Source organism: Hippocampus guttulatus, chromosome 12 (genome assembly GCF_054856545.1).
Source record: "Hippocampus guttulatus isolate MCC_2025c chromosome 12, RoL_Hgut_1.0, whole genome shotgun sequence".
NCBI classification, from domain to species: Eukaryota; Metazoa; Chordata; class Actinopteri; order Syngnathiformes; family Syngnathidae; genus Hippocampus; species Hippocampus guttulatus.
In genome coordinates, this window is record NC_141272.1 from 5,651,127 (window position 1) to 5,857,669 (window position 206,543).

General features: G+C 42.6%; 19 protein-coding genes across 24 annotated transcripts; 10 read left to right on the forward strand and 9 right to left on the reverse strand.

Moving 5' to 3' along the window:
* The first annotated feature begins 1,069 nt into the window (after positions 1-1,069).
* On the forward strand, positions 1,070-7,821 carry aifm4 (apoptosis inducing factor mitochondria associated 4). Of its 2 annotated transcripts, XM_086126026.1 has the most exons (19): positions 1,070-1,223; positions 1,710-1,799; positions 2,473-2,582; positions 2,659-2,768; positions 2,869-2,913; positions 2,993-3,074; positions 3,155-3,267; positions 3,647-3,733; positions 3,806-3,897; positions 3,982-4,112; positions 4,558-4,673; positions 4,748-4,819; positions 4,912-4,975; positions 5,454-5,530; positions 5,619-5,736; positions 5,806-5,904; positions 5,971-6,046; positions 6,453-6,557; positions 6,840-7,821. In XM_086126026.1, exons 2-19 carry the CDS (start codon positions 1,711-1,713, stop codon positions 6,868-6,870), a joined length of 1,617 nt encoding a protein of 538 aa, XP_085982152.1. In that variant the 5' UTR covers positions 1,070-1,223; position 1,710; the 3' UTR covers positions 6,871-7,821. The 2 variants fall into 2 exon arrangements, with proteins under 2 accessions (XP_085982152.1, XP_085982153.1); XM_086126027.1 differs by lacking the exon at positions 1,070-1,223 and having other exon boundaries at positions 1,705-1,836.
* Positions 7,822-8,153: 332 nt separating this feature from the next.
* On the forward strand, positions 8,154-22,787 carry prpf8 (pre-mRNA processing factor 8). Its single transcript, XM_086125326.1, has 43 exons — positions 8,154-8,325; positions 8,877-9,000; positions 9,095-9,263; positions 9,463-9,627; positions 9,774-9,992; positions 10,080-10,292; positions 10,387-10,512; positions 10,643-10,748; positions 11,070-11,260; positions 11,375-11,494; positions 11,605-11,794; positions 11,934-12,053; positions 12,147-12,281; positions 12,440-12,569; positions 12,860-13,056; positions 13,169-13,375; positions 13,675-13,838; positions 13,915-14,041; positions 14,310-14,502; positions 15,010-15,197; positions 15,317-15,555; positions 15,732-15,878; positions 15,972-16,182; positions 16,350-16,466; positions 16,573-16,820; positions 16,909-17,088; positions 17,397-17,532; positions 17,682-17,851; positions 17,974-18,103; positions 18,201-18,347; positions 18,429-18,589; positions 18,706-18,897; positions 19,015-19,252; positions 19,370-19,498; positions 19,684-19,797; positions 19,890-20,063; positions 20,228-20,421; positions 20,514-20,753; positions 20,975-21,116; positions 21,224-21,364; positions 21,482-21,621; positions 21,951-22,153; positions 22,271-22,787. The coding sequence occupies exons 2-43, from the start codon at positions 8,889-8,891 to the stop codon at positions 22,423-22,425; spliced, it is 7,020 nt and encodes a 2,339-aa protein (XP_085981452.1). The 5' UTR covers positions 8,154-8,325; positions 8,877-8,888; the 3' UTR covers positions 22,426-22,787.
* An 888-nt stretch (positions 22,788-23,675) lies between these two features.
* On the forward strand, positions 23,676-31,785 carry rilp (Rab interacting lysosomal protein). The gene is made up of 8 exons (XM_086126357.1): positions 23,676-24,226; positions 25,459-25,591; positions 27,060-27,181; positions 27,993-28,178; positions 28,415-28,578; positions 29,067-29,189; positions 29,318-29,395; positions 29,687-31,785. Exons 1-8 carry the CDS (start codon positions 23,894-23,896, stop codon positions 29,799-29,801), a joined length of 1,254 nt encoding a protein of 417 aa, XP_085982483.1. The 5' UTR covers positions 23,676-23,893; the 3' UTR covers positions 29,802-31,785.
* A 920-nt stretch (positions 31,786-32,705) lies between these two features.
* On the forward strand, positions 32,706-38,236 carry scarf1 (scavenger receptor class F, member 1). The gene is made up of 11 exons (XM_086126353.1): positions 32,706-32,905; positions 33,085-33,146; positions 33,270-33,371; positions 33,801-34,341; positions 34,439-34,657; positions 35,014-35,142; positions 35,424-35,530; positions 35,708-35,819; positions 36,155-36,279; positions 36,402-36,539; positions 36,601-38,236. The coding sequence occupies exons 1-11, from the start codon at positions 32,805-32,807 to the stop codon at positions 37,623-37,625; spliced, it is 2,661 nt and encodes an 886-aa protein (XP_085982479.1). The 5' UTR covers positions 32,706-32,804; the 3' UTR covers positions 37,626-38,236.
* A 5,315-nt stretch (positions 38,237-43,551) lies between these two features.
* vtna (vitronectin a) lies at positions 43,552-48,791 on the reverse strand. The gene is made up of 8 exons (XM_086126355.1): positions 48,635-48,791; positions 47,260-47,379; positions 46,800-47,156; positions 46,449-46,588; positions 46,173-46,329; positions 45,932-46,084; positions 45,060-45,533; positions 43,552-44,133 (listed from the first exon to the last, which is right to left on the reverse strand). The coding sequence occupies exons 1-8, from the start codon at positions 48,690-48,692 to the stop codon at positions 44,015-44,017; spliced, it is 1,578 nt and encodes a 525-aa protein (XP_085982481.1). The 5' UTR covers positions 48,693-48,791; the 3' UTR covers positions 43,552-44,014.
* Positions 48,792-49,677: 886 nt separating this feature from the next.
* sarm1 (sterile alpha and TIR motif containing 1) lies at positions 49,678-57,718 on the forward strand. Its single transcript, XM_086126354.1, has 8 exons — positions 49,678-50,812; positions 53,932-54,550; positions 54,872-55,084; positions 55,183-55,274; positions 55,486-55,812; positions 56,627-56,816; positions 56,989-57,110; positions 57,198-57,718. Exons 1-8 carry the CDS (start codon positions 50,346-50,348, stop codon positions 57,298-57,300), a joined length of 2,133 nt encoding a protein of 710 aa, XP_085982480.1. The 5' UTR covers positions 49,678-50,345; the 3' UTR covers positions 57,301-57,718.
* slc46a1 (solute carrier family 46 member 1) lies at positions 57,472-63,477 on the reverse strand. The gene is made up of 6 exons (XM_086126356.1): positions 62,981-63,477; positions 61,635-62,026; positions 61,086-61,558; positions 60,493-60,576; positions 59,897-60,053; positions 57,472-59,823 (listed from the first exon to the last, which is right to left on the reverse strand). Exons 1-6 carry the CDS (start codon positions 63,293-63,295, stop codon positions 59,772-59,774), a joined length of 1,473 nt encoding a protein of 490 aa, XP_085982482.1. The 5' UTR covers positions 63,296-63,477; the 3' UTR covers positions 57,472-59,771.
* Positions 63,478-64,870: 1,393 nt separating this feature from the next.
* On the forward strand, positions 64,871-72,740 carry LOC147197079 (solute carrier family 13 member 2-like). Its single transcript, XM_086126246.1, has 13 exons — positions 64,871-64,972; positions 66,872-67,000; positions 67,085-67,221; positions 67,300-67,547; positions 67,632-67,670; positions 67,753-67,927; positions 68,057-68,179; positions 68,251-68,460; positions 70,007-70,101; positions 70,838-70,953; positions 71,035-71,196; positions 71,315-71,452; positions 71,756-72,740. Exons 1-13 carry the CDS (start codon positions 64,871-64,873, stop codon positions 71,882-71,884), a joined length of 1,803 nt encoding a protein of 600 aa, XP_085982372.1. The 3' UTR covers positions 71,885-72,740.
* Positions 72,741-77,930: 5,190 nt separating this feature from the next.
* On the forward strand, positions 77,931-85,554 carry foxn1 (forkhead box N1). Its single transcript, XM_086125082.1, is given in 9 exon segments — positions 77,931-78,065; positions 79,509-79,817; positions 80,988-81,002; positions 81,004-81,084; positions 81,193-81,323; positions 81,418-81,514; positions 83,781-83,988; positions 84,053-84,457; positions 84,908-85,554. Coding segments are annotated over 9 exon segments (1,671 nt in total). The 5' UTR covers positions 77,931-77,942; the 3' UTR covers positions 85,210-85,554.
* An 857-nt stretch (positions 85,555-86,411) lies between these two features.
* On the reverse strand, positions 86,412-98,841 carry unc119a1 (unc-119 lipid binding chaperone a1). 4 transcript variants are annotated; one of them, XM_086125079.1, is made up of 5 exons: positions 98,293-98,841; positions 90,353-90,466; positions 89,763-89,856; positions 88,616-88,788; positions 86,412-87,266 (listed from the first exon to the last, which is right to left on the reverse strand). In XM_086125079.1, exons 1-5 carry the CDS (start codon positions 98,414-98,416, stop codon positions 87,154-87,156), a joined length of 618 nt encoding a protein of 205 aa, XP_085981205.1. In that variant the 5' UTR covers positions 98,417-98,841; the 3' UTR covers positions 86,412-87,153. The 4 variants fall into 4 exon arrangements, with proteins under 4 accessions (XP_085981205.1, XP_085981206.1, XP_085981202.1 ...); XM_086125080.1 differs by having other exon boundaries at positions 89,763-89,853; positions 98,293-98,840; XM_086125076.1 differs by lacking the exon at positions 98,293-98,841 and adding an exon at positions 94,172-94,322.
* Positions 98,842-100,873: 2,032 nt separating this feature from the next.
* crybb1l3 (crystallin, beta B1, like 3) lies at positions 100,874-103,810 on the reverse strand. Its single transcript, XM_086125081.1, has 6 exons — positions 103,722-103,810; positions 103,165-103,238; positions 102,959-103,077; positions 102,653-102,785; positions 101,798-101,940; positions 100,874-101,632 (listed from the first exon to the last, which is right to left on the reverse strand). Exons 2-6 carry the CDS (start codon positions 103,228-103,230, stop codon positions 101,464-101,466), a joined length of 630 nt encoding a protein of 209 aa, XP_085981207.1. The 5' UTR covers positions 103,231-103,238; positions 103,722-103,810; the 3' UTR covers positions 100,874-101,463.
* A 2,039-nt stretch (positions 103,811-105,849) lies between these two features.
* Positions 105,850-108,802, forward strand: cryba1a (crystallin, beta A1a). Its single transcript, XM_086126225.1, has 6 exons — positions 105,850-106,009; positions 106,578-106,644; positions 106,748-106,866; positions 107,778-107,919; positions 108,057-108,199; positions 108,316-108,802. Exons 2-6 carry the CDS (start codon positions 106,606-106,608, stop codon positions 108,461-108,463), a joined length of 591 nt encoding a protein of 196 aa, XP_085982351.1. The 5' UTR covers positions 105,850-106,009; positions 106,578-106,605; the 3' UTR covers positions 108,464-108,802.
* Positions 108,803-110,084: 1,282 nt separating this feature from the next.
* On the forward strand, positions 110,085-125,631 carry cpda (carboxypeptidase D, a). 2 transcript variants are annotated; one of them, XR_015102391.1, is made up of 22 exons: positions 110,085-110,860; positions 111,560-111,807; positions 113,051-113,193; positions 113,854-114,023; positions 114,592-115,019; positions 115,134-115,325; positions 115,907-116,074; positions 116,202-116,311; positions 116,511-116,613; positions 117,059-117,201; positions 117,292-117,461; positions 117,550-117,852; positions 117,936-118,131; positions 118,228-118,363; positions 118,457-118,603; positions 119,423-119,521; positions 119,690-119,754; positions 120,237-120,368; positions 120,464-120,649; positions 122,375-122,477; positions 123,236-125,111; positions 125,198-125,631. XR_015102391.1 is itself a non-coding variant. In XM_086124634.1 (21 exons), the coding sequence occupies exons 1-21, from the start codon at positions 110,211-110,213 to the stop codon at positions 123,460-123,462; spliced, it is 4,119 nt and encodes a 1,372-aa protein (XP_085980760.1). In that variant the 5' UTR covers positions 110,085-110,210; the 3' UTR covers positions 123,463-125,631. The 2 variants fall into 2 exon arrangements, 1 of the variants encoding a protein (XP_085980760.1); XM_086124634.1 differs by having other exon boundaries at positions 123,236-125,631.
* On the reverse strand, positions 121,097-121,776 carry LOC147197085 (uncharacterized). The gene is made up of 2 exons (XM_086124936.1): positions 121,736-121,776; positions 121,097-121,658 (listed from the first exon to the last, which is right to left on the reverse strand). Exons 1-2 carry the CDS (start codon positions 121,774-121,776, stop codon positions 121,097-121,099), a joined length of 603 nt encoding a protein of 200 aa, XP_085981062.1.
* A 1,926-nt stretch (positions 125,632-127,557) lies between the features above and the next one.
* On the forward strand, positions 127,558-134,813 carry gosr1 (golgi SNAP receptor complex member 1). Its single transcript, XM_086124637.1, has 9 exons — positions 127,558-127,659; positions 128,005-128,116; positions 128,601-128,688; positions 129,202-129,309; positions 129,391-129,482; positions 131,518-131,592; positions 133,433-133,462; positions 134,120-134,202; positions 134,288-134,813. Exons 1-9 carry the CDS (start codon positions 127,626-127,628, stop codon positions 134,410-134,412), a joined length of 747 nt encoding a protein of 248 aa, XP_085980763.1. The 5' UTR covers positions 127,558-127,625; the 3' UTR covers positions 134,413-134,813.
* A 1,313-nt stretch (positions 134,814-136,126) lies between these two features.
* On the reverse strand, positions 136,127-144,710 carry trarg1a (trafficking regulator of GLUT4 (SLC2A4) 1a). Its single transcript, XM_086124638.1, has 3 exons — positions 142,245-144,710; positions 138,446-138,572; positions 136,127-137,835 (listed from the first exon to the last, which is right to left on the reverse strand). Exons 1-3 carry the CDS (start codon positions 142,671-142,673, stop codon positions 137,825-137,827), a joined length of 567 nt encoding a protein of 188 aa, XP_085980764.1. The 5' UTR covers positions 142,674-144,710; the 3' UTR covers positions 136,127-137,824.
* Positions 144,711-144,870: 160 nt separating this feature from the next.
* On the reverse strand, positions 144,871-149,594 carry aipl1 (aryl hydrocarbon receptor interacting protein-like 1). Its single transcript, XM_086124636.1, has 6 exons — positions 149,347-149,594; positions 148,417-148,596; positions 146,939-147,127; positions 146,681-146,857; positions 146,305-146,446; positions 144,871-145,258 (listed from the first exon to the last, which is right to left on the reverse strand). The coding sequence occupies exons 1-6, from the start codon at positions 149,449-149,451 to the stop codon at positions 145,059-145,061; spliced, it is 993 nt and encodes a 330-aa protein (XP_085980762.1). The 5' UTR covers positions 149,452-149,594; the 3' UTR covers positions 144,871-145,058.
* Positions 149,595-166,477: 16,883 nt separating this feature from the next.
* LOC147197089 (uncharacterized) lies at positions 166,478-172,711 on the reverse strand. The gene is made up of 4 exons (XM_086125742.1): positions 172,685-172,711; positions 171,681-171,818; positions 168,654-168,842; positions 166,478-168,340 (listed from the first exon to the last, which is right to left on the reverse strand). Exons 1-4 carry the CDS (start codon positions 172,709-172,711, stop codon positions 168,107-168,109), a joined length of 588 nt encoding a protein of 195 aa, XP_085981868.1. The 3' UTR covers positions 166,478-168,106.
* An 11,783-nt stretch (positions 172,712-184,494) lies between these two features.
* Positions 184,495-192,180, reverse strand: abhd15a (abhydrolase domain containing 15a). The gene is made up of 3 exons (XM_086126219.1): positions 191,469-192,180; positions 187,925-188,277; positions 184,495-185,959 (listed from the first exon to the last, which is right to left on the reverse strand). Exons 1-3 carry the CDS (start codon positions 191,937-191,939, stop codon positions 185,335-185,337), a joined length of 1,449 nt encoding a protein of 482 aa, XP_085982345.1. The 5' UTR covers positions 191,940-192,180; the 3' UTR covers positions 184,495-185,334.
* Between the last annotated feature and the right edge of the window lie 14,363 nt (positions 192,181-206,543).

Consider the following 206,543-nt stretch of genomic DNA (forward strand, 5'->3'; position numbering starts at 1 on the left):
ATATGCATTCTGTTACCGCTTACAAGAATTTTTGTTGTTGTGTATCAGCAACTGTGTTATCCTTGACCACAGCTTTATAGAGCAATTTAATGAGTCCATTTACGAATTATTGAACTCAATTCCTGCCAGCCATTTTAGAGCATTTGGACATTTTTGAAGAACCACAGGATATCGTGGTCATTGATTATATATTTACACAAAACTACCAAATGAAAGAAGAGACTCTCTCCTTTCATTAGGAGAAAAAGTTGGATTATGACTTTCTGTGTTCTTTTATAATCAGCAGCAGAATAAAGGCAGGTTGCACAAAAGCTGCGTTGATCTCATTTCTAAAAATGGGCATCTATGTGTGCATCACTTCATGTCAATCGCGGTGAATGTTAAAGGGATTGGAAAATTAATTGAAGACATTTTTTAAATAAAAGTGAATTTGGGAAATTCAGGAGGAATAGCTAAATTAAAGAAACTAATAGACAATCCAAGAAAATGTACTCTAAAAATGCTCAGCAGTATTGGTGAGGCTTTATTGAGCCTCACTTTTAGAAAATTTTCACTGCACACCATCAAACAAAAATGTCTCAAAAAGTACTTGTTGCGACACTTTGCCCACACCTGTTGTAACTAACCTGAAAAATAACATATATAAGTGATGCAATGTATTTTTAAATCATCCCATCAACTATAGAAATTACAACTAAATTGAAATACAAAATATACTACCAAAACCAAAGTTACAAATACAGACAATTGAAAAAAATAATTGAATCAGTTCTCATTTATTCACTTTTACCACACACAGTAGTTAGAAATGTGCTTTCAAAAACCTTTAGCAGTAATAGACATGTTCTTGCTTTTAAAAAAAATCTGTAATATGTAGATTGGGTTAAATTCAGCACCAACCCATTTTACAAATCTGCGGGGGGGGTTGCATTTCACTTTTACATTTTAGCGTTGCCTCGTTGAAATGGCAAATTACGAAGATGTGTGAACGCCTCAAACTTTACAAAACAACTCATACGTCACGATGTACCACGGAATTGTGGGAAGATATAAAATCAACAAAGACCAACTTCCGGGTTGTCTGAACGTCGGTCACGAGCAGAAGAGCAGAACAGTCGAGTCGAACGTCACATGCTCTTGAACGCATCACACAAGTGTTGTTTGCTGTAAACCCAGGTCAGGTTGTTCCAGTTGTATCTAGTATCTAATCATTAGGGGGAAAGGTGAGCGTCTATTCTTTTTAATACATTTGATCAGCGATGTCAACTATTTTTAACATCTATTTGAGATGGTTGTATGACAGTAAAGTCACTCAGGGAACTGAAACATCTGGTTGAAAAGTATTTTATTTTAACTAAAAATACATAGTCCTACATAGTTTAGTCATTATATTAAATGTGCAGTTTGGTTATTTTGCATGCATTTTTTGTGATACCATTGCATGCGTATACAGTACCTCACTTACAGTGTTTTTTTTTTGTTTGTTTTTTAGTTAATCGTGTTTCATGAATTATTAATTCACATAAATATTGATATTAATCTTACACGTCAGACATAATCTTAAACATCTTGTATTTTGGGGGAATGCAGTGTGAGAATTCATCCCTCACAAAAAGTACAGAGGTTCAGTGGAGTATTTGTAACAGCAAAGCCAGCAGTAACCCTCCCAACAATGGTGCATTTACAACATGTGATCCATGTTTCGACAGTATGAATCCTAACGAAGCACAAGATCAAGGTGAATATTTGGAGGCGGTGACTGCAATGGTTTGTCAGGAGGACGACCTCACAGATGGGCAGTATGTCACATGATCTCTTCTGATAGGAAACTGCAAGGTGTGTCAGAAAGGTTCCAGGACTGATGTCACAAAATTTCAAGTCCGAACTTTCCTCTTCACTGTGGGCTAAATGATAGCACATCTACAAAAGAGATCCTGAGATATTTGCCTCATTCAGTAGGCGAAAAGATGTGATAGTTGTATCACAACTCGTCATGCCAACCTTCCTGTAACACAATGCCTGAGCATCCTGCACTTCCTGGCTGAGAAGAACATTGCTGTGCTAGAGCAGCCTCCCTACTTATCCGACCTGGCCTTTGATTTTTTTTTTTTAACTTATATTTTCTCTTTCCAATGCTTAAGGATTCTTCTTTCTTCTTTCTGCCTACATTCTTGCTGCTGGATGCTGTAAATTTCCCCAGTGTGGGACAAATAAAGGATATCTTATCTTAAGGGGTTTTGAAGACACACATGGGCAGTTTCATAGACATGAATCATCAAGTTTGCCTTAAAAGGCTGGGAAAATGTGTTTGATTCGAGTGGGATTACTTCAGCAGTGAAACCTTGCGCTTTGGATTTGAAATGTATCTTTTGTGACTCCGGTCATAGAACTTTTCTAACACACTTCACACATTCATAGGATTAACATTGCAGGCTCTATAAATATGACTCCCCCTTTTTGTTTGTAATCAAGGATGAAAGTAGTCTCTGTGGCAGACCAGAAAGTGTTGCTCGTCCGCACCGAGGGTCAGTACAGTGCAGTCGGAAGTCAGTGCTCTCATTATAATGCTCCTCTGGTTAAAGGTAAAATTTCTACTTCTCCAAATTGCAACTGTTCAGCTCAGAAATTGTGTCAGTTGACACATGTTTGACATTCCAGGAGCACTGATTGGCAACAGAGTGAGATGCCCTTTCCATGGTGCATGTTTCAATATTAAAACTGGAGATATTGAGGAGTATCCAGGCCTGGACTCTCTACCTTGCCACAAAGTAAAATGAATCTCAACTTTTTACAATGCCTTTTTTCCCCCAACATCTTATTTAAAGTATCTTGTCCTTCTTCGTCATTGTATGTTAACCATTTTGACAGGTGAACGTCCGAGATGGAAAGGTGTACGTTTCCATCAGGAAACAGGCAAGTGAACGTATGTTAAGTCGATTGAAGTAATGCTGTATTGGCACATGTTGAACAATTTCTTTGTGTCTCCCCACAGGCTCTTAAGCAGACCAGACGTGTGAAGGAGATGTGCAGTGTTTTACCAAACATCACACATACCATCCTGCTCGTAGGAGGGGGTAAGAACAGGTTCATGCTTCCGTATGTGAATGGATCTGCTTCTGGGGATCAGTTTTATACTGATATTCTGTGAGTTCAGGGCCCGCGGCCTTGGTGTGTGCGGAGACTCTCCGTCAGAACTGCTACCAGGGCCGAATTGTCATGGTAACTAAAGACTCTTTGCCTCCTTATGACAAGCCCAAGCTGAGTAAGGTAAGACTTCGCCCCACCTTGCGCTTTTCTTTAAAGAAGTACATTTGGCTTATAAATTGGAACTTCGAAGGTTGAACACAATTTATTCCGGCTTGCTGGTTGACCTTGATTTTTTTCAGATTTAGAATACTTGTTCCCATAGGACATAATGGAAGTGACTTTGTCCTGAGGTCAAACTGCTATCATAAAACCATTATTATCTGTACGGAAAATTCTAAAAGTATCTGTAATGGGTTGAGGAAATAAAGGGGTATTTTTCAAATTCCAATTCTACCACCTTAAGGGCATTCAACTGCAGAGGTTCCACTGTATTTCCATTTGTGCCCTTAGATAGTAGATTTCCAAGAAGAAAAGCCAATGAAATGTTATCTTGTTTCAGGCGTTGAATGAGGACAGCGGCAAAATTGTCCTTCGGTCTAGTGAATTTTTTCAACAATATGGGATAGAAGTACAGATGGAGCAAGAGGTGACAGAGAAAGAATGTGTCATATGTTTAACAACGTGCAACAAAGACTTATGTTTTCGGATCTAAATTCAGGTGGTGAATGTAAACACAAGAGATAGAGCCGTGACGATGAAGGATGGCTCGTTCCTGCGTTACGACCAGCTTCTTATCTCCACAGGCTGCAGGCAAGACTTATCTTTTTTCTCAACAACAGCTTTTATTTCTTTTCAGACTGCAAAATCATGTGTGAAAAATGTTGATATCGACAGAGCGAGGCCACTCAGTTGCCCGGGTAGTGACCTGACAGGAGTGAAGTTACTGCAGAGGTATGAAGATGCCAAAGACATTCATGCTTCCTGCCTGGGCCACAAGGCTGTCATCGTTGGAACCTCCTTCATAGGTTGTCATGTTTTTTTCTTCTTACGTTTTAACGAAATATGCACACGTTTTTTTTTTTTTTTTTACACACCTTCTCTCTACGACTCTCATCCATCCATGCATTTTCAATAGCACTTGCTAGGGTTGTACGTCATTTGGAGCTTGTCCCAGATTACTTTGGGGTGGAAAACGCATTGGCAATAAACCACGTTGTCTTTGCATAGTTAATGAGTTCCATTTTGAATTCCCTAATTCTCATACATGTGCCCCTTTAAGTCAATAAAATCCTCAAGACATACAGTAACTTTTGTAAGTGAAATGGGATATGGTGAAGCTGAAGTGTTACAGTTTTTAATGCAAGTCCATTCATGAACTTATTTTTCCTTCTGTGTTGTTTTTGCCGATTCACAAGTTATTTGCGTGTGTGTGTGCGTGTGCATGTGCGTGTGCGTGTTTTTTCTACCTAGGTATGGAGGTGGCATCCTATCTAACCAACAAAGCTTCCAGTGTGGCCATTGTTGGGACCACCAAGTACCCATATGAACACTCTCTGGGTTCCCAGATTGGCCACATGACCATGCAAGTAAGAAACAATGATGAAAGAACTGTGACTGCAACGATGGTTATTATTGCAACAATTCTGCAACACTCTTGTAGATGTTGGAGGAGTGTAATGTGAAGTTCTACATGAATGACACCGTCACTGAAATCAGAGGAGAGAACGGCTCGGTAATTCTACTTTTTTACCACTGCTTTGGACCTGTGATTGGGCCACCTCAAACCTGGATAAGTTGCGGTTGGCAAAAATTGTGTTTTTGTAGGTGAAAGAGGTCCTGCTGAAGAGTGGTAGAGTTCTAGAGGCTGATGTGGTGATTGCAGGAATAGGTAATTAATTCTGTCGTATTCCATCTAATCTAATGTTTATACTACAACATTGGAAATTACTTGTTATTATTTCTGTGCATTTGTCAATGGAAAAAAAATAACTCAAGTGCTTTTTAAAAAACATTTATTAACACACCAGGCTAAATAAAACACTGAAGAGCAGAAATTTAAAAGAGCTGTAAGCTTCTGAATATGTCACATTTGATTTTATTATTTTTTTTAAATACCTGCGATGAGTGTAGCCCACTTCTCTCATCTGAAATCTGCTGGAAGAGAATCCAGCTCATCCATGACCCCTTATAAAGACAACAGCTGTGGAAACTGGATGGATGAAATTCCGAGTCAAAATGACATCATTTGGCATCAAAGCATCTGAACCTGCATACACTTTGGGAATTTAGATCAAAATGGACAATTTATTAAATAGATGTGTTCTATGATATGACTTTGTTGGCCTACGTCTGTGTGTGTGTTTCAGGCGTGATCCCCAATTCTGACTTCCTAGTAGGAAGTGAAGTTGAAATAGATTCCAGGAAAGCAGTAGTTGTAGACAAGGTGAAATGAACTGTCCATCACTGCTGTGTTTAACGACTGAGTGCATGTTGCTTATTGGGACGAGTGTGCGTGGGACGTCTTTTTTCAGTTCATGAGGACCAACGTAGCAGATGTTTTCAGTGCGGGAGATGTTACTTCCTTCCCTTTGACCATACGAGGTGATCAACGGGTCAATGTGGGTCACTGGCAAATGTCACAAGCTCAAGGTAAGACTTGGTTCGTTCTGATGAATTTGCAATCAACATCAAGCTTGTGTCACTTATTTTCCCCCTCAGGAAGAGTTGCTGCCCTCAATATGCTAAATAAACCTACCAAAATCGAGTCTGTTCCTTTCTTCTGGACTGTGTTGCTTGGAAAGAGTATCAGATACGCAGGTAGTGTTCTTCTTTTTGACTTTCAGATCAGTTAAAGCTCTTGATGCCATTTTATTTTTTATTTAGGGTATGGGGAGGGTTACACTGAAATCATAATCAAAGGCAAAATGGAGGAAAGAAAGTTCCTGGCATTTTATATCAAGTAAGTGGATGCGGAATATGTCCTCATATGAACTATCAACACACACTTCTTTGTCCAATTATTTTCTCTACCAGTTGTTCTTATTGTCCTGTCCCAGCTGACTTTGGGCTAGAAACGGGGTACAGTATACCCTGGAGTGGTTGCCAGCCAATTGCAGCGTATATACTGTATTTATAAACAACCATTCAGATTCCTATGGACAATTTAGTTTTCAATGAATCATATTCTGCTGGGTTTTATTACCCAGAAAAAATCTACACACAAGCACAGGGAGAACATGCAAACTTCACACAAGAAGGCCAGATCAGAGTTTCATACCCCAAACCTCAAAAATGTGAAGCAGACTTGTTTGCCACTATTACAGGGGATGGACCAGACCACTTATTTCACTCTTGTTTCTCCACAGAGATGATGTGGTGGTGGCGGCAGCCAGCCTCATGTTTGATCCGGCTGTGGCTCGGTTGGCAGAACTGATGGCAGCAGGTCAACACATTACAAAAGCTCAGACTCAGTGAGTGTCATTTTTGTCACTGTTATTCCAAATTCAAATCTAAAAGGACACGACACAAGAAGTAATTTGATCTCTTTTGTTCAATTAGCAGCAAAGCATAACTCTGCCTCTGCTTTTTCTTTGACTTTTTGTGACTCAATAAGCAGTATCATGTGATGACAAAGAAAAGAAGAATATTCACTGGGAATTGCACAATTATTTGTTTTCTTTGATAACATCTCTAGTTATTTTTGTAAGTACAGTAGTTGTATGTCGTATGACTTGACTCTTTTCTCTATTCAGAGCTGAAGACCTGAGCTGGCTCCAGATGTAACGTGTCAGAAGTGCATCTCAGCGGCAAAGGACATTGCTGCCTTCCGTCTTGATCCCATCCCTTCACTGCCTCTGGCATTCTGAAAGTTGGTCAATGTCTGGCTTGGTCTTACTTTATTTGTCCTGTTGTTACCATGACACGCACGACGTCAGAATGGATCAACACGTTACACCACTAGCTGCTTTCTGAAGATGCAAGTTACAGTGAATTGTATTTTAAAAAAGATCAGGTGCAAAAAGAAAAAAAAAAGCAAGAAACATTTAGGCCTCATGACCTTGTTTACATTTGTAGTGACTTGGAATAGCTTCACGTCTTTTGTCTTTCTGATTTACAGTGATAGGTCAAGTATTTTATTATGTAAAAGCGTAACATGTAGGTAGCATTTTGAGCAAATGTAAACATTGACAACTTGAAAATAAAATGTCACTAATAATCAGGTGGTAATTAATCAATCATTGCCATTCAGCCTATAAAATGGATGATGATTGTTTATGTAGGAGACTACTGTTCCAGAATTGTCTATGTTATTTATTCCTTTGTTGTGTGTTCACAAACACCCCCATAGAATTTATTTTGTGATTTCCTCGCTGGATTTTCTGTTTTGGTGCATTATTTTTCGATTTTCTTAGTGTCATTGAAGCTATCGTTAATTTACGTTTTTCTGAGGCGGTCTTTGAACGCCTCTCGAGCCCATCGGCATAAGAGAAGCCACGTGGTCGGACAGAGACGTGTCTGTAGTTGTTTGAGAGTGTTAAAAGAATTAATAAAGTGTACGTTGTAAAAAAAAACAACAACACTACAGCTCTCTTTGTTTCGGAGCTGCAACATTTAGTACTTCTTCCTTTGTGTCAGTTCTGGTGTACTCCAATGACCATGATTGTCTTCTCATCTTCTGTCTATGCATTGTTTACATCGTTGTATACCAATTCCTATAAAACATTTCACACACCACTGTCGTGTCATCTTTGATTGTTAATGTGCAATGTTATTGTATAGTTTAATTATGCTGGTGAGTTTTAAACAATCCTTGTTTTGATTTGATCTCTTTGAATTATGAGCTGTGTCCCCAGGACTGTTCACATCTGAGATCTGACAAAAACTAAATAAAATCGGACGTCAAGTGTAATTAATAACGAAAAGGTATGCTATGGGATATACTCCAACACTGTAGATGGCAGTAGATATCCGAATCACCACATACGGGTGTTCGCGAGTAGCGCTTGCGCATTTCTTTCAACGTTGGCTCATTTTATTTTTGTAGGAAACGTCATTCATCTGCCGTATTTGCGCCGAGAATTCAACTATTTGGCGTACGTCGTGTGACCATCGTCGCTCGTCGTGTGTGGTGCAGTTTTCGGAAGACGAACTGCATTGAAAGAGGCATGTTTTGATGAACGAGAACGTGCATTAAAAAAAGGGGTTTCAGCAAGTCATCGTGGGATCGAAGAGAGCACGGTGAGCGATACTTCGTGTATTGAGTTTGTAAATTCCTAGCCGCTAAGCCGCTGTGCTAATTTATTAGCTTTTAGCTTGCGCGCCGCCATTACCACGTTCAGCCTTCGATCGCCATTGTTGCGCGTTGTGGAAAAGATCGAAACCAGGAATGATTATATCCCGTAGCAATAGAATCGAACATGCTGCTAGCTTGTTATACTTTAAACATAAATATTCATCCAATCGGATATGATTTATGTTTACGCCTTTGCAGTTACACAATCTGTTAGCTAACGTTAGCCATGCAGCCCGATTTTAGCTTAACACCAGCTCCTCTGTCAATTATTATACAAGTATTTTTTAAAAACCATGTCTGAAACTATTTTCTTAATCATACACTTATTTACACTGGAGAATAAAACTAAAGTGATCAGAGACTTGATTTGCGCATTATGAGCCGTGTTGTCACTACTTGGCCATTCGAGGAAAGCTAATACCTGCAGCGTCCCTACGTATTTAGAGAAGCCAGTATGATCTATTGATTGTTCCGTGTTTTCTGGTCTTGTTTGCAGTTCTGAGGCACTATGGCAGTTGCCTTTCCCTTCCGTGGGGTTCCTGCGGGGATCCCACCTCCGGGTGTCCCTCTCCCGCCACAAGTCCCAGACTACATGACTGAGGAGAAACTGCAAGAAAAAGGTTGGGTGTCGATCCGCAGATTTATTTACGTGTGCTTGAGATGAGACACTGTGAGATTGTAACATCGTGTGTGAAATGTCTTCTAACCATACAGCGCGGAAATGGCAGCAGTTGCAGGCGAAGCGCTACTCTGAGAAGAGAAAGTTTGGATTTGTGGATGCTCAGAAGGAGGACATGCCTCCTGAACATGTCCGGAAGATCATCAGGGACCATGGTGACATGACTAATAGGAAGTTTCGACATGACAAAAGGGTCTACTTAGGGTAAGAATTGAAAAATACAACATTAATTGTGTAGTACGTTATTATTAATAACTCACTCTGCAGTATTCAGAAAATTGAGTCGAAGCAAACCCATGTGTATGCATGGTTCAAACATGAGCCAATTGGGCTAAGATCTTCAACCATCACTACTGCCTAAACTCACCTAGTTTCCTTTTTTTTTTCTTTTTTTTTTAAACAGTGCCCTGAAGTACATGCCACATGCAGTGCTGAAACTGCTGGAAAACATGCCAATGCCTTGGGAACAGATCAGAGATGTACCAGTACTTTATCACATCACTGGAGCCATTTCATTCGTAAATGAAATACCTTGGGTTATCGAACCAGTCTACATAGCCCAATGGGGGTAAGGAAGAGTACTACAGTCTATTTTAATTAAACTGCTGCTACCAGTTAAGACCTGTCCTATTTTAAATGGGTTTTTTTCTGCCTCGTTTACTGACCGTATGCTTCATTTGATGAGAATTTTCAGTAATCTTGGCTTTCTCTCAGCACAATGTGGATCATGATGCGCCGAGAAAAGCGTGACCGGCGACACTTCAAGAGGATGCGCTTTCCACCATTTGATGATGAGGAGCCGCCGCTGGATTACGCAGACAACATCCTCGATGTAGAACCACTGGAGGCCATTCAAATGGAGCTGGACACAGAGGAGGATGGCCCTGTCGTGGAATGGTTGTATGAGCACCAGCCCCTCAAAGACACAACAAAGTAAAAGGCCTCTTGAAATGTTATTAATGTTATTATTTTATTACTTCCAGAAAGTCACCCGAAAACTGCTTTTCGTTTCTTTTTCAGGTTTGTGAATGGTACCACTTACCGTCGATGGCAATTCTCACTGCCCATGATGTCGACACTGTACCGTTTGGCCAACCAGCTGCTTACAGACTTGGTTGATTACAACTACTTCTACCTGTTTGACCTCAAGGCCTTCTTCACGTCTAAGGCTTTAAACATGGCCATACCCGGAGGACCAAAATTTGAACCTCTTGTTCGGGACATTAACCTCCAGTAAGAACATATTATCAATTGTTCAACACAATTCTTGTGTTGTAGTATTTCATGCAAAACATGTTTAAGCTTCATATGTCTTTATCTCCTATAGGGATGAAGACTGGAATGAGTTCAATGACATTAACAAGATCATCATCAGACAACCCATCAGGACAGAGTACAAAATCGCCTTCCCCTACCTGTATAACAACTTGCCGCACCACGTCCACCTCACCTGGTAGGTTTTTCACCTATAGTGACATTTGGTTTGAAATTCTATTAATTTTTGTCAAAAAAGTTATTGAGTGTGAGGCTGAATTTGTCTTTCGCTGCTTGTAAAATGGTTCCGTTAATTGCCCTGTGTGCAGGTACCATACGCCAAATGTGGTGTTCATTAAGACGGAAGACCCGGATCTGCCTGCATTTTACTTTGATCCACTCATCAACCCCATTTCACACAGGCATTCAGTCAAGGTAAGTGTGGTTCTAAGCTAATCACAATGTTTAGGCATTTATGTCAATTCTATTGATTCAAAATTCTTGCAATTTTTTTAAGCAAAGTTGTCAGCATTACAGATCCTATTACCGAGCCGCACTTGCATTGACCTGTTTGCCTGTGCGTAGGAATTGGAGGAATATATAAATGAATGGTGGCTTTTATTTATTGCTGGCTGCAGTTGCAGTTAGCCTGTCATCATTCATATATTGCAAACGATTTCTAATTTCTAAATTTTTGTGACCATTCGTTATGTTTCTTCCGCGACATCATCATTGCTATATCCTGCTTCCTTTCAGAGTCAAGAGCCTCTTCCAGACGATGACGAGGAGTTTGAGCTTCCTGAGTTTGTGGAGCCCTTCCTCAAGGAAACTCCTCTCTACACTGATAACACAGCCAATGGCATTGCTCTGCTGTGGGCGCCAAGACCTTTCAACTTGCGTTCAGGTCGTACCAGGAGAGCAATCGATATCCCTCTCATTAAGAACTGGTGAGCGAACAAAACAGTCACATTTACAACCTTTGACGACGATAACCCCCCCCCCCTTAAAAAATCAGTTATATATATATTTTTTTTTAATTAGCAGTGTCATTTGTTTTACAGGTATCGTGAGCACTGCCCAGCAGGACAACCGGTAAAAGTGCGTGTGTCCTACCAGAAACTGCTGAAGTACTACGTGCTCAATGCTCTCAAACACAGACCGCCCAAGGCCCAGAAAAAGAGGTCTGCCTCACTGGATATTTCAATTCTATTTGGGATGGTCTCGCTCTCTCTGAAGCATATTTACTCGTCTGCTAGCATCGTGTGTTAACATTTGTCTTGCTGCCTTGTAGGTATCTCTTCCGTTCCTTCAAGGCCACCAAGTTCTTTCAGTCCACCAAGCTTGACTGGGTGGAGGTTGGCCTGCAGGTCTGCCGGCAGGGTTACAACATGCTCAATCTGCTTATCCACCGAAAGAACCTAAACTATCTGCATTTGGACTACAACTTCAACTTGAAGCCTGTCAAGACACTGACCACAAAGGTGAAAACTAAAAGCTAGAATCGTTTCTTTTTGCATGAATGCTTCAACATCAATCTGTGAATGGTGACATTTGAAGCATTTCTTTGTTTAGGAGCCCCTCTCTTTTTTTTAACCACTTGACACTGTTTTTGTCCCCCAGGAGCGTAAAAAGTCAAGATTTGGCAATGCTTTCCATCTCTGTCGAGAGGTGTTGCGACTGAGCAAGCTGGTGGTGGACAGCCATGTTCAGTACAGACTGGGAAATGTGGATGCCTTCCAGGTCATATTAGCTACTTAAATCCCAAAACGTTATCATTCTGAGTTTTATAAGACGTTTTGTAGAACTAAATGCAGAATTGTCTTTGCACTTTAGTTGTCTGATGGGCTGCAGTACATCTTTGCCCATGTGGGGCAGCTGACCGGCATGTACCGCTACAAGTACAAGTTGATGAGACAAATCCGGATGTGCAAAGATCTGAAACATCTCATTTACTACCGCTTCAATACAGTATGTATATATTTGTCAGCCACACCGCAACTTACATGACTATTCACATCTTCTCTTGTTTGTTCTCGTATCCAATCTATATGACTTTCATGGTGTCACAACAGAGAAGGTGAAAGTCTACGTTGTGTTTTGATTTTGTGTTTTGTTTGTTAACTCAGGGTCCTGTTGGCAAGGGACCAGGTTGTGGTTTCTGGGCACCTGGATGGAGGGTGTGGCTTTTCTTCATGAGGGGCATAACACCACTGTTAGAGAGGTGGCTTGGAAATCTTCTGGCCAGGCAATTTGAAGGTGGGTTCTTATGATGCTCATGATTATATTGAATTTAACATTACTTTTCAAATATATACCAAATTAAATATGCTGCAGGACGAAGCGATGCAACAGGTTTTCTGTAACCATTAAAATTGTTGGTAATTGGAGGTATAAACATTTCTCTCACCAAGCAGGTTATGTAGCATCACTTGATCCGATAATATTGTCATCATTCAATTATATTGTGCGGAAAGTCAAAACTGCGGTGTTCCGGGCACTTGAAATATCATTTTGCGTGAAGGCATTTTGTTTAAATCTCCCTGCAGGAAGACACTCCAAGGGTGTGGCCAAGACCGTGACCAAACAGCGTGTGGAGTCGCACTTCGACCTGGAATTGCGTGCTGCTGTGATGCACGACATCTTGGACATGATGCCCGAAGGCATCAAACAGAACAAAGCCAGGACCATCCTGCAGCACCTCAGTGAGTCTTGGAGGTGCTGGAAGGCAAACATCCCATGGAAGGTGGGCACTTTGTAAACTTGTGTAAAAGGACATAAATATAATCAAATATATCACATAATAATAGGAACTGCATATGTTAATTCTATATAACTAAAGGGTTCAAATTCTGCAGGTACCTGGTTTGCCAACACCCATTGAGAACATGATCCTGCGTTACGTCAAGGCCAAAGCCGACTGGTGGACCAACACGGCCCACTACAACCGTGAGCGAATCCGCCGTGGGGCCACTGTGGACAAGACGGTCTGCAAAAAGAACCTGGGAAGACTAACCCGCTTGTACTTGAAGGCTGAGCAGGAGAGACAGCACAACTACTTGAAGGTATTGCATAGAAGAAGAAAAAAATACAGTACTATTTGTCTTATCTGAAAACCTCTTACTGAGACGCACTTGCATTGGTCTGCTTGCATATGCGTAAGAGATGGAGGGATATTACATTTACTGGTGGCTTTTGTATACTGGCGGCTGCCCCTGCAGTTAACTTGCCACCATTAAGACATTGTTTGTAATATAATTCAACAGCCTCTTTATTTTTATTTTTTTAAAGGTCGTCAGAAACATTACCATTGTGTCTATAATTGTCTCACGTTTTTTTTTAAGTGGTTATGGTTTGGTTTCAGGATGGTCCCTATATCACAGCTGAGGAAGCTGTTGCCATTTACACCACAACTGTTCACTGGCTGGAAAGTCGCCGTTTCTCGCCCATCCCCTTCCCTCCACTGTCATACAAACATGACACCAAGCTGCTAATCTTGGCGCTAGAAAGGCTGAAAGAGGCTTACAGGTAAGCACCCATTCAACAGTTCATTTTAATTGCCACTTAGGAGATGCCTTCAGTGATGTCCCTTTATTTTCTCTAGTGTGAAATCCCGCTTGAATCAGTCTCAGAGGGAAGAGCTCGGGCTGATTGAGCAGGCTTATGACAACCCTCACGAGGCCTTGTCCAGGATCAAGCGACACTTGCTCACACAGCGAGCCTTTAAGGAGGTCAGCAAAGACCAGAACCGTTTTTACCCCCACCCCCAAGCAGTTTTCACACGGGATGGATGCATCCGTTCTTGACATTGATACAAATCAGATGGAGGGAGTCCCCTGTGAGGGTTTTAATATGCATATTTTTTCCCCAGAATCTATGCATATTACCTCATTTAAATACACGCTAATGTCACCGGTGCACTCAGATTTTTGCCGTGATCTTAACCATTGCATCCAAACCCGCCCTCATCACACTTGCACCTTGTTCTGTCTTGTATAGGTGGGTATTGAGTTCATGGATCTGTACAGCCACCTGGTGCCAGTGTATGATGTAGAGCCACTGGAGAAAATCACAGACGCCTACCTTGATCAATATCTATGGTACGAAGCAGACAAGAGGCGGCTCTTCCCACCCTGGATCAAACCAGCTGACACTGAACCACCTCCCCTGCTCGTCTACAAGTGGTGCCAAGGTCAGACTGGGCATATAAGCAATTTGTAGAGTCATCTTTACTGATCGTACCGAGGGCCCTGACCTGAGAAATTGCTCTGGCAGTGCCTCACCGTGCTAAAATTGAGTGGTGCCAATTTTACACCTGCTTTCTGTTGATGTTGTTTGTCCCCCCATGAAAATGTGTGTTGCTATTTGTGTGTGCTCGTGTTAGTGATTTAGACATTATCACTGAGGCTCATTTGCACAAAGGTGGGCAATTTTTGAGCCAAATGTATGCATATTATCTCATTTAAATATACGGAAATACCACTGATGCGCCAAGATGCACTCTGCTTGGTATCTGTGATGCACTTAACCATCTGCGTGTGCTTTGTGGATCAGACGCTATCTGGTTGCTTCATTTTTACTGGTTAGCGCACCGCAAAAGCTAGAAAATCCTTTCGTGAATTCAGCCCTGAATCTTTTCGAACATAGCCCCGCCTTTACAAGATTATTTGGACTAAATTGTAATACTTGTTCTTTGCAGGCATTAACAACTTGCAGGATGTTTGGGAAACTGCAGAAGGAGAGTGCAATGTGATGCTAGAATCACGCTATGAAAAGATGTATGAGAAGATCGACTTGACGTTGCTCAACAGGCTGCTACGTCTTATTGTTGACCACAACATCGCTGATTATATGACAGCCAAGAACAATGTTGTTATCAACTACAAGGTAAACAACGGTGGTTTAATCCAAACATTCTTCAATCTTTCCTTTCCTGCATTACTTCATGTAAACCAGATTTATTTTTGTTTTTTGCATTAATATGTGTGTTTATAACTCGTTTCTAGGACATGAACCACACAAACTCTTACGGCATCATCCGGGGACTCCAGTTTGCCTCGTTCATTGTGCAGTACTACGGCCTGGTAATGGATCTGCTGGTGCTGGGCTTGCACCGTGCCAGCGAGATGGCAGGTCCGCCCCAAATGCCCAACGATTTCCTCAGTTTCCAAGATACAGCAACAGAAAGCGCCCACCCAATCAGGCTGTACTGCCGCTACATTGACCGCATTCACATCTTCTTCAGGTTAGACTGATTCAGCCCTTTCTCTGTCCGTGTTTGGAAGTAGAACTCTGTGGCAGCGCATATCTGGATAAAATTACGTTCTCAAAATTGATGTCATTGTTTGTGATTCCTGCATATGTCGATCTTTGCTGGTGAAATGAAATAGGAAGTAAAAAATGTTATTTTGTCTTTGTCAGGTTTTCTGCCGATGAGGCAAGAGACCTCATTCAGAGGTACCTGACAGAACACCCCGACCCCAACAATGAGAACATTGTGGGTTACAACAACAAAAAGTGCTGGCCACGTGATGCTCGCATGAGATTGATGAAACATGATGTCAACCTGTAAGTCCTCAGCCCACTTTAACACAAGTTCATACAGGTTAAAGAGTCTCTGACAATTGGACATAATTGACTGTAATTTTTTTTTTTTTTCAGTGGGCGTGCAGTCTTTTGGGACATCAAGAACCGGCTGCCAAGGTCAGTGACCACGGTCCAGTGGGAGAACAGCTTTGTGTCAGTCTACAGCAAAGACAACCCCAACTTGCTTTTCAACATGTGTGGCTTTGAGTGCCGCATCTTGCCTAAATGTCGAACAAGCTATGAGGAGTTCACCCATAAGGACGGTGTCTGGAATTTGCAGAATGAGGTGAGAAAACACCAACTTTTCTCATTAATACCAGAGTTGAAAGATCTCACTGGCAAATATTTTTCGAATCTATTATCCGTTTCATTATTCTGTCAAATAATCGGATGATTTTTCATGCCCCATTACTGTATTGTAGGGCTAATTCTTACCTTTTTTTGCATTTGTAGGTAACCAAAGAGAGGACCGCTCAGTGTTTCCTGCGTGTGGATGATGAATCAATGCAGCGCTTCCACAACAGAGTGCGCCAGATTTTGATGGCCTCTGGCTCCACCACATTCACAAAGGTAAACAGACCACGGATAAAAATCTGCTGCTGAGGTTAACCATTGGAACTTGTAGTTGTCAAACCAGAAACGGGTATCATAATCTCCCATTTATTTCTGCCTCCAGATTGTGAACAAATGGAACACGGCTCTTATTGGCCTGATGACCTACTTCCGTGAAGCAGTAGTAAACACACAGGAGCTGCTGGATCTGCTGGTCAAGTGTGAGAACAAGATTCAGACCCGTATCAAGATCGGGCTGAACTCTAAAATGCCGAGCCGTTTTCCACCCGTTGTTTTCTACACTCCCAAAGAGTTGGGCGGCCTGGGCATGTTGTCCATGGGCCATGTACTCATACCACAGTCTGATCTGCGGTAAGTCACGACGCATACATTTTACTGGACTCTTAAATACATTTTTGGTCAAGTTCTAAAGTCTGAAAGCCTTCTCTCTCTCTGCCAGTTGGTCCAAGCAGACAGATGTGGGGATCACCCACTTCAGGTCTGGAATGAGTCATGAAGAGGACCAGCTCATTCCAAATTTGTACCGTTACATTCAGCCATGGGAAAGTGAGTTCATCGACTCCCAGAGGGTGTGGGCTGAGTATGCCCTCAAAAGGCAGGAGGCCATTGCACAGAACAGGTATGTTCCTCTGCCGATTATTGGTTTTAAATCTCTCTCCACCAATCAACATTGGATTTAGTCATTTGTCTGCTCTTGGGGACTTTTATGTGCAGTTTTTTTCCCCCCAGCAAACTGTCAGTATGATAATTCTAATCCGTGGAGGTGGCGATTGACTTCACACTGCTATGCTTCTTGGAATGCATGTGAACTCAACTGGGCTGCATTTTGGTCATCTTTACCTCAGCATTTCTAGTTTGCATTAACAATACAGAAAGAGAGCTTGAATTCCAACTGAAACAAATGACCCATTGTGTCTGTTTCCCTAGGCGACTGACCTTGGAGGATTTAGAGGACTCGTGGGACAGAGGAATCCCGCGTATCAACACTCTTTTCCAAAAGGACAGACACACACTGGCCTATGACAAAGGCTGGCGAGTCCGGACAGATTTTAAACAATACCAGGTACGATCGGGCGTGTGATTGAAATGCATATTATTTTTTCAAGTTGAACCCACTTCCTGTCAGCCTGAACATTTGATGAATAAAGTGATACTGACACGTAAAGGTTGATGGTAAACATTGGTGAATTTTAATTTCCCTGCGTATTTCAGGTGTTGAAGCAGAATCCGTTTTGGTGGACCCACCAGAGGCATGATGGTAAACTGTGGAACCTCAACAACTACCGCACAGACATGATCCAGGCCTTAGGTGGTGTGGAGGGCATCCTGGAACACACGCTCTTCAAAGGCACTTACTTCCCCACCTGGGAGGGTCTCTTCTGGTGAGAAAATATGGGGAAACGGTCGTCTTGGTTTTAAACATAACAACACATCTGTTGGGTGGATGTTTTGTCAATAGAAGATTAGATTATTCAATTGCACCCAATGTCTTTCTGGCATGTAGGGAGAAGGCCAGTGGGTTCGAAGAGTCCATGAAGTGGAAGAAACTGACAAATGCTCAGAGATCTGGTCTCAACCAAATCCCCAACCGTCGCTTCACTCTTTGGTGGTCGCCCACCATCAACAGAGCCAATGTAAGTCTGACTATAAAGTTACTCCTTGTTGTTATTATCATTTGTTAAAGGTGAAACTGGCACGGATTAATAGTTTCCTCCCGCTACTTGTTTGTAGGTATATGTGGGTTTCCAGGTGCAGCTTGACCTGACCGGAATCTTCATGCATGGAAAGATTCCCACCCTGAAGATTTCCCTCATTCAGATCTTCAGAGCTCACTTGTGGCAGAAGATCCATGAGAGCATTGTCATGGATCTATGTCAGGTTGGTTTGACTTCACTTCTGTGGTATTATTGCTGTGGTAGAACAGAAAATCAAAGATTACCATCTCATTTTGTCTTTCAGGTGTTTGACCAGGAGCTCGATGCTCTTGAGATCGAGACTGTGCAGAAGGAGACGATCCACCCCAGGAAGTCGTACAAGATGAACTCATCCTGTGCTGACATTCTACTTTTTGCATCCTACAAGTGGAATGTATCTCGACCGTCTCTGCTTGCGGACTCAAAGTATGACATGATAAGATCAGAAAATACATCTACACTGCTCCAATGTGAAAGGTCTTGTATGATCATGTGTAAAAACAAATGATCCTTGTGTAAATTTGCCGCTACTCGTTTTGCAGGGATGTTATGGACAGCACCACCACACAGAAGTACTGGATTGATATTCAACTGCGCTGGGGTGACTACGACTCGCATGACATTGAGCGCTACGCCAGGGCCAAGTTCTTGGACTACACCACAGACAACATGAGTATCTACCCTTCCCCCACTGGGGTACTCATTGCCATCGACTTGGCATACAACCTCCACAGGTTAGTGTTGGAAGCATGAGTAAATTGCAAGTAAGAGCGGTTGTAACTATTAACCTCAACATATGATTGTTTTTTAGTAAACCCACGTCAAATTCTGCATTTCCTCTCTTTGTGCAGTGGCTACGGAAATTGGTTCCCGGGCAGCAAGCCTTTGATCCAGCAGGCCATGGCCAAGATTATGAAGGCCAATCCTGCCCTGTATGTGCTCAGGGAGCGCATCCGCAAGGGTCTCCAGCTGTACTCCTCCGAACCCACTGAGCCCTACCTGTCCTCACAGAACTACGGGGAGCTCTTCTCGAACCAAATCATTTGGTTTGTGGATGACACCAACGTCTACAGAGTCACCATCCACAAGGTGTGTGCTGATTCATGCTCCTCATGTTTTTGATGATAATCTCTCTCCAGTCAGAGACTGTCCGTTATCTCGATCCAACTCGTCTAATGTTCAGAGGCCTCTTTCACCTTTCAACAGACCTTTGAGGGCAACTTGACCACCAAACCCATCAATGGAGCCATTTTCATCTTCAACCCCAGGACTGGACAGCTCTTCCTCAAGATCATTCACACATCCGTGTGGGCCGGACAGAAACGTCTGGGCCAGGTAAGAGCATTGAACATAAATTGCCCACCCTGAAGTTCAGTGATCACAACTAGACTGCTTGTTTTCAATTAACAACCATTATTATTGGAGAAGTGACAAGCAGTACCGTCCCACTTAGTTGATCATTTGACATGAAAATAAAAAATCCTGCTACCCTTGAATAATACGGTGTGATTTCCTTGTAGCTTGCTAAATGGAAGACAGCTGAAGAAGTTGCCGCCTTGATCCGCTCTCTCCCTGTGGAGGAGCAACCGAAGCAGATCATTGTGACCAGGAAAGGTATGCTGGACCCTCTTGAGGTAAGACAGTCACACCCACTGCTATTGGATTCATTAATTAACTCTGAATGTTGACGTAACTTTCTCGTGACATCCTCCTAATCTTTCCTCAGGTCCACTTGCTTGACTTCCCCAACATTGTGATCAAGGGCTCGGAGTTGCAACTGCCCTTCCAGGCATGTTTGAAGGTGGAGAAGTTTGGAGACCTGATCCTCAAAGCCACCGAGCCCCAGATGGTGTTGTTCAACCTCTACGATGACTGGCTTAAGACCATTTCGTCCTACACAGTGAGTCTTCCTTTGTGCCACAAAAAAAAAAAGCTGATAACTGAAGATTTGTTATCCCCTCATAGTTCTTCAGCTGTCATGAAATGAGCAGAAACACTGAACTGATTCCATACTTATTTCGTTGTGTGAGAAGAGTTTGTGTGATCTGCTTCGCCCATCTCTAGGCCTTTTCTCGACTCATCCTGATCCTAAGAGCACTCCACGTCAACAATGACCGTGCCAAAGTGATCCTCAAACCCGATAAGACCACCATCACTGAGCCTCATCACATTTGGCCCACTCTCACAGATGAGGAATGGATCAAGGTGGAAGTGCAACTAAAAGATCTCATTCTGGCTGACTACGGCAAAAAGAACAAGTCAGTCTCTCGTCTGGGCTGAACCAAGTTTAATTTTTGTGTCAACTAAAGAATTGAGCACCCAACACGTTTCTGCTGCTTCTCCCCTCCAGTGTGAACGTGGCATCATTGACCCAATCTGAGATCCGTGACATCATCCTGGGTATGGAGATCTCTGCTCCCTCGCAGCAACGCCAGCAGATTGCTGAGATTGAGAAGCAGACCAAAGAGCAATCGCAGCTCACTGCCACACAGACGCGCACTGTCAACAAACACGGCGATGAGATCATCACTTCCACCACTTCCAACTACGAGACGCAGACCTTCTCCTCCAAGACGGAATGGAGGGTCAGGTATGTGGCATTTTGGTTTGTCCTGAAACTCAAATCAAATATGGTAATATGAAACCTGGATATGAATTTATCGGTTCTATAGTGTGTAGCATATTAATGTCTTAGTTATAGATGCAAAAAAAATTCATTGTAAATTCACAACAGGGCTACTCCCTATCTATATGGTTAACAGTAGTTTCTTGACAGAGTAATAAACCCGCTCGTTGTACTTGCCCTGCCAGAGCTATCTCCGCTGCCAACCTCCATCTTCGCACCAACCACATTTACGTGTCCTCTGATGACATCAAGGAGACAGGATACACCTACATCCTGCCCAAGAATGTTCTCAAGAAGTTCATCTGTATTTCAGATTTGCGTGCACAGGTACCGCCCAGTAGTTGAGAGTTTTCCAAATTCATCACGATTAGAGTTGTCTTTGCATCTCTAATATCTGTGCAGAATAAACCTCACTGGTATGTTTTCTGTTCCAGATCGCAGGCTACCTGTACGGCACCAGCCCACCTGACAACCCTCAGGTAAAGGAGATCCGCTGTATCGTCATGGTGCCTCAGTGGGGGACCCACCAGACTGTCCACCTGCCCAACCAGCTGCCAGGACACGAATATCTTAAAGTAAGATTAGAGAAATCCCACTTCCCTCTAAGCAAGGGCTCTATTATTCTGATGACAATGTAACCAACGTCTAAAATATTTGAAGTATTCATACTGAAACATCTTCCTCTCCGAAAGGAAATGGAACCCCTCGGTTGGATCCACACACAGCCTAATGAGTCCCCTCAGCTGTCCCCCCAGGATGTCACTACGCACGCCAAAGTCATGGCCGACAATCCCTCTTGGGATGGAGAAAAGACCATCATCATCACGTGCAGGTGAACTTTTTATCCCTGTTTTTTTGTGATTGCACTGATAGTCTTGACTCAATTTGATGCCAAGAGAAGTTGGGATTTAAAGTTGCATAGTTTTGACTTGAAGTTGTAAAATGACAGTGAACTACAGCATTTGGTTGCATTAAAAAAAAAAAGTCAATGTGCAACCGTAACAGTGGTAACATTTTTAAACCTTGTCTGAAAGAACTAATTGTGTTTGTTTGGAGTAAGGCGATTTTTTTGAGTGGGATTCCAACTGCCCCCCCCCCGCAAATTCCTCCCAAGTGCTTCTTTTTTCCTATGGCACCAAATTAATATTGTTTAATTTCCAGCTTCACGCCTGGCTCATGCACGCTGACGGCCTACAAATTGACGCCCAGCGGCTACGAGTGGGGCCGGCAGAACACAGACAAGGGCAACAACCCAAAAGGTTACCTGCCATCCCACTATGAGAGGGTCCAGATGCTGCTCTCTGACCGCTTCCTGGGCTTCTTTATGGTACCAGGTCAAGTTTCCTGGAATTACAATTTCATGGGTTAGTACCTTTTCCCGTTGTTATCGTGCTTTACAGTAGCGGTGTCATTTGTCAGCATCACAATACGCCGATTCAGCTTTTAGAAATACGATTTTTTTTTTCGCACCCCCAATCCAGGTGTACGTCACGACCCAAACATGAAGTATGACCTGCAGCTGGCCAACCCCAAAGAGTTCTACCATGAAGTCCATCGACCATCGCACTTCCTGAACTTTGCCTCGTTACAGGAGGGTGAAATCTACAACGCCGATCGTGAGGATATGTATGGCTGAACGGAAAGACTCGTTCTATGGGTGGCCCTGTCAGAATCATTCTTGTAAAAATTTCTCCTCCACACATGTAACCGTTTGGACATTTTAATGTTAAAATTAGACAGACACTTTTGGTATTCCTCCCATATTTCCTTCAGTTTGTTTCCACAGTGCCCTCTAGTCAATATGCGTCTTTTTTTTTTTTTGGGTTATATGTACACAGGACTATAGTGTAGTGTAATATTCTCATAATTGTTTCAAAGGCAGAAGTAGTGCTTCCTGACATTTGAGAAGTAAAATGTTGATTTCCCATGACAGTTAATTCCCCAATGCTATTCTGTGACATTGTTGCTTGGATTTAAATAAAGATGGGTTTTTTTATACATTGCAAAGTGTATAGACTGGCTACCATTCACACTTCTCAATTATTTTTTCTTATGCATACTCCGGGAAGAAGAAAAACATTTCAAGACCGCCTAACTCTGCTACAATTATGAGTATTATTTGTATGTAAAAGTGTTACAAGTACACCGCTGCATGACATTACAAAATTTGAAAAATATATACATCAACCTACACTAAAGAATAACTTTGAAAGTATGACTTCAAAAACGAGTTTACTCACCCATCTAACCTTTTCAAATTTCTGTTTTAAGAAGACTGAATAAGGTTGCAAATAGGCCAAAAACTTCTTTTTCCTTAACTTGATTTTAAAAGTATAGTACATATTCGTCTAGAGTGGCACGGTGGACGAGTGATTAGTGTGTCGACCTCACAATGCAGAGGTGTAGTGTTCGATTCCGGCTCTGGCCTCCTTGTGTGGAGTTTGCATGTTCTCCCCGTTCCTTCGAGGGTTTTCCTCCCACATTCCAAAAACCATGCATGGCAGGTTAATGGAACACGCTAAATTGTGTGAGTGTGAGCGCGGATGGCTGTTCGTCTCTTTGTGCCCTGCGATTGGCTGGCAACCGGTTCAGGGTGTCCCCACCGCTTGCAGCCCGAAGACTGCTGGGATAGACCCCTGCACATCCGTGACCCTTGTGAGGATAAAGCGGATCGAAAAAATGGATGGATAGATATGTGTCCGACCAACATACAGAAATGATACTTGAAAAAGGTCGTTTTAAGTGATGAAACTCGACTTTCACGCTCCAGAGGGTTTACAGACACACGACCTATCACGCAAATGCTCTGCGTGTGCGTGTGTTCGCTCGCGCGCGCACAATGCGCGCTTGTGCTACATTGGTTAGAACAGTGGGCGGATCCAACGGCGGGTTGACTTCAGCTAGCCAGTTTTATCATCATACAGTTTGGTACACATATCAGATGTCCCATTTCTTTCCTCCTTAATATTTACTTGACCACATGAGCAGGTTGCATTGAAGTCCATCCCCTGATTTTGTTTCTTTGAAACAATTTATTGCTCCAATGAGCCACCTTTGGTTTAGTTGTCGCTGAGCATGACAAACAGGAGCGTTCGACTTCGGACATGGAGCTACCTGCGTCTCACAGCCAAGCAAAGGGCAGCGGCTGTTTCGACAAGAGCTGCTCGTCTCTCACGGTGGACGACGTCTACGAGATTGCCAAAGTGATCGGGGTCGAGCTGGAGAAGCTCATCGACGGCTACGGCAAGGAGAGCGTGCTGGGCCTGGTGCCCAGGGTGGTGAAAGTGCTGGAGCTTCTGGAGAGCTTCACGGCCAGGAATCACGCACACAAACACAGGGAAGAAGAGCTGCTGCGGACCTTCGAGAGCTTAAAGCTGCAGCAAAAGAAATGGGCGGCCAAGGATAACGACGAAGTCAACGAAAATCACGAAACCAGGGTGAGGAGATATAAATAACTTTCAACCCGTAAACGTAATGGATCGCTTTCACTTCTGGCTGGCGCCGTGTTGAAAATGGTCACACGATTCAGAAGCAGAAACGTAATGACCGTGTATTACATTCACGTGAACCAGCCACCACAGATAGCTTGTAACATTATGAGTCAGTACTGTACCAAAGTCAGTTCTGATTTCTCCTTTGTTGAAACGAAAGTGCTGTCTTTTAAATATGAAACGTTGAATTTCTGTAAATACTGTACTTCCCAAATGGTCAAAAGTCTAATTAAATTGAAACCACCGTGCAGTTCCTTTACTCTGAAAATGGACTTTTTTAAACTAAACTATACATTTTAGGAAGGACAGCATCATCAGGTTTACAGCATTGGTTTGAATAGAATCTGCATGGTTGCAATTAGCACTAATTAAAACAAGGGAGGCCGTTACCTGCGTTTCACTCAATTTAAGTGGTTATTTTAGGGCAAAATAACCACTGCCGTTTCTGCTCCGTGCAGCTTCTGTTTGAAAATTTCTTTTTTCGCTCATTTTTAAATATCAAATGTTACTTGTGCAGTATAGATAGTCTTAGCAATGCATATAGAGGCTGTCTTTCGACTGTACTGTCACGTTGTACTTTCATTGTTTATACAGTATTTTAGCTACGCTACACTTTTATTACACTTACAATGTAGCCTTTCAATAAAAAAATAGCAAGACAGGCTGAATGTTGGCTGTTCTGCTAATTTCTATTTTCCTTGGTTCCGATACAGTCCCAAGTTGCTGTTTGTATAAAAAATCTGAACGCAAGCAATCTTTTGGCATTACTGGCACTTTGTAATTTCTTTGCTCATATTTCAATTATCCTGCACTTCTAGTTACTATGAAAAACACTTAAACATAGGCTACATTTTCATAATGCAGTCACTCTGAACTTCCACTATCACAAGGGACAGTTACACTAGATAAAACATGTTCTCACGGGCTGAATTTAGACTGCACTTTGTACTTTTCTTGGTTCTGTTACAGTAACACAACTCTTTGGTTACAATGATACTCCATTTAACATTTAACGTTCGTTTGATTCCTTCTAAATAGTTTCCCAAGTCTGGCCGCACCTTAAAAATTCTCCATAGGACGTGTTAATACAAGTTTACAGTTGCTCAAGCTGTATGTATTAAAACCAGTGAAACGATATTTCTGTCCCGTCTGCGATTGTGTCCTGTTCTGTCAATCAGGAGCAGCAACATCAGCAGCAGAAGGAGCAACAATGGAGGAGCAAGTGTGAGGAACTGCAAGTTCAAATCCAGCAGCTCCAGGAGAACAACGGGGAGCTGCAGAGCAGGCTAAAAGGCAGCCATGCGCAGGATGGTATGTTGAAGTATGCCACAAAGTAGCATTTTGTGGCATCTGTAAGCAATTCTCAACCTTTTCTGCAGCGGTGTCATTTACTTTCCAGATTTTCTCTATTTGCGGCACACTTCAATTAATACTAATCATTTTCTTGTTTGAATGGAATAAGGTTGAGGTACAGGTAGAATAGCAGTGAGGGTGTGGATGAGGGTGTGAATGGTTGTTTGTCTCTATATGTGCCCTGCGACTGCCTGGTGACCAGTTCAGGGTGTAGGCTGCCTTCTGCCCAATGTCAGCTGAGATAAGCAGCTCCAAAGTTTTCAAAGTGACTTACTGTACATGAAGCATGGCAGAAATTGGGGCTGAAGCAATGACGAGCAACACGCAGTCACAAGAAGCACAACACCTCTGGCCCAAACTGATGAAGTGGTGTCGAAAATGGCTACATAGTTGAAGTGATATCGTAAAGGCAATATAAGATAAGAAAACCTTTATTAGTCTCGCAATGGAGAAATTCCAGATTCACAGCAGCAAAGTTATGAAAGGAAGAAGTAGAACAACAAAATATAGGAGCTGCTGGAAAGGCAGCCACTCACGCGGCGCCATTTTGAAGTCAAAATAACAAAAATAACACAACACAACACATAGGACACAGACAGTCGTGCAATCTTCACCAATTTTCTGCATACACTTTGTTCTCTGAAGCAGTTATAGATGAAAGAGGAGAGGATCAAAGTGTCCTTTCACCAGTGGATGAGAGACGTCATGCTGAAAATGTGCACACGTCTGCTACAAGCTAAGTTTTGAAAGCAAACACGAAGCTGTAGCGTCCATTGAGGAAAAAGAGATTGGCTCACATCTCCTGTCCCATGTAAATCCACTTCAATTCCAAGCCGCGACTCCCAGTTCCACATCCGCATCGGCGCTCCGCGCTAACGCTCCTTTCTTCTCATCGTCGGCTCCTCAAGCCTTACATCCATCCAGCCGGTGACCGTTCAACAGCACCGATCTCTCCGCTGAACAAAGTGGGGCTGTGAAAAATGCTGCCCATAACAGGCACAAGACACAAGCGCCCCGGGACTGTCCAGCAACGACAGTCAAATGGCCCCGACATTCCTCCCAGGCAAAAACAGTGCTGGCATACCCATGCTGCCGAGAAGGCGCAACCACCAAGCACAGAGTTTCCTCCTTGATGAATGTCGTGGCCAAAAAATGCTGAAAAAAGTCCACATCAGGTCCACACGACGTAACAACAACAAACACAAAGTGACAAAACAAACCAAAAAAAATAAATATCTGAAGTTGAACATTTCTGTTTTGCATTTTAGTCTATCACTGCCTATGTTCTTATTTAGAAAAAAAGGTATTTATCCTGTAGTAAGCACATGCTTAGTCTTGACAGAGTGAGTACAATTTTTATATAAATCAGGATGTATTGTATTGTATTGTATTGTATTTGGTTCGTGTCCACTTGTGATGTGTGTAGATCGCATCCAGCAGCAGGAGCGAGAAGTGATGCTGAAGCTGAAGCAGGTGGTGGACAAGCAGAGAGATGAGCTTAGGTCCAAAGTCCAAGAGATCACCACCATCTCCAAGGAGGTGGAGGCGGTAAGCAGACATAAACGCTGTGGCCTTTGTCGTCTGTTGATATGACATTTTACCCACCAAGTGGGCTACGGTTTGGTTTGACGTTCTTACAGATCCAGACTTGAATCTGGAAAATTTCACATCTTAATTTCTGCAGATTTCAAATGCTTGAACCTTTGCAGAAGTTCGAACCTTCTCAGCTGTCTTATTTGAACTGGTTTAAAAAAAAAAAAAAGACTATTCCTGGGTTTGCGCACACATTCAAATGATTTCGGCATCCAACTGGCTAAGTGATGGTCCAAAAGTAAAGCTCTGGGCAAAACGTGGCTTGAAATTAAATTTTGAAGTAAAGTGGCCCTCATTATTTCAGCGTTATGAGAGGTGCACACAACGCTCAGTGCATCAGTATGTAATGTTAGAAAGGAACCTCAATTCATGACAGGGAGCTGTGTTAAAGTCAAGATGACAGACTGCCCTTATATTTCCTGGTTGAGGAATAGTTGCACTTTAGACCAGTCTGAACAGGTTTTTCCCCTCCATTTGTGAGCGGGCGGCGTGCTATTTGCACCACATGATGTCAATAGCTGTCGTAACTGGGTGTGTGTTTGTTATTCATCTGCTGACTGGCGACCTTCACGACAGGATACTCAAAACAAATTTCTCGGTCTGCTCAAATAAATGCTCAGTGATGTAATTGTGATGACTGTGTTTTGATATTTATTTAGTCTTTTCTGCCATTGTTACGACCTGCCGGGCAAAAGATGGTTCCCATTTTGTCTTCATTGCTGCACGTGAAGTGTACTGAACTTGACGCACATGTGCTCCCGTGTAGCTCCAGGAGCAGTTGGAACGCTTCATGAAAATGAACGCGGAGCTGCGACACAAGCAGAACGTGCTGCAGGCCCAGCTCAAGAGCACGGTGGAGAGAAAGGCCGACATGGAGGCCGACCTGAAAGAGAAAGTCAAAGTGATCGAAAAGCTGCAAGCGCAGATGGACAGAAACCACAGCAACAGTCACGTACGACGTTTATTACGTTATTCCTCCTCTTTTGTTTTTACGACTGTGCACGCATTGAGAACATATAAAGAACAGTGCTTCCAGGTTCGCGTAAACGTACAACTTTTGACAATCGGTTATATTACTAGACTTAAAACGCAAAACTGAATCAGCGCACCTATTCTAAACAATTCTAACCAACATAAATGAAGTGTAGTTGTGTGAATTAATTCGGTGCCTTTTTGGATCCTTTTCAGTCCAGTCCAAGTCAGGTGAATAGGAAGACAGAGCCTTCAGATGCCCATAAGAATCCTGACCAGCCTTGCTTCACCAAGAAGGAGGTGCGGGACATCATTTTCGAGCGGAATGAGCTCAAAACCAACCTCTTCCTGGTGCAAGAAGAGTTGAATTACTATCAAAGGTATGTCAACTGTCTATTTGTGTCTTTTGCATTTACATTTACTTGCAATACCATTTTTTCAAAGTCAAGACCCTAAGATATCACAGTAGAGCATGTCAGACCAAAATAAAGTCACTGCGTCCCCTTTCTTTGATCTCCTGTTTCTCTTTTCTTATCACGTTGGAAGGGACCACAAACAACAAGCACAAGTAGCTGTTTTTTATCATACCACTAGAGGGCAGCAACACGGAGCAAAATCTGTAGTCCCTTGAAGGTCATCCTCAGCGTTAAGTAGGATGTTTAATAACTAAACTCTAAGATTTCAGTTGGATTTTTGCACATCAAATTCCCCAGTCACTTGGAAAGAATCATTAAACAAATGGGCATGAATCGCTGGATTCTTGTCAAGACTGCTCAGAACATACACTCCTTGTTTTCTGCTCAGGATATAATTCCAGCATATTATTGAACAATTTATGTTAAAGCAGCTTCCATTTGTTCCTCTCTAGGGAGATTCTGAGCGAGGAAAGGTGTCCCGGGTTTCTCTTGGAAGCCGTGCGAGCTGCCATTCATAAAAGAAGAAAAGTCATCAAAGCCAAGATGCTTGGAATTCCTCCCCCTGATAGCAGCAGGTCAAGCCTCTTGATCCACCATGATCCCAAAAGCAACTCATGGAAAATGCGTATTTGGGAAAAGTTTTCATCACACTGAAAGATGCAATCGACATGAATCGAATCAAAAAATGTGTATGTCTCTTTAGTGACGAGGAAGAAGACAAAGGCCCTGTGACAGAAGTGGATGGCACTGAAAAGCCAGCGGAGTCACGCATCCGAAACCTGTGAGTGGAGTCCACAGCTGTACAAAGGAGAACGTGTTTTCTCGCTATTTTGCGTGGCCCCGCTGTATCGCAGATTTTTGAGTGGGATGTACGTTATGTATTTGCCTGATTCAGGATGCTACTTTGATGGTCACAATCTGGGTGAAGCAACTCCTCACCGCGTTGGTCTTTTGTGCGTTATTCTACTCTCCCATTATGATCATGGGAGCTTAGCCAACCCTTCGCTATATTTAGCGTTAATCCCCGCCCCATTGAGCTGACCTACGGCCTGTCTGTCTCTGTGCGGTACAGCTTTGGCTTCCTGACGTGGTCGGGCAGTGGCCGGGGCCCCACCCACATGAGCAACTCCACGTCCGGCTGGGAGATCATCGCAGACTCCGAGGCCAGCGGGGAGCCGCAGCACTAAATGGCCTCCTGAGGCACTGACAGACATGAGAAGCCTGTTGCAAGTTCTTTTTTAAGCCCCCCCCCCACCGCCCACCGCCACCACCTGCAACTATTCGATCCCACTGCTTGTTCTAAAAGATGACTTGAATGTGCTGCTGCGAGCTTTCCTGCATTATCGCAAGAATACTATGCAACTGTCAAAAGACACAGACCCTCTCACATTTTCTTTAGCTCATCATATCACATTTTAAATGCATTCAATTTTAAGTCATGAAAAAAACTTCTCCATAGTGGCTAAAGTTCACTTATCTGGAAAACAGTGATCACTAACATACTGTATGTTTACATGCATGCATCTTTTATTTCTTTTAGAACCAAAGACTAACCGATACACATTTTTTTCAATGAGAGGTGCACTGTAAGGGTAAGATAAAAAATGTAAGTTTGAGCACTTATACATTCTGATAAATTATAAATTGTGGGCAGCGTGGCTTAGTGGTTGTTTCCCAACACAGAGGTTGGTAGTTTGATCCCGGCCAGTGTTGAAGTGTCCTTGAGCAAGATACTGAACCACCAGTTGCTCCTGATGCTGCATCATCAGTAGGTGAATGAGGTAAAAGTGTAAAGAGCTTTGAGTACCTGAGAGTACAATAATAATTTAGCCACACTACAGTTTTGCAACTTTTACTTAATTCGGGGAATTTTAACTCAATTCTTCCTTCATTTAGCAGCCACTGTATTTTAACCCCATGGGCCTTAAACTGCTGCTTGAATTGCTTAATGTGCTGTATGTTTGTATGTCTTCAGAAGCTATTCTCGCAAGGATTTATTTGGAATTTGTACAGAAAGTAAATCAGTGTCATGAGTCGAAAAAAAAAAGCATATTTTATGGGTTACTTAACTTTTTTTAAATGATGGAGAGAGAAAAAAACTATTTTTATGTGTAAAATATATATCTATATTTGCCATCACCCTAACTCCCAACGCCTAACTGCTTTGAGATGAGGATGAATATGGACTTTTGTGGCAAAATGGAGCATGTCCACTCTTACAGGTCTTATTTCTACAGTGCTGTGCAGCCTTTATTTGGATTCCAGACATGCACGCTCATGGTGTTGGCAAACAGTCCAGTTGGAACACAGTCTAATGCCCGGGTGTCAAACTCAAGGCCCAGGGGCCAGATCTGGCCCAGCACATCATTTTATCTGGCCCGCGACAGCAAATCAAAGATGTCAACTTTCATGACGCTTCCTAAAATCGCTACCAAAATGTCAAATTCACATTTGTAACAAATAAAAGTGATACTGTTGTAAACATTTTACCACATGTTACCAAACCCCTCATGACAGTAACTTCAACAATAGGTGAATAAACCATGATTCTTGACATCTTTATATGGTTTCAGTCATAATGGCCCTCCAAGGGAAACTAACAAAAATCTGGCCCGCAACAAAAATGAGTTTGACACCCCTGGTGTAATGCTTCCAAACACATTCAATTTCTTGGTTAATGCTCTTGAAAAAACATTGGTACTTGCACATTGTATTTAGAGCAGGGGCGGGCAACTCCGCTCCTCAAGTGTCCTCCCTCCTTCAGCACAGCTGATTCAAATGAGCAGGATCTTCTGCACAGCCTGCCGGTGAGCTGATGTATTTTATGCTGGTTGCATGTATGTCAATAGATATTTGAGATTACAACAACAACAAAAAGCTCAGGCCCAAGTCACCATCACTTTAAATTGTGAAGTGAATGATTTGCCAGTCACAAATTCAATCTGCCTCTGTTGCCCACAGCAGTGCTTGGCCAGTGAGCGCATGTCGGACCACTCAATCCTTACACAGTCATTCTCCTTCCAATTACATTTGTTGTTTGTTTTTTGTAAGGATGCGTTTTATTTCTGTCAAAAGAAATGGAATTACATTTGAATGCAAGTGTGACAAAAAAAAATGATGCGGATATTTCTCTGATAGTGACACATTGATAATTAAAGTCTATTTAACACATCTGGGGTTTGCATTGGAAAGATCTTCTGTAATTTTAACCACTGAGGTTTTCGGCGCCACCGCAAGGCAGTGCAGCTACTGTATATTCACTGTATATGTAGTCAAGTGCATTTCATACACAAGGTGCTGTAAATCAATGTGACTCATATAATTAAAAATACATTTAAAAGCATTTAGAAACAAAATAATTTAGGGGGGGTAAAAAGTAATTTACTAAAATGACTAAAGGAATGTACAACGCAAGAAAAAGATTTTGGAAAACATGATTTTAACCCTCTCACGGACAGCGGTTACTACAGTGGACAGCTTAGCATTTTATCAGGTTACAGGGTGAATGAAAGGGTCAAAAATGCTTTGAACGACTTTAATCATATACTGTACATAGGTTGGGGGGGGCAGGTTTCAACCTGGATTTCAAAGTACAATGGACTTCAAATAAAACAATCAAGGTACATTTTGATTTCAAATGAAGGTGACTGCATTGAATGTCTTTCAAAGCATTTCAAAGAGCAAGTCCTGCTTTCGAGCCTCTGGAAATTCAGGTCTAACTCTTTAATCACATCTTGACCATTCTATTTCAAATCCATTGTTGCTTTGGCCAAATATATCGGAACCTATCTCTCTGTATTTCATCAATTGCGATTACACTTGCCGGTGAATGAAAACACACTTGGCAGCACATGCTGGCCGGGTGGGTCATCTCCTGGATGATGGCACCCGTGTAGCTTCTGGGAACAGCACCAGCATTTGGGGTTGTGCGCTTGTGTAACGTCAGCGAGTCACCGCTGATGTGTGCGCCCCCCCCATCTTTAAAAAGCTTCATCTGGCTGAATAGAAGGAAGCGGCTTCAACTTCCCCAGGAAATGGGAAGAGGAAACCCGGTGGCTCTGACCCCTATGCAGAACGGCCACAGGACGACTCGGTGTGGAGAGAGAACGAGAACAGGGGAAGGGTGGAGGGTGGATCTCGTTAAACCGAGACACTTGAAGGGAGACATTCTAAAGAGATATTTTCAGAAGATGAAGCTTCTCCTCACAACTCTGACTACTTTATGCTGCTGTTGGCTGTCTTGCTCACTCACGCTGGACTCTGCTGGAAGGAATGTCTGCCACAACCCCAGGTACATCTTGACTTCATTCTGCGAGAGAGTGATGAGGGCAGGTGACAATGTGTTTATAAGCACGCAATGGAGTTGACTGGTGGTCATGCTGGTTCAGAGCTCTCTTGTTTGTCTCCTTTATGAGCCTTTGTTAAATGTCCACTCTATCAAGCTAATTTAGTTGAAAAACACTTTTACAGGGATCCATCCACCCTTGTGTGCTGCACAGGCTGGCGTCAGGATGGAAAAGAGTGCACGATACGTGAGTTCGAGCATACCTATGAACATTTTTGTATGTTTGCATTCTTTGTGTAGGCTTTGGTTGTGGTGGTCTCCTTCATTGTGTTGTGTGTGTGTGTGTGTGTGTGTGTTTGTGTGTATACAGCTGTTTGTGAGGGTGATCAGGCCTGTCTGAAGGATGAGCTCTGTGTCTATCCTGGAGTTTGTCGCTGCCCACCAGGCTACTATGGAGCTCACTGTAAAACACGTGAGTACAGGCGAACACCATTGAACATTTTTGACTGAGAAACTTTAGAATTGGAAGGTATTTTGAATCAATATTGCATTCATTTAAAATAATGAAATGGAAAATGAGAATCTGTTGTTGTGTTATTAATGAGTTAAACGATTTTGCAATTTTACACACACATTTTAACATAAAAAAAAAACCTATGGCCACCCCTTTTCATCATTTGCATGTTGGGTAATTGAAGGAATATTCCTGTTTAAGGAATCTTCTTAAATGATTAAACTTTCATTAATAGGCTCACGCATGACAATTATGTTTAATTGGCGTTCGATTTACAAGGTCTCCTGGATCCAAAAGGTTCGAGGCCCTATGCTTTAAGAGGTTATTCATCTCATAGTTTTTTTTCTGCCATTAAGGTCAAGAAGTCCTGTGTTCTTTTTTTTCCAGGGTGTCCTCCGGAGTTTTGGGCATCAGACTGCCGTCAAGTGTGCCCGTGTCACCCACACGGCCGCTGTCACCCGGTCACGGGCGAGTGCACCTGCAACCCGAACCGCTGGGGTCCTCTGTGTCAATACGCCTGCAAATGTGCCCGTCACGGAGTCTGCCACCCTGTGTATGGAAACTGCACCTGCGACGAGGGCTGGTGGATGTCCACTTGCATCAAACCTTGCCAGTGCGTCCCCGGGGGTTCGGTGGGTCCTGGCTGCGATCAGCTGACGGGCCGCTGTCAGTGCCACAAAGGACACTGGGGGCTGAAATGTCCCGTCACTTGCAACTGCTACGTGTCGCAGTGCAACCAGCGCACCGGCGTGTGTGAGTGCGAAGCCGGCTGGTGGGGGCCCAGCTGTGACCGGCGATGTAATTGTGACCTTACACACAGTAGCTGCAACCCTGCCACCGGGCAGTGTTTGTGCCACCCGGGGTATGAGGGCGACTACTGCAACCGGCCGTGTAAACCCGGGATGTTTGGCAGCGGGTGTAAAATGAGGTTTGTGTGCATAGAGTTCCCCAAAATGGTGCAGTTTGTCATTCCGGGCCGTCATATGAAATAACATCAGCCCTCTTCTTGTACCTTCACTCCTCAGTTGTGGACGTTGTCAAGGAGATGAAGCGTGTTCCCCCACAGATGGCGCATGCGCGGCCTGTGAGACCGGCTGGAATGGGACACGGTGCGACCGCCTGTGCCTGCCTGGTTACTATGGCAACAACTGCCAGGAGACGTGCCCGCCGTGCAGAAACGACGGACCTTGCGATCCCAAAAGTGGAGAATGTTGGAGCTGTAATCCGGGATGGACAGGACCCAGGTGTGTGCATTCAGGGATCAAGCATTTGTCATCGTTTAATACAGCAAAAACTTATGACATCCAGTACAAAGAGCTGTTTTGAATTGGCTCGGTAGCGCAAAATATGATCCAATGAAAACTTCAACAACAACGATTATAAACATATTATGAATAAAGTACCACACCCACAGCTCTTGTTTTGGACCTCATTAGAGTTTGCATTTGTAGGGAATGACGTGTCCGTAAGTAAGTAAATTATAAAAAAAAATGTGTATGTAGTTCTCAGTGTGTTGGATAATACGCACAAACATGCTTCCAAACATATAAGGTGATTGAGGGATGAATTCAAAAGTGGGTCATCATTGCTCCCTTACCAGGTGCAAGGAGGTCTGCTCGAACAGGACGTATGGAGAGGCTTGCCACTTCCTGTGCAGCCCATGTTACCATGGTGACTGCCATCACGTGACAGGAAAATGCGTCTGTCGGCCCGGCTTCCAGGGGGAGAGGTGAGCTGCATTTCACTACACGGATGCACACACAGTCACGGTGATGTTGCCTTCCGTCAAATTCATCCACAATTGTGTTTCAATTCAATCACAACACATCACAGCGATATATTGTTCTTATGAGGGGTAGGGGGGGATATTTATATATAAAATAAATAAGTACTGTATATAATTCTGGAAAGGTGAGATCATTCCTATTCTGGTGGTGACTCAGAGACTATATTTTACTGTGGTGACATGACATCACCCCCCCCCCCCCCCCTCACCCCCATCATTTTCAGTTGTAATGACAGTTGCTCCACTGCACAGTTTGGCCTCAACTGCTCCTCAGCTTGTGACTGTGGCGAAGGCGTGAGATGCCACCCGGTCACCGGTGCCTGCATGAACAGTATGTCCATCCAGCAATTCATACATTAAGTCATCCACCCATATGAATGAGTTTGAAAAATGACTGAGTGTGTTTTTTGTGTGTGTGTGTGTGTGTGTGTGTGTGTGTGTGTGTGTGTGTGTGTGTGTGTGTGTGTGTGTGTGTGTGTGTGTGTGTGTGTGTGTGTGTGTGTGTCAGGTGGCCGAGGTGCTCTCTTGGCCGGCCTGTTGCTTCCTTTACTCCTGTTGCTCCTCGCTGTTCTCTGCTGCTGTCTGTGTTGCGGAGGAGGTCCGGCAGACGGCAAAGACAGGTCAACACGCATCGCGTGCACATCCAAATAAAACATAACTGTGGATTAATATTTTAATTTTTTTCACTTGTTAGTTACAATATCAAATTGATGGATGGGTATTATCGAGTTTGTTATTAAAATAAAATGTATTAAAATGTAAAAAGTCCTTCAAAGTACTCCAGTAATTGTCCGCGGGTTGACATATTCAATCAGGCTCCAATATGTTGCGTCTTTAACTCATTCACTCCCAATGACGTTTTTAAACGTCTTTTCAGACTTGGTCTAGAATTGGCTGGTACTGAATGAGGTAAAAGCCATCACACAATCAGCTATGGTACCGTTCTTTTTTCCAGGATGACGGTGGCAGATGGAGGACTGTCAGCGCGGATGAAATATCACGTGTACAGTGTCTTGGCGAACATTGGTGCCGCCCTACCTTGCATCTCTGACTGGTCCTCTGGCCTCCCTCGGGTCACTGGTTCGTTTTCGTCATATTAAAAAAAAAAAAAAACGCTCCTGTTTCCTTTCTGTACTGCGTATGTGATGTTTAAATGCGAATGGTTGCATATTTGCACTGACTGTATGTCATGTTCCACACAGTGTCTCACCATGACCCAGAGCTGACCTTCAACCACAGCTTCATTGAGCCTCCCTCATCCGGCTGGGTGACTGAAGGGTCGTCCTTCGACAGTGACGAGGAGGAGGGGGAGGCTCTTTATTGTGTCCCACCGAGAGAAGGTACTTCACATGAACTTTCATCAGTGCGATGCTGCAAATCTCCTCTCACTCTTTTTCACAGACGTTCCAGGAATGGAGGGTAGCCACTTCCAGGAAATGAGCTCCAAGTGTAACATGCTCTTGGACCCGTCGGGCTTCAGCAGCGAGGACGTGACATCCCCCTTTGACATCCCCCGAACCTCCAGCATTGCCAAAGCCAAGCGGCCGTCCGTCTCTTTTGCGGAGGGCACCCGCTTCAGCCCCAAGGAAAGGCGCGGCTCCGCTCACGATGCCGCCTCTTTGTCCGGCCACCCTCGCAAACCCAAATCAAATTGGGGGGCGTCGACGTTCTCCGCCGGACCGGACGAAGAAGATGGAGGTGATGCTAAAGAGAGGGAAGATGGCGTCGTCGTTCAAGTAACAGATCACCAAGGTTTGAGCTGTGAGGTCGTGGACCAGGAGGATGATCGAAACTCGAGCAACACAACTGCATCAGGACAACGACGTACCATATCCAACACAGCTGCTCAACATCGAGCTTCGGATCATCAATCCGGCGTCTCAAACAAAGTCACCACAGTGTACGTGACAGTGGGGAAGACGGGAAAGCCCACGTCCAAGCTGGAGCCGAGTTCAGAAGGCCCCGTCCAGGCCATGTTAAGGCGACTCGGAAGTCTCCAGAGACAAAGAGAGCAGGGGCCTGGCAAAAGCAAGGCCAAGGTCACAGAAGCCTTCCCAAAGCCTCCCAGGAGGAAACTCGGAGCTCGGAGGAGTGTGTGGGAGCACGGCGGGCCTTCAGGAGTCGAGCCCGCCATCAGTAAACCCGTGAGGAGAAAACACGCCTCACAAAACGACCCCCAAATGCCTTCCGGCGACGCAGGGTCGTCAGAAAGCATTCCCCTCAAAAGACCGCTGTCGTCCATTTTAAAGAGCGTTCCGGAGGTGGCGTCAGGTGACTTTCATGGCTCATTCGGAAGGCAGGGACATGAGCCCAACCAGTCAGCAAAATTGGTCTGGCCCAGCTCTGGGGCAGACACGGCACATACACTCGGCCCACATACCTCAATGAATGACGGTCCTGAAGTGGCCCACGTCTGGCATCCATGATGTGGGCCGCATTCGGCCCAGATCTGAGCCGCATTGTAAAACCATATCTGGCCCTACGCTGGGCCAGTTTTTGAATTGAGGTTTTAAATTAACTAAATTAATGGTCAAGTATGAAGTATCCGGTTTGTATTGCAGCAAACGGAATCAAAATTAATTTCATTGTATTTCAGTGCAGAAAGGGTTCTTTTTTCAAATCTCTCAATAATCTCGCACCACCTTACCTCTCTGAGCTCATCCGCCCCTACACACCTGCCCGGCGCCTCAGGTCTGTGGACCAGACTTTATTAGAAGTACCAAGAACTAAACTGAGGCTCAGAGGGGATCGAGCCTTTTCTGTTGCTGGTCCCTCTCTCTGGAATGACCTCCCACTGAACATTCGGCAAGCCTCCTCGCTGCCCATCTTCAAAACCCTCCTCAAAACTCACTTGTATTCTTTGTCATTCGACTCAGCATGACTTAGATTTGTTCTTGGTTTCACTGTTTGGTGCTTTCTACCGCCTTTATGACCGATTTGTCTTACTGTTTATTGTGCATGTTAAATTGCTCCATGTACAGCACTTTGTATAAAGCGATGGCTGTTTGAAAGTGCTCTATAAATACTGTTGACTTGACTTGTTGACTTGACTTTTTGGCTGCACCTCTGACTGTTCAATCACCTACATTTTCACAAGTGATGTGTCGGTCGTGAACGAGCCGGTACAAAGAGGTATACAGAGAATGTATAGTAATGCATTTTTAGACGAAAAAAAAAAAGACCATGTATAATTCGGCGTTTTTCGATGAAAAAAACAACCATGTATAGAAAGGCGTTTTTAGCCGAAAAAAATGACCATGTGTAGTAAGGCGTTTTTAGCCGGAAAAAAAACGACCATGTATAGTAAGGCGTTATTGGCCGAAAAAAAACGACCACGTATAGTAAGGCGTTTTTAGCCGAAAAAAATGACCATGTATAGTAAGGCGTTTTTAGCCGAAAAAAATGACCATGTATAGTAATGCGTTTTTAGACGAAAAAAAGACCATGTATAATTAGGCGTTTTTCGATGAAAAAAACGACCATGTATAGAAAGGCGTTTTTAGCCGAAAAAAACCCGACCATGTATAGTCAGGCGTTATTGGCCGAAAAAAAACGACCACGTATAGTAAGGCGTTTTTAGCCGAAAAAAATGACCATGTATAGTAAGGTGTTTTTTGACAAAAAAAAAAAAGACCATGTGTAGTAAGGCGTTTTTCGACGAAAAAAAATGACCCTGAATAGTAAGGCATTATTGGCCGAAAAAAAAAGACCATGTATAGTAAGGCGTTTTTAGCCGAAAAAAAACGACCATGTGTAGTAAGGCGTTTTTAGCCAGAAAAAACGACCATGTGTAGTAAGGCGTTTTTCAACGAAAAAAACGACCATGTGTCGTAAGGTGTTTTTCGACGAAAAAAACTATCATGAATAGTAAGGTGTTTTGAGCCGAAAAAAACGACCATGTATAGTAAGGTGTTTTTAGCCGAAAAAGAAGACCATGTACAGTAAGGCGTTTTTTGACAAAAGAAAAACGACCATGTGTAGTAAGCCGTTTTTCAACGAAAAAAACGACCATGAATAGTAAGGTGTTTTGAGCCGAAAAAAAAAACGACCATGAATCGTAAGGCGTTTTAACAAAAAAACTAAACAAAACGGCCATGTACAGTAAGGCGTTATTGGCCGAAAAAAAACGACCACGTATAGTAAGGCGTTTTTAGCCGAAAAAAACGACCATGTGTAGTAAGGTGTTTTTAGCCGAAAAAAATGACCATGTATAGTAAGGTATTTTTTGACAAGAAAAAACGACCATGTGTAGTAAGGCGTTTTTCGACGAAAAAACAACCAATAATAGTAAGGTGTTTTGAGCCGAAAAAACCGACCATGAATAGTAAGGTGTTTTAACAAAACCCCCCCCAAAAAACGACCATGTATAGTAAGGCGTTTTTAGCCGAAAAAAAGACCATGTATAATAAGGCGTTATTGGCCGAAAAAAACGACTACGTATAGTAAGGCGTTTTTAGCCGAAAAAAAATGACCATGTATAGTAAGGCGATTTTTGACAAAAAAAACTACCATGTGTCGTAAGGCGTTTTTCGACGAAAAAAACTATCATGAATAGTAAGCCGTTTTTCAATGAAAAAAACGACCATGAATAGTAAGTGGTTTTGAGCCGAAAAAAACGACCATGAATAGTAAGGCATTTTAACAAAAATGACCCTGTATAGTAATGCATTTTTAGACGAAAAAAAAAGACCATGTATAATTCGGCGTTTTTCGATGAAAAAAACAACCATGTATAGAAAGGCGTTTTTAGCCCAAAAAAACGACCATGTATAGTAAGGCGTTTTTAGCTGAAAAAAAACGACTATGTATAGTAAGGCGTTTTGAGCCGAAAAAAAAGGACCATGTATAGTAAGCCGTTTTTAGACGAAAAAAACGACCATGTATAGGAAGGCGTTTTTAGCCCAAAAAAACGACCCTGTATAGTAATGCGTTTTTAGACGAAAAAAAGACCATGTATTATAAGGCGTTTTCGACGAAAAAAACGACCATGTATAGTGTCATGATTCGGTTTGGGACCAACAGGTGGCACTCTAGGGCTCTCCCTGCAGCTGCACACCTGTTGGTCATTAGGTAATTAGTGCTTTAAAAGGACTCCCAGCCCGACCACTCATTGTCGTGTCATTGTTGCTTTTTGCTGATGTCATGTTTGTTTGTTTGTCATGTTTCTGGTCATGTTTCTGTTATTGATAGTTCTGAGCTTCAGTCATGGTTTTTGTTTGCTACTTTGGACTTTGTTTGTTAAGGATTTAGTTTTCTGTGTTTTATCAATACACTTATTAAAATACACCCTGCTCCTCTCTCCTGCCTGTTTGTTTGTCATGTTTCACGTCATGTTTCTGTTATTGATAGTTTTGAGCTTCAGTCATGGTTTTTGTTTGCTACTTTGGACTTTGTTTGTTTAGGATTTAGTTTTCTGTGTTTTATCAATACACTTCTTCAAATACACCCTGATCCTCTCTCCTGCCTGCTTTTTGGGGTCCACCACCACCATGCTACGTGACATATAGAAAGGCGTTTTTAGCCGAAAAAAACCCGACCACGTATATAGTAAGGCGTTTTTAGCCGAAAAAAACGACCATGAACAGTAAGGCGTTTTAACTAAAAAAAAATGACCATGTATAGTAAGGTGTTTATAGCCAAGAATAACGACCATGAACAGTAAGGCGTTTTAACTAAAAAAAAAACGACCATGTTTAGTCAGGCGTTTTTAGCCGAAAAAAACGACTATGGATAGTAAGCCGTTTTTAGACATAAACAACGACCATGTACAATAACGCGTTTTTAGCCGAAAAAAAACAACCATGTGTAGTAAGGCGTTTTTAGCCGAAAAACCCCCCGACCATGTATAGTAAGGTGTTTTTAGCCGAAAAAAATGACCATGAATAGTAAGGCGTTTTTAGCCAGAAAAAAGGACCATGTATAGTAAGCCGTTTTTAGCCGATAAAAACGACCATGTGTAGTAAGCCGTTTTTAGCCGAAAAAAACGACCATGTGTAGTAAGGCGTTTTTAGCCCAAAAAAACGACCATGTATAGTAAGGCGTTTTTAGCCCAAAAAAACGACCATGTACATAAACAACGACCTAAACAACGACCATGTACAATAAGGTGTTTTTAGCCGAAAAAAAACAACCGTGTGTAGTAAGGCGTTTTTAGCCGAAAAACCGACCATGAATAGTAAAGCGTTTTTAGCCGAAAAAAACACCATGAATAAAGCGTTTTTAGCCGAAAAAAACGACCATGTATAGTAAGGCGTTTTTCAACGAAAAAAAACAACCCTGTATAGTAAGGCATTTTTAGCCGAAAAAAAACCAACCATGTCTGGTAAGGCGTTTTTAGCCGGAAAAAAACGACCATGTATAGTAAGACGTTTTTTGCGGAAAAAAACGACCATGTATAGTAAGGCGTTTTTCAACGAAAAAAACCCCAACCCTGTATAGTAAGGCGTTTTTAGCCGAAAAAACCCAACCATGTATAGTAAGGCGTTTTTAGCCGAAAAAAAAACGACCATGGATAGTAAGGCGTTTTTAGCCCAAAAAAACGACCATGTATGGTAAAGCGTTTTTAGACATAAACAACGACCATGTACAATAAGGCATTTTTAGCCGAAAAAAAACAACCGTGTGTAGTAAGGCGTTTTTAGTCGAAAAAACCCCCCTACCATGTATAGTAAGGCGTTTTTAGCCGAAAAACCGACCATGAATAGTAAAGCGTTTTTAGCCGGTAAAAAAGGACCATGTAGAGTAAGGCGTTTTTAGCCGAAAACCCCCCACCATGTATAGTAAGGTGTTTTTAGCCAAAAAAACCACCATGTATAGTAAGGCGTTTTTAGCCGAAAAAAAACAACCATGTATAGTAAGGCGTTTTAACCCAAAAAAAATGACCATGTATAGTCAGGCGTTTTTAGCCCCAAAAAACGACCATGTATATTAAGGCGTTTTTCAACGAAAAAAAACAACCCTGTAGAGTAAGGCGTTTTTAGCCGAAAAAAACCAAGCATGTATCGTGAGGCGTTTTTAGCCGGAAAAAAAAAAAAGCGCCTTACTGTACATGGTGGGGTTTTTTTGGGCTAAAAACACCTTACTATACATGGTCGTTTTTTTCGGCAAAAAACGCCTTACTATACATGGTAATTTTTTTTCGGCTAAAAACGCCTTACTATAAATGGTCGTTTTTTTTCATCTAAAAACGCATTATTATACATGGTCGTTTTTTTCGGCTAAAAACGCCTTACATGGTCGTTTTTTGGGGCTAAAAATGCCTTACTATTCAAGGTCGTTTTTTTCGGTTAAAAACGCCTTACTATACATGGTCGGGTTTTTTTCGGCTAAAAACGCCTTACTATACATGGTCGTATTTTTTTGGGCAAAAAACGCCTTACTATACATGGTCATTTTTTTCAGCTAAAAACGCCTTCCTATACATGGTCGTTTTTTTGGGCTAAAAACGCCTTACTATACATGGTTGTTATTTTTGGCTAAAAACGCCTTACTATACGTGGTAGTTTTTTTTTCGGCTAAAAACGCCTTACTATACATGGTCGTTTTTTTTCCGGCCAAAAACGCCTTACTATACATGGTCGTTTTTTTTCGGCTAAAAACGCCTTACTATACATGGTCGGTTTTTTTCCGGCCAAAAACGCCTTTTTACACATGGTCTTTTTTTTTCCGGCCAAAAACGCCTTTTCTATACATGGTCGTTATTTTTGGCGAAAAACGCCTTCCTATACATGGTCGTTTTTTTGGGCTAAAAACGCCTTACTATACAGTACATGGTCGTTTTCTTTCGACAAAAAACGCCTTACTATACATGGTCGTTTTCTTTCGACAAAAAACGCCTTACTATACATGGGCGTTTTTTTCCGGCAAAAAGCGCCTTACGATTCATGGTCCTTTGCCACTCCTGGGCCGTGTTCGGCCCACATGCATTATGCCAGTGCCGACTCAAGGCCAGCTGTGCAAGCTTCGTGCCGAATCCGGGCCAGATGCCTTTGCTGACTGGGCAGTGGGGTGCAAACTGAAAGCACTTACTTGACTGTGGGTCCAGCAGAGGACGCTGCTACTCTGAGTGAGGTCATGACCGTTGACGGTGAAGTGGGGAGTGTGAAAGATGAGCCGTGCTATGAAAACGTCATGATTACACACTCCTATACCTCAAACACAAACACATAAGAGTACTGTAATGTCATGCGATGGCGGCTTTTGGAGTATATTTACAAACTTAACACGCATGTATACATGGAGATTAGAAATACCCAACATACATTGTACAGTATGCACTTTATATGAATCTAGAAATAAACAGTCATTTTTCATATTGAGTGTCACCGAAACATTGACACAGCGGCAAAAGAATGGTGCAGCAACGTAATGTCTTTACTCACTACAGATAAACACAAACACGTTAATATTGTGAAAAAGGTGAGTCACCGGTGGATGATTTATGCACTGAAAACAACCCACAACTCATTTCTCCGACAGATATAGTTGGAAGATTACATCCACATCATTTCAGATGAATATTCTGGAGCCTTTTATTGTCCAATGAAATGTGTAAATGGACAGACTACTCATTGTAAGGCAGAAGCATATGATTTTAGTCTTTCACAAGTTACACTCAGAAACAGTACCTCTGAAGCTTATTCACTGCATTATGATGTAATGCCAGTAAACAGAGTCAGCTCGACTTTGGACTTTAGATCATCTTCAGTATTTGCTCAAGCTGAGAAGCAAGCCAGTTATGTGTTATACTGAACCCATCTCATGCAAATCGGATGTGAATGTCCAATCTAAAAAAAAAAAAAAAAGATTCCGGTTACTACTTCTCAGCTCCTGCCCTATCTGTGCAGCCGAGCCAGTACTTGGCGATGGATCTGGGATATGGAGGCATGGCCGGGTCCACTCTCTTGGTGCTGAGATCCACTCGGTAGTATTTATCTGCGCATCAGAGGGGAACAAACGTTTTTATTGACAGCCATAAAAAACACAGAACCATTTCGGAAATCAGCATGACATGAATTTTTTCATGAGGACTATTACACTGCACGTCGGCTGCCTCTGTGTACCCAAATTCCAAAACCTGCAGCACCATAGCTTCAGAATATTATTTTGCCCAGCGTCTTGCTGTCTCGTTTCTCATGAATGTAAAATCAAAGAAGTGAAATCTTGTAACTCAACAGGAAAAAAAAAAGCTTCCATCATAAAAAGCGTTAAACGAAAAGATAATTTCAACTGAATGACAATTCAAATTGTAAAAAGGAGTTACCCAGGATTAATATTAAAAGGGAAAAGCAATAAAGCACCAAGTGGCAACTTTGATGACAAGTTGTCTGTGTTGTACATGCACCTCACGTGTGTCACACGTGTCACATTGTTACTGGCAATTATCATACAAGTAAATCAAGGTGAAATGTAAAACTGATACACCAAGCTACTTTGACCTTAATTTGAAAAATAGTGAATTGTGTATGCTGAAGTGACTATTGAGTCGTCTTCTTGTTGAGATGGTTGTTTTTGCGAAGAAGCAAAACATGCCGAGGAAATCCTTTAATGCTCACTGATTTAAGCATTTGACCTTAGAGGTAATAACAAATGAACTATTTAGATGTCAATATCAGTCGACTCATGTTTTCAGAGTGAAAGTAACAATGTGAAAGGCTGACACACCAAGAGGAAACCCAATGCATTGCCTAAATAATTGGACATTCTTATTTCAAATCAGCTTTCCCCATTGGAGTGAATACAAATGTCATTAAGCACCTCCAAAATGTGGAACATGTATAAAATAAAATAAAAATAGCACTCTACATTTGTGTGCGTTATAAAAACAGTTGTAACTTAATCAAATATGATGTAAAGCATACCTCCTTTGAAGAAGTAGACGCTCTGTACGGGCAGACTCCGCCCGTAGGACCTGTCATTCCTGTCGTCGAAGTTGCCTCTGTTGTTCTGCCGGTAGCCGTCTCTGCGTCTGTCCTGGTCCCAGTCCTGATCCCACTGTCTGCTCCAGTCTCGTCCCAGCCTCTCCTCCATCTCCATCCTCCTCTTAGCCAGCCTCAGGCCCATGTCCATCCCCCTCTCGGCAAACTGCTGGCCCATGCTCATGCCCCTCTCGGCTATGGATTCCCAAAAGGGCGAGCGGTTCCACCTCCTTCGCCCCCACTGCTGACCATACCCCCTATTGTACTGCTGTCCATACTGCTGACCATACTGCTGGTCCCGGTCCCAATGTCGGCGCGGAGGGACGTAGAGTCGTCCAGCCATGGCAGCATCCACCGGTGACTTGAGACCCTTCCAGTCTTTGTCAATGAAGTGGTAATGGCTGTGATGCTGGGGCACTTAAAAACACATCAGACACCGTAATCCAATTAGACATACCACCCACGCCTCATTAAAAAAAAAACCCATTAGTACTGATACAAAGCACATACGTATTTGACATGAAACCAATTTACTCCCGGCGTAATGTGCCCTTGAGCAAGGCACTGACCCGATTTCCAAATTATTATGGAAATGATGTTTTGCTTCGATTTTTATATTGTAAATAGTCTATGTAAATGTTTGCTTTAAAACACTCGAAATTATTCTCTAACAATTGATGACTCACAAATTAGGCTGAGTGTCATTTTCATAGAATACTACATACACATACAGAGAAGAAAATGAATGCCTAATCATTTGAAATTTACTATGCAGCGAGAGTGGTGAGGAATCACGACATGAGAGTACACCTTACTGTCTGAGAAGAGATCACTGAAAAATCTCTCGTTGTTCCTGGAGTACATGTTCGTGTAGCGTCTGAAGAGCGTGGATGGAGACCTCTCAGACAAGGTGACACACTCCTCGTGGGACGGCTGGTGCAAAAACTCATAGACGTAATATTGATCCGCTGATGACGGCGGCAAGAAGAGGCAAAATATTTCAACGGCTGCGTATGACGTGATTACAAGAAGCCCTTAAAAAAAATCCTGCTACACCTTTGAAAAAATACACCCTCTCTCTGCCACTGTGGCTGTGAGCGGGGAGGGCGAAGGCGCCGTCCACGTGATCCGGAATATTGTCAAAGCCCACGCTGATTTCCCGGGGATAGTCTTCATCCAGTACGCCATTGTCAAATCTCCAGTACTTGTTCCCCTGTTGGAATTTATTTCAGGGTGAGCGCTCTTTGTACGCAGATTTTACTTCCTGTTTGGAAACAAATGCTGCAAATTCTACTGAGAGCCCCAGTAAGGCTTGGGCTCCGCTCTGCGTACCTTAAATATGTATGTCTTCCCGTGGCAGTTGACCCTGGTGAAAGCAGCATTGATGGGCCCGCTGATGCCCCACACGTCCTTTATGAGCTTAGGATAGCCAGGAAGTACAGTCTGCTGGTCCAGCTCAAAAAAGTACTCGCCTGCAAACAAGGACAAGGACGACTACTGTCAAAATTCGCATTGAAAAATCATATTGATAGTCTCACGAAAAGAATCTGGCTCACACACCTTATTTTAATGAACAAGCTCTTGAAAGACAAGATGCTATCGTGACCATACATCCGCACAAGCTGCTCTCTCAATAACCACTCAACAAGGTCAAGGGACTATTTATGTTTAAGTGCGACTCACCTCTGAAGGCAAAGATGGAGCCATTCTTCAACCGCATGAAAGCGTCAAAGGGCCTGCCACTACATGTTTCAGCATCACGGTCAGGAACCGCAGCGGTGCCAGGTGTCATTGCGGGTGTGGTAGGAGATGCGCTTGTTGGAGCTGCTGCATTTCTGATTTCGGTGCTACTGGGGCGATTGAATGATGGCTGCACAGTTGTTGTTGGAGGCCCCGGCAGAGGCTTATTCATTCCTAATGTGACTTCTGGTCGCTGTTGAGGTTTGTGGGCAAAGTCAGCGATGGGCAGCAGAGTGGACGCTGTGGTGCTTTCAAGATCATCTTCATCGTCTTCCGCCATCTCGAATGTGTCCCCACGAGCTGAGAGGAGAGAGAGTAAAAGCATGCTTTTTAAAGATTTTTTTTAATGATGTAAAATTTTGGCTTTGCTCAGTGACACCACAAGGGGCGGGAGGATTCATACCTATCATGCCACAAATGGCTTCAAAGTCGATGCAGCAGCTCTTGTAGTACTTGCACATGGTGTCGCACTGGCACTTCTTCTCGGAGTCAAAGCCGTTCTCACAGCGGCCCATGCATGACTCTTTGGGTACGAAGAAGTCAAGTGAGGACATGAAAAATCATTTCAAAGTCCCCCCCAAGAAAAGAATGTTTCAGGTCATGGCATTCAGGCCAAAGAACCTGCTTGTTTGTTTGTTTTTACAATCTTTTCTCTGAAATCTCCAGACAGTACCTTGGACTTCCGTTTCTTGGTTTTCTTGGTTTTAGCTCTGACACGGCATTTGCAGCTATTGGACAAAGTCTGCCCCAGGTGTTCTCTTGTTAAGTTGTCGAAACATGTCAAGAATGTTCAGTGGAAACAGGATGTACAGTACGTTAACTCAATCCAGCCTGACACAGTGTCAAAATTGGCCATCTGTTTGGCTTAATCAAATTTGCTTTGCTCCATCCTGAATTGGGCACCAATATTTAGAGACCAAATCATTCACCAGCACAATCACGCGGTTACTGATGAGGAACTGAACCTGAAACTTCAGTCAGGCAAGTGAACCACTTCGCCTTTCTGTCGATGAAACACATGCAGGCTTGGCTGAGATCTTGGAACAACGGAGTATTAATTTTAGGGTGTCCACACACACACCGCAACCAGTTTATTGTATATGTTCTTCTCCCCAACAGATATAACATATTATTTGACTTTGAGGTTAGAGGTCACTATGTTTTTGAAAGGTTATCATGGTTTTATTTATTTAGATCAGGGTGTCAAACTCAAGGCCCGGGGGCCAGATTCGGCCAACCATGTCATTTTATGTGTCCCGCTAAAGCAAATCTGGGGTGTCAAATTCCATGATGCCTACTAAAATCGGTACCGAAATGCCAAATTGTTATGTGTAATAAATAATGTTGAGATGTTGTCATACTTTTGCTATCCTATTGACACTCACTTGAACAATAATTGAACAAACAACAAAGAAATAGTTGACTGATTTCAAAACATCAGTTTTTTTTATTTTTATGTACAAGTAATAATATGGTGTGACGATGAAACGTGAATTCCGTTTCTGTCATCACGGCCCTCCGAGGGAAGAAGTAACTCCAAAGTGGCCCGCAACAAAAATGAGTTTGACACCCCTGATTTAGATAAACAAATGCATAATATAGCCCTGTTCACTTTGACTACCCACTACAAACCAGATCAACACAGATAATCTATCCCATCTGATGTCGGGGGAGAGACGGATTACACCAAACAATTTCAGTGCAACGGATATAATGTCCTCTGTAGTTTATGTTCACCTTTTCTTTGAATTGTAAATGTAAATCACGGTTGTACTCACCGTCTGCAGCGATGGTCTGAGCGACGAGAGCAAACAACAGAACGGCCCACAGACTCATGTTTCCTCTGCAGTGGGAGAGGGCAGAATGAGACCGAAACGATGGACCGTGTGCTCCCAATCATTGAAAACATGTGTCAGTCACCTCACTTCCAGGGTTTGCTTAGGCCAAGCTCAGCTAAATAAACACACAGAGACGCAGATCAATACAAAAGTAACATGTTGATGTTTATGACAATGCTGTTTGAAATCTTACTTTTGTTCTACTGTACATGTTTGGAGTCTCTTAACCATCCACTTTATTATCAGCATGTTATTTACTGCTTGAATGAGGCCGAAATTCGATCGGTTTGTAGTATGGGTAAAAATAGGTTCGGAAACTACTTGCATCCCACAAACCAATTTGTCACCAACACGGTCATCTTGTTTTGACAGATCAATTATTGAAAATTGATGGCTTATACAGTGTTAGTGACAATGCAGTAAGTGTACAGTTTGCCTGGCATCAGAACCATGCTACGCGTATTATTTATGCGTTTCTTACGGCGCTTGTCCTCATTTGTGTTGTGGGTGACCCCATCCTGGGTGACTCTGGGTCAAGAGGCAGCGTACACTCTGGACTGGTCTTCAATCAATTATAAGCCATGGCATTAATATCAATCAATGTTGATCTCCTTTGAATTTGGATCACACGTGCATTTAGTTCTGACGGCGTTAACTCTGTCTATATATGAAATAATGTCTTTTTTATAATACAAGATTTTTTTTTCAAGATAAATGTAATAATTCATTATTTTGTACGTTTATTGTAAAGTTGAAATAATACAATCAATTACTGCAACCGAATATGTGATAATAATTGTTTGTATATACATTATTTATCATTTCTCCATTGGAAAAAATTAAATGTGGTCCTTGAGCACAGGTTTTCTCACTCATAAGGCGGCTGGATAGATAGTTATTCAGACAGACAGATAGACAGACAGATAGACAGATAGATAGATAGATAGATAGATAGATAGATAGATAGATAGATAGATAGATAGATAGATAGATAGATAGACAGACATTGATGATTACGTGAATATTACATTTGCTGGTGCGTCCAGTAGAGGGCCAGCCTGCTTTTTTTTTTCCAAGCTCTGCTTAGTTGCAGGAGAGAGGAGAGGGGGGGCTGCTTCTTTTAACAGAAGCTACGTCCCGGTTGTTTCCACGAGCGGCGGGCGGTGCAAAGTGCGACCTGAGCAATTCTCCGGAGGACGCAGCAGGCAGGCAAGCAGCTCGCGGATGCTGCGGAGTGCTGCTGAGAGCTGCCAATGCCGTGACAGGTCATTTTCTGTAACTGTTGGAGCGGTGTTTATTTGTTTTCTTTGGATTCGAGTCTCCTTTGACGGAAGAAACAAAGCGCGCGTCGATGGTGAGAAAGTGTGAGAACAACACACTTGACAACAGGAGGAAAAAGGACAAAAGGATCCGCTGTGTGTTTGATACTTCATTTGCATACGAGCTTCTTATCATGTTATGATTATTTTACATCTTGGAGGATTTAGGACGAATCGATGCAAAGTTGCCCATTGAACAATTTGGAGAGAAATTGTCACTTGGGATTAATATCAGAGGCCTTGTTTGTTTGCTATTAACGAACTGGACCGAACACGTCACCCAATCTGATGCTCTTGTAAACAAAGCCAGTCACCCTCGCTTCTGCCGGTAGATGCTCTTTTCTCTCACCTTCTTCCTGTGGAGGCTCTACAGACATTTGTCCGTCATGTTCAGCTCAGACCGGCTCACGGTGCCCGAATGCGTCAACCGGCTCCAGCGAGGGAGGAGCGGCTCCGGGGCCGAACAGCAGAGACCGGTGTCTCCGGGGATCCACGCCGACGTGCAAGCGGCTCTGGACGGCTCCCTCCCCGCGCTGCGCTCCGCCATCCAGCGGCTCAAACGCGCCAAGGAAATGTCCGATTCGGACGAGACGCGCAGGGCCATCGCGGAGATCTACCAGCTGGTGGAGGAGGCCTGGGTTCTACCGACCGTCGGGCGTCAGGTGGCCGAAACGATCTGCAACAGGATCCGGCTGGACGGAGGCCTAGAGCTCCTGCTGCAGCTTCAGCAGACACCTGCAGTGGAGATCACATATGAGTCTGCTAAACTACTGGAGCAGATACTGGTCTCAGACAACAGGTAAGATTGGACCACTCTGCGGATAATATATTATTTACACTCTCATCCAACGGAGGAGCGGGAACAAGCTTACTAATATGATCATGCAAAAGTATATAGAAAAGAAAGTTTGTAGTTATTAGATGGTGCAAAATTGGGCTGCAACTCCACTTTGTCTGTCAGGAATAGAAAAAGAATGTTATTCAAAGCACGCCACTCATTTTATATGCAATCAGGAACGTTTTTAAATGTAAAAAAGAAGCAGCACTCTGGAATAATGGTATTGTGAGTTCAGTGCGGTGCTTGGGGGGAAGAAGCTGTCTGTGTCTGACTAGAAGTGCACGACTGAACTGAGAAATCACATGGAGCAAAACACATATTAACACCTGTCAGCTTCTGCCCAACTGCAAACAATAATGCTTTAAATCAACATAATGCTTATGAAACTGCGTATAATAATGATAATCATATCATTCATTGGCTCTTTAGTTCGAGTGCAGGAAGAACAACAAACGCCTATTGAGAAATGTGCTTACCCCATACCGCTTGTTGAGAAATGTGCTTACCCTATACTGCATCACGTGTCGATTTGAGAATCGAAATTGTAATAAAAATCTGTCCTGGTAAATATTAATGGCATGTCAGAAAACAATTTTTCCAATAATATTCAATTATTCCAATGAATTATTCATTCAGAAATTCACATATAAGGATCCAAACCTGGGCAATGTTATCAGGCAAAATTCAACATTTACAGACATTTATATATTCTTATCTGCAGCTGGTTTCATTTGAGCCCCGCCCTGGTACATCATAGCCACAAATACATGAGAGGCACTCTTCTCTTCTATTACTATCAGGGGTGACTCACGTTGTGATTCAATCAGAATCTACAACAAGTTAAAACTTCTCCTCGCTGAGATTGTTCATTCCTCCATGATAAAGATGATCTGCTTTCGCTGATGTGATTATGAAAGTAGCTCCAAGTCAGAAAAAAGAAGAAAACACACAGACGTGTAACTCCTGAAGCACTTCCTGTCCCTGTGCCTCCCGGAAATAAGAAACAGTCGCTCAGTCAATCCGTTTTACACGGCCATCCATTTTCTGTACTGCATCTCTGGGTCAGACTGTGGCTTGCAGCAAGACTTGTTACCAAGAAACCACAATAATATGATATATTGTGATATACAGTAAACACCTTTTACAGTGCAAAACTGAGCACTATTATATTTGCAGAGGTAGAATGTTATCTAGAGTTTGTGCATTGACTCTTATTAGATCAAGGGTTCGCAGTTAGTTTTCCCCCCATGAGAAAGAGAAACGCCTGAAGACATGTTCACCAGAATTTTTTTTCTGTATTATTTTTCATGTATTTCGAAGAAGCATAGTCGTGTAAGAACTTAGTATGTCAAATATGTAATTGCAAAGTAAAATATTGATGTCATGATCCGTATTCGGCAGCAGGTGGCACGCGTTCACTTCTGTCGCCTGCACACCTGCTGCCTATTTGCCAGAGATTGCACCTGCTATATCTAGGCGCTCCGACAGTCAAATCACTGCCGGAGTATTACATGCCGTGCCACTGCTGTTGCCCATGTTTCACAAATTATTCGATACCATTCGCGGTTAGTTACATTTTCGTCGTCCCAAGGGAATTCTTATAGTATCGTGCTTGATCTAGTATTTGTATGAACATACGTTCCTTGCCGGTTTTTTGCAAGCGTTTTCTGTTGTCGTGTTTTCTTATTTTCCTGGTTCTCGTTTTTTACCAGCGTTTTCTGTTGTCGCGTTTTTCCTTTCCTGGCTATCGTCCTTTGACCAGCGTTTTCTGTTGTTTATTAGGCGGGATTTTTGTTTGTAATAAATATTATTGTTTTTACAAAGTCCTTGTCGGAGCCTGCTATTTCGGGGATCCGCTTGTTTTCGTTTTCTCCATTACGTACGAAGCAGTTCCCTTTTCCTGCTTCGTACGGAACGTGACAATTGACAGTGATGTATTATGTGCAGTAATGACTTATAATACACCCAATAAATACAGGATATGGAATTGTAGATTTATGTATGCTATTATCAGGGCAAACCTTCTTGGCCCTCTTCCTTCCAGGAAATAAAAATGTTGCTAACATTAGGACCAATGTTGTCGTTTTTACTAGCGGTAGTCTCTTTTTTTTGAAAAAAAAAATTCTCCACTAGTCTCCACACATGTGCACAAAAATAAAAGCATAATCTTCTAAATGAAAGCACAGCAAACTTTACATTTTACTTTATGGTCTTTGTCAGGGCCGGTCAGCAACTATGGGTGGGCCGAATCTGGCCCCGTGGCCATTTTTCGTCCAGATGTTAATTAGAAAGTGGTTGGTGCTTTTCTTTTTCCACTCTTCTTTAGTGTGCTTTTTAAAATGCAATTTGTAATTGAACGGTGCTTATTAGTGAACATGGAAAGTGTTACCGTAACTCTACCAGATTTGGGTAAATGCTCATTTCTGTCACTTTAAGACATAACATCATACATCAGACAGATGCAATATACCGGTACATAAAAAATGGTTTGGCATTGGCCAAATGATTTAAAAAAACACACATATAATTTTAAAAATTGTAATAAATGGGTCAGTTAAAATACAGGAAGTCCCAGCCATGCAGTGAAATGCTTCCAGGGAAGTAAGTGCTTTCCACAGAGAGCAGTCACTCACTCCTGCTTCACATTTCAGCAGTCACAGTACAGTCATACGTAAAACACAGAATCACAACCTTTTACAGAAAATAGGCAAATCAAATCCAAATTACATTTGACAAAAATCGAATCAGTCTAGTTTTGCTGACTGCACAAATGTGCTTTTTAAAAAGAGGCATTTTTTTAATCTTGAAAAATGTATGATACAATTTGGGGTCGACGGCCTGCAAGTTAATAACCTTCAGTTTTTAAATTTGTGTGAAGGACAGTCGGTAAAAGGAAATCAGCAGACCATAGTGACGGGAATTAAATCACACCAAGTGAAGCTTGTCCACCAACTGGCTGTCTAAGCGGTTCCTTTTTACATAGACAAGGTTCTGTTTTTTTATTGTGTGATCAGTCTTTCTGTTGAGCTAAAATTCAGATAAAGTACAAAATCCTAACATTTCTGACCCCGCCCTAACAGAGATTATGTAGCCCGCCTGGGGCTGGGGGTCATCCTCAACCTGACTCGGCATCAAGAAGACGCCCAGCTGGCTCGCAGCGTGTCGGGAATCTTGGAGCACATGTTCAAACACACCGAAGAGACGTCTGTGCACCTCATCACCAACGGCGCCCTGGATGCTGTGTTGTACTGGTGCCGAGGCACGGACCCCACCGTGCTGCGTCACTGCGCCGTGGCCTTGGCCAATTGCGCTATGTACGGAGGCCACCGCTGCCAGAGATGGATGATTGAGAAGCAGGCCGCCGAATGGCTCTTCCCCCTGGCCTTCTCCAAAGAGGATGAACTCATCCGCTTTCACGCGTGCCTGGCCGTCACCGTCCTGGCGGCCAACAGAGAAATCGAGAAGGAGGTGGTGAAATCCGGCACGTTGGAGCTGGTGGAGCCCTTCATCGCATCCCTGGATCCGGACGATTTTGCTCGCAGTTTGTCGGACAGCGCCGACTGCATGCAGGGGAAGACGGCGTCCGACCTCCAGCACCTTCTGTCGCTGCTGGATGGAACGAGACAGGAGGGAAAGTGCATCGCTGCTTTCTACCTCTGCGTTGAGACCAGCATCAAGTCCCGTCAACGCAACACCAAGGTACGCTCGCTGTCTGCTTTTCTGTGGCGGCACGACGGATGGGTGGCTCGTAGCTCTGCCTCACGGTTCTGAGGTCAGTAGTTGAAATTTGGCCTTGGCCTACCAATGTGGAGTTTGCATATTCTCCCTTGCATGGCTTTCCTCTGGGTCAATTGATGACTCTATAAAGGATCGCTTGTTATAAATCAAGTGGCGGCCCTCAATTTACACTTCATGGGTAGGCAGGATACATAGCGACCGAGTCATATGTATATACAGGCCATTAAAAAGGAATTTTGCCAGATTGTGTCCAATATAAAACAGCAGCCTGCATGCTTCCAGATTTTCCAAGAGATTGGAGCGGTGCAGAGCCTTAAAAGAATCGTCATGTACTCCAGCAATGGCACGGCCTGCTCCCTGGCTAAGCGTGCGCTGAGAATGATGGAAGAGGAAGTGCCCAAGCGCATCTTGTCCAACGTGCCCAACTGGAAGACCTGCGAGGTGCAGACCTGGCTGCAGCAGGTCGGCTTCAGCGCATTCTGCGACTGCTTCCAGGTCAGTTTTGACTTCCTGCTCCTCAAAAAGTCAACCCTCATTGAGTAGCAATATAACTCGCATGTGTTTGATAACTTTGTGTCTGCCTGATGAGCCAGGAGCTCCAGGTGGATGGAGACCTCCTTCTGAACATCACAGAGCAAGAGCTGAGCACAGACCTGGGCATGACTGCTGGCCTCTGCCGCAAGAGGCAAGTTATTCAACTGAGCTCATACAAAAGCCAGCTCGCTTTACACCGCAACGTTAAAGTCAAACCAAATACGTTGATAGATGCCAAACGATTCAAAAGGAGTGTGAAAGAACTAGTTGGATACTCTAAATCAGGGGTCACCAACATGGTTGCCACATGCCACCCCTTTAGGGTGAAATCTGAAGGTACCACTGTATTTTGTTTCTTCCAGGTTTCTAAGAGACCTGCGCGTGCTTAAGACCTACGCTAACTACGCCACATGCGACCCACACAATATGGCTGACTGGTTGACGGAGGTGGACCCTCGTTTTCGCCAGTACACGTATGCCTTCGTCCAGTCTGGGGTGGACCGCAACAACATCCAAAGCCTGACGGATCAACAGCTCCTGCAGGACTGCCGCATACTCAACGGAGTCCACCGGGCCAAGATCCTGGCGGCCAGTCGTAAGCCGATCAGAACCTGCAACACAGACGCTCAACCTGCGGGACCTGATGTGTTCATCAGCTACCGCCGGACCACTGGTTCACAACTTGCAAGGTGGGGTTACAATGCTTTATTGTCCTCGATTGACCATAGACAAAATATCGACGTTTTTCCAACGTGCTCGTCATGTTGTTCTTCTTTAGGCCAAAAAAAATACTACAGCATCAACAGCGCCTCTACTGGTTACAGCCAGTAGTGCACCCAAATTTGCCTCCCAGGAGATATTTCAATTCCCTACAATAGACGGTATCTAAAGGAACCAGTAGTAGATTGACTTTTTTTTTTAATTGCTCATGTTTTAGATTTACATTGAGCAGAATAATTGAGCAGTTGCCATTGCATGCATGTTACTCAACTTTCCATGGCTGACGTTTCTAGCTTCTAGCCACAAGTCAAGCTAAGACTGATCAACAATACCTCTGCTGGTCACAGCCAAGTAGTGCAGACCACTGTGATGATTTCTTTCAAGACGCAATTAATCTATCACCACGATCACCAAAATTATCAAGTCATTATGTTCATGAACACAATAATTTCCTCCGTTAGTGGACATTTACATGATAGGAATCCCACCCAACAGCTGTTGTGAAAGCGCGACATAAATAAAATACATTTGGAAAAATGCCCCATTGAAGACTTAAGTTGTGAGAAGGTGTGAAGAATGAGTACGAATGGTTGTTTGGTTGCAACTAGTCCAGGGTGTACCGTGCCTCTCACTCAAAGCCAGCCGGGATAGGCTTCAGCTCACCATCGACACGGATGAGAAAAAGCCACCATAGAAAATGGTTTGATGGAAAAGGAAACTGTCTCTTGTCCAATCTGCTTTGTGCTAACTAGTACATTGTCAATCCTTTGTTGTCGCCAAAAGCCTTCTAAAGGTGCACCTGCAGGTTCGAGGATTCAGCGTCTTCATAGATGTGGAAAAGCTGGAAGCTGGAAAATTCGAGGACAAATTGATTCAGAGTGTCCAGCGGGCTCGAAACTTCATCCTGGTGCTGTCTGCCAATGCTCTGGACAAGTGCATGGGGGACACGGCTATGAAAGACTGGGTGCATAAGGTCAGCTCAGTGTTGGGTTCGAATAGTTCTTGGCCCCGTTTTGGTCGGCGGGATCCATCTAAAAACACTCATGTTGAGGACTGAACTGATAATACCAACTAAAATATCTTTAGCGACGTGACGTCAGCACAAAAATCTTTTGTTTTTATCATTACGTATTCTGATGTTACAGGAAATAGTCACCGCCTTGGCTGGTAAGAAGAACATTGTTCCAGTCACGGATAACTTCGCATGGCCCGATCCCACATCCCTCCCGGAGGACATGAGATCTATTCTCAACTTCAATGGCATCAAGTGAGTAGCCATTCCATTCGTAGTTTACAAAGACATCACGCATCTTTGATGATTAACTTAACGCATATTGTCTTTTTTTGGACACAGGTGGTCGCACGAATATCAGGAGGCCTCGATAGAGAAGATCCTGCGCTTTCTAAAGGGAAACCAGGACCTTCTGGATAGCTCCAAAGAGCAGAAGAAGAAATGAACACATCTGGGCCAGAATAACTCTTAATTGATGCCAAAAGCGAGTGGCCAGAAGCCTTCTCCTGCTCAGCCCATGCGCATGTGAAGCTCTTTGACAATGGGAAAAAGCTTATAGGAAGAATATATTGCAAATAATAACATAACGTCTTAATGAAGTGCGCATAAAAAAACGTGACTCCCATGTTTTTAATCATGTGTCATCAGGTACAGTGTATGCCTTTTTTGTCTCAGGAACAGGAAAAGGGTGAACGCTCATGTTGGTCGGTATATTTAGTCAGAATACCCATAGCATCAGAATGTCATTTTTGTTGCGATTCCATTCAAATAGAATTATTTACACTGTATCACACAATTTGCTTCTGATATTGGAACATGAAATAGAATATCGTGTCAACCATTAAACTACCGGTACCCGTTTATATTTGTGGTTCCAATGTGCACTCCATTAACTGTATCTGTGAAGTAGGCAAAACTCAGTGCTGTTCCTTATTTTGTGTATTTCATGGAACGCCAACGATTCTGTACATGCGTCAACAGACAGAACACAAACAGAAAGCACAGGCATCTCATGAATACATTTATAATGTACTGTCAATGCAGACCGCATGCTTTTATTGTGATTCTGCAAAACTCAGTCTTAAGAAAAACACAATTTGGACAATGCATGCTTTTGAATGCACAGCCAGGACAGTGTTGCAAATCAAAAATTACGACAGTATTTTGGATTCTTTACAATAAGATAGACATTTCTAACAGAAAAATTCAAATTGTAAACTTGAGGGGTAGGATCTCATCCCTGACCTGGAGAGTACACTCCACCCTTTTTCGACTGAGGACCATGACCTCAGATTTGGAGGTCCTGATTTCCATCCCAACCGCTTCACACTCGGCTGCGGCCCGCTCCGGTGAGAGTTGAAGATCACGGCTTGAAGAAGCCAACCGTACCGTTAAACGGAGACCACCAAACCACCTCAACTGCGCCTAGAAATTCTGTCCATCGAGGTGATGAACAGGACCCAATCCAAACAAGCCGATATGCTGCTTAACCTTTGATCTTCCCTTTGTGCATTTTAAAGCTGATTTGTCAGTTTACAGTGAATCTCAGATGTGACCCCCCCCCCCCCCCCGCCTCCATCCATGAGCTCGGGGACTATCCAGTTGTAAGACAAGCTGCTCTGCTTCAAGTTCTTCACTCAGTAATCCCCAACTGCTTTAGACCGTTCCCTTTTTTTCTGCTGTCAATAGTTTGTCACATACACACTCAGGCTAAATTGTTGGTTTCCTTCTGTTGAAGAAAGAAAAACAAAACACAGAGCTCACTGTGTTTCAATCATTGAATCTGACAAAAGTAATAAATGAGCACTGAAAAAAAAGACAAAAATGCATTACCTTATTTTCGAAATAATGTTGCTGAAACACCGGCCCAAAGCAAAGCCTGATTTCCAGGTTGTCAGTTTTAGCAAATTTGGTACTGTATACAATTTGTCAGTTAAATTATTTAACTGACCATTACGGATTATTCTTTCTTGAATGGAAGAAAAACCACAATTTAGCCTACATGTGTATGTGGCAGGAAATGACAAGGATGTAGTCAAGTACATTGCAATAAAATGAAATTGGACATTGGTTGAAGATGCTGCTGTATCAAAACTAAACTTCTCATCATGTGATGTCATGATGTCAAAGACAGCAGGACATCATATGATACTCAGGTGTGTGAAGTTGAACTAAGGACTGATCATGATCCAGATTTATCAACATAACAAAGCCTTTTTGAGGCATTTGGGACATACCACAATATACATGATCACATTCAAAACAACCGACAAATCTGACACATTGCTGGCATTGAACCAAAAACCTCACGTGCCAAAAATTGCCTTTTTTTTTCGGGTTCTATAATTTTCATGAGAAAAAACGTAAAGTTTTAAGAAAAAACACATCTTAATTAAGGGTTACAATTATGACAGAGGGCAGTGTAGGTTTTTGTTTGCTTTGGACAATTATATAGATTAAAAAAATTGGACGGAATTTAAATCAACATTTGTTTTAGCTATTGCACTAGTTCGTTTTGGACAATGTTTTTTTTTATTTTTTTTATTCATGAATGGACGGATTGAAATCAATTTTAAATATTTGTTTGCATTGGACATCCATTTCAAAATATGAAATTTACATTGAATTAAGAAACACTTGCGGGCACTTTGATGATTCATAATGCCCCAAAATAAAAGCATAAAAAGCATATCAAGTTTTCCCTTCATTGGCTTTTTGCATTGGCAGGATAAATTTTAGTGAACTTAATCACTTATCTGCTGTCCCTGGCTCTTTCAAGTAAAATGTGTTGGTAGGACGAATGCTTTGTGTTCCTCCCTTTGCCACACAGTGATCCCGTGTCTCTATTTCAGATGCTCACCCCAAAATCACCCACGGGGTTAACTTCCCATCTTTAATTCATGGTCCGACTGCGGGTCACGACGTTGTGGAGTCGCCGCGTTCGTTCATCTCTAAACAACGCAAGCTCCTGGAGACACATTGGCATCCATTTTCAATATCCAAATGTTTTGTCTCGTGATTGAGGCAAAGAGGAGACTCACCCAATTATTCCGGCTGGGATGAGGAGGACGATAGCAGCAAAGAGGAAGGTGCAGCCCTTCATTAAGTGCAATGTGGCGGGATAGATGGAGTTGAAAACGCCACTGCCCACGAGGTAACACAAACTCTCCACACAGGCCACAGAGGAAAAGAGGGCACCTGGAAGAGAACATTGAGATTAGCATGAAGCGCTACTTTCCAAAACGCCGTCAAGGAAGCGGCACGAGAACATTCAGTTCCATTACAGGGAAACCTGATCATAATGCCAATAAACAAAAGCAAACAGAGTCTTTGCAACATCCAAGAAAGCAAATGGGAGCAGAACAACATTCTAAACTTGACACAAGTTGGGCATGGTAGTTTAGCAATTTGGCCTTCTTATACCGTAGTTCCAAAGTGTTTCTAGCTATTGCTAATCTCGGACCCGTAGCTAAAACTGAAGAGACACATTTCATGAAATACAATGATTTAGTCAAGTTCTCAAAATGAAGCAAATTGTAAAATGTTACTATGACGCCAATGGACAGCTTTTAAGATTCCCGACACTTAAAATACTTTGAGCATGCAAAGCTGTTCAGAAATGTGACGAGTGGCTGACCTTGTTCGGACTGGCTCACCAGCATGGACAGCTTGGACCTGAGCACAGGTGTAACAGCCACAAAGAAGAACAACAAACCATAACCTGGTGACACACAAAGTCGACATCTCACAGTTGGAAATAAACATTTGATCACAAATTGTAAACTAGATGAACTCATTATGCTGCATGTAATAGGACTTGTATTCTTTTCTACATTCTTATGTGAATGTTTGATTGATTGCACAGTTTTGTCTGAATGCTTTCATTTTAGTGTTGTTCAAGGTTGGCAAAGTCACAGAGGGATACATGCACTCTTTTGCAGCCTCTGGACGCACAAGGCCACATGTTCACGGGTCTGCTTGTTTGCCCACACGTACAGTAGCTTTGAGGGGGATTCTTTTGACTACAAGGACCGACAATAAGAATGCTTCACAACACCTTCATTGTACATGTACAAAGAGGTTTAATATACCATGCTTGCCTTAGCCTTGACAAAATGGAAGCAGAACTGTATAAATTGTTCACCTATGACATAGAACTGACTCTCATGTTCGCAAAGAGTTTCTCTCGGGCACCCGGTGATGTGCTTTCATATGTTAACGATATATCACCTGTGAACATGAGCAGAGTGCTGTCCGCCACAGAGAAAACCAGCAGCCCAGTGATGTTTGAGACCAGACTAATGACGGCCACCCATGAGTCCTCCAACCAGCGCAGCATGACTTTCAATCCCAGCAGGCTGGACAGGTAGCACAAGTGCAAAGCTGCCGAGCCGTAGCCGATGAACGTCGGTCCCCAGCACAGCGGCGGGCTCAGCTCGTACAGAACGTACAGCTCACGGCTGCCGATGTGGACGCTCACCACCAGGAAGAAGCAAAGCATGTAGAGCCACAGCTTGCATCTCGGGAACCTTCCGCCACCCTCGCTAGCACCGGTGGAGAAAATGTGCCACACGGCTTTGTGGTGGCGAATGGTGATAAGCTTGGCGTTGGGGTCTTTCTCGACAGACTCGGGGACGAACAGAAAAGCATACAGAGCCGACGCCAGGCTTGTCGCCAGGACCAACCAGAAGGGGTTGATGTAGCTACAAATAGCCAGAAAACAAAATGGTGTTTAACTGTTGAAGGGAAATAAATCATTTCAAGGTAAGAATTCTTTACCCTTGCATCCGCCTCCAGTGACCTCCAATAATGCTTGCAAACATCCCTGAGAGGCCGATACAAGCCTCTAAGACGGCCACTCTGAAAGTGCGGGCTTTTCTGTCAGTCGTGTCGGCCACATATGCAAAGCAGGCAGCCAGTATAGCATTGAAATCCCCCGAAAGTCCACTGAGCAGCCGGCCCACAAGGAAGTAGGCCACGGGCAGCTTGAGGTACATCACCACCAGGTAGACCACAATCTGCATGGCCAGGCCTAGGTTAGGGATGATGAGGACTGGCCTGCGGCCTGCAGAGTCGCTCCACGAGCCCAGGAGGGGCACCACCAGCAAGCCGACAGAAAAGCCCGCAAGGCTGATGTAGAGGTTCCAGTGTGCTGTCAGGGTTTCCACCTCCTAGAGAATAAAAATTAGACAGTGGGCAAAACAAACCAGTGAACAAGTAAAGATGAAGAAAAATAGTGCATCTCAACTTGAGTTCACGGCTTTGTTTAAAAAAAAAAGGACAATGTGGACATGTTTGGGGAATGTGCCTGCTGGAGAAAACCCATGCAAGCACCGGGAAAATATGAAACCTTCATTTGAACTCCGAACCTCGTAACTATGAGACAGACGTGCTAACCATAATAACTCCATTGTTGGTGAAAGGCAGTGTTTTCTAACCTTGATGGATTCAAGGTGAATATTTGATATCAGAAAAAACAGATGGCACACCACCAGACAAAAATGTCATCAAAAAAGTGCTTTATACAGTATGTGTATGTACAGTATATTAAAGTAATGATGATCATGTCTCAATATATTCAAATTACTTACTCCGTGTGAGATCTGATTTTAATGTAATTAGTTAATTCTTAAAATGACTACGAATGTATTATTCTGTTGTATGACTGGCAACTGCTGGATACACAGGTTTAGTTTCCCTTTTGCCATCAGGTGGAAAAGCATGCAATTGTTTCTCCTGTCACGACACATCAATGGCAAAAATTAATGAACAAAGATATATTTGTAAATAAATAATAATTTTGGACAAATTAAAGATACACTGCACACTTGAGAGAGTACAGCTCTTTACTTTTTTATTATTACGTACAGGAGCTAAATGCTATTTCTTTGAGCATTATATGTTTACACAAGTTTGTTGCTTCTACTTAAGTTACAGAGTGTGAAACCCGTTGCTACGTCTGTAGCTAAAAGCCATCCGTTAAAAAATGCACTTCCGCCTTGCGTGACGTCATTTTTTGTTGACAAACTTTTTCAAATGTGCCGAGTGGCGTTTGCTGTTTTCAACCCAAAACTAAAAGAAGGAAGATATGCAACATCCCCGGTTCGCAGACTGTACACGTTTACCTTATGAAGAGCATTTGGCCCCGCGGAGCTGTTGCCGCACTCCGAACTCTTGGAAGCATTGTAGCCGAGGTCCTCACTAATTCGGTCCCACAGATACTGCGTGATTAGCGGTGCTTGGAGAACCACCGCAAACACGGACAGGAACATGACGGGCTCCACGGACAGCGCAAGCGGGCACGCAAACGGCGGTCCCGTGGGCCGAGACGTTGGCGGCGGTGGCTCGGTGTCCTCCTCATGTCCGAGCGAGAAGTTTGAGCCGTAGGCTTTCACTTCCTCGTCGCCGGGAAGGATCGCAGTCGTGTCCGGCTCGTACATGTCGAAGTCTATCAAATAAAAATGAACTACGAACTTCACTTACTTGTTATAACCCCCCCTCTACGCACGCGCCACCGACAAGTCATCATGGAAAGCGTTTTTGCTGTCGCGTTGTGTTTTTACCAGATAATTTTAAAAAACAAATAGCCGGGGTTTTTCCCAACTCAACAGAGATGACGAAAGGAAACGTGATTGAAAACTGATTTGAGCTTCAAGTGTGGAATTTGCGACATCACCTGGATGATGTGGGCAATTACAACTTATTCAACATCAGGTCCACTTGGAGCACTCGAATCGGTGTTTACCAACTTTTGAGAAATATTGTAGCATATTTTTTTTTGTTACATTTTCTTTATTACATTTTCGGAGAACAATGAAAAAACTAATTCAACAAACATGAATAATGTCGTCCGGGTAAAAGACATAACAGTTTAGCAAGCATATTGTATTATGTTTATGTTCTTTGACTGTTAGTTGAAATTACTTTTACACATTTGACATCGGAAATTCTCACAGCACACCACCAAACAAATGTGCACAGTAATGTTAGATATGTGCATTCAAAAAAATTGAGAACATCAAATTAGGTTAATCTGTGAGAGTGTCTTGAAAGGCGCTTATAAATAAAATGTATTATTATTATTATTATTTATAGTGCAATTTAGATTCATTTTGACATTCCAATGAAAGATCAATACCTGTACCTCCAACTTTTTGTAAATAGTGTTGATTCAAATGATCTCGTTTTAATTTACTTCCAAATTTTGTGTGCGTGCGTGTGTGAACATTTGTGTGTGTGCGTATGTGTGTGTGTGTGTAGCTCTTTTGGAATGTAATGTACCGTATATTTTTCTTTTAATTATTATCGGTACCAATTGTTTTGCTGTGCGCTTACGAGGTGTGCAACTTTCACACCTCCACACATGCATATGCACACAATTGGTCAAGCAGGAGGTTGGTCTGGTTTGTCTACATTTCTTGCTTGTGCAGAATTGAATGGAAAACATTGCATTGTTCTGTCAAAGTCGCACCCACATGAGTCATTTACAAGGCAATTAACTTTGTTATCAAATGGGACTTTGTCCTTTTATGTTCCCTCTGACTTCAATGACTTGGAGTCGTTTTCATACATGACCACTTTTTCGATTTATTTTCAAATTTTACATTGTCTAATAGCAATTTTGATATGATACTTTGTCATTGAGCTGCTGCCTGTCAGGAGGCAATAGCCAAATGAGGCATGTGAATGTTTTTTTTTTATCTCCCCTCTCACTGATCCATACTTGGCAGAGAGTCAGATTACGATTAGTTTTCTCTGCGTTTATTGTCAACATTGCTCATCTTATCTGAAAACACATGGAGGTACACGTGGGCCCCTTTCTCCCTTTTAATGGTTAATTTGGAAAGGTTAATTTTTAATGCATTTCAGAGTGACATAGGAAGTGAACTGCTATTTAAACTGTGATCTTATTTTGATATTGTCTCCTTGATAGAATAGTGGTGTTTTCTTTTTTTTCCGTTGTTTTAGCCACCGACTCTTTCAATACTTTGAATGTTCAGCACAGCTTCTCGATTATGGCTGGATTTTTCACAAGGCTGTGGCGGTGCAGGAATTATATTATAATAGTTGTGACACCTCTTCTACTGCTGCCTCTACCTCTCGTCATCCCCACCTCGGTAAGAAAGGCTCACATTTGGGATTGACGCTCTTGATTTATGGACCTGGGGAAGTACTCCACTGCTGCTGAATGTACACTCACGACGCAATTCATTCGGTGCTCATGCAAGCGAATGAGATGCAATTTAAGAGCTGTATCATGACAAAAACAAACATTAGTTTATAACAGTTGGTTCCATCAAAAATGCTCTTCATATATATATATACACAGTATACTGTATATATATGTATTTATTTTAATTCCTACCGTTAGATATCGCAAATAATCCAGTGGGTGTCAAGTTGTGTGTAACCAATTCTGCCTCAAGATTGCATAGGAGCAAAATGCATTTTTTTTTTGTCTGTGGCACAGCCGTAGCTGCACGTCCTTCCCCTCTAAGCTCACATGAGATGATTCATTCCTGTTATTTCTATCGATTTTCTCTTCATGCTTCACATTCACCAATAGAGAACATGGTGATGCTTTCATCCGACGTTTGAGGTGATATTGTCAGATAAAACCATTGTCCCACAATGGCGGTTGCCAACTACATGATGGAAACGTGTGATACGTCGGTGTATGGAATGATGCTTTTTTTGTGATTACTGCGGCCGTTTTACATGCAATTCAAAATACACCAAGTGACTTCATCACACTTCACCAACAGATGGCAAGAGAAATGCGATTAGCTGGGGTTCGTAGTGCAATGAGACTCAATGTAGTAAATCAGTCGGTTATCATAGACAACGCATAGACAAGTTGTGTACGGTAAATGAAATTTTAGCGCAGCAAACTTGTTCTAGATGGTTCCAAATTCCTGAACCGTCACACCGTGACACTGGCTTATTATTTCTCTGCCAACATGCTTTCCACACACCAAATCCTCAAGCAGCATGTCCGTTTATCTCCCCCCGGGGGTAAAGAACAAGGGAATTATAACAGGCCAGATTTAAAAATGACAAACTGAATGCCGATGGATTTGTGGGAATTTATTGCTTTACCCGACATATGTAATTATATCGGTCCTGACTGTGCCCTTGTAAGAATAATCAACATTTATCACGTTTTTATGATCACGTTTTATTGCATCTTCTTTGCATTTATGGGCTCCAATGTGTGTGTGTGTGTGTATGTGTGTGTTTATCTGTACAGTATAGATGCTAATCTTGTCCGGGAAGCAGCTCCCATCAGTGACCTTGCATTGTATAATTGTGTACAATTATCGGAATAGTTAGATCGGTTAGATCGGAATAAATCATAATAAAACAATCATTCGGTTCATCTGATCAATTCTACCTTCATTCAAACACGATTTAAGATTTATTTGAGATGAGATATTTCATGTCCAGCCTTTGGGGTGTTATGTGATATACCAAAAGTTACAGAAGATATATCATATTCTATATTGTATTTAAGAGTACAGTATTTTTTTTTTTAATACAGAGCTGTGATTGTCTTTATTGTGATTTTTGTCATGTCTGGCCCCTGAACTCAGGTCAATTACTCGATAGTGAAGCCCAAGTTTCAAAGCAAACATGGTGAAGTGGCATTTAAGCTATTATCTACAGAAGCATGGTGCTACCAATGTGGAGTAAAACGAAGGTTTGACTGGCAAATATGTTTGTATTTGTGAGTATGTTCAAACGTACTTGCGAGTACGTTTGAACGTATTTGCCAGTGAAAATTGTTTTTTCCTCCACGTTGGCAACTCCATGCTTCCATAGCTATGCTAAACGCAGATGAAATAAGTTGCCAACAGAAGCGAATTCAGCTCCAAGTATAAATGCTTTTAAATCCTCAGAGCACTTTCAAACAGCCATCTGAATGTATTCGGCTGTTCTCTTGTAAGCAGTGTGAAGCACATGTACTCAGCCTTTCAGGGTGTTTCTGTCTTTTAATTGTACAATATATGTTACAGGAGGCAAAATGTGGCTTTGTGATCATCCTGATGGCACTGTACTGGTGTACAGAGTGCATCCCTCTGGCTGTGACGGCCTTGCTCCCTGTTATACTTTTCCCCATGATGAATATCATGCAGTCAGATGAGGTATCTGCAACAGTATAGTGTGACCGAATAGTTGTTAAAGTCAAAGATTCCCTAACATGTGGAACACATATCACCGTGGCCCAGGTGTGTATCCAGTACCTGAAAGACTCCAACATGCTGTTCATCGGTGGGTTGTTGGTGGCCATCGCTGTGGAACATTGGAACCTGCACAAGAGAATTGCCCTCCAGGTCCTGCTGTTTGTCGGTGTAAAACCTTCACTGTAAGACTGCAAATGTTTCCTTTGTAGAAGTTGTTTTTCAAAATAACAGCCTGGTGAATTTGTTTCTCGTCTTTCCAGCCTGATGATTGGCTTCATGGGCACCACTGCCTTCCTGTCCATGTGGATTAGTAACACAGCATCCACGGCCATGATGCTGCCCATTGCTAACGCCGTGCTCCAGCAGCTCAATGACTCGGAGGCCAATGCCGAAGAACGAGCAAATGAACTCCAGGCTGGCAGGGATGGCCTGGAAAACCAGAGCTTTGAGATGACGGACACCAACGAATGCAAGGAGGTCAAACAAAATCACAGCAGCGTGAACATGGGTGGGTGTGTCGACCTAAGAGTTTGCGAACGAGATTGATCGGTTGCTCATCGTCTTCTCATCGGCTCGATTGGTGCCTTTACAGATCGAGAGAATATGGACGTGACAGACACTGAGGTTTCAAGTAGGTTTTGACCGTTTGCATTGTTTTGGGAATAGCAAGCATTGATAACTATACAACAGAAAACTCAAATGTCTCCTTTCAGAGCCTCACGCTTGGAGTCCAGAGAAGGCGGAGCAACAGAGAAACAAGCGGGAGCAGAAGTACATGAAACTGACCAAAGGCATGAGCCTTTGTGTGTGTTATGCTGCCAGCATTGGAGGGACAGCAACCCTCACGGGAACCACACCCAATGTCATCTTGAGAGGCCAGATTGATAAGTACGTTCTTGCATTATACAATACGCACATTTGTCCAACTCGTGCAATCCGCTCTGTGTGTGTGTGTGTGAAGCTTCACCGATGGCTGGTTTTTCACTCTAAAATGTGACTTCCTACCTTCACCCACAGACAATTTCCAGATAATGGGGGTGTTATCAATTTTGCAAGCTGGTTTGGATTCGCATTCCCCAACATGATTCTCATGCTGGCTTTGTCTTGGCTGTGGCTGCAGTTTATGTTTCTGGGCTTGGAGTAAGTCAAGGTCACTTATAACAGCTCACCCCCATGACAAAGAGTCACCGTTTTTTATTGTGCTTTTCCAGTCTGAAACAGTCATTTGGATGTGGTAAAAAGAGTGCAGGTGACAAGGAGGCCTACCAGGTAATCAAAGATGAGTACAACAAGTTGGGCAAGATGAGCTTCGCTGAGGCCAGTGTGCTGATTATCTTCATCCTGCTGGTTCTTCTGTGGTTTACCAGGGAGCCTGGCTTCATACCAGGCTGGGCCACTGTTCTCTTCAACCAAAAAAAACAGTGAGTAGAACAACGTCTATTGAAATAGCTGAGAGTAACCCTAATATGCACCCGCAGCGGCTCCTCTCTCTCCCCGGAGGAATATAATTTCATCTGTGCTGTATGTTGCACACGTAGCACATTTGACAATAAAGTTAACTATGACTTTGACTTTGATATGCTCCTATAGTCCATATTGTTGGACTCCGAGGTTAACGGTTAGCATTTTTTGCAGGAACGAATCGGATATGACGATGTTTGCGTGCTCTAAATCACAGGTGTCAAACTCAAGGCTCGGGTGCCGGATCCGACCAGCCACGTCATTTTATGTGGCCGGCGAAAGCAAATCATGTGTGTCAACTTCCATGATCCTTGCTCAAATCTGGACCGAAATGTCAACTTGTCATGACGCAACTCCAAATTGCCCCGCGACAAAAATGAGTTTGACACCGCTGCTCTCAGTGTACACATTTTTTCCAAGATGGCGCCCGAGTAGGCAGCCTTCGGCAAGTGCTCTTCAAGAGCCTTGCTTTTTTGTTCTTTTTTGCAGTTTTTGTCTTTTGTTTTGTCACATGTTTGTTGTTTCATCGTGTGGACCTGATATGGACTGTTTTCAGCGCTTTTTGGCCACGACATTCGTCAAAGGAGAAGTATCTGTGCTTGGTGGTTGCGCCTTCTCGGCAGCACGCCTGTACCAGCACAGATTTTGATTGGGAGGAATGTCGGCGCCATTGACTGTCGGTGCTGGACAGACCTGGGGCGCTTGTGTTTTTTGCGCCTGTAATGGGCAGCATTTTTCACAACCCCGTTTTGTTCAGTGGCTATGTCGGCGCTGTTGGACAGTCGGCGTTGGTGCGGCTGGATGGATGGCTGCTGAAGTTGAGGATGTGGAGAGAGGAGCGTTGGCGCAGAGCGCCGATGCGTATTTGGAACCGTGAGTCGCCGCTTGGAATTGAAATGGATTTCCATGGGACAGGAGAAGTGAACCAATCTCTTTTTTCGTCAATGGACGCTACAGCTTCTTGTTGACTTTGAAACTTAGCTTGTAGCCGACGTGTGCACATTTTGAGCATGACGTCTCTGATCCACTGGTTAAAGGACACTTTGATTCTCTCCTCTTTCATCCCAAACTGCTTCAAACAACAAAGCGTGTGATGGAAAAGTGGTTAGAACTGCATGACTGTCCGTGTTTTATGTTATGTGTTGTGTTTATTATTTTACTTTATATTAACTGTTTTGTTAAGCGCTTTGTTACAGCTGCCGCTGTTGTGAAAGCGCTATATAAATCAGCATGTATTGTATTGTATTGTATGTACAAAAAGGGTATTTAAGGATATCTCGACAGGGACAAGCCATCGCACTCTACCCGTAGAAGTACAATGCTGTACTTCATTTTCGCAGGGATGTGAAGTTGAGGAACAGGAAACATGGGAGCTGTTTTAATCCAAAATTGCAGTCTGATGCAGTGCTATAGACGACGACCTGGCGATTCAAACCGCACGTGTTTATCTGTTTAATCGACATTATTTGATTCATGAAAAATGTTCTCCATGTGTTTACTCCTCAGATACGTCACAGATGGCACTGTGGCCATTTTACTGTCGGCGCTGTTCTTCTGCATTCCCTCCAAATTTCCCAGATGTGGCAGGTCGTCTGAGAACGGTAGGCAAGCTGATCACCCGTTATCTACTGTGTACAAGCGGAGGGTGCGTTTACAATCTCTCAGTAGTTTTTAGTTGGGCTTATCTTTTAAAAAAAAACTAATCGAGAGTGATAGTTGGCTCTTCGCAGTTGGCTCCGCGTCGAGTGAGGGAAATTTCCAGCTGGCTTGTCCAGCGAGGTTTTACAAGCACGACTGTCCTCTTTTCCTTTGAACACTCACACATAAAGATACTGCGTGTAACTTTTAGGGCTTGTTAAATGCAATTTAGCTGATTCTGTCTTTTCGAATAACTGTTATCAGATCTCCTTCCTGATTTGTAGCCTGATATCTTCAAGGTCAAGTTTGGACAAACGACAATAGTGCACCGTCACACAAAATTGCTCATGTGATCATTTCCTTTTCATCGCCAACTCAAATGGAGCGTACTCTGTTCCTTGCAATGAGTTTGTGTTTTATCGACACAGGATGAATGTAATGGCACTTTTATGAGGCAGCTTTGAGGTGCCGCTGTCCATATTGCGGAAAATGTCCACAAAGCCATGAATTTTGAACAGCTGCCATTATGTCTTTAATGAATTATGAGTTGAATTGAGTTGATAATTTTGACATTTTATGTTCTCTTGAAGGTGTGTTTTTATGATCTTTTCATGTTGCGTGTGAGAACTTTTTCAATGGTTTGCGTTTGACCACGCCGTTGTTCAACGGATTTTTTTTTTTTTGTCTTTGCTCAAATAGAGGGCCCTTCTGAAGCCGTGCCTCCTCTGCTTACTTGGGATACTGTCCATGAAAAGATGCCTTGGAGCATCATTTTGCTCCTGGGCGGAGGCTTTGCCTTAGCCCACGGCAGTGAGGTAAGTCTCACGCCGCATTTCCCCAACGGAACTCTTTCAGACAGCCATTTGGACACTGTGTGTTCTTCCCGCTTGGTAAAGGTGTCTGGGCTGTCCAAGTGGTTAGGGGAAAGTCTCATACCCCTGCAGAGCATCCCTCCTTTTGCTATCTCCATCCTGCTGTGTCTGCTGGTGGCCATGTTCACGGAATGTTCCAGCAACACTGCTACCACCACTCTGTTTCTACCAATCCTCGGCGCAATGGTGGGAACCAACGCTTGATACTGTCAATCCTTTACTCTGCCAGAAAAGTGTATACCTGTACTGCATTATTTCTAGTTGAAGGTCACCCATCAAATTGTTTTCCCATGATGCCCCTTAGGCCACCGCCATCAAGATGCACCCACTCTACGTCATGTTTCCCTGCACCATCGCCGCTTCCTTGGCTTTCATGCTGCCTGTGGCCACGCCCCCCAACGCCATCGCCTTCTCTTACGGCAACCTGAAAGTCATAGACATGGTGAGGCCTTCTGCAATGTCAAGTCTCAGTGTGTGTGGTGCTGGTGTGCTTTGGATCTAGAGATCTGGAATCCAATTTTGAATTTAAGCAGTTTATATTAATCCTCTGTCAGATCATATCATATTATTTATTTGTGAAAACAAAACATCCCACTTTAATATTCCAATGGAAACTGAGCTCGCAGATATGCACTCTAAAAAGTAAAATCAAGACAATGTGTGCATTATACTGCTGTGACGCAACTTTAGGTGCATCTGCACAATCTGAGATGCAATTCATAAATGGCATTGTTTGTATTTGCAGGCTAAGTCTGGATTCATCCTGAACATCCTTGGAGTCATCACCATCAACATTGGCATTAACACGTGGGGGGTAGCCATGTTCAATCTGAACGAGTTCCCCAGTTGGGCAAATGTTACTGAAAACCCTTGAATTGAATCTCAGGGAACACTGCAGCAGCAAATTTTGCTCAACATTTAGGCCTAATCCGGCCGAATTGACCTGCAGTCGTGAACACTGTGACTTTTTTTTTGTGTGTGATATTTTCAAAGAATCGAGCGTAATACCGTGGAAGAAATGTGTAGTTTGCCACGTTTATTAGAACTCAATGCTACTACAGTGAATTGAATTTCAGTATTTTATGTTGAAGCCCACACAACTTTCCCGTGATGTATCAGCAGGCCATTACGATAAGCCCTCCTGCACAGTCTTATAGGATCCAATGCATAAGCTGTATCAACAAATCTGCCTTCGCAAAGAAAAAAGATGAGCTTGGACGACACTCTCTGAAAGACATGCAATTAACATTAGCAACTGGAATGATTTAGGTTCTACTAGTTGGCCTTATTATATTACAAAGTACATTACACGAGGGTCAAACAATTCTAAATATGATGCACTGTACCATGACAGTGAACTATCATTCAAAATTGAGCATTATTAGCTATGTAAAGGTGGAATATTTGATACAGCTCAGTGGATTGTGCAGGAGTCCCTAATCAAATGTCCGGAGAGCGTACATTATTTTTGATTCTGTTGTTCCAATGAACACACTTTAATTGGAAACAATCACATTTAATTCAGCAGTATATTTATTATTATGCTGGGAAGTAAGTGAAGTGTTATTGTTTGGCAAACTGAGGTTACAAACGAGCTGAGATGTTTCATATGCATGGACCCCCGACCTTGACCGTGAGCAATTATAGCAACGGAATGGAAGTTTTGAAAATGTGGTCGTTACTTTAAAATTGATTGTACACTTTTTATTATTATTGTTTTGTTTTTTTCATATGAGTTACGTTCAGCTTCCAAGACAATAAATTCTGGATGCGTATGGGAAATGCGCACAGGTTGAATCAACTGAGCTCCAATCACCTTTGACCCCCCCCCCCCTACACAGGAGAGCACACAGTCTCAGACTGGGACAGAAGGCAAATCCCTTCAACGAGGTCAATGTGGGAGTCAAGTCAACTGATTGAAAGGGAATTTTGGGTATGGAAAACTGATTGGAATCATATCATCGAGTGCTTTGGCAATGGGCCACGTGTCTGCCAAATACAGGAGGGATGTTGAAAATGGTGATTTTTGTCCGACGACGCTCATTGTTCTTGTGGATGATACTGACGGACATCGGTCGACATCATTGCAGTGGCGATGGATGTGCGTCGCGAGAGGTAAGGCAACTTGTCACTTGAGTTTTAATGCCGTTGGTTCTTGCTCCAACACGCTGGAAATGCTTTTATCAGCTTCTGAGGTTTGGTCTTTGAGCATGTGTAAATTCTCATTTGTCTCTCTATGACTTATTTTTATTACTTTTTTAAAAGCAATTTTTAACGCTTTTGCCCCCAATATTGAGCTGGCAGCTGTGAGAATACCGTTTGAGGAGACAACGGAGTGTTTCATCATTATCTGTATATTTACCCTTGGGGACAGGAAAGTAATTTCTACATTCACAGAAGTGCTCCCTGAGCCAAAAACTCAAGTATTCATACAGCCGTGGGGTCTTTGAATAGTTTCAATACTCCCATAAATGTGTCTGATAACATAAAATAGGAATTCAACTGTTAGATCGACTGTCGTAAACCCTGGGTTACAACATCGCAAGTCATTGACCAACATGCCCATTCATGCCTTTCATTCGATGGGACACCCACCGGCCACAACACCTGCACGACTGAATCGGATCCAGTGCGAGAATTCGTCAGCCTCTGGCAGAAAGCAATTCATTTAACAATATGTTGCATTTTAGCACTGTAGTTTGCAGTGTGATAGAACTGCACGACGGCAAATCACACTGAAAGATGTTCCATATGATTAGGCTTTATTGTTTTGTTAGACAATTGTGGAAGGTAGATAATTTATTCATTCGGAATTATCAGATGTATTAATAGATAACTGCGATTGGTTGGCAACCAGTTCAAGGTGTACCCCACCTACTGCCCGAAGACAGCTTGGACAGGCTCCAGCACGCCCCGCGACCCTTGTGAGGAGAAGCGGATTAGAAAATGGCTGGATGGATTTACAGATAAATATCTAAAATATATCACATTTCCTGGATTATTATACATCCATCCATCCATTTTTCTGATCCGCTTTATCCTCACAGGGGTGGCTGGGGGTGCTGGAGCCTATCCCAGCTTTTTTCGGGCAGTAGGCGGGGGACACCCTGAACCAGTCGCTAGCCAATCGTAGGGCACACAGAGACGAACAACCATCCGCGCTCACATTGACACATACGGACAATTTCGAGTGCGCAATCAGCCTTCCGTGCATGTTTTTGGAATGTGGGAGGAAACCGTAGTACCCGGAGAAAACCCATGCAGGCACAGGGAGAACATGCTAACGCCACACAGGAAGGGCGGAGCCAGGATCGAACCCACGACCTAAGCACTGTGAGGTCGACGTGCTAACCACTGGACCAGCGGGCCACCTATTATACATGTAGTCCACCAATATTATAACAGAAAAGTGTGATGTGGAAATGACTTCAGTCCTCGTAACCACCATTCACTGCAATTTAGCTTATGAGACTTTTTTTTTTAATTTATTTTTTTTACCAAAATCATTTGGCTCGATTACTATTTAAAATCAAAAAACAAAAACATAAAGGGTGGAAATAAAAGAATGTTTTCGAAATAGAGCAGACGAATGTCGTATGGTATTAGTGAAAACAATAAGACATTCAGTCACACTTGCACATTACGCCCTCCTCAAGAACTTTGAAAAGAGCCCCTGGCAGAAGGCTTTCCTCATTAACGCAAGTTATTCGCCATGTAATAAATCATTCGTTACTGCCTCACCCGCTCACTAAGAACATGGCAGGTTCAAGGTAGAATATGTGGCGTATTTAGAATACAGTGGAACATCCCTATTCTTAAAAAAAAAACAATATACTTGCCGACATAAAAACGATGCACGGGTTCCGAATTATAAGTCTTAATATACTCAGAATTTGGAAAGCTCCAATCATTTTGATGCCAACATATATCACATGGGACTCCAGCTCAGTGAGCATTCGAAGAATGAACTCAAATAGCGTGTCTCATGTTTCCTTCGTTTATGATACCATCACAGAAGGATACTGGAGATGGTGAAGATGATGAGTACCGCGCTGGAAATGGAGATTGTGACGTTAGTGCAGCGTAACGATAAAAGTGGTACATGCAGAGGTGAGCAAGGGCTTTCACAAACAGTCCCCACTCAGCCACGGTGTAAATGCAGGATTATGGTTATCCGCCTCGACATACGGTATAAACACCGGGATTGATTGGCAATGTGGTCCGACTTTTGAACAAGATAATTGTGCTTGCAGACGAGAAAAACACACAAACCTCCTTCTGCATATTTGGCAGCGGGTCACATTCTTACCTTTCATTCTAAAGCAGTCATGTTTTTTTTCATATTTGTATGACGGTTGTTAAAAGTACGTCGTTTGTTCACCTGTAGTGAGCATCTGTCATCACTTCCTTACATTGACAACTCCGACACCTGTCATAGAAGGGTGAGTAGGTTTCATGATGCACCGGTTAATTTATTTTGTATTTGTATGAGCATTTCAAGACTGCGTTACATTTATGCTGCACAAAGGGGTTCATGATGCTGGTCGTTTGACTCTAGAATTCGTAATTCATTCGTCGTAGATTTGAAATAGCTCGTGTTTGAGGTTAAAGAGTGCGTTTTTTTAAAAGTATGAAGTGTCAAGCACAAGGAAGCATCTTGGAAGGCAGAGGCGTGAAACTCCTTTTTGTCACGGGCCACGCTGTTGTTATATTTCCCGTTATGACTGTCAACCCAAACAAACGTATGATGACCTTACATTCTCGCATCTACACAAACGAAATTGATATATAACTAGTTTTGACATCAGAACCAGTAAAAAAATATATTTTTCAAATAATTCTAAAAGAGGGATTGGCCACACACACAAAAGAAATGCTGGCAATATGTCATATCTCCACACGATTAAAACAATTTGAGAGAAACATGAATTCAACGCATACGATTTATTTAATGACATTAAATGAAGTCACGGGCCAGATCTCGCCTGCGGGCCTTGGGTTTGGCGCATGTGTTGTAAGGCGCGCAGCACAAAAGCTGGCTAGTGAATAAAAGGTTTATTAATTAACTAGCTGCTTTCGTTGCATTTCTTTTGTTATAAAGTGTGGGAATTGTGAAAGCAAGGCACAGGGCAAGGTGCCGTTGGCTGTGTGTGATCGAGTCTTCGGTGTATCTTATGTCTTCGTCACACAAGGAGGAAGAGAAGGCTGCCTGTGTGCACACTAGTACATCCATCAAAACCTGTTGCAGCAGGTTCACTTCTGGCTTATTCTCTCATCTCTCATTTCATTCCTGTCTTTGGTTGGACAAGTGCCTGACACACACATGCACGCACATGGTATGACGATGATATTACATACAGTCAAATGCAAAACTGGCCCGTCAACAGCTTGAATGAACATTTTGACAATTTGCACACTGAAGAGCACGTCTGCAAGAATTGGATTAAGGATGTGCTGAGGCCTAAAAGGGATTCCGAAGGCATAACGCCACAAGGAAGACGTTATTGCTGATTTTAAATTGAGGGTGAGTCTTAACTGTCCTCCTGCACTCTATTTAGCACATTCAGCATTACATTACAGGCGTGTCTATGATCTTTGTCAACATAACTGCTGCAGTTCACTCAGAGAAACCCAAGAACCTAAAAAAAAAAAAACAACCCCCCCAAATAATTACATTGTCTATTTTTTTAAGAAGTGCTGTTTACCTTAAATTGATCTAAATCACGATCATTCATTTTAATCAGTGATAACATTTGCACTATTGTCAATGGGATGAATGGCATGAATCTGCTGCCTGAAAGGGAGACCTGTCGCATCCATTACAACTCAAGTTAGTTACTAAATATGATCCTTTCGCCATATGTGAGGCAGCAGCCTTCCTCTATTAAAGTGACTAAATAAGAGAAAGAGAAAGAGAAGAGAATATGAACTTTAAAGCCCATATTTCGCTGAGCGGGGTTGGTTACCGAGCGTCTGTGAACGATACGAATATTAATTAATGAACCCGTCATTCACGAACCATAATCAACCTTTTATCTAATTTTTGGAAAAGTACTTTTCACTTTGCAACTTTGTGTAACCGACCACATCATACAATGCAATTTTTTTTTTTTTTTTTTTTTTTTTTTGCAAGTGATGTCAAAAGTTGACACAAGCAGAGTCCAGTAGTTAGGGCGGTAACAAACAAATCTATTTGAATTGATTATTTTCTCAATTATTGCATCGATGACTCAAGTAAGGAATGATAATATAGACATTACAATTAGAACTAATGCATTAGATAATATCATTCAAACTCAAATTGTGTGCTTTCAATTTTCTTGCTGGGCTGTTAAGGTGTTACTTGAACTTTGATGCCTCAGTGCCTGCGTTCAGGCTGACGAAAGCGTGTCAGTCACTCACTGGAGTGTTTGTTGCTCGGCAGCATGAAATGCAATCTCTCCGTTTCCACCTTCACCCTTTTACCTGCTTTTATGTGGACAGAAAGTACTTGGACTGCTGTTCCTCTCTGTTTTCACTTCTCCGCCTCAGTGATACTTGGCGTCGCATGACCAAAAAGCCACGGCTTGTGGGCATTTTAATGTGCTTCCTTTTTATAAAATAGATGAGGTTTCCTTGACTGGCCACGTGTCTCCCGTCTCTGCTGAGATCAGATAACATATCTGTACAGAGTGTGCAACTTTTAGCCCTTATGAACCTGCACAAGTCAAACTAGATTTATTGTCTGTTAAAGTCTTGGACGGCATACTGCAGCTGAGTTGAACAGGCACTTACTTGAGAAGACGAAGGAAAAATGCATTAACTTGAGCGTTTCGCAAATTCAACATCAACGGCAGCACACCGAAACCATGTCTTAGTAATTACAGTGGACTTGGAAATTGAATGAAAAATTCCCGTTTGAATGTGTTTCCAGAATCACGTCTTGGTACAGAATGTCAGGCTCTCCAATGTTTTCACCCAACAAGGACGAGTCTCAAACCTCGTCCCCTCAGCGCAAACTTCACACATCACAGGAGCACCTAGGGACCTCCTGCCAGCAGTTTGCAGAATCACAGGTAATGAGCACAATGAGGGTGAGATGAGTATGTGTTGTTTTGTTGACTTCCCCCCACCCCCAATATCATTTTCATGACAGAAAAGTGTGATGTCGAAATGACTTTGGCGACCCAACAGCAATCAGAATGAGATTTTTTTTTTCATTGATTTCCGGTGAACATTTTAGTGACTTAAATGTCTCTCATTTTGCAAAATGACAGATATGATGACAATTGGACTGATAGTAAGTAGTGGACTACCATTGCCAACTACAGCAATCAGAATGAGAAAGTAATGTTTGGGGGCGTGGGGAGGGGGGGGGGTGGAGGACTATTTAAATGTCTGTTAAATGTCTGCTATTGCTCCAAAATGATAAATATTTTGAGGTGTAGTAATTAGCGGCCAACCCATTTCTGTGTACTACAGTAATCGGAATGAGAAAAACTGTTAAATTAGATTTCTGGTGAGTATTTATGTCAATTTATTTAATCCAGTTTCTTCATATTGATATTGGCCTACAAAGGTCTATTAGAGCATTCAGAAAAAAAAAAGATGGATGGATGATTTGTGCAATGTCAACCTGTATTTTGGAATTTGTTGTGGTCCCTAATAGATGGGGGGAGAAATACAGCGACTCTTATGCCCTTCGAAAATAACTAAACCGAACCTACGCGTTTTACAATACTTGAAAATTGTGTATATTGCATTATTCCAGCATGTGTTTTTTTATTTTCAATCACTCAAAATGTTCAGCGGCATCTGTGCTATCCATACATATATAGTTTATATTAATTCCTTGGGATTTTTTGTCCTTTATGGACAATAAAAGCAGTTCTGTGCTATGACACTTCAAAGAAATATTGCATTCTTTGTAAACGGTCGACTATGAGGGTTTTAATGGTGTTTTGCGTCAGACATTTGTAGTCACAACAAATGTAGCTGCAATATTTTGGCCGACACATGGTATGAATGTGAAGTGAATATCAACAAATCCGGCCAACTTTTACCCGCTCCAATAATTATAATGCCCCTCTAATACACAGGTGTCAAACTCAAGGCCCGGGGGCCAGATCTGGCCCACCACATAATTTGATGTGGCCCGCGAAAGCAAATTAAACATGTCGGCTTCTATGATGCTTGCTAAAATCTGGACCAAAATTTCAAATTCTCATATGTAATATATAAGAGCGTTTTCTTGTGACCAAAACCCTCATTACAGCAACTTAAACTATAGTTGAATAAACCATTATTCTTGCCTTCTTCGTATGGTTTCACAGTCATAACAGCCCTCCAAGGGAACCGGTAACTATAATGTGGCCCGCGCCAAAAATGAGTTTGACACCCCTGCTCTAATGGTTGGAAATGACAATATTGAAGATCCTAGGACTTCAACGTGAAGACAGCATTTCCAAGGAATTCCGTGGGCACACATGGACTAATAATTGTACCATTTGAATCCGCAGACAACTCATTGCACAGATGTCCGCTTTACCCAACAAGCCAGACCCCCACTCACCTCGAGGCACGCACCTGTGAGCAGCAAGCACAGCGTAGAAGGGATGGGACGACAGAGCATGGTGGACGCATGTCGTTTCCACCCGTACCAGCGCCAGCTCAGCGAGGGTGCGGTGACAAATGCAGTTTGTCTTGAGGCCGGTTCCTCTCCCTTTCGCAGCCTGCAGGAGATTTGCAGCCCTCAGATGTGCTGCATCACACTTGGACCAAACAGCGAGGCGCAAACGCTATGGGAACAATCCACCTATAATGGCCAGGTGACGGGAACTCACAAAAAGTACTGTCTATGCACTGCAATAGCGTCAAACTCTATTTACTCACAAATTCACTTACCAAAGCTATTGTGTTCTTTGAGGGCCAAATTCTAAACGAACATATAAATCCTGACAAAGATTCATTTTGCTTTACAGTGACAGCTATTGACCTGGGATGCATTTTACAATGAATTTTGCCGGTCAATGTGAACAGAGATCGCTTCAGCAAATGTATTGTCTCTTTATCTTGAAACAAAGTTTTTCAAAATGCAAAGGGGATGTCCCCATTTTTACGACAGCTTTGTGATATAATTTTCTCTTATTGCTTCGACATGGAGTAGATTGGTGGTTGCCTTCTGTTCGGAAAGAAAAAAAATAACTAGAAAAGCTGTGATTGGCTGGCAACCAGTCTAGGGTACACCCTGTGTTTTGCTCACGGTCCACTGGGATCGGCTTCGGGTCACCTCAGACGCTAAATTTAGAAAACGGAGGGACAAGCTGTAATAGTCATTGAAATAACATGAAGCTGAACAGACTGGAATTTGCCAAAATGTACAGTGATGAACCACAAAGCTTCTGGGAGAATGCCCCTTGGATAGATGGGACATAAGAAGGATCTCAGTTAACACACTATTTTCAATTTGTGCACAGTCTGGAAATGGACACGAAGAAGAATCAGTTGTGCTTTTTCTATCGGATAAAAGAAGTCATCGCAAAACATGAGGATGCTCTTCGCATTTTCTATAGCCCTTTTCTCAACATACAGATGGTTATTCACAAACATAATGACAACTAAAAAACAAACAAACAAACTTGATCGTCGGTGCATGCAGGTGAGAAGTCCTCCAAGTTCATAGCTATCCCTCTGCTAGCTAGCTAGCATGCTCAAGAAGGAAACACGAGTGCCATCTAGCAAGTGTTCGAGGTGAAAGTCTGCCCTTAAATCCCCTTTGCTTTAATGTGTCGGCTTTCACTGTGTGAGCATACATTTGTTAATTTCCAGGAATTTTTCAAATGTTTACTGACATTTGTGCATTTGAAGTTACTTTCGTGACACCAGTGCTCCCTCTCCCTATCGTAAAGGTATCGACCTTTTTGACCGTGTGTGTATTCTGGCAGGAAGGTTGGAGTTCGTATTATGTTGCAGCATTGTGGTTTTATTGATATCTCCAGTGTTCCTACCCTGACCGTACCAACCATGCCAGTTGAGACACCTTGTTCGCATTCTCAGTGCTATCTATCCTACACTTACGCCAGCTCCGCAAGAAGTGCAATGATCAAGAGCAATAGCAATCACTGCAGTAGTGGTACAAGATAATCTGACTAAAGAAGATAGACTATATGAGGTGTTCATATCGTCCCTGTGTGTTCTGTACAGGTTGCGACATGGCCGTATGCTACTGAGGCGCATTCCAACAAGCCAAATTATTCTCTTCAAAGTCTCTCATCTCAAATTCATCAGAGGAACAACTCACAGCCGCTCTTCCCCAAGCCCATTTACTCATACAGGTGACAATACATTTCATTGCTTCCACATTTTAATACACTACACAATCCGGGTCACTGTCAACGAATGCTAATTGGTTTCTCTGTGTCATTGCAGCATTCTCATCTTCATGGCTCTGAAAAACAGTGAAACAGGGAGCCTGCCCGTCAGTGAGATCTACAGCTTCATGACTGAAAACTTCCCCTATTTTAAGGTACGACACTGCAGGTTATAAACATACGCTACACTTGCTATTAATGTCAATAAAAATACCTTTTACTGGTGCAAGCATCAATAGGTTTGGGTGGAGTTCCCTGTGCAAGTCACGCAGAGATGCCATAGTTGTACTTGAAATGCCAAAAGGGAATTTCCAGTCAGGATCCATTTGCAGACAACAAAACTGTATCAACCTGATGAAGTTTTCATTGTGTAAGAATGGAACCTCGGCCTTTACAAAGATAATAATGCTGAGCTTTGATTGAGATTTTGAAAAAAGTAATGACACGTTTTTCAAAGTGGTTGAACTGTATCATAAAAATGTTCTGTATACTTTATTTAGCAACACTGTGGGAACAAATAAAAAAGGTGTCGTTTGGGATCTTACTGGGTTATGGGAACACTGAAAAAAGGTCTGTTGGGTTTAGATTTAAAAACGATGGGCATCGCTAGCATGCATTAAAATCATGTTTCACCAACATGAATATTCCCACCCAAAAAATCATATGCATGCAACCAACGTCTGTACTTTTTTTTTCATCTTCAGTAAATCCAACAGACTGTTTCTTCAGTGTACCTAATGTTGAGGCCTGTGTGATAATCGCACTGCATTTCATAGTACTGTTCCTAATTATGACTAAGGCAGTTCGTAGCAGAGAAGCAAATAGTGGTTATCATTTTCTGAGTTTCTGACTTTGAGTCTCTGCTTTGGCTTATCTGTGTGGAGTTTGCATGTTCTCCCTGCCTGTTTTCGATCGCTCCCTACTCGATCACACCTGATTCAAATGATCAGGTCATCAGCAAGCTCTGTCGAGGCCTGAAACGATCATGAACAATTGAATCAGGTGTGTTAGGAGTAGGGAGGAATCCGACTCTCGAGGAACCGGAGTTCCATCCCCTCTTGGTCTCGAAAATGGATGGATGGATGGATGATTCATAGAAATGGACATGATAATTGATTGTGTGTTTGTCACATTTATAACTCATTGCAAAACAGTGATGTACATTGTTTTCCCACTGCTCGGTCAATATTTCATTAGTGTTTTTTTTTTTGTTTTTTTTTTGCAGGATCCTGTTTTACCACTCGTTATTAGTTGTCTTCAGCTTTTGTTATACTTGATGACACTACTGTAATTACTTCTTCTGTAATAATGATGAATGACACACTGTCGAGATTTTGGTCGTGACTGTGTGTAAGGGTATGAGGAAGCAATTACAGATTCAGTCAGGTTGTCTTGGGATACTGTAATAAGAGGGTTGTTTGTGTGTTGTGCGGTTTGTACATCACTCCTACGATTACATTTGATCATACAGTGCGTTCCTGGTGACACAATCAGGTTACTGAATTTAAACAGTAACCCCCCCCCAACACACTGCTGCAGGTATGGATCTCAGCGTTAAATGTACAGTATGCTCAGGTTCATCATTGGAAATATTTGCAACTTGGATAGCGACATTCCAAGAAGCTGTCTGTCACTTTCAAAAGCATTCTGCAGGGCCAGAAAACGGGACAGATAAATGGGAATTTTATTGCAAAGTAATCATCTGTGTCACTCATGTTAGTTATTTCCATTTCACTGCAAATCTGTTGACACCTGCAACTCCAAGTGTGTATACTGTACTACACACACACACACACACACACGAATATGTAAACAGAGGTGCACAAAAAAATGTGATGGTTCTGAAAGGAGCACCAGAGGTTGATGTTTGGTGGTCATTTTTTACCTGACTCACCAACCTCATGGATGAACTTATAGAATTACGACACATCTGGGAAAAAGTTTATTGTTCATATGTGTGTAAGTGTACATAACATCATTGGACAAACTTTTATTTTCTTTTTTTGGTTTTTATTTTCTAATTCCAACAACAGTTAGACCAGGGCTCCACAATACAACAATACAATTGACTGTATTATAAAAAGACATTCAATTAATATCGAACACAACCGAGTTGAAAAGCCCGTTCAAAAAATTAATTGCTCACCTCTGACTTGCATTATGGGAGATCAGCCAGCTAACTTAGCACAGTCTTCTAGGAAAGCCGTCTGCAAATGCTCAGCGACTGGCCAGCGACCAGTCCAGGGTGTCTTGCCCAAAGTCAGCTGGAATGAGCTCAAGCTTACTATCGACCTTATTAAGCAAAACATGGAAAATGGATGACTGGGTAAATGTTTAAACATACCAAGTGTCCAATTATTTTTGTCTGTCTTGCACGATGAATCTCATTCCCTTTCTCCCCTTGCCCTGCTTTTTTTCTAGACAGCCCCTGATGGGTGGAAGAACTCTGTGCGCCACAACCTCTCCCTGAACAAATGCTTTGAGAAGTTAGAGGGCAAAAATGGGAACTCCTCTCGCAAAGGTTGTCTGTGGGGTCTCAATCCTGCCAAGGTGGAGAAAATGCAGGAGGAGTTGCACAAGTGGCGCCGCAAAGATCCCGTCAGCGTACGCAGGAGCATGGCGAGACCAGGTAGGACTCTGAAAATTCTCGAACGTTATGAAGCGAAACCCACGATCGTGTTTATTTTCCGCAGAGGACCTAGACCATCTCATCGGACAGATGCCCGAGAAGCTCCAATCGACGGCGCCATACGCAAAACACGCCAGTGTCTCTCGCCAACCACCAAGCAGAGCTAGTCGACATCCACAGTATTCACGTGCTCCTCCAGCCTCACAGCAGTCCTCTTTCCTCTCATTCACCGACATCCATTTTAGCAACTCAATGACCCTGCACTCCCCATGTGATGAGCAGCACACAGCAGACGTCCATCCTGGGAGTGTGAACTTAATTGCGACTGGGAGGCTGCCACCGGCCTACAGTGCCACCTACCAGGACGACTTTAATGTCGGTCTAAGAAGCCTGCAGGACTTGCAATTAGAGGGAGATACTTATGATGTAGATGTACTCAACCCCAGCCTGACCGATCTTCAGTTGAAAGGTAGGCAGTACAGGAGGAGGTATAGATCAGTTACATTAACTAGCATATTTCTCATCGGTGAGTCATTTTTATTAATTATTTTTATTGCCGATTGAAATAAACTATTTTATTTACTTTACATACCCACTTTTTTTTAAACCTCATCTTCACATTCTAACTGGATGATGTAAATTAGCCGAGAAATTCAAAACAGCTTGCTTGCTGCCACATTTTCAGAAATGAGCAGATAACAGAAGATTTGTTTTGGCTTAATTTCACACTTGATGGGAGGCAAGCACTCTCGAGACCCAACTATTTGTCTCTAAAGAATTCCAAAGTTACGAGAAGGGTTTCTTGTTCTTCCAGTATTCCGTTCCTGTCGTTGTATGCAGGTGACAGTTCTCTTTTATCAGCGTGAGTAAAGACTTGAACTCAGCATTTTCCCAATTGTCACTTTAAACTGTTTTTAAGGTAACCTGTGGGAGGAGTTGCAAAAAGACAACCTGGTGTCGCATCTGCAAACAACCTCCACGACCGTGTCCATCACCTCTGGCTTGCAGACATCCTGTGTCCATCCTGGCTGTGTAGACGGCATTCTGCCCGTCAGTGAGACCTCAGCGGTAGCGCCGTTTGATGGCTGTAAAATAGAGTTTGACGACACATCAAGTGAACCGAGCTTGAAACGTGACTGTTCAAGCCGTTGGCATCCTGATGTTTACTCAGCAGACAATTTGCCGGGGTATTTGACCTGCTGCACCACATCCTTGGTGTAAGTAGGGCATGTAACTGTCCACACCTTGATAACCGACAGATCCTTGACACACGACTGTGATTTGAATGAGCATTATGGTAGCAAGTGGCTTCATTATTGGATTTGTGATACATGAAGCCCTCAAATCTTTGTTTTTCCTGTTTTTTTTTTAAATTTTAAATTCTCCACCCATTGACAACAAACCAGAGAATAGCTCCCATGTCTTGTGTGGCCTTACGTCTCATATAATCTCACAAGTTATTCGGAGAAAATGGACAATTTGAGCAAAGTGAGAAAAGACAACGTAACCCGTACAATTTTTGAACCACAGATGATATAAGATGATGGTGAGGTGGTTTTGAGTCATGGTACAGGCTGTGAATGTAATTCCTTTTTACATGACCAATTAAATTGATGGCAAATACCCATTACTTTTATTTTAAATAAACTATTTTTCGTGCACTTGTAGAAATGCATCAATTATGCGAACCCTAGAAAATGAATGTAGTACAATACACAGCTATAAAAATGTATTGATACCAATAGGATATAATTTTACTTCAATTATCATCCAATATTGCACTGTATTTGACTGGGTTTTTGGGGGGGGGGGTGTTAATATTGTCATTATCTTTCATCAATGATTGGCTGAGAATCACTTATTTTCCCGTGAACCTTACTTCTGGACTCCCACGTGGTTTTTAAAAGGGATCATTTAATACACTCAATTGGTACAGTATTTTAAACACTGTAAATTTGCATTTTTGCATTCAGTATTTCAGGGCAAATTTTCTTGGCCGTGTTCCCTTCACCCAGGGGGGTCGTAGCCATCAGGCATTTAGGTGTGAATTTTCCCGAACGATCGGTGTATTTTCCGGACCGGGCCATCTTGATAATGGAAGGAATGATGGACATTATGGACACTTCCTAGAAGAGTTATTTATTTGTTTGTTTCGGACAAATGCAGCTCTATGAATGGCTCGTTTTGCTTTCATTGTACTATAAACAAGAAAAAACTCCTCGTGGCGTTTTACGGTACCGGTAATGATGCAGTTTGCACAGAGGATGGCAGCAAAGATTCTTTGGTACAAATTCTTCCACTTGAGCTATGTACGAGTGGAAATATATTTGTTATTATAGAACACATATACCCGATGATTTCAAAAGCTATGTACCTTTTTTTTTTTAAAAACATGAAAGACAACATGTTAAAAAATACTCAGGTTTTCGGAAAGAAAAAGTCCCATATTTATTGCAATGATGTGATTTCACTTTTCAAAATTGGACATAAAATTTTTACAACACTTAATATCATGATTAAAATGTACACGCAGTGTTCTGTACTACAACGTATGTACTGGATATCAAAATTTCTCTGAATACAGTCTGACAATTCAAAATGGCTACTCCTTTGAAAAATACTCTGGACACAATTAAGTGCTATGAACCTGAAAACAAACAAAAAATGATCCACACATCAACTGAGAACTTTTCCGCCTCTCATACTGAGCTGAGTGGCATAGTCATGTGCAAACAGAAATATAATCCATCTGTCGGACAAACTAAATAAATATCAGGGCCCATAAAGACAAAGAATTAAGTAATCTCTAGCTGTTACTGCCTATCAAAACACACACAACGGAAATGAAACAGTGTCCATCTAACGAGCTGATATGGACTGTATTCACAACGCATTTGCCGGCCACACACACACACACACACACACACACACACACACACACACACACACACACACACACACACACACACACACACACACACACACACACACACACACACACACAGCATTGCTACACACATTGTGTAGCAATGCTCACAGGTGTGCATTGCTACACAAGGACTTAACAGAAATGAAACGGACATCTGTGGCTTCTTCTATTTCCGGCTCCTGACGTGGAAACAGCGGATTGGACAATGTCTAAAGAAGGGGGGGGGGGTGGTGTTTCTACGGACCCCCGCTATAGGAGTAGTCTGCCTTGTTGTGCATCACTAATTTGTTGTCCACAAAGTAGAAGCTGTCAGATTGTGTCTCATAAGGATGCAGGATCATCTCACGCACTGAGAGAGAACACAAAATGATCGGGATTTACAAAGTAGCTGTTGGAGCTTTGTGAAGTTGTGAATAAAATTCACGTGATTATGGAAAGAAGTTTGGGACTTTTTTGGACTGCAACTTTAGGTCCATGTACGAGTGTGCAATTTGTCCTCACTGATAAGACATTTCAGCGCACTTGTACTTTGTACAAGAAGTATTTTCTAATTTGTAACGTCTTTTCCCCAACTGTCTTCCGTTGATTCGTTTCTGTGCACTCGTAGAATGACGAGGGCACACATAGAACAACTAAAACGTTGATGGTCAGCCAGAATTGCGACAACTGCAAACTATTTGTAACTACGAGTGACATTATAAAAGTCCACCAGTTGACATCCTGCGCGTCACAAGTGGCACAATGAACCCCAGTGGGGAGAGCGAAACCCCTCCAGGAATTCAAGGCCACCCTAGTCAATTTACGAGTGCGGTGATCATCAGATTTTTGAGTGAGGCGTGTGCAAATGATTATTTACGAAGCAACCTGTTGCCTAAGTACATCAGAACGAGTCTTGGCTTTGTGTGAGTATATTACCTTTGAGTCGAATCAAACAGCTATTGATGTCACACCGAGCAATTACATTAAAGCATAGGTGTCAAACTCAGGTCCTGGAGGGCCGCTGTGCTGCATGTTTTCCAGGTCTCCCTGTTGCAACACACCTGATTCAAATCAACAGCTCATCAGCAAGCTCTGCGCAAGCCTGACATTGGACTTGTTCATTTGAATCAGGTGTGTTGCAACAGGGAGACTTGGAAAACATGCTGGACAGCGGCCCTCCAGGACCTGAGTTTGACACCTATGCTCTAATGCATAGGTGATTCAAATGATTGAATTCAACACAGCAGATTCAAATGATCAGATCATCAGCAACCTCTGCGCAAGCCTGACGTTGGACTTGTTCATTCGAATCAGGTGTGTTGCATGTTTTCCAAGTCTCCCTGTTGCAACACACCTGATTCAAATGATCAGATCATCAGCAAGCGCTGCGCAAGCCTGACATTGAACCTGTTCATTTGAATCAGGTGTGTTGCAACAGGGAGACTTGGAAAACATGCAGGACAGCGGCCCTCCAGGACCCGAGTTTGACACCTATGCATTAGAGAGTAAACCAGATCATCATTAGGTGAGTATTCATCCTTTTTGTGACATCTTTGTTTGATGGTAAACCGTGACATTTTTCGAAAATAAAAACAGTGCCATGATTCAAGTTGAGAACCAAAGCTACAATGCTTTACGAGTGAGAACAAAGAGCGTGCTAGTACGTGACCTAAAGCTGGATATGAATTTTCCACATGCGATGTGTGTGATTGCGCTTACTGATGTCCTCTGACAGTGCGGGGAACTCGTAGATGTGCTCGCATGTGTTCTTGCTGCTGGGCATGCAGAAGCCAAACTCAAAGTCAAAGCTCTTGAGCAGCTGGTCGCGGAAGTAGTGTCTCTCGATCATACGGAAGTTGTTGATGGGCGTGTCGCCCACTGTGAACTCCACCCTGCACACACACACATTGCTCTCTGCCCTCTGGTGACATTCCTTTGTTTGTTTGTTTCTGGTTTTGTTTGCTTGTCTCATTCAGACGTTTATATACAGTCATGCATTTTGCACACACTTCATACACTGTACCAACACGCTCACATACTTGTTCTAATAATGTCCCTGTGGGACCTTGGGAAGAGGTGGACTGAACGCAAACGCTTGTACTGCTCTACCGGAGTAATAACGTTTCTGATGCATGGCTGTCCAAATAATGCTATTTCCCACATCAAAGGAAAATTTCACTGTATAGGGGTCCCTTAGTTGACAAAAACATTGCACTCCTTCTGCAGTAACAATTTTTAGACTGGGTCTTTAAACACGTTGTAGTCTCTTATGAACCTACACAGTAGTTAAGTCATGATTACAGTAATTATTTCAATTAAAAAAACACCACACATCTAGGAAATGTAGATAAAACCGTCCAGGAGAACATGGGTCTGTGATCTGCTTTTGGTCTGGGTGAGAATCACTCAAGCTGTCTACGATGTCGTGAATAAAAAGAGCAATTAAAATAACACGTCAGTGAAAGTCAACAGCGCAATGATCTCGTCGTTTCATGCTGCTCTTTCAATGTGATCAATTAAATTCAACTTTGTCATTTGCAGTGTCAAAAGGACGTCTTCCCAAACTCGCATGTTTAGATGGGTTGACCTAATGAAGTACTTAAAGGTCGAGTTATTTCACATTAAAACATTGCCCAGTGCTGCTCAGATGCGCTGACAGCTTGTCTGTTCTGCACGTTCTCACTTGTCAGCCCACACAACCTCCTACTACATCCTGTTCGACTGTTCGGGTAGAGCAGACGGACTGAGCGCACAAGTGCATCCTTCATTTTTTTTGGACATTCTCTCTCTCTCTCCTCCTCTCCATCCAGTCCTTTTGTTTTAATTCCCTCTTGCCTCTCTAACACAAGCACGAAAGCAGACTTACGTGGCTCCGACCTGCCGCAACTGTAGGAAGGCGGGGGTGAACTGGTAGCGAACAAAGCGCCCGGCGTTGGGGTCACATTGCTTTCTGCCTCCTGCTATGAATAAATGATATGATTGTGAGTTTGGATGACATCAAGTTTAAACAATCCATTTCAACACAGTGGAAACTCCAAATTCAAACAACAAATGCCTTCTCCCAGTAATACAAACGGCATGATAAAATTCAACTAGAACAACTGCACAAGGTGTTGTTCTTCAAAAGAAGAACATGAAAAGAGAAGAAAGGGAATATGCAGTACACTGCCAATGTTACACGTATGGCAGTGAAGCTTTTTAAAATGATACTTGAAACATTGCCTCTCGAGTTAATAAAGTTGACTCTGGAACTTTTGAGTTCATATTTCCCATAAGGAGAAAACCTGTACTTGACCTCAGAGGTTCCACGACGGCAGGGGTCGGCAACATGTGACGCACCCCCCCCCCCCCCTCACATGAGTAGCCCGTGGGGCTTTTTGTAAGACAGCTCACGAATGATGGGAAATTGCGATTTGATAGGGAATGCCCCATTTTTTGTGAAGGTTATGAGCTGACCTGGTGCTGGAGGTTTAGTGATCTCAAACAGCACTGTTCCCGTTTCCATATCACGGATCTTAAATCTGGTGAAGTCGATCATGTGGACGTTTTCCTCCGGTGAACAAAGGTAATCTGAAACAGAGAAGAGAAAGGCTGCACTCACATAAACTACTTACTTATCACGTGTTGTACATCAGTGATGTGATTTTAGTACAATTTTGGGGCAGGTGGCCAGAAATGTGCTGGAATGTGCTGTTGTCTTTCTATGAATGGCCCAACTTCTGACAATACATCCATCAATTTTCTACTCCTAAGTGAGCTCATGATCACGTGATCTGGATTCTACTGTAGCTGTACTGTACTCCAGGCGGATCGTTCCTGGACTGATCGCGAGTCAATCATCCATCCATCCATTTTCTGATCTGGTTATCCTCTCAAAGGTCGTGCTGGAGCCAATCCCAGCTGTCTTTGTGCAGTAGGCGGGGGGGGGGGGGGGGGGGGGGGGGGGGGACCCTGAACTGGTTGCCAGCCAATCGCAAGGCACACATAGACAAACAACCATCCGCGCTCACACTCACCTAGGGACAATTTCAGGGGTGTCAAACTCATTTTTTGTCGCGGGCCACTTTGGAGTTACGGCTCCCCTCAGAGGGCCGGTGCAAAATCTCAACGTTATTTATTACCCATGACAATTTGACATTTCGTTACAGAATCATGAAAGTTGACATACATGATTTGCTCCCGCGGGCCACATAAAATGATGTGGGGGGGGGGGGGGGAATCCGGCCCCCAGGCCTCGACTTTGACACCTGTGATTTAGAGGGTTCAATAAGCTTGCCATGCATGTTTTTGTAATGTGGGAGGAAACCAGAGTACCCGGAGAAAACCCACGCAGGCACGGGGAGAACATGGAAACTTCACACAGGAAGGCAGGTGTCTCTGCACTGTGAGGCTGACACGCGAACCAGTAGACCACCCGCTAGTCAATCACAAATGAACTTTTTTTTCATTTTTTTTGAAAGACAAACAACCATTCGCACTCACAACAAAGGGCAGTCTTCAATAAACGTGACAAACATGTTTGGAGAATGTGGGAGACGACCACAGCCTGTAGAAAACCCACACAAGCACGAGGAGAATAGAATCTCTGCACGAGTAGGTTGAAGATCAGTTTCAAACCTAGAACCTTTTGACTGCGAAGCAGTTGTGCTCACCATTCTTCTGTCCTAAAACCCTTAACAATCCCATGCTTAATTTTGTGGACATTTTCAACGCTCCGCATGAGAAAACCGCTAGGATGAGCCCCTTTTACCACATTAGGCTACTGTGCGTGTGTGTGCGGGTGTGCGTGAAACCTGAAACGCTTCTTTGCCAACATGGGAGGAGGATTAGAATTAAGAAGCTTATTGTGTTTTCCCATCACATGGCCGAACCAGTGGAAATGGACACACCTTGGGAAGTCTAGTTTGTCCATCCCCTGTTGGTAATACCTTTAAAATGGACATCCTCATATACAATTATATTTACTGCAGAAAGAAAAAATGAATAAACGCAAGGTAAGCACCCGAGGATGCCACAATGTGTGTGCACCTGCACCTGCACAAGTACACAAATCCACGTACAGCATCATCTTAGTATTTGCGGGGGTTAGAGAGCAGATGGCCCACACGGGCTTTAGCCACCTGCTTGAAGATATTTATAGACCTTTCAATAAAATAAAGCACACTATCATTGACACCTGGGCTTAAAGTACCCTGCAGTGTGAACAAGGTTCTATAGCGAGAGCTATTTGGAGTGATTTGATGGACTGTGTACATTTGCATGCCACTGCAGCACATTACGTTTTGGCTCGAGAAAGTCATTGCAAATGCAGTGCTAAACAGCTCATGTAAAAACATACAGTCATTAAGCTCATGCTTCGCTTTACATTTCAAAAGGCACATTTTACTCTTTGGTGCTGTTTATTAGCCTGATGTGCTTTGTTTGGCATTTGCAGCGAGAATGAGGTCATCGCTAATGACAGTGACCGAGGCATGAATTGACTGATTGCTTGTGTGGAGAAAACAAAACAAGGAGACATGCACATAAAATGCTTCTGAATGTATACATGGCTGCATACCGTGATAATGATTTTTGAGTAACACGTCCATGTCGAAATAGCCTTTCAAGAAGTTCTGTGCACTGATGCTAAACATCACATGGTGCAGACATTTCTCTCAAAAGCGACTCCCCTCTTTTATGTTGCCCTCCCAAGACTCTCTAGGAGGGTTTAGAGCAGTTGCTTTGATGCAGCGCCCTCTCTTGCCAGTTTGATGAGGGGGAGAATATTCCTGTAAGCATTCGCTTAGTCTGAAACACACGTGATACAAGGAGCTCATTGCGTGGCGATAAGATGCAGGAATGTATTCATCTCGACGTCGGTTAGCCTCTGTTAGCCATCATTCGCTTAGAATGGTACAAGGCTATGTGTGTCTTGTAACATGTTTATGTCTCGTATAGGTTTGCACGCACGTGCTGTGATAACAAAATGAGATGTGTGCTGTGGGATGTGATAAATAGGGGACTATACAGTTGAAAGTGAAGGATAAGAGTCCGTTTGTGTTGATTGTCGAGATGATGTAAGAACACGGTACAAATGACGCAGAGCACACGGATTGTCTTTTTGAAACAAAGTTATTGCAAAGTAATTTTCACTTTTATTCTCTATCCATTAATTCAGTGGAACATAAAATCATGATTTGTTCGTGTCCCGATTGTGTTAGATTTGATAAAAAGTGAGACTTATCATTCCAGTAAAGATTTTTTTTATGTCGCTCATTACCACTAACTCCTTGATATTATGTAAAATAATTGCTACACACCCACACCCACACACATACACATATCTCCACACAGATACACGTAAGCATGCGCTCACACAAAAAAAAAGCCCCACTTGATTTCCTTCATCATGGTCCCCTAGCAACCCTTTTGATTGTCGTGCCTGCTCACTTAGCTTCTTCCTTGCCCTCATCCACCCGACTGCTCTGCTCAATTGGTGGGCCGCAACAAATAAAAGGCAATTCCGGGCTAGGCGAAGGCGCCATGCAAATGAAGTGTTTATTTCAGGGAGTTGATAAAGGTGCATCGGTGAAGCCTTCTCCTTTTGTTGTTGTCACATCTCAGGAGAATAAGAGGTATGAGCAAAACAGAAATATTGTAAGAATATTAAGAGGATTAATGGCAAGGGGAAAGGAAAACAACAGATCCAATGGAATAAGATGACGTACATCATTATATTTTTAGGGGTGTATTGAACCCCTAATGGTCCTCTCTTGACAAATATGTAAACCTATAGTGATGTTTTTTTTTCTTTTTTTCTGAAGGGTCAATCCTCAGCTGCTCCATGTGAAACTCACCAGTTCATGGTGCATTTTTTTTGTAATGCCCTACGATTCCACCAGAGGGTGCGAATAGGAAAGTAGTAATTGGTGTCAAAAATGTACAGTACGTAGTTGAGGCGACACATTTTAACTGTGAGACAAGCTTTGTATGTCAGGGAGGTGCTAAATTGAGTGGAAAGTGGAAGTTTTGTTTAAAATTCGTCAACTTTTTGAAACACGCTATAGTCAGTCAACAAAGCAATTACGTATTGTCTCGTTAATTCAATCAACTTTCTGTTCACGGTGTTAAGGAAAATAGTTGAAGTTTTTGGGGTGGCCAACGGCCTTCTATCTCACAGAATATATCCGGCTATTCACTTAACAGCAGCCGAATCCCATCTCCACATTCAGAAGCAAAAAAAGAAAAAAAAACATCTGTCGAAAGTGACCATTTTTCATTTACTTGACTGCCTACCTTGGTGGGTGTGGTGACAGGGCAGAAGCCTTTTCCTGAAGAACATACATGTAGTATCCCAAAAGCATGTGGACTTTAAATTTTCTTTTTGCCTTTTGTCAACATTATAATTTTGATTTTGAGTCATACCTGACTTGTTCACGCAAACGGGACTTGGATGTGACATTGCGAAAGAGCAAAGCGAGATGCCACGTATAGCTCTTTAATCCCGGAGATTAGCGTGGAATTACAGACTTTCAGACAAGGATTGAATTCCCACACCACATGTTCCCATCCAAACCTCTACCCAAGACAGGTGTGTGTACTCATAACACACACTCACACACGTGCACAATAATCTATAGCCAGGGGCAGGCCGCAGCGACATTAGCATTACAACTCTATGTTCACATGGCACAGTGCACCCGTGTCTGGCAAGCTGCGTCATGTCTCACTTCAACAGCCCCCGTAGGCACCTTGGCACACTGCTGGGTTCAGGGAGAGGTTACAGAGGATATTCTTTCTTTTTTATTGCTGGATTGCCAAATTACACAATAGCAGTTTTACATAAGGGCACCTGAACATACTGGGTAAGAAATTTGTCAAGTAAAATCATCTTCTCTCAACATTTTTGAGACTTATTGTTTGTTATCAATCGGTTTTTAACTATCTCTCTTGTCACCTCATTGACACCCCCAATGGGAAATAAAGCATGACTCTACAATTGTCTACACGTGTGGATGTTAGCATGAATGGTTGTTTAGCTCTATGTGCCATGCAATTGGCTGGTCACCACTGAGCTTGTACCTCACCCAGTGGTCTCAGTAGGCTGCGATCGATACGCTCCAGCTCACCTCTGAGCCCAATGAGTAAAAGTGGCACAGAAAATAAATGGATGAAAGGCAATGCTAGCTGAGACAGCTTTCGCAAATGTTTTCAGATCGACCAACTTTGAAATTTAGTCCCTCCAAGGTTCACAGACTACAATATGTATATTGACGTAAGATCACCATATACTAATGCCCTCGTACGATCTAAAAACACTCTGCAGTTTCTGTACGTACACAGTTATCAAGTGCAGAAAAACAGCATTCCATGTTATGGCGATATCATGTCATGTATTCACCAATCGAACGTGTTCATATCTGTTGGAAAAAAGAAGAAGAAGAAAAAGAAGAAGAGCACTACTAATGTTTCTTATTTTGCCCCAAATCTTGTCTTAGATATGCATTTGAAATTCTACCCCTAAAACACCCCATTAAACCATAAATGAAAGAGATGAAAGGGTGGAGTGGTAATGTCAAGCAACCGAAGTACGGCACTACCATTGTCCCAAGATGCTCTGCTTGAACATGTTTCTAATCATGTGACTTCCCCATAAACTGACAGTCCACATTCCAAATCAGGACTATGATAGGATTCTTTTTTATTTTTTTCAAAGTTTAGGAATCAAGTTAAATGCCACATTCTCTATAGAAGGACAGAAATTGAGTGCAAATGAAAGGTCCAGGAAGATAACAAGACCAATACACAGTAATAAACCGTACTCGTGTTTCAACTGGATGAAATCCCTTTCAACCGAATATCACACATGTTCAATTCACCAGAGAAGTCATGGTTGAGAGATGCTAATCGTTCCGACATTGATTATCTCTCACCGCACGCCAATAGTCTGCCAATCCCTTCAAATAAATGAAGTCCATTCTCATGACAGTTTATGGCAACTAAAAAGACAAATGGGAATAAAAACACAAATCGAGGCGTCAGAAGAACGACCAACAAATGTAGCAGCAATCAAATGTGTCTTCAACACCAATAACTGCAAGGTTGGGAGCAACCAGACAGAGAACCATGAGGATGTTCCATTTTCTCCTCCTCAGTGGTGCTTTTCGGCCCGAGGTGTACTTGGCTGCCTGTGTTGTGTCACAGTAATCGCACTGAGACACCGTGACTGGCTGCCTCCGGGCTGCCCCGAAAACATGACCTTGCGCTTACCGACTGACATCAGGCAGGACTTTGTCTTATCAAGTAGAAAAAAAAAAAAAGAACCAAATTGTGCTGCTAACTGTTCTCAACATCTCAAGAACAAAAAATTAATAAAGAAATAAATCAAAAGCTTCAGTATATTGAAAAGAAAATGATTATTGATGCCTTACAAACAAAGCGCAATCAAACAGATGCTTGGGAAAATAAAACAGGTGTCTCACGCAACACGTAATACCTGTGAAACAGAGCACGGCATCTGTAAAGCTGATGGTTATGACGGCGTTTGAAAAAAAATATGTTTGCAGCAGAACGTTCCGAAACAAAAGATGCGCAACATTGCAACACTGACCCATAAAATAATTAGGAATCGGGGGGGAAAATAAGCAAAAGAATAATTCCATGTCAGTGCGCCTCACTGGAAGAAAATGAGAAGATACTTAGAGAGTAAATACTGCACATATTTATGCCTACATTTTGATTGTTGTGGGATCATTAATTACCTCTTGTGTGCCACGTTGCTGCATAATATTGTTGTCCAAACCTAATCCAGATTACATGCCGTCAGTGGTGAGGCGGGATTAGTGCACCATCATGGCTGATTTAAGTATTATTTCACTGATGCAGCACTGATTTATAGTGTCTCCACTCAGGCAGTATCGGTGGAACCGTGTTTGCATGGCTTGTTTGCATGGCAACTGTATTTGATTGTTTTAATTTTGAATGTTGCAGCCAGATAGGACGTTTCCTCGTCCATTTGTGTTTATTATGTTTTAACAAATGAACCGTCTGCGTGGCTATATTACTATCACCACATACTGCAAGTCAACTTTCTGCGTCATTTTTTCTTTACACTGTCTTTGGGTGTGAGTGTGAATACTTGTTTTGTCTATGTGCCCTGTGATTGGCTGACGACCAGTCCGGGCTGCAGCACACCTCTCACCCAAAGCCAGCTGGGATAGGCTCGGGTTCACCTGCTACCAAAAGGAGGATATACAGTACAAGAACTAGATAGATGGAAAATAAAATTGGGTTTTGATTATGTATATTATTTTAGTAAAAAGATAAGCAGCTCCAAGAATGGATAAAAGTTTTTAATAACACGCTCAAAACATTTATGAACTTTTATCATGACCACTTGATAACAGTGGTCAACAGTGTTATCAATCATGATTTTATGTGTCCCTTAATGTATTTTTGACACGGATTCCAAATATGTCTTGATTTTTTTCTGAACATCAGGTCTTTAAGATATTTTCTTTTTGTTTTGTGTTTAAATTTGATCTACAAAAGCTTGCACAGTATGGATGTTTGCATGGTTGTAAATAAATTATAGCTTTGGCTTTTCAGAAAAAAAATCCACCTGTTTCTGAACCCTTAATTCATACTTACATGCTAATGAAAATTTATAATGATGATGATAATAATAAGACAAATCATAATAATAAGAAGAATTATGATGATGAAAACCGGATGTACTACAGAAAAAAACGAGGACATATTCGGAAGCAGTGGGGGGAAAAATGTCTGGAAAGGTTTCCTTGCATTTCTGATTTAAAATTTGTTGACCAGTGTGATATTCACACTCATAACTATTATGTAAATATTGTGCAACAGTGAATTTTGCTTCATGAATCTTGTCTGTCTGCAGATTATTTTGACTACAGTGTATGTTGTGTTTCACAAATGTCATCAATTGTGTGAGCAAGAAAATGTTTTAGCCTGTGCTCTCATGACGGCACTAAAAATCCAATTTGAGTTTCATCCACCTGACATCTGATCTTTAACCAGGAGATTACATTTGTCTCTTTCTATTTTGTTACATTCCATCTACAGGTTGGTCTCCAACTTGCAAACTAAAGTCACAGTTGTTTCCTTCCAATGGGTTTGTTTCGTTCTAACAGGGATTGGGTTCATGCACACCGTGTTTACCCATTTGGAGTTTTTTTTTTTTTTTTGTGTGTGTGTGTCGCTGTCCATGGTGCATAAACGGTTCCTTCAGACCTCGTTGAATGCAAATGTCTTGTTGCAGGACAAATAAGTAACACACAGGGTACACGAGCAGATGGGCAATCCTAATCGGAAGCAGCGAGGATTTAACCGCACGCCTCCATGTTCCCAATTAAGCGTATAGGTTCCAAAGAGACACGGCTACTTACTCTTGGTGATTTTCTGTAAGCCAAGCACATCCTCGGGCGTGATGACGCTGTTTCGGCGCAGTTCTTCTTCGGTGGTGACGGGTATGCCCATGTCTGATGAGTTGCAGCCTTGCTGCACTTTCATGTCCAGCGAAGACCACTTGAGCGTGAAGCAGGCTGGCGAGAACTGGCGCTATCCTGACGGGAAGTCGACGGAGATCGTCGGCGTCGTCGACTTGGCGGTTGCCGCGGGAGGCGATTTGCTTGCGTCGAAGGCTGCCTAATACTCCGCGCAAAGAACGCTCTCAGTGCCCGGGTCTAAAATAGCCCATTCTCCGTGCCTCGCACCTCCCTTCTTCTCCTCTCGATCCCGAAAAAGATCAAAATCAGCCCTTAGCTCCCTCCCTTCTCCCCTTGCTTCCTCCCTTCCTCCTTCACTACCTCAAGACTCATCGGCTCTCATACAGGCTAATCCAAATCCTGCGGCTTTAAACGAGCGCTGCGCGCGCCGTCATGACAGTCTCCACTCGTCTGCTCGTCGATATGTTCTCCATCTCTCTCTATATCGTGCGCGCGCACACACACACGCACACACCCATACAGACACGCGCGCTCACCCCCCCCCCTTTCTTGCCACCACATTAGGTACACTTGTACCACCTGATTTAATGTAAATGAAATTTATTATAGGCCTACTCATGATCAACCCTAAATGTACGCAGCCTATATATTTTTTGCTGTTGCACATCACAGAGGACCAAATCACAAGCACGCAGCCGTGCAAAAAGAGAAAGCAGTGCAAACAGCACAGGCCCCTTTGAGTTTACCTAATGGCAGGCAGTGATTTGCTCAAGGGCACTTCAAAAGTAGCCAGGAAGTAGACAAGTATCTCTCCTATAAACTCTGTTTAAATGTATCCACGGTGGGATTCGCAACATGGCCCACCATGTTTTCCCCATGCAAAAAACGTCAAGTGAATACTGTAAATTGTCGAAAGCTGCAAATGACTACGATTGTTGATTCATATGTATTACATACGTACATCCATTTATTACATAAGTATGGCTTTGTGTTGTGATTTGGCTTTTTCTTGCGTATAGTTGATTCATTGTTTCTTCGTTTGTATTCTTGGTTCTTGTTTTCCTCTCTTGCCTTTTGTGCAAGCGCTTTTTGTTATTCGTTTTTGTGCTCCCTGGTCCTTGTTTTGACCAGCGCTTTATGTTACTACTTTGTCGGTGCGACTTTTGTACATTAAATATTTTTTGCTTCGGAGACCTTGTCTGGCATCTACACTTTTGGGTTCCAAAACTTGATTCGGTTAGTCCGAATCGTGACAGAATACTCCGACCTCACCAGACAGATTGTTGGTCCTTAAATACACAGTTCCTTAATTGAAAGATTGGTAGCAGGTGTGCAGCCTGAAAGTCCGCTCAGTCTGCCACCTGCTGGCCAGGCCATGGACAGGAACATAACAGTACCCCCCCCCCCCCCTCCTCAACGGACGCCTCCTGGCGGACCACCCGGTTTTGAAGGGTGAGCAACGTAGAAAGCACGGAGAAGGGCCGGGTCAAAGATCCAGGAGCGGGGGACCCACTGCCGATCCTCCGGTCCGTAGCCCTCCCAAATCACAACACAAAACCATACTTACGTAATAAATGGGACCGAGAGTTCAAAAGCGAAAAACGACGAGAGCAATAGCAAAGAGTCTGTGGGCAAGGACGCATCAAGGCATAAACAATACTCCGACAACCACCAGACAGATTGTTGGTCCTTAAATACACAGTTCCTTAATTGAAAGATTGGCAGCAGGTGTGCAGCCAGAAAGTCCGCTCAGTCTGCCACCTGCTGGCCAGGCCAAGGACAGGAACATGACATACAATTTGCTGGTGACCAATCCGCCTCTCACCTCAAGTTAACTGGGAGAGGCTTCAGCTCATGCGAATATTATCCTATTACAAACAATTCAACCTTTACTACTGTGCTAACCTTGTTTAGCAGTAAAGTTATAATTACAATAAATATTTGTATGAAATTCACTTATTGGCCATAAATATATTCATCCAGCCATTACCGTATCTGAACCGCTTATCCTCACGAGAGTCGCAGGCGTGCCGGATCCCTTCCCAGCCATCTACAGTCAATAGGCGGGGTACACCCCAAACTGTTTGCCAGCCAATCGCAAGGTACACAAAGACAGACAACCATTCGCACTAACATTCACACACATCTTTAGCCTTCAAATAAGTTGACATGCATGTTTGTGGACTGTTGGAGGAAAAGAGACTACAAATAGTCTATCGATACGAAATCCACATAAAACCCATCTTTGCAAGATCATCACATGATTTGCCTTAGTTTTTTTTTCATGCATGTATTCAAATGAGTTGGAGATGACATGCCTTGCTGCGGGCAATGTTTGTCAAAACAGAGGAAGATGCCTTCAATCATAGATATAAGTTAAGCTATTTCAACGAATAATTATGCAGAGCATATATAGGTATAGAAAGGCATCATATATTCTTACAATATTATTACTGTAAATGAAATGCAAAACAATGAAAGCACACTGCAAAAAACAAAGACAAAAGTTTGACAATTTGGCAAAGTTTGCATTTTTTTTGTTTTCACTGGAAAGTTCCAGATGCCAGCATCCCTGAGACTTTGTCAATCTAAGTCTTCTAAGCGGGCCCATTGAAATGCTCAACTGGACTAGCCCAAAAAAAAAAAAAAGATGTCTGCAAAAAGCAGAGCCCTCCTGAGGTCCTGTGAGTTATTCTGAGAAGATATCGACTACAGGGCGGCATATGCAGATCTGTCCATGGTTATACAGTTTTGCGGAATGACTATAACTCAACATTGTGCTATGCGAGTTGATTGACATTATTGTTCAGGACACACATAAGTGCATCGATATTAATGAAAAAAAAAAAGCACTGAAACAAACTGTCAAGGAAACTTGATACAGAAAATCCTATTATCGTTCATATGAGGTCTGGAGACAGAGAGCATTGCTACCTGCTGCATTTTACCAATAGTGGAGCTACCGGGGAAGCCGTACTTACTCCCAAACTGTGCTGACAAAATCAGTAACAATATTCAGAAAAGATGTACTTTGCACAGGAACGTGGTCAGTGAAGACTTTGCAAGTGACTTGCAGTAAAGCGCGAGCGACCCTTTTGCCCAAAACCGTCTCTACGCAGTCAACTCAAAGCAGCCTCTGCGGTGTGTTTGCATATCTTTCACCCGACGGATGGATTGAATCTGGGGATGGTGGGCTCCCCACTCATTCCAGTGCTTGAAAGAGCCTATTTCCATGACATACTGGAAACCACGGTAGCCAGGGTACTGGTAGGCCACCCACCTATGAAGAAAATGGCATAAACCATAACTCTACGTTCAGTATACACTTCGCCAACCAACTTATTGTTGTGTTTGTAGTTTGCATGTCTCTCATTTTACATTTCCATTTTATCATGGTTGGACACATCGTTCCAAATCATATGGAGCGCTAAAGGGAAATACTTACGTTCCACCAGTGACCTGAACGCTAGCGACGCGGTCCTGGAAGCCGTAAGACCACAGGCTTGGTATATCCTCATCACACACCTCCATCTTGCGACCTTCGAAATTCGTGCACTCATACAGGCAAATCTTGTGGTCCTGGGGGTCCTACAAATGCAAACAAAACTTTTTAAATTAGTTGCTGTTTATTAATCTGCATATTGTCATTAACTCATTCAATACCAGCCAATTCTGGACCAAGTCCGAAAAGACGTTTAAAAAGTGAGGGAGTGAATGAGTTAAGGGGGAGAAATTAGCAGCAATAAAAGTCAAATTTGCAATTCTCGTTCCTGTGTATAATACAGATACAGTATTTCTAAATTTTAAAACTTTCTATGCAGTGCAAATAAAGTACAAAGTACATAATCATTACCTGTGTCACAGTATCCAGAGGCTCTTTGACAACAGAGATCCCTGTTATGACTTGAGAGGGGCTCGCGTTCCCAAAAATCACAAGACAAGGACTAACATAAAGCAAAGATTTGTCTTTGTCTCTGTAAATCTGTGGCACAGTTTTTTAAATGAAGTCAAAATGTGCGGTTCAATGCATTCTTTTAAAAGAATGTTCAATCTCAAAGCACTGACCAAGTATAAAAATGGACACATTTTGATGGCTTGACAAGGGGTGGTTAACGATTGAGAAGCAAGTTTTTTTTTTGCTGAACAAATACCGTATACATTTTTTTTGGTTCATTTCTTTTTTGCATCTTAAATGTATTGTACAGTCGGCAGTGTGTGAAAGATGGGTTTTAGATCGTCCACAGGGTGAGAGATGTCTGTTTCCTGACCTGAAATTGAATATCGCTAAAACTGAACTTACCATTTTTACTGGTCTGATTGACATAAGACGGTCACATCGATAGCTGTTGGACCAAGTGTCCCATCTAGGGTACTCTCCTTTCTCCAGCATGAACATCTCACCAGTCATGTTTTGTTGCTCAAAGCCCACCCAGCTGCAATGACACACACACACACACACACACACACACACACACACACACACACACACACACACACACACACACACACACACACACACAAAAGCAGACAAAGACAGACACATCACATCTTTATTTTACCACCGGAGATACTCCACAATGATGGCACTGTGACAATCAAGACTTACGGCCCATTCTCTACCCGGAGGGAGCCGATTCTTTCGAAACCCTGCTCGCAGAGGTTACGGCACTCCGCGATTAGGTCCATTCTACGGCCTTGGAAGTTTTCAAATTCATAGAGGTAAATCTAGGGAGAAGCACAATAGATTGGGAATTTCATCAACTCCAAAGAATTTATCTGGCTTGTTCATCTCATGGATGTACTTTTTATTACCTTATGATTAGGTAGCCCCATGGCAGAGTGGCTGCCGATGCTGCCTTGAGCGCCTGAGTGAGACATCGTCAGATCTACAGAGAAACAGGAGGAAACATACCTTTCACACACCGACATGTTTACACTGTTGATTTCACACTTCCACTCTTGAACAGCTAAATAAATTGCTCTATCATTCCATCATTTGACATGGCGAGTTATTGTCAACTTAATATCCAGTTCAACCAACATTCAGATCGAAAAGACTTCGCCATTCTCCAGTTATATCCCCAGAATGTTTCTTGTGACAAAAAACGATTTGCCCAAAAGGCCACAAATGTAAAATAGACGCATTTAATTAAAAAGACAAATTAAAATGAGATGCAGCCTTCCATTTTTGTTGTTGTTGTCAGTTTTACATCTCCAGAGAGCTGCTGAATAGTAAGAGAAGAAATAAATCACACCCTGCTGCATTTGATGTCAATGTTCCATCTGCTCACTCAGTGCTCATAAGGAGAATCCACATACAGGAAAAAACAACAGTCTCATCGCTCATCCAGTTTATACAGAAAACTTACTTTTGCACAAGCAGCTTGAAATAGGTCGATCTTAAGAGACAGTAATAGGTACGGAGCCGGCGAGTGAGGATGTATATATACATTTACGTCCGGTAGTAAGATAGTACAGAGAGAGGCTTCTGACTTCTCATTGGCTGACGGCTGTTTTGGACCACAGAGTGGGGGTCCAAAGGTCATGATGCTTAGACAAATCATGCTGACTTGGCTGACTGTTTTGTTGTACAGTCTCATTGTTGGAAGTGGGGCAACTCACTGTCATCAGCATAATGTTTAACCCCCCCATACACACACACACACACACACACACACACACACACACACACACACACACACACACACACACACACACACACACACACACACTTTCGCCAGTGTTCAGCATCTTTTCGAAGCCCTTCTAACATTTTAAATTCTCTACAGTTTCTGACTTTTGGCTTTAACATTCTCTTTAAGAATTTGGCTATTTCTCCATGCTTCTCAGGCCGATGTTTGTTACACCTGGTGTAAACTGCAGTCACATCAAGTTGTTTCAATGACGGGTTGTAGCTCTTTCATTCTTTGACAGAGGGGATCCAACAATTGACACTGTAGCAACTATGAAACATGGAGGAGGTTGGGTTATTTCCTGCACGGAGGATGTTTTGCGCTATCTAGCACAGACCGTTTGAATCTGTGCTGGGTACAATGAAATCTCCGAATTATTAAGGGGTTCGGGGAAATGCGCTTCACAGTGCCAGAAAGTTTGGCTTCAGTCATAAGTTAGAGAAAACAAACACCTCAGGCACTTTTCAGGTGCTTTGGATTTTACATTCATGCATTAAAACTGTGATTTCATTTACATTTCTAATTTTGAGCCACGACAGATAGAGGTAGTCAGGTTGGTGAGACAGAGAGACAGAGATGGTAAGGACGTGCAGCAGGTTAGAGTGACGAGTTATCTTTGGGAGTGACCAGGTTGGATAGGATCAGGAATGAGTACATCAGAGGGACGACTCATGTTACAGGCTTTGGAGAGAAAGTCAGAGAGGCCAGTCTGAGATGGTTTGGACATGTCCAAAGGAGAGAGGGTGAATACATTGGGAGAAGGATGCAGAGTCTTGAACTGCCAGGCAGGAGGCCGAGAGGAAGACCAAAGAGGAGGTTTATGGATGTAGTGAAAGAGGACATGAAGGTAGCTTGTGTGAGAGAAGAGGATGCACAAAACAGAGTTTGTTTGTGTAGCTATATGTCAATTCAAAACTGTTTTACTGTGCAACTATGCTGTATGACATATTATTGTATTATAATGCTACATGATAGCCTATACAGTATTCAGAGAATTTTACAACACATGTCACAGTAATAGTTTAGATGACAGCCCCTCGCACAAAAGACAAGACTTTTACTCATGCAACTATAAAACTATTAATGCTTTCTTCTTGCAATCATCAAGTTATGCAACATGAACATTAAACGGGATGTCAACCCAAAAATGTGATGGACAGCAATATATCAGGCCATGTTGCTACTTGCTGTTGACTGAAAATGACATCACAATTGCTCGGGGATCAGGTCCTGTACTTAGAAACACGCATTTTATTCTGAATGAAAGTGATGATATGCTGCGTCAGGAAAGCAAAAACATATTTACTCGAGTAAGTTAGAACACCAAGGCAGATGACAAGGTCAGTTTGAATGAGTGTAAACAGTCGTGTAAGTGTATTTCATTGCGCGCCTTGCATGGGTGATTGAATGCACTTCTGTCAATGACAGTTGTGTGCATGTGCATTACTGAGCATGTGTGCACAAAGAAGTTAGAGAAGGGGCGAAAGCAATGACATGCGCTTGTTGGGGATGCACGTGGAGGAGAGATGGACGAAAACCTGTAAGTGCTTTCTATCAATGCAAATTAAACTTGTTTATGAGAATATAAAAGCCCTAAATCTCACTGAATACATGATCACATTTCTCTTAAATTCACATCATTTTCCCTTTTCACTCAGAAGACCCGCGTGAGTGAATGTTCCGCTCGACGCCGTGTTTGTTCTGCTTTTCTTTTGCAACTTGTGCTTATCTGCACCGGGCATGTTGCCCGTCATCTTGTACTACTGTGGCACATTTAAAACCCAGCAGCTCAGTGTCGAACAATGGCGTGAGCAGCAATGTGCTGACTGTGGTCCGGAGCCGCAAGCCCTGTTACTTTTCAGCACCACCGTGTATAAATAGTCCCATATGCTCTGGGGTCGGAACGCGTTATTGTGGAGCCCCCCTTGTGAACACTGCGAGGCTATTCTTTGCGGCCTGGTCAGGTAAGCCATCATTGTATTCAGCCTATAGCGGAGCATTGTCACTTTACATTGGCGTGTCCCTTGCCTTGTCTGTTTCTGCTGAGACACATGAATGTATATGTGAAGTCCAACCACACACTGGGCGGCCACAGAAAGGACATACAACAATTGAGCATGTGCAAACCCAATATCGAGGAAAGACATGACATGCAAGCTCAACGGCCACAACATTAGCTGCACTTTCACTACTGGACGAGATCCGGTCCAGTACCCTAAACAGTCCATCTGTAATTTCTAATATTTTGTATGATATACAGTAAAGTAGCGTTAAAAGAGCACTGCGATTCCAGTGTCAATTGAGAATGTTCATTATTAACTTTGTAATGGCAGAAATATTTTATACAGATCTTCAATTGGACCCCGTTAGATTGTGACAATTCCATCTAGAGCGCAAAACAAATGTTTGTTGAATATAAATGTTAATATGAGTTTTGTCCGTTTTAGTCCAATGTGAATAGGATTCCCAAAATGTGCCTTTCAATTTAAAAATACAACATCAACATGATTTCTCTATCTCTCTGCTCTGAAGGTAAATCTCTCCTACGAGACACGACAGCATGGCTCAGAACAACCCCAATCCACAGGGACCATGGAAGGTAATCAGTCGTTTGTAAGGCTTGGGCTGATTTTGTCAATGATGTCTACACAAATCAGTCAGTGTGTGTCATGTGCACGTGTATGCATTTATGTCCACTACAGATCACAGTTTACGACCAGGAGAACTTCCAGGGAAAGCGTATGGAGTTTACCTCCTCCTGCCAGAACATCATGGAATCTGGCACGGACAACATCCGCTCCCTCAAGGTGGAGTGTGGAGCGTAAGTCATGAGTAGTACACGTCAGTGATTCTCACAGTTTGGTACGAGTACCACGAGTGGTATGCGGGCTCTCTCTCGTGGGATGTGAAAGAATCACTGACATAAATGCAAGTCAAATGTACAACATTTAAGATATGATGTTCATATTAGAATGAAGCTTGTTGCTATGCTACAGCCAATTTAAACTTTTAACATCCAGTATAGTGCCGTACCTCTTTAAAAAAAAAAAAAAAAACTTCTGAAATACAATACGTTACAGTTCAGCTGTATTTAACTTTTATGCTTTTTAGGACTTAAACCTCAGCCCTTGTATATTTTGGATTGTATTTTAATATTGGCCATTGTAGTGGTACTTGGAGAGCAAAATGCCTTTTGAGATGGTACTTGTCAAAAGTTTGAGAACCAATGGTGTGAAACATACACATGCAACTGAATATTGAAATAACTCAGATGACCGACCAGACTGTATTAATTCCATATAGTGGTCAGAGGCTTTTATTTTCTCGGATAGATTAAGATACATGATTTGTCGTGAATAAATGACATTTTTCGGCGCAATTAAATAAAAGTGGAAACATTTTGCATAACATACCGGATGATTTCTCAATGCACACAACTGTGCCACTCACTGGTTAGTCTGCGCTCAATTGACAGTCCGAGCCTCGTTGTCAGTTATCCTCCGATTGACAGAGGATCATTCAGTCAATCTTTCGTCTCAATTCAGTTGTGATTGGCCGCGGCTACTGGTGCTTTACAAAATGCACAAATGGATGAAGGGATAGCGGCTGACTAAGAAGCCGGCTTTCTGGAAATAAGCATCAGTGGCTTTCCGCAAGCATCTTTCTCCCACGTGATCAGGTTCTGCCAGTCCCCAAAAGTCTTGTACTGTTTGACATTGCATGTTGGGATAGTTGGACAGGATATGAGCACTCCAGCTTCTGTGGACAGCAGTTCGTTTTGGAGAGAGGAGAGTACCCTCATCGGGAGTCGTGGAGTGGCAGCAACGCCTATCACACTGAGAGGATGATGTCCTTCCGCCCCATCTGCTCTGCTGTGAGTCTTTGCGTGAAACCGGATTCAGAAAGCACACAGCCTGACTCACTGATCATTAGAGCTGAACGACTAACTGCTGGATAAAGCTATAAATAGCGGGCACCGGTGTTGACTAATACAGAATGGATGTCCTACAGAACCACAAGGAGTCTAAGATGGTGGTGTTTGAGAAAGAGAACTTTACGGGACACCAGTGGGAGATAAACGATGACTACCCATCACTGCAGGCTATGGGCTGGGGAACCAATGAGATTGGATCCATGCAAGTTCAGAGTGGCGCGTAAGTTGTGTCCATTTGTACGGATAATGACTTTCAGGATTGAGAGGGCAATTCAAAATCAAACGTTCACTGTATTATACCATAATCAACATATTTCACCTCTACTTTTGCTACAGCTGGGTGTGCTACCAGTTCCCTGGTTACCGTGGTTATCAGTACATTCTGGAGTGTGATCGCCATGGTGGCGAGTACAAACATTACAGAGAATGGGGCTCCCATGCTCAATCGTTCCAGGTGCAGTCACTGCGTCGCATCCAGCAATGAGAGCTCACGTCTCCTTTGCCAAAGAGCTCCGCAGCTTCCTCCTCCTCCTCCTCCTCCTCATTCCTCCATAATCATTCCAGCATTCCCTGGTGCTACGTCACCAAAATGTCTGCCGCACTTCTGCTTTGTTCTGTTGCTAGATGGAAGCTTAGAAAAACAGATGACTGAATGGAATAAAGAGATAAAGAGAGGGAGAAAGAGAGCAGCAGCAGAGATATGCTGCTGAACCCCTGAGAAGAGGGGAAAATTGAAGGTGTCTTAAGATGTCTGTGAGGTTATGATGTCATTCACTGCAAGTGCAAGAGATAATGGACAAGTCGAAATAAAGCGTAAAACAAGTGTCTGCTGCTATGAGTCGTACTTGTTTGAACTGTATCTTTCAATTCGGTGTTCAATCTCACTCATGGCCCCTGTGAGGATAAGCGGATCGGAAAATGGATGGATGGATGGATGAATAGATAAATGTGTTAAAGAAATTTACAAATTTAGTCCATCTTTTTCGTCAGTCTGGATCTTTTTCTGTCGGGAAATTGTGACAAATGAACAGACTTTTACAATGCGTTGCAATCATGTTTTAAATTTTTTTTTTTTTTTTTGGTATGCCAAAGTTCAGGCCTCTAAATTTCATTAGAGCAGTTAAGCAGGGCACAAAGTGCACCTGCTATTTTGTCACATGAGGCTTGAAGCCTTTTAAGCAGTCTTTCTCAAATAGTGGTGTGCGATGCCGTGGGGGTGGGAGGGTAGGGTGACTCTGGGGAGTATGCGTTTTTTTTTTTTGGACCGAAGAAAAATAAATAAAGTGGAATTGCACATCCACTACAGCAGTTGGTAGTGGCGCCCTCATTGTCAGAGTGCGCAGGGAGTATTAGCTCTATTAGTGTGTGTGTGTGTTTGGTACCGAGCGGTAAACAAAGCTCCAAGAGACAACATAATTTTTTTAACAGGCATGAAAAGAAAAGCGGAGAGAGAGATTATGAGACAAAAGAAAGCCAAAATATTTTCTGTTACAGACTAAAAAAACGATATTAATAAAGTTATTCTTTGCTGTAAGTTGAACTATATTTCTTTATTTTTTTTCTTTTCTTTACTGTTAATAAGGGTACAATGTAATGATGCAGAGGCGTACTTATAACAATTTTATTGATTGATTTATTGGGGGGGGCGCAACAGAAAGTAATTGAGAAGCACTGCTTTTAAGTTATGCCTGCAAACTTTAAGGTACAGTATACACTTATGTTCTGTACTGTGATACAAAACCGCTTGTTTGGTAGCCTCTCTAACTCTTTATTTACACCTCGATCCTCACGCGTGCGCAGAGGAGATCTGCAAGTAGCTTTTTTCCTACCCCTGAATTAGAATTCAATGCGCATGGATAATATATGAGTGTTTTAATGGCGTTGTTTTTTTAATTGACAAGATTGTCAATTTTACAATTCTAAATCATTTTCTTTCTCAACTAAAACAATAAATGATAACAAAACGAGTTAATAGCAGTCTGTCTGGTATATGAACTCCCAATACGTCAAAAATGCTTTAAAAAAAACGGATGAATATTTCAGTCGACCTTGAAAAAAACAGCTTCCTCACATGAAGCCCCGCCCCTTTTGGGTGAAAAGGAAGTTGTCGCTAGCAGGCTGAGGCCGGAGGATACCAACAAGAAAACGCGATATTTGTAGCAGTTCTAACGTAACGGTGATTTTTCTTTCTAGAGTGATTTTCCGGCTGGTGTGGGGGTCGAAAAAAAAACATGGCGCACAGAAGGAAGTCAAAGTCTGCGATCGAAAAACTGCGGGTGCCACTTTTCGTCTCTTTTGTCTGTATTGCTTTTCACCTCGGCGGCACGGATGCCAGGCTACCTCCGACACCAAGCGCCTCGACTGGTGAAACGGTAGAAAACTACGACAAATACTACAATTATATCGAACTCACCGGGCGTTTGCGCTCCTACGCCCAGAAATACGCTCACATTGCGAACCTGTCGAGCATCGGTCAGTCCGTGCAGGGCAGAGAGCTTTGGGTGATGCGGATCACCAAAGACCCCCACATCGAGTCCCCGGGGAAACCTAAGTTCAAATATATTGGCAATATGCACGGCGACGAGACCGTGTCCAGGCAGGTTCTCGTCTATCTTGTGGATTACTTGCTCACTAAATACGCAGAGGAACGGCGGATAGCTGAACTGGTAAATACTACGGATATCTATATCATGCCCAGTATGAACCCCGACGGCTTCGAGGTGTCCCAAGAGGGAGTCTGTGCCGGCCACGGAGGGGGACGAAACAATGCCAATAACAAAGACCTTAACAGGAGCTTCCCTGACCAGTATGGTAAAGGAATTAAAGACCCAGAGAGCATTCCTGAGGTCATGGCTGTCATCAGATGGATACAGGACAAACAGTAAGTATAAACACACGAACAAGCACAGAAAAACCGCTACTTGTATGAGGTATGGTTGCCGCAAGTTGAGAATCAACTTATGCATTGGTGTCAAACGGAGCAATGTGTGTAGCTCATAATCCCAATTAGATAGATAGAGCATCATCAGCAAGCGCTGAGAGGCCTGATAACAATCCTGATTTTTTTTTAATCGGGTGTATTAGAAGAGGGAGAGACCTTAAAATATGTTAAATGTTTTGGTGCAATTTGAGATGGGCATTCAACTTGGGAGTTTTGCATGTATGGCAGTGGTGTCAAACTCTTTTTGGTCGCGGGCCACTTCGTTATGTCTTCCCTCGGAGGGCCGTTAAGACAGTGACACCAAATAAATATTTTATCATCACATCGCATTGTACACAAAAAAATGATGGCTCACTAGTTTTGAAATCAGTCAAATATTTGTTCAATTCTTGTTCAAGTGAGTGTAAACAGGGGAACAGAATTAGTGCAAAATGTCACCATTATTTATTACGTAGGACAATTTGAGTTTTCAGTACAGATTTAAGCAAGGATCATGGAAGTTGACACAGATGATTTGTTTTCGCAGGCCACATAAAATGATGTGGCGGGCCGGATCTGGCGCCCGGGCCTTGACTTTGACACCTGTGGTGTATGCCAATCCTTGCAGGCGACCATAATAACGTCCCCTTTCCTCTTTAGGTTTGTTCTTTCTGGTAACCTGCACGGTGGCACTGTGGTCGCGAGCTACCCCTTTGATGACTCAGCCACCCATGAGCAGCAAGGCTATTATAGCCAGTCAGCGGACGACAGCCTTTTTCGCTACTTAGCTTTGGTGTATTCCAAGAACCACCCGGTGATGAAGACCGGGCTACCCAACTGTCCCGATACACCAGGCGAGACTTTTAAAGATGGTATCACCAATGGGGCGCAGTGGTACGACGTACCAGGTAAGAGGCCCAGAAAATAATCATTGTAAAGATGACTTAGTGTCATGATGTGACCTGTTGTGTCCTATGTGTTGTGTTGTGTTATTTGTTATTTTGACTTCAAAATGGCGCCGCGTGAGTGGCTACCTTTCCAGCAGCTCCTATATTTTGTTGTTCTACTTCTTCCTTTCATAACTTTGCTGCTGTAAATCGGGAATTTCTCCATTGCGAGACTAATAAAGGTTTTCTTATCTTATCTTATCTTACAGAGAAGGAGCATGCGTTGGTTACATTGTAACTTTGGTCTACTTTGCCTCTTCTCCCTCATAGGATCAAAGTCTGTTTCAATGTACAACCAGACATTGGTGTGTGTGATCACATTCGATACCAATTTTAAAATATTGTTTCTTATTCTTGCTTTCTGCTTATTGTGTTACTTTTAATTATATTTATCAAACAGTCAGGTTTGACACGCAGTTTCTCAAATTATCGAAGAGTTCAGCTAGATAAACTTTGGCACCTTTGTCACCTGACGTTTATGCTGCATTGTCCAGGGCGTGACTCTGGATCCGGGACATTAACACTGAGCTATAGGAGCTATTTCATTTTAGGGCAGTCTTAGTCAGCATACAAGACCGTGTTTACATCGGTCGTTCAGTTTAAACCATTGAGTCTAACGGATGATGGTTCAGGTAATGTCTTTTGACAGTCTGGTGACAGCCAAGGTTGAATTATTGCCTCACGTTGTTGGTGTAACGTCATTTGCATGTCATTAGCAGGTCGGTTTGGTTGGTTTACAGAGCACCCTGCTGTCTTTGCTGCGACCACAGAAGTTAACCCTCTGGCATCTCGCTCTGACACAGCCGCTTACGTGATCCACTGTCAAAATGAGCACAGAGGGCATAAAGCTCAAAAATTGGACAGCTGGTTTTCAACATGACTATTGTTAAAGGTGGAATTCATTCTGAAGAGCTGTACCTTTCATATTTGTGGTCTATATTCTACACTTGCTCTTAAAACAATGTGAAAATAAGACATCTTTCCATCCACAATTACATCCATTAAAACAGTTTTGAAACTAATTTTTCCACTTTTGGAAAACAAGAAATGCTTGGCTTGTGGCCATGCATCTTTGAATGGTGCCTTTTGGAGAATTTCACATTTCTCACCTGTGGACCTTGCATTAAAGCAAGATTATCGGTAGAAATAACTCTTAGGAAATTTATTTTTAATGTTTGAATGTTCATCATTTTTGGTAATGCAGGGGGGATGCAGGACTACAATTATCTCCATGCAAACTGTTTTGAAATCACCCTTGAGCTGAGCTGCTGCAAATATCCCCGATCGTCTGAACTCTATAAGGAATGGGAGCTGAACAAAGAGCCTCTCCTGGCCTACATTGAGCAGGTAGGCAACATATTTGATCATTCGAAGCTACAATTGATCAGGTCTGTACAGACTAGATTTATACTCGACGCTAGATTTGAAGTCTACTTGAAGGAGAGGTTTGGAAGATCATATTCTCCTCCAGAGACGACTTCAAATCTTTTTTTTGTCCATTTTTGTCATATGGGGTGTCCACGTGTCTGATATCCAATTGTAAACATTTTGAATATGACAAAAAGTCACATGCATGTTTTTCACAGGACAACGCCGATATGACACCTTAAAATGTGTTTACCGTATTTTCCGCACTATAAGGCTTACCTAAACGCATTCAAATTTCTCAAAAGCCGACAGCGCGCCTTATAATCCGAAGCACATGAAATATAGCTTAATATTTCTTGGACCAAGTATTTTGAAATGTTCTTTGTTGTAGCTGCGGTGGTTGTGAAAAATCTATATACATCAAGCTGTATTGTATTGTATTCCCTTTATGCGTAGCTCCATCTCATGGATGTATAACGCACCCTCAGCAACGATTGTAGCTTTTATTCTATGCGCGTTATAATGCGATGCATCTGAAAACAGTTTTAAAATAGGCCATTCATTGAAGGTGGGCCTTATACTCCGAAGCGTCTTACAGTATGGAAAATACAACTTTTTCATGAGATTGTCTGTGCCTAGGTCCATATTGGCGTCCGTGGCTACGTAAAAGATCACGTGAGTGGTTCAGGCCTCACCAATGCCAGCATTGTGGTAGCAGGCATCCGCCACAACCTGACCACTGGAAGATTTGGCGACTACTACAGAATTCTGCTCCCAGGAGTCTACAACATTACTGCTGTGGCCATAGGGTGAGTCACACTAAAGATTGTTATTATTGTTCTTAAATGCATACTTTCTGAAATACTGTGAAATATACAGAAAAACAATAATGGCCAACACAATAAAATTTTGTGGAACCAGAGGTTGAACATGCTGACTGACCGCAATTTAGATTTTTTTTTTCTTTCCCTGAAGAATATTGGAAATTTTTGGTTCCAGCCTGTTGCCATCATGTTGAAGTATCATTTAACATTCTTAACCGTCATAAAAGTAAGACTACAACTGAGCTTAACAAAACTACCTTTTACAAAGGATGTGTACAAGGAAGTGAAGAGGGAGTCTTGCGCAAGGAGATTCAATGACATTATAGAGCATTGGCATGGGTGAAGACTTTTTTTTAACTAATAAAAAAAACTAAAAAGAAATTTTGCACTCTGCCATAATTTTGATATGATTTGGACCATGGTTAAGTTTTCACCTCTTAAACTCTTAACAAAACAACACAATGTGTTTCACAGTATCGTATTTTCACATATATATGTCTTGGTGCAGAAACGTGTTTTAAGGTGGAACTAAAAATATTTCCTCATTACACAGGTACACACCAGTGACGGTCAATAATGTACAGGTCTTGGATGGAAATGCCACAGAACTTAATTTTGTTTTGGAACCGGTTGCCTTCGAGCCAAATCTCTCAGGCAACGTCACGCTGGCCACACCCTCCATGCCGTCAACTACTGATATCTACACTTCCACCTCAAATACACACTCCCCTCCCTCCACTCAGTTCCACTTGGTGACATCAGTGGGAATTAAAAGCACACCCACTGCGTCGCCACCTGCTCCACAACCTGTTCAACCCCAGGAATTTCGCCACCACAACTATGCTGACATGGAGCTCTTCTTACGCAAGTACAGCAGCGAGTTCCCGTCTATTGCTCACCTTTACTCTATTGGCCGCTCTGTGGAAAATAAAGAGCTCTATGTGATGGTCATCTCAAACAACCCCACAGTTCATGAACATGGTAAAAAAAAAAACATGTTTTTTTGGGGGGGTGGGGGTGGGTATGTCTCATAACAAACAAAGCCATTGTCTAAGAGGAATTTTAATTTTGCTGCTCTCTCTCGTTACCTACTAGGTGAGCCAGAGTTTAAATATGTGGGCAATATGCATGGCAACGAAGTGGTTGGCCGGGAGCTATTGCTCAACCTCATTGAGTACCTATGCCTTAACTATGGCACCGACCAGGAAGTCACACAGTTGGTCAACAACACTCGCATTCACATCATGCCTTCGATGAACCCTGATGGTTATGAGGTGGCCAATGAAGGTAAGAGAAAGATGGTTGGCTGGTTGTTGCAAACAAAGTTGTTGTTCCAGTAAAATATAAAAGCAAATAAATATTCAGTCACTATCAAGTTTTACATCATACGAAACGACGGTATGCCAAATGAGACAACTATACATCAGCAAATATGGTCATGCTGGACCCCCCCCCCAAAAAAAAGTGTGACCCAATCTGTGCTGAGAAAGTTGGTCGCTCTAGTGCTACCAGTGTCAAATTTAGTGTTGAGCCCTGCATTGTTTATAATTGTTTTTGGAATTTTTATTGGTGTCGAACTATGTGTTTCTAATATTTTGGTCATCTAATTTAGCTCCAGGGGGAGAAATTAGAGAGCTAGAAACAATGAACAATATAATGATCTGTGAATGCACCGTATTTGCATATCAGCTGTTGCTTCTTGTTGCTGTGCATTACTGTAACTAGTGTGCACACTTTGATTGTCTGCTATTTTCTTCAGTATCTAATTAGTAGTTAGTTATAAATACAATTCCAGAACAGATCATTTCGTCATCCTGTTACCTCTTGCGGTTCAGTAGAGATGATCAACTGCAACTGTCTCCTCACAGGTGACGTGAGAGGCTACAGAGGACGCAACAACAGCAACAATTTTGACTTGAATCGCAACTTCCCAGACCAGTTTGCAATCATCAAAGATCCCAGGCAGCCAGAGACTATCGCCGTGATGAACTGGCTGAAAAGCAACCCCTTCGTTCTCTCAGCCAATCTTCATGGAGGCACGTCTACTTGTAACAATATACTACAAAATACTGCGTTGTACAACTTGGGTGTTTTGTATTTTTTTTTTTTATCTACACACCGTTTTAATCGATGCTCCTCTTTCCGTACTCTTGGTAAGTTCAGGTTCTATGGTGGTCAACTACCCCTTTGATGATGATCAAGAGGGCAAAACCCAGTACAGCAAGTCACCTGACGACAAGGTTTTTCAGCAGTTGGCTCGAACCTACTCACAGGTAACTGAATTGCTGCTTCCAGCTGGTGTTGTTTCTTCTTTTGGTTTCATGTTGTAACTGAAAGCAAAATGCAATGGAAGAGCCCCCCTGACTCAGTAAATCATTTATGAGGCAACGTCTCGCAACATTACTCTGTGTTTTTCTTTTTTTTTTTCTTTTTTTTTTTTTAATTCTTGCGTGTGTTGTTATGCACTTGCAGGAAAATCCTCTGATGCACAGTGGGCACCCTTGTGTCAACCTGTACCCCGGGGAATACTTTGCGGATGGCATCACCAATGGCGCCAGCTGGTACAATGTTGCCGGTGGGTTGATGGACACGCATAAAGTACAAAACAACAAATATGTGTGGACAAATATGGATAGGATCACAGGCTCGGACATCAGATACTCTTTGTGCCTTGTATATAGTACACTTGCAATAGTTTTGTATAATTTTACAGCATAATATACTGTTAAAAGAATCTCGATAAAGACCATTATTGGTAAAGACAATGTTTTTATTATCTTATGTCAGATGCCTTGTATCGTTAGGCAGTTAGATGATATCTTTAGATCCGTAGATATGCTATATTGTTGTCAGTGAATGTACATTAATTAAGGGCTGTGGTGGAATTGATTTAAAAAAAATAATAATAATAATTTAAGTATCGGTAAACACCTTAGGATCTCCCAAAATGAAAACAGTAGTAGTACCTATTGACTATGTGAATGTCAATACTTTAACTGAAAAAAAGAACATTTCCCCAGGTGGCATGCAGGACTGGAATTACTTAAACACTAACTGTTTTGAGGTGACTATTGAGTTGGGTTGCGTGAAGTACCCCTGGGCCAAGGATTTGCCAAACTATTGGGAACAAAATCGTCGATCTTTGCTACAGTTCATCCATCAGGTAACCGACACCATTAAATGATCTGTAATATTTTTCCTTTTCATCACTGTTTTGCGTTGACCCTGCGTGCGTGTCTGCGTGAACCCCCAGGTTCACCATGGGATCAAAGGTACAGTCTCTGACATAAGGGATGGCATGGGGATCCCCAATGCCACCATTCAGGTCGAGGGCATTGACCACAACATCACCACAGCTCACACTGGTGACTACTGGAGACTGCTGGTCCCTGGGACTTATTCCATCACTGCCTCCGCCCATGGGTAAGATTTCAATGATGAGACAAGTAGCACAATTCCTGTACAGGTACAGCAGATACACTCTACCTTTTTTTTTATTTTTTTTTATAAGATATCAACCTATGAGGACTTACGCCACCGTGTCCAAGAAAGGAGCGGAAGTGGTTGATTTCCGATTGACACGGCTTCACACAGAATCTAACGGCCTGTCACCTTCTGGACCCCAGCCAACCCCTAACCCATCCGATGAGGAGTTTGAGAGCTTAATTAAGGCCCTCTCTCTGGGCCAAGGTTTAGACCAGCTGGTCAAGAGCACAGACACAGAGAGCAGTTTCAGATTCCGAGGTTACAAGGAGCTGTCCGCATTCCTCCGAGGTCTTACCCTCAACTTTCCGAAAATTACATCCTTGCAGAGGTAGGGAGCCTTGCTGTGTTACAACCACCTTGGACCTCATATGGTTGCAATGTGTTCTTAAAATATGCTTCATTTCCATTTAGTTTGGGCCACAGTGTTGAATTTAGAACTATTTGGGCTCTGGAAATTTCCAACAACCCAGGAGAGGCTGAGCCTTCTGAGCCCAAGGTCCGCTTTGTCGCGGGGATCCATGGTAACGCCCCTGTGGGAACCGAGCTGCTTCTTGAGTTTGCTGCCATGTTATGCATCAATTATGGAAAAAACTCAGTCATTACAAGGGTGAGGGTTTTTTTTTTGTTAGTTTTGAGTGATAGTATTCTTCTCTTGACATGCATGTCTTTAAATCAAAACTCTTTAACAATCTGCACTACGTAGCTCATCAACGAGACAACTATTGTAATTGTGCCATCGATCAACCCGGATGGAAGAGAGCAAGCGGTGGAGAAGCAGTGCACCTCCACCCAGGGCTTCACCAATACTCATGGCAAAGACCTGGACGCAGACTTCTTTGGTCAGTTGCATAGTTTTGTTTGAATGAACACATCCGACATGGACAAAGACAACATTCATGCAATGCCTTTTGCATGTAATGCCCCTTTTTTAGGCAACGCATCTCAACGTTTGGTGGAGCCCCAGCCAGAAACCAGAGCAATGATGGACATGATTTTAGATAAAGGCTACACACTGTCTGTGGCCCTTGATGGAGGATCACTTGTGGCTACTTACCCTTATGACAAGCCTGTCCAATCTGGTAACTCAACAGCCCGCTTTCACCAGTGTGTGGTTTCAATTCTTGCCCGTTTTATATATCAAACTTTATTTATATAGCACTTTTAACACATACAAATGCAACTCGGTGTTTTATCGCAAATACACTACACTAATTGGCTACAGCCCTTGGTATACAGCCAGCCAGTCAAAGAACTGCATCCAAAATGTCTTGAAAAGATTCAAAGGTTTCAAATGAGGTCTTCAAATCGCCTCTCTGTATGATGCAGAGAGCAGCTACAATATAACCTCTTGTAAAATTGATAGCGAACATATCTTGTCATTCCAAACTAAATGTGATCTTTTCTAAAGCTAGGCTCTGTGATTTAGCTCTTCCACGGGATCTCATTACACACATGTACCTATTGTTGTGTCCAATAAGGTTAACTTGAAATGCAGCGTGATTGAACGTGCGATTAACATGACATTCAATGTCTAGACATATGCTGTGTTTTAATACATTTCCAAATATTGCTTTCAAAATGATTACACCCATGCCCGTTTTCTTTCAGCTACATAATTAATACAATACATATTTGCATATTTTATAGACCCACATGAGATTTATAGTGACTTCTATTGTGACTTGATGCGACGAGCAGGCCGGCAAACTTATTAGTTACATAATACAATGAGGTCACTGTGTCCTCACAACCCAGATTGACTTGACAAGCTAAAAAGAGAATGTTACATAACTGCAAGTCTCAAAAGAGTTGGATGAACTATATCACCTGAAAGCTGTTTGCTGCTCAGCGTCACTGGATAGCACTAATCTCCACGTTTTTTGTCATTTATTTTACAGTGGAGAATGAAGGCACACTGAAGTACTTGGCCAGCGTTTATGCCAACAACCATCCCACGATGCACCTTGGCAACACTGGATGTTCGAATAACGGGCAAGGTATTATTTTTCTATTGTGCGTTCTAATGAACTGTATGTCACTACTTATTGTGTATTTTTTTTTTTTTGACAAAGAACTGTACTTGCTTCTGTAATCGTTTATGAAATGGAGGGTAAGAAAGCTCTGATAACATTGTTTTTTTACCCACCCCCCTCCCCCCTTTTCAGCAAGCAACATTCAAGATGGAGTTATGAGGGCAGCCGAGAGACAAAGTCATATGGGCAGTATGAAGGTAGGCTTTGTTGTTGATTCAAATAACTTCTGGTAATGTGGTGAGGGGGCGGGGGGAGCAAATGCAATGAAGGTTTTGAAATTACATTAGAAATTGCCTCAATTTTTATTGAAATAGCAATTTTTATTGACAGCTTAATACCAGTCGAATGAAATAAATCACTCTGTAAAAGCCAACTCGTCTCATTGTGGACATTTGAAGCCTCATCGCGTGCCCCTGGCTCTTGCCAAGTAGCCGAATCCAGCAGGCGATGTAGCTATGGAGATCCACAAGAATATACATGTTTTCCAACTGTTATGGTTTCTGATGAGAACATTGTTTCTCAAAGACATTAAAAAAAACAAACAAAACACATTGACAGGATCTGGTATTCCACTTTCGAGTATTCTTTATTGATACACAGATGGAACCCCCCAATGTTTACGTCAAGAACGTAGAACTTTGCATTCTTTGGAACTTGATGTGCATTCATGTGTTTGCAGGACTTCAGCATGGACTTTGGCTACTGTCCAGAAATCACAGTGTACACTGGCTGTTGTGTTTTTCCTCCAAGTGAACAGCTTGCCACACTCTGGGCAGAAAACAAGAAGCCCCTTCTGAGCATGTTGGTGGAGGTACGCTGCCTGAATCCTTTTCCCAACCGGGTCCTTTCTGTACACCTTAACTGAATCATTTCGCCATCTTCTTCATGCATCTTTAACCCATCCAGGTCCACAAAGGAGTGAGAGGAGTGGTGAGAGATAAAAGCGGGAAGCCCATTGTCGGCGCCATCATTGTCATGAATGGGGGTGTGAGAGTCTTCACTGCAGAAGGTGGTTACTTTCATGCGTTGTTGGCGCCCGGCAACCACAACATCGAAGCGGTTGCTGATGGCTACCAGCAGCAACGCCAAGAGGTATATACACACACACACACACACATACATACATAAAACGAGCGTGTGTGTGTGTGTCTTTGGCATATTCTTAAAATCTAGTTTATACTGTTCCCGCTGTATAGTCCTGAAGGCATAAAGTAATTTGATGTAGTCAAATTACTTCACCTCAGTATAACCGCTGTCTAGTAAATTAAAATTTTTTAAAGCAGCTTTGTTGCATTAAATGAGTGATGCCCCCCCTTTCCATAATTTTTTTTCCTCAAGTAAAATGGAAAAAATGTCATTTTAGTGACAAATACATTAACTCTGCGAATGGAGGTCTTTACGCGATTATGAGCCCCACTCCTATTTGAACTGTAGCATGTACTGTACTTATTTTCAGCAAAATATTGTCAACATTCATAACTATGCAAGCAAAAAAAAAAACTCAAATATTTTGAAGGGATTATTAAAATACTGCATGCTTTATTTGGAAAAGTCTCCATTACTGTCAATGTCTATGCTGGGTGTTGTGCGAAGCAAACAAAATCGCTCCATCACGTTCACCGTTCCTTGTGCCTCAAACATTTGAAGCATGGGGTAGGCCAGCTCTGTAAACAGATGTTCCTTTATAGTGCGTCCCAGCTCCAAATTGTACGCTCTCGGCTTCCCACAAGGACTTAGCAGCAGGGGATCCACCACTAAATGATACATGTGTTGGTACTCTGTTACCGTGAAGCCATGGATCATTAAAGGTCCCGATTTTGGGTCAGACTCGTAGGTCACAACACCGTTGGAGCAAATGTCACTTTGTGCTTTGTCATTGAGGGTTACATGGAGGTCTGGAAGAATTGCAGCATTCCTTTTGTACCGCTTGTCCAACTCTCTTGGTACACAATTTGCATCTTTCTGCTCATTCCACACATCCAAGTCAAAGTCAGTTTTGGGTGCCAACATGTAACTCCTTTCCTTTGTCATTTCTCCATATTTCTTCGGACATCGAATACGCCGCCTTAAGTCATAGGAACTCATCTCGTATGCGGCATCTCTAGAAGTTGAAACGATACCTCTTTCAATGGATAGACTTCAATAAAACGATAATGTAAGATCAAGAGTTGCACTTACCGTTTTATATTCAACACTTGGAGAGTAGCGTCCGGCAGCATCACTGACTCTTGTCCTGGGAGGTGGTCACCCTGCTCAGTGTAATTTTGACTTTTATATTTTGTATGAACCGCTGCATGAATAAAGGACAAAAATAAAGGCTAACTGGTGATCTTTGTATTTCACACAAAGGATGAAGTAAAAGGCAGCGTAATATACTGATTTTATGTATTTTTTTGGGACGAGCAGGCGCTCAACTCCTGTTTGAGACCCACGACAACCTGTTGCAGATTCTACTGAGTAGTCACACCTGCACAGGTGGCTCTCTAATGAGGCAGTGTCGCCTCTCAAAGCTCAACCACCTTATCACTTTGCTTTTCAATCACGAGCAGTGAGAATTGAGGAAACGTTTTGCTACTTGATTTGTTGTGACCTACCTCCTTTTCTTTTAATGGTGCTAAAAGGAAGCGTGCAACACTTAGAACTTTAAAGCACAAAAAACTTGGACGGATGGAATGAACATTTAGACAATAATTACTGCCTGTGTTTGGAGTGATGTGTTACTTTGACAATGTCAAAGATGACCAAACACTGAATCAGCACGTGGGCAACTAAAGTTGTAAGTCATTGTTACCAAATATCTGTTTTATCCCGACTCAGGTGGTGGTGTCCTCCTATGAAGCAGCGAGCTCCATCATCATTGAGTTTGACATGGATCACAGCATCTTTGGTCTGCCGAGAGAATTTGTGGTGGCCAGTGCAGGTAATAGAATAAATCAACTTCTGGTTTACCGATATGGACCAAGTGGACTTAAGCATGCAATGCAAGTGTCTAGCACTATTCATATCGAAGGTAAAGCCATAGTGCTTTACAGGGGCAAAGGAATAATAGATATAAATAGTTAAAAGACATAAAAAAATCAAGGTAAAATTTTAACACAAAACCAAGATAAATGAAATGATAAAACGCGGTTAAAATGACAAATTATCATGTTAAAATCACAAAAAATAAAAGCAAAGTTTTCTTGATGGAAAAAGTGGCAGTAAGCAGTTTTAATAGTAATATTATTTCATAACAGTTAATTGTTCCATAGTTGAGCATACAAATGGGATGCTGATTCCCTTTGATTTGCTTGTCAGAAATACTCAGTAAGCCTGCACTCGATGACCTGTGAGGTCATGTGAACCAGCTTTTGTGTGATCTGTTTGGATGGAAAATCTTTGATTGTCAAGACAGCATAATTTACTGATTGGGTTCAGCTGAGAAATTGGCGTTAGAGTCTGATTGTCTTAATTTTGTCAAGAAATTGTAGCGAGACTGAATGCATTTCTCTTCTGACTCATACCTTGACCTAGAATTAGAAATGACTTCCATTTTTTTAGGAATTTACTGGGGGTCAACTTAGTAAGTAAAGCCTGTACACAACTTTGGGCATTTTTTTTTTCCCCGCCTCCAGAAATGTTTCCTCATTTACAGAACTGACATTTGTGCCCACTTGATTCCATCTCTTCTTTCTGCAGCTGCCTGCATGACAGCATTGGTGGTGACTGCATGCATCATCTGGTGTGTTTGCGCTGCCAAGTCTAATCGGCAGAAGGACGGCTTCCACCGTTTGCGGCAGCACCGGGATGAGTACGATGACGAGATCCGCCTAACATCCATGGGATCCAAGAAGTCTCTCCTTGGCCACGAGTTCCAGGATGAAAGTGAAAGTGACGAGGAGACATTATACGCCAACAAAATCTGAAAGAGCCTTTTGCTGTGTTTGTTTCCTGCTGCAAGATGAAGGCCTGGGACAGAGTGTGGACTTGTTGAACTAGAGGCATTTTATCGGCCTTTTCGTGAATCCACCAAGACTGAGAGACTTTTCTGTTACACTGATGAATTTTGAACACCTGCTCAATTATTAGTCCAATTGTTGCGTCATCAGTCGTAAAATGTTGCGTTCATCTTTTTGTGCTCAAGGTGAAGCTTTAATCTTGTTTGCCGCTCATCCGTCCTGCCTTAGTAGAGTGAGTACCCCAACTTTTGGTGAACAACTTCACCTATCTGACTAAAGACTTGCAAAAACATGCATGGCAGGCTGATTGAACACTCCAAATTGTCCCTAGGTGTGAGCGTGGATGGCTGTTTGTCTCTGTATGCCCTGCAATTGGCTGGCAACTGTCCCCCGCCTACTGCCCAAAGACAGCTGGGATAGGCTCCAGCAACCCCCGCGACCCTTGTGAGGATAAGTGGAACGGAGAATGAATGAATGAATGAGTCTCTGGGGGGTGCATCCAATTCTGTGCCTTGGCATCTCTGGAGCTGCAATGTAGTCCGTAGAAAGCATTTGTGCTTGAGATTTTTGATCCATCCAGTTCTCAAGTGGTGGAAGGAGGGATACACATCGGGCAACTCTTTGCTCATTTTGCACTGTTGCTACACAAATGATTTTGTTTTCCTTAAAGAGAATCTCAAGAAGGGGACTTTCTCAGACGTGTCAGGAATTGTTCTTGTCAGTGCAAAACGTGTCAGCTCACTCGGACTAGCGAGAAAACAAATTATCCTCACATCAAGCAAGTCTTTTAACAAATCACATATGAATGTATTTTATTTTTAATGTACTGTTCTTTTTAATGTGTATCTGCAAAGCACATGGATAACATGATTCATGTCATGGCTGTCCTCCTATTAATCAATGCTGTCAAAATTTCTTTTCAACAGAAAATAACAAATTAGCCCCATTTGCGGTCACTTCTGGTCTGGCTGTCCATATGCCTATGACTGATCGGAATGAATATCCGGAATTCTGGCCAGCCTAAAGGGAAGTCAAGTTTAAAAAAAAAATCTTTACAATATGTTCTATGCAGGTCCACTAGTTGAAACATGGTATTGTGATTAATATTGTGTTTGTGGAATATTAATTAAGCAGAAAATTCACTCATTTTGGGGGGGGGGGGTGGCGTCTGTGATATTGCCACTTGCCAATTGTCACAGCTCAGTTATTTTCTGGGTTTGGTCAAGTGCCGTTTATAAACTGAGACTATAGGCATAGTGATGTCACTTTCACTCGACAGCAAGTGGAGGTGAATCAAAAACAGGTGCGTTTTTCTGCTTAAATCCTATTCCACTAACGCAATATTAATCAGGATGCCGTGTTCCGACGAGTGGCTGTACACAAAAGGTGACTTCCACTTTAAAACACCATTGCTGGGACACGCATCTTTTCCTAACTGTGATAAAATGATGAAAATGGCATTTCAGAGTTGTTGCACAGAGGAAATAGAAAGTCGGTTTCATAACTTTTGGCATAATTGAAAGTTCACCCCCAACCAAACCATTTTCTCAGTCTGGCTGCTGCTGAAGTGGAAAACGCCATACTTAATTCCACACCTCTAATTTAGGTTTCTTTAGGCCTTGCCTTAATTTCCAGTCTTTCTACATTTGGGTTGTAATCAGATGTTTTCATGAATTGTAATACTATTTTGGTGTTTCTTTAGGCCTTGCCTTAATTTCCAGTCTTTCTACATTTGGGTTGTAATCAGATGTTTTCATGAATTGTAATACTATTTTGGTGTTTTTGTGTATTTTGTTCTTACCATGTCTCAATGAGTGTGCGTGTGGTTTTGGAAGTCGAGAGAGTCATGCAATGCTTTGAAGATTTTATATAAAGTGGAATGAACCTATATGTCACGTGTACATGAGAGAATTGGTGCAATTCATGCGATTTTGAACACTAGGTTCTACTGATTTAATGATGCTATTGTGCCCAAAACCTCTTTGAACAAACTGTTAACATTGCTCAGTGTTTTGGTTAAAGATTGGATCATTTCTGGGGAATGGTGAAGTGATGCACAAAGATCTTGTGATGTTATTGCAGTTTGCCTAATGTCAAGACATGTTTTTATTATACTAAAGAACTAAAGAAATGTCATCATTGTTGCCTGAGGTCTGAATATATAGTGATTCGTATCATGATGAAGTTGGAACAATATTTTTCTTTTAGTATTGCAGAGGAAACACGTTGACATTAACGGGGCCTAGCAGACACACAAGAGCTTATTTACACTTGCACTATAAGCATCGATTCCCAACCACTATGCTCACTGTTTAGTGTACCATGAAAGATCATAAAGAAATTAAAAGAAAAAGAAAGTTATTTAGAAAACAGATATCAGTACGTGCAACTCAACAATAAAAAAACTAATCAACTAAAAATCACTCACGGAGTTCCTCAGGGGTCAGTGCTTGGTCCAAAACTATTCATCTTATATATAAATGATATCTGCAAGGTCTCAAAACAATTTAAATGTGTCCTATTTGCTGATGATACAACTTTCTACTGTTCTGGAATAAATCTGAAACAGCTCCTGACAACCGTAGAAAACGAATTAAACAAATTAAAAAACTGGTTCGACAGAAATAAATTGTCACTTAACCTGAAAAAATCGAAGTTAATTGTTTTTGGCACAAGACCAATCAAACACCAAGCTAAAATTATGGTAAACTCAATTGAGATAGAAAGAGCGTATGAAACCAAGTTTCTCGGATTAGTAATAGACTCAAAACTATGTTGGAAGCCACATATCGATAACGTAAAAAGAAAAATAGCCAAAACCGTAGGGATCCTCTACAAAACCAAGGAAGTGCTAAATAAGAGATCTTTGTACACATTATACACTTCATTATTATTACCATATATGACCTACTGTGTGGAAATATGGGGAAATGCCTGCAAAACAAACACACTCCCTATTCTCAACCTACAAAAAAAAGCAATTCGAATTATTAATAGATCAAAATATACGGAACCCACAAATCCACTATTTATCAAATTAAATACGATGAAATTTTATGACCTGGTTGACTTTAAAATCGCCCAATTAATGTACAAAGCACACAATAACCTGCTCTGCCAAAACATTCAGAAGTTTTTCGAAATTCGAGAAAGCAGCTATGATTTAAGAGGTACCAACTTATTCAAAAAACTCAAAACAAGAACAAACATCAAGCAAAGAAGTGTATCTATCAAAGGTGTTAATCTGTGGAATAATCTCGAAACGGACCTGAAAATGAGTAAATCGCTTGCTGAGTTAAAAAACAAATTCAAAAAAATAGTACAAACAACCTACATCAATCAGAGTTAAAATGATAAATTCAAAACATTAAATATAATGATAAATCAGAACTAAGTTGATAAATAGAGAAAGGTATATAAATATCCATTATGAATTTAAGAGAAAATTGACACAAGAGTGTCAGGGTGTGGAAGTATATAATCCCGATACAAACCAAAAGTTGTAAAAATATCACGGTTAAGGGTAAAGTATGAGCCTTAATGGAGACTTCTTTCTTCTTACTTTTCTGATTGATATAAAAATGATTTATTAGATACAATCACATAACGGGGTAGGACTAGATAAGTTTTTTACTTCTTCCTACTCCCTTGAACATAATAACTGTGTTGAATGAAGATTGATTTCTTTCTTTTTACTTTTTTATCTACCTTATTTTCTGTCAAATTATTACTGTATATATGTTTTATGTTCAATAAACAAACAAACAAACAAACAAACAAACAAATTATCCAAATCATCCATTTCAATAGTTTTATGTAAATGAAGTGAACTATTGGCCCGAAAATTATTCGGATACAAATGTATCGTTGTTCATCTATCTACGCAAGCGACGTATAGTGGCAGACAAATCAATTAAATGACCTTTCCCAAAATGACATAAGGTATACTGTCATGTAAATGTGTGCCTTAGGTTTGAGAAAGAGATCCATCCGCGCACGGCGGCATACTTTCAACGGGCGTTGTGCTACTAGAAAAGGTCGACAGAGGGCGATATAGAATATTTGAATGGGGGTCGTTGTCCCTCTGTTCGCCAATCCCGGAAGTTGGTGACGTCTCAGACAAAACAAAGATGTCAGGAATGGGGAGCAGTAACTACTGGGAAGGTAAATGAGATTAATTGAACTCGACTGTCAAGAGTTTACACTGTCGTTCTGTATTATTAACATCTTTTTGTCTGTCGGTCTGAGTTCACGCTCCACGTATCGTGCTTACGTGTCTCGTATCCTGGCTGCCCACAAGCTAGCTAACTTCACGCCATTGCAGCAACAGTTTTGTTACTCCGGTTGTCACGTCGTTCATGGAAGCTAATATTTCGGATGCGTTTTTTAATACAACCGACGTTCGTTGGTGTGATCAGCTTGTCATGGCTGTCCATGTTTTACCGCCCAAAGCTAAGTGGCGCCGAATTTGCAACGATCTGCTGTGCGTGTAATCATCATGTGTTTTAGATCTACGGAAACAGGCCAGGCAGTTGGAGAATGAACTGGACCTGAAGTTGGTGTCATTCAGTAAATTGTGTACCAGCTACAACAGCTCAAGGGATGGACGGCAAGGAGACACGTAAGATGACGATGATGCTTCACAGTGAGACACTTGGGGGAAATTATTTGATCTGCACTCTATCACACCAACAAACTATCAGTGTTTATTTGATTTTCATCAAATACTGTACTGCTGCAACATCTGCATGTATCCTGAAGATTGTACGCAAATAGATTGACTATTCTATGTATTTTAAAAAAACGATAAGAAAAGTTTTTGTTTAATTTTAAAACATTCATGTGTTTCTAAACTATATTACATTTTTAACTTGAGCCTCAATCCTCCCCAGGATAAAAGATGCAAGGACACTTTGACATAATTTCCTCTTTTGTTCAAAGCTTAGTCCTGGCAGGACATACACTCTTCTTCAACCTCACTTTATAAAAGTCCATTCCAGAACAATTTCTGCCACCATTATAGGCAGCAGTACCAAATAATATCGGCTATTCAAATTGTATTTATTTATTTGATTTTTTTGTGTACATGTGAATTCATTCTGCAGGTCAGACACCACACCATTGCTAAATAACTCAACGCAGGACAGGATGTTTGACACCATGTCGGTGGAGATTGAACAGCTGCTGGCCAAAGTAAGTGCATTACCAGTGTCCTTCAAAATTATAGTGTTACGAGAAAATGAAAGTGTGCAATACAGTTGGAGAGAAAAAACCCCATCTTGCAGCAGAACCATTGTGTACTAATTACTATATTCCAGAATCATTATAATTTTCACCCTTTTTATTTATTTTGTAGTTCATATTTTTTGAGTTAAAGGTATTCAACTGTTTATAATTTGAAACTTCAGTACAATTACGGTTGGAGAATAGCCGCATTTTTAATTATTTTTGTTAAAAAGAAACTTCAAATTAAACATTTTAAATTATTCTATACGCATGTCTCCCTGTGACAAATCAAATGTTCATCATCGTCATCGTGATTATGCTTCTATCCCAGCCGTTAAGGTGCATAGCTTTTAATATATATTGTAAGCAACTGCACATCTACTGCCACACGCCTTTTGATTTTCTGGAAGGTTCTTTTCCTCATCCTCAGCCTTTGTCTTTACAAATACCGTACATATATTTTTGATCGCACTCTGTCAGCTGACGGCGGTAAATGACAAGATGGCAGAGTACACCAATGGTCCGGGCACAGCTTCTTTGAATGCTGCACTAATGCACACCCTCCAGAGGCACAGAGACATCCTACAGGTTTGCCCACTCATTCATCATCTTCCATACTTGTATGGCATTATTTCTTATATATACTGTCTCTTCATTTTTCCATTCCAGGATTACACACACGAATTCCACAAAACTAAAGGAAACTTCTTAGCCATTCGGGAACGGGAAGACCTATTAGGATCTGTCAGAAAGGACATTGAGTAAGTAAACTACCGTAATTCAGAATATGCTGGTCATGTGTTACCATTGTGGAGACATATAATGTACAAACTCAATTCCAATGCAGTTGGTTAAAATGGGGTTGAGGGGTGTGCTCCAGTGAAAATGGCTGCCATCGAATGAGTTAACTCCATAAGTGTTCGTGTATTTTGCAATGCGGCCTACAGAAGTTGACCAGTGATAGAAAAGGGGAATTGTGTGATGATAGAGTCAAAGAACGGGAACTTTGTGCCATGTGTCCAGCGTCCATGTCTCTGATCTGGCTGCGCATTACAAAATGGATAAAGTGACAATTACCAATCTACTGGATGGCATAGACTCGAGCCCACTCCGAACCTTTGGAGGATAAGCAGAAGAGAAAAATAGTTGGATGCTTTTGTTGCATCTGTCATTTGGCCAGACAGGGGGCAGAAGAGATCCTCTGATACAGTTTCCCCAAGATTTATGTGTAACAGTGCTCTTATGGATTATAAAACAGCCACTGGCTTGTTTCTGTGAACAACAATTGCAACAGTTTAGCAAACACTGCACAGTATTCCCATCTTGGAGAATCTGTTATGGGTTCTTATTGCAAAAGCAATTTTTGCACATGCGAGCACACAAACGTTACTGTGGTTGTCGCTATTCCATTTCGTAAGAGCAACATGAAGCAGAGGTGAACGCGGACTACTGCTCCCGCTTTTACTGTCAGCCACAAAAAAAAAAAGACGACAGCATTGTGCCCTTTTAAAAAGCCTCGCCTCATCCCTGCCGCTTGGCTTGGCCCTACCACGGTGAGTGCATGATAACATTGTAGTTCCATTTGACACCTGTACTGGGAATTAAATGGATGCATTTGTTCTACAGTGTCCACTTAATCATTTTATTTATTTTATATATATTTTCCCGCCCCCTCACTTTGCCTTTTGTGCTTTATCTCATTCTTTTCTCCATGTGAGGGTGGGGCTGAATTAAATGACCAGCAAGAAGCTTAGTCACCAGATGCTGATAAATGGGTTGCATCAAAGAAATGGGTGTGGGATGTTCACTTTGCCACTTGTGTGTTAGCTATCACATTCACGAAAGGGGAAACGTAGCCTTCTTTATCATTGTATGATGGTGCTGTTAAGTATTTACATGGAAGTACGTTTTTCTTTGTGACTTAGTAAAATGTCGTCTTCCGTTAACTGCTACACGCAAATGTAAAATCCTCGTTTTGTGGTGTCCCTTGATGGAATCTTCTTGTTGTACCTGGTAGTTGCCCCAGTGATAATGCCCATCGCCAAGGGGTTTTTGGGCATTTGCTAAACAGGTTTTCCAGGGTTCCCCTTCCTCGACCGAGGATCAACTGTGTGAACAGTCGTGGCCATTTGCCATGCCTGTGACTCTTTAGAATTTTTGCAGTGCTGCTCTCTTTAGAACCACTCATGCGATGTTCGAAGTCACGGCTAATGCAAGTGGATGTTTCCTCTCACGACTGCTTCACATTAAAGCCTTTCTACTGGTGAACCGCGGGAAAGCTTTTAATGTAACAGCGATGAAAGGAAATCCTGTGGTTTTGATGCCCGCTATTACAAAGATACCGGTTGACTCAAAAGTTAGGCCGAAACTCCCAATGATGATGCAAGATTAAGTTCTGGCTGTCTGGTGCTGGAAATGTTACCAAGCACCGTTTTACCACCATTCCACTATTTGAAGACTAGAGAAATGAAGGAAATGTTTTGAGGATTCACCCTGAAATATTCACAAAGTCAGAGCTTCAAGAAGCTTCTCTACTCGACCCCGAAGCGATTCGCATGCCGCTTTCCTTAATTATTCAAAGCGTCACCCTGTGGCAACAGGAAATGGCTCTCCGGAGTGTGACAGTCAGCCTAATATGTCCTTGATAGTCTCAGAGAGATGTTTGGGGACTATCAACATCTGCTCCGTGCCTTTGACTTGGAGGGTAATGCATCTATTTTGTCAGCACCTAAAAGAAGAAAACCAGTCTTCTAAGCCGGTATGTGTTTTTTAATTTTTTTAAATTTTGTCTTTTAGAACGTATAAGAGTGGATCAGGAGTTAACAACAGAAGAACAGAGCTGTTTCTGAAGGAGCATGAACACCTGAGAAAGTAAGTTCCCATCACGTGTGACCTGTCAATTCTCTGATGTTGGACTACAGCTAGCTGACTTGATTGTAGGCCAGCTAGCTGAGGCAAGTTTGAAATCTGAAACTGTTGCATCGTTTAATAGAGGTTACGTTGCATCGGCCCACGCCGCTGATTCTAAAGCCCCTGGAAGCAGCGCAGTCAAGAGAAACGACACTACCAAATATAGGATAGACCTCATATAATTTCATGGAGCACATATTAGAATTTCGGCCGTAAATGTGGATTAATGCATTTGGTCGTTCAAAAGGTGAGATATGGTAAGAAAACCTTTATTTGTCACACAATGGAGGCGTTTCTTCCTCTGCGTGCGAGTCCAGTATATTCCATCAGGATTGTGTCAAGTGACATTTTCCCACTTGACCACAGCCCATATTACAAGGTTTCTTTCCCCTGACCATAGGAGGGAGAGGTGTACAGTGGAGCTGTACAATAAGTTGCACTTCATTGATTGACACTCGATAATATTCGAGACATTGCATAGGCAATAATGCCCGAAGAATTCTTTTTTAAAAACGTCTGACTTTCTCTTGTATTGCACCGGTGTGCACGATGAATCAGAAGTGGAATGCTTCACCGAGTATTTGTTTGAAGTGTTCTTGTAGCTCCTCACCTCGTTTTCACGTTGTCATAAGTTGCGCATGGCGTTCAACAGATGAGATAGATCCACACTAATTTAAGAGACGTTGCACACTGATTCGATTTGCACTAAGTGCTGTCAATCTTTGCGCCATGACCGGTGCTTCTTATCTGTGACTCACATTCGTTGTATCCGTTTTTCCATCTCTTTGCCATAAAGGTGGGTGTTGATAAATAACCTAGAGGGTCGGAGGTGCAAGAACAGCTAAAGGTCATGCTCACACCGACGAGGACTTGCTGTCAAAAATATGCCATACTTTTGCGATCGATTTCATTTCATTTCACTGTGATCGAGGGAGTTGACAAGATCGTAAGTTTTCAGCGAAATTACAAACCGAAAGCCCACTGAACACTCGGGCTATCAATTTCTCCGTGGCCCCAACATGTAAATGAGACAATATTCTTCAGGGGGCTTGTGTGATGCATCGTTCTGCTGAGGGTGATTCGTATCGTTATTTCTTGATTTCTAGCCAAACAGCCGACTCTTGAAGGTAAAAGTTGAAGATGTTTCATGTCTTCGGTGATTTCTTGTGGCTCAAGTTCGATTGAAACGGGAGAGGCCTTTAGCATTTAATTGCTCTCAAAATGACATTAGTCTGGTAACAGAAACCACACATTAAGCGTGATGACTTCGATGAGTTCTTGAAAGTGGGCTCATCAACCACGACGTACCGTCTTTTTGGTTTTGTCTTGTTTGCTTTACGAAAGCCACCAAATTGACTCCCATTATGTCATTCATTCTAGAGAGCTGGATGTGTGTTTTTTTTAAATTTTAGAAACCTAATTTACAGTACTAGTGGAAATGTGTCTTGTTTTACTGAGCATCCTTTCATGTTTGTTTCTATCATCGCCAGCGTATGTACGCAAACGGGTCAGTACAGCGCGCCGTTGTGTGGACAAACTTGCAAAGAACAGCGGGAACAGTCGACTTGATCGAAAAATCAGATATGCCTGCACGCTGAGCAGGATCGTAGCAAAACAGTTTTCTAACTTGGAGGTGAAAGCTAAAGTTTTGAAGCGCTCATTAACTGTGTCTCGACATGTATCGGAGGGTTTTCCTCTCTGGCTCCCGTTTTAACACAATTAAATGTTCATTACTCCTGGTTGTCCGTACTAGAAATACTGTCGATAACCAATTTATCCATTTCTTTCATTCCATGTGTAGTTCCGATCGACTGATGGATGACACAATAAGGTAAGACTTTCCTCTGTTGCGATACTTAATTGCTGCTGTCACATCCAGGAATCAACACTGGCTAAATGTCACGTACGGATAAAATGGTTGCTCGTCGTCCTGTTTAAGAAGGAAAAACAAAATGGTCACTTGAATTGACAGGAGTTTTTTTTCTCCTCGCTCTTTGGCATCAAACGGCAAATCGTGACTGATTACAGAGAAAGTGCGAAAAGAAGCTTCAGCTCTAATTTCAATGCGGTCGTTCATATCGAAAGGAAGTCGATGGGAAGTTGCTGCCGTCGGCAAGTTGTTGGTACCTGACTGAGGAGAACATGATCCCCCTTCTTGGCATTGCTCGGGGGACTTGACTGTCCCCTCAGCAGTGCCCACCCCGAGGAAGGCACACGGCCTCACGCGACATGGCCTTGAAACGCTGCTCTTGAGCGTTGCCCGCTCCCTCAATGGGATGGAAGGAAGGTGGTCTGCCGCAGCCCCTCCTTCTACTCTTCATTCCTCCTAGCATCCAAAAGCCTGAACAACAACTTGGGTTGCCTCGTAGGGAAGAGTAAACCAATAAATACAACACGCGGCCTTTTGAGAAAATGTTGGCAGGATGCTCCGTAGTTTTGTGTTGATTCATTTTCCACCTATCCATATCATTTGCCCTTGTCTTTGTAGCATTGCCATGGCAACCAAGGAGAATATGACGTCCCAAAGGGGCATGCTGAAATCCATCCAGAGCCGAGTCAACACGCTGGCCAGTATCCTTTTTGCCGTTGAAGCGCATTCCTTGCTTTGTTTTTAATCGGATCATTTGGTATTGTCCTTAATGCTTTGCTCTCCAAGACCGTTTCCCAGCCATCAACAGTCTCATCCAACGAATCAATCTTCGGAAGCGACGAGACTCCCTCATCCTTGGCGCCGTGATTGGCGTCTGCACCATTCTTCTCATGCTCTACGCTTTTCACTGAGTTTCAAAAAGCGGCGAGTAGGTCGGCTATTTGATGTGTAAGACCGTCAGGAAAACGGTTCGTGATTGAGCACTCCGGGAGACTCCTTTGCACGCGGATGTGACGTCTGTCCAACAACAAGATCTTGTGAACTTAAATCTAGCCGTAGGACAGATGGACAACGTTACTGGTGGGTAGATACTTTGCCAGCTCCAGGACACAGAAAACAAAAGTACTCATAACTAGAAAATTGTATCATAACTCCCCGGATGAGACAATGTGCTGTTGATGAACTGTTGGAATATGTGACCATGTTTTTTTTTTTCCTCCACATTGCAAAGATTTTTTTGGAATGATTCTTTTTAATTGATGTGCCAGTTTGAAATGGATGTTAATACAAGTTAATAAATTATTGATATACATTTGTTGTAAAAATTAAGTCAGACTCAGGACCCCACCCCCCACCCCCGTTGAATCACAAAGTAACTGTGACAAACTGTTTTGGGAAAGCTGAATTCAATTTCACAGGTAACCCCCGAGTACCAAATTTGTTGAATCAATAAATCACATCAATAGAATTCTGTCATACAAAGTAAAGTAGGCCACAAAATCTCAACAAGCATAAGCATCATGCCACGATCGAAAGAATTCTTTTTAAAAATATTGAAATCTATCAGTCTACAAAAGGTTACAAAGCCATTTCCAAGACTCTGGGGCTCTAGCGAATCACTGTGAGAGCCATGATCCACCAATGGAGAAAAAATGTTGCAACAGGGGCAAACATTCCCAAGAGGGCTCGACCAGCTAAAATCACTCCGACGACTCATCCAGGAGGTTGAAAAAGAACCTAGGACATCCAAAGACCTCCATACCTTGCTGTTTTCATGACTCTAGCATAAGAAAGACACTGGCCAAAAATGAGTTCCCAGGCAAAAACCACTGCTGTCCAAAAAGAACACACAGGCTCGGCTAACATTTGCCAAAAGACATCTTGTTGAGACTTTCGGAAAAACATTCTGTGGTCTGATCAGTCAAAAATTGAACTTTTTGGAAGATATGCGGCCTGCTATGTCTGGGGTACAAGTGGCACAGCATTTGATTTAAAAAAACCCAAAACATACCAAGTGTGAAGTGTGGTGGTGGCAGCGTGATGGTCTGGGGCCGCTTTACTACCTCAGGACCAGGACAGCTCGCTGTGATTGATGGGACAATGAATTCTGTCTACCAGAAAATCCTGAAGGAGAAAGTCCGACCATCAGTTTGCGTCCTCGAACTCAAGCACTTGAGTGTAAGCGTCAGATGAGCCACATTAAATACATTATATAGAATATATACAGTTTAGAGATCATTGTATCGATGTGTTTATTTAGCCTTTCCTATGCAGGTCAATAAAATAATTCTCTCTGTATGATGCTGTACATCAATGCAAACTCCAATCACAATCAGAAAAACATTAAATGGCTCTTATTGTTTTTAAATGATTGTAAATGTAGATCTTGTATATTGGATCTCATTAGATTGCGCGGGTGTTCTTCATGAAGTGGCCCATACGCAGTCAGTGTAGCATTGCATGTTTTAAATTGTACGTTGGTGAGGATGTAAATCATTGTTTTTGTGCCCTGTGATTGGCCATTTTTGATTAGCGATGATATCTAAGGCAACGTTATACCGGTACTTTTTTGTTGTTTTTTTATTATTTTACACTTTTCATCGCTGCCTCTCATTAATGGACACATTCCAATCAGCCACTGCAAATTTAATGTTACCATAAACATCTCATCACTTCCATTCCACGAGAGCAGAAAAGTGTGTTTAAAGCATTTAAACGGTTTCAACCTTACAAAACAACGCCAAGACAAAAACATCAGCCATGCATGCTAACATTTATTCCAAACATGCAAAATGTCCACCACAAATCGGAGATGCTTGTTACACCAGCCTACGGATAACAAGGCTTCAAAAAAAAAGAAATAAACCAGCTGACCAAATTCAGTGTAATCTTGATAAATGCTTTCACTTCCAATGTGAATGTTTTTTTTTTAGGTTTGTACTAAATAAAGGCAATCATTGGATAAGGCTGCCTCTGGATGTTGGATGAAAAATATGCTTGAAAGTGGTAACGTAGCCAGGATGTGTTGAACTTGGCAAGGTCAGCATTGTCAATCTCGTGGTAGTTGCATAGTTGTGTATGATTTGTAAGCAACTGACTTCATTTTTCCTGCAGAGAGTGTGAGTGAACAATCTTTGTGTACCAAAGTTTCAACCTATGCTGATACGTACGTACTTGTGCGTGTGTGTGTGTGTGTTTGCAGTGCATACATTGTTCAATTTGGATGTTGAGCTTCAAATAAACTGAGTAACATCTCTTACAAAAAAATTCATACAACATGCATAAATATTGCATATATTGCCTTCCATATACATTTCATCCCTATACAAGGAGCAGAAAAAACAGATGAAAAACAATTCTAACTGTAGCCCAACGTAGCAGTGATGATGTTGGACAAATAGAGAGGTCGTTCTCGTAAACAGGTTAAGGGCACAAGGTGAAGAACTTGGAGCAAAACGTTCGCAATGAGTGCACCCAACATGTGCGTTGGTGTATTTGTCACGTTGATAATATTTTGCAAAGGTTAAGATGGATGCGTCAGAGTTACAATTCAGTCTTCACACCTCACCTTCTGTTTACACCTAATTTCATTCTTTTGGACTGGTAAAGAGTCAGTAATGCACAGGCAGAATTTCAACGTCCACATTCAGTCATGCAAATATGCTCACTGTTGAAAAAAAAAATGGTGAAAGACAACAAAACATTCCAAATGTGTCCCGTCCCTATTTCATTCGATTCTTCCGGTGTCCCAGCTTGACATTACCATCATGTTCGCAAATGTTCATCTCAAAGGTATTCATGTTTCAGCTGTATAGGCCTTCGGCACAGCAGGAATAATATGAGGGTTACATGGGCGCTGTCCAAACGTGGACGTCCAAACAGAAAAAGTGATCAAGCATCCCGCAGATGTAGAAAAAGTCGTCTGTGCTCAACTCATCCACTCTGTTTCGCAGTTGTATTCCAAAAGCAATTTGCAAATCCAGACATCTCGGAAAATCTTCATCCTCGGCGTTGCATCAGGTTCGTATCGTTCTTATATGTCAAGCAAATGTGAGTGGAGTCCAATGCATGCATTTTGGATGTCGGGCTGCTTGCTGCAGCAATACCCGTCGGGTGAGGGTTGGCTTTCTGAAGGTCATGATGGCATAATTATAATGTGGTAGAAGTAGATAGGCGTTGTATTGTCTTTTATGTATATGTACAGGAGCTCAATATTTCTCTTTTCTCTCTTTTTTGGGGGGGGGGGGGGGGAGTGGGGTGGGGTGGGCTTTTTGGGTGTTGCATCCTTCACGGCTGATTTGTTTCCATGTCATGCCGTTCATGTCAGTTGATTGCTGCCAAAGACACAAAGGGGAGAAAAGCTTTAAGTTGGTTAATTGTAGGCAGCTGCATATTCAGCCTATTGTGACATCAAATACCAATGCGCGCGCGCACACACACACACACACACACACACACACATACACGAGCACAAGCAAGCAAATGTGCTGAGCTTGGACAAAAGAAACACGTTCACGCTTGTCAGCTGTTCATATATCACCATGTTGTCATAAAGCAGCAACTACAGTTTGTTGTTCGGCACCTGCTATGTGTGTGTGCCGTGCAGTCGCAAACATCATATGTCACATTGATGTAACTCCTCATGCATGTGAATCATGTGTCCAGTGAATTGTTCTTTCGAGTGAAAACATAAAAGGACTGCATTGATTCATTGAAATGAATTGAGATGTGTTCTTATGCTTTTTTTAAGAACTTGACAAGTATTGTGTGTATCCATAATAAAAGCTTTATGATGACAGTCGGAACAGAATTCAGTCCCCATTGTTTCCGATTGGAAAAATAGTTTCCAAAGCCAAGGTCAATCGGCGTCCCAAAAGCGATTGTTTCCCCTTAGAGGTGACTGCGCATTGAACATTTTTCATAACAGTTGTTGTTTTGTTGTACCTGAAAGTGAGACAAATACAATGATGGCGACCACACCCAGCACGATGGAGACGATGCTGAGCAGACGAGCCAGTCGACCCAGCCGTCGGGCCCCGTCCACGTCCCCTGCCTGGAGACTGTTTCTGGACTGGCGGCGCATAAAAACATATGCTCATCAACACCCGCGAACGATCCGGTGTAAAGAGTGCAAGAAACATACAGTTAAGTGTAGGAATACAGTAAAGGGGAAATGGCTTGTTAACAGCTCATGCAATATGTTCACAAAAATAAAACAAATTTCAAAAATGATAGAGCAAGTGCACGAGAACCAAACATTTTCTGGCTGTGTTTTTGCTTGTCGGCCTGAAATGACAGGAAGGAACAGTTCTTGTCGCTTAGTATGAATCTCTCCATTGCGAGACTAATAAAGGTTCCTCATATCTTATTTAAAGGTAAAAAGCTGTCTTATGCAAAGTTAAAAAAAAAATAAAAACATTCTCTTTGTGTCACAGGCCGGTGGTCCAGTGGAGACCAAAGACCATCCCGGGGTAGTATGTATTGATCCATAATCAGCACGCACACACACACACACGCACACACACACACACCTGCATTTGCTGCACACGTTCTTGTGGCTCCAGCAGAGGAAGCCTGCTAAGTGAGTAAATGTTCCTCTTCTCTATTGTCATTAATAATGGACGAGCGGCAGCAGCAGCAGCCTGGCTCGAGGTGAGAGACACAGCAAAGAGCTGGTATGCATCTGAAACGGTCCCGTTTGCGTTTCAATTCAAAGGCGACGTTTTAAACGCGCGTTTTGGATCATTTTGCTTGAGGAGCTTCGTGTTCTTTCACAATTTAGGCTGACATTTTATTTTCAATGAAAACATTTCTTGAAGTCAAATTGCACACATAATATTGCGTATGGAGTTTTGGAGGAGCACCCAAAGTTGGTTAAAACTGCCGGCACTTTGCGCTGCCGGGGTGTCGAGCAGCCCTGAGGGGCCTCCGGAAGAGCTTTTAGACTCACTGTTGCGACATTAAAATCGGCATTAAAAATGCAACACATTCAATGCAGCTGGATGATCCAATCTGCTCGGAGCACGACGTCACTGCTCTCATTCCTGGGCCAATAAAATGCATCGCGACTCATAAATTATATTTGGACAGACTTTTCTGCGTTACATGGATCGGGACTGAGTCCGCTGCATTCACACCATTTGCTCCCCGGGGCGCCGTCCATGCTCCATCTCACCTCCCGCCTCGCTCCATCCGTGCATACAATCGGATATCTGGACTTTTATCAACTCAACAAATCTCTCCAAGCAATCTTCCGGAGCATCGCATCGAGTTCGTGGAAATCACTAGAAAGTGTCAGCACACTGCTAAATGATAAGCATCCTCCATTAGGCGGAAGCTAAACACATGAAGCGGCAGACTTGTTCAGACGATCACGTTTCCCGGCAGCCAAATGTAACATCGTCGTAATCGTCACAAAAACTTGATTTCACGCTGTTCTGGTGCAAGGAAATCCAATTAGGAAAAACTTTGGTTGGTATCATTTGAGATGTTCAAGCAAAGTGATCATGGCAACGAAGCACAATGAGTTGCAATTAGAAAAGCCAATTTAACATGAAGAATATCTCAGCCGAGTGGTTGAAGTCATCACGAAGAGAGCGACCGAGTGGGAAAAACACTTTGCAGCATGTGATGAGCATGAAAGCACATATTTTGATCCATAGGCCATCGGCAAATCTGCCGAGCGGGCACCGCTGCTGCATTTCAACCCTCGCCGTTATCTGGATATGGTGGCTGTAAAAAGCCATTAGGCCCGCATTGCTGATCCTGTAATTGGCCGCACGTCGTCCGTGTTAGCCGGCCACGGTGCGCATCTGTCCCAGATCTGCAGCCCGATGGCGGGTTGCCAATTGTCCGGCTGATAAAAACGATCACTACCATTTGTGGTGTCACATTTACATCAACACCTTTACCTACTATGCTACGTCATTATGGTGATACAGTAATCCCTCATTTATCGCGGGTGCTTTTGGTCCCCATTAACCCCGATAAACGAGGGATTACTGTATCACGACAAAGTGGAACATTGTTCAGGCTTGGTGGACTTCTGTGTGCTAGTTAGTGCCATTCTGCTTTGCTTTTGTCCATCAACTGGTATTTGAGAGCACGTTCCTGCACTCAATTACACCGTCTGGTGATACATGCTGGTTATGTCGCCCCTTTCATGTTTCCAAGCCATTTGAGCCCTTTTCGAAGCATATTCGGTCACTTTTAAATCAGTTACTCATAAGCACTATCGTAAACCTGTTTTCTCTGCCAGGCTCACTTGATCTGACGTTATCTGATTGAATTCCCATGATGCACCGGATCCATTTGGCATTCCTCTCGCACGCATCGTCCCTGCGAGGAAGGCGGCTTTCGCCGCGGCACGGGGAGCGGATGTTTATTGCTGCCACACCGCAACGCTGCAAACTGGCACAATCTGCTCTCTGCAGCAGAGTAACTAAATTGACTTCTCTCACCGTCTATTGAATTAGTGTCCCAGATCCAGTTTCCTTCTCCTACACTTTGCGTCTCATGGCTCGCTGGCAATGCCTCGCTCACTTCCTCTCACACATATGCACGCACACACATATTCCAAGCCATTAGCAAGTGCCCGACGAGTGTATATCAGTAAGTTCATGATAAAGACTCATGGTACGTCTGGTGGACCTTTCTTGATATTCCCTCAGGTGTGCGCGCAGCCCAAAGGAGTGATGTCACAGAACTAATGGGCTCAGTGAGTTGCCTTCACTTTTGTTTCAGCCAGCCAACTTTTGCAATCGGGCAAAATGTCGGCAGTCAAGAAAATGGGTGGATGCGCGCGACCGCCTTGAGGTTTTCGGTGGTGCATTCAAGAACGTCACGCCCATGTGGTCTTCAAGACTCGATCCTTTTTGATTATGCAAACGAACAAATTCTGGGTCAAAAACATTTTGAGATGAGCTAAGATTACTGTACTTGATGATACCCCTTTCTTTGCTTTTGTATACTATCTCATGCATTGATTTGCTATCTTAAAGCCAATCAGAGACATCAATTAGTGATGAAAGTAGACGTAATTTTGCATACTGCCCATTGACGGCTCCTTCATTCGCACGCTATCTAAAAAGCACAATGACAACAATTTCTTGATTCTTCACAATTGTAAACGTTACTTTTTATTTAGATTGGAACAAGAACTTGGCCTCTTTTCAGAATAATTTTTCACTATCTGACAAATTAATGCTTGTGAAATTCACTGCCGCCATATAACACTTGTAACTTACATTTTTGTTCGCAATTTGAGACAAAAAAAACTGTTACTTGTGAGTAGGGTTACTCATAAATTAAGGTACCACTGTATTACACATACTGTATAATGAGTTAAACGCTCTATATTTCATAGTTCTTTGTTTCCAGAAAATAGTGCTGTGCTCCAGTTTTTGTTGTTGTGACAAATAAACACTACACCCGAAAACAACTCCCTTTTTCGGCTCTCGGAGGTAAACTCAAAAAGGATTCATTAGGCTCAGTGACTTTCATTACCTTTGCTCTGACATCTCATACCACAATAAAGCCTCTTTTTGTTGCACAATGTAGGCAGTTAAAAGAAGAGTCTTAAAATAATAATTTTCAATGAACGATTCCAAAATGAATTCCTAGGTCTGACAACAAATCCTCCAGTGTGATTATTGCCGAAAGGCGTTCTATGTTGCCGCACTGGTAAAGTTGCTTTGGTGACTTTCTTTTTTTGGGGGGGGGGGGGGGGGGGGGGTTCACTCACCATAATGGAGTAGACGAGAGCCACGATGCTGACGGGCCACACGGGGAAGAAGCAGGAGATGATGACGAGGATCAGGTAGTCTCGGGGCTGGGGGCTTTCCTGCACCGCGGCGTTGCCGGTGGACGAGCGGCTCAGGCTGACTTTGGACGGTGAGAGGGGCGCGGCGGCGGTCAGCTGCCCCGCGGAGCCCGATCGGACGTTCATCCCGTGGCCGTTGCGGTCCGCCTCCGGCCCCTTGGCCTGGTTGTGGTCCATGTTGATGGAGAAGGATGAGGACATTTTGAGCCCTTGGCTCGCGGGCTCGCTGGTGATGGCCAGTAGCTTCTCGGTCTCCTGGAAGTCAGCCAGCTGGGCGCCGGCTTCGCCTCCTCTACCACCGCCCTCGCCAAGGTTGGACTTGAGGAAGTCGCAGTCCGTGTTGATAGCCATGCTCGCCTCGATCACGTAATTGTCCAAATTGCTTCTTCTCGTTTGTTTGTTCCCAAATTTAATCTTGACGATGGGCCATTATCGTGCAAAAGTTTTACAAGTGACTTTTGATTGTGAGTGAAATCCTCATCGATTAAAAAAAGAGTCCGCTCTCTCGTTAAGTACTTTTTAAATTTTCCACTTAATCACTTTGCTTCATTTACATACACTGGAGTTATTTCCAGGATCACACACGTGTGCCAGATCCGATGAGCAAACAAAGTGGAACTCCATCCAGTCTCGCTCTTTTATCCGCTTTCTTCTTTTTTTCAATGAAAAAGACGAGAAAGATGCACCTTCTATCCTCCACTAAAAGGCTGGTCTGAGCTTCTCGTCCTTCCACCCTATTCACTCTGCGGCTTGCCAGACAGAACGAAACCTTTGTCAAGCTACATAAACCCATAGTTTCCTTTTCCGGTGAGCCAGCGTTTGATTAATGGCAGCTATTCGTAAAATAAATAGTTCTTCTCGACACAAATATAGAGCATACGTGCACAGTTTCAGACAATTGTATTTTTAGACGTTTATATAGAGGTACCTATGATTTTAAATGTTTGTACAATTGTAATGTATACATGTAATGTATACATTGTTTTATTCATTCCTTTTAAATACAGAGTACATTTCATAAATATTTCTCGACGTAATTTAAAACGTGTCCTTTCTTAATTTACTTTCTACAACATACATCTGTTAAAGTAGTGTTAACAGGAACAGAGGATAAGTACCGGAAGCGGAAAAATTAATTATAATTCTATTTTAGAATGTCAAATAAAATGCTGGAGGGCCTTAAATGAGGCTAGAGATTTCTGACAGGGTTATAGAGCACACCCCTCCGATCCTCCGCTGCCTCATTTGCCATCCCCATTTGTGACCAATGCAACCAAATATTTTAAAACAATATAGAGGAATTACTTATATGCTTGAGCTTTATTGATGATCGTCTCCATGTTTTCACTTTCCCTTGACATGTAATTATTTATACAAATGATCATGGATAAAATTTTCTAATTTTAAGTGAAAAGTACCATCTTTTCCAGTGTCCTTTGGTGAAGCATCTGTTGAACTGCCGCCGAACAGCTATTGTACCCTATCAGCCCTGCCGTGTTTTATTTTGAAGGCGGTACTTCCTTACTTTTGCCATGACTTCTTAGCTCTCCGTCTAACTTGATGCTGCTGATGTTGATTGAGCAGAGCAGTCTATCAGGGAGTCCCCCCCTTACACACACACACGTACACACACTCGCGCGCGCGCGCGCACACACGCACACACACGCACACACACACACACACACACACCTCCCCTCCCTTTCTCAACATCAGCACCAGTGTTTTATGGAAGGCTTTGTGCTGCTATGCAGAATTTACTTTCCGTCCATGTTCCTGTGGCACAGTCTTCCCAAGTCATAAATCACCCACCCACATAAAATCTGCTTTCGAGTGCTATAGCCTATATATACAGATACAATGCTTGAATCGGAACACCTAACACATTCTTAGACACTTTGCGTAAACAGCTAATTCGCACGTGTCAGACAGAATACAATCATGGTGATTCTGTGCTGGGTGGGACTTTCATGTGAAACGTCCATCCACTGTGCATTTCCCTCCCGGTCCACGCCCATTGATTTTCATTATCGTTCGATCTCTGCATAGCGTGAGCCTCATTTCCCTGAGTGATGCTACCCCATTGTGGCCAACTCAGTGGGGATTCCCTTAAATGTAAACGAAAACCCAAATAAAGGTACTAATAACTGTTGCTTAACACCCTAAGTAAAATGATTCGAGTCTAGTATTGTTTGTTGCAGTGGCGTCGAGCTTCACGACATTATACACGACCAACAGTGTGATGTACTGTAGTTCAGTGCTAAGCCACTGCAAACTACCAGAATAAATACAGGTAAGGTTGATTCTTTAACTACAATCGACAACCCGGTTCTTGTAGAAAGCGCTGACTAGACGGAGACAAACAGTAGCTAGAACCCACATGATTTCATTTTATGAGCCTCTGGGCTGCTCATGAAGTTGTGCTGCGGGCTGGATTCATGACTCCTGCAGGATCCTCTGCTACACCCGCAATCAAACACGAGCAGACGGTACATGTGGATTGAGTGACACCTCGTGGAAAAACGCAGGACTACTTTCTTTTTCTATACACCAGTGACGAGGGTTACTTTATAGGTCGTTCATAAGAGGTGCATGGATAGTGAGAGTGATTTCCAAACAAATTAAACATGACCTTAGCAAACATAGAGAGAGCAGTTCAACAAATGAGTCAAATCCAAAATGATAATAATTGTTTTCAAATAAAGTTTGCGAAGTGCCTCCTTGCATGTCGAAGTCACTTCAAAACATGCCCTTGTATTTGTTCCTGTCCTCCTCGTTCTTCTCCTCTATGCGCATGTTCAGCACTGCCAGTTCCTTTTTCACAGCCTTTTTCATGCCCGGGTCTAGATCCAAAACCTTGCTGAAGTCCTGCCTGGCCTCAGCCTCATTCCACACCTCCAAATGGGCCTTCCCGCGCAGGTAGTAGGCCTTCATGACACCTAGGGACCATCATGAACTGCTTTTATAAGTATCGTTGTTGCTTATTAAGTGAAACACATTAATGACTACAAACAGACCCCTTGAGTCGTTGACAACAAAGCTCTGCGCATTTACTGAAATCCTGCTGCTTTATGACGGGTCAGTCATAATGTAACCAAAAATGATCTTTAATGGCCAATTACACAATGATGTTACTGCAAATTGGATTGTTGCCTAAAGAATATTGGTGTTCCTTGGATTACCTTCAGATGCGCTGTTGTTGTTTGATTACATCTTATGCGGTAGTAGTTCCTTGTTGTGGCATTTTTATGTGAACAATATTGGTTGGGCACTGGTGACTTACAGGAAGTAGCTGACATACCAGGAAAACTACAGTGGTCTCTTGATGTTTTTTTTAAATTACAATTTAAGTGGGAAAAAAAAGAACAGAAATGAATTCGAATTTCTCTCCCAATTGACAGAAATAATTGATGATTTGTGATAAAACTCCACGACTTAAATCCAATTCAAGCACATGTAGCAAAGTAATTGCTCGAATTTTTTCTGGTCATGTCACACTAGTGGCCACTTGCTGCGAGGTGAAATTTCTAGAGCTGAAAAAAAGAGCATCCAGGTTGTCACAACCTAAGTGCTGAGACCCAGGAAATTCTCCAAAGCACCACTTTAGCGATTCTGAGACAAGTGTGGGTTTTCTCCGGGTACTCCGGTTTCCTCCCACATTCCAAAAACATGCATGGCAGGCTGATTGAATGTGCTAAATTGTCCCTAGGTCTCTGCGTGCCCTGCGATTGGCTGGCGACTGGTTCAGGGTGTCCCCCGCCTACTGGCCGAAGACAGCTGGGATAGGCTGCAGCACCCCCCCCCCCCCCCCCCGCGACCCTTGTGAGGATAAGCGGATAATAAACTCTCCTATAACCTCAGCAGTCTCTCTCATATCATATGCATGCAATGTGACTCATGGAACTTAATGTTCCATTCTCTTTGGTGAGATTTGTGGGTGGATGTGTATGTGTGTGTATGAGTGTGTGTGTGGTTTGCATCCAACCTGGGTGTTGGTTAATGATGTCACTGGTGTGTTCGATGACCTCATAGTACTCCTCTATGCGTAGGAGACACTGGCAGTAGTTGAGTGTTAAGGTGTGGGCCATCTTCTCCAGCTTCAGCCATGGAGCTTCCCACGCTTTCTCCTGGGACAAAAACGTCACGTGCTAATTGTCTTCTCAATGTGCATCGCCAAGTGTGCTAGCATGTATGTAAGGGTTGATTCTCGCACGCTTCTGAAACAAGCTCACACTCTCTTACAGGCTAATGAAACACACTCAGACCTTCTTGAAACATAAGCATAATGTGTCAGATAACACCTGTGCTGAGTGTGTGAGAACATTTCAGTTCAGCGTGTTTAAGCTGCTCTCTTTGCTCACCTTGGTCTGCACGTTTTTGATGCAGATGATGGCTTCCTTGTATTTGAGCGTGGCGTCTTGGTAGCGTCCCTGCTTGAAGAGCTTGTTTCCCTGACCGTGCAGCACGGGCACCACCTTCAGCCTCTCCTCATCATTCAACGCCCAAGACTCCCTGTTGTACTCACTGGGCTGCAGCACCTGTCACACACTCACATCTCTCACTAGGCTGAACATGTTTTGACACGCGGGTTCTCCCACCATTTTGGCTTCCGGTCCAACCTTGAGCAGTTCCAGAATGAAGAAGAGCGGCTTGGGCTCCTTCATCAACTCATCCAGGTCGTCGTAGCCCAGACTGTGGTAGGCAAACATGTTGGCCATGCCACACGTGCGAATGTGCCAGTCCACGGGGTCTTTGCCGTCTGCAATGCGTCTCATGCTCTTGGACACAAGCGGGTACACGCCGGTGTGCTTGGGAGGACAATGCGTCAAAGTGAAAACATTTATGGCCCGTAAACATGACAACTGAATAAGCCGCTACTCTGCGAGTGGCAACGGAATTTTATTGATGGTATTTGTATGATCATTCATGGTGGTGGTACTTCACGTCCTCCCTTATTCTGACCTCATATTACAGTGACAGTGATATTGTTCAATGTATTCATGGCCTTTGGCGAATGTTTTCACATTTTAACCCTTCAATGGCCAACGGACCCTATAAGTGTTCATTTTCATTTCATGTTCATTTTATGAAGTACCGATTCAGGGTATATACAAGTGTAAATACGATGATGAAGCGATAATAAAACACAACAATAAAAAAAAATCATAATAAATAAAGCGGTGTAATGTCTTGGTTCGTATGTGGTGGGCTGTTGTGGGGAATTTTCTGAACGTCGAGATTTTGATGTTCCTCATATTTTGCTGAGTGCCTTCTATAAAGTGGAGTGTGTGTTGTGGGTCAATGTGTATGCGTATGTGTGTTGAGTCAGTCAGTAGAGGGACTAAACACTCTGAGCCCCTTCACATCTAATCAGAGCGAAGGAATGGCAGTATTGCTGAGTCGGCAGGAATCCGAGCCGATTAGGCAAAAGTGAGACGGCTGCAGATGAATGACAGTTTCCCTCCACCCATATGTCTTGCTCTTCCGCACGCACAGACACTCACACACACACGCTGGTTTACTGGTCGAAGGGGGAAAAAAATGATATATATGAAAAGATACAGTAAGTGTTACACAAGCTACTCCATAGTGGTTTGAGTGTTGGTTTTTTTCCATTCTTTTTTTATTTTTGGCTTGTCCACCATATCTTCCAAACTGTTCGCTGGGTTCTCTTGGTTTCATCGGAGCAAAACACTGACATAATACATACACACCTATGTGCATTTTGGACATTTAAAGTGAGTTTTAATTCTATGTGAGGTAAGGCTTCCGTTTTGCCACCTTAGCGCAAATTCTAAATTCTACTGTATTCAGAAGACACAAGACTGCCAAATGTAACAGTATACTTGCTGTCGATCACTTGGCAACCGCCTTGATCAATATTACATATTGCAATAGATACTGAATGTACAGTGTTATATGAATCCACTTATCATAAAAGCCTCTCCTCGATACCACTCACAGAAATACTGGATGAGGAAATTGTTCTTTTAGCACTTCATCCACGTCCTTGTTTTAGATGAGATGGAGCCTATCGCAGTTGAGTTTGGGTGAGAGGTGGGATGTTGAAATTCAGAATTGTACGTGTTCTACTCACAATGGTGTCACACCAGAACTCGGCCACCTCTCCGATCCTCATGGAAGCCAGCAGCATCTCCCAGATGTCCAGTTTGAACATGTTGCCAATCACTATCTCCATGGGGGTGCCCACAGCCTTGCTGTCATCTATCACCGTGCGCTCATCATCACACAGTGTGGTGCGGAAGTCAAAGGTCACCTGGAACAAAACGAGCATCGACCCCTGACATGAAGCTCAATTTGAGCCTCTACAATGATATGAAGAAATGGAAACATCTGATTTGTGGGTTGCAACTAAAGGTGGTGCTACTCGAACATGTTACGAATAGACAATTCCAATTTCAATTCTGTGGGATAAATATGTTACATCACATATGAACATAGTTATTCAACAGGCCAGCAAATGGTTGTATAACTGCCATGGAAAATGAAAGCATGTTGGCAAGTTTTTTTTCTGTTGTGCAAGAACGTGGCTTCATGGAAGCCTCGCTCACACGTCTCTTGTGTATGCGTGTGTATTTTTTGATGAGCAGCCCCTGCAGAGACTCAGGAGAAAAGAGGATGCAGTACAATGCAATCTTCTCTTTTGTTCTATAGCAGGTCAAAAAGGAAACAAAACTTGAGGTTTTTTTGTTGTTGTAGTACATTATTCATGCTAAAATGTACTTTTGCAGGACTTTTTTTTTGACTGGTGCTGATTTTCTATCAAAAAAAGAATATCTACGGAATATCATCTACTCCTGCAATGAATCTAAAATACTGTATTGTGATTTTTCTGATACTGTGTCACCCTCTACTGGCCTGCATGTAAAACGCAGCTACACCAGTCGCCCATTTGGGGTGAAACAGTTTTCCCGAAGTTGATTGCATTAAACGTTTTAAAATCAATCGTCAACTCCCCAAATACAGATACCACAGAAAATGAAGTACCATTGACCAAACGAATTACCTTTGCCCCAGTGATGAATTTGGGGATTTCTCCGGTCCCACCGTGCAAGATTTTCTTCTTGACGCCCTCTAAACCCAGCAGAAGGGCGTCCTGCATAGCTGACATATTTCCTGGCGCTATTCGTTGAAATATGTCTCACCTTCTCTTGTCATCTATACGTGTGCAGTGAGTGAGTCCATAAGTGTGTAAAGTACATCTCTGAAGGAGGATTAATTCGGGCAAGGATAATAGGATCGTGTATTCGTCAGCAGCACTGACTGTTAGTTTGGGGAAACATCTCGAAAGAAGAGGCGGTACAGGCTAATACGATGACTTTGATACCAAGCATGATTACCTCCACCAAGATGGATTGTTTGTGTTTGTAGGATTATTTTAAAGCAATTGAATTAATCTTGATGATGTTGTTGAGCTGCGAGAAACAATCCATGGTAATTATCGTATTTCCTCAAATAGGGGCCCTTCTGTCTAATTGACAATAAAAGTTCAATTTCCCTAAATAAACACTGCATTCCAAATGGAATGGATAAATGTACGATTTGATGCCACTTAACTGTAAAATGACTTCCGCTACTGGGGTGTGTCATTATAGCACACTTCTTGACCGCAACAATCAGGGCACCTGTTAAAAGGGGAGATCTACCTTTCCAGGAGGGACGTAAAGCAACAGAGAACATGTTTTGTTCTGTTTTATTTATCGCAATATATTCAATCGACCAATGATTTCAAAGGTAAGACAAATGTCCTCGGTTTATGATAGAGTTTTGTTCCTCTTGCTGCCACGTAATCCAGATTTGTGGGTAGTCTATCTCAAAACAACGCTAACAGAGTAGTGTTAGTAAAGTCCTCCTTTTGCTCTAGCTAACCTGGGACTCTGAACAGCAGAAGCAGTATAGAAACTGGATGGTTTATTTAATATACTTATTAAAATACACGACAGCAAATAAAGGGAGCCCCTTTAAACAAATTCCTGAAAGGGGGAAGTTAAGTAAAAAAAAAAATCCTTTCAATATATTCGAGGTTCAATGCGAGTGTCACGTGACCAACCCCGGAAACCAAGCGAGCCGTGACGTTTGCAATTTCTGTCGACAGCAGGCGGCAGTAGAAATGTCAAAACGGCTGCACGTACAACCCATTGGAAGAACATTTTTGACTTGAGTTTCACTTCAATAGGGAACCCGTTACTCTTTACGAACGAAGCACATACGGCGATTGCACGAAGAAATAGTTGGTGACTCGCATCTGCATTTTTCCCTCTAACGTGGTCATTTCATTAGCGTCACCTAGAGGACTGAAGTTCAATGACATGATGTCATTAAACAGAGGTATAATTAAACGTGCTTAGAGTTGCATGGCATGGTGCACAACTGAGTGCCATTCTATATTTTTTTATGTGAAGGAAGACTTTATAATACAGAGTTGGTGCAATGGCGTGCATATTTGTGTGTGTGTGTGTTTCATGAAAGAGAATGAAATGGAAAAAGAAAATTATGGAGGAGTGGACATTGTTATCATACCAGAGGAAATTTCACTGATTTACATGGTGATGTGAACAATGCAGTGAATGCTGAAAGCAGACAACTACATGATGCACTCAGTGACCTTACTTACTTGGCATCTGCCACCTATCTGTGTCTGGGTGTGTGAGCATGTGCGTAGAATTTTCCCTCACAACGTCTGCAAGTAGTTTAGAGCCTTGCTCATGTTTTATTTCTACCCAGCGCACGAATACCATGGCTCATGCTTGCATAACTGTACAGCTGTGCGTTTTCCTTTGTGAAGGAACATGGCAGGTAAGTCCTTCACTAAGTCTGACTATCACGCAAGGTTGCTGTCTTATCTGTGTTCAAATAGCACCTCCATACCATGGATTTTCTTTTTTTGGAAGTCTTTTCTCCACTTACATGATACGGCATTAAGCAACACAGTATGCACCCGCATGCCATCCAGAGGAACAGGTTTCATGGTCCCGTTTTTGCTTTGATACTTTTTGTCTTGGTTTTCGGGTTTGTATTCATTTGATTCCGCTTCCCTTGTTTGCCTTTTTGTTTTGTTTTGGAGAAATAACTAAATTTTTTTTAGTACAATCCCCGCTCTGGCTTTTTCTCCTTATTAACACCAAATGTGCACATTGCTTGCATTTCGCACATGGATTACTTACAACGTGCGAATCTTCTCTGTATTGATGTTACACAAGAATCATGGAAGCATACTTAAAATGAAAAAACAATTCTCGTTCCTGATGGCGTTTACACTTGTGCTGGAAATTGTGACAACCTAACATGGACATATGATGTGCTGTTTTTCGTGGCTGACACGCTTGGAGTTGCTATGGTTACATCCTCGTCTGTCATCGACACCATTAAGTCGACATGACGGTTCGATTCGAAAGCTAGATCGACATGACGTTGCTTTCAACATACATTGAAGCAGAATTAGAATTTTTGCAGGAAGCAGTATGTGCGCAGTTCTGAATGGGTTCATTAAAAGGTCATAGCATTGTTTCTTATCCAACAAATAGCATTGTTTCTTATCCAACCAACCTGTTGGATAAGAAACAATGCTATGACTCAGCGTACACGTTTGTCTGACTCATTGTTGCTTGCGTCACACTGCCTGTACCTCTCCACGGCCCTGCCTTTGAATGTCTCACTCACTGACTAAATGCGCACACATTTGAATTTGTTACAGCGTGGCACAAGTCATCAAATAAGACAGTTTGCTGAACACACACACACACACACGCACGCACTTTTTGAGAACAGGTTTCCCCACAAGCAATCGGAAGGACAGACAAGTCCACCCGTCACATGTGGCCCTGTTGGAAACCTGCTGCTGATGCATTAGTTATAGTTAAAGCAAGTCATGCTCTATTTGCGGAAATTGTGGTCATGGATTTCCCGGGGAGGAGTAGCTGGCTGTGTAAAGGCCATTCATTCATATACATAGGTATCACACAGGGGAGGCCACTTCCATGACGTACATCATCCACACACACACGTACGCACGCATGTTTTAATGGTAATGAATGTGTGAGGTTTTGTGTTGCACTTATGGATTCGAGATAGAGCGAGGGGTGGGGGTTGTTTCCTGACATTTCTTACTGCCTTTGCGGTCACACGAGAGCAGAGCAAGCGCGTGCCCAACACGCACAGAATTCCCGACGTGGTCAGGGAGAGACACTGCCGGCAGTTTCATGTTCATGTTCTGACGAAAAAGGCGAGACCTCCAACATGCATATGACATACACAAGAGTGAGTCTGTCTTAAGCCGCATTTCTCTCAGTGGGAATCATTTGCTTCATTTGGTTGTCGGCCAGTGAGGGGAAAATGACACAACTTGCAGATTCCCCACCAGCTCAAGGTAACCTCCAAAGTGTTCCACTAGCGCATCTTTCAACAATGTGAATTCTTCAGGGAACAAGGTCACAGATGCAAAGATAGATTGCATAACAAAATGGCAGCCACCCATCCACAAAATTCTGCACAGAGTCAACAACAGCAATGGTGTAAGGAAAGAGCGTTCGACCGCATTTATGTTGTGTGATGTAACTCATTTTTCCACCAACTGGTACAGCTCAGTCCAGCTCGCAATGAAAACCTGATTTGGTTTGGTTCCACTGGGTGTGCGGGCGGAGCGGTAGTAGTTGCGTCAGCAACAAAAATAGTGGGACATGCTATGGATTCAACAAAGAATCCAGCAAATTGGATAACTTCAACTTCAGAGCTGGCTTTCTTTTGCTGCACAGTACTGGCATTGCCTTAGCTGCTTTGCTCAGTGTTTTTTTTCCCCCTTCAAAAAAGCATCGCCTGAGTAGTTGAGAAAACTGTTAAAACAAAGTCAAATTGAATGCATCCATCAGACTGGGATGCACCGACAAACAAAGGAGGATGCGGTGTACTCGTCGCGCACTCTCAACATGGCGGCAGCACATATGCGCCGTGATTATGATCGATCATTCAAGTGCCCCTTTTCATAACTGTGCCGCCCTATGGGATGGTTTAAAAAAAATGGAACACAATGTTTCAAACGGTTGATTAGACCAGCGGCCTACCCTTCACCGGCCACTAAGATGTAAGGTTTAGATCGACTTTGTCACCAAATTGTCATTCCGCCACGCCTTCCTATAATCGGCCTGCCCAACTTGGCGGAGACCATTCTGCAAAATTGGCAAACATACATAGCGAGTGTTGGGCTGAACCGAAAATCATTGAATCGCGGCGCAGATGCACCGTCAATGAAAGGAGAGCCCAAATTGTCTAGACACCGCTGTTCAAATGCCAGTTTTTTTCTGATATAAAATCATGAGACTAAGATCAATCAAATGAAAACAAATGGAACAACTAATATGCAGACATAGACGACTATCTATCTGCAGTACTGTTGTAATCTTGTGTCATACTAGAAGCTGGCATTTTCCACAAGGACTTTTTTTTTTTTTTTTAATCATGCATAATTTTTTCAGGCCAAGAGGATGACTGCTATGCTATTTGTGTGTGCGTTAGCTGTTCTGACTTGTAACATTCTCAGGAACAGACCGCAAAAGTGTTTGTGAAGTCATGCTGTGGGTATCAACAAGTGAGACGTTTCTGGAATAACAAAAAGCTCAAGAGTTGCACGGCGTGCACCTTACTTGCTGCTCTTGACACCCGTGTCGCCGTGAACAGCCTGTGAAATCAAACTACAAAACCCGTCACGTGATTATCGCCTCTTGTAGCAAGCATTCTTTCAATTCACAGTTGCTTGCGATGCTCCACCGTAACGTTGGTCTTGGCTGTTGCAGTTTTTCTCAAGCCCCGGCACCCCCCCTGATCGGGCCCCTGCCAGACCACTCTCCACCGGGGCTCGACCTTTAGCTGCATACCAGAACACATAGCAGGCGGGACAAAGGGTAAGTAAATGCATGCAACACATACAGTAAACGGAGTGATGTGGTTCAAGCTGAAAGTCAAGCATGGAAAAGATCATGTCATTTCGGGAAAGGGGAGTACAGTACCATCAATGACAAAAAGATTCTGGATGTGCTGGCCATCAGTAGTTTGATTTAAGAAGAGCCACCTTTGGCGGGATGTCCATTGACAGCATTGTTTTGATGAGGAACTGTAAAGACAAGGCAAATACGCTGCGTCTCCCGCTGTGTGCTCATTGACCTAATGCAACGTACAGCCGTTGTAAACCTAATCCCATTTACGTTCATCATATAAGACGTATACGTTCATGTCCAGCCCCTACCCAAAGACGGCAAACAAAAGAACAATTGATAGTCTGAACACTGCACATCACTTCAGCCATGTAGGTCTTTCGTAATGTTTGGATTTCAAGTTGGGAAACAGAAACAGAAAGTCTCTTACCTGATCTTGTGACTCCTTTCATGCTTGTGTTATACTTTGCTCCTATATTGTTGGAATGAGCTTGTGCAGTAAGGCTATGCAATAAACTACTAAACAACAACGATAATAATAATAATCAATTGGATCTGGTGGGCCACTGCACCTACTGCAGAGTCTCTCATGATTTTGATTTCGAGCAAGCTGGATCAAGTCATGGCTTGGTTTGAGCAAGTCGTGAGCCAAGTCACGACTCGATCAAATCGAAGGACAGTCATCTTGGGAGCTTCCTCCGTCAATGTGGCAGCTTCAGACATCGTCTCATAGCGTTTTCTGATGGTGGCCTAGTGTACGGCCAACTTGACACAAAAGATCATTTTTCTTTCGAAAGCTATACCGTATTTTCCACACTAAAAGGCGCACTGGATTATGAGGCGCACCTTCAATGAATGGCCTATTTTATCATTTTTTTCATATATTGGACGCACCGCTTTGTAAGACGCAATCTACAATGCATCCCCTAGATAAAGCTACGCTCAAGGAAATGCCAACAGAACACTACACTACACTACACCCTGATTTATATAGCGACGATCAGATGTCAGCAAATATAAATTTTAATTTTTTAAAAATTAATAAAGCAGCGACACGGTTCACTTAACCAACAGCAAGTTATAACAGTGACTCGTTAACGTTGAAGTCTCTTGCCGTCGCTCTAGTTCCATGTTCAACTGCGTAACCGATCACTTTAACTTTGAACTCTGCGTTGTAAAAATGTCTCTAGCACGGAGCCATTTTGGAGTCGAAATATTACCGTAATGACCATACACAAGGCACAGCGGATTTTAAGGCACGCTGTGAGCTTTTAAGACAATGGAAGGTTTTTAGGTGTGCCTTTTAGTGCGGAAAATACGGTATTTTAAAAAGAGACTTTCAAATGTACAGTATGTAGAATGACTTGTCAAGTGAAGTTGGGTCTATCATAAGTTTTAGCCAAGCAAGTCTCAAGTCAAAACATCAGCAACTCGAGTCGAAGTTTTACGACTCAAACTCCCCCCACTGCTGCCGATTGTTACACTGTTGACCACTTTATGTTATTTATTGCGTATGGCCTCTCAGCCAACATTTCTTGCACTTCAAGACTGGATATCATGCAACGACTCATTGGCCCAAACAGTCCTGGTGCTCCCAGATGAGATATGTGACGGTGCTCCGTTGGCCTTTTCTTCAGGGCCAATGGGGGAGGGGGGACGAAGGGAATGGAATGTGAGTGAAATGCGGCCAGCGCAAGGTGAGTATCTCCCCGCCCAATAAACCTGGTCTAATCTTGTTTGTCTGGACTAGGTCAAGAGATTAAATGGGTGTTGTCCAGTGGCCATCCTGTCTGACCCCAATAGACTTAAACCCGGTGGCGACTTAAAGACAAATCATCTGGCTGTTAGGAAACACAACGGATAACACCTGAATAAGATGCGATAGGTCTGACGACAATCGTGGGCAGTCTCTTGAAAGACTGATCACAGATTAACATAAGTGAGATGGAGAGTTCGCTGTACAGAGAGATGAATGGATGGATGCATCGACAGACAGAGACAGACTTGAGAGCGAAAGTCGCTGTTACAGTTTGGAAACAAGGCAAGCAGTGAGCGATGACTCTTAGCCTCCCAGTGTCTACGTCTGCTGGTATCCGCTGCGCCATTGACCATAAACCAAGTCAACATGGTCGTCTGCACGAACATTCCCCGAATAGCTAATCGGTGAAGGCCCCCTTTTTACAATCCACTCTCATTTCCTAACTCAAGGAAATTCTGGAATAGACGGAGCATATGCCAGAAGAGCCTTAATATGAAACATGTGCTCGAAGTAGGCAGGGCTGAGTCGAACAGCATCTATTTCCGCAAGTATCTACGCATCTTGCTACAATGTACAATATACGATATAGGCTGACTTCTGCTGACGAATGTAGTGGTTCGCTGGCTTGACTTCTGTGCTGGCACTGTGTGTTCGGTTTCCGCTCAGTAATGGTGGGAAGAGTTGGCTGCTTCTATATGCGCCCTGTGATTGTCGTTTGGCCTTGGCCCAAGTTCATCGGTCCATCCGTTGGTCCATCTCTATATCATCCCTGCAAAATGGCTTGATGGGGAGAACCACACAATACCCTACAATTATCCTGCATTATACCCCAGACTGACGGCTCATGTCACACCCACAAGACGAGGCCATTTTTAACTTCTTAGCTGTGAAAATGACTGTCATCGACGATGCAACGACATAATTCCCAGCGCTTCGTTCTTTTATGACAAACACATGGCAAGATATATATATATATATATATATATGTGTGTATGGGCAGACCGGTGGGTCAGTTAGCACATCGACTCCACAGTGCAGAGGTTGTGGGTTCGATCCCAGCTCCGGCCTCCCTGTGTGGAGTTTGCATGTTCTCCCCGGGCCTGCGTGGGTTTTCTCCGTGGGTTTTCTCCGGGTACTCCGGTTTCTCCCCCACATTCCAAAAACACTCTAGATTGTCCTTGGTTGTGAGTGTGAGCATGGATGGTTGTTCGTCTCTGTGTGCCCTGTGATTGGCTGGCAAGCGGATCGGAAAATGGATGGATGGATATATGTAAACCGCCAGTAGGCTGGGGTCCACTGTACATGCATATTTAATATTATCTTTCGGTGGATCTAAGTGTGAACGGTAATAAATCTGACCTTTCCAAATGTGCTTTTATCATAACGTTCCATCATCTACATTTTTACCCTTCAGCAATGACAAATGTTAAAGTTCAAAAGGATGTGCGTACAAATCGATTACCTCGTAAATCGCAAGCACACGCTCTTCTTCGTTAGAAGAGATACATGCCCCATTCTCCACAGAAGAACATGTGATCGGACAGCTAATGAGATCAAATGTGATTTTTCATAATGGGAATGCAATGGCTTGAGGTTACATTTGCTAGCCTTTCGATTAAAAAAAAAGTGCTGTATTGGTTAATATGTTACTCAACACAAATGAAATGAGCTTTTATATTTTGGACCAACGTGGTGTTCAATCATTCTGATGCTGCCCCAATCTCTTCCAAGGGATTAAGTTGTCAGGTTTCATTGAACTCTGAGCAGCCTCACTCCAGACCAAACCATCTTAGAAGGTGCAGGCCCATTTATTTTTAACTTTGCTGGGTTGACGTCTGCTTTACTCCTTCCCCTTTCAGCCCGCATGTATATTTGCCTTTCAAATTGGAACACAAGATGAATTGAACTGTGTGGTGCCCAGTGGCGTGTATGTGCATGTCCACCCTGTGACCTCGAGCTGTCACATGTTAGCTGTGGGTGTCTGCCTGTCACAGCCATGCCTCCTCTCACACGCCTCACACTTTCCAATCAATTACATCAGTGTTTCCCAAACCCCTGTCGAGCTAGGGCACCCATTTTACAAAAAAATAACACCCTTGTCTTAATTTACTCATAAACTCAATTAAATCTGGGTCTGTTGAACTCAACACAAAGCAGGAAGACATGATATCTTGTAGAACATTATATTGTTTTGCCCGTCACTTTGCATCACTGGCATTGATGGATGAACAAAGATGGACTTGTGTTTAGCACACAGATACACACCAAAAAATGAATTGAAACGACACACTAGTGTTCCACGGCATGCTGGTTGGAGAGCGCTGAATTACATAACGGGCCTTCTGTGAGGGGCACACCAGTAGGGTGGACCAGGAGGACCTTGGATCCACACTTGAGTGATTTAAATGCGCAGCCGCCACAGTTTGTAAGAAGTTTTTCTCTCTCTTTGCTACATATCATTCGAGCTCTTTCCTTCTCCTTCACCTCGCAGCCCACCCATCTGGAACGAGAGTCTATTTTGGGAGCTCAGTACGGGCCAAGTACCAGCTGCAATGTGTAAAACACATCACGAATAGGACAGCACCTTGACAACAGCATGCAGTCTTCCCTGAGCCAAATCCATAGTTAATATGTAAATAGGTTGGACAGATATATGAGGCAACATCCATCCATCCATTTCCGATCATTTCAGCACTTTAAAATACTTGAAATGTTGGTTTAAATGCTCAACGCTTACACACACATACACGCGCAAGAGCTACATATATAAATCTATCCTTATAATACATCTACTGTACAGTAGACACATAGGGCACATCCCTGTATCAACAACCAGCCCCACTCACATTCACAACATTGGAGAATTTTGAGTCTGTCCTAGCTAAGGCAACAGTGATTCTAATCTGTTTTTATCCAATTGGTGAGCAAATCAGCCGGTGTCGTGTTTGTTTTTCGACACGGTTCGAGGCAAACGATGCATTTTTCACTCCTGGGCCAAAGGTCACAGAGGATTGTGGCGGCACGCTGGACCACGGGCTTCAGTTGCGTCACAGTCGGTATTGAGTCAGGTGCACTCCCAAGGATCTCATTGCCAGCTGCCGTCGAGGCAGGGATAATCTGGCTAAGCAGCTTTCACATGATTTCACCTTCAGGGAAGAATTTAGGAGAGGTTTGTAAAGGGAGTGGCCTTGGAGCTCCCGACTGCTTTGACTAAAAGGACTGTACAGTAGACACCACACCAAAGAACTTCTCAATAGACGGTACACTTCATTTGCTATTTAATAATCAAAAAAGTACCATTATGCCCGCTGCCGCTTTGCAGAAGTCCTAAGAAGAGTTGTACCATTACTCCCCCCACCAAAGTCTCCAAGCACTCCAATGAGATTGGACGCAAAAATCAAATGTTGTGAGGGCCAATCTCTCATCAACTATAGAGGCTAGCTAATATTAATTATCTATTCACCACATATGGGGATGTTGCCCTGACCTTCTCTGTGAGAGGAAGCTCACATTCATTTCCACACACAGCTATAGGGCCTGATGACTTGACATGCTGTGCCTCTAGAGTTTCCAAAGAGCAGCAGCAACCTTATCCTGCCTGCATGACTCCGCCACAAACATCGGCGCACACGTCCAACCTCTGACTGTCACCTGACTGTGGCTCAGTGGTCTTTTTTTTCCCCCCCTCACTTGTAAAAACAGTTTCATGTTAGAGAAATTCACTTACACCAAAGCTAGCCACTGCACCCATGGAAAAACAAAAAAAAAGTGCATCATGAACAGTCGAGAATGCCAGTATGTCAGAATTGGTGTGATGTATTGAAGCCCAATTAGATAGCTGTTCATACATCACGTTTACATTTGAAGCATTACTAGGTACAGTATTCTGCATTCACGGAAGACATGTAATTCAAGTTCTGTCAGTTAACACACACAAAAATGTATTTCTAAAAAGTACTTTAACTAATTTCTCTAACATTGACTATTGTATACATAACACATTATTACAGTATTCCCCCCCCCCCCTCCCACCCCAAATTATGGGTTTCCCCAAATTATTTGCTGGCGATGGTAAGTCTGCATTTGCAATAGTGGGGAAAATAAAAAAAAATGCTGAATCCTTTGGAAAAAAAAAAGATCTTTAGGTGTCTTCTTTGCAAGCCTCAAGCATATGGAATGGTGCAATCTCTCATGACTTTGGCTGGATAATGTCTTGGGAGCAGCTCAGGCAGGTTGACCTGAAACCTGCAAAACACACAAAGTCAAGGTCCGAACTTTCCGTGTACCGTTGCGGTGCGCTAATGCAAGATATTGGCATTGCTACCAGAAGAGGATGTACAGCAGAGAGACTGCAATAATCCCATTTTGGTGTTTGCAGTGTGTGTGTATGTGTGTGTGTGTGTGTGTGAGACAGTAAGGATGAAGAGTGAGAAACCGCTTTCCCAGCACAAGGGCAAAGGTAAAGAGCAGACAAGATAAGGACATTAGGCCAAAGGAGTCAGAAGACACTGAAAGGAATCCACATGCCACCCAAAAAAACACTTCACTGAGTTCTTGATTCAATTTCTGATTCAAAGTAAGAATTCTGTTCCGAGTAGACAACACAGACCATGTGTGCGAGGGAGAGAAAGCTGGGGCATCTGGTTTTGTTAAGGCCCCGGAACATTCCTTCCCCGTGTTGGACTCTGGCAGGGAGCTTTAAAGAGACATGCTCACTCTTCATATCCTGGTCTGGACTTTGCCCCCTCTCTTGAAGTTCCATTTATGAGAGCTAAGGGTCAGAGACACGATTCCTGTCTGTGTGTTTCGAGTTGGGCTAGTCTGAAGGACGCACGGAAGAATGGCAATGCATTCTCGTGACTCAGCTGGGGAAAAGCATCTGCGCACCCATGACGGCTCTCTAGCAGCAGTTTGTTGGCTGCGCAAGATAAAGATTGGGAACACCGTATTTCCTTTTTAGTTGATCAACATTTTCACTTCCTCTACTGTGAATCACTGTCCCAAATTATATCTTTGGTTTTTGTGCGCTGCATGATCAACCGGCTCTTCTATAAAGGGTGCCCGTTAATTCATCAGGGCATATCAAGGGACGAGACTTGTGACAGGACAAATCGTAGCAGATTCTCAATGGTGACGCACCTGCTCACAATGCCTCGAGCATCAGACAGGTCCTGGCCAAGAACACCATCACCGTGCTGGAGCAACCTCCCTACTCACCCGACCCGGCCCTGTGTGAAAACGGTTACATAGGTTTTTGGTTAATAATGCAAAAAGTATAGAAAGTAAGAATTTGAAGCACAAAACCTTTCGGTTTTTGCTTCAAAAAAGTAAATAAATAAAAGCAGACTAGCAGATCTGAAATGTATTCAGGAGTCATCAGAGGCACTTTAAATTGGAGCAGCTGCGTGCCGACTCCCTTTTAACACGAGGTTGAATGTGATTCGTAAAAATTCTGAACACAGGCCAGTGAGGAGGGTGTGCACACTTGTGCAACCACATGACCTCTGTTATAATTACTACGACGATTTTATTTTTTTGAAGTTTTAATTGAGTTGTACAGGTTGTGTGTCACAATAATGGCGGGAAAGCTTTGAAAGCGCAACAACCTGACATTTGAAAAGGGGTGGCTTGAAATGGATTTGCTCAAATCTTCCTCGAAGCAACGTTTTGTTCCATGCAACAGCAAGTGTCATGGTATGCATCTCAGCACATGAACATGCCGCAGAAGAAACACGGTTTCTGTGACAGCTAATGGTTTACCAAAAGAGATCTCATTTTTGCCTTCAGCGATCATTCGGGGTGTTCCCCGCCTCATCAAGGGAATACGCCAACGCAATCATAACCCTGAGCAGGATCCGTGGTTGGAAATGGGAGGGGTGGACTCCATTCAGTCCATATTCTCACTCGGGTCCCGACGCTAGAAGGGGTCTTCATTGCAGGGAAGAGCCGACCACAACAGTTCTTCAGCTGGCAGCTTTAGTTGGTACAGAAGCACATAAAGCTTGCCAGTGAAGAACTGCTGTAGGTCAGCCAATGAGCAACTCTTTGAAATGTTCACCTGAGGAAAAACATGGACGACAATCCGGAAAATTGCTCGTTTGGCCACTGGTTACAGCCTCTTGCTTACGGGTAGGACACTGAAAGGCTTCTGTTTCATGAAGAGTCGTAAACATATCAAGCATTATGAACGCTTAAGAGTGCCGGGCTTCAAATTGGAAGCAAATGAATCGCTTTTATGTGATGCACAACTTTCAGCTGGCCACTGTACAATAGTCGTGAGGAGCCCCGGATTTGTCTTGCCTGGCCACCAGTCAGCTGGCCGAGGTTCAACAATCGTAGTCAGTCAATCTGAAAAGACTTCCACCAGCAGCAAATTCTCTCTCACTTCAAGGACGGGCCTTCGGGCAAACTAGCACACAGCCCTTGAACCCGCTAACCCTTGAAAAAGCAACAAACCCCATGCAGCTCTGCACGACAGTGGAAAGCTCTAAGGAAACTTACACCTTTTCACTGTTCCAGTACTCTGACTTTGGTTAAAAAAAAAAAAAAGAAAAAGAAAAAAAAAGTATCATTTGGAAAAGACCCCCAGGTTAGTTGTTCAAGATTCTTCAAAACTGAGCCATGTGACACATTGGTAGCCAAAGGCATCTGCTTGGTTCTGTTTGTGTCCACTAGCCATTGTTAACCCTGAGGAGACAACTTTCCTCTGGTGTGACGTTATTAAAATGGGATCTTGCGTGATTGAGGAAAAACAGATCTTACAAAGGACAAAGGAAAGCGATGACAAGGATTCACAGATCAGAAGTGCTGAAATGTCCATGTGCAATAAAAGAAGCCGTTTGTAAGAAAATGTGCTGCTGCACACACGGTTTCCAGGAGAGGAGATTTTTTTACATCATCAGCTAATATGGCACAGGTAGGAAAGACAAATGACTGATGTCCCCATAGGAACCAACTTGATGATGTGATCATTTATAATTGCCCAATTATTTTTAGGATTCATCACTTATAGCCTGCCACAATATGCAATTAAGTCACCGAGAACGCAGCAGCTGCATCCCCACGTGAGCGTTTTACATCAAACAAAACGGCGCTAACGTTTGAAATAAATAAATAAATACATACATAAAAATGTGCAAACGGATCCAAAAGGCTCCGTTTTCCCATTGAGCACAGAAATGAAGAAGTAACGCCTCAGGCATCTTTAACAGCTTGTTGTGACAGAGCTGCTGCTTGTTAAGAGTCATTTCCACCCCTATTATTTCTTTGCACTCATGATATGTGAAGCACGCAGACAACACACACTTACTCTGAGGCCGTCCCACGGTGGGGAACACAGTGTACCAAGAGTCATTGATTACACAGTCCCGATGACTCGGAGCACAACTACGGGCAGCTATCTTTTGTTTACTTACTATCAATATAACCACATGCAAAACCATTTGAGGGTTTGGAAGGGAAACACCCCAATTTGGAACTAATATAATCTAACTTGGCGAGACAAAGTATTTTGCAGTAATCAACTCGCTTCGTATAATCTCATTACTGAGGTATGACTAAAAAGTGCTCGGCCATTCAGTGGAGGATTAGATCTAAACGCTGCCAGTATATTTTGTTGTTCTACTTCTTCCTTTCATAACTTTGCTGCTGTGAATTGGGAATTTCTCCATTGCGAGACTAATAAACGTTATCTTATCTTATCTTAATTGCGTGGCTAAGACGGCTGCGCACAGAATGACGCGAGCAAAAAGAATGGGAAGCGCTGTGAATCATTCCAAAAATATGCCATCCCAGAGCTCCACCTATGAAAATGCTTCCTGTGGTCTTTGACTTCTTATGAAATGTGTTTTCACTCATGAAAGCCATTGCACACAAAGTGCAGTCAGAACGGCGATATTCAACCTTTTCAACTTGTTCACTGAACTTTGTCATTGGAATCCAGATGCAATTGTATGAATCTAGCGTCGCACGTCCCCCATTGGTATAATTCTACCTCAATAGTCACAAGACGAAAGCATGGCACAATTTGGAATTTGCCCCCCCCCCTCCACTCCCCCCAAATGTGGTAAAGTGACAAAAAAAATGGATTTCAAACGACCTCAGACCATTGACTTTCAAGGGACGAACTCGGCATGGCTTTCTTTGTGACTCAAGTGATGACCCAAACTCAACACGAGTTGTCAAGCTACGAAGATTTTGAGGATACCGTACGTGAAGCAGGCAGAATTTTTCTTCCAAAGCAGACCCCAACATCAACAAAAACACACATTTTAGTTATGTTTGTTTTATTTTGTTTGTTCCAATATTACGTGAAGTTCACTAAATTGAATCACCAAATTGTATGATGGGCGAGAGCTGGACCAAGAACCTGATTGCTGGAGTTTCATTTTGGTTATTTCTGATGCCAATCATTTTGAAATTCCAAGAATGATTAAAAAAATGCGGACTGTGTATTGAATGCAACCAATTTGGAGTCTCAAGTCCCGTGAGGCCTGCCTCTAACAAATTGCATTCACATTCAAATCAGATCAAATACAGGTTACCGATTAATCGGCAGCTCAATTTAAATCTATAATGGCTAAAATATTTGTTTTTCTTAAGTGCATTTCAATAATACGCAATTCTTAATGATTCACAGGCTGGCCTGAAGGATATATTCATACTATTAAAATCCGGAGAAAAGCAGACTTCACAACTATCGAGGTTAAAGCACACACAAATTTACTATTAAACTTCAGCTCTGAGTATCAGCAAGCGCATTATCGTATGTTCATTCTACTACTTCGCTCCTGACAAACACAAACTAAATACAGTGATTTTGACACAGTTGTACATCTATTACAGCGGCACTTGTGCAATTTGTTTTTATTCCATGTGGAACGAGCAGCATCTAAAGAGATTACAGGTGTAAAAAGTCAAGTAATGTAATGCAGCTACTATATGACACGTATCATATTGAACATAGCCGATACTTTTTTACTTAGGGTGTTAATTTGAAGCAAATAATGTCGTGTTCGGTTTACCGTTCTTTGGGTGGCTTGCGACAGCCTCCGAGTTGCGCCCTATTCTGCCTCTGCACTTGAACAGCAAGTTGCGATACTCCGACGTAGTCTGTCCATCTCCAAAATGCTATGTGAAAGATGAAAACAAAATAACTTCAAAGTGCTTGTGACATTGCTTTGTTCCCTTTGTGTGAATCACTGAAACAACATAAGAGAGATCCCGGTATGAGAGCCAGCGTAAGCTAGCGAAAGGTTACCCAGCTAACATGAAATAACAACGATCAGATAAACTTAGAGGGTAGTGCTCCGGTAATGATATTCTGATAATATACAATAAATATAACATAGATGTACGCTTTTGTGGATGAGCGTCATCCACAGCTAAAGTTAATTTGACAAGAGAGCTAAAAGCTAGTTGGGTAGCTTGTGGGCCGAGCCCGTACCTATTCAGTATTTAGGGGTGCAAGATTATGGAATAGATTGATGCTGTTTATGAGACCAGTGTCACTTGTGTACAACTGCTGTAAATGGTTCGAGTACATTAAGGTCAAAATAATCTGCAGTTTGGCTGACGGTCCAAAGAAGCACCTCTCAAAAAACTGGACCACAATACCTAACTGAAAATACGTATTTCATGCTTAACCGGCAAGATGTTGGAGACACTTTTTTGGGGTGAATTTTTCTTTCCGTCAAGTGCAGGATGGAATTTGCTTTAGGAAGTGATGACGCAAGCTGGCAGGAAGTCAGCAGGTGGGAAAGTGGAAATGACCCTTTCAGTCTTAATGCCGCGCATCTGGAGCCAGGAATGCCTTGGAAGAGTGAGACGGGCATGTGCGTATGTGCGCGCATCACAAGGCAGGCTGCTTTGTGGCTCGGTGAGGACACCGAATGAGAAATGAGACAACATGGCGGTCATGCTGCTCTGAGGCTCGGATGCCTCATGACAAGGCGTCTGGGTGTGAATGTGTCTGCATCTGCTGCAATCTCGTGTGAAGGATACATTTTATCTACACGTAGCGTGAAGTGAGAGAGGAAGCTTTAAAAAGGCATCGAGCTGAGACTTCGAAGACAGGATGTGACCAGAGAGAATTCAGATTTGTGAGTTTCCTGCATCTACTGGCTGCGTTCCGGCCATTAAGTAGAAGTGTGTCAAAGACTACATTGTTTCATTTTATGTATGTTTGTGTCACCGTGAGTCCATCCTCTTGTGTCTGTATACATAATTTCCTGGGTCACCATCCCCCCTCCTCCTCCGAGAGCAGCAGTCCAGTTATTAGCCGAAAGACAGGAAATGTCGGCCCGGCCCGGGCGAGGGAATAAGAGCTGCCCATGCTGGGTAAATCTGCTCAGTTTCACCCTTCCCCCTCAGTCATATTGTCACGAGAGTTATATTTCAAACATTTGCATGAGGCTCGCCAAAAGCCAAGTGTCACGTTTGCTGTTTGCCGCAAACGTTTCACCCTTCTCTTCAAGAGGAAACGTCCTATTGCTGAAGACCGGGCTGTGATTAACTATAACAGGCAAGTCAAACATAAATACACGAAAACAAACACCAAAAAAAAAAAAAAAAAAAAGACAGTCCTGAAACTATGACTCACATGAATGACCATAGATGCCCATATGAATGCCCAAATTTAACACTCAACGTACTCCCTCCCAAATGAACAGCATCTTACAGATAGAACCCAACATCTGAATGTAGTGACCACATTTTTTCCTGCCACCTATAAAAAAAAAACCTAAAAAAAAAAACCCAAAGAGTGCGAAAACCAGTCAACCCACCACAGGGCGCAGGTGCTCATTTTGCTGATTGAGTTTATGAACTGAATTTCTCATTGAACTAAAAAGGATTACAGACTGCACGCCGCGATAAAATGATAAGCTGATGACAGTTGACCTCCAACAGATAAATGTCAAGAAAAAAAAGGAAATTAATGCTGAATAGAGGTCAGATGCCATTTTATGCCAGTCTCACCACACTCCAGAATACTGAAGGTATGCATGCATGTGGAAGGACTATCATCGGGTATGCTGGATGAAAAAAAAAAATGGCATCGCTTCTACTAGTATGTGTGTGTGTGTGTTTCATGTCGTGCTGGATGCAGCTGTACCCAGATGGCCTGCGAGCATGATGCGCTAAGCTAACGGAGATGAGAACAACATTCACCCTGAGGTTGTGGGCTGGCTGAAAAAAAAATAAAAATAAATTGGGACCTGCCCTACAGTTCCCAAACAGCCACTGCATTGACATTGACGAACCTATAGTAGCCTACAAACATTACACAGCCAGCCGTCAGCTAAAGCCTGTTGAATAAATCCTCTTGAGTATTGTTCTTCAGGAAGCCTATTTCACAGGTCAGTTGTTTTTGAAAGAACGTGGGAAACATTTGTGCTCATGTATTCTTTTAAAACTAAATTAGCGCAAACAACGGAAGTTTAATGTCGCACAACATGGAGCTCAACTGAAATGTGTGGGTGTGGCCCAAGAGCGGACTCATCCGTGACATCACATGAGAACGCCGAACTCGACAAAAGTGTGTTTTTGCGTTTTCTCGGTGATCATGGCAAAAAGGACAAGTGTACTGATGACCGAAGAGTGGTGCTCGACGCTTGAACAAAGTATCAGACGAACACGATGCGCACAGTTGTCGAGATGGAAATTGCAATTACATTTTAGTCATGAACGGGCCAACTTCAGTAATACACAACACTCACTGGTTAATAACCTCGTGACCAAGATGAATCTTTGCAAACAACTCATGAATTTCCTGTCCCAAAGTGATTAAGACATCTCTGGGAACACAAGAGCAATAAAGGGGCGAGACAAGCAGTTTGAATTAACCACTAATCACTTCGTCAAGGCGTGTAATGACGCATGCATGCCCACGCTCTTTGCATATCATCTAATTTGATTGTACATTTGTACACAAGGCACTATCCGGGCTGAGTAGGATTTTGATTGTGAGCATTTGTCCCGATCGCAATGCGCTATTTTTCCTTTTGTCAACATTTTTGTTCCGCTAGGCCTTGCCGTCCTGACACTCCCAATAAGAACGCAATCCCCTTTCTTGACATTATCTTCTAACTTTCTCTTCTCCTCGCCGCGCCTTGGCTCTGTGCATCTTTAGGTTGGTCAGTTGAGCAAGGCCAAGTTACATTCTTGGGATGCCTGCTACATATGGTCCGCATTCCAGCCCGTCTGCCGAGAGGCCCACTGCTCCTCTCCTCTGGCTCTGCGCACACACCAATCCAAAGCGGTGTGTGCTGCAGCCTAAAATAATCTTTATAGATATCGCATACGATGCCAGCAGGAGACTAAATCTTACTAAAGCCTCATAAATTAAGAGCCATACGTTACATCCCGAACTGAGCCAACCATGTTGGTTTATTTAGATCTCTAAGTGTATAGGCGGAAAGTGGCGCTTACTCTGGCTGAAGAAGTATCCCTGTCCGTGTCTAAAAAGGTGTGTGTGCGCGCCTGGATGCGTGCGTGTGCCTCCATTTGTGATTTAGGTCAAACAAAACCTGGATGCCATTAATTCAGTAAATCCTGACACTCAAAATACACACAAATCAAAGGCAGCCATGTTTGATTAATCATTGGAACCCTGCAAGAGTGGAAACTCACTATTGGCTTGACGTGGCTTTGACTGGTGATGCATGGACGTTTGATTGCTGTATGATAGATGTGGTCCTGCTCACTCGAGTAACGCGGTCCCAGGACGATTCCCACCGACTTCCAAAAGGCCAGGCTGGAATTTCTCTGCAGTGTGGGCATTCTGCTGAAGGCGTTAGGCAGCGGAAAGCAGGCTCCTCTCTGAAAGCACAAAAGAGCAGAATGGTAAAGTTTATGTTAGGGGCTATAAAAGAACAAATGCAGGGCTGGCTACACCCCAAGATTACCCGTAGGCGCTAACGGGAATATGAACGGTGGATCCAACATAACCCAGTCCTTCAAGCTGGAGAGGATGAAACTACCATTTGAGCATAATTCTGACCTGCTAAAAATTCTAACACTGTCACTCATTTGAATATAATTAACACTGTCCAAAAACTGTAAACCATTTGAAAAAAATAAAGATGTCTTTTACTTGCAATAAAGCGTCCGTTTAAGCCAGCGCATGACAAATGCATGCAAAGCACCAACAATTCATTTGCTTGTAGACAAATCATAACTGATCAAAACATTTTCATTGGGCCAGCAAACAGGAGCACCTTTGATATTGCGAATGCGTCATTATCACACACTTCCCTTTCTGTTTAAAACACAGAGACGGAATGGGAGAGTGGAATGTTTCACCGATAAGAACGCAGCTGTAGCAGGCTCAGCCTAAAGTCAAATTTGTGGGACAGCTGGAATGGTAGGAGAGGTACCCAACATGCAGTTATACATTTGCCAGGTCACGAATAATGAAGCACCAGAATGTAAAAAAAATGGCAGGGCTACAGGGCACGAAGGGCTTTTCTCCCACATTTGCTTGGTTAAGTCTCAACAAGTGGTCCGATGCCTTCCATTTTGCAGTGCAATATGCAACAGTTAAACCACAAATTGCCATGGGCACAAGCTCTCTTCCGCGATTTGAAATCCAGTCCAAAGCATTTAAAGCAAATCCAAGCTAGCAGCTCTGATCATCTGATAGCGCTGTTGGGGCGTGGCTATCCCAAATATGCAACCTCACTGCAGCTACCGCATTTTCCACCACAGGTCTGGTGCTATGTCGATAACAGTCAACCTTAAATCGTGCTTACGTACACCAAATCGCTCCATGGGGCTTGTCACTCACGGGCTCCATTTGGAAAAGAACGAATGACTCAGCAAACGACACACTTTTATGTTTATTGGTTGTGTTAAATGTCAGCAATGCTGACGGTGGAAAATTCGGTTCCAAATCTCACTGTGGCCAATTTGGATGGGTTAAGGCCAATGGTCTGACTCAATCCTTTCCAATTTGCAGACCAATACACATGGATACAGTACATAGAATGATGAATCATCAGACTTACACAAATAATTCCTACTAAGGCGGGAGGATTTACCATTTAAATTAATATGCATAGAACATAATTCCAATGTAGTATGCCCTTTGAGTGAGAATGCGTGCGTGTCTAGGGAGTGGCTCACTGGACGTCACTACTGGACGACGGTATTAATCACATCCGGCCATGCAGATAACACATCAATGAACAACCACAAATGCATGAATCGGTATCAGCAATGTACTGCGGCTAAATAACAATTATGGACACGAAACAGCTAGCATGTAAACTAGTTGGTAAGATAGGAAGGCGGGGTGGGAGCGTTACAGTAAGATTACGGAATACACTGCAACCATGCAAATGGATGGTTAAGAATTACACACTTAATTCTCCACAAACTATGACTGAGATTCCAATTTTGCAGCACTCTCCCACTGAAAATGTGTCACCGTAACCCGAGTCCAACCTTTTGTGCGACGCTAGTTGCAACACTGAACCTCCCACACAGAACGCAACTGCTGAGATTGGAACAGTATTAACGCTAATAGTCCTCAAAAATGTCTGCCACAATACTCTGCATTGATCCAAATTGCGCAACGGCACCATTTAAAATTGTATTTTCACAGTCAACAAGTGGTGACAGAGAAAGGCCATTCGCGGTTTAGTTAGTGATGGGCGATGGCAAGAGCGTCATGTACCCTGCAGGCATTTACTTTTAGATGGCATTAACAGTTGAATGGAAGAGATCAATTTATCAGTGAAGGTTATTTGATGACAAGGTCAGCACCATTTAAGGGCCGGCATGCTGAGTGCAGGTGGGAAAAGACACCCATGGCTTAAACAGAAAGTTAACCCATTATTATGTCTGCCTTGAAAATCAGAGCCAATAGGATCACATAATTGCAGCCACTAATGGAGGGCAGAGGTCATTGCATAACTCACCCTGCAACAGGTTGATCAGCACTGGCATGCACAATAGCATTTGATGACGCACAAAAAAAATAAAAGGAAATATGGAAATGACGTAATTGTTCGGCACTTGGAAAAATCATTACCGGTACAACGGCAAAATAATCCACAGATTCATCAATCACAGCCTCACCTTTCATCCATCACCTTGTAGACTCCTGAAGTAGGTCCTGATCTTGTGGCTCAAATTCAAAACGGTCTTTGACAAGTGTGTATAAAATGGGTACCTGGACATATGAGGTTGGGGGGGGGGGGCAAAAGGCAAGCTTGAAAGGGGAAATAAATGACTCTGAGGAGGTGGAGGAGGGGCAACTCTCCACATCCATGTTGAGCTGCAAAGGGTGGGGCCTTGAAGAATTCACTCAATCTTCCTTACTTGACTAAAATCTTATCTTAATTAGACTATACCGTGCCAATCTGCCTGTGCACTGAATTGCGATCAAGCTGTACCGTGTCACCTTTCACTTCGATGACAACTGCTTCAGAGGCAACTCTTGAGGCTTCAGCTTCATCCTCCACCCAGACGATTCTTCAGGGACATCCAGCACTTATTTAGACCCAATAACACACATGAAATGTAGACGACGACCCCGACACATTGACTACCGGGTATGTTTACTCGAGTCATACATGGCGACAAAAGACGTCAGACAGCCATGAAATCGCTATATCTCACTTAAAAGTTTTCAAAAGGGATTTTCACACTTACTTTGAGGTTAATCCACCGATTCCACTGCGCCACTTGGGAGCACGATTCTGACAGCGAATATGCGCAGCTCAAATGGGAGGACGATTCGGACTGTTCGGGCCGGTTCCACCCCACGCCCAGTTGGCCTGTGGCGGCCGTCTACTGTAAAGTTGCCACGTCCGTTACATTCGAGAGGCCTTGTTGAAGCCCAGAAGAGCATTCAAAAGCATCAAGCCACCTCTCTGTGTGCTATTTATTAAGGCTACCACGCGCGTTTCAGGTCGACAAGAAGCGCAACGTTCAAGGTGGGCAAGACGTTTGGTTATGTAAGATGTTGAATAAAATGATCGAACGCGTCTAAACGCCTCGGCTTGAAGACCAGAAGGGGAGTGCCCAACCCTGGCCGGCCAGGCTCCCACGATCAACATTTGGTTTCCTAAGCTTATCCAACGCAGACGCCTGAAAGCCACACCTTAAACTCTCTCAGTGAATTTCTCCGGAGCGTTCGACGAGGCTGAGACCTCACAAGTTCTCCGCGGCTCACACTGCGTGTCGACCACTGAGCAGTGACGTTTGTACACGATAGACGCATATAGAATATTTATACATGTATTTATTTTTTTTAAAGAGAGAGCGAGGCTAAAGCAGAGTATCCTGTTGACCGGTCACACCCCGTGCTCCCTCGCTGCTCCTCGGGACTTCCCTCCCCGGTCTCTCCCTCCGTCCAACTCATCTCTTCAAACCGGCTTCTCTGCCCGATCAGCTGGTAGGCTCGTGACGTAGTGACAGCCCGTAGACCAATCGCGAAGAGAGTGGGAGAACAAGTGCACACGCCCTCCCGAAGTGTGTCATGACGGGCAAGCTTATTGACCAATGGAGAGGTACACCACTGTGAGAAAATAGGCGGGCACTATGCCACATGACCAATCGGATTGCTTCCGCCCAAAGGAGGTGCTTCCATATCCGACCTATTGAATTGCAGGAATTGGTATGAGAAATGTTCGGAACTTTTCCACATGACCAGCCTGCAGACACATCTTACTGCTGGTCATGTGTGGGAGATCACTACGTACTGTAGCAAAATTTTTCCTATGATAAATGCGGAGTCGGGCGGTGCTCTTATTTGGTGTGGGCTCCTATTGGGCGGTCTGCTGGGTTGGGGGTCCATGACATGCCTTTATGCATATACACACAAAAGTCGGATATTATATACTGTAAGTCAAATAAGAGCGAAGAACAAAATGTACCATCAGTTTTTGTCATCATCTTAGGCCTAATTTGAATGTGGTAAAATTTTCTTTTTTTTTTTAATTTCTAATTTGAATTGTGGTAAAGTGTTCTCTCATATCTCTAGTTTTACTGCTCTTTCTGGTCGAGTCCAGATGAAATGGCATGACTTGAGGTGAACCTGGAGCACGTTCTGTTCACAGTGCACAGGTTACGCAAATGGCACAGGTTAAGTAAACTGCTGAGAGGACTCAACCTAAGACCGCGCTGTAGATTATCTTTTTTTCCCCCCAACATGGTCTGGTTTAGGTTGGAGGATTTACATTTACACAAAAATGCAGAAAAGTCACATTTGGACACCTGAAAGGGATCTAGCGTGAAAACACCCTGAAATAGACTTTGTTTTTCATGGTCTCCCCAGGGAATACCCATTTCGCACACAATATGTTTATCATTGATAACAATATAATCCTTTAGCATTTTAGTCTAATTCAAGCATTTTGCTTCTCAACAAACAAAGCATTGGTGTGGGGTGGGAATTGGCATTAACACCCAAATAACAGATTGCTCTTCTCATGGGACTGGCAACTAGTTCTGGGTGTTGTCCGCTTTCCGCCCAAAGTCAGCTGGGATAGGCTCTGATGTGTTCAAGATAAGCAGTGTTGAAAATAGATGGATGGATGATTTTACTATCTATTTATTTATTTATTTGTAATTATTTACATTGGAGGTATTGAATACTTTACATCAGGGGTCCCCAAACACCGGGCCGCGGACCGCTAGCGGTCCTCGGGGCATTTGGTACCAGGCCGCACAATAAGAACTTACATTAATTCCGTCGTATTTATTTTGGAATACGAAAGATATTTTATTTTGAAAAATTACCGGATTCTTTGTTACATCTGGCTGTGTCACTTGACACACATCAAACCACGCTTCTCAGTCACGTGATTGATTACGCTAAAAACAAAACACCTGAGCTTGCTATATGAGTAAAATAAACTGCTGGAGATCGCAAATGATGGCGGCCTCAAAAGTACGTTCGAGACAACAACTCTGCCGGTGTTCTGGATTCAAGTTATGGCTGAACACTCTGAGATCGCCACAATAGCACTGTTGCCATTTCCGACATGCTACCTGTGTGAGGCGGGGGTTTTGTGCAGCAACGGCGACTAAAACAAAATGACGAAGTAGACTCGACATGAAACACACACTCCAGGTGTCAATGTCCCCTATTACCCCGAGATGGGACCGCTCGCTTGCAGAAAATCAAGCTCGGCGCTCGCACTGATTCAGCATTGTGGTGAGTTGAGATTTTCATGCACTTTGAATTCCACACATTTCATGCACTATCGTATTTTGAAGGCATTAAGACCGTAGCGATCAGAGTGTTGCGGCCAAATTGGACGCTCCTCGTGTTTATCTCGAAACCCCCCCAGTGTTCATGCAGCTCTTAGCATATTATTTTGTAGTATTTATCCGGCACACCTTAAATGCCGGTTCGTGAAAATATTGTCTGACATAAACCGGTCCGTGGGGCAAAAAAGGTTGGGGACCCCTGCGTTACATGACTTTAATTACAAACCTGCTGTACAGTGCACTTTATCTTTACATCATAGTGCGGGTTCTGAGAGAAGGGGCCATCAAACTCTTGCAGTACAAATACACAGTAAGTAATGCACTTTAAACCGTACCGTAGCAGCCCTTCCACTGGCAGGGGCACAGAGCAGAGAAGTTATGCGGACCAAAGGTAACAGCCTGTCAACATTCTTGCTGTAATATGAAGTTACACAATGCAGGCTCAGCACAGTGACACAGCTTTTATCCCTTGCCTCCATTTATGTTGACGCATTCACAAAGCTGGTCAGGAATGCGACCACAAGCACACGTCATTCAGGAAAACAATACTTCCTTCTGCATTCTAATCCATATGAAATAGTTCCTTTATCCAGGATCAGACAGCTGTGATGTGTGCTTCGTATCCAGTGATTTCAATCTATTGGGGCGAGATGTCCCGGTAATTCTGAGCAAAATACTTGCTGCACAATTAATAGGAAGCATGTCTACATATTAGCCCGCTAGAACTGTGTGGCATTACGTGTTGCCACAGTTAAGTTCTTTTTTCAAAAATACCTCTTAGAAATATACAAGTGATTGATACCAGTGTGGTCGATTTTTCAGGTTCCGTGTTACAGTGGGTGGCAATGTGACTATGAAAAGTATTGAGAAACGGCATGCACTGCAATCATTTCTTTTGATTTGAAATGAGGCGAGTTGCAGAATCCCACATCATATAATACGACACTCTTTGAGCACAAATTAGAGTGCAGCTTTGCTTACGCAAAGCTGGCAACAAATAACTTGTGTTGCTTGATTGTGGTTCACTCAGTCTGTTCACCATCAGTGAGAGATTAGCCAAAGGGAAGTCAAGGGAGCTGCCCGTGTCCCTTTAAAGAACTCCCATGGTCAAAAGAAAGTGATTTGTCGTGCTGGCAGCCAACCAGGTTGTGCGTACATGTCGAGACTGAAGCCAATGAGTAGCCATGCTCGGTGGAGGTTACAAAAGAAGCCTTGAACCCAATGACTCAGCAAAGTTGGATGCGTGTGAGATGACACTTTGCAGCAATTTAAAGGGCCAGCATGCATGTAGCCGGCCTTTAAAAAGGCAGCTGAGGAAAACGGTCTAAAAATCAAGCATGCACTCTCTCCATCTTGGACAAATCATGTAAAGTATGCGATCCTGGCTGGTTCGCAGCCTGATTATGCCATAAGTGCAGTTGTGCAGAGCTACGCCAATTATTTCTTTTTTAAACTTGTTTTACTTAGAACACGTCAGACTAGTTGTATTTTTACTGTTAAAGTGCAGTGCTCCATCTTGGGTAAGATCTATCTACAATAGAAGCCTTAATGTTTCCATCCATGAGTTACAGTCACATTTTATTGATTTACCCCAGTCATCATGGAGGAATTTGCTTTTGTCTTCTTTCATCCTGCGATATTGTACTGCAGTGCGACGAGTGGCAAGTAAAATAAAAACCCAAGCTCACAAAAATGACTTACAATATGTTTCATCTCAGTGTGTTAACAGTGAAGAAAATGTACAAGAAACAAAGTCAATGCACAATTTGCCTTTACGGTGCCACATAAAATTTAGTTGTGTCCCGGATCTGGCTCCCATGCCTTGAATTTGACACTTGTGCTACGGGGGGTTCTGGGGCACAAAAATATGCGTTGAGCCCCAGGTGCCAGTCCAGGTACTTGACATTTGGGTATTTTCGTATCGATCTGGGATTTTCTTTTTTTTCCAATTCTCCCCATGTTCTACATAGGGGAACATGCAATGAATGTTTATCAGTGTTTTCTTTGGGGTTTTTAATCAGAAATGATATATTTTTGTGGGGGTGGGATTAATCAAAGGGCCACTGAAAGTGCAGCCTGCGGGCCGCCGCCAGATGCCCATCTCTATAGTCCCACAGTATGCCAACTATCTGAAAAGTTGGAATATTAAATGAACCATCTACATTGGACTGATTTCCCTGAAATGTATGTGTGTGTGTGCGCGCGTGTGTGTAATATCTAAAAATGAATGTTGATTGTCGATAACGCGTTTCGAAGTTTTTGTTTTGCGGTCCCCCTGAGATCGCCTTGGCCACCCCATGACCACCCCGAGGATAAAAGTCAAGCTCCACCACTGCCTGAAAGTTAATTCCATTTTTACATATTTAATTACCTAATTGCAATGAGATTGCACAATGTACAGCGTTTATGGTCATGCTACTCTGTGAATGAGTGTGCATGATGGCCGTCTGGATACGTCGTGACAATTGCAGATAAAGGTATCATTTTGTTCACAGCAGATTGGATGTCGGTCCAAAGTTCCATGATGTTCCTCAGTGATTCAGTAACCGCTACCTGTGGTTCAAGTCACCTCTCCGCTTTGTGATAGTTTTTTTTTTTTTTCCAGGAAATGCTCTCACTTGAACCTTAACATTTCTTTTCCTCGGCTAAAAAGCACAGCAGCTATTTCCTCATTGATTCATGTGATTCACACATAGCTGTTTCATAATCTTGTCAAGTGTGTAAAGACAGCTGCGCTCATTCCTTCAAAATCAGGGCCGTGGGTCAACAACCTTTTTGAAACTGACAGGTACTTCCTGGGTCTTGAATAAAGAGAGTTACCATTCATTCATTCATTCAATCAATCAATCATTGGTTTGAATTCTATGCTGTCAGTCAACTATTGACGGAAAAGTGGTTAGGACTGCACGACTGTCCGTGTTTTATGTTATGTGTTGTGTTTATTATTTTACTTTATGTTTACTGGTTTGTTAAGCGCTTTGTTACAGCTGCCGCTGTTGTGAAAGCGCTATATAAATCAACATGTATTGTATTGTATTTAGCACATCCGCCTCACAGTCATGGGTTTTATTCCGGCCTTCCAGTGTGGAGTTTGCATTTTTTCGCCATGCTTGCTTGGGCTTTCTACGGGTACTCCAGGTTTCGTCCCACATTCCCAAAACATGCATGGCAGGTTAACGGAACACTCTAAATTGTCCCGAAGTGTGATTGTGAGGGCGAATGGTTGTTTGTCTATGTGCGACCTCAGATTGGCTACCAACCAGTTCAGGGTGCGTACCCTGTCTACTGCCCGAAATTATTCTTTGTCCAGAGATTCACACAGCGCTGCAGCATTTCCACGAGGTTTATCTTAATTGTCACATGCAGGGCCAAGGCCTACTAACTGATATGATCAGCCTTGCTGTTGGTAGAAAAGGAGCAAATTATCCCAAGACAGCCCAGTCAAACTTCCAGTTTCTCCAAACACCCTTGTTTGCCTGATACCAAAAATAAAGCCGTAATGATGACAGTAATAGAAAAGGACCTTTCACTTAATATAACGTGACAACAATATAACAAGAATAGGGATATTATATTGAAGCTAATTGATGCAGACGGGCTGGCATAACCGTGGTGGCTGAAAGTGATGACATCACTCTGATAGCGACTCTTACCAAAGACGTGTTTGTGACAAGTGCTGGCAATAACCGCTCACGGTGTCTCTCAGGCATCACATCTTTCGCTGTGTGTTATGGTCCAGCGGTTTGTCAAGTCGTTCCATTTGCATGTTTGCAATTTCCAATTTTGGGGGGAAATTCTAAAATACTTATGCATACGTAATCGATCGAGCACTGTTGCATCCTTTTCTCTGTAGGTTCCAGCTGCATCCAAGTAGGATCGAAACATAATTGATTTCAGTCAATTTTAATGAAAGTGTTGGCCATTCTCGTAGATGTTTATCATTATATAGTATATACAGTAAACATGCACAAACGGGTCCGAATATCTATAGTTTGCACATGTTAAAACTGCCATTCTAAACCTGACAGTTGTTCATCAGTGAAATGATCCGTGATCTCTTTTTCTTTGTACCTCTAATTTGATTTTTAAGAAACGACCACGACCAATGAGAGACAGTTGTGATGGAGTGACTCTCAATCATTGGCCCTCCACTTGTGGGCACACTCGTAGTGTAGCTTTGTCATAACGACAACATTTTGGACTTCAGGAGTTTTGTTCAACGATGGCGCACCCCCCAAATGGAATGGGATGGGGCGGAATTTGTGAAGTCGGGCTACATTCAAAATTCAGTTATGGTTTTAAAGCTGCAAACTCTCCCTCGTGTTTTTTTTTTGTGTGAGCTCATTTGGAGCTTGGACATGTGTTGAAGGGCCATCCTTTCTCCGTCTGCTACAAGGCAGTGTTGCCCCCTCCATTGAAGGGGGATAAGCCATCTCCCATATCTCATTTAAAAACTGAAAACAGAACAAGCTTTTATCTGATCTTCTATTATGGGTTTATTGAATAAACGTCAGGAAACAAAATAGGACCCCGTATTTGTGTTCCCTTAAGCTTGTTGTGCCTTGATCTGGAAAACATTGTTCTTATGCTACTCCCTCTTTGCAAGGATGTTTTTCTTCAACTCTATCTGCCTGCACCTCAATCAAATCCACGGAAAACACGCTACATCACCTGCACCGCAACTTATACCTGCTTTTAGCTCATCTAAAGAGTCGTCCACTGCTGCATCTCCCATCGAATTGTCAAGTGCACAGAAGGCGTGTATCAGAAAACGTCCTCGGTCCGCTGGAACACTCAACGTGGCACAGCGCAGAACGCCAAATTCCCCGACGGTGCCATAAAGTAGGCGTGCACCAGCACGAAAATCAAGTGAGGCAGTTTTTATGACCAAGCACATGTGCGCTATCCTCAGTGTGTTTTTCATGCTGTGACACCATACGGCATGCATGAGGCGGGCAGGCCAGCAGGATACCTCAACCCTGACTGCCACTCAGTTTTCCAATGCTCACTCTCAAAATCAATACATTAACTTACATAATGTTCTGGTTTGGACTGGAGGGAAGAGTCCAGCTGACTGCAACATGTGACTCGGTTTGGATAGCGTACTTCAATTACGAAGTGCCAATGTGCCGGTCCATGTCATGTGACACGGAAACTCGTGACGTGACATCCAACGTACTAGTCTAACAGAGCTGGCACAAATGGAGGAGGAAAGCAATGCAAAGTGTGGTGTCATGTTCTTTTACACCATTCAAGTGAGGTACGACTAGGTGCCAAGTATGTGACAAAAATACGTTTTCCACGGCAGTAACATAAGCAATTTGTTCAAACACTTGAAGACCACACATCTCGAGAGCCTACAGGGAGATTAAAAAAAAAACAGCGAAGCCCAAAGCCAAGCCTCCTATAGCACTATTACCTTTGCCAGAGTTGTGCTGAAGACATTGAAATAGCGACGTTGATTCAGATAGTTCTGAGAATTATTTTTTCTTGTGACATCACAGATTTGTCGGACCATTTATTGCCGGACAGATGTCATAGGGGCGCAATAATAATTGCATGGACTGGATAAAAAATAAAAAATAAAAAAAAGGTCAGATGCCTACTACGTGTTTGAATAGTTGGCAGCACAAAAAGGATTATTCCATCCATCTATTTCGTATAGTACTTGTCCTCCCAGATGACTTTGGGCAAAGGGCGGGGTACACCTGACAACCAGTCACACTCACACTGACATCAATGGACGATTAAGCTAACACACATGGTTTTGGAATGTGGGAGGAAGCACAGTGAAAACCCACAGAATTGCGGAGAGAATTTGCAAATGCCTCACAAGAAGGAGTCCGCATTCAAACGCTAAATGTCAGAACTGCGAAGCAGACATAACCACTTGTCCACTGTGCTGCCCATAAGGATTATTATGAGACAAATGAATTGCAAAAACATTTGCACTTAATATAAAATACTAATTTTAAAGAAATACATATCAGAGTCATCCGGTATTCGTCCTGCATTCTATCTATCGAACCGTGCATCTCTGCACGGTGAGGCTGATGTGCTCAACAGTCGACCACCGTGCCAGAGTCATTTCAAGTTTGCGGAATTATAGTTTAGCCTACGGTTTGGTTCTTCAGGAAGTTACAATGAGTCATTTTTTTTTTGGTTTCTCTAGATGGCACATGTTCACTTCTTGATCATAAGATACCAGTCGCATATGGAGGAAGTATAAATATCTTTATGTGGAGGAAAATTCCCCCAATCCCATTGACGAAAGTTACTCATCAGTGTAAAAGTTGAAGTGAAATCATGCGTACTCAGTGAACATCCGACATTTAAAATGAATCCAAAACAATTGAGTTTGAAAGTTGGAAAAGTTACTTTGTCTTTTTCTCGTGCCTTAAGTAAGCTCTAAATTCATACCAAATTCAAAACGTGCCATTTATCCGTTGCAGCCATACTGGAAAAAAAAACCCCAACAACGAATGTTCTTTAAGTGTAGACATTCATTTTATAAATTCAATTTTTTTTCATTTCATTTTGATGGAAATGTGCATTTAATTTTTAGAGATAATGTACTTTTTGTCGTAAGATCAGCGAATAAAAAAAATATTATGCCTTGAACATGTGTTGTGACTGAGCAGGCTTTTTTTTTTTTTTTTTACTTGATTTTCGGCTTGCTTGAACCAGGTAATGATTTGACGAGCTTGAATTTTTTTTCCACGGCGATTTGGGACTTTCTGGAGACTTACTTGTGACTTGCAATTACTCCTTGCTGTGCTGCAAAGTGGCACGAAGTTAACAGTAAACGAAAGAAAATCTACCTGCAAAAGCTGTCCCCCCTGAATAAATGGTGCTTGACCTCATAGTTCCGACATCATTTGAAACTGTTAAACTAGCGTTTGAGCAGGGGAAAGAAAAAAAAGAAGACAGAAATCATGGTCTACGCAGTTCTCATCAACTCACGCATTTCCACTGGACCATTTTCCAGTGACGTATGGAGTATAAAGTCAGGCTGGGAGCATTTGCGGCTTGCCTGCAGCAAATTCCTCAACTGTCACATTACATCCAAGGTGTGGCCGTTCTCCAAGCTTGGTGTGTCCACAAGTTGCTGAGCGTTTTTTTGCCCCATTGGTTATGTGAGGAATATGAGATCGGACAACGGGGTCGGGGGGGGGGGGGGGGGGACATGCCCTCCTTATGTAGTTGTTCTATTCTTGTTAAGGCATTGGCTGTGTGTGCGTGAGCATTTGCGAGGGTAAATAGGTATTTGTCTGGGTTTTCACATGTAGCATGTGCATGCATGTCCTCTTGTCTCGATGACTCAAGGTTCCTTGCAGGGAACCACCCTCTCCTTCGGGCGAAACTTGAGTTAGCTAAAGCTAAATAATCCAGTGGAACATGACAGCCCAAATGAGCATACACAAATGCTTTCGGAATTAAAATCAAAGAATATTTGCAGTGGGCGCACAGCTTTGTGAACATGAATATCCAGCCTGTGTGTGTGTGTACGCACGCATATACATAAATTGACTGTTGGGAATACAGTACTGTAACTGGAAGAAGGAAGTTGTAAAACAATGAGAAAGGAGCATCTTTTCCTCGCCGAATTCAAGGACTGTGACGTCTTTCTCTCATTCTTTCTTTTCATCTCAAGTCTCCGTTAGTGATGTTTTATGGCTTATTTCCACGTGTCATTCTCTTCTTGTGCAGTGTTCAGAGTATTCTGTCCAAGACACTGGGTTGTCTGACCAAGCAGCCCGAAATGGAGGCCAGCGAGCAGCAGGCGGGCCATCAGAGTGTAGCGGGGATAATTCTTCCCTCTTCTGCAGCACACCAGTCCTTTCCAGGCAGACCTTTACTCTCTCATTATCTCCTGGGGACTTTGTCATCTTCTATTTCTCTCTCTGCTTATCCTACATCTCGCTATTCATTGTTCCTCATAAATGAAATTGAAAACACGTCTCTTCAGCAAAGCCTCATCTTGAACAAAAGGCATGCCCTTTTTTTTATACTGAGTTGGTAATATTTTTATTAGCGTGTATTTCTGTGTGTGTGTGTGTGTGTGTGTGTGTGGTGGCAAACAATGAACAATCCTTCAAAATTGAGGCTTCAAGCTGTTGAAATTATTTTTCCATACTTTCAATATTCGATTTGTCAGATGCTCAAGAAGACATTTTTAAAAGAATAATCTATCTTTGTTCATTCAAGCAGAATTATTTATCACCAAGGAAATGTTTTCAAGTTAAATGTGCAAAACAAACACACACACACACCAATAATTTTAGGAGTCATGATTGACTTCAGGCTTTTAAAGTTGAACTCGCTTCTTTGTCGGCCCAATATTGGTGACCATGTGAACTGAGTCCGGTTTGACTCAGCAGAGTTCTAAATTTATTCTTCCATGTGCTGCGCTCTAATTTTAAACGAGGTGCTAAATATACGGACGCTTTCCAAGCCAAAAGCAGAGATTGCTGCGTCACTGTGACTGTCAGTGTGACGTCTGAGAATGTTAACACATGGAACGTTCCAGGAAGAAACCTCGTCACTGCTGCCATCTTCTGGACACTGCTGGAGCGGACGTGGTTGCCATGGAAACATTCAATAACATGCTTGAATGCCTTGGAGGTGCAAGTAGGTCACGTTACCTTCAGTTTGAATATAGTGAAGGTAACGTATAGTATAAAGTTGGATGTGTCTTGCACTCCACATTAGCCAGCCCTGATATCCGTCCATATCACGGCATAAACTGAAGCTCTGGGTGCCTTCCTCTTTTGCTGTCCCTAGCATTATCTTTGGTGTTTTATTTAAGGTATAAACACCCCAAATAGCCAAGAATTCCTCTATTGTAAACATCTCCCACGTATTGCATATATACTTCGGGGGTTAGGCCGAGACAACCACTCGGATGTATTCTTAGTTATTACAGTAATTCAAAGGAGGTATCGTAAGAGCATTTAGAATGATAAAATCTTCACATTTTTGTGAAATCAATGCGACTGCACTGCAACAAAAACAATTTGGGAGGGGAGAGTGGGATATAGTAGAACTCGTGAAATTCATGTCAGATTTACCTAATTATTTTAGGCGGTGCGGCCCGGTAGTCCAGTGGTTAGCACGTCGGCTTCACAGTGCAGAGGTACCGGGTTCAATTCCAGCTCCGGCCTCCCTCCTGTGGAGTTTGCATGTTCTCCCCGGGCCTGCGTGGGTTTTCTCCGGGTGCTCCGGTTTCCTCCCACATTCCAAAAAAAACATGCATGGCAGGCTGATTGGACGCTCTAAATTGTCCCTAGGTGTGAGTGTGGGCGTGAATGGTTGTTCGTCTCTGTGTGCCCTGCGATTGGCTGGCAACCGATTCAGGGTGTCCCCCGCCTACTGCCCAAAGACGGCTGGGATAGGCTCCAGCACCCCCCGCGACCCTAGTGAGGATCAAGCGGTTCGGAAAATGGATGGATGGATTTTAGGCGGTAAAGGAATTTAAAAAATTGGCTCTGGAAGAAATTTCTTCACTAGAAAATTTTATAAGTACAGACACGTTTTCCATGTAAATGCCCTAATCACTACTTTTAAGTATGTGGGTGGGTGGGGCGGGGTAATCCATAATGAATAATATCAAAAGAATTGCTTCAATTTTTCGTGAAGGACATTCTCATCTTTGCCAAAAAGTACTGTTGATTACTGTACTGACGTCAAATTCTGTGATATTGTTGGTTGCGTTTTGTAGTTCGTGTACCCTGCATGACATCTCTTGTGAGTGTGATTGAAGCTGGTCATTATACAAGCGGACATCGTGTCTGCTGGCACTGCTGTGTGTGTACTGCTGTGTTCCAGCTGTCTGAGTGGATAATGCTCAGTGGGCGCACGCAATCTCAAGATGAAATGGCCATGGGGCCATGGTGCTAGAATTCAAGATCTTTGAGAGCCTTGAGAAGAGGGCAAGTGCATTAGAGAATAGCAGAATTGTAACCGAGCAAATGTGTCATTGGCCTATTTTAAAAATGCGGTCACAGAGAGACTTGCGAATACACATCACGTGGCCAACGTGTATCACATAGAACCATTCTGAAACATGTGTCGAGTCAACAATGCGGCCATATTCTAAAACGTCTTGGCCTTTCATTCTACTGCATTCAACATACATTTAAAAACAACATCACAATGGTGTTAAAATGGTTGCGTTTTAAATTCGTTGAATGGGCAATGTTTGGCTTCTGAGTATTTGAAAAATAAAATGATAATGATGTCACCAAAGGAGATTTATCATGAATTTATGACAAACATCGATGACATACTAAACTACCAACATTTCCGACCAGCTATGTAACAATTTCCAACCGCTTATCCTGTTCGGGGTTAAAGCTGAGTTTGATTTCGCTATACTTTTGGCAAAAGGTGGAGTTTACACTGGATTGTTCACCGGTCAATCATCGGGCCTAAATGGACAAACAATGATTCATACTCACATTCAAAATGAATCTTCATGTAAATCACTATGCATGTTGGTGGAAAGTGACAGGAAACCAGAGTAAGCAGAGAACTTGCTAACCGCACCGAGATAGGGTGAGGCAAGAGGCACAGTCACATGCTGCCCATCAATGTTCCCCACCTTTTTCAATGTCAAAAAGGAAATTTAAATGTCAAACAAAGGGTCATAGCTGGAGCACAATTTTAAGTCCACAGGCATGAGTGCATTTGAGCTTGCAGCGACGACGACAAAAGGTAGCCAACATTACACATCGTTACTCAATCCCGACTCTGAAGCTGAAATGCTGATTTTATTGCGGAAAATCACTTACTAGAACCAAGTCCAACTTTTACAAGGTCTTTGAAGTGGGAAGTCAGTCAATGGGGCCTTTTTGGAAAGTCAAATGTCATCTTTCTCCCACCTTCCCTGAACCTTTGTAGAAAACGTCATCGGGTCAACATTTTCCTACACATTGCAGGAAATGACCACTGAAATCCAAATTAAAGCAGGGGTGCCCAACCTGGTGCTTGCCTCTTGAAAAATAGCTCACCAGTGACGAGACCTTGTGATTTTCTCAGAAAATTGCAAAAGTGATCATTTGAAAGCATATCAGTGTCATTTTTCCATTCACCGCGTATACGACCTCTGCCAGTTGTAAATGGCATGGATATTATGGGAGCACGCAGGTACTCGTTTACATGTACTGACACTGCGGTGTCGGAAGACTCTCCCTCCGGCCAGACCCTTCCTCCTCGCAGCGAGCTGTTTTGTCCTCTCCTCCGCAGCAAAGAAGTCTGTGGTCACCCTGAAAAATTCCAACAGAGCTCGGTGGCTCCAGTTGGTTTCACGGTTAGCCGTCCCACTGTTTGGTGCCGCCGCTGGGTTAGCTGGCGCAGAGGAACTTCCTTCGCACTGCGTGGAGAAACCACAGTGGCCGCCTCGGTCTGTTAGGAGGAGGAAAAAATGCGGGTTGTTCTCAAAAAGTTCCCAGGGTACTGTGGCCTGGGTATTTCCCCGGACAGGGTCATCCCGAGCGCAAAGACTCAGCACGGGGATGGCCACTTCATCCACATCTCTTAAGGGTTCATTGCGTTCCCAGTAAGCTTCCCAAGATGTGCAAGTCCCCGTTGGCGCTGCCGATGCACAGTCAACCTGATCACTTTGACAGAATAGAACTTCCTCCAGGCCACGAAGGGAACTGGTCGAAAAGAGGGTGTCCGTACGTATGGCAGCATTTAACACCGTCCTGTATCTAAGCACAGCACATCCACAGACGCACAAAAAGAGAAACAACATCAGAAAATGCAGCGGCTCAATCGAACGTCTCTCCAATTGCTAATAGCCGATGATTGCAGAAGCCGTTCTCTTGTCACGATGTCTCTCCGAATCAATCGGTTGCCTTGCCAACTAAACCTTTCTAAATTGTTTGCGCTTTGCTTTTGAATGGTTCGTCAATATGATGAATTTGCAAAGCGGATTTTCATGATTTTTGTCTTCAGTACATTGGAAATAAGGCAATGTTCGATGTGATTAAAGTGTGAAGAGTTTTTATTTTTCTAAATAAATTGCCTCCAACCACATGAGGAGTACGTATATATTTTTGGTCGTTTTTTTCCCCTCAGAATAATCAATGCTTTTTTTTTTTTTTTTTTGTCGTTTTCTGACCGAAGCATGAATGTTACAAGTGTTTTTCCACCTCATTGTAAACATTGCATTTGCATATGATTGTAGATCTCTTCTTAATTTCTGTTGATGTGTTTGTTGTTCACTGAGCCTCAAGTAAATATCAATATAAATTTTTCTAAAATCTAAATTCTACTTGACACTCTGTGACCACACTGTAGAATACAACGGGAAGCTTTTTTGATTCCTTCAATTGCCAAGTCAGGGGCCTATTTACAGTCTTACAAATTAGTACTTTGTACTTGTTGGAAACAAAAGTGAGGGCCCGGAAAAAAAAAGTAAAAGCAAAGTTAGTATTTAGTCACTCATTGACTACAAATTATGCAAAATTGGGGGGTTTAATCATGATAATTTCAATAATCCAAATGCGATTGAGCCCGACCGTTGCTCTCCACACTATGGCGATAATCCATTCATTTTAAACGCCATATGTTTGTGAAAGCTCTTGAATCAAAAGATAAGTTTAAACACTTGGGTCACATCCTCATTTTATTGTTATCCAATGTTGTACTGTACATCTGCTTATCTTAATATTTATTGTGACTTCTGCTGACTTCTTTGTCTATTTCACTACCGCCCTCAATAAAATAAGACCAGTACCAATGTGAACACAACATAAACATGATTTATGCTGTATATCTATCACAATAATTTAGTTATTGTTCTGGTTAAAGAAATAAACTACAAACTTCAATGCTATATTTTAATTTCCTGCCTCATTAAATACTTACCGCTGCCAACACAAGACCATCTTATATCATGCATGCCCTCTGCATTATTGATTTTTTTTTGTCTGACAGATCATTACATTAGCTTCGCACAAGTAGATTTGTATTGGGTTTTGTGTTCTAATGAAAAAAGAAATAAGGTTTTGGTACAACACACGGAAATAATCAATAGCACTGCTCACTGTAAAGAAAACATTTTCATCTAAAAACTCAGGTGGGAATGTTATGACCTCTGCAAAGTAGGATACTGCTTTTGAAAGGTTGTGCGGGTGGCTGGACAAAATAAATAAATAAAAACAACAACAACAACAAATGATCTATTACATTTTGAGATGACTGGCCACGGTTCTAGCCCCGCACCCCACCCCTATTGGGGGTGGGGGGAAAGACCAAATTCGATCCATTTGGCCATCTTGTTCATGGTACTGATAAGAATGCAATTATAGGAAGCCCAGTAAGTACATGTTGGGGAGATAAATGACACCTTTGCTTTATTTACTTATATCCCTTTGGACAAATTTGAGAACACAAGCAATTCTAAAGGAGCCTAGGGATGTTTTGCCTTAATCCAAAACGTTTTAATAAAAATAAATAAATAAATAAATATATATATATATATATATATTATATATATATATGGCGAAATAAAATATATACATTACACTGTGTTATGTACTTTTGTGATTTTCACCTTTAAAGCTACCAACTTGGGCCTGAATCATTTTGAACTAGATATAAATGTTACAAATAATCGATATGGAAAATTTGTGGAAACGGTGCCTTATCACCACACCCCCTCTTCATACCTGCTCAGGCACATTTTCTGGTAGAGCGCCAGGCCCCATTGCATGGGCCAGCAGAGGCCATTCTCAAACCAGCTCTGGCAGCGAAAGACAGGCGACAGGCAGACGGCCGCCGTCAAATAGCTGGACGAGCCACACTCCCCCAGGTAGGACAGGAGGAGGCCGGAGCCCGTACTCTCACTCACTGCATACAGTTTGCCGGCAGGATGCCGGTAGCGGATGTACCGCACGGCCTCTCGGAGGTCTGCGGGGTCTCCAAACTGCTGGAGTTTGACAGTGGTGAGCGGGGTGCCGTTGTGGCTGCGGCGGTTGAAGACGGCAGGGAGGTATCCATGGGAAAGGGCTGCTTGACACAACTGTGGGAGGTAAAACACACGGACAGAAATGTTACCGTTATCTCAATAGGTTGCAGAATGTTTAATGGAAACTTTGCAAGAACATAAACAGCAGACGCTGAAACGCCAAATGAATGCACCCCAGTAAGTACAGAAAAAGCTGCTGCATCAAAAAAAAAAAAAGTTGCATTGAGAGGAGTGAAAGAATTTCATGACTATTTAATATGTACCACAATGAGTACAATTTTCAGTTTTGAATGGTTGCCCCACCATGTACGAAAAGCAAATGGTCAAACTCTTGAATTCTATTTGCTACGTTATGTTCAATACGATTTTACTGACTACATTTAAACATTTCATGTAAAACTAGAAGTGAGAGCTAGAACTCCGAATAGAGGAGGCTCAAACTGAAGGAGGCGAACTCCCTGTGAAATGGCACGCTCGGCTTCATTTTCAGTGTCCAAATAGAAAAAGCAAGATTGCGCCGCTTCCTCAAAGGAATAAATGTTGACACAAATGAGAGATCACAGACATGTCTGCGGGAGTACACACCCTTGGATGGCAAAGCTTAACGGCAAACTGCGACATCTTCATGCAACTTAACGGAAGAGAAAATAGTCAATCTGACGGGTACCAGTAAAAAAAAACACTCCTCTGCACATGACATCATAATGTTTGACGTGGCGTGATTAATTTGCTCTGTTACTCATTTAATTTCAATAGCATGTCATTGAATCGGAAGAGTTTGAAGAATAGCTCACAAATAAAACCGTTATCATATTTCAACAAGGATACTCTACCTCCATTTCAGTGTCACGTTTAAAAGTGACCTACCCTTATTGGTTGATGATATCGTGATGGTCCTGGCTGTAATATATTTAGGTTCGAAAGAAAAAGTAGCGGAGGAGGAGTTTCCTTTTTTTAATTGAAGACCATTTAACTCTCAAGCTTTATAAAATGAATACATCCATGGCAACGATAGGGCCGCATCAAAAACCATCGGGATAGCTTTGAGCTCTTGGGCCAAGCAATGGAAAACACCCACACGCACACCCACACAAAATGAGTAACGAAGCAGTCAAGCATCTAGTCGCCAGCAGGACGCAAATCGCAACCGCCCAGTTCCAAAGTAAAAGTTGCGATGGGTGAGTTACTGGTTGAATGTTGAGACAGCTAACTGCCAAAATGCGTCATGTTGCAATTTCAACCTGGGCCATTCTGTGTCGATTTACTTGCGTGGGTTTTCTGCGGGTACTCTGGCTCGGGCCTTTCCGTGTTGATTTGCCTGTGTGGGTTTTCTCCGGGTACTCCCACATTCTTCACATTCATGTGTACACGTATGTGCACACTCCAAATTGTCCCATTGGTGTGAATGTGAACGGTTGCTGATTTTGGTGCACTCTACCAGGGCGAAACACCGCCTCCCAGTTACTGTATGTAGGATACAATCATATACTGACAATCTGAGAGTGAATCTGGATCTGTTGGAAAATTGATGATCTAATTTTAAGACATACATTTTGGAGGACACGAATGGTGAAGCCTTGATTGAGGTCAGTCCAAACGAGTCTTTGTTTATGGTTTCCCAATATGTTTTGCTGTTTGAAATATACTGGTGGCAATAATTAACTGTCAATAATTTAGATATTGATATTGTTCGGAATATTTGCATGATCCTTGCCGATGGCTCTGCATCAGTGCTCTGACTGTTCGAGTCCGAGCTCGTGTAGACAAACTAAAATGAGGACAGGCAGCTTTTCCAACGGTTTGCAGTCAGAACGGCTTGACTCTCAGCTCAGTGATAAATTCCTTAAGTGAGAACATCGAGACTACTGTAGATGGGCTTCTCCAAGATAACATGAGCAGATGAATATTAAATATACTGTAGCACCCCCCCCCCAAAAAATATCAAGATTTCCTTGTTCTAGTGAATAATCAGTATTTTGAACATATCCTAAAACATACTTATAGTCATGCTTACTCAAGATGACATATGCACAAAATGTACCAAGTGCCCCTGCATCGTTGGTTGAGGACCACACTGTTCTAACACGTATGATTTGTTTGAATGTGAAATGTGGGTTGACCGCTGCCAATGAATATAGATTATTGCAAAGCATTTCCTCCTCATGCAGCTTTTTTTTTTTTAAGTACCGTACAAAAAAAGTCATTTTTTAACACACACACACACACACACACACACTTTGTACATTGTGTCCAGCATTTTTCACTCCTCGGTCGTTGTTTCAACCCAGTGGCTGCCGTGCCTTTATTTGACATTTCCATGATATTTGCATAAAGAGTACATGTTATAAAAAGGCAATGAGTTCGCACAGTGCCATGTGTTCAAAGTGTGAACTGGCAGCCCTTTACTCAACGCAACCCTTCCCTTGGTCCCCACAAGTCAATTGATGCTTTATATTTACTCATTCAATTACCTCAGTGAGTGTATTGGGAGAACAGAATAATGACCGACACTGCCTCTGCATCTGCTCATTTCTATTCCTCTGAGCTCTGAAACATTGGCATTAAAATGACACGGAATGTCTTCCGACATCAAACACTTTCGATGACAAAATGAAAACAATTCTGTCATACGGTAGGCTGCACTGTATTTTTCTAGAATGCACTTGGCTGGTCATTCATTAGCTGTACTACTTTCTATATATTTATTTCTAAAGCCGTCCAATTAAATTTAACTCTCCGCAATCAGTCGTCATTTCATCGTGTGGTTGTGTTCTGATGATGTCCTGTACACATTCTTAACAGCCACTTTATTGTGTACGTTACACTGTAATTAGTATGAAAGCCATATCCCAACATTTCCAATGATAATAAATCTCAGTACTAATGCCGTTAACTCAATAGCTCTCCGTGGGCATCAATTAAAACTCCGCATGAATACATGGAATATCATTAAGATGCGTTTTGATTGACATCGTGTATTTACTTCATCAATAAAGTTTATTATTGTGGCTGTTGTTCTAACTGGACTGGCGTCACATATTGGTCTTTCCCCTTTTATTTAGCACCGTGAGAGAATCAAAATATTAGAAAGTGTCCTCAACATAATGCAGTGTAGCTCTACAACACTGCAGACGGAAATCATATTAATGCACTGCACCTACATTACAGCTATTGCATTGGCTCTCGTGCAATTGTATTCATGTTAAGACGGTAAGACCACTCAAGTAGAAGCAATTTCACTTTACCTGCAGCACATTTCTGGTGATCTTGCCGAACGAATTGGGGATGATGAGAAGGACCGGGCTGGTGGAGTGGCTGGAGGTCCTTCGCCTCTTCTGGTAGGAAGGAAAAGCCCAGTCCAACGCCACCAGTCCATCATCGCTCAGTTGCAGGTTGTCCCGCACAAAGTGGACCGGGCTGCCGTAGGACCAGCACGTCTCGTACAAGCTCTGCAGGACGGCGTTGGTCCGCCACGTCCAGCCGACCCACGGCGAGTAGCTTTTGAAAGAGGTGCAGTTCTTCAGGAGGTAGTTGGCCAGGGCGGAAGGTTTGCAGATGAGCTTCACGCTGCGACCGCGGTCGTCGTCGTCTTTCATTGGACTGTCCGATTCTTTCGGCGCAGTTTTCCTACGCTTCTCGGTACCAGAAACTTTGGAACTGGACCAGATTATGAAGATCAGAACCGCTGCGCACAGGACCACGAACCATTCCAGCATGGTCACAATGAAGTGTGCAGCCCGGACGCTTTTTCAACGTGAGACTTGAACACAATTGATCCTAATTTGTCCTGACTCCGCTTCTCACTACACTACAAATACGCATGGCTGCTGTCCTGCGACCTGATGCCGCCACGCGCAAATAAACACAATCTCGTTTTGTTTTGTTCATAGGGTCGGCTGCGTTCATCACATCTCAAAAGAGACGTCCGTGCCCAATCAGAGAGAGACTAAAACAAACAGCTGCCTGGACGTGCAAAAAAAAAAAGTGTCTGCAAAAGCTGAATGGAAACGCCTCCCATCAAGTCCAACCCCTCCCATCGTGCTGAGCAGGTACATGAAGCAGACACAGAAAAGTGACCCTTCCAGAACAGATTACTGGTAATGTATTCGTAGTTTTGAATACTGTATACAGTTACGTAACATTCTTGATGATTTCTTTTTATTTGATTTCTTTTTATTTCATCAAGACAAAACGCGATGATCAAAAACAAAACAAATGACCTCAAATATCCCTCCATCCATTCTTTTTCTGATCCATTTATCCTCGCATGCGTCGCGGGGCATGCTGGAGCCTATAAGATAAGATAAGATAAGAAAACCTTTATTAGTCTCGCAACGGAGAAATTCCCAATTCACAGCAGCAAAGTTATGAAAGGAAGAAGTAGAACAACAAAATATAGGAGCTGCTGGAAAGGCAGCCACTCTCGCGGCGCCATTTTGAAGTCAAAATAACAAAAATAACACAACACAACACATAGGACACAGACAGTCGTGCAATCTTCACCAATTTTCTGCATACACTTTGTTGTCTGAAGCAGTTCTAGATGAAAGAGGAGAGGATCAAAGTGTCCTTTCTCCAGTGGATCAGAGACGTCATGCTGAAAATGTGCTCACGTCTGCTACAAGCTAAGTTTTGAAAGCAAACACGAAGCTGTAGCGTCCATTAGCTGTAGCTCTATCCCAGCTACCCTCGGCCAGTAGGCCGAACTTGCAACTATGCACTGTGAGGCCGATGCGCGAACCTAGTAGGTGTCAAACTCAGGTCCCGGAGGGCCGCTGTGCTGCATGTTTTCCAAGTCTCCCTGTTGCAACATACCTGATCCAAATGATCAGATCATCAGCAAGCTCTGCGGAAGCCTGACATTGAACCTGTTCATTTGAATCAGGTGTCTTGCGACAGGGAGACTTGGAAAACATGCAGGACAGCGGCCCTCCAGGACCTGAGTTTGACACCCATGTCATCATAATCCATCGGAGGTGCTGTGATTTTAATTTGAGTCCATTTAGTTTTTGTCTTGTTTCTGAGTTCCTGTCATCTCTGAAGAGGCCGAGACTCGTTAAGTCGTTAGTTTGTCTTACAAACAGCCAAGTGGGATCAATGCCATTCTTATTGAGGTTTGAGACAGCGATAAAATTCAACCTAAAAGCGCTAAAAATGGCTGCTGCGACCGGAAAGTCACATTACTTCCTGTTTCTGTCTATTAGACATGTAAATGAATTATTGCTTGATAAGGAATGAGTGTGAGTTCCTCTGGGACTTGTGTGGACTTATGCCACAAACAGATTAGTCAATGATTTATCTGATGCATGAAAAATGAAGTGGTGACTTCTCAGTCAATGACCCCAGATGACCAACAACCCGTGTGTTGCCATACTTTTATTAAAATAGCATCAAATGAAGACTTTTCCAGGAAAATGCTGTTAACGTTTCTGATGGAATTTACACAACTTCTGCTGTGACATTGCAAGTGAAAAAGAGTGGAAAAATAGAACGGATGCATTTTTTTTTTAGCAGTATCCAAGCAAAACGAAATCTCATGGTCTTTTTTTTTCTTTTTTTTTTTTTTGCAGGTTTTAATCTCACTTTGATATGTTCGGATGCACACATTCGATTCTCTGGAGTGTCTTGCCACCAAATCAAATGTGAAGCTACACAACCAATTACAGGTAAGATTTTTGTGACCAGCTTGTTTGTGTAAATGGGTGTTACTGTTTTGTCAGAGTTGGGATGATTGAAGTAATAATACAGATACAGAGTGCAGACCTGGTCTCCTGTATCTTGACTTGACTTTACCTGGTCAGAGACCCTCCATTTGTTTTTTTCTCACAATGATGACTAAACTAGACGGAAACCTTATCGGGTTGTAACCTCGTTGTGCGTGTTTGTTATGATGAACCGGCGGCCAAGAGTGACATCACATCAAGGCCGTAACCTCGTAACCTGGGTAACATTTGAACTGAGGTCCAGGCCCATAAATGCGGTATGCGGTGAGACTTTAACACATAACATCTGTTGTTTTATTATTATTTTAAAAATAATAGTATTCTGTGTTCCCGCAGTGACACCTATTCACATGCGTACAGAAGTTAATGTCAACGCCAGTCTCTCTTCGGGAAAAAAATGGCACACTTGATAACCAGCGATGGCCTTAGATCACATCTTGACTTGTAAAAGGCTCGTGTTTAAAGTTGAATTTAGATGCCAGATTTTGATCTGTCTTGTTGATTGCCCCCCTCCCACCCACACACACTGTTACCATGGCACTGCCTTACAAGCTTTGAGCAAACAGGAAGTGTGCCAAGGCTTTTTACACATCGCTGCAACTCATGTGAAAAATATGTTTGCACATTTGTGGCTTTGAGTGGCTTTAGACCTTAATGCAGCCTGAAAATCACAACATTGTTGTCATTCATGTGTTCCTCCATGTGTTGTGTTCAGAGTGAACAGGGCGGCTGATGACCAACTGCCATAGATGGGTCCACTTAGCTGACCATGGTATCGCAAAATTGGTCTGGGCAGACCAATTTTGCTATCCTGTAGGATAGTCACTCCAGCTTGTGAGGAAGTTTAGCCTGTAGGATAATTTCACACACATTTGTTTCACTAAATGACTCTGGAACATTAATGTCCTTTTACCTCTGCTAATGTCACCGGGATCAGTGTTTGACAACTTTTACTGAGCCAAGGCATATACCGTATCTTGGAAAAATTCCCAGTACACCACCAAACAACAATGTCACAAAATGTTTACACAGTAAACTGAAGTAATGACCATCTCATCTCCGTTTAGACGCCAATTTACTTAGTGGATGTGAACTCTCGGCCTGATTAGTTGAATACAAAGCTGACATTCGGCATGAAGCCAGGAATTTAATTCTTCTTTTATTTGAATGACAACAGCTGGCCATACGGGTTTCTGAAACATTCTGCCATGGAATTGAATAGCATACAATTGTTGTGCCTATACATTATACATCGTAGTCTGGTCTAGATAGCGAGCAGAATGAAGGACAGCGATTAGATAACTATCTGTCAAGTTGACTGGTCTTTTTTTTTTTCAAGGTCAAAAGCAACCAACAATGTTATGCTTGTACCTCTTGCACATTTCACTGCAAAACCACTTCCTCAATAGCCTCTCTCTTCCTGTGGGGTGGTTAAAACAAATCTTAGCATTTGAAAAGTAAAACCCACAAGTGGAACGCTTATGTTCTGTAAGTTAACAGTTTGGAGCTCTCCGAACAATCAGTTTCATGTTCACTTTGTTCAGAATCTTGGACTCACTGACTCCCGTGCAGCATTTTTCGTCTGGAACTTTGAATTTTGATTGGCCAACTATAAAATGTCGAGACTGTGATGAAAGATGTTCAGAACAAAGCGGAAGTCAAAATAACACTGAAGAATCCCCAAAGGCTTATTTTTAATGAATGCCACCAGGAAAGCTAGCCTCAGATGTGGCATGCTGAGCATGAAAATCAAGATGTGCTTCTGCAGGTGCAAAAACACCTGAAAATAATGGCAACTACAACAGGAACAGTACAAGAAATGGAAAGGAGAAGCTGACCCAGATGTGGGGGACAGAGCAGTTGAATTATGAAGTTCAACAAATCCTTTGTGCGCGATTGTCACAGAAGGTTACATTTGTAGAAACAAAAGGAGGAGCAAATATGCATGATAATTCAGGCGAGCGAGTGCGATAGCTTCCCCTGATATTGCTGAAGGCTCCTCAAAGAAACATCCGGATGTCACACCTCATGTCGTCATCGTTCTTATCAAGCATGATGTGTAAATATATGCAATCGTTTTTGGATGGGAAACGAACTGGGTCACCGAAAAGCACGGGAAGATCATCGTAACGGCACAGACATCACTGACAGCAAATGTGCCCTCAAATATGAACAAAGCAGTTGCACGCATCCTTTTCTAACAGCACCGAGGCGTTGTAGTAAGAGTGAAAGGCAACTATCAGTTGAAACACCCGAAGGCATTCAAAGGACATTTTGCAGCACGGAGTGCAATGTTTATCAAATCTCTCTTTGCTTTTATAAATACAGAAGATGCCGTTAACGTTATGCTGAGCTGGATCCAATTCCGAGTGAGTGTGTGTGTGTGTGTGTGTGTGTGTGTGTGTGTGTGTGTGTGTGTGTGTGTGTGTGTGTGTGTGTGTGATTGTGCACCGTTTTTGCAAGCACTGAATGTACAGTAAACAGCACATGACTTGCCCCGGAGGCGACGCGCATGCACGGGATCTAAATGTGAAGATGTTTACATGTATACAACAACTCGGTCTGCATTTCAGTAGCGGAGAGGCATCACAAGTTAGGTTCCCTTTGAAATCCGAATAACATCAACGTGACGGCTCTTGATTGACTCGTATCCCTTCTTGCAGAAGGGATAAACAATGCCTCAAGCAACACAGTCCTAACTGACCTTTGTTTTAACTTAACACTGCAAATATATCCTGGTTTTCAAATCTGTCCATCAGCATTTCCATATCTGCCCGTGGCAACTCAACAGAAGGGGGTTTGCAAGGGGAGCAGTGCCCACCCAGATCTATCATCCATACACTGCTTTTCTTTCTCTCTAGTATGTACACCGTGTAATTGAGTACTTTTTTTTTTTTACAGGGTCACAATGTTTTTGTCCCCTTTAATTGAGTGGTATTCAACCATTTTGGATGTTCTCCCCGTGCCTGCGTGGGTTTTCTTCGGGTACTCTGGTACCATCCTTGACAGGCTTTCCTAGTATCTGGTTGTTCATAAATGCACTTTTAGTCAATGTAACGTAGACAAGGAATATTTCTTATGTTACTTGCACGCAGTCACACACAGATACGATCAGTATTAAATGAATTACCAGATCTCCGCCCAACGAGATATTTCCAGAGCTGTGGCCACCGATCTTGCCTTTATCTTTAGAAAAGGGGAAGTCACCGAACATCAACATCTGTTAACGCCACGAACAGGAATAGCAGATATAGAACAGGACAAACCGAACTCAGATACGACACAAACACAGACAACATGCCCCTGTCTTGTTATTTCATGCATAACGTCAAGTGAGATGCGTGCATAATGCGCAAAAACACCTTGATCCCAGTTCGGCGAGCACCAGATGACTAACATTGAGATTGTTTGACTTTGTTGGACTTTTTGTGGCTTTTGTGTTACGATTATTCCATAAGAAAAACCATATACCATCAGGAGTGTTGTGAGCTGAACTTGAGAGGAGGAGACTCTGGACTCCTGTCACTTGTTGCCAAAGCTAAGGTTTTATTTGCTCTTACGTTTTAAGATTACATGCAAGGCACATTTGAGACACCAGTTACCTGATCATTATGCTTTCAGCATTCATCACTGACAATTGACCATTTCATTGTTTTTAGGAGTTACCATTAACTGTGGTTATTATATTGTTATACATGTTCTGTATTGCTGAAAAAAAAAAGTCTGAACAGATGGACACTGGAACTTCTATTTCTATCATTTTATATCTACAATCTTGAGCTGCTTTTATACGGCAACATGTGTCGTCATCCGCCAATCGAAATGGCGTTGAGTGAAAGCTGACTTCACTTTGGAAGACATCAAACTATCGAAACATCTCGGAAGCATAACATGTCTTTCATATTTTGAGTTCGAAAAATATGAAGGCTAATTCCAAAATACACACACACATACTCACACGCATAACTCATATGAGTTTCAATGCCATTTAAGGCTTGCTCTCACTTTTGTAAACAATCTGGAATCACACTGTGGGTGTGCTATGTTCCGACATGGAATTATTGTCGAAGCTTTGTGTGATAATACAGTATGATGGTTTATGAGCTCAGAGTACATAAGGACAATGGTAATGTTCAATACCACTTTTTTTTTTCACTAGTACGAGCATTCACTCTTGAGTAGTCGCCGATACCGACAGCAAGTACCGATAGCACTAGCGTTTGTGGTAAATAACATTTCAAGTCACACAATGACAGATAAGTTTGAACAAAGACCTTTCTGATGCACATGATGATTCACGCATGTGTCACACGACTGCAGTGTAGCGCCAACCACTGGCAAGGAAGACTGAATCCATGCCAGATTGATTTTATTTCTTTATTTATTTGCCATAAGTATCAGTAGCTGACATCGGCGTTTCTTGTATCGGTACTCGCCCATCCCACTACAAACACCGTAATGTAGAGCTCTTCTCCAAAACGAGATAAAAGCCACATTTTAAAAATAGGAATGATCTTGCCATGTTGTTTGTTGAGTACGGACTTTGTTGAATGTATTCGGACTGAGCCGATGAATTCAAATGAATGTTTACAAAAATTGGAGGTCTTGTTTTTCTTGGAATAATCCAAAAATGTCATTGTGTATGAAAAGCTCTTCAACTGTTTTACCAACTTGTGCATGACTGTAGATGAGATGACTTCTTGCAGTTGAGAACTTAATGCTTGGAAAAATCCAGTCAGATCTTATTTGTTTATAGTAGAAACCCAGGAAAAGTTAGTGATAATAAAATACAGGCTCCAGCAACCATTTTTAAATTTTTTTGTGTGCGTGTGCAATGAATAGTGATTTTTTTCAAAAACGTTAGTGCCAAAATTGCTTTCCAATTCTGAAATGACCCGTATAACAGATGTGACATTTTAATACAGCGAGTGCAACGCAGATTGTTATAATGCTTCGCTGTCCCTCCACTGGCACACGCCCAGTTTTAAGTGCCACTGGGGATGAATCCCATTGTTTTGTCAAGAATAGATGCAGTCTGGCTCCGCACAAAGAAGTGTCCTTTCCTGTTTAACACAAAAAATGTTTTCATCCGTAAAATGCAATGTAAGGAAACCTTTTTAGCCGTGTCCTGCCAGCTGGTCTGTCAAGAAAGCAAGCTAACCGTATTTGTTTCAATTGACGCTCCAGCCATCTCAAGTTAATTAGTAGCATAGAGGTCAAGGTAATGAGGTGGAAAGCAGCAACAGTTCACTTAGAAGTGCACTCTCCACAGGCAATAGCCAAGTCATCCTCTCTCCCGCTGGTCTCAAAACAACATGATAAGGCCTCGCGATGAGACAGATAGATGGACTTAGTTTGAGCCACTGAGTCCACTTGAGTCACCGTACTGACATTCATTCATCTCTGTGGTCATTGGAGCAGTTTGTAAAAACATCCAGAACCCTTACAGTTTTCCAACGTCATGTGCAGCACTCCTTTGCGGTCTCATCGGTTCTGAACTTCCTCTCTTTGTGTTGATAAATATGCCTGTCTTCTTATCAAGTGTTTCCAAACCTTTACTGAGCTCTCCATTTTACATTCCAAACATCTCATCGCAGAACACCAAATAAAAGTTTCGCAAAAAGTATAAACACTGAAATGATGATGTGTCTCATCAGAATTTACTCACGAACTGACATGCTTTAGAGCTCATATGAATATATTCTGTTTTAACGATAGGGTAGAGGGGGGACTGGTGCACTTTATTCATTCATTTTCCGATCCGCTTATCCTCACAAGGGTCACGGGGGGTGCTGGAGCCTATCCCAGCTGACTTCGGGCAGTAGGCGGCTGACACCCTGAACCGGTTGCCAGCCAATTGCACGGCACACAGAGACAAACATTCATCCGCGCTCACACTCACACCTAGGAATAATTTAGAGTGTAATAATAAGAATAATGTGTCAGAATCGGTCTGCCCGCACGTCCATCAAATTCACCAAAATCTCATTCCACCTCCTGCACCACAACTTAGGTCTGCTTCCAGATCGTCGAAAGTAATTGCCAGGTGCGCCGGGGGCATGTAAATGAAATGCCCTCGGCCCACCGGAATTCCCAGCATGGTGCTTTGCGGTCAAATTCCCAAACATGCTAATTTAGGCTTAGATTGGCAGGAAAATCAAGAGATGTTTAATTTTTACATTCAATCGCACATTCACTGCATGCGAAAAGAAAGCCTATAAAGTTCAGACACAATTTTATTAAACACTCATGACCTTTGAAGAAAGTAATGAAAAATTGTCCCCCAATAAAAATCCTTCTCTCATTATTATTGTAAACTTTGGGTGTAATTTTGTTGTTTAGTTTGCAATAATACAAATGTAAAAAAGTTCAACAACAACACATTTGACAATAAGTTTTGTGTGAATGTACCCCAACTAGCATGCATGGAATAGGCGGTGTAGAGAATGAATGTAAGATATTATTAAAGCCTGTGCTTTATGGAAGAGAAGAAAAGAAAAACAGAAGAAGTAGGCCTCGTGGTAAAAGAATACAATAAAATCATGAGTGTTGCATTGTTTTGTCATGAAAGTGCATTTCAGTGTGGGACTAACTTAATTAGGGAGCTTTGTGGGACTCAAGCGAGATCGACAATTCCATCTGCTGCTAACCGGCATTTACAGACTCCGAGCCACAGCCACCTGCAATATGTCATTTCACTGGTAAATGTGTAATTAGCCACCTATTCATTTGTGTGTGCATGTCTGTAAATGAATCGTTCTGATTTGAACACACAGTACGCCTGCAATCCTAATTATTAAGAAAACCACTGCCAAGGTCTGCTTCATTTGCAGGGATCACTTAGATAACATTTGTTGTGAAGTGAGGCTCTCGAAGTAAAGACTCTGCACATTCAAAATCCAATTTTAACCGTTTGATTGGGACAAAGTGTTCAAGTCAACAGCAACATTCAGGACAAGTGTGCTCGTTTGAGTTATTTTGTCATGTAACCCCCTCTTGTGGTCAAGTACTTTTAGATGTCATTTTATTTGATTGAACAGTATTTTTTTGTTGTTGTGGTAATTATTATTATGGTGGATAATTTTATCATTTAATCTGCAGTTATGATGTTCCGGCAACTAATTCACTCGTTTGATGAAATCTGACCCCAAATGCCTTGAATGTTTATTCAGACATAAGACTCAATTGTTTTTGCTGAACACAATGTGCCAAATTCCCTTTGACCTCTCTTAATTAATCAAATATCCACATTTGGATGGATGGTAGATGAGAATTGGTCACAAGGTTAAAATTAAATTGCTAATATCTCCCTCTAGGTGGAACCATTATCCCATTCCTTTTAGTTGAGCAGCTTCAGCCAGCCACTGAAAATTTAAAATACGCTTTTTCAATTTCAAACACACATATAGGACCCTAGAAACCCTCTGTATGGGGCGATTAATCATCAATCAATTCGTATTAAGTCTGTAAAATGTTTTGTTTTTTCATGACGGATTAATGAAGCTATTCAGATCCCATCTTTTTTTTTTGTGTGTGGGTGCTGGACGTCGGAGCGCATTCTCATCCCTTGCATCAACCCCACCTCCCAGTTCTGTTCGTGCCCATGCCGCTAATCAAATTGGAACATGTGATTACTTGATTTGTGATGACAATGGAAGCCATTATCATCTCCATCATTGGTGAAATGTGCTTGAGTTTGGACTTTGCTCTTTCATGCATGCTGTCATTTTGTGCCTCGCAAGCATGTAGTATTTACATGCATGACTGCCAAAACAGTCCACCATGTGATGCACCTCTCATGTATTTTTTTTCATGCCCAAATGCACAAGGTCCCTCATCACAGACCTCGTCAATTTTTAGTCGCGAGGGATGTTAGGAGTCTAGTAATGGAAAATGATTGTTTAAATAAGAAAATAAGTCTGACGTTTAAAGATAGATATTAAATTGGAGATAACTCTTTTTCTCCCGCCAGGTTACATTTGTGTCTGATTCACAATTTAGATTATTTGTCATCAAAGAATAATTCATTTGGCGAGAAAAAAGTATTTGAACAAATTGATACATGGGGATTTGGCTGTCCTCAGAATTAACCAATCACATTCAACCACATCTCCCACCAATTAATGTGCCTGTGATGAATCCCATATTCAGTTTAGCTAGTCCAAGGATTTTTTGCTATGGATTTTTACGGTCACACCTTATAGCAGAGACTTAAGGTGACCTCTTTCATTTTCAGGGCATTCTCACTGTGTTACCAATTTGAACAGGAAATTTAAACTGAATTCACCTTTATATCCGGCCTTGAGCTAATCCACAAAAACCTTAGCTAAACGCTAAAAGACTAGCCCTGAGCGTTAAGGAATGTAAATGTTATTGATTTCATTTATCTTTATTGGCTTTTTTTCCCAATATAGTGCATTATTTACTATATGTATGTGATTCTAGAACACATTTGCGCAAGCATTCAAAGCGTGATATGGACAACGAATAAAATTAAATCCTAAAAGACCAGCTACCCATAATGACACCATTTAAGGGAGGGGCACATAATGTCTAACCATCAATAATTATTGTGGACTTAATGCATACAGCATCCAGATGTCAAGGTCTGCTTGTATTGAGGTCTGCTCCCATTTCTGACAGCTGCATGCATCACCGGCTCCTTTGTCTGAGCCAATCAGTAGCTGGCTACTGGATTTTTCCTTATACTGCAGTTGGACAAGAGATGCGCATACACATAAGACTGAAAAGAAGGGAGAAAAGGAGACCATGGCAAGTGATAGCCAGACACAGAGCGGAGAGGGAGAGGAGACCACTTACCACTGTGACGTGAATTTGTTAACTGTATAACAAAGAGGAGAGCGGTGTCACAGCGGATCGGCCAATCAGCTGCTTAGAAATTGGGCCACTTATGACATCAATGCTGGAATCGGATGACAGTTGCCCGCATGAGGGAGCTTTCCAGCGAAAGGACAGACGGGGAGAGCATAATGTGATGCTCTGTTCAGCAGTAATATAAAATACGGTCACAGAGTGTAAAAAAAAACTTGCAGAATTAGTGCATGCATACATAGTTTGCAGCAGAAAATGAAGATTCAAGAAAAAAAAAAGTCATTTTTACTGTCTTGTTTTCCATTTGTGGATATGATGTTTTCGCTGTTCGACTTGTATCCTAATAATGAAGCCAATCGTTAATCATATCCCATTTTCGTTGAGATGCATGCATAAAGGACCTATGTTTTATTTTCATCTTGAAATTATTGTGAAGTCACATTAATATTTTCGAGGCCGTGGTGAGCCCCCATAACGAGTATATAGAGCTCCAAGAAGCTATACAAGACTGCATTCAGTGACATACTGAATCTTTGAACATGCACACATAAACAAAAAATCTAAACAAAACTATTCTGGTTGGAATAGATTTTGCTCTCCAAGGAAAATGCATTTCTGTTTTTCACACGTTATTTCAATACTTTTTGTCCAGAATGTTTGTGGTTTCACAGCTGCGTTATCATTTATTGCACAAAAGGGAGTATGGTCAAACCAAAGCTTCAGATGAGAGATCAAGACATCCTTTTACGGGCTCGCTGAAACCCGGGAAATAACTACAGGCGAGATTCACATACGTACTGAGTATAGAAGTGACTCTGGGGAGAGTGAGAAGCGCAGTGCTTCATGACAGGCCGCCGGCCGCGAGCAGGCTGTTTTTCCTGAGGAGTGAGGAAATATTTGGGATTGTATCTAATCTGTCACACTGATAGGAGGTCCTTCTCTTTTCCCACAAATTCCGGTACATCACCGCTCGAACAGACTCCATTGTACGATGCAAAGTTGGAAAAGTCCCCAATGATATCAGATATACATGGCCGTGGTTTGTCAGACATTATCTCGCGGAGGCATCGATGTACTCTTCATGGCACATATTCCAAGTATGATGTGGATTTTCCACGGCTCCTTATTTTACAACATCCCTTGTGATTATGACCCAAAAATTCAATATAAATGAGACCCGTGAGATTTTACTGCACATTAAATCTGCCATTCAGTCTATTTTCTTTCTTTCTTCTCCGTATTTCAGCGAGTCTCCTATGGGAAGGTGTCAAGATGATAAAGCAACAGAGAGTCTGGGAGAACCAGGCAGGAAGCATAGAGATGGGAGACGGTCTTGGGGGGGGGGGGGGGGGGCTTGACACATGGATTGATTTACTCATGTATTTATTCAAGATTCCCTCATGCTTTTACAGGACATTGTGGTTTCACAGCACACAAACGTACCCGTGCATTTTACGGCATTATCATTTTGCCTCACCAATTCTGACAGTTTGTTCAAGCCCCGTTGTTGGGCGAATGGCTTTACAAGTTAGGACAATTATATTATGCTTCTGGTAGGATATTGCTCTGAGCCGGGGTAACACAGCAGGGCTTCCCATCCTCCAGGCAGCAGACATGGACCGTGTGCGCATGTACGTGTGTGTGTGTGTGGGGGGGGGGGGGGGGTTAACCCCCTCGGCAAGGAGCAAAGAAAAAAAAAGGGATAATGCATTGTGTTATCCGGCCATCCATCATTTTGGTTCCATTTACACCCCCCCCCCCCCTCCCCTCCTCGCGACCCTGTACAGAATAAGCGCTGTTGAAAATGGATAGATGGAAGAATCAAGATTCTTTTCACGAATATTCCGTTCATGTTCTTAATCCAAATGCAGACAATAAAGACACTAAAATATTCTTTTTTCCATTCCCGGTGAAGCCGATGAAGCTCTTTGAAGTAGTGGGCCATATAAATCCAGATGAAAGACAAACAGTTGTCTTTCTCATGTTCTTCACATCATTAGATATGAACCTAGAATTTATCCGAGGAGCTTCAACTGATATAACTCGCTCTCTTTTTTACCTAGTCTCTCGTCCAAAGTCATTAAAATTCTCGATGTTTGTGCCATGTTTTCCACTCATGAACATTAAAAATGTTCATGTGACCTGTGTACGTCTGCATGTGTGAATGTGCGAGGCGTCGTTCTTGCGTTGTTGTTTTTGCTCGTATTAAATTCAAGTAAGATCGTTTGATTGCTCGCCGCTACTAATCGCGACCAGTCGCCTGTTTGAGTGATGTGACGATAACGGTGTGAATCACTCACCCTTTGTGGATGACTTAAGAAAAATAGGCCGATGAATCATGCCCGTGTGTTTGTACACACGTGTTTGTCACTAATATGCAGGGCCACGTGGACACTGCACAATGTGCCAGCATGCTTTTTAACAGTGATTTGATGTATCAGAATATTAGCTATAATATAGAAGAATATGGGGGTGGCCCGGTGGTCCAGTGGTAAGCGCTTTGACCTCACAGCACAGAGGTACCGGGTTCAATTCCAGCTCTGGCCTCCCTGTGTGGAGTTTGCATGTTCTCCCTGTGCCTGCGTGGATTTTCTCCAGGTACTCCGGTTTCCTCCCACATTCCAAAAACATGCATGGCATGCTGATTGAACACTCTAAATTGTCCCTAGGCGTGAGTGTCAGCATGGATGGTTGTTCGTCTCTGTGTGCCCTGCGATTGGTTGGCAACCAGTTCAGGATGTCCCCCGCCTACTGCCCGCAGACAGCTGGCATAGGCTCCAGCAACCGTTGTGAGGATAAGCGGATCAGAAAATGGGTGAGGTAGAAGAATATTTTTCTTCTACACCTCGGCTGAAAAGTGACAATATTGTTGCCAATAGCTTACAGTACACGAGCTGTGTATCATGAGCATGATTTTTTTTTTTTTTGGTACTGTTTTGGAAGTGTTTTTTGATATCAGTTGTCAAATCAAGTTTATTGCAAGTTCAACAGTAATCTCAGTTTGGAGCAATCTCACGCGTATCTGAATTACATTTCATATTTGTTAATTTGACTGGAAATTTAGATGCGTCTGGTGATTACCCTTCCTTTTGTGTGTGTGTGTGTGTGTGTTAGCGAGTGCGCGCGCATTATCCTGTTATCCCTGTGGCTGCAGTGCTGAGTAGTTAGTTGGACAAATAGAGTGAGGGTCACCCAGAGGTGTCTGCAGCGAGCGGAAGATTGGGAAAAACCGAATTCAAACAAATTGGACCGAGACCAGCAGTGGAGCACAGGTAGAAAAACGTGATAACATTTTTTCTCTGTTTCTTCACATCTCCTGACAAGGTATTTGTTCTTAGTATGTAAGGTCACAAGGGTGAGGTGCATACAAATAAGGACATTGACATATAATCCTCTCTGTATTAGCCCTGAATGCTGCAGGTAAACAAAATGCAAAGCCACAAAGCAGTACATTTTGGTGAAAAAAATATGTGGAAGTGACGTTTTCACGATGTTGTGTCACACTGTTTGTCGAATTCATTGGTGGGTGACAACGTGCTGTTGACAAAACCGATGCACAATGGGAAAACACAAATGGGAATTGAAATAAATCGGAAATCTGATTTAGCGTATACTGCATTATTTGGACACCACATTGTAGTTAGGCAAGATGTTGACAGTGAGGTCAGTAACGTGTTAAAATGTAACGCATTACTCTCACTCTTTAAAAACGAGCAAACGCCTTATTATTTCGAGACCAGTAATCAGATCAACGTTACTTTTCCA

Bases quoted from the DNA above. Each gene is read 5' to 3' on its own strand.
- cpda (XM_086124634.1), top strand. From the start codon at position 110,211: ATGGCGCACAGAAGGAAGTCAAAGTCTGCGATCGAAAAACTGCGGGTG. The intron at 115,020-115,133 runs GTAAAAAAAAAA...GTTACCTACTAG, and splicing joins CCCCACAGTTCATGAACATG to GTGAGCCAGAGTTTAAATAT. The intron at 122,478-123,235 runs GTAATAGAATAA...TTCTTTCTGCAG, and splicing joins ATTTGTGGTGGCCAGTGCAG to CTGCCTGCATGACAGCATTG.
- prpf8 (XM_086125326.1), top strand. From the start codon at position 8,889: ATGGCAGTTGCCTTTCCCTTCCGTGGGGTTCCTGCGGGGATCCCACCT. The intron at 11,795-11,933 runs GTGAAAACTAAA...TTTGTCCCCCAG, and splicing joins TCAAGACACTGACCACAAAG to GAGCGTAAAAAGTCAAGATT. The intron at 22,154-22,270 runs GTTAGTACCTTT...CCCCCAATCCAG, and splicing joins CTGGAATTACAATTTCATGG to GTGTACGTCACGACCCAAAC.
- unc119a1 (XM_086125076.1), bottom strand. From the start codon at position 94,298: ATGACTCAAAATCAAAATTATAATGTTGACAAAAGGCAAAAAGAAAAT. The intron at 89,857-90,352 runs GTCAGCTCATAA...ATTTATTCATAG, and splicing joins CACTAAACCTCCAGCACCAG to CAGGAGGCAGAAAGCAATGT. The intron at 88,789-89,762 runs GTAAGTCTGCTT...GTGTGTGTGCAG, and splicing joins TTGCGGCAGGTCGGAGCCAC to GGTGGAGTTCACAGTGGGCG.
- aipl1 (XM_086124636.1), bottom strand. From the start codon at position 149,451: ATGTCAGCTATGCAGGACGCCCTTCTGCTGGGTTTAGAGGGCGTCAAG. The intron at 148,597-149,346 runs GTAATTCGTTTG...GTTTTGTTCCAG, and splicing joins AATTCATCACTGGGGCAAAG to GTGACCTTTGACTTCCGCAC. The intron at 147,128-148,416 runs GTGAGTAGAACA...TGTCCTCCCAAG, and splicing joins AGTTCTGGTGTGACACCATT to CACACCGGCGTGTACCCGCT.
- LOC147197079 (XM_086126246.1), top strand. From the start codon at position 64,871: ATGGCTGGATTTTTCACAAGGCTGTGGCGGTGCAGGAATTATATTATA. The intron at 67,548-67,631 runs GTGGGTGTGTCG...GTGCCTTTACAG, and splicing joins TCACAGCAGCGTGAACATGG to ATCGAGAGAATATGGACGTG. The intron at 68,461-70,006 runs GTGAGTAGAACA...TTTACTCCTCAG, and splicing joins CTCTTCAACCAAAAAAAACA to ATACGTCACAGATGGCACTG.
- LOC147197085 (XM_086124936.1), bottom strand. From the start codon at position 121,776: ATGCTGCCGGACGCTACTCTCCAAGTGTTGAATATAAAACG. The intron at 121,659-121,735 runs GTAAGTGCAACT...TTCAACTTCTAG, and splicing joins CAAGTGTTGAATATAAAACG to AGATGCCGCATACGAGATGA.
- aifm4 (XM_086126026.1), top strand. From the start codon at position 1,711: ATGAATCCTAACGAAGCACAAGATCAAGGTGAATATTTGGAGGCGGTG. The intron at 2,583-2,658 runs GTAAAATTTCTA...TTGACATTCCAG, and splicing joins TAATGCTCCTCTGGTTAAAG to GAGCACTGATTGGCAACAGA. The intron at 4,976-5,453 runs GTAATTAATTCT...TGTGTGTTTCAG, and splicing joins TGTGGTGATTGCAGGAATAG to GCGTGATCCCCAATTCTGAC.
- gosr1 (XM_086124637.1), top strand. From the start codon at position 127,626: ATGTCAGGAATGGGGAGCAGTAACTACTGGGAAG. The intron at 128,117-128,600 runs GTAAGATGACGA...TTCATTCTGCAG, and splicing joins GATGGACGGCAAGGAGACAC to GTCAGACACCACACCATTGC. The intron at 133,463-134,119 runs GTAAGACTTTCC...TTGTCTTTGTAG, and splicing joins CTGATGGATGACACAATAAG to CATTGCCATGGCAACCAAGG.
- trarg1a (XM_086124638.1), bottom strand. From the start codon at position 142,673: ATGGCTATCAACACGGACTGCGACTTCCTCAAGTCCAACCTTGGCGAG. The intron at 138,573-142,244 runs GTGAGTGAACCC...ATGCGCCGCCAG, and splicing joins CTCTCGTCTACTCCATTATG to TCCAGAAACAGTCTCCAGGC.
- abhd15a (XM_086126219.1), bottom strand. From the start codon at position 191,939: ATGCTGGAATGGTTCGTGGTCCTGTGCGCAGCGGTTCTGATCTTCATA. The intron at 188,278-191,468 runs GTAAAGTGAAAT...TACCTCCCACAG, and splicing joins TCACCAGAAATGTGCTGCAG to TTGTGTCAAGCAGCCCTTTC. The intron at 185,960-187,924 runs GTATGAAGAGGG...TGCTGTGCTTAG, and splicing joins CAGAAAATGTGCCTGAGCAG to ATACAGGACGGTGTTAAATG.
- LOC147197089 (XM_086125742.1), bottom strand. From the start codon at position 172,711: ATGACCAGCAGTAAGATGTGTCTGCAG. The intron at 171,819-172,684 runs GCTGGTCATGTG...ACTTTACAGTAG, and splicing joins GCAGTAAGATGTGTCTGCAG to ACGGCCGCCACAGGCCAACT. The intron at 168,341-168,653 runs GTGAGTTTCCAC...AGTAAGATTTAG, and splicing joins AAAGCCACGTCAAGCCAATA to TCTCCTGCTGGCATCGTATG.
- vtna (XM_086126355.1), bottom strand. From the start codon at position 48,692: ATGAGTCTGTGGGCCGTTCTGTTGTTTGCTCTCGTCGCTCAGACCATC. The intron at 46,330-46,448 runs GTACGCAGAGCG...AAATTCCAACAG, and splicing joins GGAAGACATACATATTTAAG to GGGAACAAGTACTGGAGATT. The intron at 44,134-45,059 runs GTATGCTTTACA...TCTGATGCGCAG, and splicing joins CGTCTACTTCTTCAAAGGAG to ATAAATACTACCGAGTGGAT.
- rilp (XM_086126357.1), top strand. From the start codon at position 23,894: ATGGAGCTACCTGCGTCTCACAGCCAAGCAAAGGGCAGCGGCTGTTTC. The intron at 28,179-28,414 runs GTACGACGTTTA...GATCCTTTTCAG, and splicing joins GAAACCACAGCAACAGTCAC to TCCAGTCCAAGTCAGGTGAA. The intron at 29,190-29,317 runs GTCAAGCCTCTT...ATGTCTCTTTAG, and splicing joins CCTCCCCCTGATAGCAGCAG to TGACGAGGAAGAAGACAAAG.
- slc46a1 (XM_086126356.1), bottom strand. From the start codon at position 63,295: ATGTACGAGCCGGACACGACTGCGATCCTTCCCGGCGACGAGGAAGTG. The intron at 62,027-62,980 runs GTAAACGTGTAC...TTTATTCTCTAG, and splicing joins GGCCAAATGCTCTTCATAAG to GAGGTGGAAACCCTGACAGC. The intron at 60,577-61,085 runs GTGATATATCGT...GTGTGTCACCAG, and splicing joins CACTCTGCTCATGTTCACAG to GTTATGGTTTGTTGTTCTTC.
- scarf1 (XM_086126353.1), top strand. From the start codon at position 32,805: ATGAAGCTTCTCCTCACAACTCTGACTACTTTATGCTGCTGTTGGCTG. The intron at 33,147-33,269 runs GTGAGTTCGAGC...GTGTGTATACAG, and splicing joins TGGAAAAGAGTGCACGATAC to CTGTTTGTGAGGGTGATCAG. The intron at 34,658-35,013 runs GTGTGTGCATTC...CTCCCTTACCAG, and splicing joins CCGGGATGGACAGGACCCAG to GTGCAAGGAGGTCTGCTCGA.
- sarm1 (XM_086126354.1), top strand. From the start codon at position 50,346: ATGCTCTTTTCTCTCACCTTCTTCCTGTGGAGGCTCTACAGACATTTG. The intron at 55,085-55,182 runs GTCAGTTTTGAC...CTGATGAGCCAG, and splicing joins CATTCTGCGACTGCTTCCAG to GAGCTCCAGGTGGATGGAGA. The intron at 55,275-55,485 runs GCAAGTTATTCA...TGTTTCTTCCAG, and splicing joins GCTGGCCTCTGCCGCAAGAG to GTTTCTAAGAGACCTGCGCG.
- cryba1a (XM_086126225.1), top strand. From the start codon at position 106,606: ATGGCTCAGAACAACCCCAATCCACAGGGACCATGGAAG. The intron at 106,645-106,747 runs GTAATCAGTCGT...TGTCCACTACAG, and splicing joins ATCCACAGGGACCATGGAAG to ATCACAGTTTACGACCAGGA. The intron at 108,200-108,315 runs GTAAGTTGTGTC...CTTTTGCTACAG, and splicing joins ATGCAAGTTCAGAGTGGCGC to CTGGGTGTGCTACCAGTTCC.
- crybb1l3 (XM_086125081.1), bottom strand. From the start codon at position 103,230: ATGTCTCACTCAGGCGCTCAAGGCAGCATCGGCAGCCACTCTGCCATG. The intron at 103,078-103,164 runs GTAATAAAAAGT...GCTTCTCCCTAG, and splicing joins TGGGGCTACCTAATCATAAG to ATTTACCTCTATGAATTTGA. The intron at 101,941-102,652 runs GTAAGTTCAGTT...TTGCATTTGTAG, and splicing joins CAATCAGACCAGTAAAAATG to GACCCCCAGGACCACAAGAT.